The following is a 288,358-nucleotide window of genomic DNA, read 5'->3' as shown; positions in this document are numbered from 1 at the left end:
TTCTGAACATACATGAAATATTTGCCACTGGACGTTAAGCAAGCAACCAAAAATCAATCAACCTTTTCAGTTTGACTCAATAAGATTTTCAAAATCTTACACACGAATATGTTAAATCTGGATTTATTTTATGAAAGTCAACATTAAAATTCATCTGACATATATGATAATGTTTCTTTATTGTAGCGATAAATTAACAAAACTTCACGTTATTTGTTTCTAAAATTAAAATACGGGACTACAATGACGGTTTCTTTTACACCTTTCATCGATTGAACTTTAAAAAATAAATTTCCAAATCGGCAACAAAAAACTATTAGACGAATAAAGTTTTGAAGTAAATCATAGATTGCATGTTTATCAAGGAAAATAATGACCTCACACAGGTCATTATTTTATGCCTTGGAGCATATATCATTGAAACATGGTATCGTCCGGGTTGATTCTGAAAAAGAATGACCTGTCGTTCTGAAAGAAAATAACTCCATATAGGTATATAATATCTCATATATATCTAAACACAGCTGGTTTCAACGTTTGACTCTAATTAAAATACTACGCATGTAGGTTAATATTAGCAGCTTGTAATCGTGTGCAAGGAAATATTATATCATAATAAATTTCAGATCATACGTAAAATATCTCTATAGCAACTTAACATGCTTAAGATGCTAATGCTTATTCAACAGATAAGTAAGCTATTGCGCATGTATTTGAAAGGTGATCATAGAAAGAACAGAAGTGTTCCGAATAACATCCGGTGTTCCGAAAGACTACAGATATCGTCCAATATATACTGCGTAAACCCTTGACAAAACACTCAGATTTCCAAAAGTGGGGGATGGGGGGAATGGACTCGCGAAACGAGTCTTTATTACGGCCGGGGTAACAATTCGAACATATTTTTTCGCGAGTTCATGTAACCACACACACACACACTTTTGGAAAGTCTTGGCCTGTTTTCCTTTAATTACACTTACAAATAGGTTTATGTCACTTGATTTCTACGATATCGATATTCTAAACAAATATAGTGAGACGATTTTACTCTTGAAGATTTTGCTTCAGTTGCTAATAACATTGTTTAATATGAAACTTTACGTAAAATAACATCGTGTTCAGATATAGTTGGAGCACGTGACCATATGAACGTGATGTATGGTATTGTGTCTTAGATTGATGTGATAATAATATTGGCATTTAATTTTATTATAAAATATAAGCTAAAGGTTTTGTGACAGTTTTATTTTGTCAGCTTGTAAACGGTAAACTGATGAAGTGTTTTGAAATAAGGAATCCACCTGCCACCTTACTTGTTGTTTTGTAGTTGGATAGTTCAATTAGGATCTTTTAGCGTATCCATTTTAGATATAACAACACTGCTTATTGGTTATAGACAGGATAAAAAAAATGAAGATGTATATTACATTTCGTATGTCATTTACTTTTTAAAATAAAATGACAAATTCCATACAGAGGTCATAAAATGTGGATGGAGTATATCAGAGCGTCATCTAGAAATATATCCCATATCTTTGACATTTATCCCACATCCCCATTGATATTTATCTCACATCTCCTTTGACGCTTCTCCTAATTCTCCTTTGACGTTTATCATACGTCTCCTTTGACGTTTATCCTACTCCTCCTTTGACGTAAATCCTACTTCTCCTTTGACGTTTATCATACATCTTCTTCTATGTTTATCCTATATCTGCTTTTACGTTTATCCTACATCTCCTTTTACGTTTATCATACTGCTCTTTTGACGTTTATCATATTACTCTTTTGACTTTATCACACATCCCATTTGACGCTTATCTATATTCTCCTTTGACGTTTATCACACATCCTAGTTGACGTTTATCCCACATCCCATTTGACGTTTATCCCACAAACCATTTGACATTTATCCCACAACCCATTTGACGTTTATCCATTTGCTTACCTTTTAGATGAAGTTTATTCAAAGGATCGATAAGTTCACATAGAGATCATATCTGATTCTCTATAAACAATATTCCCGTAAACATAAGGGTGCGAAGACAATTTCAGAGCATTTATGTTAGAATCTAAGTGTTCTGTTTTTGCACAATAAATAATCTGTATTGCTCTAGATGCACCATTCACCTTGCTTACAGTGTTAGGATAAGTTTTCCTGTGAATGAATGTTAAATACAACAAACAAACATCCATCTGTAGACACACTCTAGTTTTGATCGATATGCTGCTGCCAAAAAAATCAAAATTCCAATGTTTTTTATTGTTTTTTTTTTGTTGTTGATTTTGTTGGTGTTTTTTGTAAATTATGTTTTATTTTCTCTTCTAAAATATAGTTCTATGGGGTTGTTTTCTCTTTGACATATTCCCCATTTCCATTCTCAAATGTATTAGACAAAATCTTTGTATCTGTTTAAGTATCGACAACCCGGCTGATTAATGATGTTTAGGTGTAATATCACCATTATTTTCCCCTATAAGTCTTTTTTACAATTTTCACTTTTCAAAAAATTGTACAGAATTTATCTTTGTTTCAAATAAAGAAATATTAGGCAAACCGTAAGTAGAAACATGCTGAACAAAATAATAAAAATAATGTTATTCTTCAACACCATAAGAATTGGCTGTGGATAAGCTTCATGCGGGTACCGTCATGTCTTCCCATGACTGTAAATAACGTCTCTACACTAAATCCATTGGATGTTGAATGTGTGCAGATTGATAATTTAGTCTTAGATACATAATTTCTTTTTTTGGTTTGCCTTAACTTGAACTAGCTGTCAGTAACTGCGATTACTTTCAGATCTGTACTTTTTAGATATTTTTTAGAAAAATGGGATATGAGTCCAAGTTCAACGCATCATTTTTTTCTTAAAAAATGTCCTGTACCAAGTCAGGGAAATGGCCATTGTTAAATTATAGTTCGTTTATGTGTGCGTTAAATTTTAGTGTTGTGATTCGGTTGTGTCATAGTTACCTTATATTTATATGTGTTTCCCTCATTTTAGTTTGTAACTTGGATTTGTTTTTTTCTCAATCGATTTATGAATTTTGAACAGCGGTTTAGTACTGTTGCCTTTATAGTTCAAAGTACGGTCTTTAACCCGAAGCCTTGACTCGCACCGATCAGCCAGCTTTAAAAAGGCACAAAAAGGAATGATGTAAAACCTGTAAATAGGAAAACCAAAGGCCTAATCTATATCAAAAACGAGAAAAAATGTGACACTAATGATCCACATTAACAAACAACAGGTTCTTGACTTAGGTCATGTGCAAACAAATGCAGCGGTTTTAAACGTTTTAACAGGCGCCAACATTCATCATAACCTGAAATAATAGTGAAACATCACAACCTAGAAAGACATACTATAAAATGCCAGTTGAAAATAGCTTTACTCAATCAAAATACACATTAACAAAAACAAGTAAACATACACACAATGAATAATTTGATCTATGACACAAAGTAAATACAAAATTATCAAAGAAAGGGGTGAGATGTAAAAACATTATCAGTAAGACAACTACAACCTTGGACAAACAGCCGTTAAATGAAAAATCGTGAACAGGTAGATACAAATAATGTTGTTGTAAGGGGTACATGGCGAATGTCCTCATTGATTTTGGTGCATGAATACGTTCGGTCACTCTGGGTTTTTCGTTAGATGTTTTCTGCGTTGTGTCGATCTAATGAGTTAAATTGCAGTAACACAACTACAACCTTGGACAAACAGCCGTTAAATGAAAAATCGTGAACAGGTAGATACAAATAATGTTGTTGTAAGGGGTACATGGCGAATGTCCTCATTGATTTTGGTGCATAAATACGTTCGGTCACTCTGGGTTTTTCGTTAGATGTTTTCTGCGTTGTGTCGATCACATGAGTTAAGCACTTTGTATGTGATTTTAAAATGTTGTACTTGTCTTATGTTGTTTTATTAAACACATCACTGTCTTATGTTAGGAGAGGGTTTTTAGCGCCAGTAAACTAATTTAACCCGGCCACATTTATATGTAGATGTACCAAGTTATGAGCCTGTTTTTCAGAGGTTGCCGTTGGTTCAATAATTTTTTTGGTTTAATTATTTATAAATTGTTTCGCATTTTCATGTCGAGACCTTTTATAGCCGACTATACGTTATTTTTCATTTTTGAAGGCTTTGCGGTTGTTTAAAATTGCTTACATCGACTTCATTTGAAGCTTATTTTTATAGTTGTTATATTTGACAATTTGCTGCATATAACTACAGCTTATGAAATTGATATCTTTCATTCATAAACTGCAACGATTTAATATGACACATTAGACATTAAGGGCGTAAGCATCTGATAGCATTATTATCTATCAAACATTAGGTAATATTACATCGTGTTTCGGATATAGTTAGCGCATGTGAACATTTTGTCGTGTGCTTTGTGATAATGAGATTGGTTTTTAAGTTTGTTCAATAATTATCACCTAAAGGTCGAGTACCGATTATTTTATCAGCTTTTAAATGAAAAACTGATGAATTATATTAATATATAATAACACCACCTGCAATCTTTGTTGATTGTTATTTTATTTTGAAGTTCAATTTTAGCACTTTTATGGTACCATTTATGATTAATTATACAAAGGAGCTCTGTATATATGTCGTGTACAAGTTTCAATTTTGTACAGGTTATAACATGTACAAAAAATTTGTACATGTTATAATTTGTACAATGCAAAAATACAAGTTATAACATGTACAAAAGTGCCTCATACATGTTGTAACATGTACAAAATGTTGCTTGAAAATGGTTTTTACTTGTACAAAATTTGAAACAAAAAATTGTTTTTATTATTACAACACATGCCATTAACATCAATGCTATTCAATCATTTTTTGTTTGTTTTATATATTGTCCATTCATGTTAGTCTGATTACCTTTTTGATACAGTTAATGACCAGTTTAATAGGGTATTTTTATAATTACTTCATACCTTAAAGACTTTAAAAATACACATGTAGTCAATAAACATTATTCGGTATTCTTACCTGGCATTTAAACAGAAGGAGACTTAAAAGCAATATTTGAAGCAAGTTCTGTATTCAATAATAATGATCGGGAAGACCATTTTACCAAGACAGAACATAATACCGACACTGAAATTGCAACTGACAAAATAAGGTAAGAGACGGACATTAATACTGACACAATCACTAAAACTGATGGTGAAACAAATGGTCATGATTCAGCAGACAGCAATGAACAACAATTGAGTAAGAAACAGAAACAATGGTAATTGAATGAAATGATGTGACGCTTACATGGTCGGTCAGGACATCTACTGGTAAACTACCCCGAAAGAGGGCACTTCCTGGTGGGGATATGGTTGCTGTCAATACCAGTGAGGGTTTTATTTGAAATTGTAAATATTGACATCAAGTGATCACGAACGAGGGACCTATCTGGCCAGCAGGTACAAGCTGATGCCGTGATAAAAACTGAAAAACTTGATTAACTGTTATCTCCCAAGGTGATAACGTAAGCATTCCTATTCCGTCCATTAATATGGGTCCTGCCGATGAGAAAAACAGAACAGGCGTTGTGATGAATATGAATGAACATGGCAACTATAAAATTGGAACTAAAGACTTAGTTGGACAAATAAAGGGATACTTGAGTAGAAACCAGGTTTAATTTCTTGCAAATACAACTTTAAATGTGTCTGAAATCCCAACGAGTGATATGAGTGTGAGGGTAAGAAAGGCAGTTATATGACTGGTATGTGTAAATGTAAAAGAATGAAAGTTTTGTGCGACTTAAAGGTGTCACATTTCTCTGTCTTGTAGCAACAAATAAAAAAAAACTTGTTTCTAAAATGTATGAAAATTAAGTATTTTATGCATGCTGTAGATAATAAGCTTTTTTTGCATTTGATTATTGTTCTTTAATATTTGATAATTTCAATCGGGAATGTATATTATGCTTTATTATTATTTTAAATTTTGTACAGGTTAAAACCATTTTTAAGCAATATTTTGTACATGTTATAACATGTACGAGGTACTTTTGTACATGTTATAACTTGTATTTTGGCATTGTACAAATTATAACATGTACAATATTTTTGTACATGTTATAACCTGTACAAAATTGCAACTTGTACACGACATATATATACATATATGTCGTGTACATTTTATTATTTTGTACAGGTTATTACTTGTACAAAATGTTCTTGTAATTACTTGTATGATGCCATCATACAGGTTATTACTTGTATAAATATAATTGTACAAGTAATAACCTGTACAAATTTTGTGGAGAAAAAGATGATAACTTGTACAACTCATTATCTTTTGTTTTGTTTTTTTAAATTTATATTGTGTTTGTTTTTCTGTTCTTATTTTCAAGTGTTTATCAGTATTATTTTTGAAATGTTAGAAGTTTACAGATGAACGAAGGACGCAAAGTAATGACATAAGCTCATGTGACATCTTATGCAAATTTAGCTAAACAGCTAGATTCCACGTAAATACGGACTTCTGGTGCAAAGTGACATGGTCGTTAAAAGCAAAAATAAATTGGTACCCTTCAATCATTTATTTCAGCTCTGGCCAAATGAGTTTAATATGTTTAAGTTCTGTAATTACATTAGCCGTAAATTCCCTTCCATTATCACTTTGCAGTATATGTGGAGATCCCATAAGTAGAAAAAAGTGGTCCTGGTAGTGCATGATCCACTTGTATTCTCCATCAGGAAATGACTGATAGTCAACAAGGTCTACTTGACAACGGGAATTAAAGTCTGTAGAAGTGATAGGACGAACAACTAATTTTGTGGTTGCAGTACGACTTTTCCTCAAAATACACTGTTCACACATCTGAATGAAAATTCTGATAATTTCTCTGCTGATATTGGCAAATTGTTTTATTAACTCCTTGTATGTCTTGTGGATGCCTCCATGGCCAATTCCAGAATGTGCAGTTCTAATTAATGGATAAAGTTCATCTACTGTACAATAGTAAAAAACAAATATCGCCTTTGCGAATGAGTTTTTCAATGCCTGCTACACTCAAAAAATCATATTGCCTTAAGAAATATCTTTGAAGAGTAGTCTTTTTGGAACTTTATTTTGCTTTCTTTACATTCCCAATAGTCTCTCTGTATCTTTCACGTGTAAATAATGAATTATTAGAAGATTTATTATCATCACACAATTTAATTATTTCATCATTAAATTTCTTTTCTATGCTGTTTTACATCTCTGCATTTTAGTTTTGACTACTTAAATGAACATTTTTGCTCATATACTTGATATAGAATGAAATTCAAAACAGTGTGGCTGTGGCCATTGATTGACACATTAAGTTCATCCATTGACTGGGACAATTTAGGTGAACGTTTGTATGTAACGACCACTGCTCACTATGTTCTTTTTAAAGACACTTAAACTATGGGGTCACCAAAGGTTCTCAACACCTTAATAAAGTAAATCGAAAAACTAATCAGAAATAACACGATGTTTTGATTTATATCAATTATATAAATCAAAACATAAAGGTTGTTCCTGATTAATTTTTTGAATTATTTTATAATTAAAGGCGTTAAGAAACCTTTGGTGACCCCACAGTTTAAATGTCTATCGTAGGTATGTCGTGAACAGTGGTCGTTACAGACAAACGTTCATGTAAATTGTCCCAGTCAATGGATGAATTTAATGTGTCAATCAATAGCCACAACCAGAGTGTTTTCAATTTCATTCTATTAAATGAACTTACATATTGAGAGTTTATACCTTTAGGCAAAGTAATGATTTATATGTTAAAAGGGAAACAATTTATTGTGAACTTCAAACAGGCCAATGTAAAATAATGATTTGTACAAGTTATTATCTTTTTTCTCCACAAAATTTGTACAGGTTAATATTTGTACAATTATATTTATACAAGTAATAACCTGTATGATGGCATCATACAAGTAATTACTTGTATGAAAATTTTGTACAAGTAATAACCTGTACAAAATAATAACATGTACACGACATATATATTAAACTGAGTTTTACTTTGTGTATTGCTTTGTGTTTTTTTTCTACATTTGTTACAGGTATAGGGGGAGTGTTGAGATATAAAAAAAAACAAGAAGCTCTCAAGAGCCTCACCTTAATTGTTTTGCTTAAATCTTCCATGAATGATTATTTTGGGTTTTCAATTTATATAAATGGTTCTTCGATTCTGTCATATCTTCTTCAAAAGCAAAAACAAGAGTGGACACACTGAAATGTCTCGTTTGTCTCGTGTTCATAATATAATTTATGATGAAAGTATAAAAAAAACATTGTATACCCCAAGCATTACATTATTGCTGTTTACAGTTTATCTACATCTATAATAATATTCAAGATAATAATCAAAAACAGGAAAATGTCCTTAAAATAACCAATTCAGGGGCGGCAACCCAACAACGGGTAGATAGATCTTGACCTGATAAACAATTTTACTTATGTCAGATTTGCTCTAAATGCTTAGGTTTGTGAGTTCTAAGCTAAAAACTGCATTTTACCCGTATGTAGTATTTTTAGCCATGGCGGCCATCTTGGTTAGTTAGCCGGGTCACCGGACACAATTTTTAAACTAGATACCCTAGTAATGATTTTGGCCATGTTTGGTTAAATTTGGCCCAGTAGTTTCAGAGGAGAAGATTTATGTAAAAGATAACTAAGATTTACGGAAAATGGTAAAAAATTGACTATAAAGAGCCATAACTCCTAAATGGGTCAACTGACCATTTCGGTCATGTTGACTTATTTGTAAATCTTACTTTGCTGAACATTTTTGCTGTTTACAGTTTATCTCTATCTATAATAATATTCTTGATAATAACCAAAAACAGCAAAATTTCCTTAAAATTACCAATTCAGGGGCAGCAACCTAACAACGGGTTGTCCGATTCATCTGAAAATTTCAGGGCAGATAGATCTTGACCTGATAAACAATTTTACCCCCAATGTCAGATTTGCTCTAAATGCTTTGGTTTTTGAGTTATAAGCTAAAAACTGCATTTTACCCCTTTGTTCTATTTTTAGCCATGGCGGCCATGTTTTTTGATGAAATGGGAATTAAAACACAAACTTTATGCTAGATACCCTAGGAATCAATCAGATGAAGGTTGGTTTAAATTGGTTCAGTAGTTTCAGAGGAGAAGATCTTTGAAATAGTTTACGACGACGACGACGGACGGACGACGACGACGGACGGACGGACGACGACGGACGGACGGACGGACGACGACGGACGCCAAGTGATGGCAAAAGCTCACATTTCATTTTGGACATATTTATCCCCGAAGCATTTTTTGCGCCTGTCCAACGACAGGAGGCTCTGGCCTAATTGAGTCTTATATGATTTTAATTTTAGTTTCTTTTATCTATTTCGAGGTATAGTATGATGTCCATTATCACTGAACTAGTACACATTTTGTCAAAGAGGCCAGCTGAAGTACGACTCCGGATGCTAGTTTCTCTCACAGTTTTGAAGACCCGTTATTGGCATTCGGCTGTTTTCCGCTCTTTGGTCGGGTTGTTGTCCCTTTGACACTTTCCCCATTTAAATTCTCAATTTTATAAAGATATATTTAAAAAAAAAAAAGAAGGAATTTACATAACATTACTGATGACATTTTCTTTTTGTTCCGAAATGACAATTTCCTTACTAATAAGATCATATTGATGAAGTGTGATGCTTTTCTGTCATCTTTTATTATATTATACGTCTCTTTTGACATTAACTGACTTCTTCCTGAACGTATTTTCATAATCTCATTCGATGTGTACATCTTCTTTGACATATAAACCATATTTCAAATGACGTATACCCCACAGCTTCTAACCAACTTGTTAGACGTATAACAAACTTCTCCTTTGACGTGTTTATCACATATCATTACCGTGTATATCCGTTGACTTGTATAGCACATACAAAATGACGTATACCAGATATATCCGTTGACGCGTATACCACATACAAAATGACGTATACCACATATATCCCTTGACGTATATACCACATACAAAATGACGTATTCCACACATATCTGTTGACGCATATACCACATACCAAAAGACGTATACCACATATATCTATTGACGCGTATACCAGACACCAAATGACGTATTCCACATATATCTGTTGAAGTGTATACCACATACCAAATGATGAATACCACATATATCTGTTGACGCGTATACCACATACCAAACGACGTATACCACATATATCCGTGGACGCGTACACCACATACCAAATGACGTATACCACATACCTAATGAGGTATACCACATACCAAATGACGTATACCACATACCTAATGACGTATACCACATATATCTCTTGACATTTATACCACATACCAAATGACGTATATCACATATATCTGTTGACATGTATACCACATACAAAATGACGTATATCACATATATCATTAGACGTTTATCCCTAACTTATTTGACAAACAAAGGTAAATGACAAAAAGACAACACAGAACATACACGAACAAGAGGAAATGACAAGAACTTAAAATAAAAGCATGAGGAAATGACAACAATACAAGACAGAATAAGAACAAACAAGGATAAATGGCAAACGACAACTACTGAACACTAGATTCCTGACTTATGACTGGTGCAAACAAATGCAGCGGGTTTAAACGTTTAAAGAGGAACCAACCTTCACTCTTATTTAAAACAATAGTGTTACATCACAACATAGAAAGACACAATATAAAATATCATTTGAAATGGCCTTACACAATTAAAAGACATGTTTACAATAGTGAACATACACTGAACGAATAAATGTGATCTATAATAGTGTAAATACAAAATCAATAAAATAAAAGGGTGAATAAATATAGGCACCAGTAGTTAATCGCTATAAGATGTTGAACAATTTCAAAAAACAACAATAACCTTGAACAAAGAGCCGCCATATACACAGGTAAATGAAAATAATTTTGTGGTAAGGTATACAGTTTGAATGAAGAATGGGAATATTTAATGTTTATTTCTTCACATATTTCTTTAAATGTTTAATATCTTTCTTTAAGTCAGTTTATCAGGAATTTTTCTCCAGGTCAAGAAATACAAAGATGAGATTTATTTAACATTAGGGGACGAGGCTACGGGTACGTTGAAACAATGACCTCATCTTCTCACCACTCTCTTTTCACCCTGGTTAAAAAAAATAAACTCTGCATCAAATAAGGGGTCTGCACTCTATCATATACTCTGTAAAATTAGAACTACCATAAAAAACATAAGCAAAAATACATTGAACAATTTCTCTTTCAATCTTTGTAGCTAGCACTTCCCGGACATCAACATATTACATACAACAACAATCAATCAATCATTTTATATAGCTAGCATCACCCTGAAAACAACATATAACATTGAACAAAAATCAAAGATAATTCTATATAGCTAGCATCACCATGAAAACAACATATAACATTGAACAAAAATCACACGATAATTCTATACAGCTATTACTACACTGCAAACAACACATAACATCTACTAACAATCATTCGATCGTTCTATATAGCTAGCATCACCATGAAAACAACATATAACATTGAACAAAAATCACACGATAATTCTATACAGCTATTACTACACTGCAAACAACACATAACATCTACTAACAATCATTCGATCATTCTATATAGCTAGCATCACCCTGAAAACAACATATAACATTGACCAACAATCAATCGGTCATTCTATACAGCAAGCAATACCCTGAAAACAGCATATAACATTGACCAACAATCAATCGATCATTATATACAGCAAGCAATACCCTGAAAACAACATATAACATTTACCAACAATCAATCGATCATTCTATACAGCTAGCATCAACCTGAAATATATTTATGTTCGGTTCGCGTATGATTTTTGAAGTATGTAATTTATTCTATTGTGTTTTCACAATAGTTGTAAACCGGTTTTGACGGTCAGTATATAATTAAAGTTTGCACGAGATTTAACTATCGAGGTTTGGGCAGTGACCATTGTCGTACGTTTCTTTTGTATTGAAGTTTAATTTCGTTATGTCTGATATCAAGCCTGATAAACTTCCTGATACGAAAGAGGTAGAGCTGTCGGGTCAAACTGTTTCTGATGAAATTACAAATGCTGATTTGTTGCCGCAGATGAAAATATATTTTTCCAAAAAGGTGACGGGAATCGAGAGACATTTTGCAGATACCACATATAGAGCACGAGAGATATGAGAAGGCCGTTAGAGTGTTGACAGAATCTGGTCAATCTTGGAAGAAAAGGAATAAGCTGATTCGTATAGCTGATAAATCTGAAGGTGGGTGGAAAACCGTGGAAGAGTATTTGTTGGATGACGTGGCTAATGACGATGATGATGAGCGCATTCGGGCGGCTTATGGCAGAGCAGTGAAGAAATTGAAAACCGTGAAGCAGGATAAGCGTCAAAATATAAAAAAAAAGACCCACGGAATCTGCTGGTGGTCCGTCAAGTATTGCTCACAATGGTAATAATGGTGTTTTTTGTTGGTTTTTTTTTACAGCAACAGCCCTTTCTTGTCGCGGGGGCCGCCGCCACCATCAAATCTCGTCGGAACAGAGCTAATGACATCTGCTACAACTGTGGTCTGTATGGACATTGGGCAAAAGACTGTAAAAAAAGGGGGGAAAAACTCAGCAGCTTCCAGAGGAGCAACAAACTGAAAGATCTCCAGATATTCTTAAGGTACAAAATGTAGACAATTTTGACTCTTTTTATGATTATGAATCTGGTACCTCTTTTATAAACGTTAAAAAAAGACTGAAAAATTCTTAAGATTTTTGGAAAAATATTAATGCTTCAAAGTTTATTTTAGATTTAATTGAGAATGGTTATAAAATACCTTTAATTAAAGACCAGAGAGCGTTTTTCTAAGAAATAATAAATCTGCTTTAGAACATAAAGATTTTGTAGAAAAGGCAGTTCAGGAATTAATTGATGATAGCTTGATAAAAGATGTATCGAACAGACCGCATGTTGTTAACCCGTTAACTGTATCGATTAATTCATCAGGTAAACATGGTAAAGGTCGTCTAATTTTAGACTTGAGACACGTAAACAAGCAAGTTGTTTATCGTAAGATTAAGTTTGAGGACTGGAAAACTGCCAGTCAGTTTTTGACAAACAATTGTTTTGGTTTTGCGTTTGATTTAAAAGCAGGATATCATCACATAAACATTTTCCCCAATCATCAGAAATATTTGGGGTTTTCTTGGAAGCTTGGTGACACGGTAAAATACTTTGTTTTTACAGTTTTACCTTTTGGCCTCTGTTCAGCTGGGTACGTATTCACTGAAGTTGTAAGACCTTTAATTGCTCACTGGTGCAAAGACGGTATCAAAATAATAGTGTATTTAGATGATGGTTGATGTTAAGCGGAGACTGAAAAGCTATGTTGTGAACAATCTGTGAGGGTAAAAAACGATTTGATATTGTCAGGTTTTGTTCCAAACAAGAACATGAAGAACAAGTGTATATGAACACCTGTTCAAACTTTAGTTTGGCTTGGTTTCACTTGGAATTTGAAAAGTTTTTTGATGGAGTTGCCGTTAATTAAAATGGAAAATTTTATCAACTTGATTGATGTTTTGCTGTCTAATTAGTTATCAAAGGTACCAGGATTATAATTTAGTACGCCAGACGCGCGTTTCGACATATCAGTGACGCTCATATCAAAATATTTATTAAGCCAAACAAGTAAAAAGTTGAAGAGCATTGAGGATCCAAAATTCCAAAAAGTTGTGCCAAATACGGCTAAGGTAATCTAGGCCTAAAGCTTTTAAAGTTAAAATTAGGTTATTTGCTAAATTATGTGGAAAAATAATTTGCTTTTCACCAGCTATTGGAAATGCTACCCAAATTATGACAAGGTGTACTTTTTCTGTTATAAATTTAAGACAAGACTGGGATCAGTACGTTGATTTTAGACACAACTCAGATAATATTCAAGAAATTTTGTTTTGGAAGCAAAATATTCACTGTTTGAAGCCAGTACCGTTATTACGGAATAATTCTGAATTTAATGTTTTCACTGATGCTAGTGATATAGGTGCCGGATGTTATTTACAAGATACTGATTATGTTGCACACAGACAATGGTCTGTGACAGAGGCAACAAAAAGCTCCACTTGGAGAGAAATGAAAGCAATTGAATTAACATTAGAAAGTTTTGCAAAAGTATTAAAACACAGTTGAGTTACTTTTATCACAGATAATCAAAATGCTGTTTATAGTACTATTGAGAAAGAAAGCAAATTACCCCACTTGCAAGGTTTAGCTTGATCAATTTTTAATACTTGTGTGTCGTGCAATATTTCATTATATGCACAGTGGATTCCTAGAGAGGAAAACGAAAAGGCTGATGCTTTGAGTAGAATTATTGACATTGATGATTGGGGCATATCTTTTGAATTGTTCAATTTTTTTAATAGCATCTGGGGATCATTTACTGTTGATAGGTTTGCGAACATGCATAATACAAAGCTGACTAGGTTTAATTCGAAATATTGGAATTCTACAACATCAGCGATAGATGCATTCACTTGCAAATGGCATGGCGAGAACAACTGGTTAGTTCCGCCAATTAGTCTAGTTAGTAACTGTAGTAACCATTTAGTTTCTTGTGGAGCAGAGGGTACACTTGGTGTTCCTAAATGGCAGTCTGCTTTTGATTTTTAAACAGAACTCGGAATACGCTTGTTATGTTGTTGATGTTTTAGAATTTCATGAAGTGGAAATAATTTTTGTTGCTGGTAACAATTTAAACTCCTTGTTTTCTAATAGCAAATTTCACGGGAAAATATTAGCTATACGTTTAAAATGCTTCGGTTGTGTAATATGTATATTTATTTTACAGATTTATATTACCACTGGGTATTGCGTTTTGCTATGATGTTACTGTGTACACGCATTGGACTGCCTTTTTTGGTCACTGGACCCTCATCTTATTGGTCGCTGGACTATTGTTATAGATTGTATTATTTTACCAAGTCTCTGGACTAGTATGGATATAGTTTCAAGGTACTATATTTTATATTTATAACTTTATTTTGTATATATATTTTGCAGACAATATTTTCTGTTGGATTTTGGTCACAGAACGAACAGATTAAACATCCTGAACTTAAATCATTGTTTAATAGTTTATCTTCAACAACAACAACAACAACAATACTTTATTTTAAGAGGGTTACACAGTTAGCTATATAACTAATCTTCCCTGAGGCCCTCATCATGAGAAATCAAATAAAATGCAAACATATACATTGCATACATTAGTATAAAAAGTCAAGTATGATAATAATGTTTAATACAACTTGATAAAATGTGATGAAAAAAAAAATAAACATGATGACATGATCAGTTTTTAATATTATTGATATAGCTAGGTTGATTTCAATAAATGATCTGTTATTTTGTATTTGAAATAATTAACATTTGTAATATTCTTGATGCTCGTGCAAAATCTACAGTAGAAAAATATGCTGGATATTTTAAAAGATTCGTTAAATGGACTGAAAAATACTCTGAAATTAAAAGTGTTTTACCCTTTCAAGAATTATATGTAGGTCTATATTTACAAAATTTAATTCAATCAGTTAATCATTTTAGCGTTATAGAATCCGCTGTTTATGGAATTAAATGGGTCACATAATCGTGCTGGGGTAGCTAATCCATGTGATTCTGAAATGGTTAGATTGATCGTAGAAGCACCAAGAAGAAAATTGAACAGACCTATAGAGAAAAAGAGTCCAGTTGCTTCTGATATTATGATCAAATTATTTTCGATTAAGTACAATTTAGTTGGTCGTTCTCTTAAAGATGTACGCCTATTAAAAATGTGTGCACTATCTTATACCGGATTTTTAAGGTATCAAGAACTTTGTAATATAAAAGCAAAGCACATTTCAGTTTGTAGTCAATATATAGACATTTGTATTGAGAAGAGTACAACAGACTGTTACAGGAAAGGCATACATGTATTGATATCAAAGCTTGACACTTCCACAATGTCCATGTACAATACTAGACTGTTTAATATAAAATATTGATTTGTCTTCAGATATGTATACATTTAGACCTTTGTCATTTTTGAAGAAATCACATAATTTTGTTCTAAGGAAGAAACACTATAGATTGTCGTATACAAGAGCGAGATAATTGATTAAATGTGCATTATCAGAGATTGGTTGTAACTCTAAAGATTTTGGTCTGCATAGTTTTAGATCGGGTGGTGCCACAGCTGCCGCTCAAAGCAATATTTCAGATAGGTTATTTAAATAACATGGTCGGTGGAAATCCGATCAAGCTAAAGATGGCTATGTATTAGAAAGTTTACAGAAGCATTTGTCAGTATCTCAAAATATTGGTATATAATATGTACTTAAAAATTGTCATTGCGCCTAACAGTACCTAAATATGTATTTAGTTTTCTATTATGCCTTTATCGTATAAAGGTACATATCTGAATGTGCTCAGATATGTATGCTTTACAAAATCCTAGAGAGATTTAGCACATAAATACTTTATGTTCGTTTGAACACAGTGAATTTTGAACATAAATATATGTATGTGCGGTTCGCGTATGATTTTTGAAGTAGGTAATTTATTCTATTGTGTTTTCACAATAGTTGTAAACCGGTTTTTGCGGTCAGTATGTAGTGAAAGTTTGCACGAGATTTAACTCTCGAGGTTTGGGCAGTGACCATTGTACGTTTCTTTTTTATTAAAGGTTAATTTTCATTAAGAATTCTGTTTTTTTTCTTTTTTAATGTATCGAAGTTGTATGTAAAGAATTTATGTGTTTTGTATATATTTTGTAGATTTTGTCTTTTACCGGTATTAATGATGTTTGACATTAGAAATATTGTGATCTCTGGATCTATAGTTATTAAAATTGAGATTGTCATTGCACCTAACAGTACCTAAATATGTATTTAGTTTTTCTATTATGCCTTTATCGTATAAAGGTACATATCTGAATGTGCTCAGATATATATGCTTTACAAAAATCTAGAGAGATTTAGCACATAAATACTTTATGTTCGTTGGAACACAGTGAATTTAGAACATAAAACAACATATAACATTGAACAAAAACCACACGATCATTCTATATAGTTAGCTCTACACTCAAAACAGTATATAACATTGAAAACAAATCACACGAGCATTCTATATAGCAATCAATACCCTAAAAACAACATATAACATTGAACAAAAATCACACGATCATTCTATATAGCCTGTTCTACACTTTACAAAACATATAACCTTGACCAACAATCATTCGATCATTCTATGTAACTATTGCTACACTGAAAACAACAAATAACATCTACTTACAATCAATCGATAGCTAGCACTACACTTAATTCAACAAATTACATTGAACAACAATCAATCAATCATTATATATAGCTAGCACTACACTTAAATCAACAAATTACATTGAACAACAATCAATCAATCATTATATATAGCTAGCACTACACTTAAATCAACAAATTACATTGAACAACAATCAATCGATCATTATATATAGCTAGCACTACACTTAATTCAACAAAGTACATTGAACAACAATCAATCAATCATTATATATAGCTAGCACTACACTTAAATCAACAAATTACATTGAACAACAATCAATCAATCATTCTATATAGCTAGTACTAAAATAAAAACAGCATATTACACGTCAAAGGAGAATTTTGTTATACGTCTAAACAGATGGTAAGAAGCTGGGGTATACCTCATTTGAAATATGGTTTATAAATGTCAAAGAAGATGTGTGATATATTTCAAAAAGACACTTGAACTAAAAAGCATCACACTTCATCAATATGAGATTAGTTTGGAAATTATCATTTCGGAACAAAAAGAAAATATCATACAACCAGCTCCTTCATGTAATTATTTATTAGTGGTACCATAAAAGTTCTAAGATTGAACTTTAAAATAAGATAACAATTAACAAGGATTGCAGGTGGTGTTATAATATATTAAATTTAATTCATCAGTTTTCAATTTAAAAGCTGATAAAAGAAATTAACACTCGAACTTTAGGTGATATTTATTGAACAAAATCTAATACCAAATGAATCTTATTATCACATTAATATACATCACGACAAAATGTTCACATGCGCTAATTGTATCCGAAACACGATGAAATATTACCTGATGTTTGATATATAATATAGCTATTATATGCTTACGCCTTATGTGTCATATTAAATCGTTGCAGTTTACAAATGACAATATCAATATCATAAGTGGAGTTTTATGCAATTATTTGTCAAATATATAATATAATATAATAAAACTATAAAATTAAGGAGGTAGGATTGCCAATGAAACAACTATCCACCAAAGTTCAAATTATAAGGTAGATGTAAGCAATTATGAGCAACCACAAAACCCGCAACAGTGAAAAAACGTAACTATTTACACAACTGAACGTTTCGTCCCCGAGGATATCACCAGCCCAGTAGTCAACACTTCGGTGTTGACATGAATATCAATAAAATGGTCATTTTTTTCATAAATTTCCTGTTTACAAAACTTAGAATTTTTCGAAAAAACTAAGGATTTTCTTATCCCAGGCATAGATTACCTTAGCCGTATTTGGCACAACTTTTTGGAATTTCGAATCCTCAATGCTCTACAATTTTGTACTTGTTTGGCTTTATAAATATTTTGATATGAGCGTCACTGATGAGTCTTATGTAGACGAAACGCGCGTCTGGCGTATTAAATTATAATCCTGGTACCTTTGATAGCTATTTACACCACTGGGTCGATGCCACTGCTGGTGGACGTTTCGTCCCCGAGGGTATCACCAGCCCAGTAGTCAACACTTCGGTTTTTGACATGAATATCAATAATGTGGTTATTTTTTTATAAATTTCCTGTTTACAAAACTTTGAATTTTTCGAAAAACTAAGAATTTCTTATTCTCATTAACCGTTATGAAATAATTCGTTTCAATCTATGTTTATCGCCTTCAATCAGATTATACTTCTTAAATGTCAAATCAATCATGTTAAGCAGCTGGTATCCCGTTGCTTTGTTTACACAGGTGCCTCGGTTGACCTCAGCTTTGGTTGACCTTAGCTCCGGGCTCCGGGCACCGGCATCCTGTAATATAGCTCCTGTTGAATATTTCTTTGTTCATAGTCATTTAAGCATTTTGTAATCGGGATTTAAAGATTTTAAAGTTGCATCACGGCAAACTAACCAACTAAACCTTTTTCGTCTCATTGGTGGCAGCGGTGGGATTTACTGTGTGTGACTTCAACGAAATTGCTAGAGATTATACAATGGAAATACTAAGAAGAACAACAAGGACATCAACTCAGGCTCCAATGCTCTCTGAGGTTAGGCAGAATTGCTTAACAAATCAAGTAATTTCCCCAGCAGATTCTGGGTTAAGTAGTTTTCCTGCCACTAGTACTCTCCGTGATGTTCACACGGAGACTATGCAAGATAACCGGTATCGCCGGAGAATCGGGCATTGTTCACCGAGGAACAATCAGGATAGAGCTGTCCAGGAGATTAGCAATACGCAAAGTGGAAAAGAAAATGGTTGGGAGAAATTTTGGCAAATATGGATTATTTTGCTTACTCTCAGTAGCAGCCTCGTCGCATTAGCATGGATTTATTTTCCTAACAATCGGGTTGTACAGAAGTCATGACTGGACTAATAGTTATAAGTACAGAAGTCATGACTGGACTAATAGTTATAAGAGGACTATTGATTTGTACAATTGTTCTGCAATTAATATGGAATTTTTTTTCTAATGGTCATGAAACAGACAACCCTCCACAAACATGGTCCGAGAAGAGACGAAGACCTGATGACATTCGTGGAAAGTATATTTACGGGACTCCGGCTTGCACCATAATGGATGAAAGTGATACGCCCTATGATTCAGATGAAATGCCCTTTTACTCCTGTCCTAGTCCAATAGCCCTGTTTTTAACGGACAAAAATCGGAAAACAAAGGCTTATCGACAAAACAAATTCAATCGCTAGATTTTCATAATCGGACAAATGGATTAACTACAGATATGCCGAAAACCAGGCCTTGAAGGCATAAAACTTTTCTCAGTGCTCTGAGCACAAAAATCATGCTCGAAACATGAAATCCAGAAATTTGATTGGTTGATTTTCGAGTCTGAGTACAAAAATCATGCTCGAAAGTTTTATGACCGTGAGGCCAGGTGTTTTCGTGTGAGCAATGTTTGACCAGCGAACGAATATCCTGTCCGTAGAACGTTTTCCGGAGTAAGCGATGACGTCTGTAATGTATTTATCCAATACTTTGAGAATATATCCGAGTTAAATGTATGGAACAATGAAAAGGCACGTAGGGTACTCCGTTATAATATCTGTTATAAAGATAAAATATGTTCCTTATGTCGTTACTTCAATCCTGTTCCCTTTTCAAGAATATGATCTACCGAATTACGACTTTTTACCTTTATTTGTGACATTTTTACCTATTGTGTCTGTTTGTTTTGTTCACGCATCATTATCAGTATTATTAAATTTGATGCGACTGTCGTACAAGTGAGAGGCTTAGCGCTATAAAACCAGGTTCAATCCACCATTTTCTACATTTGAAAATGCCTGTACCAAGTCAGGAATATGACAGTTCTTGTCCATTCGTTTTTGATGTGTTTTGTCATTTGATTTTGCCATGTGATTAGGGACTTTCCGATTGGATTTCCTCTGAGTTCAGTATTTTTGTGATTTTACTTTTTGGTACTTTAAGAGGACAAGCCGAGACCATTGCATACCTTTGCATACGGGATGCCATTAATTATTAAAAGAGATTTTGAACGCCTGAAACAGAATATGGAAGAGAGATTTGGACATACGGCGATGAAAGAAAGGTATGTGACATAGGCAAAACTGAGAAAGAGAAACCCGAGAGAGATTTCGGTCAAGCCAAAGAGGATTTGTACCGTAGAGCGTATCCGGGCAATCCTGAGATTGTAGAGAAGAACTCTATTAAAGATTTTCTTGACAAGTGCGCACAATCAGAAGATTTTCGCCTTGCTTTCAAGCGAACCAGACATAATACCCTGCAAGAGGCGGTAATTAATTCGATGCAGGACGAATGCTTAAGAGTTGGAGAAAAAGACCTTGCTGGCAAACATTTCAAACCGATTCAGCGGTCGATATTTGAAGTTGAAGACGGGGATAGAGACGAAGATGTAACTGTAGAGGCAGAAGGAACACAAAGAGAAAATGTCGACAGAAATAATGTTCCTGATAATTTCTCACAGAATAGCGGTAAAGGATCCCAAGGGTGATTCTATAACCGTTTTAGATGGCGTGGAAGAGGCAGATCCCCGATGTTTAAAAATCGTCCACCAGAATTTCCGGAACCGAGAAAGGGACCGTAGAGATTATCGAGAGACAGATTTACACAGAGCAGATCGACACCAGAGGCCAGGTGTCGGTCACCCGGCATGGACGGTCTAATGAAAAGGAAAAAATAACACAATGAAACGACGGAAGAAGATAGTGAATAAACCAAGTGACTTTATGAACAGTTGTTTATTTATTGTGTAAACTATGTTGTTTTATACAGAAGTTTTCTGTGTTTGTTTATGAGTAGAAATTTAAACTTATTTGGTGCTCGAGACCCTAAACATATTGTTATGGTGTCACGGAGCCCTTTAAAAGTATAAATTGGTGCTGGAGACCCTAAACACATTGTTATGGTGTCTCGAAGCCCTTTAAACAATGATTAACTACATTTTATTTTTAAACAACAGTAAATTCTATTGTTTTAAAAGTTTTAAATCTAAATTATTTTGTAGACATGAAATATATCATTGTCAGCACTAGTCAGCAAATATATTTTGTTATATTTCTTGTTTTGATAGGTGCTTATTTTATTTACATAGACTTCAATTTTGTTCGCAAAAATTATTTTTAAAGTTATGAAAATATGGAACCTGTGACCCTAACTATTTGCTTGGTGTCAATTGGAACACATTTAATTTTGTCTTTTATAAGTTACTCTTGGATTCCAAGTTTTTTTTAGTGTTCCAGGAATAGTTAGGATATACCACTATAAAATGAGTACTTTTTATAATTTAATTAATTTTTTTTATGGTGCATGAACTGAACAGTGGAAGTTCAGGGCTAAAAGGAGACTGTGTAACGTTTTCGTTTATTACATGCATCAGTGAGTTTTATTATCATTTTATATTCGGATTACGTATTCTTATTAACCGTTATAAAGTCATTCCTTACAATCTATGCTTATCGCCTTCAATCAGATTATACTTCTTAAATGTCAAATCAATCATGTTAAGCAGCTGATGCCCCGTTGCTTTGTTTATACAGGTGCCTCGGTTGACCTCAGCTTCGGTTGACCTTAGCTCCGGGCTCCTGTAATATATCTCCTGTTGAATATTTCTTTGTTCAGAGTCATTTTACCATTTTGTAATCGGGATACTAGATTAGTATAAAAGAGAGCAATAGTTGTAGAGGGATAGATATACGAGATACGATATACGAGGAGAAGATACGATTTTGTGTACGGGAGGAGTGTACGTAGAAGATTTAGGATTATGTCAACGTATTGTTGAGCCTGCAGTTTAGATGTTGTAAACTTGTATTACTGTTACATGTACTTTGGATTTTGAATAATACAGTATTGAACTTTTAATCGACTTTGTGTTTATGTTAACTTGCAAGACTTCGTTCAGACTACACCATTCATTTATTTATGTGACCAGGATTCCCTTAATCACGCTACCAGTGGATTTTTAGGGTAACCCTGTTTAAGAGTATACTTGGCATTTGTCGCCCGTGTATGAAACTTATACACCCAACAACACAGCACAACCACAAGAACACACACTTTAGTTTAAAGTTGCATCTCGGCAAACTAACCAACTAAACATTTTTCGTCACACGTATATCCCAGGTAGTTGTGTGGTCTAGAGCGCCGGTTACAGTGCAGGCGATTTGGTGTCACGATATCTCAGTAGCATGGGTTCGAATCCCGGCGAGAGAAGAACAAAACAATTGCAAAAGCAAATTTACAGATCTAACATTGTTGGGTTGATGTTTAGATGAGTTGTATATACGTACATATATATATTATAAAAGAAGATGAGGTATGGTTGCCAATGATAAAAAAATCTCCACAAGAGACCAAAATGATACAGAAATTAACAACTATAGGTCACTATACGGCCTTCAGCAATGAGCAAAGCCCATACCGCATAGTCAGTTACATATGGACCTTATATAGTCGGCTATAAAAGGTCCATACATGAAATTGCGAAACAATTCTATTGAGAAAACTAACAGTCTGATTTACAAATGATTCACAAAAAACAAAATGAACCAAAGACAACCTCTGAAATACAGACTCAAAACTTGGTACATCCACATAATTCTTTATGTGGCACGGTTAAACTAGTTTGCTGACGCTAAAACCCTCTCAAAACCCAAAACAGTAATGTAACATAAGAAGAACATTATGAAATCAAGTGCAAAGTGCTAAACTCATCAGATCGATACAACGCAGAAAACATCTAACGAAAACACAGACCGGATGTGGCAGAGTATTTATGTATCCAAAAACAATTAAGACATACCTCTTACAACAAAATTTATTATATTTAGCTGTTTACGTTATTTTATTTAACGGCATTTTGTTCAAGGTTATAGTTGTCTTATTGATAATTGTGTAGTTACAAATTTTGTCATAGATCAAATTGATTCATTCAGTGTATGTTTACTTGTTTATCTTGATGTGTCTTTTTGGTTGAGTTAAGCTATTTTCAACTGATATTTTATAGTATGTCTATCTATGTTGTGATGTTTCACTGATATTTCAGGTAATAGTGAAGGGTGGAAAAAAATTTAGAAATACAAGAACAAGAAAACACCCACAAAACATAACCAAATGGTGAAAAACTTTATCAAAATTATAAGAAAACATTGGAACAATCTGCAAAAAAACAAAGAATGCAGTGAAATGTTTACTCAAGTGTTTATTATAGCATATAAACGTAACAAAAATATAAACGATTACCTTGCGAAATCAGGGTAACAGTTGGAAGACTTTTGAAAAGGGACCCATGCTTAAACGTTTTTAAGTAAAAAAAAAAATCCCGATATACTGGTAGTAATGATCTGAATTATAGGCAACACACTTATGAATATGAGCGATGTTAATATAAAAAAGAAGATGTGGTATGATTGCCAATGAAACAACTATCCACAAAAGACCAAAATGACACAGACATTTACAACTATAGGTCACCGTACGGCCTTCAACAATGAGCAAAGCCCATACCACATAGTCAGCTATAAAAGGCCCCGATAAGACAATGTAAAACAATTCAAACGAGAAAACTAACGGCCTTATTTAGTGTAAATAAAAATTAACGAAAAACAAATATGTAACACAACGACAACCACTGAATTACAGGCTCCTGACTTGGGACAGGCACATACATAAATAATGTGGCTGGGTTAAACATGTTAGCGGGATTTAGTCTTGAAATTTATTACGAATGTTGGTTGAAGGAATCGCATTTCATTATGACAAGAGTTCTTGAGATCAAGATATTAATCTGTTGAATTATTCATCTCATAAATATTCATTAGTAATTTGCATATTAATCTCAGTGTGTATTTTTGAAATCTCAGTGTGTAATTAACAATTCTCAGTGTGTGTTTTTCAATTTATTTCATCTCAGTGTGTCTTTTTAAAATCTCAGTGTGTAATTTTGAATTCTCAGTGTATTTTTTAAATCTCAGTGTGTAATTTTGAATTCTCAGTGTATTTTTTTAAATCTCAGTGTGTAATTTCGATTTCTCAGTGTGTTATTTTAGGTTTTTAAATCTCAGTGTGTATTTTTTTTCGAAAAAAGGGTTTAAACACAGTTTTGACGTGAACGGCTTGCCATACAGTGGGTTTAAACGCTTTAATAGGTACCACCTATGGCAAGCCGTTCACGTCAAAACTGTGTCCCAAGTCAGGAGCCTGTAATTCAGTGGTTGTCGTTGTGTTACATATTTGTTTTTCGTTAATTTTTGTTTACACTAAATAAGGCCGTTAGTTTTCTCGTTTGAATTGTTTTACATTGTCCTATCGGGGCCTTTTATAGCTGACTATGTGGTATGGGCTTTGCTCATTGTTGAAGGCCGTACGGTGACCTATAGTTGTAAATGTCTTTTCATTTTGGTCTTTAGTGGATAGTTGTTTCATTGGCAATCATACCACATCTTCTTTTTTATATTAACATCGCTCATATTCATAAGTGTGTTGCCTATAATTCAGATCATTACTACCAGTATATCGGGATTTTTTTTTTTACTTAAAACCGTTTAAGCATGGGTCCCTTTTCAAAAGTCTTCCAACTGTTACCCTGATTTCGCAAGGTAATCGTTTATATTTTTGTTACGTTTATATGCTATAATAAACACTTTAGTAAACATTTCACTGCATTCTTTGTTTTTTTGCAGATTGTTCCAATGTTTTCTTATAATTTTGATAAAGTTTTTCACCATTTGGTTATATTTTGTAATAAGAGTAAGTGGGTGTTTTCTTGTTCTTGTATTTCTAAAGTTTTTTTTATAAATAATTTGGAACCAAATCGAAGGACTAACGAGTTCTGTCCCCTAGTTGTTTTAAGCTTGTAATAGATTCAGATTAAGTATGCTAATTAGATATGTGCGCATAAAAAGTGCGCACAAATCTCAGTGTGTAATTTTAAATTCTCAGTGTGTAATGTCAAATTCTCAGTGTGTGTTTTCAGTTTATTTATTCTCAGTGTATCTTTTTGAAATCTCAGTGTGTAATTTTCAATTCTCAGTGTGTAATTTTCAATTCTCAGTGTGTGTTTTTCATTTTTGTAATCTCAGTGCGTCTTTATGAAATCTCAGTGTGTAATTGTAATTCTCAGTGTGTAAATTTTTCGAAAAATGGTTTAAACATAGTTTTGACGAGAACGGCTTGCCATACCACTGCATTTGTTTGCACCAGTCCTTTGTCAGATTCTGATGTTCAGTAGTTTTCGTTTGTTGTTGTGGTTCATACGTGTTTCTCGTTTCTCGTTTTTTATATAAATTGTGTCGTTGTTTTTCCTGTTTGACTGGTTTTACACTATATTTTTGGGCCTTTATAGCTTGCTACTCGTTGTAGTCTTTTAGGAATTTTGGTCCTCAATGCTCTTCAACTTCGTACTTTATTTGGCCTTTTTAACTTTTTTGGATTCGAGCGTCACTAATGAGTCTTTTGTAGACGAAACGCGCGTCTGGCGTATACACAAAATTTAGTCATGGTATCTATGATGAGTTTATTGTAGACGAAACATGCGTCTGGCATAAATACAAAATTTAATCCTGGTAACTATGATGAGTTTATTTACAATCACTGGGTCGATGCCACTGCTGGTGGAGTTTTAATTCTCCGAGGGTATCACTAGCCTGTTTACAAAACGTTTGAATTTTTCAGATACTAAGGCTTTTCTATCTCAGGAATAGATTACATTAGCTGTATTTTGCAAACCTTTAAGAATTTTGGTCCTCAATGCTCTTCAACTTTGTACTTTTTTTTTGGGGCCTTTTTAATCTTTTTGGATTCGAGCGTCACTGATGAGTCTTTTGTAGACGAAACGCGCGTCTGGCGTAAATACAAAATTTAATCCTGGTATCTATGATGAGTTTATTGTGATCCAAATCTCCGTGTTGAAGACCGTACTTTGACCTATAATGGTTTACCTTTATAAATTGTGACTTGGATGGAGAGTTGTCTCATTGGTAACCATACCATATCTTCTTTTATTTAAGTAAATGCATATACGTTAATACATTATTAGTTTTAATTTGTACTGAATTATATACAGGTGAAATCTCCAAAACATACTGCGTCTTATAAATAAATTGTGCCCTATCATCACTTTTCTAACTAATTGAATTGTGCATAACACTTTCATTTGTCCTTTGTTAGTCTCCCGACTATTTTGTATTTACGTGACGGATAAAATATAGTTCATCATTTATTCTCTTTATCAGAGCTCTGTCACATGTCATTCTGTAGATACGGATATGTGTTGTGTTTGTCGTTGTTCTGTCTATTTTCGACATGTCTTCCTGTATACACTGGAAACGTACTGGATAAAATACCGGCATATAGACGTGACCTCATCGGCCATTTCTGAAAAAAAAAGAGTGGTATTTTATTCTTAACCGAAAGAATTGTCTAACAAATGTGTTTTAGGGGCTTTTAATGACAAGTTTACTGATTATTTAAAGCACTTTCAAGTACCAGCGATTTCAAGGGTTTTCGACGTCCTGTTTAGTGATTATTTATGGACATTCAATAATGTCGATTCAATGGGCTTTCAATGATATCTTTTAATTTTCATTCAAAAGGTTTTCAATGATATCTTTACTTTTGATTCAAAGAGCTTTCTATCACATGTTTACTGATGATTCAAGGGGATTTCAATGACATATTTACTGATGATTCAAGGGGCTTTCAATGACATATTTACTGACGATTTAAAAGACTTTACATGAAATATTTCCTGATGACTCAAAAGGTTTTCAATGATATATTTACTGATGATTCAATGGGCTTTCAATGACATATTTACTGATGATTCAAAAGACTTTAAATGACATATTTCCTGATGACTCAAAAGGTTTTCAATGATATATTTACTGATGATTCAATGGGCTTTCAATGACATAATTACTTTTGATTCAAAGAGCTTTCAATGACATATTAACTGATGATTCAAAAGGCTGTCAATGATATATGTACTGATGATTCAAAGAGCTTTCAATGATATATTTACTGATGATTCAAGGGGCTTTCAATGACATGTTTATTGATGATTCAAGGGGTTTTCAATAACATGTTTACTGATGATTCAAGGGGCTTTCAATGACATATTTACTGACGATTCAAAGGGCTTTCAATGATATATTTACTGATGATTCAAAAGGCTTTCAATGACATATTTACTGATGATTCAAGGGGCTTTCAATGACATGTTTACTGATGATTCAAGGGGCTTTCAATGACATATTTACTGATGATTCAAGGGGCTTTCAATGACATGTTTACTGAAGATTCAAGGGGCTTTCAATGACATGTTTACTGATGATTCAAGGGGTTTTCAATGACATATTTACTGATGATTCAAGGGGCTTTCAATGACATGTTTACTGATGATTCAAAGAGCTTTCAATGACATGTTTACTGATGATTCAAAGAGCTTTCAATGACATATTTACTGATGATTTAAAAGACTTTAAATGACATATTAACTGATGATTCAACAGGCTGTTAATGATATATGTACTGATGATTCAAAGAGCTTTCAATGACATGTTTACTGGTGATTCAAGGGGCTTTCAATGACATATTTACTGACGATTTCAAAGACTTTAAATGACATATTTACTGATGATTCAAAAGGCTTTCAATGATATATTTACTGATGATTCAATGGGCTTTCAATGACATATTTAATTTACTTTTGATTCGAAAAGCTTTTAATGACATATTTACTTTGATTCAAAGAGCTTTCAATGACATGTTTTTTAACGATTCAAAAAGCTTTCAATGATATATTTACAGATGATTCAAAGAGCTTTCTATGACATTTTTACTGATGATTCAAGGGGCTTTCAATGACATGTTTACTGACGATTTAAAAAACTTTAAATGACATATAAACTGATGATTCAAAAGGCTTTTAATGACATATTTACTGATGATTCAAAGAGCTTTCAATGACATGTTTACTGATGATTCAAGGGGCTTTCAATGACATATTTACTGATGATTCAAGGGGTTTTCAATGATACATTTACTGATGATTCACAGAGCTTTTTATGAAATGTTTACTGATGATTCAAGGGGCTTTCAATGACATATTTACCGACGATTTAAAAGACTTTAGATGTTTTACTGATGATTCAAGGGGTTTTCAATGATATATTTACTGGTGATTCGAAGAGCTTTCTATGACATGTTTACTGACGATTCAAGGGGCTTTCAATGACATATTTACTGACGATTTAAAAGACTTTAAATGACATACTTACTGATGATTCAAGGGGTTTTCAATGATATATTTACTGACGATTTAAAAGACTTTACATGAAATATTTCCTGATGACTCAATGGGCTTTCAATGACATATTTTCTGACGATTTAAAAGACTTTACATGAAATATTTCCTGATGACTCAAAAGGCTTTTAATGACATATTTACTGATGATTCAAAGAGCTTCAAATGACATGTTTACTGACGATTTAAAAGACTTTAAATGACATATTTACTGATGATTCAAGGGGCTTTTAATGATATATTTACTGATGATTCAAGGGGCTTTCAATGACATGTTTACTGATGATTCAAGGGGCTTTCAATGATATATTTACTGATGATTTAAAAGTCTTTAAATGACATATTTACTGATGATTTAAAAGACTTTAAATGACATATTAACTGACGATTCAAAAGGCTTTTAATGATATATTTATTGATGATTCAAAGAGCTTTCTATGATATGTTTAATGATGATTCAAGGGGCTTTCAATGACATATTTACTGACGATTTAAAAGACTTTACATGAAATATTTCCTGATGACTCAAAAGGCTTTTAATGACATATTTACTGATGATTCAATGAGCTTTCAATGACATGTTTACTGATGATTCAAGGGGCTTTCAATGACATATTTACTGATGATTCAAGGGATTTTCAATGATATATTTACTGATGATTCAACGAGCTTTCTATGACATGTTTACTGATGATTGAAGGGGCTTTGCATGACATATTTACTGACGATTTAAAAGACTTTACATGAAATATTTCCTGATGACTCAAAAGGTTTGTTATGATATATTTACTGATGATTCAATGGGCTTTCAATGACATATTTTTGATTCGAAAAGCTTTAAATGACATAGTTACTTTTGATTCAAAGAGCTTTCAATGACATGATTTTAAACGATTCAAAGGGCTTTCAATGATATATTTACTGATGATTCAAAAGGCTTTCAATGATATATTTACTGATGATTCAAAGAACTTTCAATGACATATTTACTGACGATTTAAGAGACTTTAAATGACATATTAACTGAAGTCTCAAAAGGCTGTCCATGATATATTTACTGATGATTCAAAGAGCTTTCTATGACATGTTTACTGATGATTGAAGGGGCTTTGCATGACATATTTACTGACGATTTAAAAGACTTTACATGAAATATTTCCTGATGACTCAAAAGGTTTTCTATGATATATTTACTGCTGATTCAATGGGCTTTCAATGACATATTTTTGATTCGAAAAGCTTTTAATGACATATTTACTTTTGATTCAAAGAGCATTCAATGACATGTTTTTTAGCGATTCAAGGGGCTTTCAATGATATATTTACTGATGATTCAAAAGGCTTTCAATGATATATTAACTGATGATTCAAAGAGCTTTCTATGACATATTTACTGACGCTTTAAAAGACTTTAAATGACATATTTTCTGAAGTCTCAAAAGGCTTTCAATGATATATTTACTGATGATTCAAAGAGCTTTCTATGACATGTTTACTGATGATTCCAGGGGCTTTCAATGACATATTTACTGACGATTTAAAAGACTTAACATGAAATATTTCCTGATGACTCAAAAGGTATTCAATGATATATTTATTGATGATTCAATGGGCTTTGAATGACATATTTACTTTTGATTCGAAGAGCTTTAAATGACATATTTACTTTTGATTCGAAGAGCTTTAAATGACATATGAACTTTTGATTCAAAGAGCTTTCAATGACATGTTTTTTACCGATTCAAAGAGCTTTCAATGACATCTTTACTTTTGATTCGAATAGCTTTCAATGATATATTAAATGATGATTCAAAGAGCTTTCTATGACTTATTTACTGACGCTTTAAAAGACTTTAAATGAAATATTTTCTGAAGTCTCAAAACGATTTCAATGATATATTAACTGATGATTCAACTGGCTTTCAATGATATATTTACTGATGAATCAATTGGCTTTCAAAGACATATTTCCTCTTGATTCGAAGAGCTTTCAATAACATATTAACTGATGATTCAAAAGGCTTTCAATGATATATTTACTGATGATTCAAAGAGCTTTCTATGACATGTTTACTGATGATTCAAGGGGCTTTCAATGACATATTTACTGACGCTTTAAAAGATTTTAAATGAAATATCTCCTGATGACTCAAAATGCTTTCAATGATATATTTACTGATGATTCAATGACTTTCAATGACATATCTAATTTTTAGTCGAAGAGCTTTAAATGACATATTTACTTTTGATTCGAAGAGCTTTCAATGACATGTTTTTAACGATTCAAAGGGCTTTCAATGATATATTTACTGATGATTCAAAAGGCTTTCAATGATATATTAAATGATGATTCAAAGAGCTTTCTATGACTTATTTACTGACGCGTTAAAGGACTTTAAATGACATATTTTCTTAAGTCTGAAAAGGATTTCAATGATATATTAACTGATGATTCAATTGGCTGTCAATGATATATTTACTGATGAATCAATTGGCTTTCAATGACATGTTTACTGACGATTCAAAGACTTTAAATGACATATTTACTGATGATTCAAAAGGCTTTCAATGACATGTTTAATGACGATTCAAAGGGCTTTAAAAGATAAATTTACTGCTGATTCAGAAGGCTTTCAATGGCATATTTACTGACGATTTAAAAGACTTTAAATGACACATTTACTGAGGATTAAAAAGGCTTTCAATGACATATTCACTGACGATTAAGAAAAATTTCAATGACATATTTACTGATAATTTTAAAGACTTTTAATGACATATTTACTGACGATTCAGAAGACTTTCAATGAAATATATATTGACGATTCAGAAGACTTTAAAGACATATTAACCGTCGATTCAAAAGACTTTTAATGACATATTTACTGATGAATCAAAAGACTTTCAATGACATAATAACTGAATATCAAAAGAAGTTTTCAATAACATATTTAATGAAAAATCAGCGAAAGGACCATCGCACTTCAGCTTCCCAATCGTACCTCCGAGTCCTACATATTAACTCAACTATTAACTAGTGATTCGAAGAGCTTTCATTGACATTTCTAATGATTATTATACTCACTTACGTACTAGCTATTTGGGATTGTTGTCCCTTATATAATTGACACAAACATAAGCTATTTGGGATTGTTGTCCCTTATATTACTGACACAGACACAGGCTATTTGGGATTGTTGTCCCTTATATCATTGACACAGACATAGGCTATTTGGAATTGTTGTCCCTTATATTATTGACACAGACATAGGCTATTCGGGATTGTTGTCCCTTATATCATTGACACAGACATAGGCTATTTTGGGATTGTTGTCCCTTATATCATTGACACAGACATAGGCTATTTAGGATTGTTGTCGCTTATATTATTGACGCAGACATAGGCTATTTGGGATTGTTGTCCCTTATATTATTTACACAGACATCTGCTATTTGAGATTGTTGTCCCTTATATCATTGACACAAAAAATAGGCTATTTGGGATTGTTGTCCCTTATATCATTGACACAGACATAGGCTATTTGGGATTGTTGTCCCTTATATTATTGACGCAGACATAGGCTATTTGGGATTGTTGTCCCTTATATTATTGACACAGACATCTGCTATTTGGGATTGTTGTCCCTTATATCATTGACACAAAAAATAGGCTATTTGGGATTGTTGTCCCTTATATCATTGCCACAGACATGGGCTTTTTGGGACTGTTGTCCCTTATATCATTGACACAGACATATGCTATTTGGGATTGTCGTCCCTTATATTATTGACACAGACATAGGCTATTTGGGATTGTTGATCCTTATTCTATTGACACAGACATAGGCTATTTGGGATTGTTGTCCCTTATATTATTGACGCAGACATAGGCTATTTGGGATTGCTGTCCCTTATATCATTGACACAGACATATGCTATTTGGGATTGTTGTCCCTTACATTATTGACACAGACATAGGCTATTTGGGATTGTTGTCCCTTATAGTATTGACACAGACATAGGCATAGACATAATTAAATCTTTTTACAAGTACTGCTATTTGGGATTGTTGTCCCTTGTAATATTGACACAGACATAGACATAATTAAATATATTTACAAGTTGAAGGACGACTCCGGGTGCGGGAATTTCTCGCTATACATGGAAGACCTGTTGGTGACCTTCTGCTGTTGTTTTTTTCTATGGTCGCGTTGTTGTCTCCTTGGCACATTCCCCATTTCCATTCTCAATTTTATTAAGTACTGATATTTGGGATTGTTGTCCCTTATAATATTGACAAAGACATAAACATAGACATAATTAAATCTATTTACAAGTACTGCTATTTGGGATCGTTGTCCCTTATAATATTGACACAGACATAGGCTTTTATTAATCCCTTTCCACTTTGCGGCATTAGCCTACTCTTTTTCGAAATCTACAAGGGTGTCTTTTACGTGCAAGAGATGTGACTCTCTCTTATCAAGGGCCAGCCATTTATCATCCCCTTCCGACGGCCTTTCATCGTTTCTCAAGACCATACAAAATTAAGTTTCTAGCTGGCATCTCTATCTAGGGAAAGGGAAACAACTCCTATTCCTAAGTAGTCTGATATTTGGTATTAATAAGAAGGAATAATTTTGCAATACATATTTATACTGACGGATGTAAAACATTATCCGCCTGAATTTATCGTGTGAATGCCACAGGTGCTTGAGGACAGGATCCTGTATGAGCCCCAAATAGTCCCTCCCCCTTTTTTTTATATATATTTTTTTTAATCATAAATCTCAGATTTTTCTATATATATCCCTTATTTGTACTTATTTGTACCATATATATACTAATATACCATATTTATACTCTAAATATGCATGTTTACTATCAACGTGAATCTAGACTATAGAGCGAAGCGAAAGGTTGCCAACTTCGTTTCAAGAAATTGGGGCAATGGTCAGGAAAAATTGTTTTAAAATCTAATAAAAAGTCTCTTACCGGTCTAATCAACGAGTACTTGCTGTTCCCACATAATTATCCTTATCGAATATCAATATCCAGACATAATATATTACTGTTTAAACACTTTTAATTATTTTTTTCGCTGGTGGTGTTGCTGTTTTTTGGTCCATTCAACTTCGATCAACGGAAGTTACAAAACAACGACATCTGTGTGGTCTTCAGCTCAAGAAGGATAACTCCACATGAAAACGCGGGAAATTAGATGAGTTCCGGGGTATATGCTGGATAAGAAAACATAAGAGAATTTCGAATGTAAACATTTCGAAAATCTCTGACTTTTTCTACCCCGGAACTCATCTAATTTCCCGCGTTTTCAAGTGGAGTTATCCTTCTTGAGCTGAAGACCACACAGATGTCGTTGTTTTGTAACTTCCGTTGATCGAAGTTGAATGGACCAAAAAACAGCAACACCACCAGCGAAAAAAATAATTAAAAGTGTTTAAACAGTAATATATTATGTCTGGATATTGATATTCGATAAGGATAATTATGTGGGAACAGCAAGTACTCGTTGATTAGACCGGTAAGAGACATTTTATTAGATTTTAAAACAATTTTTCCTGACCATTGCCCCAATTTCTTGAAACGAAGTTGGCAACCTTTCGCTTCGCTCTATAGTCGAGATTCACGTTGATAGTAAACATGCATATTAAGAGTATAAATATGGTATATTAGTATATATGGTACAAATAAGTACAAATAAGTGATATAGATAGAAAAATCTGAGATTTATGATTAAAAAAAAGGGGGGGAGGGACTATATGGGCCTCATACAGGATCCTGTCCTCAAGCACCTGTGGTGAATGCAGTCAAGAGCTTCATAAGACTAACATAATATTTTGGTACATTTTCTTTCAAAGTATCTAGAAATTGTTTACACGAACAAGAGTTCAATCATTTTGGACAATATACATTTTATATCAAGAAATTTAACTTTCTTTGGTTGATAGTTGTCTCATTGAAAATCTCCAATTTTTTATAGACAATAGACAATATTTATTAGCACAAACACATTTACATAAATGGTTATGGCAAACAAAATTAAGACAATAAATTGACAATAGTTAAATTGATTATAATTATATTAAAGTGACAGTGGTATTCACAGCGAAGAAGAAAAAGACTATAAATATCAACAGTTAACACATTATTAATGTTCATGAACAATTAAAAATAAGAACACAAACAAAAATTAGGTTGCATATTAAAAGAAATACAAGTTATACAGATGTTCTCATAAAAAAACAATCATTGATATACTTTATGGTAATTTTTATAATGACTGGTAGACTGCTATTTAAAAGTGCAGTCAAATGCTTCAGTGTTATAGCGGACTGCAATTTAATAAAATTGAAATTAAAATTTTTATTAATATTTTGTATATAGGTATCCCTCAATGATTTATAGCATGGACAGATTGAGAAGAAATGGTATTCATCCTCAATTTCCTGTCTGTTACAGGATAAGCAAATGCGTTTACTTCTTTCAAATGTTGGTATAACGCCCTCTTTCAATTGCTAGGGAATGGGCACTTAGTTTTAATTTACTGAAAACTGATCGGTCAGTTTTGAGTTTACATATATCAATATATGGGGGCCTTTTTCTAATTCTTTTAGTATGACGAAAGAAATTTAATTTTTCACATTTATTGATAGAGCAATTTATAATTTGATAAGCCTGGTCATAGTCTAAACAGATGCTTCCAATGGAAAACTATTCAATTATTTAAAAGTTCAATCAATGTTTTGACTATGATAAAAAAAATTGTTTAAGAACATCCTTATGTAAATTTAAAATATCTGCAAATAATCTCGAGGGAGACGGATTTATATAAGTTTTTCTTGTTTCCGAATCCCTGTATTTATATCGTATTCATATATTTCGTGCACTTTTTGAAAATAAAATATTGTTTAAACTAATCTCGAATTGAATATGGCCGTGTTTCAAAGAAACAATCTGTTTTATCAAACAAAGGCTCCTCTGGATGTATTCATAAAAAAGAATAAATCGGATAGAAATGTTCGTTTTGTTAGCTTAAAAGTATTAAAAAAATTCAGTATGTGACAATCAACAAGTTATATTTCTTTTATTTAAAAACAATAAAGCAAATTAGGGTTTCTATGTGTTTGAAAACAAGAATGTGTTCAATGTTCACGGATGCCCCACTCGCACTATCATTTTCCATGTTCAATGGACCGTGAAATCGGGTAAAAAATCTAATTTGGCATTAAAATTAAAAATATCATACCATAGGGAACATGTGTACTAAGATTCAAGTTGAATGGACTTCAATTTCGTCAAAAACTACCTTGACCAAAGTCTTCAACGTGAAACTCGCTCTTTCATTACTATGTTCAGTGGACCGTGAAATTAGGGTCAAAAGTCTGAATTTTGCTTTAAAATTAGAAAGATCATATCATAAACAACATGTGTACTAAGTTTCAAGTTGATTGAACTTCACCTTCAATAAAAACTACCTTGACCAAAAACTTTAACCTGAAGCGGGACAGACGGACAGCCGAACAGACGGTACGACGAATGAACGGACGGACGAACGAACGGACGGACGGACGAACGAACAGACGGACGGACGAACGAACAGACGGACGGACGGACGCACAGACCAGAAAACATAATGCCCCTTTACTATCGTAGGTGGGTCAAAAAATGCTAAAGATTTAATAACTGCTTTAGTTCAATTGCATATTTTAAACTATACTTGTATACATAAGTGAAAATACAAATCTACCAAAGTAATGTACTTTCTATCTTGTATGTTCAGGGAGGTGAAAGATTCCTAGATTTCATATTCTTAATTATAGGTACAACATATAATACTTAAGATAAAGTGTGACAAAAACACATACGTTGAAGATGGTACTTGTTTCTTTTTTATGTGTAATTTGTTTCTTGTGCCCCTTTTATATGTGTAATTTGTTTCTTGTGCCCCTTTTATATGTGTAATTTGTTTCTTGTGCCCCTTGTGGACCAATGATTTGTGTGCATGTGTATTGATGTAGATTTTGTTATGTTTACATATTATATCTTTTTTTATTACAGATAGAAAGAAATGAAATTCTTTCCAATCCATGCATGTTTAAATGAACATTCGATCTTTGAACAATAAAATTATTTGAATAAATCAATTTTCAAAACTGTTTTAAAATCACAAGAATGCAATTAGTTGCAGTTAAGTTTGGTTCCAAATATCTTACTTCTGTGCAATGTCCTAAGATCATCGTAAGACATGTCCTAGTCATAAGGTACTTTCGGAAGCCAGGCCTATGTTTTTTTTTAATATGAGGCAGGCATTACCTGTAAATGGGGACGAAGTCTGTATGAATTATTATTTTGTAACTCAATTATTTGTCCAAAAAAAAGACACGGAAATACAGTAACGTTTCCGATTTTGGTTCTGTTGTTAGGGATTTTAGTTGTGACGTTATTTAAATTATGACGTCATATGCAATGTAAACAAGAAACGCTATCATTAGGTAACGTTTTTTCATATCAAGGAATTATTAAAAATGAAATAAGTATTGCGCGTTCCTTCCTATTTTATACTAGACTGATAAATATATATTTTACTCAAAGTTTCATACAAACGAGACCGGAAAAAGGAAGTATATTGTACATTTCTGCGCAGGTCCGGGATTTCAAAACATGACATAAAAAAAATTGAACGATTTTGAGTTCATTAGTACAATGAAAAATTCGGGAAATTTTCCCGAATTTTTTTTTTTATTGAATTTTCTACTGTTATTGGGGACTTCGTCCCCATATAATTATTTAATGATGATTGTGACATAAAGATACTATATGAAAGTATATATGTAGCGAAGTTAATATACTGGAGCGAAAATTAAAATAAATGTTTTACGAGTGTGAAGATTCAACTTGTTAAGTCTTATTGTGTAAATGTGTGGTCTAAAAGTATGTCTGCCTCTCTAAATAAAATGTGTGGTCTGAAAGTATGTCTGCCTCTCTAAATAAAATGTGTGTGATGAATAATTATAATACTTTATACCCATTCCAACATAAGTAATTTGTTTGGGCCCTTTACAGTATGTTATTTGGTGTAACAGGACGTAACACTAGGGAAATATAGCTTGAATGCATTTGAGCGGGTGTTTCACCTTGGGAAATATTGGTTGAATGCATTTGAGCGGGTGTTTCACCTTGGGAAATATAGTTTGAATCGTTCGATCGGGTGTAACACCATGGATATATAGCTTGAATGCATTTGAGCGGGTGTTTCACCTAGGGAAATATAGTTTGAATCGTTCGATCGGGTGTAACACTAGGGAAATATTGCTTGAATGCATTTGAGCGGGTGTTTCACCTTGGGAAATATAATTTGAATCGTTCGATCGGGTGTAACACTAGGGAAATATTGCTTGAATGCATTTGAGCGGGTGTTTCACCTTGGGAAATATAGTTTGAATCGTTCGATCGGGTGTAACACCATGGATATATAGCTTGAATGCATTTGAGCGGGTGTTTCACCTTGGGAAATATAGTTTGAATCGTTCGATCGGGTGTAACACCATGATGGATATATAGCTTGAATGCAATGGAGCAGGCGTAATCCAATGGACGGAAATATTACTCATAGCAAATTAGAATTACGATTTTAAGATTATGTGATCCTACCTTTACTGGGTGTAAGATTCCATTTGCAGCAAAGTTTTGATTTTCTTCCTCGTCATTCAAAGTTCTCATTAAATGTGCTATGTATGTTGTGGCTAAAACTAAAACATCTAACTTAGATAACTTAGTGTCCGGGGGTACGGCAGGAAGACTCCTCTGTAATTCCAAAAATGCCCCTCTCAATGTTTTGACTCTAGTCCTTTCACGTTCCGCGTTGTCTCCTATATTTTGCATTAAATCCCGTCTGTAAGTTATCCTATCTGGTCCCTGTAACTGATGCTGGTGATAGCTGAATTCATACATGATAGTCCCAATGTAAACTCCTTTGTGTATAGTGTACCAGGGTTTGGTCTCGCTACACACGCTAGACAGATCAAACCTTATAGTTTTACAGGTTCAGATTGTTTACGTTAAAATGCTGGACACAATTCAAACTGTTAAATTTTAAATTAATGTCCCCGGTTTTTGTTTTGTCGTATACATTAGTAAAATATAAAGGCACAATTCAGTCTTAAATAATGATTTACAGGTTTCGTACGGAAGATAGATATCAACAATTCTTTCTGTAATATATATGTAGTTCCAGGTTGTGACTTTGTTAGTAAACTGTTTTATATACGCTTCTAAGTGATGATATACGTAAATAAGTTAGACACTATTCTGTCTATATATATATACATATAGTTCCAGGTTTTGGTCTTACCGTGCACGCGACACCTATCCATCACAAACACACATACAATAAAACAATAAAAAGATGTAAACATAAACAATATTATCTATCTTTTATTTCATAGGAAACTTGTAATTAACAATCAAAACTTATACTGTTTATACGTCAGTTCAATCTTTGTTTTCATTTAATTTATTTTATTGCGATTAATTTCTAATGTTTTCTTTTGATTAATCTCTATAATTTGTTATATTGATATAGACAGCAGTTTCATTTGATCCAACGTTGATACTTTTCAAGTTTCTCTGTAAAGAGATAGATTTGTCAGATTTATTTATTTAGTGTTGATGATAAGTCACTGATTACAATAATTTTTTTGAATATGAAATAAACCTTAAAAATATATTTATTTTTAATGTGCTTTAATTTACCTACAACTTCCTAGAAAATAAAAATACAAACAGACCTCGCCCTTTCACGAAACTCACTGTGAATATTTCAGAAATTATCATACGAAAATTATTAAAAATATAATTCCATGTCAATTCAATATAACCATTATATCTATACACTCTGTTTATACTATACACTCTCTCTTCTCTATATAAAATAGAACAAATAAAATATATATAAACTCTTTATAATATTATAAATTTTCTTAATATTACACACTCTCTATATAGAAGACATTCTCTAAATTTTAAACATCATCAAACTTTATTCATTGTAACAAAATGTTTTATATCTTATACTTCTTCATGAGGTTTTGACTTATAATTAGTCGGCATAAATAATTTAACTGATTTCAATAGTTTTGACTTTTCATACCGTTGAATACCATGTGTCCGCACAGCCGGTGATCTTGTTATTAATATTCAGGCTAATGTTATTTTGATATTTATTTGAAGTATGTTGAATATATAAGAGTTCATTCTAACTTATTTTTACATTTTGAGATATGTCAGAAAAGTTTTTTTTCTATTGTGCAGCCTCTACGATATTTAGTATACCCAATACATAATATAAAAATATATTGACTTGGGTATCCCACTAGTCCGTATCCATATAACTTCCTCACTGTAAATATATCAATGAATACGATGTGTAAATGAAGTGTAGGCTTATTTTCTCACGGGAATATACTGTCAATCATGTTGTGAGTTGTAATTATTTGTTAATATTCGCGTTAATTGCAGACAAAGTAGTTTTTATGAGATATTTATTACAATATACTTACAAATGATTATTAGAAGTGATTATTAAGACCTATTGACAAGTGATTGTTTTTATTCCGGAAAGTTGTTTTGATTTTATTTTTTAAATTGATTGCAAAGAAGACAAACACATTTCAATTATTCAAATGTATGGAGAGTTCGAAGTCGGGAAAACAATTTGATTGAGCTATATTGTGAACATAAATTGGTGCGATTTCATGCTGGTTTGACACTTAATTTCTACGCACAATGTACACAACTATCAAACAATAACTATTTGTAACTAAACTATATATACATGAACTATGTGTCCCTGAACAATATACAAGACCTATTTTTCATTGAACAATATACATGAACTATTTGTTACTGAACTATTTACATGAACTATTTGTCATTGAAGACTTTAAACGAACTACTTGCCACTGAACAATATACATGAATTATTTGCCACTGAACAATATACATGAACTATTTGTCACTGAACAATATACATGAACCTTTTGTCACTGAACAATATACATGAACTATTTGCCACTGAACAATATACATGAACTATTTGCCACTGAACAATATACATGAACAATTTGTCACTGAACAATATACATGAACTATTTGCCATAGAACAATATACAGGAACTTTTTGTCACTGAACAATATACATGAACTATTTGTCACTGAAAACTATACATGAATTATTTGCCATAGAACAATATACATGAACTATTTGTCACTGAACAATATACATGAACTATTTGCCATAGAACAATATACATGAACTATTTGTCACTGAACAATATACATGAACTATTTGTCACTGAAAAATATACATGAACTATTTGCCATAGAACAATATACATGAACTATTTACCACTGAACAATATACATGAACTATTTGTCACTGAACAATATACATGAACTATTTGCCATTGGACAATACACAGGAACTATTTGTCACTGAACACTTTAAATGAACTATTTGCCACTGAACAATATACAGGAACTTTTTGTCACTGAAGAATATACATGAACTATTTGTCACTGAACAATATACATGAACTATTTGCCATAGAACAATATACATGAACTATTTGTCACTGAACAATATACATGAACTATTTGTCACTGAAAAATATACATGAACAATTTGTCACTGAACAATATACATGAACTATGTGCCATAGAACAATATACATGAACTATTTACCACTGAACAATATACATGCACTATTTGTCACTGAAAAATATAAATGAACTATTTGTCACTGAACAATATACATGAACTATTTGCCATAGAACAATATACATGAATTATTTGTCACTGAACAATATACATGAACTATTTGTCACTGAAAAATATACATGAACTATTTGCCACTGAACAATATACATGAACTATTTGTCACTGAAAAATATACATGAACAATTTGTCACTGAACAATATACATGAACTATGTGCCATAGAACAATATACATGAACTATTTACCACTGAACAATATACATGCACTATTTGTCACTGAAAAATATACATGAACTATTTGTCACTGAACAATATACATGAACTATTTGTCACTGAACAATTTACATGATTTATTTGTCTCTGAACAATATACATGAACTATTTGCCATTGAACAATATACATGAACTTATTGTCACTGAACACTTTAAACGAACTACTTGCCACTGAACAATATACATGAACTATTTGCCACTGAAAAATATACATGAACTAATTGTCATTGAACACTATATTCGAACTATTTGCGACTGACCACTATAAACGAACTATTCGCTACTGAACAATATACATGAACTATTTGCCATAGAACAATATACATGAACTATTTTGCCACTGAACAATATACAAGACCTATTTTTCATTGAACAATATACATGAACTATTTGTTACTGAACTATTTACATGAACTATTTGTCATTGAAGACTTTAAACGAACTATTTGCCACTGAACAATATACATGAATTATTTGTCACTGAACAATATACATGAACTATTTGTCACTGAACATTACACATGAACTATTTGTCACTGAACAATATATATGATTTATTTGTCATTGAACAATATACATGAACTATTTGCCACTGAACAATATACATGAACCTTTTGTCACTGAACAATATACATGAACTATTTGCCACTGAACAATATACATGAACAATTTGTCACTGAACAATATACATGAACTATTTGCCATAGAACAATATACAGGAACTTTTTGTCACTGAACAATATACATGAACTATTTGTCACTGAACAATATACATGAACTATTTGTCACTGAAAAATATACATGAACTATTTGCCATAGAACAATATACATGAACTATTTACCACTGAACAATATACATGAACTATTTGTCACTGAACAATATACATGAACTATTTGCCATTGGACAATACACAGGAACTATTTGTCACTGAACACTTTAAATGAACTATTTGCCACTGAACAATATACATGCACTATTTGTCACTGAAAAATATACATGAACTATTTGTCACTGAACAATATACATGAACTATTTGTCACTGAACAATTTACATGATTTATTTGTCACTGAACAATATACATGAACTATTTGCCATTGAACAATATACATGAACTAATTGTCACTGAACACTTTAAACGAACTACTTGCCACTGAACAATATACATGAACTATTTGCCACTGAAAAATATACATGAACTAATTGTCATTGAACACTATATTCGAACTATTTGCCACTGACCACTATGAACGAACTATTTGCTACTGAACAATATACATGAACTATTTTGCCACTGAACAATATACATGAACTATTTGCCATAGAACAATATACATGAACTATTTTGCCACTGAACAATATACATGAATATACATGAACTATTTTGCCACTGAACAATATACATGAACTATTTGCCATAGAACAATATACATGAACTATTTTGCAACTGAACAATATACATGAACTATTTGCCATAGAACAATATACATGAACTATTTTGCCACTGAACAATATACATGAACTATTTGCCATAGAACAATATACATGAACTATTTTGCCACTGAACAATATACATGAACTATTTGCCATAGAACAATATACATGAACTATTTTGCCACTGAACAATATACATGAACTATTTGCCATAGAACAATATACATGAACTATTTTGCCACTGAACAATATACATGAACTATTTGCCATAGAACAATATACATGAACTATTTTGCCACTGAACAATATACATGAACTATTTGCCATAGAACAATATACATGAACTATTTGCCATAGAACAATATACATGAACTATTTGCCATAGAACAATATACATGAACTATTTGCCATAGAACAATATACATGAACTATTTGCCACTGAACAATATACATGAACTATTTTGCCACTGAACAATATACATGAACTATTTGCCATAGAACAATATACATGAACTATTTTGCCACTGAACAATATACATGAACTATTTTGCCACTGAACAATATACATGAACTATTTGCCATAGAACAATATACATGAACTATTTGCCATAGAACAATATACATGAACTATTTGCCATAGAACAATATACATGAACTATTTGCCATAGAACAATATACATGAACTATTTTGCCACTGAACAATATACATGAACTATTTGCCATAGAACAATATACATGAACTATTTGCCATAGAACAATATACATGAACTATTTGCCATAGAACAATATACATGAACTATTTGCCATAGAACAATATACATGAACTATTTGCCACTGAACAATATACATGAACTATTTTGCCACTGAACAATATACATGACCTATTTGCCATAGAACAATATACATGAACTATTTGCAAGTTAACGATATGCTAACAGTTATTTAGTTAGTTTTCTCTGCCACTTATCACTATGACTCTTATATAATGTTAACCGTTATTTGACAAATTAGTTTTCATATCTATAAAGTTTAATTTCTTCTTTAGTTTCCTTTTATTTATTTAATTTCAGATTTGATTTATACATATAAGTGGCTGAAATTCAGGAAAAAAAATGTCTCGACACTCGTCCAATATAAATCATTCACATATAAAACATAATATACATTTCAACTAACAATAAAACATCATTAGCTTAATCAGCGTAATATATACAAGTGCCATTCTGTAAGGAAATATGAAAGATTGTCAAATAATTGTTATATAATTTACGTCCTATTCTTAAAGTTATTGGAATACATTTAACATTAAATGACATCATTTTTAACAACAGCCATGAATTTGAATGTCGAAAACACCAGCATAATTTTTACTAATGAAACTTAAAGTGGTCCCACATATTATTTTTTTAATGAATATTCACATTATTTTTTTAATGAATATTCACATTATTATTTTTTTAATGAATAACTCAATATTCATATATCATTTTTTTTAATGAATATTCAAATATCATTTTTTAATGAATATTCATATATATATATATATTTAATGAATATTAATTTAGGAAAAATTATCAGCTTTCAGCACCATTGATTGAAGATTTTCCCTGTGTCGACAATTCGTATTCATGAATTTCCAAATTTACACAGAATTGTTTTTAATATAAATTCAATATATTTTCCTGCTTTTTGTATATCTATACTCCTTTCATTGCATTTCTTTCAATTCCTGCTCTTTTATTATTTATTTTTTTCATTTCGCGATGCTTTGTTTGTCGCGAAAGATCAACGCTAATAAATTACGCTAATAAATTATTATGATAAATGACTTTTTATTTGTTTAAACTTTAGCAATAGTATTTTTCTATTTTCTTTTCCAATAAGTGATAATATTATTCTTATAATCTCATTTGATCAACATTTGATTTTTAGCATAAAATTCTCGTAGTTATATAATTATACGTGAGTTAAATTATCACGTTTTTTAAAATTCGCATTTGAAACGTGTTATGTCCTTACGTCAATTCTAATTCGAATTGCAATGTGCGTCAAATTCGCTTTACTGTCCAAACGACGTTCAACTTTTAATTCGTATTAACAAAAGCGTATTTCTAATGCGATTGGATAATTCGGATTAGCCAATTCGGATCAATTCGAATTAAAAAAAGAAGAGTGTGTGAACGCGATTAGCGAATTCGATTCGCATTGATGATTCAATTCGAATTCAATTCGAAATAAATGTACGTGTGAACGAGGAATAAATTAAAGGGGAGGGGGGATCCAACAAAAAAAACCAAAACAGCAGCCGGTTAAACATTTAAATGATGGTTCAACGATACCATTTTTATCCCTGATTCACTTAAATGGATAGACACCCATACGAAAACCCTTTTCTTTTTGCTAGGGAGGGGTTTCTTTTATATATCACGTGGCTCTGTACTTTTACATCCCGTCATTGTGTAATTGTCCAATGGTAAATTTGTGAATTTTTGCTAATATGCTTGATCTATATGCTATTTTGTGCTTCTTTGTTACATATTTGTTTGTTTTCATAGTGATTAAGATTATAACACAACGTTGACTGTTGTTCCCCTTTTTAGACATTTTTACCTATTGTGTCTGTCTGCTTTGTTCACGCATCGTTGTCAACATAATGGATTTGATGCGACTGTCATACAAGATAGAGGATAAGCTAGCTATAAACCTGGTTAAATTCACCATGTTCTACATAAGAAAATTCGTGTACCAAGTCAGGAATATGACAGTTGATATCCATTCGTTTGGTCTTTATATTCTTCCATTTGACTACGGACTTTCTCTTTTATGAATTTTCCTCAAGTTCAGTATTTTTAGGATTTTACTTTTTATAAAATAAAAATAAAAGAATACAATAAAACTTTTACTGTTGTCCCTTTCTTTCCATTTTAAAATTAGAAGAGGATTCTCCTTTACATAAGCGGTCTAAGCGATACTCATTATTAGGCAGCAACCATTTGATTTTCTGGGGGGGGGGGGGGGGGGGGGGGGGCTATGTTTTTTTTTTTGGAAAAAAAAAGTTTGTTTCCAGTTTTTGGAGAAAAAAATAATTTGTTTTTGATTCTGAGAAAAAAAATTGTTTGTTTCACCCTCAGCTGCCACTATATGTAATGCTAAAATTGAAAGAAAAAATTGTTTTCGACTTGTCGCGAAAAAAATAGATTGTTTTTCGCCATAGGCGAAAATAAAATTTGTCCAGAAAAAAAAACCCATAGCCCCCCCCCCCCCCCCCCCCCCAGAAATTCAAATGGTTGCTGCCTTAACGTTTTAGTTTTATATACTAGAAACATTTTATAATAATTTGTAATGAAAGGATTTATAATATAGAGAAAATCAAATCTATGAGTCAACTTCAATAAGATTGATGTTTACAGAGTTATTATAAGATGTATACATCTTAGTTAACAAGACTAGCGGCGTGTTTGTCCGCCTGTGTCACATGACCTTGGTTATTCAGCAGTCTTGTGTTGCCCGGTGGTCTGCAGATAAACCACAGTGGACATTAACCCGCCAATTTCCTTGTTATCGGTCGTCTGTTTGAGTGACAAATGTAATGAATAGCCATGTTACCTTTTTTGTCAATCGTTTCCATTCATCACTATAATTACTTTGATCTGATTCAAAAAGATATATGTCACAAAACTAATTGAAATAAAGACTGATGTATTATTCCTGTTAAACTTGTGGTTTATACTATAATCCCAAAAGATCGTTAGAATTATTGAAACATCCTTGGGGACGATCCTAAAATTTCAATGGAGGAAGGCCTCAAAAACTAGACAAGATCTGGAACATGTAAAATGTCTATGAATAAACCATATATAAATTTTGAAAGCGGAAATGGCCGGATGGACCCTCCTCCTTAGATGTGGATTAAGGAGAGGTCAGGGTATGCAAGGGTCCCCTTACTAAGCTTCAAATATGATTAATGCAAAGACGTCCAAGATGTCCCACTCAAAACGTTAGCTTGTTTGGGGATCTCGCTACTCCTTTTTTTTTTATGGATCTCCATCAGGACTATGCTACTGTTTATATATATTATGCAAAAGATTTCAAATTTGCCCACAGCATGTCTACCCGATTCTTAAATGCAGGTATTATTTTTCATGAAGATCAATTTTTACATGAATATATATCCTAACTTATGGTAAGGTACTAGGTTTTAGGCTTTTTAATGAAAAGATCTTCCTTAATTTGAAATAAGCTTTTATTCCTTTGTTATAAAGATCTATCTTTGCAATTTAGAAGCTTCCAGATGCTGAAAAAAATGTTTCTAAGTATGTGTAGTTCTGTACACATTCTAAAATCTGGTTTCCTTAGGATATTTTGATACTTTTATGTCTTCCTGATTTGTTAAAAAGTAGAACCTTGGCTTTCATGATTTATTGAAATATTTACACTGGTTTAACAAATACCAAATATTTGATTTTGTTCCAATTATTTTTCCTCTTAGTTAAGGGGAGATGAAAGTTATAGAAAGGATTTGGGAAAGCATATGTTCGTTATTTTTACTGGAAGCAATAACACAAGATTGGTCACACCATTTTTATTTTTATTTTCTAAATTCTTATTAAAAAACATATCTTTATGTTATTTATGTATTATTGTCATTTTATTTATTTTCTTTAGTTACATCTTTTGACATCAGACTCGGACTTCTCTTGAACTGAATTTTAATGTGCGTATTGTTATTCTTTTACTTTTCTACATTGGCTAGAGGTATAGGGGAAGGGTTGAGATCTCATAAACATGTTTAACCCCGCCGCAATTTTGCGCCTGTCCCAAGTCAGGAGCCTCTGGCCTTTGTTAGTCTTGTATGATTTTAAATTTTAGTTTCTTGTGTATAATTCGGAGTTTAGTATGACGTCCATTATCACTGTACTATTATGCATATTTTAGGGGCCAGCTGAAGGACACGGGTGCGGGAATTCTCGCTACATTGAAGACCCATTGGTTGCCTTCGGCTGTTGTTTGCTCTATGGTCGGGTGGTTGTCGCTTTGACATATTCACCATTTCCTTTCTCAATTTTACTTCTCATATTTTATTTCGAAATAATATTTTGTAGATTTTTCATGAATAATCTATGCAAAATTGGGCAATTTTTGCACGTAAAAATAACATATATATATGCAGTCTTATGTGTTTCTCGTAGTATCTATATTTGTTTGTATGTCTATTTTCGTAGTGTTGTGGTGGGCTGGCGGAGGGGGAGGTACGTTACTGGTCCGAGACCACAATTGTCGTCCCTTGATTTTCGTTGTTCGATAGTCCCTAGTGTTGACAGTGGGTTACTTGCCATTAATTTTTATACCCCTTCCAAATTTATTTCTCCATGTTTAATGCCTCAAATTGCAAGTAGGGGGGTGAAATTACACTGTAAAAAAATTTGGGTCCAGAATTTTAAAGGAAAGTAGTGATTTGGTCCAGGTGAAAAAGGTTGAAAAATAGCACTTCGAACGCTGTCAAAAGATTTCAAGACGTCCTAAAGATAAAATTGTCCATATTTTGAGTTAGAGGCGATGAAGTTTTCTATAATTTTGATATAATTTGTCCCAAAAGTAGTACAACACACTGTAAAAGTTTCTTTGAGAAAGCGCAGGTGGGATTTTTTTTTATTTTCATTTATGTTCTAAAAGAAATGCACTACGAAATAATTGTGGTCTCGGACTTACTGTCTTGTAGTGTTTTATGACTCTTATTATACTTTCATGCATTAGTGTACGAATCTGCGAACAGTTTCCCATAGTCCATAGATAAAGGAACTTACCTTAAAAACATCAAATGGTTACTCGTTTAGAGAGGTAAAAAAATCAGAGTTTTAGACTTGTTAACTAGTCTACATCTTGGTTATCAAGTATTTATGTTATATTTTCCGTGCATATGTCACACGTGTGTATATTTTTGAATTTGTTGAAATACTAAGGCTTTTCTACCTCAGGCATAGATTACCTTAGCTGTATTTGGAAAAACTTTTAGGAATTTTGGTCCTCAATGCTCTTCAACTTCGTACTTTATTTGGCCTTTTTAACTTTTTTGGATTCGAGCGTCACTGATGAGTCTTTTGTAGACGAAACGCGCGTCTGGCGTATATACTAAATTTAGTCCTGGTATCTATGATGAGTTTTATATACCGCTAGCTGGCACATGTGACACTCTACTTTGCATCACGAACATGATATATAATATGTGTCATCTCTATAATGTAATATAAATAATTTCGGAAAAATGACTAGCTAAAGAAACTCCGCTTCCCCAAAATAAAATAAAAACTGCCCACAACAGCTGTCATACATTTATGAAACTTTAATATAACTTTTAGAAAAGGTGAAACTTGTAATTTATTAATCATCGATCAAGATTTGTAAGGTTTGGTTTAAACATATATATTTTATTTGATAAATTAAAGCAAAACGGATTAGACACAAGTAAATCATACTAATGGTGTCTTATCTATAATACATTATGGATATAGATCTATCCATTAACAATTACGATGAGCATGTATGTACAGCAAACAGTTTATAGAATGTAACACGAGCTATTGGTTAAAGATAAAAAGAAAAGAAAAAGGAAAAGATTGAAAAGTCGTATGATTCTGTTGAAAGGTGCTGATATCGATGATGATGACAGTTACAGTTAGTTTTAAGAAGGAACAAGAAATCTGTTTGACCTAATTTAATGAAGAAAAACTCCTCGTGCGATTGTTTTGAAACTATATATATAGGTTACTATGCACACACTTGTAGCACTCTGGCTACTTATTTCACACTGCTTTACAGAAATTATTTATAAATAAATCGATTGCATGTATGGACAAACGATGGGATTGTAGAATCAATATGGCGGATGGAATACAGTCACATATTTTAATATCGATTAGTTTTAGTTGACATCGTTAACTGATGCCATTCTTGCGCCTTCACCATGTTCACGCAAACGAAAACATAAAATTAATCTGGAAATGCCTAGTATGTGATGGTAAATGAGGTAAGGACATATATATCATATATCTGGTTTTTTATTATAGAATATTTCTATCAATACTACCTTTAATTTACGACCCCGAGTAACAGGTTATAGCAATCAGTTGTTAAATTCTATATTTAGAGTAACCTGCTTTTAGCTGTTTGTTTCAATATTATGTTCATTAAAACATTCAATATAATTTCCACAGAGAAAATAAAACGTTTATTTGAATGTCATTATATTTCTTTTAGAGTAACTTGTTGCTTTCAGGTTGTTTACAAATTATCTTTATCAACTCTAATAATTATTAGTATTCCAGAAGTAAAAATTTATTTGTATCATAAAATAATATCATCATACATATTTAGCATTTCCTGTGAAATCGATTTGTATGGTAAAGTAAATTAGTATTATAGCTTCAACGCTTAATTTTTAAAGGAGCTGTTGAATTGATTGGTCACGTGACATAAAACTAGAGATAATAAGGCTATGGCTTTTTGTACAATAAGAACAACTAAAGGTAGGGGTTTTTAGAATGGTAAAAGAAGTACGAAAGATATCAGAGGGACAGTCAAACTCATAGATTGAAAATAAAATGGCAACGTCATGGCAAAAACTTAAAAAAAACAGCAGACAAATAATATATAGTACAGAAGACACAACATAGAACACTAAAGACAAAGCAACACAAACTATGGAACGCCATGACTGCCTTATGTTAATGATCAGCATTATATGCAGTGCTCACACCATTATATTGAGTGCTCACAACATTATATTAAGTGCTCACAACATTATATGCAGTGCTCACACCATTATATTGAGTGCTCACAACATTATATTAAGAGCTCACAACATTATATTAAGTGCTCACACCAGTATATGCAGTGCTCACATCATTATATTAAGTGCTCACAACATTATATTAAGTGCTCACAACATTATATTAAGTGCTCACAACATTATATGCAGTGCTCACACCATTATATTAAGTGCTCACAACATTATATTAAGGGCTCACAACATTATATTAAGTGCTCACACCATTATATGCAGTGCTCACGTCATTATATTAAGTGCTCACAACATTATATTAAGTGCTCACAACATTATATTATGTGCTCACAACATTATATTAAGTGCTCCCAACATTATATGCAGTGGTCAAAGCATTATATGAAGTGGTCAAAACATTATATGCAGTGGTCACAACATTATATGAAGTGATCACAACATTATATGAAGTGCTCACAATATTATATGAAGTGCTCACAACATTATACGTTTTTTGTTGTATGATGAGATTGTTGTATGATGAGATTGATGTATGATGAGATCATTCGGTAAACATCGTTTTTTAGCGGAAATTACCGAATCCATAATTTGTAAATTACGGTAATGCCCAGCAAACAAAGGAGTAGGTTCAGTAAGACCCCTTTTTGGCCCCAAAATATAGCAGTTTTACAAAATTGTTAAAATGTAAACCTTTAGTTATTTATTGGACAGTAGAATGCTTCTGCTACATAAATATAGGCTGTTTTTGACAAAACAATGCACATATATCCGGTACTAGCACCATTAAGTCATGCTAAATTACTGTAATCCTCATAATTCTAGCATTTTAGTTAAATTTAAGACGGTTTTCGTGTAAAACGAAAGTGGCCGCATTCGTGTTCATCCTTAATATTGAAATGTAAGTTGTATTTTATGATAATACATAACATATATAAAGGTTGAGGATGAACACGGATGCGGCCACTTTCATTTTTACCAAAAACCATCTGAAAAGTGACATTTTTTGGCATATTAGGTAGATTCTTCATATTTGAGCTTGAATCGGATCGTTTTTAATGACTTAATTTGTTAAAATCTTTCACATAAACTAATTAATTCAAATAAAATAGACACTTAAGTGTTTAAAAAGTGGTCAAAATCTTTCGTCAGATGAACCTGAAATTTGAGGCCAAAATCGGTCCTTACCGGACCTACTCCTTTAAACAGTTATTAAAGTCATGTGATCATAAGGCAGTATACAATATTTAAAACTGATTGAAATAAGTAAGGAAAAGATGAAACTAAAAAGTGAATGATTAAAGTAGTTCTGTTCGTCGTAAGAAATACGAATGGCAAAATGTAAGTGAAATAATAAAAAGTTTATTTAATGAAATATCGAAGGGAAATTTGTATGACATATTCCTCGAGTTCATTTCCTACTGAAGAACTTTAGCAAGGTGCCACTTTATAGTCCGTACTCAGTTTGAAAAAAAGCTTAATTACCTTTTAAATAAAACAGTCAGCTTTCTATAACACATAAGCGTCATATTACGCTAGCTTATATATGTCATGATTGAGTGTCATGATTGAGTCATTTTTGGCATCCATTTTCAGAATTTGTCATTTCACATGAATAAGTATCTAAGAGATATGGAAAATGCAGTTTAAAAATTTCATTGTAGGTGTTTAACATAACTTTAGGCAGCAACCATTTAATTTTTTTTTTGGGGGGGGGGGGGGGGGGGGGGCTATTGATTTTTATTTTTTTCGCGACAAGTCGAAAATATTTTTTTTAATTCAATTTTAGCATTACATATATATTGGCAGCTAGGGGTGAATCAACCAAATTTTTTTTCTCAAAATCAAAAACAAATTATTTTTTTCTCCAAAAACTGGAAACACACTTTTTTTCAAAAAAATCCATAAATTTTACCCTTTCAAAACCCAGTTTAATATTATTTTCATTTAAAGTTATCATCTCTTATGAAAACTGAGTTTGTGGGGATGAAAAACGTTTACTACGTTTGTTCGTCATTTTGCACGGTTAATATATATAAAAAAAGTGGTATGCTTGATAATGAAACAACTTTCCACAAGAGACAAAATGACATCACAGAAATTAACAACTAAACGGCCACAGTACGGCCTTCAACAATGAGCAAAGCCCATACTGCATAGTCATGCAGCTATAGAAGGCCCCGAAATGATAAACGTAAAACATTCCTAATTTATGTACAAACAAACGATCGAAAAACTAACATGTATATAACACATTAACAAACGACAACCACTGAAATAAAGGCACCTCCTGACTTGGGACAGCCACATATACAGAATGTGCGGCGGGTTTTAACATGTTAGCGGGATACCAACCCTCCCTCTAACCTGGGACAGTGGCGTAACAGAACAACATAAGAACGAACTATGAAAATCAGTTGTAAAAGGCTTAACTTGTACTTGTTTGGATGTATAAATATTTTGATATGAGCGTCACTGATGAGTCTTATGTAGACGAAACAAGCATTTGGCGTACTAAATTATAATCCTGGTACCTTTGATAACTACTTGACCTAAATTAATTCTGGTTAAGGTACATTAAGATACAAAATATAATCAACTACAAGTCATAGAAGAATAATATCTTTTAGATCGCACTTCTTTGATAACAATGGACCTCGAAAAAAGATTCAAATTTGTGTTTAGGTCCAGATGATAGCAACAACACAAAAAAGAGGAATGCTATTTGTTGCTGAGCACTTCTTATGATTTTATTTAAAGTCCACACAATTTATTTTGTAACGGAAGCACAAAAAAAAGATACTCATTATTATGTCAATATATAATTGTAATATAATTATATTAATGGAGAACTTCTAGTATTGTTTTACTGTGAATTCTTCTCGTTGTTGTGATTGACGTTCTAATTCTTCTCACATACAAGCTTGTCTATAGTCTGAGGATTTCTGTTATTTTTGCTACCAATTTTTTTCCATATCCCATGTCAGGATCAATCTAAAAGGTTGAAAATTTCATATCTGAATATTTTTTTCGTTATCTGGAAAGTTACTTTTGACGGCGGATCTTGATTGTTTCTGTGGGGCTTCTTTCTCATGGATAGGGATCACTCACGGGGGAAAAAATGGAAAATTGTCGAAACTAATTTGACTTTTATGTATACTAGCATAAAATCGAGAATGGAAATGGGGAATGTATTAAAGAGACAACAACCCGACTCCATAGAAAAATCAACGGCAGAAGGTCACTGACAGTTCTTCAATGTAACGAGAAATTCCCGAACCCGGAGGCGTCCTTCAGCTGGCCCATAAACGAATATATATTAGTTCAGTGATAATGAACGCCATACTAATTTCCAAATTGTACACAAGAAACTAAAATTAAAATAATATAAGAAAAACAAAGACCAGAGGCTCCTGACTTGGGACAGGCGCAAAAATGCGGCGTAGTCCGAATTATATTCTTAAAAGAATTTAAATTCACAAACTAGTTTTTTTGCACCAAACATTAATAACTGTTTAAATTTGTTTGCTGGGCATTACCGTAATTTACAAATTATGGATTCGGTAATTTCCGCTAAAAAACGATGTTTACCGAATGATCTCATCATACATCAATCTCATCATACAACAATCTCATCATACAACAAAAAACGTATAATGTTGTGAGCACTTCATATAATATTGTGAGCCCTTCATATAATGTTGTGAGCCCTTAATATAATGTTGTGAGCACTTAATATAATGGTGTGAGCACTGCATATAATGTTGTGAGCACTTAATATAATGGTGTGAGCACTTAATATAATGGTGTGAGCACTGCATATAATGGTGTGAGCACTTAATATAATGGTGTGAGCCCTTAATATAATGTTGTGAGCACTTAATATATTGGTGTGAGCACTGAATATAATGTTGTGAGCACTTAATATAATGTTGTGAGCCCTTAATATAATGTTGTGAGCACTTAATATAATGGTGTGAGCACTGCATATAATGTTGTGAGCACTTAATATAATGTTGTGAGCACTTAATATAATGGTGTGAGCACTGCATATAATGCTGATCATTAACATAAGGCAGTGGCGTAGCTAGGTCATTTTCAAGTGTACGCCCTAACCTCGGTCAGGGCCTTTAGACCCTATTGAATCCAGGCCAATGAACCAGCTGGTATAGTAAATGAGCGGGTGCTAAGCCTCCGGAAGTTTTAAAATTATCGAGAATGACATACCATTCCTGTCATTGAAAACTCATATCATTAACAACATTCTTAAGTTTCAAAATGGTTATTTTTTATGTTTATTATATTCATTGATTATGTAGAATCGTAAATGAACATGACATGATTAATTTTCTGAGTTGTTCAGGTACAATATTAAAATGTGTAAATAGAACCCTGGTTCTTGCCCGAAATTTCTTCCCCGGGAAAAGTTTATTCATTTATCAGTTCATTACAGGATTTAAAGAAATCAAATATTTTCATTTAATTTCTGTACAAGTTTCATGACAAAATATGGAGGTTTATAAATTTATCATGTAAATTAACTTGACATCATAGATACCAGCGGATGGAAATTTATTCGTGCGCTATACGCGTTTTCCTCCATGAAAGTTTCATTAACTTTGACCACGGTTTTACAAATAATTTATATATACCAAATTTTATCCTCAGAATGTAAATACTTCAAGAAATTTCTTTTAAAAATTCAAAAATTACGGGAAATTCATCATATATAATTTCGTCATGATGCGCTGGATACTCTTTTGACCATAAACAGTTTTTGTCCAGCTATCGTAAAATCATACGATTGTTTGACAAAGTTATTGATATATCAAAACTTTAACCACATACTGAACCTGCATCTACACAGTTATAATTAAAAAAAAAATCAAACCACATTTCGAATCTATGTACATAAGGAATTACTTCTTAAAAAGGAAAACGAGTATAGAAATCACGGTAGATATAGACTTTGACAGAAAATAACAAATATATAAATATGACACCAATTTTGTCATTTTTATTCGAAATTACAAGCAATTGAGGAAATAATTAGAAGATTGACGTACTGTTAACCAATTCTTTTAATACTATCTAGATGAAAATATTTTGTTTTACCAAATTCAAGTGTACGCCCGGGCGTTTAGACGTAAACGTAGCTACGCCCATGTAAGGCAGTCATGGCGTTCCATACAAACCCCAACAAAACTAGGGGTGGTCTCATGAGCTCCGGTAGGGTAAGCAGATCCTGCTCCACATGTGGCACCAGTCGTGTTGCTTATGTTATTACAAATCCGGTAAATAGTCTAATTCAGTAGGTCACATTCGTGAAAAGGGAAGGGTATTGTAGTTACGACATAAGTAACATATCCGATATTATCTGTGAAACGGGTCTTCCATAACGGTCAACCAACTCGTGACGGCGTCCGTAAAATTTACGAAGGGATGATTTCAACTTCACCATTTGGAACTCTTGGTTGTAACTCTTTACTAAATGAGACAACTTTCCAGCTAGGCTAAGTAACGTAAAACTTAAGAAGTTATAGGTCACCGTACGACCTTCAACACATAGAAAAACCAATACCGCCCAGCAAGCTATTATTTAATTAAGGCCAAACCATATTAAACAATTCATACGAATAACCCAAGATCTATTTCCATCTATATTCATTGTTACTGCAAGGGTTTGTTTGAATAAATCACGAACTAACATATGATATTCACAGAGCACTTTCAACAATCGTTATATAGCCGAGTCAGTCATCCAAGTCAAGTTATAGTTCAATGATATATGCATTAAATATAGTTGACCTATTGCTTACGGTATCCAAGAAACAAACTTAACTATGAAAATCTTGATCAATAAACCATAAAAATGAGGTCAAGGTCAGATGATACATGCCACTGGCTGCAAGACAGACATATACACCTTAAACTCATTCCATACAACAAATATAAGATCAAGGTCAAATAATGCCTGGCTCACTGACATATATGCATCGTAAAATATTTCCATACAACAAATGTAGTTTACATATTGCATATAGTATAAGGAAATAAGAACAAAACACAAAAACTAAACTTTAACTACTGAATCATGATAATGAGGTCAATGTCAGATGACAGCTGCCATCTGACACCTTGCAATCATTCCATACACCAAATATAGAAGACCTATTGCTCATAGTATCTTATATATAAACTTGACCACGAAGACTGGACCTTGTTCACTGATCAATGGAATGAGGTCGAGGTCAGATGAAACTGTCTGACGGGCATACGGCCCTTGCAAGCCGGTACACACATACCAAATATAGTTATCGTATTATTCATTACAAGAGAGAAATTAAAAACAAACAAAAAAAACTTGATTTTTTCAACAAGTCATTGAACCATGAAAATGAGGCTTTAGACGATGGGTATGTATGACAGACGAAAACTTCATACCATAAGGTATCAATAAACAAAGTATGAATCATCCAGGTCTTCCACCTCATAAAATATAAAGCTTTTAATTAAAGTAGTAAACTTACGTCGCTGCCGCCGTCAGATCACTATATATATATAATAACATTAGATGTATGTTTCATTATAATACTTTATTCTGATTGGCTAACTGTACATCACGTGTTATTCCTTAAGCAATTGCATTACTCAATAAAACTTTTCATACATGATAACACGTGGTCCCACAACAAAGTGCACTGGTGAATTAAATAAAAAAAAAAAAATCGTGTTTTCATGATCATAGCTAAAAAATGTAATTATAAGTATTGAATGCTTCTTTTTGTAACTTCATAGGGTTGTAAAAGCGTTGACCGTGTGCACATTTTTAGAATTAAGCGTTTCCGCGCTTCATACAAAATATACTTCGGTCAACGCTTTTACACCCAAACGAAGTTACAAAAAGAAGCATTCAATTCCTAAACAAAAATGAAATAATAATAAAAGAAAACAATCGAAAATGTCGAACCCGTGCTTTTTTCATTTTTTTTTCAATATATACGACTCTTAACACACGTTGATTTGTATTTCCTTTCATATAAATAGTTGAATAATTTATTTTTTTGGCTTTTCAGCTTCTCAATGCCAAAAAAAGGATGTCATGTAGATGAACCCTGAATAAAGATGTCAATAATACGTCAATGTTAATACAACAGTAAAATGCCTATCGTTAAAATTCTACTTAATACTAGTCGTCCAGAGCTGTTTGGTAATAACACTATTTATGAACTTCATCATAATACTAAATATAAAGACAGTGAACTTAATGAGTTGTTGTACGTTGTCATAGTGATAATGTTTTATGCTACGGCATTGATGGTGATGATTGCTACACAAATAAGGAAACAAAGAAGAGAAGGACAGGATGCCGAATATTATGACGAGTACTTAGAACGTAATAGAAACATAAAAGACAGATTTGGGAAACAGCCATTATTAGCACAGCCGCAGAAAACTGACGGTAGGGGTACCAGTACGAATGGGGCAGGGCTAGAGATCATATCAGATGACAATGAACTGCTTCAAGGTCCATCAAAATGTTAAAATCGTTGGGTTATCGGAAATTGCTATTTTGGGAAATCTTAGTTGTATTATGTTATATTTTTGTATCTCTTTTATTTTTGTGATATATAATTTTAAGATTAAAATAAATGTTTTGTTTTAAATATTTAAAATCAATTATGAAAATATTTTTTTCTTGAAACAAGTTATGATGTTATCATACACATACTATTTCGTTCACATCTAGATCTGCACTGATTCAGCACACTCAGGAACGACATACTATTTCGTTCACATCTAGATCTGCACTGATTCAGCACACTCAGGAACGACATACTATTTCGTTCACATCTAGATCTGCACTGATTCAGCACACTCAGGAACGACATACTATTTCGTTCACATCTAGATCTGCACTGATTCAGCACACTCAGGAACGACATACTATTTCGTTCACATCTAGATCTGCACTGATTCAGCACACTCAGGAACGACATACTATTTCGTTCACATCTAGATCTGCACTGATTCAGCACACTCAGGAACAAAACTTATTCAACACTAAATACAGTTAAAACACACCAGTCACATAACGACCAAAAATTACAAACGTAATCATCTCAGACGAAAGAGAAGAGAACTTTTTCATATTGAAAACTAATGAAAATTGCAGACTTTATATATAGGAGATTCTAAGAAAGAATGAACAGAATCTGGCATGATTCTTTTACTTCACGTTCCGCCATAAAGCTGATTTCATATCACAAATAATCGAATGACTTGGACGAAGGCAACTATGGCTCACCGTATGAGCTTCAACAATGAGCAATACCCATACCGTATAGCAAGTATATGAGGCACCGACATGACAAATGTAAAACAATTCAAACGAGAATATTGACAGACAGCAAAACGACAACCATTGAATTACACAGACTTTGGGAAAGGCACACGCGTAATATGACAGACAAGAAAAACGACAACCATTGAATTACACAGACTTTGGGAAAGGCACACGCGTAATATGACAGACAGGAAAACGACAACCATTGAATTACACAGACTTTGGAAAAGGCACACGCGTAATATGACAGACAGCAAAACGACAACCATTGAATTACACAGACTCTGGGGAAAAGGACGCGCAAGCGTAATATGACAGTTTAATAGCTGACTATGCGGTTTGAACTTTGCCCATCTTGAAGGCCGCATGATAATCTATTGTTGTCAAGTTGTGTGTCTTTTGGTTTCTTGTTAAGAGTTCTCTCATTGGTAATCATACCATATCTTTTTTGTATAAACATGATTTAAGGAGCACAACCCTTTACTCATCTAGGATGTTGGATCTACAGAACAACAAGTATGACAACACACAACCAGATCTGAATATGACAACACACAGCCAAATACAAATATGACAACACACAGCCAAATATAAATATGACCGCAAACAACCAAATCTGAATATGATGAACACACAATTAAATCTGAATATGACAACACAAAACCAAATTTGAATATGACAACACACAGCCAAATATAAATATGACCGCAAACAACAGAATCAGAATATAACAAAACACAGCTTTATATTAATATGACAACACACAACCAAATCTGAATATGACAACAATCAGCTCATTCCAAAGCCTAGCACCCGCGTACCTGAAAGATTGTAGGCCGTGTGCAGATGTTCTTACATGTGGTAGATCTGCTGTATTCAGGTATCTAAAAGATTGTAGGCCGTATGCAGTTGTTCTTACATGTGGTAGATCTGCTGTATTCTGGTATCTGAAAGATTGTAGGCCATATGTAGTTGTTCTTACATGTGGTATATATCTGCTGTATTCTGGTATCTGAAAGATTGTAGGCCATATGTAGTTGTTCTTACTTGTGGTATAGATCTGCTGTATTCTGGTATCTGAAAGATTGTTGAACGTATGTAGTTGTTCTTACATGTGGTATAGATCTGCTGTATTCTGGTATCTGAAAGATTGTAGGCCGTATGCAGTTGTTCTTACATGTGGTATATATCTGCTGTATTCTGGTATCTGAAAGATTGTAGGCCGTATGCAGTTGTTCTTACATGTGGTATAGATCTGCTGTATTCTGGCATCTGAAAGATTGTAGGCCGTATGCAGTTGTTCTTACTTGTGGTATAGATCTGCTGTATTCTGGTATCTGAAAGATTGTAGACCGTATGTAGTTGTTCTTACATGTGGAAGGTCTGCTGTATTCTGGTATCTGAAAGATTGTAGGCCGTAGGCAGTTGTTCTTACATGTTGTAGATCTGCTGTATTCTGGTATCTGAAATAGTGTAGGCCTTATATAGTTGTTCTTACATGTGGTAGACCTGCTGTATTCTGGTTTCTCTAATTTTTGTGCTATTTTCACATTTCCTGACCGGTGTGAGAAAAATATTTCTCCTCACTAGTGAAAAATCTGTTCTCGGCAAATGATTAGTCGAAATTTGATTATGACGTCTAAATGTTTTGTTTTCATCTGAATTTTCCTATTGTGACGTCATGAAAAAAGGCGACCATGTCTGATGACGTCGTATATAAAGAACACAATTTTCTAAAAATCTTTGAAAAATAAAGATAAAAATCATTAGAGAAACAGATTCCTTTACTATAACTCGTGTATTACGATATTTCTCCACTCTCGACAGTTAAATTTTAGTTATTTAAAGAGCTCGGCAAGCCTCGCGCTTTAAATAATTAAAATTTAACTGTCTCGAGTGGAGAAATATCGTAATACACTTGTTGCAGTGTAGGAATCTATATATCTCAAAGATTGTAGGCCGCATGTAGTTGTTCTTACATGTGGTAGATCTGCTGTATTCTGGTATCTGAAAGATTGTAGGCCATATGTAGTTGTTCTTACATGTGGTAGATCTGCTGTATTCTGGTATCTGAAAGATTGTAGACCGTATGTAATTGTTCTTACATGTGGTAGATCTGCTGTATTCTGGTATCTGAAAGATTGTAGGCCATATGTAGTTGTTCTTACATGTGGTAGATCTGCTGTATTCTGGTATCTGAAAGAGTAAGTGTTTTCCTTTAAGTGAATCAAGTCATGGAGATATACAGGACAATCTTTATTAATGATTTTGAAATCTTCAATCGCCAAAGATCGCATTCTTCTTACTTATAAAGATGGTAATTTTGATTTGCAGAGTAGATCTTCATAACTTGCTGAATGGTCTTCATAGGCAGTACGTCTGTTTACCGATGACTGCCTCCTGTATAATACCATCGAGACACCACCCGAATACAGAAAGATCTAGACTCACTAGACAACTGGACAAACGACTAGGATATGCGTTTTAATGCCAGTAAATGCCATGTCATGCCAATTCACCGTAGCAGGTCCTCGCTCACATACAGTTATACACTAATTAACCACATATTAGAGAAAGTCAATGAAAATCCATACTTAGGTGTAATTATTAGCGATAATTTGAAATGGTCATCACACAGGGGCGGATCCAGGATTTTAGAATGGGGGGCGAAATTTTTTAATTTTGGGACCTTTTGGGGGCTAAAAAACATAAAATAAGTGTAAAATGCACATTTTAAACGGTTCCTAATTTGAGCATGTATATTTTATAGTTGCTGTAAAGTGTAAGGTGATAAATTTGTCCTGGTAAAATATGTCTGGGCGGACAAATATTACCAGTATAAAAGTCCATGGTTACAAAATTTACTAGTATATTTAGTCCGGTGTTAGTAATATATGTCCCCAGACTTATTTTCCTAGATAATCATGTCCTATAAAATCCTATAATAAATTCAATTATATTTAAACAATGGATTTTAAATGTTATGTTTTAATAATGTTTAAGAGTTGCATAGTTATATTTTTGATAAAAGTTATGTTCCTAGACTAATATCCCTAGGAAATCATGTCCATGTCATTAATAGTCCTATGTTAAAATGTTCATGCCCTTAGTTTTAAAAGATGAAAATGAATGTGTTTTAATATTCATATTGTTAAAGACAGAACAAAAGAGTTGTGCATCAATATTTTCAATAAAATTTGTCTCCAGACTAATTTTCCTAGGAAATCATGTCCATATGTCATTAATAGTTCTAGGTTAAAATGTCCATGCCCTTAATTTTAAAAGGACTTAAAGTAAGTATAAATGATAGGTTGACCTGTTGGAGACCTTCTGCTGTTGTTTTTTCTATGGTTGGGTTGTTGTCTCTTTGACACATTCCCCGTTTCCATTCTCAATTTTATAATATTGTTGAAGAGTTGTGCATCAATTTTTTAAATAAAATGTATGTCCCCAGACTAATTTCCCTAGGAAATCATGTCCATGTCATTAGTAATAGTATTCCTAGGTAAACATGTCCATGGCCTTAGTTTTTAAAGATGATTATGAATGTAATATATGTTTTAATATTGTTAAAGACAAAACAAAAGAGTTGTGCATCAATATTTTTAATAAAATTTGTCTCCAAACTAATTTTCCTAGGAAATCATGTCCATGTCATTAGTATTTCTAGGTAAAAATGTCCATGTCTTTTATTATAAAACGAAAATAATGTTATAAGCAATGTTAACTCAATATTCATGTTTTAATTAGGTTATAAATAAATAAAGGAAATGTCCAATCTTAACTAAGATTTATTTTCCTACTATTTGGAATATTTTTATGATATAATAAAACTTTTAGAAAAACAAGTCTTTGGACAATTTTTCCTAGGAAAACAAGTACCAGACAAATTTTACTAGCTATGGACTAAGTTTCCTAGGAACATTTGTCCTAGGACTTATATTCCTAGTAAAATCATGAACATGGACTCTATTAACTAGGAAAAAAGTCTTGCGGACAAATTTACTGTTACAGGACTAGTCAGTAAAAAATAGACATGGAAAATTCTCGTTTGTTGTATGTTAAGTTAGAATAACCTCACAGATTTCTTTTTGTAAACCAGATATACGCCGGGCTATTCAATGAAATTTACAATACGACCGACACGATTTGAGAAAGACGAACAAGTACTTTTTATCCAAATGTTTGGTTGATATGTTTCACCCAACAAAATTAAGGGAAGTGAGGGGTTCCAAATTAACCAAAGGCTACGAATGAGCCTAAAATTACAAAGAGTTTATGAATGACGGTCGACAAATAGAGACATAAAGGCCACACCCAGCAGCCGGTTGCAGTTTAGTCTTGAGAAAAGTATAAAATGTAACAGTTCGCAACTTCGGCGAAACAGACATTCCAGCCACACATGTAAACCCCCGCCCCCCAAAAAATACGCCCGTTTTTTTATTCATCATTTTTAATGCTAAATAATTCTGTTGGAAATTTTCGTTTCTAATAGCAAAAAGGTGGACAAGATTATTGTTTTTAATCCAGATACGGCCAGAATTTTTGTTTTTAAAAGGCAAAAACCAGAGTCAGATTTTTCTTTCAAATATATATCTCGAACTGCCTTCTCAAACACATGGTTCGTTCCTTAGACTTTAAATTATCTAGAGCTCATCATTCAGCTATGTTATTTCTAGTTAAAATAGGCTGGGGCGTTTGGGGTTACACATGTTTTCGTAGGTAAACAATATTGCTGTGGAACTTTTTATCATGCAAGTGTACTAGAGTATAACTTTCTGTATTGTGGAATTGTGAAATAGAAGTCAATACGTTCTCGCTCAATCCTGTTTCGCTTTGAAGATGTCATGATTGTCATCCTCAGTCTATACATGTGTTACTGTAATTTGAATTTCAAAATGACTGAGCGACGTTTTTACGGCGAACTGGTCAACTCCACCATAGCGAATCACATGAGTTTGACATAATCAGTAAATAACAGCAAAACATACCATTATAAATAAAGAATTGTCGCATAAAAAATAAATGCACGGGAAATGGCAAAGTTCTCGAAGTATTGTCTGATTAATCAGTTTAAAAAAAAACTCCAAGCAAAAAAAAAGGGGGGGGGTACGCACGACTAGTTACATTAGTGGCGCACACACACACTTCCTGGATAAGTTTTACTCAGTATTTTGAGTTCATTTCCAGCAATATACAGATACAGAGACAGGTACAGACCTTAGTGTTCTCCTATTTATTTATATTATAGTCCTGTAATGTTGTGTTGTCATTTTAATGTTAATAATATTTTACATGACCATAAAAGAGGGAGGTTTGGCATGCCACAAAACCAGGTTCAACCCACTATTTTTTCCTTTAAAAATGTCCTGTACCAAGTCAGGAATATGGTCTTTGTTATATTATAGTTAGTTTCTGTGTGTGTTACATTTTAACGTTGTGTTTCCGTTGTGTCGTTTGTTTTCTCTCATTTTGAGTGTGAATTCACATTACTATAAGACGTGTCACGGTACTTGTCTATCACAAATTCATGTATTTGGTTTTGATGTTATATTTGTTATTCTCATATCTCATTGGATTTTGTCTAATGCTTAGTCCGCTTAGACTGTGTGTGTGTGTGTGTGTGTTACATTTTAATGTTGTGTCGTTGTTCTCCTCTTATATGTAATGCGTTTCCCTCAGTTTTAGTTTGTTACCCCGATTTTGTTTTTTGTCCATGGATTTATGAGTTTTGAACAGCGGTATACTTCTGTTGCCTTTATCTATGTTGAATTTTCTCAATCTTCAAAGTTTTGTATTTACCTCCCCACAAAAGTGCCAAACTAGTGGGCAGTAATTAAAGTTGGACATTATGAAAGAATAATAAATTGTTAATTTTCCGAGTTTAGTCAGGTGTTTACCTATTCTTTTTAATACATTTAATTGTTTGGGTGCTTTTTTACATATTATAGAGACATGTTCATTGAAATTTAGTCAGTTAAAATCTATTGTTACACCTAGAAGTTTAACATTATCTTTACATTCTATTTCATCATACTTCTAATTCAAATTTTAGGTTTTTTTTTCTTTAGTTGTTTTTTTTCTCACGTGAATAGATTAAGGTTTATGTACCCTTCTGTACCCATTTTTGTACGAATTTTTCAAACCTCAATTGTATCAAAACTAAAGATATAATAAATAATAGAGATAGGTCATTTATATTAGTACATGTTCCAAGGGAAAACTTGATGCAAATTTGAAAAAAATAGGCAGGACAGGAGTTTTGAGTTAAAAAAAAGACAGGATGAGACACTTTGCAAAAAAAAAAGACAGGATGACAATTTAGGTAAAAAAAGTCAGGATAAACTAATAAAAAAAAGGCAGGATCGAATAGAGTGAAAAATAAAAAGGCAGGACAGAAATTACAACTAAAAAAAAATGCAGGACAAAATTTTTCATCCTAGCCCCCCCATAAAAATCGAATGGTAGCTCCCTTAAATGCAATGGAACAGTAAAAAATAATGCTTTGCATCAAGTTTCCCCTTGGAATATGTACAAAATGGCCTATCTCTATTATTCATAATATCTGTAGTTTTGATACAATTGAAGTTTGAAAAGTTCGTACAAAAATGGCTACAGAAGGGTACATAAACCTTAAGGAAGGAGTTAATATACAACTGTTTAAATAAAAACCGATTACTAATTCCAGTACTGATTCCCACTTTATGTGGTTGTTAAGTAATGAAGACACTGATGTATGTAAAAGTATAGCTAAGTACATAAACATGATCAAACATGTGTTTTTTACTTAGAATAAAAGTGTGAAATTTTTGTTTGCTGCTTATAATGTAAAATAATTACTTATATTTTTTACTCAAGAGTTACTCCCCTTGGAACACATATACTTTGATACTTGTGTAGTATTAATTTTAGTTAAGATTGATTAAATGTTATTCTTTGTTGTATCTATATGCTATTAATGATTATCTTCATAATTGAGCTTTCTTTAATAAAATATTTCGTATTTCGGTTTAAGGCGTTATTTTAGTTATTACTATGTCCGACATGTTGACGAGGAACAGACGGACGGACGGATGGACAGACGGTCAACTGTATACAATAATACATCCCGTAAACGGGCGTGTACCAATCTTACTCAGTTCAGTTCAGTTCAGTTTCTTGTATATTCCTCCATTAAATGTGGAGCACTACCCAAAGGGTATAGTTTGAGCAACTATTTACACCTTAAAACATAGGGAAACAATTTATTATATTATACAGATGACTGAATTTGGTTATAATGATCACTAAATAATAGATATCATAATTAATTCATAGGATTGTCATCATAAAGTTTTTAAAAAATATATAATGATTTATATGTGCTAGGGTGTAGGAGAATGTTAAAAAACAACTGCATAATATACATGTATTTACAAGAATTAAAATGGTCAAAAGTTTAAAATTACTTATAATCATAGCTGAGGGTGCTTATACATATATCAGGAATAATAATGAAAATTTCCTGTAAGACTTATGTAAAGTTGTTGGGGTTTGGACATAAATTTAAGGTATAATATATACAAAAATTTTCTTTACAGTTTCATTTCTATATGGAGATCTTGTCATTACTCTTTTTAAATTATACTTACTACTTCTCCTGTTTTCTCTAGCTCATGGTAGAATTTTCTGTTTTAAACCAGTCAGATTTGATTGCCGGTTTTTGACATGCTCAGGATAGTTGTCGATCACGTGATCAAAATAAAATAGAACTTATTCTGGAATTCCGAGTGTCGAATTCAAAAGTTGACAGCTAAATGTCTTGTTATATTGGAAGTTAGCAGGTAAAGGAAAGCTATTTTATTACTAAATGCATTTAACTAAAGTATTTCAAGATTTCACAAAACACTGTACGTGTAAGATACAGAGAAAAGCATTGTACAGTACAGTGACAAAGGGTTGATCATCGATCAGCTGATTGTAAACAAGTATTTTACGTTAGTAAATTACTGCTACATTGTAAATTTACAGATACAGAGTTTCTCATAGAATATTCTTATCTGTTAAACGAAGAAAGATAAGGACCCTGTTCCATCAATAGACCCAAAATGTTCATATATATTGATAGTGTCACATATGATCACATATATATATATATATATCATGTATACATATAGCTACATAAAAATTAAAATAGCCTTGCCAGACGTCATAATTATTTGGACTAGTATTAGCAGTGCCTTTTCCACAAGGTATCCTTCTTCTTCTGTATGTATTATACTTCCATTAAGGAACACCAAGAATTTCTTGTAGCACTTTAAACATATATACACTAGACATTTTTTGTCCATAGGTCCTCTCAAGGAAGCCAGCTTCCGGCCCCAAACCAATCTGGCCCTATAAAGTCAATCTGTCCAAAAGTCGATCCGGCCCCAAGCCATGTGACAAATTTTAACCGTATAAATGGAATTTTCAAAAAGTGTCGATGATGGATGACGACATGTAAGTGAAATATTGGAGTACCAGTTAAAGAACTATTTCAAATGGATATGAAACTGAGTGTTATTGTGTTATTGTGTCTGTTTGTAAAGCAGCTTCAACATATTATTTTTATTCCTTATAAATATATTTTTTATTGAGGCCGGATCAACGTGGGCCAGATTGGCGTAGGGCTGGATCGACCCGAAAGCTTTCCACAAGAGAAGTTTCCAGTTTCATTAGTTTTCCATAGAAATTACTGCATACCCCCTTTGGAAATAAATAAACCTCATGCCATAAACCTAAGGATGGTCACTTGCGTCACTCAGTTTACAATAAGCTGATAAGATTACCATGCATGTACATGTACCATTTACATTGTACGTTTTTTGAACTGTCAAACAATCCATGACAAATCGCCCCACTTTTTCACAAACTCGCCCCACTTTCTTAAAAATCGCCCCATTCTTGTTTACCAACTCGACCCACTTATGAAAAAAGCTAAAATCCCATTTCAAATAGGTTGGAGAACATGCCCCACTTATGAAAAGGGTTAAAATCCCTATGACATAAGGTCTGCCAACTCGCTCCACTCTTGACAAATAGATAAACATGATAAACCATGATGATTTTATTATTGCCAACTCGACCCACTTACACAAATGACTTATGAAAAAAGATGCAATCTCGTTGTATATCTATGTTCCTGTCCCACTTCAGTACACATGAAAACCTTAGTGAAGTGCTATAAATCAAATTGCTGTTAATAAAATCCTTCAATTGTATGATTATTATTCAATTAACAGATTTATTTTCAATTGTTATACATGTTATACAAATAACTAAGCTTACAAGTATAAAGTTATTCTCCAATAATGATACAAAAATGTATTTGCAATTATACATGTACATGTATTCTAAAAGAGGGACGAAAGATACCAAAGGGACAGTCAAACTCATAAATCTAAAACAAACTGACAACGCCATGACTCTGGTTTTTTTTTACAAAAAACTAAATATCACAAAACTAAAATTTTGAATCAAAACCAAAAAGTATACAGATCTTTAGATTATATAACAAAGAAGTGTGTAATATTTTAAGCAATAATCATAAATTATTTTTGAGATACGGCGCGACATGTAGAAAAACCCTCCCCTGCTTTACAAAATACTCAACAACTCAAAATTTTTTTTTTGAATCATCACCAAAAAGTATACAGATCTTTTCAGATTAATATAACAAAGACTTGTGTAAAGTTTTAAGCAATAAACATAAACTATTTTTGAGATACAGCACAACATGTAAAAAAAAACCTCCCCCTTTTTAACAAAATATACTCAATAACTCAAAAATGAAATTTTGAATCATCACCAAGAAGTGTTAAAAGTTTTAAGCAATAATCAAGAATCAATTTTAAGATACAGTGCGACATGTGAAAAAAACACACCACTGTTTTGGTAAAGTGCCGTAACTCAAAAAGTTTTTCTTATTTTCACCAAAAAGTACATGTATACAGATCATTTCAATTTTGACCATCATAAGAAACAACTATATTAAGTTTCATGAAATTTGGATAAGTCGTTCTCAAGTTACAGTACAACATGTTTACGCCGGACAGACAGACGGACGGACACCAGACATTTGTATACCATAATACGTCCCGTCAAAATTTTGACGGGCGTATAAAAACACAACCCTGTTTTAGTTACAAAGTGCTGTAACTCAAAAAGTTTTAATCTTATTTTCACCAAAAAGTATACAGATCATTTGACCATCATCATGATCATAAGAAACAACTATAAGTTTCATGAAATTTGGATATGTCGTTCTCAAGTTACGGTGCGACATGTTTACGCCGGACGGACGGATACCGGACATTTGTATAACATAATACGTCCCGTCAAAATTTTGACAAATAAGCTTTAATAACAGAGGGCGCTTCCCTTTTTTTTCCCGTTCATCTGGCCTGAACCAATCTGACTTTCATGACAGTACCAGGGAAATAATCCCTGCTGGCACAGCTCCAGTCCATCATTTGACTTAATTGGCAAATGAGGGACTTAACAGACTAGAACGCAAATGTTGAAACCTCCCTCTTCAATGCTCTTGAAGGATACCAAGAAATATTGTATTTGTAGCCATTAGTCTTGGTTGAATATTGCCCCCTATGTTTAATCGGTAGCTGGTTGGGGACACCTGTCTAATGCCAAAAAATAAAACATTTAGTTTGGAGTACATGTACCTAAAATGAATAAGTATTCCTCAAATTAGGGATACTTATGTCACATATGACTATGTAGTGTGAAAAAAAAGGGTTTTACATTTGTATGAATGCATATTTACATTTGTGCCATTTTATATTTGAAATGGCACATGCTATCTTTGAAATGATACTGCAATTAAACAACAGAAATGGCACATTTTTATGTGAAATGCATCAAAATTCCCCAAAAAATGAATACCCTTTGACACCTGATTTTCTGGCTTGACTTAATTTGCTTATCCAAATGTTATGAGACTTAAGGTCCTAGACCACAATTGTCGTCCCTTGATTTTCGTTGTTCACAAATATAGTCCCTAGTATTGACAGTGGGTTACTTGCCATTAATTTTTATACGACCGCAAAAATTTTAATTTTTTGGTCGTATATTGCTATCACTTTGGCGTCGTCGTCTCAGTTATGAATTGAACAATATAAACTAAAACATAAAAAGGAAATAGAGCATTAACGCGATGGGACAAATGACATTAAAAAAAATACAGTTAATTTTTTTTACGCAAAATGTGATGCTAACCAAAATTTCTGGGGAGAACACTGGTCGTCGTCCGCGGCGTCGTCCGAATACTTTTAGTTTTCGCACTCTAACTTTAGTTAAAAGTGAATAGAAATCAATGAAATTTTAACACAAGGTTTATGACCACAAAAGGATTAAGGTTGGGATTGATTTTGGGAGTTTTGGTCCCAACATTTTAGGAATTAGGGGCCAAAAAGGGCCCAAATAAGCATTTTCTTGGTTTTCGCACTATAACTTAAGTTTAAGTGAATAGAAATCTATGAAATTTTGACACAAGGTTTATGACCACAAAAGGAAGGTTGGGATTGATTTTGGGAGTTTTGGTTCCAACAGTTTAGGAATTAGGGGCCAAAAAGGGCCCAAATAAGCATTATTCTTGGTTTTTGCACCATAACTTTAGTATAACTAAATAGAAATCTATGAAATTTAAACACAAGGTTTATGACCATAAAAGGAAGGTTGGGTTTGATTTTGGGAGTTTTGGTCCTAACAGTTTAGGAATAAGGGGCCCAAAGGGTCCAAAATTGAACTTTGTGTGATTTCATCAAAAATTGAATAATTGGGGTTCTTTGATATGCCGAATCTAACTATGTATGTAGATTCTTAATTTTTGGTCCCGTTTTCAAATTGGTCTACATTAAGGTCCAAAGGGTCAATTTAAACTTAGTTTGATTTTAACAAAAATTGAATCCTTGGGGTTCTTTGATATGCTGAATTTAAAAATGTACTTAGATTTTTAATTAGTGGCCTAGTTTTCAAGTTGGTCCAAATGGGGGTCAAAAATTAAACTTTGTTTGATTTCATCAAAAATTGAATAAATGGGTTCTTTGATATGCTAAATCTAACTGTGTATGTAGATTCTTAATTTTTGGTCCAGTTTTCAAATTGGTCTACATTAAGGTCAAAAGGGTCCAAAATTAAACTAAGTTTGATTTTAAAAAAAATTAAATTCTTGGGCTTATTTGATATGCTTTATCTAAATATGTACTTTGATTTTTGATTATGGGCCCAGTTTTCAAGTTGGTTCAAATCAGGATTCCATATCAAGTGGCGGGTTTAAATTTTTCTCATTTCAGATTTCATAAATATAAAGAAAATTTCTTCAAACAATTTTTTGAGAGGATTAATATTCAACAGCATAGTGAATTGCTCAAAGGCAAAAAAAAACTTTTAAGTTCATTAGACCACATTCATTCTGTGTCAGAAACCTATGCTGTGTCAACTATTTAATTTTAGATTTAAAAAGTTTGAAGAAGAAATCTTTAATTGATTTGTAAAATCTTGACATTTGTTTTGTGTAAAAAAAACAACATTTAATGTCAAGAATTTGATCACAATCCAAATTCAGAGCTGTATCACGCTTGAATGATTTGTCCATACTTGCCCCAACTGTTCAGGGTTTGACCTCTGCGGTCGTATAAAGCTGCGCCCTGCGGAGCACCTGGTTATACCTCTTCCAAATTTATTTCTCCATGTTTAATGCCTCAAATTGCAAGAAGGGGGGTGAAATTACATTTAAAAAAAATTTGGGTTCAGAATTTTAAAGGAAAGTAGTGATTTGGTCCAGCTGAAAAAGGTTGAAAATTAGCACTTCGGAAGGTGTCAAAAAGTAAAATCACAAAAATTGAAAAAATTTCAAGACGCCCTAAACATAAAATTGTCCATATTTTGAGTTCAGAGTCGATGAAGTTTTCTATAATTTTGATATAATTTGTCCCAAAAGTAGTACAACACACTGTAAAAATTTCATTGAGAAAGTGCAGGTGGGATTTTTTTAATAATCCTTTATCGCACTACGAAATAATTGTGGTCTCAGACCTTATAGACAATTGTACAATCGTCATGTTATTAACACAAAACTCTGATCAAGTACAAATTTGAATATCTTCACTTTTACCGTTCTTCAGTTACATGTATTTCACTTTGAAACTTTATAGGATGTGTAAACATCTGTGTCCCATAGACACATTCCCCATTTTTTATACAACTGCAAAAAAATTTTGGGATCGTATAATCATGATAATGGTACAATGTATGATGTTGTCCGAAGACACATTTTGTTTTCAGACAATTACTTTAGTTAGAGTGAATGGATCTCTATTAAATTTAATAAGAAGGTTCAATATCACAAAAGGAAGGTAGAGAGTAATTTTGGGGATGATAGTTCCCACTGTTTTGGAATAAGGCCAGGGGCCAAAAAAGGGGCCCAAAACAAGTAATATTTTTCTTCTTTCAGAATAATAACTTGTGTATAACATGTATAAGTTTTTTAATTGCTCTGAAATTGTACCCCAATGTTAAATACATGTACCACTTGTGAGTAGAAGGTTTCGATACATTTTGGGGGTTATAATACCAACAGTCATACAGTTTAGGAATTTAAGGGCAAAATATGTGAAGAGTTGTCTCGTTGGCAATCATACCACATCTTCTTTTTATATGTACATGTATTAATATCTGTTGTACTTCTTTCTTCTGCTGAATATTCTATTGCATTACATACACATGTGTACACCTGTTCATACATCTATTCCAAGCAGTTTGTTGTATTTCTTTCATCTGCTGATAGAAGTGTTGCCCAAAGACAATGAGGGAAAGCTAAATCAGAAGAAAGAATATATATATAATTAAATTTTAATCCAGCACAATCATAGGTTTGAAAGTTGTTTTCAATTAAAGACTTGTATATATTTATCCTTTGTAAGTGAAGAAGTGTTACTTAAACATATGATAAACATTTTGTTACATATTGTATATATATATATATATGTTTATATATGTACAGGTCTCTAGGCTCTAAAAATAAGAAGATGTGGACTGATTTTAATGATGCAACTGTGCTCATGTTCAATTATATATGTTAATAACCTTTGAATTCTTGTGTCCAGTCAGTACTCTGTGACTGCCAGTGCCTGACAGGAGGTCGACCTATTAATCATAAAGAATTAGAAAGTCAATGACCTTATATTGCTACACTGCACTGGATTAAACCTGCTTTTATCTATAAATATAAATTCCTATTCACACAAATATATTTAAAACAGGATTTTAATATCTATGACATGTATGATTTTAAATTTATATTCATAGGAGTAAGATCATTATTTAATTCAGTTTGTATTTTAATTATAACTTTATGAAGGAACTCTATGTATAAATAATTTGGCCAAAATTTGGGTCACAATTTAAACTGCAGGCCTATATACATCTACATTTAAATATTATCACTATGTTTATATACATGACGTCATTATCAATAAAATTAGTACATGTAGTAGCTAATGAACTGATTATGAACATGATGAATATATAGGTTTGAGTTATTTTGATATGTTTTCAAATGAGTGTACACAATAAACATGATATATTATATATTTATCATATATAATATGATATGAATATAAATTTAAAGTCATACATGTCATAGATATTAAAATCCTGTTTTAAATATATAACATCTTCATGCCTTATATATCATGTACTGTAGTACGCCGCTGGATTAAAACTGTACGAGGAAAGGTAACACACGGCCAGCGAAAGCTCTTTTTTAGAGAGCCCAGGTCGTGTGGTCTAGCGGGACGGCTGCAGTGCAGGCAATTTGGTGTCACGATATCACAGTAGCATGGGTTCGAATCCTGGCGAGGGAAGAACCAAAAATTTGCGAAAGCAAATTTACAGATCTAACATTGTTGGGTTGATGTTTAGACGAGTTGTATATATATATATATATATATCGATTTGTGGCTTCCAATATGTTGGTGAGTCAAACAGCCTTTCCACAAACGCCTCTTCAATGGCCATAGGAGTGATATCTCTAAGAAGCCACTTCTCTGAGTTTATTATTCACCCTGACTGTTGCCAGTATACATACCATTGGTATATATATATATGATCATATTTTAAAATGATTGAATAATAGCCAACGATAAATCTTACAGGGCATTGGATCATATTATTGTTGAGCCTGCAACTTTTGTTGCAGAAAGCTTGACATAGGGATAGTGATCTGGCGGCTACGGCGGCGGCGTTAGCTAACTTCTTAAAAGCTTTATATTTTAGAAGGTAGAAGACCTGGATGCTTCATACTTTGTATATAGATGCCTCATGTTACAAACTTTCCGTCAGTCACATGTAATGTCCTTGACCTCATTTTCATGGTTCAGTGATAATATTAAAAAGTTAATATTTTTTGTAATGTTAAATTCTCTCTTATTATAAGTAATTGGGTAACTATATTTGGTATGTGCGTACCTTGCAAGGTCCTCATGCCCATCAGACAGTTTTCACTTGACCTCGACCTCATTTCATGGATCAGTGAACAAGGTTAAGTTTTGGTGGTCGAGTCCATATCTCAGATACTATAAGCAATAAGGTCTAGTATATTCGGTGTATGGAAGGACTGTAAGGTGTACATGTCCAACTGGCAGTTGTCATCTGACCTTGATCTCATTTTCATGGTTCAGTGGTTATAGTTAAGTTTTTATACGACCGCAAAATTTGAAAAATTTTTCGTCGTATATTGCTATCACGTTGGCGTCGTCGTCTGCGTCTTCGTCCGAATACTTTTAGTTTTCGCACTCTAACTTTAGTAAAAGTGAATGGAAATCTATGAAATTTTAACACAAGGTTTATGACCACAAAAGGAAGGTTAATATTGATTTTGGGAGTTTTGGTCCCAACATTTTAGGAATTAGGGGCCAAAAAGGGCCCAAATAAGCATTTTCTTGGTTTTCGCACTATAACTTTAGTTGAAGTAAATAGAAATCAATGAAATTTAAACACAATGTTAATGACTACAAAAGGAAGGTTGGTATTGATTTTGGGAGTTGAGGTCCCAACAGTTTAGGGATTAGGGGCCAAAAAGGGACCCAAATAAGCATTTTTCTTGGTTTTCGGACCATAACGTTAGTATAAGTAAATAGAAATCTATGAAATTTAAACACAAGGTTTATGACCATAAAAGGAAGGTTGGTATTGATTTTGGGAGTTTTGGTCCCAACAGAATAAGGGGCCCAAAGGGTCCAAAATTAAACTTTGTTTGATTTCATCAAAATTGAATAATTGGGGTTCTTTGATATGCCGAATCTAACTGTCATGACTGTGTATGTAGATTCTTAACTTTTGGTCCCGTTTTCAAATTGGTCTAAATTAAGGTCCAAAGGGTCCAAAATTAAACTTAGTTTGATTTTGACAAAAAATGAATCAGTTAGGTTCTTTGATATGCTGAATCTAAAAATGTACTTAGATTCTTGATTATTGGCCCAGTTTTCAAGTTGGTCCAAATCGGGGTCCAAAATTAAACTTTGTTTGATTTCATCAAAAATTGAATAAATGGGGTTCTTTGATATACCAAATCTAACTGTGTATGTAGATTCTTCATTTTTGGTCCTGTTTTTAAATTGGTCTACACTAAAGTCCAAAGGGTCCAAAATTAAACTTAGTCTGATTTTAACAAAAATTGAAATCTTGGGGTTCTTTGATATGCTGAATCCAAAAATGTACTTAGATTTTTTATTATGGGCCCAGTTTTCAAGTTGGTCCAAATCAGGATCTAAAATTATTATATTAAGTATTGTGCAAAAGCAAGTCTTTTCAATTGCACAGTATTGCGCAATGGCAAGAAATATCTAATTGCACAATATTATGAAATAGCAAATTTTTTTTTAATTAGAGTTATCTTTCTTTGTCCAGAATAGTAAGCAAGAAATATCTAATTGCAAAATATTGTGCAATAGCAAGATTTTTTTTTAATTGGAGTTATCTTTCTTTGTCCAGAATCAACTTAAATCTTTGTTATATACAATATACAATGTATATTCACTTTTTACTACCAACTGATAAATTAAAATAATCTTTACCATTCAGTGATAACAAGCAGTTTTTTTACATCTTAATATTTTATGATGTATTTAAATGAGTAGTTATTGTTGCAAACTCCATTAGAAATTTTAATTGAGATTAGTTTTGGAATAAGGGAAAGGGGGATGTGATTAAAAAAATTGGGTTCAATTTTTCTCATTTGAAATTTCATAAATAAAAAAGAAAATTTCTTCAAACATTTTTTTGAGAGGATTAATATTCAACAGCATAGTGAATTGCTCTAAATGAAAACAAAAATTTTAAGTTCATTAGAACACATTCATTCTGTGTCAGAAACCTATGCTGTGTCAACTATTTAATCACAATCCAAATTTAGAGCTGAATCCAGCTTGAATGTTGTGTCCATACTTGCCCCAACCGTTCAGGGTTCAACCTCTGCAATCGTATAAAGCTACGCCCTGCGGAGCATCTGGTTATGTTTTGGTCTGTTTTTCTTATACTATATGCAATAGGTCTACTATATTTGGTGTATGGAATGATTGTAAGGTGTACATTTCTAGCTGACAGGTGTCATCTGACCTTGACCTCATTTTCCTGGTTCAGTGGTAAAAGTTAAGTTTTTGAGTTTTGGTCTATTTTTCTAATACGCTATACATTAGGTCAATTAAATTTAGTGTATGGAAATATTTTATGATCTATATGTCTGTTACGCAGGTTTTATTTGACCTTGACCTCATTTTCATGGTCCATTGCTACAATATAAGTGTTAAGTGTTTGTGTTTTGGTCTGTTTTTCTTAATTTATAAGCAATAAGTCAACTATATTTGTTGTATTGAAGAATTGTTAGCTGTACATGTCTGCCTGGCATGGTTCATTTGACCTTGACCTCATTTTCATCGTTCTTTGATCCATGTTTCGTTTTCTTGGTTAATGTTGAGTTTATGTGACAGTTGTAATAAAGCTTTATCATGTTTATGTTTAGGTTTATCAACATAATATCAATGATTAGTAAAGAAGGCGAGACATTTCAGCGTGTGCACTCATGTTAGTTATGATACAGTACACTACAATATATAACAAGTCTAAAAGGGTACACATCACCAAAAACTAATAAAATCATGAACAAATGATAGATATTTTGGATAACTAATATCTAATCATATACTGTACACCATTACAATTGATATATATATATCATGTATATTCACACATGCTATATATATATATATATCATGTATATTCTTGTATAAACAATTCCATTATATATGTCGTGTACAAGTTGCAATTTTGTACAGGTTATAACATGTACAAAACAGTACATGTTATAATTTGTACAATGCCAAAATACAAGTTATAACATGTACAAAAGTACCTCGTACATGTTATAACATGTACAAAATATTGCTTAAAAATGGTCTTTAAAATTTAAAATAATAATAAAGCATTATATACATTCCCGATTGAAATTATCAAATATTAAAGAACAATAATCAAATGCAAAAAAAGCTGCATTATTTACAGCATGCATGAAATACCTAATTTTCATACATTTTAGAAACAAGTTTGTTTCTATTTGTTGCTACAAGACAGAGAAATGTGACACCTTTAAGTCGCACAAAACTTTCATTCTTTTACATTTACACATACCAGTCATATAACTGCCTTTCTTACCCTCACACTCATATCACTCGTTGGGATTTCAGACACATTTAAAGTTGTATTTGCAAGAAATTAATCCTGGTTTCTACTCAAGTATCCCTTTATTTGTCCAACTAAGTCTTTAGTTCCAATTTTATAGTTCATTCATATTCATCACAACGCCTGTTCTGTTTTTCTCATCGGCAGGACCAATATTAATGGACGTAATAGGAATGCTTACGTTATCACCTTGGGAGATAACAGTTAATCAAGTTTTTCAGTTTTTATCAAGGCATCAGCTTGTACCTGCTGGCCAGATAGGTCCCTCGTTCGTGCACACTTGATGTCAATATTTACAATTTCAAAACCCTCACTGGTATTGACAGCAACAATATCCCCACCAGGAAGTGCCCTCTTTCGGGGTAGTTTACCAGTAGATGTCATCACCGACCATGTAAGCGTCACATCATTTCATTCAATTACCATTGTTTCTTACTCAATTGTTGTTCATTGCTGTCTGCTGAATCAGGACCATTTGTTTCACCATCAGTTTTAGTGATTGTGTCAGTATTAATGAGGGGGGGCAAGGGGGGTCCAAATAACAGCAAAACAGCAAATTAATTTGGCTCATAACAGATAACAAGGAATTAAAATGGACAAAAACAGATAACAGTAAATGAAATATTAGAATAATTCGGTCTTTGACAAATCAGTATTTCTTATTACGGATATAATCCTGTGTAATGCATTCCATTTTTTATGACTATGTTTTTAGTATTAATTTATGTATCTAGAATGTGTTTAAATTCCTACTCAATATATTATAATATTTTTTATACGCTCGTTTACGGAACGTATTATGGTATACTGTTGTCCGTCTGTTGTCAACATGTCGGACATTAACTCAAAAACTCTTTAACCATTTGAATTAAACTTTGGGAAATTGTTTATATCTATTGACGTGAGCTCCCTTTTTTTTTTTTTTTGTTTTTTTTTTTATAAATTTTAGATTTTAAGTTTCTGGGTAATGGGTTTTTATTCAATGAAATTGGTGTTGTTTTTTTTTCAGTTTTCTGATAATATCTCAAAAATGCTTTCACAAAGCAAGGAATTTTGGTGAATTGTTTATATCTATTAACATGAGGTAACTTTCAATTTTTATAAATTTTAGATTTTACGTTTCCGAGTTAAACGGGTTTAATTAATTAAAAAGGGGTGATTTTCCAGTTTTCAGACATTAACACAAAAATGTTTTCAGCAGTTCTCATGAAACGTTGGTGTATTGTTTATATATATTGACTGAAGCTCCCTTTGTTGCTAATAAAAAAAGTGACCTAAAAGAGTTTGAATATTCTGACTTTTTCTAAATGACCATTTAATGAGGTGTGTGAATTTTTCTTAATAAAACTATGAGGCAAAGTGGTATATAGGGTAGAAAAATCAAAAGCACCAATTATAAGCATGCAATTTATCAAGTACTTCGAACGTACTTTGACAATCTAAAAGCAATTTATTCCACTATTTTCAAAGGCCTTATTTGAACAATTTTTTATCAGCTGAGGTTTTTGATTGTACCAAGTGCACTAGTAAGTAGAATACATAATGACATAGTTTAGTAGGGAAACAATGGCTTGAAACAAAATAAATCTTTGTTTGTAATGAGTTATGTGCAGCTTTGGACCCAAGTACATGGTTGGAACTTTCATTGTACAATGCATTTGGTTCTGCTTTGAAAAGAATTACATAGCTGAGTCTATGTACCATATTATATAAAAGGTTAAGTGGTTGTTAGGACCTAGTCCTTAATTGAGATCCTTGTCAGATATTCCTGGCCATATGTTTTCCTTTTTGTCATATTAAGAATTGTTTTAATTTAATATGTTCGTACGGAAAACAAGGAACATTATTCTCATACAAAAAATTAAGATAATTCTAAATACACATTCATAAAGAAAAATAGAATTTATTACAAAGGATAATCATAAGATATACTGGAATTGTCCTGGACCTCACTTCTGTGATGGGTATATGTTAATGGAATCCTTCTCTGAATACGGGACAAACATATTAGTAGTGGTAGACCCCAATGGCCAATGATCTTCAATTTATACCGAATATTGACTGTCAAAAAAAATGCTAACATTCCAATTTTCAATAACAGTTAACAGCAAATGCATTATCACAATAACAGATAACAAAAAAACTAAAAGCCTAATAACAGCTAACAAAGAATAAGACAATAACAGCTAACAGCAAATATATTTTCAAAATAACAGATAACAAAGAATTAAATTGCCCCATAACAGCATAACAGTTAAACCCCTTGCCCCCCCTCATTAATGTCCGTCTCTGACCTTATTTTGTCAGTTGCAATTTCAGTGTCGGTATTATGTTCTGTCTTGGTAAAATGGTCTTCACGATCATTATTATTGAATACAGAACTTGCTTCAAATATTGCTTTTAAGTCTCCTTCTGTTTAAATGCCAGGTAAGAATACCGAATAATGTTTATTGACTACATGTGTATTTTTAAAGTCTTTAAGGTATGAAGTAATTATAAAAATACCCTATTAAACTGGTCATTAACTGTATCAAAAAGGTATCAGACTAACATGAATGGACAATATATAAAACAAAAAAAATGATTGAATAGCATTGATGTTAATGGCATATGTGTTGTAATAATAAAAACATATTTTTTGTTTCAAATTTTGTACAAGTTAAAACCATTTTCAAGCAATATTTTGTACATGTTACAACATGTATGAGGCACTTTTGTACATGTTATAACTTGTATTTTTGCATTGTACAAATTATAACATGTACAAAATTTTTGTACATGTTATAACCTGTACAAAATTGCAACTTGTACACGACATATACATTGTACATGCATTTTTCATTTAAAATGAATAAAAAAAAAGGAAATAGTACAATAATGACAACAACAATTACTTGTTCATACATTTGGACATGTTGGATAGGTATCAGTTCATACCTGTGGAGGGGTATCAGTTCATACATGTGGAGAGTATATCTATTCATACCTGTGGATAGTATATCCATTCATACATGTGGAGAGTATATCCATTCATACATGTTAAGGGGTATCAAATCAAACATTTGAATAAGTATCAGTTTATACATTGTACATGTGGAGGGGTATCAGTTCATACCTGTGGAGGGGTATCAACTTAATCATTTGAATGTAGGTAACAGTTGATACATTGAATAGGTAGCAGATTATACATGTGGATGGGTAGCAGTTAATACATGTAGATAGGTTTCAGTTAATATGTGATGTGTATCAGTGAACAATGATTTCTACTTGCAGCTGATGCAAAATGGCTGAAGGTGTAGACCCAAACTTAGCCCAGGCTGTCAGTTCCACCCTGACTGTTGCCAGTATACATACCATTGGTAGTGCCAGCCTGACTCCACGGCTACAGAAGAAGTTTACGTCTAGAGAGAGTTCAATGACAGGGACAGATTTACTGCCAATATGTCGTATTTGTCAGATGCCTGGTGATGCTCAGGACCCTTTATTTTCACCGTGTCGTTGTTCAGGGACTCTAGGATTTATACATTTTTCATGTTTAAAAGTAAGTTGTGATTATATAATTAGCAGCTGCAGTTTGACAAAAAAATTAAGAATTTGATAAAATTTGAATTCAGGGAGTGCTTCTGGTTTTTAAAGCAATTGCTTTTATGCCGTCGCGTATGGCCATCTTTGTGACCCAGAGCAGAGACTCCGCCCAGATCAAGCCATAGTATTTTGTTAAACAGGCTCCTGGTCAGTCATTCTTTAACACCTATGTATGTTTTCTAATGCAATACATAGCTTGAAACTTTAAAAAAAAGTGAGTGGATTTAAGAAGTTTCAGAATATGTTCTTGTAGATGTATTTTTGTATTTAAAGGGTCAACCGTTTGACTATCAAATAACATAGAAGTCCGAGTGAAAAAAAGTACATTTTTATAAATGCGATTCCGTTTTCCGCCGTTAGTACGATGTTTCAACAAAATATGGATTCATTTCAGTTGTTGATTTAGTATTGAAAATTTAACTGAATTATCTCCTAATAAATACGGTTTTTTATGTTTAATTTGTGTTTCTTTAAGAGGTCAGGTGCTCTTGTTCATTCATAAAATTATCGTTCATTCATACATTTATCGTAAAATCAAAATCACTACACAGGTTAATGCGTAGTGTCAAATTATTCTAAAAATAGACAAACTTTATTTGCGCAAATAATTTAGCGGAACGAAACCCTTGTTGAAAACACATAACAATAAGTTCGTTTTCCTTTTCTGTCAAAACTCCGTAATATTTATCGATCACCTTACTAATGAAATGGACCCGTCCAAACGTAGTAGATGCCAAGTCGGTCCAGATGAAGAGATATTTACAATTTGGAATTTTCTAGTTTATTAATACATAGATTGAAAAAAAGTACGTCTTTTTAAATATCATGATCAAAACTGGGTTTGCATAACAAATGTCAGATGAAACCATTATCCTCGTCTTTTCAGTGAACAAGTCTACTACGTTTGTTGACACTCGACGGTCCACCGTGTTAGCAATTTTATTTCACATGTTTTCGAAATATTGAAGATCATTTTTCGTAATGTTTCCTGAAAATTGATAAATATCAAAGCAACGTAGAGCTGTTTGTTCTTGTTCGTATAATAAAATTGAGAATAGAAATGGGGAATTTGTCAAAGAGACAACAACCAGACCATAGAAAAACATACAACAGCAGAATTAAGGTCACCAACAGGTCTTCAATGCAGCGAAAAATTCCCGCACCCGGAGGCGTCCTTCAGCTGGCCCCTATACAATATATATACTAGTTCAGTGATAACGATTTAATGTCATGTTTGTCTGTGATGACCCCCCTTTTCGGGATTGCATGAGAATTGTAGTTATCTCGTACCCACATGCACTTGTTTCTATCCATAGGAAGGTCGATTATCCATATAAATAGTTCACTTGTTTCTATCCATAGGAAGGTCGACTATCCATATAAAACTATTTATATGGATAATCGACCTTCCTATGGATAGAAACAAGTGCCTGTGCTCGTACCGCATCAGAAGGACACATATCAACTGAGCAATAATGTTTGGAACTTAGTTTTAAAAATGATGACAAAGTAACATTATGAAAATATTTTTATTAAGCTGAAATATACATTTATTCTTTACATGTTTATGTCTTGTAAGATATTTTATTTCTTTCCCGTTTTTTAACATTTGCGTCTGGAAAGTTGAAATGTTTTAACTTAATCATTTGTGTTAATGGTTAAATATAAATTAATAATGAAAATTGTTAAAATTAAATCAATAAAGGAAATTATTGCCAAGGAAGTTACAAACACTACCAGGGGATAATCCATGATGATTTCTTTTTGAGTTATATGTTTCAGCACATGTATATTTGACCCCAACTTTAGCCTGTCTCCTTGTGAAATATAAAACATATTAAAAATGACTTTCTGCTAAAGTCTTTTATTTATATAAAGTTAAAACCTTCTTACTTTTAACTAGACAACACTCATGTCAGGTTTAATTCTTGTATATATGTGGATGAAAAATAAAAGTCCCCAAACATTAACATGGCAGCAATTGCTTTTACAGCCTTTAAGGCTTTGATTAAAATAGGTCTTTATTTATAATTCTTCTTCACATTGCTCCAGTAGTTAAGACATGGACATGAACATGATCATTGATGATGAAGGGGAAATACATGTCTTGGCCTCGACCTCATTTCATGGATCAGTGGTCAATGTTTAGTTTTCTTGGTTAATGTTAAGTTTAAGTGACAGTTGTAATAAAGCTTTATATTGAGGACTATCAACATAATATCAATGGTTAGTAAAGAAGGCGAAACATTTCAGCGTGTGCACTCTTGTATCATACATGGGTTACAATGGGAGATTATTCATATATCTACATGTAAAATATATCTGAATTCCTAATTTGTTGCACATTGATTCTTAGAATAGGTTAAAAACTGTAATAATGAGTTTTTAGTTAGAAAAGATTTTTTTTTTTGATAGACATTTGTATAGTATTTTTGTTTGACACTGTGTAAGGGCAGAGAATTAATAAAAGCGTTATTGACCATAATGACCAACATGGTCATGATGGTCATTATTTAACAAATTTCACTTTCATCAATTGATTATGAAATTATTTTGATAATAATCTCAAGAAAAACAAGACTTAATATTGTTTGTACCATGATCTTAATATAAATATAAAACAAAATGGACAGAAGATATAACTTGTAGAACAACTATATATGGCAGGATTTATCTATTATAAAAATTACTAACACAAATAACAGACTCCATAAAATTTATTATAATTTAGATTTTGTTTCTGGCAGTGTACATGTACATGCATGTAAACAAGTATTTAAATACCTCATCATTCTATTTTACGATACAAGAATTAGGTTTTTGAGGTTATGTACTTCTGTGTGATTAAATGCATCAACAGATACCATGCACATTTTAATAGGAAAACAAGTGCAGTAATTAATAATTTAACATTACATAGTCTGACTTACATGTACACTATAAAAAGTACACGTACAAATATGTAGGTGTCCAAAGTGAAATGATATCCTTTAGCATGTTTAGACCATCCAAAATGATTGTTTGTAACATTACTATGTTACTACTACAAATGTACTAATTGCTACAAGGTTTTTTAAATTGACATCGATTTTTATGCCCCGTCTACGATAGAAGAAGGGGCATTATGTTTTCTGGTCTGTGCGTCCGTTCGTCCGTCTGTTCGTTCATCTGTTCGTTCGTCCGTTCGTCCGTCTGTCCCATGTCAGGTTAAAGTTTTTGGTCGAGGTAGTTTATGATGAAGTTGAAGTCCAATCAACTTGAAACTTAGTATACATGTGCCCTATGATATGATCTTTCTAATTTAAATGCGAAATTAGAGTTTTGACCCCAATTTTACGGTTCACTGAACATAGAAAATGATAGTGCAAATTTCAGGTTAAAGTTTTTGGCTTCAGGTTAAAGTTTTTGGTCAAGGTAGTTTTTGATGAAGTTGAAGTCCAATCAACTTGAAACTTAGTATACATGTGCCCTATGATATGATCTTTCTAATTTAAATGCCAAATTAGAGTTTTGACCCCAATTTTACGGTTCACTGAACATAGAAAATTATAGTGCAAATTTCAGGTTAAAGTTTTTGGCTTCAGGTTAAAGTTTTTGGTCAAGGTAGTTTTTGATGAAGTTGAAGTCCAATCAACTTGAAACTTAGTATACATGTGCCCTATGATATGATCTTTCTAATTTAAATGCCAAATTAGAGTTTTGACCCCAATTTTACGGTTCACTGAACATAGAAAATTATAGTGCAAATTTCAGGTTAAAGTTTTTGGCTTCAGGTTAAAGTTTTTGGTCAAGGTAGTTTTTGATGAAGTTGAAGTCCAATCAACTTGAAACTTAGTATACATGTGCCCTATGATATGATCTTTCTAATTTAAATGCCAAATTAGAGTTTTGACCCCAATTTTACGGTTCACTGAACATAGAAAATGATAGTGCAAATTTCAGGTTAAAGTTTTTGGTCAAGGTAGTTTTTGATAAAGTAGAAGTCCAATCAACTTGAAACTTAGTATACATGTTCCCTTTGATAAGATCATTCTAATTTTAATGCCAAATTAGAGAATTTATTCCAATTTCACAGTCCTTTAAACATAGAAAATGATAGTGCGAGTGGGGCATCCGTGTACTGTGGACACATTCTTGTTTATGTATATCCTTATTTGTCAAAACAAATTTCCCAAATTAAGTTAAGAGGGGGATAAGGGGGTCAGTGTAAAAACTATATGAATTAAGTCCTACATCATGTACATTGAACTTTTGATGTTTTATCCATAATATTGACCATTGGTATTAGGTGTAAAATGGTAAATGAGGCATATAATTGTACTAATTAGATATAAGAAAATGTTGTAGGAGTGCCAAAGAGACAACTCTCCACATCCAAGTCATTATGCGTTTACTTTTCTACATTGGCTAGAGGTATAGGGGGAGAGTTGAGATCTCATAAACATGTTTAACACCGCCACATATTTGCGCCTGTCCAAAGTCAGGAGCTTCTAGCCATTGTTAGTCTTGTATGATTTTAATTTAGTTTCCTGTGTATAATTTGGAGTTTAGTATATATATATGACGTCCATTATCACTGAACTAGTATAGATATTTGTTTAGGGGCCAGCTGAAGGACGCCTCCAGCTGCGGAAGTTTCTCGCTGTATTGAAGACCTATTGGTGACCTTCTGCTGTTGTCTGTTCTATGGTCCATTGGTCAGGTTGTTGTCTCTTTGACACATTCCCCATTACCATTCTCAATTTCATGTATAAATTGAATATTCAGTACACAGTGTATGTATGGTGTATTATACAGTATATTAATGTATTATATTAGCCAATGAAGCAACTACTATTTACCTGAGTTCAAATAAGTGGATTAAATCAATAACAGGTCACTGTACAGTGTTCAACAGTGAAAAACCCACATACCATAAAGTCTGCTATAAGTGGCTCTGACATGAAAAGTGTTCAGCAATTTAAACCAGAAAACTTACACCCAATGCAAGTTTATAACAAAACAACGTATGAAAAACAAATATGAAAGACATGAACCCACAACAACTACTGAACTGCAGGCACTAGTTAGACTTGACAGGCATGTAAAGACTGTGACAAGGTTGAACATGCTTGTGAGCGCTCAACCCTCCCCTTTACATTGAAAGATTGAAAATGGTCTTTCCAGTCATGTCAGTGCTTTAGAATGAAATTCAAAACAGTGTGGCTGTGGCCATTGATTGACACATTAAATTCATCCATTGACTGGGACAATTTACGTGAACGTTTGTATGTAACGACCACTGCTCACTGTGTACATTTTAAAGACACTTTAACTATGGGGTCACCAAAGGTTTTCAACACCTTAATAAAGTAATTCGAAAAATTAATCAGAAATAACACGATGTTTTGATTTATATCAATTATATAAATCAAAACATAAAAGTGATTCCTGATTAATTTTTCGACTTATTTTATAATTAAAGGCGTTAAGAAACCTTTGGTGACCCCACAGTTTAAATGTCTATCGTAGGTACGTCGTGAACAGTGGTCGTTACAGACAAACGTTCACGTAAATTGTCCCAGTCAATGGATGAATTTAATGTGTCAATCAATGGCCACAGCCACACTGTTTTGAATTTCATTCTAATAACTTATGAACCTTTCAACCAAAGCTTTTCAAATTTTAATATGTTGCTACTGATGACAAAATAGAGGTCAAATGTCAAAATCCAGTGTGCTGTTGCTATGACAGCCTCTTGTTAATTAACTCAATTTGAGAGAATTTGAATTCATGTATAGGAACCCTATAAAATATTGACACCATATGTTTGTGGCATAACATCGTGGCCACGAGTTAAACTTTTATTTCTGTTTAGTATTAAATTTATATTAAGATCCATTTTGTTACATCTTGTGATCAATTTTATTTGGCAATCGCCAATGGCAGTCAGCAGGGTTAAAGAACATCAGTTGTTCGACCTGTTAGTCAAATGCGTTTTGTTTAAATATACTTTTTCACCTTTTTGGTCTTTTGGAAAATGTTGTTTGTGCTGTTTTTAGACCCTTCTACAACGAAATTTGTTTACATGCACACGTATAAAAATTGCGGTTTTTATCCAACATAATCATAAGTTTGAACGTAGTTTTCAATTTAGACTCGTATAATACATTTGTTGAAGATACCAATTTAAATTGCTTAATTTTTTGAGGGATGTATAAGTACCTAGCCACATTCTTCTAGTTATACTTAGTAAAAAAATATTCTTACATTTTTACGGCCGTTTGTTCACGATGTTTAAATATTCAGACTCTGTTGTAACTACTTTACTCTCAATTTCAAATATTTAGATCGTTCAGTGCTGTCTATTTGGTAATTTTACAGACGTTATCATGCGTATACATGTTATATCATCATAATTGTCGTTCCCGATACAGTTTTAGAATTGTGCTAGTTCACATCGCACATTATTATTTGTATTTAAAGCATATATATGAGCTCTCTGTTGTAATAAACCATATAACCTATGTCATGTTAACATTTTTTTAGAATGGTGCAAGCGTCTTTACTGATGTTCGGTTTGACTTTTTTTATTGTATAAAATTCAAGATTTAGTAAAAGTTTAATCTAACGAGACTCAAAGATGATTCATTTCACATCAGAATCTGACTGACGAAGGATATCTGTTATCCGAAATATTTATAAATAATTACATTTATAGTTACCTTTTTTTGTATTTGGAGTTGTTGTGTACACTTTTTTAGGCGTTTATATAATTTATTTATTGTGTACATGTATCGTTACTCGTAACGATCCAGCGCCCTCGTGGGGAAAATCGTTGACTACTATACAGACGTTTTATATATATATACATGATATATATATAGTAATTTTCTTATTAATTTGTAAAACATTTATATGATCCAATAATAAATTACAGAGATGGATAGAAATCTCAACAAGGAAAAAAAAGAAGCAGCCAAGGTGTGAACTATGTCATTATCAGTTCCATAGACATAAAACATTTAAGGTGAGTGTACAGTAGGATTATGTCATTATCAGTTCCATAGACATAAAACATTTAAGGTGAGTGTACAGTAGGATTATGTCATTATCAGTTCCACAGACATAAAACATTTAAGGTGAGTGTACAGTAGGATTATGTCATTATCAGTTCCACAGACATAAAACATTTAAGGTGAGTGTACAGTAGGATTATGTCATTATCAGTTCCACAGACATAAAACATTTAAGGTGAGTGTACAGTAGGATTATGTCATTATCAGTTCCACAGACATAAAACATTTAAGGTGAGTGTACAGTAGGATTATGTCATTATCAGTTCCACAGACATAAAACATTTAAGGTGAGTGTACAGTAGGATTATGTCATTATCAGTTCCACAGACATAAAACATTTAAGGTGAGTGTACAGTAGGATTATGTCATTATCAGTTCCATAGACATAAAACATTTAAGGTGAGTGTGCAGTAGGATTATGTCATTATCAGTTCCATAGACATAAAACATTTAAGGTGAGTGTACAGTAGGATTATGTCATTATCAGTTCCACAGACATAAAACATTTAAGGTGAGTGTACAGTAGGATTATGTCATTATCAGTTCCACAGACATAAAACATTTAAGGTGAGTGTACAGTAGGATTATGTCATTATCAGTTCCATAGACATAAAACATTTAAGGTGAGTGTACGGTAGGATTATGTCATTATCAGTTCCATAGACATAAAACATTTAAGGTGAGTGTACAGTAGGATTATGTCATTATCAGTTCCACAGACATAAAACATTTAAGGTGAGTGTACAGTAGGATTATGTCATTATCAGTTCCACAGACATAAAACATTTAAGGTGAGTGTACAGTAAGATTATGTCATTATCAGTTCCATAGACATAAAACATTTAAGGTGAGTGTACAGTAGGATTATGTCATTATCAGTTCCATAGACATAAAACATTTAAGGTGAGTGTACAGTAGGATTATGTCATTATCAGTTCCATAGACATAAAACATTTAAGGTGAGTGAACAGTAGGATTATGTCATTATCAGTTCCATAGACATAAAACATTTAAGGTGAGTGTACAGTACGATTATGTCATTATCAGTTCCATAGACATAAAACATTTAAGGTGAGTGTGCAGTAGGATTATGTCATTATCAGTTCCATAGACATAAAACATTTAAGGTGAGTGTACAGTAGGATTATGTCATTATCAGTTCCATAGACATAAAACATTTAAGGTGAGTGAACAGTAGGATTATGTCATTATCAGTTCCATAGACATAAAACATTTAAGGTGAGTGTGCAGTAGGATTATGTCATTATCAGTTCCATAGACATAAAACATTTAAGGTGAGTGTGCAGTAGGATTATGTCATTATCAGTTCCATAGACATAAAACATTTAAGGTGAGTGTGCAGTAGGATTATGTCATTATCAGTTCCATAGACATAAAACATTTAAGGTGAGTGTGCAGTAGGATTATGTCATTATCAGTTCCATAGACATAAAACATTTAAGGTGAGTGTGCAGTAGGATTATGTCATTATCAGTTCCACAGACATAAAACATTTAAGGTAAGTGTACAGTAGGATTATGTCATTATCAGTTCCATAGACATAAAACATTTAAGGTGAGTGAACAGTAGGATTATGTCATTATCAGTTCCATAGACATAAAACATTTAAGGTGAGTGTGCAGTAGGACTATGTCATTATCAGTTCCATAGACATAAAACATTTAAGGTGAGTGTACAGTAGGATTATGTCATTATCAGTTCCATAGACATAAAACATTTAAGGTGAGTGAACAGTAGGATTATGTCATTATCAGTTCCATAGACATAAAACATTTAAGGTGAGTGTACAGTAGGATTATGTCATTATCAGTTCCATAGACATAAAACATATAAGGTGAGTGTACAGTAGGATTATGTCATTATCAGTTCCATAGACATAAAACATATAAGGTGAGTGTACAGTAGGATTATGTCATTATCAGTTCCATAGACATAAAACATTTAAGGTGAGTGTACAGTAGGATTATGTCATTATCAGTTCCATAGACATAAAACATTTAAGGTGAGTGTACAGTAGGATTATGTTATTATCAGTTCCATAGACATAAAACATTTAAGGTGAGTGAACAGTAGGATTATGTCATTATCAGTTCCATAGACATAAAACATTTAAGGTGAGTGTACAGTGGATTATGTCATTATCAGTTCCACAGACATAAAACATTTAAGGTGAGTGTACAGTAGGATTATGTCATTATCAGTTCCATAGACATAAAACATTTAAGGTAAGTGTACAGTAGGATTATGTCATTATCAGTTCTATAGACATAAAACATTTAAGGTGAGTGTACAGTAGGATTATGTCATTATCAGTACCATAGACATAAAACATTTAAGGTGAGTGTACAGTAGGATTATGTCATTATCAGTTCCATAGACATAAAACATTTAAGGTGAGTGTACAGTAGGATTATGTTATTATCAGTTCCATAGACATAAAACATTTAAGGTGAGTGAACAGTAGGATTATGTCATTATCAGTTCCACAGACATAAAACATTTAAGGTGAGTGTACAGTAGGATTATGTCATTATCAGTTCCATAGACATAAAACATTTAAGGTGAGTGTACAGTAGGATTATGTCATTATCAGTTCTATAGACATAAAACATTTAAGGTAAGTGTGCAGTAGGATTATGTCATTATCAGTTCCATAGACATAAAACATTTAAGGTGAGTGTACAGTAGGATTATGTCATTATCAGTTCCATAGACATAAAACATTTAAGGTGAGTGTACAGTAGGATTATGTCATTATCAGTTCCATAGACATAAAACATTTAAGGTGAGTGTACAGTAGGATTATGTCATTATCAGTTCCATAGACATAAAACATTTAAGGTGAGTGTACAGTAGGATTATGTCATTATCAGTTCCATAGACATAAAACATTTAAGGTGAGTGTACAGTAGGATTATGTCATTATCAGTTCCACAGACATAAAACATTTAAGGTGAGTGTACAGTAGGATTATGTCATCAGTTCTATAGACATAAAACATTTAAGGTGAGTGTGCAGTAGGATTATGTCATTATCAGTTCCATAGACATAAAACATTTAAGGTGAGTGTACAGTAGGATTATGTCATTATCAGTTCCATAGACATAAAACATTTAAGGTGAGTGTACAGTAGGATTATGTCATTATCAGTCCCATAGACATAAAACATTTAAGGTGAGTGTACAGTAGGATTATGTTATTATCAGTTCCATAGACATAAAACATTTAAGGTGAGTGTACAGTAGGATTATGTCATTATCAGTTCCACAGACATAAAACATTTAAGGTGAGTGTACAGTAGGATTATGTCATTATCAGTTCCACAGACATAAAACATTTAAGATGAGTGTACAGTATGATTATGTCATTATCAGTTCCATAGACATAAAACATTTAAGATGAGTGTACAGTATGATTATGTCATTATCAGTTCCATAGACATAAAACATTTAAGATGAGTGTACAGTATGATTATGTCATTATCAGTTCCATAGACATAAAACATTTAAGGTGAGTGTACAGTAGGATTATGTCATTATCAGTTCCATAGACATAAAACATTTAAGGTGAGTGTACAGTATGATTATGTCATTATCAGTTCCACAGACATAAAACATTTAAGGTGAGTGTACAGTAGGATTATGTCATTATCAGTTCCATAGACATAAAACATTTAAGGTGAGTGTGCAGTAGGATTATGTCATTATCAGTTCTATAGACATAAAACATTTAAGGTGAGTGTACAGTAGGATTATGTCATTATCAGTTCCACAGACATAAAACATTTAAGGTGAGTGTACAGTAGGATTATGTCATTATCAGTTCCATAGACATAAAACATTTAAGGTGAGTGTACAGTAGGATTATGTCATTATCAGTTCCATAGACATAAAACATTTAAGGTAAATGTACAGTATGATTATGTCATTATCAGTTCCACAGACATAAAACATTTAAGGTGAGTGTACAGTATGATTATGTCATTATCAGTTCCACAGACATAAAACATTTAAGGTGAGTGTACAGTAGGATTATGTCATTATCAGTTCCATAGACATAAAACATTTAAGGTGAGTGTGCAGTAGGATTATGTCATTATCAGTTCCATAGACATAAAACATTTAAGATGAGTGTACAGTATGATTATGTCATTATCAGTTCCACAGACATAAAACATTTAAGGTGAGTGTACAGTAGGATTATGTCATTATCAGTTCCATAGACATAAAACATTTAAGGTGAGTGTACAGTAGGATTATGTCATTATCAGTTCCACAGACATAAAACATTTAAGGTGAGTGTACAGTAGGATTATGTCATTATCAGTTCCATAGACATAAAACATTTAAGGTGAGTGTACAGTAGGATTATGTCATTATCAGTTCCATAGACATAAAACATTTAAGGTGAGTGTACAGTAGGATTATGTCATTATCAGTTCCATAGACATAAAACATTTAAGGTGAGTGTACAGTAGGATTATGTCATTATCAGTTCCATAGACATAAAACATTTAAGGTGAGTGTACAGTAGGATTATGTCATTATCAGTTCCATAGACATAAAACATTTAAGGTGAGTGTACAGTAGGATTATGTCATTATCAGTTCCATAGACATAAAACATTTAAGGTGAGTGTACAGTAGGATTATGTCATTATCAGTTCCATAGACATAAAACATTTAAGATGAGTGTACAGTAGGATTATGTCATTATCAGTTCCATAGACATAAAACATTTAAGGTGAGTGTACAGTAGGATTATGTCATTATCAGTTCCACAGACATAAAACATTTAAGGTGAGTGTACAGTAGGATTATGTTATTATCAGTTCCATAGACATAAAACATTTAAGGTGAGTGTACAGTAGGATTATGTCATTATCAGTTCCATAGACATAAAACATTTAAGGTGAGTGTACAGTAGGATTATGTCATTATCAGTTCCATAGACATAAAACATTTAAGGTAAATGTACAGTATGATTATGTCATTATCAGTTCCACAGACATAAAACATTTAAGGTGAGTGTGCAGTAGGATTATGTCATTATCAGTTCCATAGACATAAAACATTTAAGGTGAGTGTACAGTAGGATTATGTCATTATCAGTTCCACAGACATAAAACATTTAAGGTAAGTGTACAGTAGGATTATGTCATTATCAGTTCCATAGACATAAAACATTTAAGGTGAGTGTACAGTAGGATTATGTCATTATCAGTTCCATAGACATAAAACATTTAAGGTGAGTGTACAGTAGGATTATGTCATTATCAGTTCCATAGACATAAAACATTTAAGGTGAGTGTACAGTAGGATTATGTCATTATCAGTTCCACAGACATAAAACATTTAAGGTGAGTGTACAGTAGGATTATGTCATTATCAGTTCCATGGACATAAAACATTTAAGGTGAGTGTACAGTAGGATTATGTCATTATCAGTTCCATACACATAAAACATTTAAGGTGAGTGTACAGTAGGATTATGTCATTATCAGTTCCATAGACATAAAACATTTAAGGTGAGTGTACAGTAGGATTATGTCATTATCAGTTCCACAGACATAAAACATTTAAGGTGAGTGTACAGTAGGATTATGTCATTATCAGTTCCATAGACATAAAACATTTAAGGTGAGTGTACAGTAGGATTATGTCATTATCAGTTCCATAGACATAAAACATTTAAGGTGAGTGTACAGTAGGATTATGTCATTATCAGTTCCATAGATATAAAACATTTAAGGTGAGTGTACAGTAGGATTATGTCATTATCAGTTCCATGGACATAAAACATTTAAGGTGAGTGAACAGTAGGATTATGTCATTATCAGTTCCATAGACATAAAACATTTAAGGTGAGTGTACAGTAGGATTATGTCATTATCAGTTCCATAGACATAAAACATTTAAGGTGAGTGTACAGTAGGATTATGTCATTATCAGTTCCATAGACATAAAACATTTAAGGTGAGTGAACAGTAGGATTATGTCATTATCAGTTCCATAGACATAAAACATTTAAGGTGAGTGTACAGTAGGATTATGTCATTATCAGTTCCATAGACATAAAACATTTAAGGTGAGTGAACAGTAGGATTATGTCATTATCAGTTCTATAGACATAAAACATTTAAGGTGAGTGTACAGTAGGATTATGTCATTATCAGTTCCATAGACATAAAACATTTAAGGTGAGTGTACAGTAGGATTATGTCATTATCAGTTCCACAGACATAAAACATTTAAGGTGAGTGTACAGTAGGATTATGTCATTATCAGTTCTATAGACATAAAACATTTAAGGTGAGTGTACAGTAGGACTATGTCATTATCAGTTCCACAGACATAAAACATTTAAGGTGAGTGTGCAGTAGGATTATGTCATTATCAGTTCCATAGACATAAAACATTTAAGGTGAGTGAACAGTAGGATTATGTCATTATCAGTTCCATAGACATAAAACATTTAAGGTGAGTGTACAGTAGGATTATGTCATTATCAGTTCTATAGACATAAAACATTTAAGGTGAGTGTACAGTAGGATTATGTCATTATCAGTTCTATAGACATAAAACATTTAAGGTGAGTGTACAGTAGGATTATGTCATTATCAGTTCCACAGACATAAAACATTTAAAGTGAGTGTACAGTAGGATTATGTCATTATCAGTTCCATAGACATAAAACATTTAAGGTGAGTGTACAGTAGGATTATGTCATTATCAGTTCCACAGACATAAAACATTTAAGGTGAGTGTACAGTAGGATTATGTCATTATCAGTTCCACAGACATAAAACATTTAAGGTGAGTGTACAGTAGGATTATGTCATTATCAGTTCCATAGACATACAACATTTAAGGTGAGTGTACAGTATGATTATGTCATTATCAGTTCCATAGACATAAAACATTTAAGGTAAGTGTACAGTAGGATTATGTCATTATCAGTTCCACAGACATAAAACATTTAAGGTGAGTGTACAGTAGGATTATGTCATTATCAGTTCCATAGACATAAAACATTTAAGGTGAGTGTACAGTATGATTATGTCATTATCAGTTCTATAGACATAAAACATTTAAGGTGAGTGTACAGTAGGATTATGTCATTATCAGTTCCACAGAAATAAAACATTTAAGGTGAGTGAACAGTAGGATTATGTCATTATCAGTTCCACAGACATAAAACATTTAAGGTGAGTGTACAGTAGGATTATGTCATTATCAGTTCCATAGACATAAAACATTTAAGGTGAGTGTGCAGTAGGATTATGTCATTATCAGTTCCACAGACATAAAACATTTAAGGTGAGTGTACAGTAGGATTATGTCATTATCAGTTCCATAGACATAAAACATTTAAGGTGAGTGTGCAGTAGGATTATGTCATTATCAGTTCCATAGACATAAAACATTTAAAGTGAGTGTACAGTAGGATTATGTCATTATCAGTTCCATAGACATAAAACATTTAAGGTGATTGTACAGTAGGATTATGTCATCAGTTCCATAGACATAAAACATTTAAGGTGAGTGTACAGTAGGATTATGTCATTATCAGTTCCATAGACATAAAACATTTAAGGTGAGTGTACAGTAGGATTATGTCATTATCAGTTCCATAGACATAAAACATTTAAGGTGAGTGTACAGTAAGATTATGTCATTATCAGTTCCATAGACATAAAACATTTAAGGTGAGTGTACAGTAGGATTATGTCATTATCAGTTCCACAGACATAAAACATTTAAGGTGAGTGTACAGTAGGATTATGTCATTATCAGTTCCATAGACATAAAACATTTAAGGTGAGTGTACAGTAGGATTATGTCATTATCAGTTCCATAGACATAAAACATTTAAGGTGAGTGTGCAGTAGGATTATGTCATTATCAGTTCTATAGACATAAAACATTTAAGGTGAGTGTACAGTAGGACTATGTCATTATCAGTTCCACAGACATAAAACATTTAAGGTGAGTGTACAGTAAGATTATGTCATTATCAGTTCCATAGACATAAAACATTTAAGGTGAGTGTACAGTAGGATTATGTCATTATCAGTTCCACAGACATAAAACATTTAAGGTGAGTGTACAGTAGGATTATGTCATTATCAGTTCCATAGACATAAAACATTTAAGGTGAGTGTACAGTAGGATTATGTCATTATCAGTTCCACAGACATAAAACATTTAAGGTGAGTGTACAGTAGGATTATGTCATTATCAGTTCCATAGACATAAAACATTTAAGGTGAGTGTACAGTAGGATTATGTCATTATCAGTTCCACAGACATAAAACATTTAAGGTGAGTGTACAGTAGGATTATGTCATTATCAGTTCCATAGACATAAAACATTTAAGGTGAGTGTGCAGTAGGATTATGTCATTATCAGTTCCATAGACATAAAACATTTAAGGTGAGTGTACAGTAGGATTATGTCATTAGGTCCGAGTACACAGTTATTTCGTAGTGCATTTCTTTTAGACAATGAATGAAAATTAAAAAAATCCCACCTGCGCTTTCTCAATAATATTTTTACAGTGTGTTGTACTACTTTTGGGACAAATTATATCAAAATTATAGAAAACTTCATCAGCTCTAACTCAAAATATGGACAATTTTATGTTAAGGGGGTCTTGAAATCTTTTGACAGCTTCTGAAGTACTAATTTTTGACCTTTTTCAGCTGGACCTAATCACTACTTTACATTAATATTTATGACCCAATTTTTTTTACAATGTCATTTCAACCCCCAACTTGCTATATGAGGCATAAAACATGGAGAAATAAATTTGGAAGGGGTATAACAAAAATTGGCAAGTAACACACTGTCCACACTAAGGACTATATTCGTGGACAACGAAAATCAAAGGACGATAACTGTGTACTCGGACCTAATAGGATAGAAAAAGTTGACCAATCTTAATAAAACTTGGTATGACTAAAGCTTAATATATTATAAGACTGCTTACAAAGTTTCATAGCAATAGGATATATATTATAGACAATATGATTAATTCTATATTCAACTTTGCGTGTTAAATTTAGACGTTAAAATTGAGAAATTTCAACTATCAACATTTGGGGCTTTTAAAATTTAAATATTGCAAAAAAATACTTTTAAAATGCCTTAATATATAATATATCATGTATTTAAAGCAATAGAGTACTCATTTGATATATCAGACTTAGCATAATTATTCAAAAGTCAAATTTATATGAGCCTGTGCCTAAAAATGGAGGTTTTCCAATGAAGGGGGGCCTTACATAAAGATGTAATATTTTCCAGCAATTTTAAATTTGTGAAGCTTTTTGATTATAAATAATCCTTACATATGTATTTAATGTACTTTAAATGGAAAGAAAACTTACAAATAACATATCATATTAGTTTAAAAGGGTCTTAGGCCAAGTAAGACTAAAATTAATTTAGGGTCAATTTAGGCCGTAGCACATATTTACATTTAAAAATGCATATTGAAAGCTATAAGAAATAAAAATTTGTGTCTTTTCTATCATTTCTATACTCAGGTGACATGATACAATAAATCTGAGCACAAAAAGGCTCTTACATTCAACATTTTTACCAGACAGTATGGTCTGATACAATGATTTTTCACTTTTTAGTGAAAAACTTGCATGCAATTTTAGTCTCAACAGGCTTATATTTGAACCACATGCTATCCTACAGAAGTAAAGAAAGATATTATGTGAAATGAAACAGGTACAAAAGACATTGTTAAGTGCTTTTTATACAAATTTAGTGAGGGCTTTATTATGGACTTCAACTTGTATGTGCCATGCTCCTCACATTTAACTTGATCCAAACAGGGCGTTAGACGAGGGTCATTTATACAACACATTTTGCTCATATTGTCTGAGATAATCTTCTTTTCTGTAGATTCAGAGTTCACAAATGAGTAATAAAACTGGATTAAAGCATAGAAACACAAAAATTGACACATGAAAACATGTCAGATAGAAAGTCAAAATGCCACTTATGCATCAACATTGAAAAAGCTATGAAATGCTTAGTTTGACCATATAATGCCAAAATTGGTCATTTTTGCAGAAATTCTATCAAATAAAAGTTTAAATCCTTTAGTTTTATGCTATTTGACAAATTGACACCATCAAATCATCCAGGGAAGTTGCCAAAGTACAGATTCTATATTTCCTGATTTCACCTCTTAGGTCCGAGTACACAGTTATTTCGTAGTGCATTTCTTTTAGACAATGAATGAAAATTAAAAAAATCCCACCTGCGCTTTCTCAATAATATTTTTACAGTGTGTTGTACTACTTTTGGGACAAATTATATCAAAATTATAGAAAACTTCATCAGCTCTAACTCAAAATATGGACAATTTTATGTTAAGGGGGTCTTGAAATCTTTTGACAGCTTCTGAAGTACTAATTTTTGACCTTTTTCAGCTGGACCTAATCACTACTTTACATTAATATTTATGACCCAATTTTTTTTACAATGTCATTTCAACCACCAACTTGCTATATGAGGCATAAAACATGGAGAAATAAATTTGGAAGGGGTATAACAAAAATTGGCAAGTAACACACTGTCCACACTAAGGACTATATTCGTGGACAACGAAAATCAAAGGACGATAACTGTGTACTCGGACCATTATCAGTTCCATAGACATAAAACATTTAAGGTGAGTGTACAGTAGGATTATGTCATTATCAGTTCCATAGACATAAAACATTTAAGGTGAGTGTACAGTAGGATTATGTCATTATCAGTTCCACAGACATAAAACATTTAAGGTGAGTGTACAGTAGGATTATGTCATTATCAGTTCCATAGACATAAAACATTTAAGGTGAGTGTACAGTATGATTATGTCATTATCAGTTCCATAGACATAAAACATTTAAGGTGAGTGTACAGTAGGATTATGTCATTATCAGTTCCATAGACATAAAACATTTAAGGTGAGTGTACAGTAGGATTATGTCATTATCAGTTCCATAGACATAAAACATTTAAGGTGAGTGTACAGTAGGATTGTGTCATTATCAGTTCCACAGACATAAAACATTTAAGGTGAGTGTACAGTAGGATTATGTCATTATCAGTTCCATAGACATAAAACATTTAAGGTGAGTGTACAGTAGGATTATGTCATTATCAGTTCTATAGACATAAAACATTTAAGGTGAGTGTACAGTAGGATTATGTCATTATCAGTTCCATAGACATAAAACATTTAAGGTGAGTGTACAGTAGGATTATGTCATTATCAGTTCCATAGACATAAAACATTTAAGGTGAGTGTACAGTAGGATTATGTCATTATCAGTTCCATAGACATAAAACATTTAAGGTGAGTGTACAGTAGGATTATGTCATTATCAGTTCCATAGACATAAAACATTTAAGGTGAGTGTACAGTAGGATTATGTCATTATCAGTTCCATAGACATAAAACATTTAAGGTGAGTGTACAGTAGGATTATGTCATTATCAGTTCCATAGACATAAAACATTTAAGGTGAGTGTACAGTAGGATTATGTCATTATCAGTTCCATAGACATAAAACATTTAAGGTGAGTGTACAGTAGGATTATGTCATTATCAGTTCCATAGACATAAAACATTTAAGGTGAGTGTACAGTAGGATTATGTCATTATCAGTTCTATAGACATAAAACATTTAAGATGAGTGTACAGTAGGATTATGTCATTATCAGTTCCACAGACATAAAACATTTAAGGTGAGTGTACAGTAAGATTATGTCATTATCAGTTCCATAGACATAAAACATTTAAGGTGAGTGTACAGTAGGATTATGTCATTATCAGTTCCATAGACATAAAACATTTAAGATGAGTGTACAGTATGATTATGTCATTATCAGTTCCATAGACATAAAACATTTAAGGTGAGTGTACAGTATGATTATGTCATTATCAGTTCCACAGACATAAAACATTTTAGGTGAGTGTGCAGTATGATTATGTCATTATCAGTTCCATAGACATAAAACATTTAAGGTGAGTGTACAGTAGGATTATGTCATTATCAGTTCCATAGACATAAAACATTTAAGGTGAGTGTACAGTATGATTATGTCATTATCAGTTCTATAGACATAAAACATTTAAGGTGAGTGTACAGTAGGATTATGTCATTATCAGTTCCACAGAAATAAAACATTTAAGGTGAGTGAACAGTAGGATTATGTCATTATCAGTTCCACAGACATAAAACATTTAAGGTGAGTGTACAGTAGGATTATGTCATTATCAGTTCCATAGACATAAAACATTTAAGGTGAGTGTGCAGTAGGATTATGTCATTATCAGTTCCACAGACATAAAACATTTAAGGTGAGTGTACAGTAGGATTATGTCATTATCAGTTCCATAGACATAAAACATTTAAGGTGAGTGTGCAGTAGGATTATGTCATTATCAGTTCCATAGACATAAAACATTTAAAGTGAGTGTACAGTAGGATTATGTCATTATCAGTTCCATAGACATAAAACATTTAAGGTGATTGTACAGTAGGATTATGTCATCAGTTCCATAGACATAAAACATTTAAGGTGAGTGTACAGTAGGATTATGTCATTATCAGTTCCATAGACATAAAACATTTAAGGTGAGTGTACAGTAGGATTATGTCATTATCAGTTCCATAGACATAAAACATTTAAGGTGAGTGTACAGTAAGATTATGTCATTATCAGTTCCATAGACATAAAACATTTAAGGTGAGTGTACAGTAGGATTATGTCATTATCAGTTCCACAGACATAAAACATTTAAGGTGAGTGTACAGTAGGATTATGTCATTATCAGTTCCATAGACATAAAACATTTAAGGTGAGTGTACAGTAGGATTATGTCATTATCAGTTCCATAGACATAAAACATTTAAGGTGAGTGTGCAGTAGGATTATGTCATTATCAGTTCCATAGACATAAAACATTTAAGATGAGTGAACAGTAGGATTATGTCATTATCAGTTCCATAGACATAAAACATTTAAGGTGAGTGTACAGTAGGATTATGTCATTATCAGTTCCATAGACATAAAACATTTAAGGTGAGTGTACAGTAGGATTATGTCATTATCAGTTCTATAGACATAAAACATTTAAGGTGAGTGTACAGTAGGACTATGTCATTATCAGTTCCACAGACATAAAACATTTAAGGTGAGTGTACAGTAAGATTATGTCATTATCAGTTCCATAGACATAAAACATTTAAGGTGAGTGTACAGTAGGATTATGTCATTATCAGTTCCATAGACATAAAACATTTAAGGTGAGTGTACAGTAGGATTATGTCATTATCAGTTCCACAGACATAAAACATTTAAGGTGAGTGTACAGTAGGATTATGTCATTATCAGTTCCATAGACATAAAACATTTAAGGTGAGTGTACAGTAGGATTATGTCATTATCAGTTCCACAGACATAAAACATTTAAGGTGAGTGTACAGTAGGATTATGTCATTATCAGTTCCATAGACATAAAACATTTAAGGTGAGTGTGCAGTAGGATTATGTCATTATCAGTTCCATAGACATAAAACATTTAAGGTGAGTGTACAGTAGGATTATGTCATTATCAGTTCCATAGACATAAAACATTTAAGGTGAGTGTACAGTAGGATTATGTCATTATCAGTTCCATAGACATAAAACATTTAAGGTGAGTGTACAGTAGGATTATGTCATTATCAGTTCCATAGACATAAAACATTTAAGGTGAGTGTACAGTAGGATTATGTCATTATCAGTTCTATAGACATAAAACATTTAAGATGAGTGTACAGTAGGATTATGTCATTATCAGTTCCACAGACATAAAACATTTAAGGTGAGTGTACAGTAAGATTATGTCATTATCAGTTCCATAGACATAAAACATTTAAGGTGAGTGTACAGTAGGATTATGTCATTATCAGTTCCATAGACATAAAACATTTAAGATGAGTGTACAGTATGATTATGTCATTATCAGTTCCATAGACATAAAACATTTAAGGTGAGTGTACAGTATGATTATGTCATTATCAGTTCCACAGACATAAAACATTTTAGGTGAGTGTGCAGTATGATTATGTCATTATCAGTTCCATAGACATAAAACATTTAAGGTGAGTGTACAGTAGGATTATGTCATTATCAGTTCCATAGACATAAAACATTTAAGGTGAGTGTACAGTAGGATTATGTCATTATCAGTTCCACAGACATAAAACATTTAAGGTGAGTAAAATGTACAGTATGATTATGTCATTATTAAGGTGAGCTTGGAAGCAGAGTGTAAACTATGTCATCATGTCTACCTCAGTCATCTGACCGTTGACTTAATATTTGTTTTGCCTTGACAGAGTCGAGGAAACGAAATATAGGTATGCTGTTTATGGTGTCTCCATTGGTGTCAACAATGTATTAGTTTGTTATATGGTCTCTATATGTGGACCCACTTGTTGAGGATTGCGGGAATGTAAAGCAATACTATTTGTTCTGTCGCCACTAAGGGAGCTACCATTTGATTTTTATGGGGGGGGCTAGGACGAAATTTGAAAAAAATAGGCAGGACAGGAGTTTTGAGTAAAAAAAAACGCAGGATGAGACACTTGCAAAAACAAAAAGTCAGGACGACAATTTAGGTAAAAAAAGTCAGGATAAACTAAAAAAAAAAGGCAGGACCAAACAGAGTGAAAAATAAAAAGGCAGGACAGAGATTACAGCTAAAAAAAATGCTGGACAAAATTTTTCATCCTAGCCCCCCCCCCCCCCCCCCCCCCCCCTAAAAATCAAATGGTAGCTCCCTAACTGCATGTATATGACATCACATATTTGTAGAATATTGTAACAAGGTTTATACTTATACTTGAAAGAATATTGAACTGAACAGTAGTATTTTCTAGAGATCATGCAACCTAGTCTTATCACAATGCCAAGTATAAATGCTTGATTCTGTAGCGTTTTGCACCATACACAACGTATTATGTAATTGTCGAACAAATAAGTGGCTCCATCCTCAAAATTTTCAGTCAACCTCCATTTTCCCCCCTTTTTCTACGTCTCGTAATGATCAATCAAATCATATTTCCCACCTGAATTAAATGTAATAAACACATTGAGATAACAAGAAACCATTTAACTAATCTTCGTTGTCAGTTTCGCCATAGAAATGCTGAAGTATTTACAGCTTCGTTTCCTATTCCGCCATTTGCATTTGTTAAAATATTTGTTTTTATTTTCCTTCTACTGCATGATTTTACGTTAAAAATTGCCCGGAGTTTAAGTTCAAATGAGACCTTGTATATATCCTTGATTCATCCGAAGAAAAATTAGAGAGGACGGGAACGAAAACCGAATGGTTTAAGAGTCCTGATGAAAAATCCATTGTCATCGAAAAGCAGTGGTTGTGGGCGGACGTCATTGTGGCGTTGAAAGGGTTAAAACCAGAAATAAATGTCTACACATCATATTTCTATATATAGAAGTTTATTTTCTATTGCAGTTTAAGAACTGGAGGTTCCCAAGGGTGAACATTAGAGATAAATATCTACACATCATATTTCTATTTATAGAAGTTTATTTTCTATTGCAGTTTAAGAACTGGAGGTTCCCAAGGGTGAACAATAGGATTAAATTTCTACACATCATATTTCTATTTATAGAAGTTTATTTTCTATTGCAGTTTAAGAACTAGAGGTTCCCAAGGGTGAACAATAGGATTAAATGTCTACACATCATATTTCTATTTATAGAAGTTTATTTTCTATTGCAGTTTAAGAACTGGAGGTTCCCAAGGGTGAACAATAGAGATAAATGTCTACACATCATATTTCTATTTATAGAAGTTTATTTTCTATTGCAGTTTAAGAACTGGAGGTTCCCAAGGGTGAACAATAGGATTAAATGTCTACACATCATATTTCTATTTATAGAAGTTTATTTTCTATTGCAGTTTAAGAACTGGAGGTTCCCAAGGGTGAACAATAGAGATAAATGTCTACACATCATATTTCTATTCAATCTGGTTGTTATGATTGGATGTGCTGTGGCTACAATTATGTGCTTTCTATCTGATAAAGGACAGATAACAAAGTTCCCTAAAAACAAGGTAGAGTTAACGACAGAAGAGATCATCACATTAGGGTGTGGAGTGGCATTCTTTGTGGCCTTTTTCATTGCAATGACAGTGGAGATAAAAGCTAAACACACTGTGTATAAACTGTGTATGAGATTTATTATGCATAACACAGAATGGGCTGTGGACTCCTATGATCGTAACAAAGACCTAGATATCAATAAACCTCCCAAAGCACAGTATGTTTAATGTAGCTCTACAGATCATTATATATATTTTGTCAGAGTTATGTCCCCTGACTAGTGTATCCTTGATATTATCAATTTTGTACAAAGCAATCATCAAAATTATTTAGCTAGCTGTGTGAACCTATAAGATATGCATAGCTTACACATTAGTGATTATGTTTTGTGCAATAGGAAGCTTCTATAAGTTTTGTATTTCTGATTGTGGTGAAAGAAATGTATAAACTCAACTATGTATTCATAACTTTTACTCCAACTTCCCTATCTTCAGAAGAATAAAAACAAAGACCTATATTAAAGTATAATTTGAACTTGAAATATGATGTGCATGTGTTTCAAAAGTCCATAATATATTTCACTATGTTGTTCATCTAGATAATTATCAAATTAATTGAATTTTCAATTCTCTGTAGGCCAGTTCATTTGTAATGTTGATCGTTGATACACAACAACATGAATTAGGTCAGTAATTTAATTATACATCAAAAAGTGACCCACATTTACTTTGTCTGTGTGTCCTAATCTGACTGCATAAGTTTCTATGCTTCATAAAAAGTGATTTAGGATACATCTACTTCATCTTTAAATTACAACAAGTTTAATTATCATGATTATAAGAAATAATCTTTTGATTTTGTAATGAATACATAAATGTGAATAGACTAAATATAGTATGTAACCTTCATTCGTTAATAGACAACCCCAAAAAGTTTTTATTTTAATAGTATTTATTTCTATGTTAACCATGATTCAGGAGTATAAATGTATAACTAGTTTTTGCTCTTAAGTAGAAAGAACATTGACATTTTGTTCTGTGACTGGGTGTATGTAAATGTTGACTGTGACTTTCTGTCCTTCAGTCATGCAAAACATGTTAAAAGTTGGTTATGTTTGTGTATATACTGAAAGTGATTGTTAAATAAGAGTAGATTAAATATGTGTGCAAGATAAATGTGTCAATATATATATGTGCATGATGTGTATACTATATGTGTACATTAATGAAGTTATGTTTGTAACATGAATGATTTGTTTGAAGATGGCTATTAGTTTGTGTGTGATATTATGTGTTTCTAATATCACACTGTACATGTACTGATACCCAATAGGCTTTAGTTTGTGTGTGATATTATGTGTTTCTAATATCACACTGTACATGTACTGATACACAATAGGCTATTAGTTTGTGTGTGATATTATGTGTTTCTAATATCACACTGTACATGTACTGATACACAATAGGCTATTAGTTTGTGTGTGATATTATGTGTTTCTAATATGACACTGTACATGTACTGATACCCAATAGGCTTTAGTTTGTGTGTGATATTATGTGTTTCTAATATCACACTGTACATGTACTGATACCCAATAGGCTTTAGTTTGTGTGTGATATTATGTGTTTCTAATATCACACTGTACATGTACTGATACACAATAGGCTATTAGTTTGTGTGTGATATTATGTGTTTCTAATATCACACTGTACATGTACTGATACACAATAGGCTATTAGTTTGTGTGTGATATTATGTGTTTCTAATATCACACTGTACATGTACTGATACACAATAGGCTATTAGTTTGTGTGTGATATTATGTGTTTCTAATATGACACTGTACATGTACTGATACACAATAGGCTATTAGTTTGGTTAGTTTATAACATCCACTTCATGTGAACTCTGCTTGATAGTTTTTGTTGCCAATTATACCACTAGCTTGATTTCAACTCTCATTTATATAACTTGAATGGTTTGAAGAAGTTGCCAAAGACTTGTTTATTATTATATTAAAATTGAATGACTTGAGATGATATCAAGGAATAACCAATTCTCACTCGTTATGGAGCCTATAAATAAACATGATATTCATGTGCAGTAAATGTTGAATATTATAATTGGTGCTGTTTTGATGTATTACGACATGGTTTGTATGGTCTATTGTGTTAACTGTCATGGTTTGTATGGTCTATTGTGTTAACTGTCATGGTTTGTATGGTCTATTGTGTTAACTGTCATGGTTTGTATGGTCTATTGTGTTAACTGTCAAGGTTTGTATGGTCTATTGTGTTAACTGTCAAGGTTTGTATGGTCTATTGTGTTAACTGTCAAGGTTTGTATGGTCTATTGTGTTAACTGTCATGGTTTGTATGGTCTATTGTGTTAACTGTTGATTGAAAATGTAGAATGGATAACAGTTTGAAGTGTGTTTTATGTTAATATGGTTGAAAAATTTGTTCACATGAAGTAAAATATTAAGAAAATTGAATTTTTAAACTTTTAAAACAATAAAGAGCCACATTTATTATTGTTTTAAACAACCATTAGTGTAATAAAATATTTAAAATTGGAGAAAAAGTAAAAAACATTTATCATTAGCACCACTATTTGACCCATGAAATTGCAAAAAGTTATAATTTATTTTCTTTTAAATGTATGTTTATTTAAAATTAATGTGTAAATTAAAATATTTGACTCACATCAACATCTTTGTAAATATGGTAAAAGACCAAGCCCAGTATTCTAGGTAAAGCTATTGTTCGTATCTTACAATATATGATAAGCTGTTGCAGTTTTATTCATGCCAAGGCACCATGTTTTAGGCCATACATTGACCTATAATGGTTTACTTTTATAAATTGTTATTTGGATGGAGAGTTGTCTCATTGGCACTCACACCACATCTTCCTATATCTAAACAAAATATGTGAGATAACATTCAGAAATTGTCCTGGAATCTGACAACTAATTTGAAAGATCTTAGAAACTTTTTGATAAAAAAGGGTGGAACATGTGGCATCAGTATGCCTTCTCTATTTCTTTTAGATAAGTGCTAATTGTATATGATTATAAATTGTTAGACCCCTTTTACTTTAGAAATGTATTATAACTAAGGGTATTTGTATTATTATCTTACTTATCGTAATGGACTATACATGTATTTTGAATAGGCTATTTTGGTGCACTTTATACTAGAGATTAACCTTTACCTATATTGTGATACATCTGATATACAGTGTATATATCATCTCTTTTTAAAGTACAAACACTGTACATGTATAAAATAGGTTTTGTTTCTAAGGAAAAGGTACACGTTATATATGTAAAGAAAATAAAGTTTTTTATTTTCCTTTTGTATTTTTTCTTGTTTATTAAAAAAAAACATTTTGGTAATATCAAGCATGGACGTTGTTTGACATGAATTATATTAGTTGAAAATGAGACGTTAATTTGGTTAATACAAACTATTTGTATCACTTGATTTATTTATGATTTTTGATATTGTTGCTGTTCCAGCATTTATGAATGTCAGCTTTGGTTACTTACATATTTGCTACTGGAATAAGCAATCAATCAGTGATTTATACAAAAGCTATTTTTTTCAATGAATCTTAATTTAAGTTTTTACATAATGTATACATATGAAATAAAGAACAAGTTATTGAAAATTCAAATAAAAAAATTCTGAGAACATTTATAGAATAAAATATTTGAAATTGTCAGTTTAAAAAGTTGTATTTCAAGCACATATGTACTTGCCCAGCTTTATAGTGTATTCCTTATTGTTTATAGTAATATATTTAGATTTGTCATGTGATTGTAGATATGTATGTGTGTTATTTGTTGGGGTAGATTAAACTTTAGGTTCCTTTGAATCATTTTTATTAGAAAAGAGAAACAGTTCAAAAGGATTGATGAATACTGTAAATAAAATTTAAGATTCTTTCCTCTTGAGAAATAAGTAGCTGTAACAGAAATTATGAAACTCTCAAGGGAAATAATTCATGCTGAATATGCATAATGTAACCAGAAACTATTGGATATTATTTGCCATATTGCATTAGTTTGAAGTAGAACTACACAAATCTTTAATTTTTGTACCACTTACAATTTAAATAAACAGCTGTGTTTTACCCTTTGACAACAAGTGTATATTATTTATATATCATACAAGTGCTTGTGGATGCATATAGTTATAAAATATTAATGTTTTATTTTGTTATATAAACTTTTGTTTAGTGCTATTGTGTGGTTAAAACCTCAGCAACAAAGTTGATGAGGAAATGTGTTGTTTTAAACTTGTCTTAAAAGACGAACTTTGTTAAAATGTGTCAGGAGATGAATAGTTTATTCAAATAACTACAGGAGTGTATAATTCACTTGGAACTCTCCAAGATTTACACAGTAAAGGGAGTAATATATATAGTATATATGAAGTATAATAATTCACTTGGAACTCTCCAAAATTTACACAGTATAGGGAGTAATGAAGTATATATGAAGTATAATTCTCTTGGAACTCTCCAAGATTTACACAGTAAAGAGTAATAAAGTATATATGAAGTATAAAAGACGTATAAATGGCAAATTGTAGATAGAATTTCCTCCTGTTTATCTTATTTGTTTGTTTTTCATTAAATATATACATTGACATATGCCTTGTGTTATTTCATTCAGGTTTCCTACACATCTATATTACTGAAATATTGAGGTCTAATTGTTATTCAACATGAGTTAAACAAAAGAATAAAATAATTCAACTTTAAATGTAATTAATACAGGACGATGTTGATTAATATTTACAACATTCCAGGCCTTTTTGTTTTACACATAATGAATTTGACCACTAATTGACAAGTTTTTGGGTCATATCTGATACCAATACCATTAGCATATATGTCACATGTCGTTCTCAGTTGTATTTAGAAAACCAGGATGGGTTCAAACAAAATGAGCAGGCTGTTTCATTTTTCACATAATTATTGTCTAAAACAGAAAAATTTCTAAAGCAGAGAAACCTGCATATTATAATCAGCATGACTTTATCAGATGACAATTCGAAAACTAAAAATTCACAGAATAATGTTCATAATAGTTATCAAAGGGACCAGGCTTATAATTTAATATGCCAGACGCGCGTTTTGTCTACATAAGACTCATCGGTGACGCTCAGATCAAAATAGTTATAAAGCCTAAAAAAAGGTGAACGCTACCAGGCTTAAATTTTGGTTTTGCCATGTGTTTTTTTAGTCTACACTAGACTAAAGTGGCTCAAGTAGGATATACGGTACTCATTGGGCTTAAAACAGTAAGAAGACCAAATAAAAAGTGTAAGAGGAGGGATTTTATTATGTCAGTTATTTTCACGTATCTTTGTAAATATAACGGAATGTGACGAGACTGTTTAGCGCATTAAATTCCGGTTCAATCCACGATTTTCTACAATTGAAAATGCCTGTACCAAGTGAGGAAGATGACGGTGCTTGTCCATTTGTTTGATGTGTTTTGTTATTTGATTTTGCCATTCGATTTAAAGGGACTTTCAAATTAAATTTTCCTCGGAGTTCAGTATTTTTTTTGATTTGACGAAAAAAAGAAACAAGAGGTAATATCTATTAAAGTAACAATTCAGAATGAAAGCTGTGATATTCGTGAATAAAATTTGACGGGAGAAGAATCAATGTTTGAAACACCAACATTTGATATCTTTGATGAACCGACATTCAGTGAAATGACAGATTTTCTGGAGGATATTTCATCGAATGAATTCATTACAGAACCTGAATTTGAGGCCTCTGAACTTGATGAAAATCTGAAATTTGAAAATATAAAGAATGTGTCAGTGCAATCCGATGAAAACAATAACAATAGCACTGATGTCATAATGACATTGACAGTGAAAAGCAAACGACTAAAACCACAAACAGTGAATCTAACCGATGGCAGTACAGTAGTGAATAGAGACACGTTCATCGAATATTCTCATAATTTAAACCCGGCAGTTATTATTAATGAACACTTAAAACAATACAATCAGCAACATGAAAAGAAATATAACTGTATTTTAATGCGTATGTACGCAAACATTGACTGGATATGGACTATATTTAGCGTGTGTAGTGGTCAGTTAAATCTATTATCAAACCGATCGATAACTGTGTATGTAACTACAGTGAGTAGCCTAGTTTTGTTTACTACATTGAGATAGAAGTTAATTGCTGGTTTAGGGGATTGTTGCAATTTAGTTTTGATAGTTTACTCAATTATAATGTAACTATAATTTTTTAAGTTTCATAATTACTGATCTTTCCGACAAAGCATCAGCACTTGTACGACATCTTTTACAAACGATTTTCTCGAATTCTTCATGTTTCGATTCAAGAGAATCTGTATTACATGTATACAATACGAATGTCTTTGTTGTTTTATTTCAATCTTTACTATGTTTACGTTTCACAATTTGTTAATGTTTACGTTTCACAATTTGTTAATGGGTTTTTTTTTGCACTCTATTGTCTCTCCTACAGGTAAATTCCTGTCTCTATCATGTCTATCAATAACTTGTTTTACGGGTATATTAATCGTAACTTGTTTATTAAATGTATATCGTTTCTCATCCACGTGTTCAGTTAGAATACTATGTGTGAATGAAGAGGTTCCCAAAAGGAAAATGTTTGTTTCAATTGTACGTTCCACGGTGCATGCATCAATTTGCTCTGTCGAAGTAAATAGACACAGATATATAAAACATATAAGACGACTGGATGCAAAGCAATGACTTGATAAATGCTAAGTAAGAATTAAAACGAATTAAAATAAAACATTTAATTTTGTCAAATTATTACAATTTCATATGAAAATATAAACTTAATGGCGCTCTATCGTCCTTAAATCATTCAATTACATTGTAAATTCGTCTATCAACAGTAGCAAATCAGCAAGGAACATACGCTGAAAAATAAAACATCCACAGAAAAATGAGGCTGAAACTACTGATCATAAATATTGGGTAGGAACAATAATGGGAGGGTTAGTTTTCGGCTATTAACGACAGAATGACCATGAATGAAAAATTTAAATTTCTGTAAATCACAAGTCTATTAAATATTCTACTCTCAAAAGATGTGCATACACTTCAAAACACCGACCGGAAGTCTTTCTTTTTTTAACTTTTGGGTTAAATTATACATGTATATTTCAATAGAGTACCGCCCGCTATTTCATTTATTTGAACGGTTTATGTAACTACACCGCCTGGTATATCTTTAAAACCGCTAGGTACCCCATCTTTGGAACCGTCGTGGTACCACCTGATGTTATGTATATGTGATGCGAGAGAGATCAGAAAGAAGAATTGTTAAGAGGATAATTAGATAACAAGAGGACAGGAGCGGTGTGTTTGAGAGAATTGTTAAGAGGATAGTTAGAGAACAAGAGGACAGGAGCGGTGTGATTGAGGATAGTTAGAGAACAAGAGGACAGTAGCGGTGTATTTGAGTATAGGTAGAGAACAAGAGGGCAGTAGCGGTGTGTTTGAGAGAATTGTTAAGAGGATAGTTAGAGAACGAGAGGACAGTAGCGGTGTGTTTGAGAGAATTGTTAAGAGGATAGTTAGAGAACGAGAGGGCAGTAGCGGTGTGTTTGAGAGAATTGTTAAGAGGATAGTTAGAGAACGAGAGGACAGTAGCGGTGTGATTGAGGATAGTTAGAGAACAAGAGGACAGTAGCGGTGTATTTGAGTATAGGTAGAGAACAAGAGGGCAGTAGCGGTGTGTTTGAGAGAATTGTTAAGAGGATAGTTAGAGAACGAGAGGACAGTAGCGGTGTGTTTGAGAGAATTGTTAAGAGGATAGTTAGAGAACGAGAGGGCAGTAGCGGTGTGTTTGAGAGAATTGTTAAGAGGATAGTTAGAGAACGAGAGGACAGTAGCGGTGTGTTTGAGAGAATTGTTAAGAGGATAGTTAGAGAACGAGAGGACAGTAGCGGTGTGTTTGAGAGAATTGTTAAGAGGATAGTTAGAGAACAAGAGGACAGTAGCGGTGTGTTTGAGAGAATTGTTAAGAGGATAGTTAGAGAACGAGAGGACAGTAGCGGTGTGATTGAGGATAGTTAGAGAACAAGAGGACAGAATCGGTGTGATTGAGGATAGCTAGAGAACAAGAGGACAGTAGCGGTGTGTTTGAGAGAATTGTTAAGAGGATAGCTAGAGAACAAGAGGGCAGTAGCGGTGTGTTTGAGAGAATTGTTAAGAGGATAGTTAGAGAACGAGAGGACAGAATCGGTGTGTTTGAGAGAATTGTTAAGAGGATAGCTAGATAACAAGAGGACAGGAGCGGTGTGTTTGAGAGAATTGTTAAGAGGATAGTTAGAGAACAAGAGGACAGGAGCGGTGTGATTGAGGATAGTTAGAGAACAAGAGGACAGAATCGGTGTGATTGAGGATAGCTAGAGAACAAGAGGGCAGTAGCGGTGTGTTTGAGAGAATTGTTAAGAGGATAGTTAGAGAACGAGAGGACAGAATCGGTGTGTTTGAGAGAATTGTTAAGAGGATAGCTAGAGAACAAGAGGGCAGTAGCGGTGTGTTTGAGAGAATTGTTAAGAGGATAGTTAGAGAACAAGAGGACAGGAGCGGTGTGTTTGAGAGAATTGTTAAGAGGATAGTTAGAGAACAAGAGGACAGTAGCGGTGTGTTTGAGAGAATTGTTAAGAGGATAGTTAGAGAACGAGAGGACAGTAGCGGTGTGTTTGAGAGAATTGTTAAGAGGATAGTTAGAGAACAAGAGGACAGTAGCGGTGTGTTTGAGAGAATTGTTAAGAGGATAGTTAGAGAACAAGAGGACAGTAGCGGTGTGTTTGAGAGAATTGTTAAGAGGATAGTTAGAGAACGAGAGGACAGTAGCGGTGTGTTTGAGAGAATTGTTAAGAGGATAGTTAGAGAACAAGAGGACAGGAGCGGTGTGATTGAGGATAGTTAGAGAACAAGAGGACAGAATCGGTGTATTTGAGTATAGTTAGAGAACAAGAGGACAGTAGCGGTGTGTTTGAGAGAATTGTTAAGAGGATAGTTAGAGAACAAGAGGACAGTAGCGGTGTGTTTGAGAGAATTGTTAAGAGGATAGTTAGAGAACAAGAGGACAGTAGCGGTGTGTTTGAGAGAATTGTTAAGAGGATAGTTAGAGAACGAGAGGACAGTAGCGGTGTGTTTGAGAGAATTGTTAAGAGGATAGTTAGAGAACAAGAGGACAGTAGCGGTGTGTTTGAGAGAATTGTTAAGAGGATAGTTAGAGAACGAGAGGACAGTAGCGGTGTGATTGAGAGAATTGTTAAGAGGATAGTTAGAGAACGAGAGGACAGTAGCGGTGTGTTTGAGAGAATTGTTAAGAGGATAATTAGATAACAAGAGGACAGGAGCGGTGTGTTTGAGAGAATTGTTAAGAGGATAGTTAGAGAACAAGAGGACAGGAGCGGTGTGATTGAGGATAGTTAGAGAACAAGAGGACAGTAGCGGTGTATTTGAGTATAGTTAGAGAACAAGAGGGCAGTAGCGGTGTGTTTGAGAGAATTGTTAAGAGGATAGTTAGAGAACAAGAGGACAGTAGCGGTGTGTTTGAGAGAATTGTTAAGAGTATAGTTAGAGAACAAGAGGACAGTAGCGGTGTGTTTGAGAGAATTGTTAAGAGTATAGTTAGAGAACAAGAGGACAGTAGCGGTGTGTTTGAGAGAATTGTTAAGAGGATAGTTAGAGAACAAGAGGACAGTAGCGGTGTGTTTGAGAGAATTGTTAAGAGTATAGTTAGAGAACAAGAGGACAGTAGCGGTGTGTTTGAGAGAATTGTTAAGAGGATAGTTAGAGAACAAGAGGACAGTAGCGGTGTGTTTGAGAGAATTGTTAAGAGGATAGTTAGAGAACGAGAGGACAGTAGCGGTGTGTTTGAGAGAATTGTTAAGAGGATAGCTAGAGAACAAGAGGACAGTAGCAGTGTGTTTGAGAGAATTGTTAAGAGGATAGTTAGAGAACAAGAGGGCAGTAGCGGTGTGTTTGAGAGACAAAGGCTTATTATCAGTAACAGAAATTGTTAAGCTGCTTTATTATGTTAAACTGATCTTCTTTATTTAACAGATATAATTGTGGTTGTGTTGTGGTTTGTTTTCGTTGTGCCATTTGAACATGGACTTGAGTAATTTACGCTACCTTAAAAAAAACCACATTGACGAACAAGATGAATACAAAACAACAAAGCTACAGTATGATCTCTGTCCAGTCAGTCTCTTTGTTTCCTACTCCTTACTGCTGGTCCCCTTCTACAGTTTATATTCGTGATGTCAGATACTTGTGGAGGATTACGAAAGAATAATTCCTTTCAAATCAATAAGGCAGCAACCATTTGATTTTCTGGGGGGGGCTATGGTTTTTTTTGGAAGAAAAAGTTTGTTTCCAGTTTTTGGAGAAAAAAATAATTTGTTTTTGATTCTGAGAAAAAAAAATTGTTTGTTTCACCCTCAGCTGCCACTATATGTAATGCTAAAATTGAAAGAAAAAAATTGTTTTCGACTTGTCGCGAAAAAAATAGATTGTTTTTCGCCACAGGCGAAAAAAAAAATTTGTCCAGAAAAAAAACCCATAGCCCCCCCCCAGAAAATCAAATGGTTGCTGCCTAACTGTTGGTCCCCTTCTATAGTGTGTGTTCCTCATGAGAGATATTTATGGAGAATAACGAGTGTATGATCCCTGTCAAATCAGTCTTTTCTATTCCTTCCTCTAAATGATTGTCCCCTTCTACTGTTTGCATTCTTCATGACAGATAATCATGGAGAATTAAGAATGCATGATCCCTATTAAAATTAATCTCTTTGATTTCCCCTTCTAACTGCCAGACCTCTTCTACAGTGTGTTCCTTATGACAGTATCCTAGAAAATTACGAATGATTGATCCCTTTCAAATCAATCTCTTTGATTCTTTTCTCTGACTGCTTGTCCCCTTCTATAGTGTTTGTTCCTCATAACAGATAATCTTGGAGAATCAGTCTATTCGATTCCTCTACCTTACTGCTGGACCTCTCCTACTGGGTTTTCCCCTCGTGATAGATAGTCATTGAGGATTACAAATGTATGCTCCCTGTTCAATCAATCTCTTTGATTCCGCCCCTTTACTGATGGTCCCCCTTCTTCAATGTGTGTTCCTCATATAAGATAATCATTACGGATTACGAATGATTGATCCATGTCCAATCAATATCTTTGATTCTGTTCCTTTACTGGTGGACCTCTTCTTCAGTGTTTGTTCTTCATGTCAGATAGTCATTGTGGATTACGAATGTATGATCATTGTCCAATCAATATCTTTGATTCCATCCCTTTACTGGTTGACCTCTTCTTCAGTGTTTTTTCTTCATGTCAGATAGTCATTGTGGATTACGACTATATGATCATTGTCCAATCAATATCTTTGATTCCAATCCTTTACTGATGGACCTCTTATTCAGTGTTTGATCTTCATGTCAGATAGTCATTGTGGATTACGAATGTATGATCATTGTACAATCAATATCTTTGATTCCACCCCTTTGCTGGTGATCCCTTTCTACAGTGTTTCCCCATGAGAGATAATCCTGGAGGATTACAAATGTATGATCCCTGTCAACTTAATCTCTTTGATTTCTCCTCCATAATGTTGGTCCCCTTCGACAGTGTTTTTCTTTAATGTTATAAAATCATGGAGAATTAGGAATGTATGATTACTGTTAAATTAGTCTTTGATTCCTTATCCTTACTGCTGGTCATCTTCAACCGGGTTTTATGTCAGATAATCATTAATTAAGAGGAAATAAGGTGTAAAATATTATGAAACCATATGACATTTTAGTTCAAGGGAAATGTCTTATGAAGATGGAGTTAATATTATGTAATGTTTGTTCCCAAGAACTTTTATTATCCATAGTTTTGTTCCAGTGGGAACAAGTATTAGACGTATCAAATATATGTTAACAATTTCCGGATAATCTCTGATATGTTTGGAAAATAGTAAATATTGACCGTCTCATAACATATTAGGAAACAGTACTATTTTATTGTCTCCAACATGTTGAGGAAACTATAAAGTTCCATTGTTCCTGACATGTTGTGACACATTAAAGTTCTTTATTCCCTGACATGATGAAAAACAGTTGTATTGTCTCTGAAATTATATGAACAGTACCAAGAGGTGTATTGTCTATAATGTGTTGGGAAGAAACTACTGACATGTTGAAAAACAGTAGTACTGAATCGTCTCAGACATTATGAGAACAGTATAGTTGTATTGTCTCTGACGTGTTCGAAAAACAGTTCAGTTGATATCGTATTTAGCTTGTAGGGGAAACAAATTTCTTTGTAACAAACTAAATCTTCCATTCCAGAGGTTAAAGACATGACAGACCTCAAACAGTGCTGGATGACACTTAGTCATGATCGCCTTGGAGTATCCGAGGAGAAAACATTAAATTGGTGGAAAGATATCCAGTCTCAGTACAGCGAGAGCCACAGATATTACCACACACTGAATCATTTGATAGAAATGTTTGACCATTTCAACGGACATAAAACCAAACTGTCAGACCCAGACTTAGTGTCATTAGCAATATTCTTTCATGAGTGAGAAAAAGTATTTCATGTGTTAAGTAAAATAGAAAAATACTATCATTGTCATTTTGTCTTGTCAGAAATTCAAAGCATTGGATCTACCAACTTGTCTTATGTTTCATGTTTAATTTGCTTTATAATCTTTTAAGTATCGATGCATTTGTTACATTTTAGGCTACGAACATAAGGCATTATTATTCATGCATTTGTCAATATAAAACGAGAAATTAGAACACATGTATCTTTTGATATTTGATAAACATGATTTTGTTTTACATATTATCACTCTTTGGCTAGCTGACAGCTATATGTATTCCGGTATCTATGTTTTGCAGTATAATTTACGATCCTAAGAAGAGTGACAACGAAGAGAAAAGCGCTGAGGTGTTTGTTCAATATACAACAGAGTGCTCAGTTAATCTGGTAAATATCAGTGTTCATAGATTCACGGTTAACTGGTATAATATTTGTTTTTTTTTCAGTATAGCTCAGAATTATTATGACAACTATTCAGTATACCACATAATGCCCTCGTATTCAGTTAAACAAAACCTCGTCATATATACTAGTACTTAAACCTTGTACGCCAGGCGCGCGTTTCGTGTACTTTTAACTCACCAGTGACGCTCGAATAAAAATGATAAAAGTCCTTACTATTGGACTGGTTATACAATCGGATATGAAACCTCTAAAAGCAGTGCCATTTATTTAGCAGTTGTAAATAAACTGAAATGAGTTTCGCCTACATAAAATTGTTCAGAGACGCTCGAATAAAAAAAGTTAAAAAGGCTGAATGTGGTACTATAATTTAGTATTCCCAAGAACACGTGATGTTAGTTATTCGGTATTCCATTGAAAGCTCGAGTACTCCGAGTGTACTTCTGTATAATGTTAAATAGTTATTTTACACCTAACCCGTAGATTTCATCGAATGCATATAATAACTACAGAGTCCTAAGTGGAAGTGTTTTTGGGGGTTTCTTATGTAGCAATTCATTTATTCAGTATTTAAAAAAATGTATCAAATAAATATAAAGCATCATAGACTAAATAAAAATTGAACACTATCTGCTTAACCTAATGTATTCTTAATTAAGTTAAAGATTAAAAAAGCATTCACTTAAGTTTGAAAATAATTACAAATCGACTAAACGTAGAAAGAAGATGAAATAAGCAAGGTCAAGGACTGGATTCTTTTGACGAAAACCCACCAGGTTAAAGATGAAGGATCAGAAGACTATCATTATTTTCTAGATATTGATATGGCCGTACTGGGAAGAAAAGATACAGGTAGCATTTATATCTTTTTATAACTGAAGAATTATCAGTTTGTTAAAAGACTTATTCCCAAAAGTGAAAGGTTCAGCTAGCTATAAAATCAGATTTTCATAGAAAAATGCCTGTAACAAGTCAGGAATATTTTAATTTGTTTAGGCTTTTGAATTTGGCTTTCTTATCGACTTTCTGTTTATAATGTCCTTTCGGAGTACAGTATTTTGTTATGTTTTACCTTTTCGTTGCGTTTTATTATCATAATGTTATTTATCGATAACAACTTACTAGACTTATTTAAATAGTAAAAAAAGATAACTTTAACATTCGATATTGTTGTTTTCCCACGGCACCAAAAATCCGTTAATATTAAACTTTATAAAAAAAAAATTTGTAAGGGTTCCGCGGAACCCAGTGTCTCGCCTACTTTTGCTGTTAATCAAACACTCATCAAAAATGATGAAAAAAATCAATAAAATTATTCCTCTCGATACTATCTTTTGATTGTGAGAAGCTTCTGTCCAAGTTTGGTAAAAATCCAGGCTAGTTTAAGAATCTTAAAAATGTTTTAAATACTTTAACTGCAGACTGTATGTAATGTTAACTGGAAGAAAAACTAAGTCCATTTATAAGTAAAATACGGGAAAAATGGAATTTTATTTTTACAAAATTTACTTCTGGATACTATCTCCTGATCATAAACAAGCTTCTGGCCAAGTTTCTTACAATTCCAGGATAGTTTAAGAAAGTTATTAAAATTTTAAAAACTTTAACCACAGAGTGAATGTAATGTTTCCTGGCAGAAAAAACTAAGTCCATTTATAAGTAAAATACGGAAAAAATGGAATTTTATTTTTACAAAATTTACTTCTGGATACTATCTCCTGATCATAAACAAGCTTCTGGCCAAGTTTTGTACATTTCCAGGATAGTTTAAGAAAGTTATTAAAATTTTAAAAACTTTAACCACAGAGTGAATGTAATGTTTCCTGGCAGAAAAAACTAAGTCCATTTATAAGTAAAATACGGAAAAAATGGAATTTTATTTTTACAAAATTTACTTCTGGATACTATCTTATGAACATAAACAAGCTTCTGTCCAAGTTTCGTACAATTCAAGGATAGTTTAAGAAAGTTATTAAAATTTCAAAAACTTTAACCACAAAGTGAATATTTGTGGACGCCGCCGACGACGACGACGCCGACGCCGACGGAATGTAGGATCGCTATGTCTCGCTTTTTCGACTAAAGTCAAAGGCTCGACAAAAAGAAGTAAAATCACAAAAATACTGAACTTAGAGGAAAATCAATTCGGAAAGTCCATAATCACATGGCAAAATCAAATAACAAAACGCATCAAAAACTAATAGACAAGAACTGTCATATTCCTGACTTGGTATAAAATGATGTTGTGACTACAACAAGCCTTTCTGAAATAACCTCCATCTATTATGATCGACAGAAAAAGTTTTACATTAAATGTTGAAGAGAACAAAAGGATAATGTATATTCTTTGTATTCTCTGTAAATATACTGTTAATTATACAATGTTAAATTATTAAAAAAAAACAAAAAATCTCATCTTTATCAATCGTGAGTAGTTTGCCTTAGTCGTATGTGATATGCCATTTTTGAGAAATTCGGTTTTAAATGTGCCTTAACTTGATATTCATCCTTAAACGTGTTTGCTTAGAGCGCCACTGACGTCGAAACGCGCGGTTGGCGTAACAAATTATACGTTTGTTATACTTAATTATTTTTTTAAAACCCGACAGGTTACAAAGAATACGCAGATCAGATAAGGGAGGAATATAAACACGTACCTGAGAAGGAATATAAAACAAGAAGATCAAAGGTACTAGAAAAGATAAGAGTGTCTTAACTTTTACTTTAGTCGTGCTAAGAGAAATGTAACATCATGTAAGACACAATTTTAACTGAAGAAATCTTTTTGAAAAATATTATCTTTCTTTCCTGTACTCCTTGTTATTATCCTTCTTTCCTGTACTCCTTGTTATTTCTGTACTCCTTGTTATTATCTTTCTTTCCTGTACTCCTTGTTATTATCCTTCTTTCCTGTACTCCTTGTTATTATCTTTCTTTCCTGTACTCCTTGTTATTATCCTTCTTTCCTGTACTCCTTGTTATTATCTTTCTTTCCTGTACTCCTTGTTATTATCTTTCTTTCCTGTACTCCTTGTTATTATCCTTCTTTCCTGTACTCCTTGTTATTATCCTTCTTTTCTGTACTCCTTGTTATTATCTTTCTTTCCTGTACTCCTTGTTATTATCTTTCTTTCCTGTACTCCTTGTTATTATCTTTCTTTCCTGTACTCCTTGTTATTATCTTTCTTTCCTGTACTCCTTGTTATTATCATTCTTTGCTGTACTCCTTGTTATTATCCTTCTTTCCTGTACTCCTTGTTATTATCTTTCTTTCCTGTACTCCTTGTTATTATCCTTCTTTGCTGTACTCCTTGTTATTGTCTTTCTTTCCTGTACTCCTTGTTATTATCTTTCTTTTCTGTACTCCTTGTTATTATCTTTCTTTCCTGTATTCCTTGTTATTATCCTTCTTTCCTGTACTCCTTGTTATTATCTTTCTTTCCTGTACTCCTTGTTATTATCCTTCTTTCCTGTACTCCTTGTTATTATCCTTCTTTTCTGTACTCCTTGTTATTATCTTTCTTTCCTGTATTCCTTGTTATTATCTTTCTTTCCTGTACTCCTTGTTATTATCTTTCTTTCCTGTACTCCTTGTTATTATCTTTCTTTTCTGTACTCCTTGTTATTATCTTTCTTTCCTGTACTCTTGTACTCCTTGTTATTATCTTTCTTTCCTGTATTCCTTGTTATTATCTTTCTTTCCTGTACTCCTTGTTATTATCTTTCTTTCCTGTATTCCTTGTTATTATCTTTCTTTCCTGTACTCCTTGTTATTATCTTTCTTTTCTGTACTCCTTGTTATTATCTTTCTTTCCTGTACTCCTTGTTATTACCTTTCTTTCCTGTACTCCTTGTTATTATCTTTCTTTCCTATTATCTTTCTTTCCTGTACTTGTTATTATCTTTCTTTTCTGTACTCCTTGTTATTATCTTTCTTTCCTGTACTCCTTGTTATTATCTTTCTTTCCTGTACTCCTTGTTATTATCTTTCTTTTCTGTACTCCTTGTTATTATCTTTCTTTCCTGTACTCCTTGTTATTACCTTTCTTTCCTGTACTCCTTGTTATTATCTTTCTTTCCTATTATCTTTCTTTCCTGTACTTGTTATTATCTTTCTTTTCTGTACTCCTTGTTATTATCTTTCTTTCCTGTACTCCTTGTTATTATCCTTCTTTCCTGTACTCCTTGTTATTATCCTTCTTTCCTGTACTCCTTGTTATTATCCTTCTTTCCTGTACTCCTTGTTATTATCTTTCTTTCCTGTACTCCTTGTTATTTCTGTACTCCTTGTTATTATCTTTCTTTTCTGTACTCCTTGTTATTATCTTTCTTTCCTGTACTCCTTGTTATTTCTGTACTCCTTGTTATTATCTTTCTTTCCTGTACTCCTTGTTATTATCCTTCTTTGCTGTACTCCTTGTTATTATCTTTCTTTTCCTTTACTCCTTGTTATTATCTTTCTTTCCTGTACTCCTTGTTATTATCATTCTTTCCTGTACTCCTTGTTATTGTCCTTCTTTCCTGTACTCCTTGTTATTATCCTTCTTTTCTGTACTCCTTGTTATTATCTTTCTTTCCTGTACTCCTTGTTATTATCATTCTTTCCTGTACTCCTTGTTATTATCTTTCTTTCCTGTACTCCTTGTTATTATCTTTCTTTCCTGTACTCCTTGTTATTATCTTTCTTTCCTGTACTCCTTGTTATTATCTTTCTTTCCTGTACTCCTTGTTATTATCATTCTTTGCTGTACTCCTTGTTATTATCCTTCTTTCCTGTACTCCTTGTTATTATCTTTCTTTCCTGTACTCCTTGTTATTATCCTTCTTTGCTGTACTCCTTGTTATTGTCTTTCTTTCCTGTACTCCTTGTTATTATCTTTCTTTTCTGTACTCCTTGTTATTATCTTTCTTTCCTGTATTCCTTGTTATTATCCTTCTTTCCTGTACTCCTTGTTATTATCTTTCTTTCCTGTACTCCTTGTTATTATCCTTCTTTCCTGTACTCCTTGTTATTATCCTTCTTTTCTGTACTCCTTGTTATTATCTTTCTTTCCTGTATTCCTTGTTATTATCTTTCTTTCCTGTACTCCTTGTTATTATCTTTCTTTCCTGTACTCCTTGTTATTATCTTTCTTTCCTGTACTCCTTGTTATTATCTTTCTTTTCTGTACTCCTTGTTATTATCTTTCTTTCCTGTACTCTTGTACTCCTTGTTATTATCTTTCTTTCCTGTATTCCTTGTTATTATCTTTCTTTCCTGTACTCCTTGTTATTATCTTTCTTTCCTGTATTCCTTGTTATTATCTTTCTTTCCTGTACTCCTTGTTATTATCTTTCTTTTCTGTACTCCTTGTTATTATCTTTCTTTCCTGTACTCCTTGTTATTACCTTTCTTTCCTGTACTCCTTGTTATTATCTTTCTTTCCTATTATCTTTCTTTCCTGTACTTGTTATTATCTTTCTTTTCTGTACTCCTTGTTATTATCTTTCTTTCCTGTACTCCTTGTTATTATCTTTCTTTCCTGTACTCCTTGTTATTATCTTTCTTTTCTGTACTCCTTGTTATTATCTTTCTTTCCTGTACTCCTTGTTATTACCTTTCTTTCCTGTACTCCTTGTTATTATCTTTCTTTCCTATTATCTTTCTTTCCTGTACTTGTTATTATCTTTCTTTTCTGTACTCCTTGTTATTATCTTTCTTTCCTGTACTCCTTGTTATTATCCTTCTTTCCTGTACTCCTTGTTATTATCCTTCTTTCCTGTACTCCTTGTTATTATCCTTCTTTCCTGTACTCCTTGTTATTATCTTTCTTTCCTGTACTCCTTGTTATTTCTGTACTCCTTGTTATTATCTTTCTTTTCTGTACTCCTTGTTATTATCTTTCTTTCCTGTACTCCTTGTTATTTCTGTACTCCTTGTTATTATCTTTCTTTCCTGTACTCCTTGTTATTATCCTTCTTTGCTGTACTCCTTGTTATTATCTTTCTTTTCCTTTACTCCTTGTTATTATCTTTCTTTCCTGTACTCCTTGTTATTATCATTCTTTCCTGTACTCCTTGTTATTGTCCTTCTTTCCTGTACTCCTTGTTATTATCCTTCTTTTCTGTACTCCTTGTTATTATCTTTCTTTCCTGTACTCCTTGTTATTATCATTCTTTCCTGTACTCCTTGTTATTATCTTTCTTTCCTGTACTCCTTGTTATTATCATTCTTTCCTGTACTCCTTGTTATTATCATTCTTTCCTGTACTCCTTGTTATTATCTTTCTTTTCTGTACTCCTTGTTATTATCTCTCTTTTCTGTACTCCTTGTTATTATCTTTCTTTCCTGTACTCCTTGTTATTTCTGTACTCCTTGTTATTATCTTTCTTTCCTGTACTCCTTGTTATTATCTTTCTTTCCTGTACTCCTTGTTATTATCTTTCTTTCCTGTACTCCTTGTTATTATCATTCTTTTCTGTACTCCTTGTTATTATCTTTCTTTCCTGTACTCTTGTACTCCTTGTTATTATCTTTCTTTCCTGTACTCCTTGTTATTATCCTTCTTTGCTGTACTCCTTGTTATTATCTTTCTTTCCTGTACTCCTTGTTATTATCTTTCTTTCCTGTACTCCTTGTTATTATCTTTCTTTCCTGTACTCCTTGTTATTATCTTTCTTTCCTGTACTCCTTGTTATTATCCTTCTTTCCTGTACTCCTTGTTATTATCTTTCTTTTCTGTACTCCTTGTTATTATCTTTCCTGTACTCCTTGTTATTATCTTTCTTTTCTGTACTCCTTGTTATTATCCTTCTTTTTTCCGGTACTCCTTGTTATTATCTTTCTTTTCTGTACTCCTTGTTATTATCTTTCTTTTCTGTACTCCTTGTTATTATCTTTCGTTCCTGTACTCCTTGTTATTATCTTTCTTTCCTGTACTCCTTGTTATTATCTTTCTTTGTTATTATCTTTCTTTCCTGTACTCCTTGTTATTATCTTTCTTTTCTGTACTCCTTGTTATTATCCTTCTTTTTTCCGGTACTCCTTGTTATTATCTTTCTTTTCTGTACTCCTTGTTATTATCTTTCTTTCCTGTACTCCTTGTTATTATCTTTCTTTGTTATTATCTTTCTTTCCTGTACTCCTTGTTATTATCTTTCTTTTCTGTACTCCTTGTTATTATCCTTCTTTTCTGTACTCCTTGTTATTATCTTTCTTTCCTGTACTCCTTGTTATTGTCTTTTTTTCCTGTACTCCTTGTTATTATCCTTCTTTGCTGTACTCCTTGTTATTATCTTTCTTTTCCTGTACTCCTTGTTATTATCTTTCTTTCCTGTACTCCTTGTTATTATCTTTCTTTCCTGTACTCCTTGTTATTATCCTTCTTTCCTGTACTCCTTGTTATTATCTTTCTTTTCCTGTACTCCTTGTTATTATCTTTCTTTTCCTGTACTCCTTGTTATTTATTATCTTTCTTTTCCTGTACTCCTTGTTATTATCTTTCTTTTCCTGTACTCCTTGTTATTATCTTTCTTTCCTGTACTCCTTGTTATTATCTTTCTTTCCTTGTTATTATCCTTCTTTTCTGTACTCCTTGTTATTATCTTTCTTTCCTGTACTCCTTGTTATTATCTTTCTTTCCTGTACTCCTTGTTATTATCTTTCTTTCCTGTACTCCTTGTTATTATCTTTCTTTTCTGTACTCCTTGTTATTATCTTTCTTTCCTGTACTTGTTATTATCTTTCTTTTCTGTACTCCTTGTTATTATCTTTCTTTCCTGTACTTGTTATTATCTTTCTTTTCTGTACTCCTTGTTATTATCCTTCTTTCCTGTACTCCTTGTTATTATCTTTCTTTCCTGTATTCCTTGTTATTATCTTTCTTTCCTGTACTCCTTGTTATTATCCTTCTTTTCTGTACTCCTTGTTATTATCTTTCTTTCCTGTACTCCTTGTTATTATCTTTCTTTCCTGTACTCGTTGTTATTATCCTTCTTTTCTGTACTCCTTGTTATTATCTTTCTTTCCTGTACTCCTTGTTATTATCTTTCTTTCCTGTATTCCTTGTTATTATCTTTCTTTTCCTGTACTCCTTGTTATTATCCTTCTTTTCTGTACTCCTTGTTATTATCTTTCTTTCCTGTACTCCTTGTTATTATCTTTCTTTCCTGTACTCCTTGTTATTATCCTTCTTTCCTGTACTCCTTGTTATTATCTTGTACTCCTTGTTATTATCTTTCTTTCCTGTACTCCTTGTTATTATCATTCTTTCCTGTACTCCTTGTTATTATCTTTCTTTCCTGTACTCCTTGTTATTATCTTTCTTTCCTGTACTCCTTGTTATTATCCTTCTTTCCTGTACTCCTTGTTATTATCCTTCTTTCCTGTACTCCTTGTTATTATCCTTCTTTCCTGTACTCCTTGTTATTATCCTTCTTTCCTGTACTCCTTGTTATTATCTTGTACTCCTTGTTATTGTCCTTCTTTCCTGTACTTCTTGTTATTATCTTTCTTTCCTGTATTCCTTGTTATTATCTTTCTTTCCTGTACTCCTTGTTATTATCTTTCTTTCCTGTACTCCTTGTTATTATCTTTCTTTCCTGTACTCCTTGTTATTATCTTTCTTTCCTGTACTCCTTGTTATTATCTTTCTTTTCTGTACTCCTTGTTATTATCTTTCTTTCCTGTACTTGTTATTATCTTTCTTTTCTGTACTCCTTGTTATTATCCTTCTTTCCTGTACTCCTTGTTATTATCTTTCTTTCCTGTATTCCTTGTTATTATCTTTCTTTCCTGTACTCCTTGTTATTATCCTTCTTTTCTGTACTCCTTGTTATTATCTTTCTTTCCTGTACTCCTTGTTATTATCTTTCTTTCCTGTACTCGTTGTTATTATCCTTCTTTTCTGTACTCCTTGTTATTATCTTTCTTTCCTGTACTCCTTGTTATTATCTTTCTTTCCTGTATTCCTTGTTATTATCTTTCTTTTCCTGTACTCCTTGTTATTATCCTTCTTTTCTGTACTCCTTGTTATTATCTTTCTTTCCTGTACTCCTTGTTATTATCTTTCTTTCCTGTACTCCTTGTTATTATCCTTCTTTCCTGTACTCCTTGTTATTATCTTGTACTCCTTGTTATTATCTTTCTTTCCTGTACTCCTTGTTATTATCATTCTTTCCTGTACTCCTTGTTATTATCTTTCTTTCCTGTACTCCTTGTTATTATCTTTCTTTCCTGTACTCCTTGTTATTATCCTTCTTTCCTGTACTCCTTGTTATTATCCTTCTTTCCTGTACTCCTTGTTATTATCCTTCTTTCCTGTACTCCTTGTTATTATCCTTCTTTCCTGTACTCCTTGTTATTATCTTGTACTCCTTGTTATTGTCCTTCTTTCCTGTACTTCTTGTTATTATCTTTCTTTCCTGTACTCCTTGTTATTATCTTTCTTTCCTGTACTCCTTGTTATTATCTTTCTTTCCTGTACTCCTTGTTATTATCCTTCTTTCCTGTACTCCTTGTTATTATCCTTCTTTCCTGTACTCCTTGTTATTATCTTTCTTTCCTGTACTCCTTGTTATTATCCTTCTTTCCTGTACTCCTTGTTATTATCTTTCTTTCCTGTACTCTTTGTTATTATCTTTCTTTCCTGTACTCCTTGTTATTATCCTTCTTTCCTGTACTCCTTGTTATTATCTTTCTTTCCTGTATTCCTTGTTATTATCTTTCTTTCCTGTACTCCTTGTTATTATCCTTCTTTCCTGTACTCTTGTACTCCTTGTTATTATCCTTCTTTCCTGTACTCTTGTACTCCTTGTTATTATCTTTCTTTTCTGTACTCCTTGTTATTATCCTTCTTTCCTGTACTCCTTGTTATTATCTTTCTTTCCTGTACTCCTTGTTATTATCTTTCTTTCCTGTATTCCTTGTTATTATCATTCTTTCCTGTACTCCTTGTTATTATCTTGCTTTCCTGTACTCCTTGTTATTGTTGTGCGGAAATTCTTAGTACAAATCTTTTTATTCTTGTAGGCAGATTCTTAGTATAAATCTATGTTATTGTTATAATGTTTTATTGTTGTGTGCAGATTGTTAATATAAATCTATATCATTGTTATAATGTTTTTTGAAGGTTTTGTCCAATTTCTGCAAAAGAGACAGATTATATTCAACACAGGAATTCTTTGATAGTTATGATAATCAAGCCAAAGAAAACATGGGAAAGGAAATTGCAATCTTAACAGAATAAAACAATTTTTAAATGTGCTTATAAAGGTATCGACCAGAACATATATCATAATACAGTGAAATTGTTATAATGTATCATGAATACAAATAATAAAAGTTGCCAAATAATCAATTCCATGCAAACACAAGTGAAGTACAAGTTAATATTTATCAAAGGTACCAGGATTATAATTTAGTACGCCATCAAATCTGGATAACAAACTAAAACCGAGAGAAACACATCATCTATCAGAGGAAAACAATGGAACAACAGAAACACTGAACTACAACAAAAGCAAACGCCAACATGCATAGATTCAATTCAATTCAAAGCTTTATTTATAGTCGGCATGTTACATAACAAATAAACATATAAGCTCTCTGAGCTTTTATAACCGACAAATGCATACATTTACATAACAAACATACACAATACAAATATTAAAACATAAAAGACATAGAACATACATTTCATGCACATTTAGGCTATACTATTTAAATACTATATTCTATACATGGATACGAATAAGCACTAAAAGCAAATATAAAACATAAAGCACAGCATTCACAAATTGTAAAAAGCTAAGCAAACATTCACAAAAAGCAGCACTATTATATTCCAAGCTGTAACATAAAATAAATAAAACTAAGCACATGCATTGCAATGGCATGAGTTGCCATTCCATGAGTTTATTAGACTCTTGAATTGGGTAAAAGATGTTTCAGTTCTGAAGTGGTTTGGCAACTCATTCCATAGTTTGGCAGCAGAATATCTGAAAGAATTCAAGCCATACCTTGTTGTTCTTACGTCAGGTATTTCAGCTAAATTTTGGTATCTGAAAGAATATTTTGTTTTTTTAATATTTATAAGATCATGGAGGTACACTGGATTTTCATGATTGACTGTTCTAAAGACCTCTATTGCCATGGTTCTTAGGCGTCTTACTTTAAGTGATGGTATTTTTGATTTTAAAAGTAAGTCTTCATATGTGCTATTGTGATCCTGGTAAATGAAGCGAAGTGCTCTTTCTTGTACTTTTTCAATTTTTGTAGTGTTGGCCTCGCTGCAGAAATGCCAGGACAATGAGCAGAAATTAAAGTTTGACATAATAAAGGAGTGATATATTGTTAGTTTTCCAAGTTTGTTTAAGTATTTGCCAAGTCTTTTTAAAACATTTAGTTGTCTGGATGCTTTTTTGCAGATGTTTGATATATGCGTGTTGAAATTTAGTTCAAAGTCAATGGTGATGCCTAATAGTTTGACCTCTTTTTCACATTTTATTTTGTTACCTGCTAGATCAAATGTAATGTTTTTGCCCATTGTTTTTTTGCCAATTGCCAAAGCTTGAAATTTTTTAGGGTTTGCCTTCATTTGATTGGAAGAAAACCATTCTATCAGAGCCAAACTGTCTTTTTCAAGTGTGGAGATAACGGTGTCTATATCTCTATTTGCATAAGATAATGTGTTGTCATCAGCATAATTGTTAAGTGAACTGTTTGTGGTGAAGTGAAATATGTCATTAATGAAGATGTTAAACAGTATAGGACCTAGAATAGAACCTTGTGGTACTCCTTTATATATGTTTTGCCAATTGCTCAGACTAGAGCCAACTCGAACACATTGTTTCCTGTTAGATAAGTAATTTTTAATGAGTATTAATGAGGAAGTTGAAAGACCATATGGCTCAAGCTTAAGCAGTAGAAGATCGTGAGGGAGACAATCGAAAGCCTTAGATAGATCCTTTAGAATTGAGCCAATAAACTTATTTTGATCAAGTGCCGTTTTACAGTCTTCGATGATTCTGAGTAGAGAAGTTTGACATCCATATTTTGGTCGAAAAGCAGATAAGTATGGATGAAAGTGTGTATTGAAGTATTCAACTAGCTGGTTGTAAATTGCTCGTTCAAAAAATTTTGAAATTGCTGGAAGTATACTTACTGGTCTATAGTTGCCCACATCAAGTACATTGTTCTTTTTATGCAGTGGTACAACTTGTGCCTCTTTTAATTTGTCTGGAAATTTTATAGTCTTGTTTATCAATTCAGTTATTGGTTTTGTGATAACTAGTTGTGCTAGTTTTAGAACTTTAACTGAAATGCCATCTATTCCTGTTGCCTTTTTTATGTTCAATTTTTTAAGTTGTTTATCTACAAATTCATTTGAGATGGCACTAAATTCAAGTTGTTGTGTGGCAGTTTTGTTTTCGTGTATTTTTTTAACACTTGGATGGTTATTATTAGCAGGTGTGTTGTTGCCAATATCTTTAGCCACATTTATAAAAAAGTCATTGAAGTGTTCTGCTACTTTCTTTTGGTCACTTATGGTTTCTTCATCACATAGAATGATATTTTTTGTGAAGTTGCTACCTTTGTTTGTAATAAAAGGTTTAATAGTAGGCCAGAAATCAGATGTTTTTGGTCCGCCTATGCAGCGTTCGAAAAAGTATGTTTATATAGTTATCAAAGGTACCAGGATTATAATGTAATACGCCAGATGCGCATTTCGTCTACATAAGACTCATCAGTGACGCGCATATCAAAATAGTTATAAAGCCAAACAAGTACAAAGTTTAAGAGCACCGAGGACCTAAAATTCAAAAATATTGTGCCAAATACGGCTAAGGTTGTCTATTCCTGGGATAAGAAAATCTTTAGTTTTTTCAAAAAATTCAAAGTTTTGTAACAGGAAATTTATAAAATGACAATATAATTGATATTCATGTCAACACCGAAGTGCTGTCTACCGGGCTGGTGATACCCTCGGGGACGAAACGTCCACCAAAAGTAGGATCGACCCAGTGGTGTAAATAGCTATCAAAGGTACCAGGATTATGATTTAACACGCCAGACGCTCGTTTCGTCTACATAAGACTCATCAGTGACGCTCAGATCAAAATAGTTATAAAGCCAAACAAGTACAAATCAAACTTGAAGAGCACCGGTGACCCAAAATTCCAAACTGTTGTGCTGAATACGACTAAGGTTCCTGATATATATAGAACCGGACTATAAATAAAGACTGACAGGTACAGGAAATTTTAATAACCAAAGTGAGTGAAATCAATTATTGAAAGATTAGGAGAGTAGTTTGAAAAATCCCAAACTGTATTTAATGACAAAACAATCATTAGTATAGCACTAGTGCTAACAACTGTAATTAAGTATGGTGTTGACAAAAAAACCATCATAAGTATAGCACTAGTGCTAACAATTGTATTTATGGAATCAGTCAGTCCGGAATCAAATTTAACTGAATATTTAACACATGTGTACATATCATTAATTAAATGGAAAATATTGCCACTAATACCTTGCTCAAAAAGTTTAGAAAAGAGAAAATTCCTCTGTCTTAGGTTTTTCTAAAATCAACAAAACAACAATATATAGATATTTTTTTTACCTAAACATTTAAGTATTATTTAAGTATGGTATGAACAAAACGAACATGAGTATAACACTAGTGCTAACAATTGTATTCAAGTATGGTCTTGACAAAACGATCATAAGTATAGCACTAGTGCTAACAATTGTATTTCAGTATGGTGTTGACAAAATGATCATAAGTATATCACTAGTGCTAACAATTGTATTTAATTATGGTGTTGACAAATAAAGGCAACAGTAGTATACCGATGTTCAAAACTCATAAACACAAATCCGGGTCATTAACCAAAACCGAGGGAAATGCATTAATTACAAGAAAATGATGATACAAGAGGCTGTCACAACGACAGCAAACCGGATTTATTAATATCTATTTGTGTCCTGGCAATATCACAAGAAAGTGAAAATCGTCAATATCAAATTTGACCTCCATTTTGTCATCAGTATCAACATCTTAAAATTTGAAAAGCTTAGATTGAATGGTTCATGAGTAAATGCAACAACGTGAATGGAAACGCCATTTCACAATCTTTCAAGAACCATAACTCCTGAACGGTAAAAGTCAAAATCGTCATTATTGAACTTGACCTCTAATTTGCCATCAGTAACAACATATAAAAATTTCAAAAGCTTTGGTTGAATGGTTGATGAGAAAATGCACGGACACGACTGGAAACACCATTTTTCAATCTTTCAAGAACCATAACTCCTGAACGGTAAAAGTCAAAATCGTCATTATTGAACTTGACCTCTATTTTGTCATCAATAACAACATATTAAAATTTGGGAAGCTTTGGTAAAACAGTTCATGTGTAAATGCACGGACACGACAGGAAACACCATTTTTCAATCTTTCAAGAACCATAACTCCTGAACGGTAAAAGTCAAAATCGCCATTATTGAACTTGACCTTCATTTAGTTGTCAGTAACAACATAATAAAATTTGGGAAGCTTTGGTTGAACAGTTCATGAGTTAATGCATGGACAACATTTGATTGCCGCCCGCCCGCCCACCGTACATCCCCAAATCAATAACCGACATTTTTGTCACAAAAAACCGGTTAAAAATGTAACACACACAGAAACGAACTAAGCATTAGACAAAACCCTATGCGTGTAACAAATATAACATCAAAACTAAATACATGAATTTGGGATAGAAAAGTACCGTGACACAGAAAGCAAACGATATAAAAGAAACACAACGTTAAAATGTAACACAAACAGAAACGAACTATAATATAACAATGACCATATTCCTGACTTGGTACAGGACATTTTTTAAAAAGAAAAAAATGGTGGGTTGAACCTGGTTTTGTGGCATGCCAAACCTCCCTCTTTTATGGCCATGTGAAATATAACATTAAAATGACATCACAACATTACAGGACTATAGCTATCAGAAGTATAGCACTAGTGCTAACAATTGTATTTGAGTATGGTGTTGACAAAACGACTATAAGTATAGCACTGTTAACAATTGTATTTAAGTATGGTGTGAAAAAACGAACGTCAGAGTCATCAGTGCTACTTAAATAATTACATTTTCTGAGTCTTCCTTCTGAGTATAATAACAAGAGTGCACACACTGAAATGTCTCGCCTTCTTTACTAATCATTGATATTATGTTGATAGACCTAAATATCAACTGTCAAATAAACTCAACATTAACAAAGAAAACGAAACATTGATCAATGGACCGTGAAAATGAGGTCAAGGTCAAATAAAACCTGCGTAACAGACATATAGATCATAAAATATTTCCATACACCAAATATAGTAGACCTATTGCATATAGTATTAGAAAAACAGACCAAAACACAAAAACCTAACTTTGACCACTGAACCATGAAAATGAGGTCAAGGTCAGATGACACCTGTCAGCTAGACATGTACACCTTACAATCATTCCATACACCAAATATAGTAGACCTATTGCATATAGTATTAGAAAAACAGACCAAAACACAAAAAACTTAACTATAACCACTGAACCACGAAATGAGGTCAAGGTCAGATGACACCGGTCAGCTAGACATATACACCTTACAATCATTCCATAGACCAAATATAGTAGACCTATTGCATATAGTATTACAAAAACAGACCAAAACACAAAATCTTAACTATAACCACTGAACCATGAAAATGAGGTCAAGGTCAGATGACACCTGCCAGTTGGGCATGTACACCTTACAGTCCTTCCATACACCAAATATACTAGACCTATTGCTTATAGTATCTGAGATATGGACTTGACCACCAAAACTTAACCTTGTTCACTGATCCATGAATTGAGGTCAAGGTCAAGTGAAAACTGTCTGACAGGCATGAGGACCTTGCAAGGTACGCACATACCAAATGTAGTTATCCAATTACTTATAATAAGCGAGAATTTATCATTACAAAAAATGTTAACTTTTTTTTCAAGTAGTCACTGAACCATGAAAATGAGGTCAAGGACATTGGCCATGTGAGTGACGGAAAGTTCGTAACATGAGGCATCTATATACAAAGTATGAAGCATCCAGGTCTTCTACCTTCTAAAATATAAAGCTTTTAAGAAGTTAGCTAACACCGCCGCCGCCGGATCACTATCCCTATGTCGAGCTTTCTGCAACAAAAGTTGCAGGCTCGACAAAAATGTGAATTGCAATGGTTTTATACGATTCTTTATTTTAATGAATTAATAGAACCAATGTTAACCAAATAAGTCCACAAGCTACACTAGTCCTTTACATTATGTAAGAAGATGTATTAAAACAGATATAAAACTTTTTATTAAAAATCATAAGCTTATTCAGCTTGATAAGTTATTATCAGATGAGTAACAAACAGAAATGGAAAAGATTGTGACTATTTGTTAAAATATGAAATCTAGTCAGAAATTCTGTTTTACTTCAATTATCTACAATGATTACTTCTATATAAACAATCTCTGTATATTAGACTGTGTCCAATTATAAAATGTTACGATAAAAAAATCATCTCAAATATGAAATATGACAACTTCCACATATTTCAGGAGGGTAGATTGTAAATATGAGAAGTTCACAAATACAACAGGTGAGCAGATTGTGAATAAAAACATAAAGATCTTCCCAAGTCATTAGTTAATTTGTCAATGAAAATCTTACCCAAAAGTTTGAAACTGTTAAATTAACGGTTGAGTATAATCCGTTTTAGAGGGATAATAGTGTTCCAAATTACATTTTCTTTTAATCAGATTTTGGCTTGTAATCTACCTTAAAATAACGTCAGAATCAGTCAGAAAAATACAAATTTGAAAATTTTTCATTATCACAAGTTTTATCTATAAATAAATAATATTTTCTATTCTATGTCATCATAATTATCTATAAATTGTTTTTTAATCATATGTACATCCTGATAAAAAAAACCCACCTGTATTATACTCATTGTACAATGTATACACAATTATATTATGACATTAAATATCACATCACAAATTGTACAAGTAATGAAACATTGTGTACAGAATATACATCATATCACGATTTGTACAAGTAATAAAACAACTTGTACCCTCACATAGAGTCTCTCCCAATATAAGGGTGGTACAGGGTTAATTGTTTTGACATGTTAAATATTTCAATGGGTTAATATTTCATCAATGTGATGGGTCATACCTGTTTACCTTCTGTTGAGTTGTCGTTAAAAACTGTGTTCTTCGCATACATGATTATATGAATGAAACAACAGCTATAGAGCCAAATGTCTGTATCAAACTAAGTATGTTGATACCCCCTTCTCCCCCCTGTGTACACTATAAACATCACAGTACAAATAAATGAACAGAGTGTACACTCTATACAACATCACTGTACAATTTGTACAATTCATGGAACAATGTTTACACTAAATACATCACATTAAAATTAATTGAACAATTTGTACAGTTCATGAATAAGATCTATACAAAATACATCCCATCAAAAGTTTTACATGTAATTGAACAATGTGTACATTATATACATCACAGTACAATTTGTACAAATTGTTGTATATACATATTAATAAAATACAATGTTTTCAGTTTTAAAAGTCCTATCATTAAAGCAGTTGTCAAGATCCAAACTCTGTGGTATCAGATGTAATTGGTTTGAACTCGTACGCTCCTCTACCATCCATCTGTAGGTAAAACTGAAATGGAAAAAACAATAAAAATTAGGACACAGGAATCTTACAAATATTAAACCAAATGGTTTATTCTGTTTTGAATTTTCCTCTGTATTTGGTATTTTTGTGATTTCACTTTTTTTTATCCAGAAAACTGAATATTTGTACATGAGGTTCACTATATAGTTAAAAGGAATTCCAGTTTATGTGTATTGAACTTCAGGAAGAAATTTTCAAATTAAATTTTATTGACCAATATCACATTGAATCATAGTTAAATCAATAACGAGAAAACTAATATGTCTTTTTGCTGAAAATGTGCATATTAGCAGTCTTTTCATGATGTCATAAATATCACACATTTTTATCTACCACAAATATTCCATGAAAATTGATAAATTTCCATTTACTTTTTGGACTCCCTACACAATGGTCCAGATCATTCTAGTTATCAAACTCATGATTTTGAGTTCATTTTATCAACTGATTTTACATTACATATTATTCTTTAACACTATAAAGTTATATTACTTTGGGTCATGGTTAAATAGGAATTAGAATAATATTAAAGAAGTGATAGTTACAGTAAAACCATTATCAACACTGTCACAGTTAAAGAGTAATATACAAACCTCATGATGTTTCCATAATGACTTTCTGTGTGATACTGTAAACAATGTTATTCCAACCTATAAATATAATACACATATTATGATAACAGGTATCACACAGAGTGTTAAATCTCAATACCAAGTAACATCAGAGTACCATGAATTCCTCATTATTCATTGGATACCTATTTGCAGATTAAGGGGCTAATCAATTTAAATGTTTCGCCAATTACAAATTTTCTATCACCATGATAAACTTGCATGTCACTTTTGTCCAATTTGTCCTCACTCCATGTTAATACTACTGCTTGTCTCCCATTGTACAATGAAGGGTATAATTAATGTAAATAACACAGTCTTCCTCATGGTTGATTAAAATATATCTGTTTATAGAGTCTTATACAAAAAGCTTATTCAACCTAAAGGAATTTTCTACAAAATTTAGTCCTGGTATCTATGATGAGTTTATTTCCAAGAAATAATAAAAAACAAAATGTAGAAATTTAATGAGAAAACTTAAAAAGAAAATATACAGTAATCTGTCATACTTTTTGTAAATGCTATTTTTAATAAAATAAATGATGTTGAAAGTTAAATTATTCTTCTACTTATTGGTTTTAATGTCTCTTTAATATCTATCTTTTAGATCATTGATTGTGTTGTAGACTGTGAACATTTTACTGAGATCTTTGACTACGTTTGTGTATTGAAAATTATTAATTTAACTGACTTAATAATACATATTGCAGGTTTAAACAAATATCAATGTAAATGCATTGCATCAGTTGGAATTGAGGACATATCAATTTAAGATAAATTACAAACCTCTCTACAATACTGATAAATAAAACCCTCTACATCCACACTGACCGCACTCGTACATTCATCTAGGATAGCAAACTGTGGCTTATGATAAAGTAATCTGGCCATCTACAACAAGCAAGGATACCTTCAGAATGATGAACAAATACTATATACTATGATTTTATTCTACAATTAGATAATTTACACAAATTTTCTATAACTCTACCTCATGAAAGCCTTTTAAGAATGTTCAATATTTTATAATAACTAGATGAGTCGGAATGACATAAATGACACTTCTTGCAAAACAAGCTTTAAACAATTATTAGGTGTTGAAATTTATAAAGTTCAAAGCCTGAATTTTTTGCATAAATCAGCAAAGCGGAACCAAACTAACGTAAACTTGATTTGTTACCCATCATAGTTGACGCACATACTACAAAACAGCTAAATATATGAAGGCATTTAGAAGGAAATTCTATATAGCTGTTTGTTGTGGAATAAGGGTAACATTAAATAGCTCCAAACTAAGCCAATGGGATGTAAGAAAATTCTTATAAGCAAAGTTCTATGTCATTCTACAGTTAACATTCTGATACTATTGTCTATGATGAAAAATCAAAAATATGATCAATACTGATTTGTTAAAGATCATCATATAAAAATAAATCACTTTAAAAAATAACTGAGTACGTCTGTACTTACTGCAACTCTTTGTTTCTCTCCACCACTTAACACATCCATCCAATCCTGTAAATACATCAACTTATTAAACACTTTATATGTGGAATGAGTTCTTATTAAAAACTTTATATGTGGAATAAGTTCTTATTAAAACCATATATGTGGAATAAGTTCTTATTAAACAACTTTATATGTGGAATAAGTTCTTATTAAAAACCCTATATGTGGAATAAGTTCTTATTAAACAACTTTATATGTGGTATAAGTCCTTATTAAAAACTTTATATGTGGTATAAGTTCTTATTAAACAACTTTATATGTGGTATAAGTTCTTATTAAACAACTTTATATGTGGAATAAGTTCTTATTAAAACCATATATGTGGAATAAGTTCTTATTAAAACCATATATGTGGAATAAGTTCTTATTAAAAACTTTATATGTGGAATAAGTTCTTATTAAAACCATATATGTGGAATAAGTTCTTATTAAAACCATATATGTGGAATAAGTTCTTATTAAAACCATATATGTGGAATAAGTTCTTATTAAAAACTTTATATGTGGAATAAGTTCTTTTTAAAATCTTTATATGTGGAATAAGTCCTTATTAAAAACTTTATATGTGGAATAAGTTCTTATTAAAAACTTTATATGTGGAATAAGTTCTTATTAAACAACTTTATATGTGGAATAAGTTCTTATTTAAACCATATATGTGGAATAAGTTCTTATTAAACAACTTTATATGTGGAATAAGTTCTTATTAAAACCATATATGTGGAATAAGTTCTTATTAAAAACTTTATATGTGGAATAAGTTCTTATTAAAACCATATATGTGGAATAAGTTCTTATTAAAACCATATATGTGGAATAAGTTCTTATTAAAAACTTTATATGTGGAATAAGTTCTTATTAAAACCATATATGTGGAATAAGTTCTTATTAAAACCATATATGTGGAATAAGTTCTTATTAAAACCATATATGTGGAATAAGTTCTTATTAAAAACTTTATATGTGGAATAAGTTCTTATTAAAACCATATATGTGGAATAAGTTCTTATTAAAACCATATATGTGGAATAAGTTCTTATTAAAACCATATATGTGGAATAAGTTCTTATTAAACAACTTTATATGTGGAATAAGTTCTTATTAAAAACCCTATATGTGGAATAAGTTCTTATTAAACAACTTTATATGTGGTATAAGTCCTTATTAAAAACTTTATATGTGGTATAAGTTCTTATTAAACAACTTTATATGTGGTATAAGTTCTTATTAAAAACTTTATATGTGGTATAAGTTCTTATTAAAACTTTATATGTGGAATAAGTTCTTATTAAACAACTTTATATGTGGAATAAGTTCTTATTAAAACCATATATGTGGAATAAGTTCTTATTAAAAACTTTATATGTGGAATAAGTTCTTATTAAAACCATATATGTGGAATAAGTTCTTATTAAAAACTTTATATGTGGAATAAGTTCTTATTAAAACCATATATGTGGAATAAGTTCTTATTAAAAACTTTTTTTTTATTTGTGGAATAAGTCCTTATTAAAACCATATATGTGGAATAAGTTCTTATTAAACACTTTATATGTGGAATAAGTTCTTATTAAAAACTTTATATGTGGAATAAGTTCTTATTAAAACCATATATGTGGAATAAGTTCTTATTAAACAACTTTATATGTGGAATAAGTTCTTATTAAAAACCCTATATGTGGAATAAGTTCTTATTAAACAACTTTATATGTGGTATAAGTCCTTATTAAAAACTTTATATGTGGTATAAGTTCTTATTAAACAACTTTATATGTGGTATAAGTTCTTATTAAAAACTTTATATGTGGTATAAGTTCTTATTAAAACTTTATATGTGGAATAAGTTCTTATTAAACAACTTTATATGTGGAATAAGTTCTTATTAAAACCATATATGTGGAATAAGTTCTTATTAAAAACTTTATATGTGGAATAAGTTCTTATTAAAACCATATATGTGGAATAAGTTCTTATTAAAAACTTTATATGTGGAATAAGTTCTTATTAAAACCATATATGTGGAATAAGTTCTTATTAAAAACTTTTTTTTTATTTGTGGAATAAGTCCTTATTAAAACCATATATGTGGAATAAGTTCTTATTAAACACTTTATATGTGGAATAAGTTCTTATTAAACAACTTTATATGTGGAATAAGTTCTTATTAAAACCATATATGTGGAATAAGTTCTTATTAAAACCATATATGTGGAATAAGTTCTTATTAAAACCATATATGTGGAATAAGTTCTTATTAAAACCATATATGTGGAATAAGTTCTTATTAAACAACTTTATATGTGGAATAAGTTCTTATTAAAACCATATATGTGGAATAAGTTCTTATTAAAAACTTTATATGTGGAATAAGTTCTTATTAAAACCATATATGTGGAATAAGTTCTTATTAAAACCATATATGTGGAATAAGTTCTTATTAAACAACTTTATATGTGGAATAAGTTCTTATTAAAAACTTTATATGTGGAATAAGTTCTTATTAAAACCATATATGTGGAATAAGTTCTTATTAAACAACTTTATATGTGGAATAAGTTCTTATTAAAAACCCTATATGTGGAATAAGTTCTTATTAAACAACTTTATATGTGGTATAAGTCCTTATTAAAAACTTTATATGTGGTATAAGTTCTTATTAAACAACTTTATATGTGGTATAAGTTCTTATTAAAAACTTTATATGTGGTATAAGTTCTTATTAAAACTTTATATGTGGAATAAGTTCTTATTAAACAACTTTATATGTGGAATAAGTTCTTATTAAAACCATATATGTGGAATAAGTTCTTATTAAAAACTTTATATGTGGAATAAGTTCTTATTAAAACCATATATGTGGAATAAGTTCTTATTAAAAACTTTATATGTGGAATAAGTTCTTATTAAAACCATATATGTGGAATAAGTTCTTATTAAAAACTTTTCTTTTATTTGTGGAATAAGTCCTTATTAAAACCATATATGTGGAATAAGTTCTTATTAAACAACTTTATATGTGGAATAAGTTCTTATTAAAACCATATATGTGGAATAAGTTCTTATTAAAACCATATATGTGGAATAAGTTCTTATTAAAACCATATATGTGGAATAAGTTCTTATTAAAACCATATATGTGGAATAAGTTCTTATTAAAACCATATATGTGGAATAAGTTCTTATTAAACAACTTTATATGTGGAATAAGTTCTTATTAAAACCATATATGTGGAATAAGTTCTTATTAAAAACTTTATATGTGGAATAAGTTCTTATTAAAACCATATATGTGGAATAAGTTCTTATTAAAACCATATATGTGGAATAAGTTCTTATTAAAACCATATATGTGGAATAAGTTCTTATTAAAAACTTTATATGTGGAATAAGTTCTTTTTAAAATCTTTATATGTGGAATAAGTCCTTATTAAAAACTTTATATGTGGAATAAGTTCTTATTAAAAACTTTATATGTGGAATAAGTTCTTATTAAACAACTTTATATGTGGAATAAGTTCTTATTTAAACCATATATGTGGAATAAGTTCTTATTAAACAACTTTATATGTGGAATAAGTTCTTATTAAAACCATATATGTGGAATAAGTTCTTATTAAAAACTTTATATGTGGAATAAGTTCTTATTAAAACCATATATGTGGAATAAGTTCTTATTAAAACCATATATGTGGAATAAGTTCTTATTAAAAACTTTATATGTGGAATAAGTTCTTATTAAAACCATATATGTGGAATAAGTTCTTATTAAAACCATATATGTGGAATAAGTTCTTATTAAAAACTTTATATGTGGAATAAGTTCTTATTAAAACCATATATGTGGAATAAGTTCTTATTAAAACCATATATGTGGAATAAGTTCTTATTAAAACCATATATGTGGAATAAGTTCTTATTAAAAACTTTATATGTGGAATAAGTTCTTTTTAAAATCTTTATATGTGGAATAAGTCCTTATTAAAAACTTTATATGTGGAATAAGTTCTTATTAAAAACTTTATATGTGGAATAAGTTCTTATTAAACAACTTTATATGTGGAATAAGTTCTTATTTAAACCATATATGTGGAATAAGTTCTTATTAAACAACTTTATATGTGGAATAAGTTCTTATTAAAACCATATATGTGGAATAAGTTCTTATTAAAAACTTTATATGTGGAATAAGTTCTTATTAAAACCATATATGTGGAATAAGTTCTTATTAAAACCATATATGTGGAATAAGTTCTTATTAAAAACTTTATATGTGGAATAAGTTCTTATTAAAACCATATATGTGGAATAAGTTCTTATTAAAACCATATATGTGGAATAAGTTCTTATTAAAACCATATATGTGGAATAAGTTCTTATTAAAAACTTTATATGTGGAATAAGTTCTTATTAAAACCATATATGTGGAATAAGTTCTTATTAAAACCATATATGTGGAATAAGTTCTTATTAAAACCATATATGTGGAATAAGTTCTTATTAAACAACTTTATATGTGGAATAAGTTCTTATTAAAAACCCTATATGTGGTATAAGTTCTTAAACTCAATAAAAACTTGATAAGTGGAATAAGATTTTATTAAAAACTTTATATATGGAATAAATTCTTTTTAAAATCTTTATATGTGGAATAAGTTCTTATTAAAGATTAAAAAATTCTTAAACTCATTAAAAAAACCTTTAAACTTGGAATGAGTACTCAACTTATAAAAAAAACACCTCATATATGTGGAACAAACTCATATATAACAAACTTCAAATGCTTAACAAGTTCTCAAACTCATTTAAAACTTTAAATGTGGAATGAGTATTCAAACTAGTTAAAAAAATTCCAAAACATATAGATAAAAAAGCTGTGTTATAGACAAATAGTTGCTCAAGACAGTTTTATTTGAAAAGCAAAACATTTCACAACATTGTGCATTTTTTTATAAGAAATTCATGATAGAAAATCCCTTCATGCACTTGATACAATGAAAAGCAAAAGATCAACACTTTTAATGAATCTGTCATAACTTACTTGTACAGAATCCCAGCCCCCTTCTCTTTCTAGGATGTACTCCAGCTGTACCTATAAAGATTTAATTTAAAATCAATTACAACAAGCGTAAAACTGAAGGCCCTCTCTGCTATTGCGGGGGCATAAAAAGCCTTATTCATATAAATAATAATGAATTTTTCATCCATCTTTTAATCCTGAAAGAAATTTATAAGACTAAGCACCCAAATCCATTTACCTTTTAAAGCGATGACTTCCACTAATCAATTAAGAAGCAATCTTCTATCAAGGAAATCAAGACCTGGAATATTGTATCAAAGTAAGAGATATACAGTCAATACACATTCATTGCTGTTTATTTTTTCTTAAATTGAAATCATCTCTTTTTTTAAGTTCTTAACAAACTTTTGTTAATTTCATGCTATTTATAAAGATGTAATTATAAACTAAAGGCTCTCAAGAGCCTGTGTCGCTCACCTTGGTCTATGTGCATATTAAACAATGGACACATAAATTCATGACAAATTGCGTTTTGGTGATGGTGATATGTTTGTAGATCTTTCTTTACTGAACATTCTTGTTGCTACAAATGTACAATTAGCTCCATCTATAATGAACTTGGCCCAGTAATTACAGTGGAAAATATTTTCTAAAAATTTACAAAAAATTATGAAAATTGTTAAAAATTGACTATTAAGGGCATACGATACAGTTGCAGGGGAGGTAATGACGTTGCTAACGTAAAATGTTATTTTCGCGACGTCAAACTGTGACATATCGGGAAAAGATGCATTTTTCGATTGATTTTTATCATTCAAACTGATTTAATTTGAAAACGAGTGCATGGACCCCTATTTTTTAAAATGACATTTTGTTTCATTTTGCAGGAAGATTATGTGGTCCGAGAACACAATTATTTCGTAGTGCATTTCTTTTAGAACATAAATGAAAATAAAAAAAATCCCACCTGCGCTTTCTCAAAGAAATTTTTACAGTGTGTTGTACTACTTTTGGGACAAATTATATCAAAATTATAGAAAACTTCATCGGCTCTAACTCAAAATATGGACAATACTATGTTAAGGGCGTCTTGAAATCTTTTGACAGCTTCCGAAGTGCTAATTTTTAACCTTTTTCAGCTGGACCAAATCACTACTTTCCTTTAAAATTTTGGACCCAAATTTTTTTACAGTGTAATTTCACCCCCCTACTTACAATTTGAGGCATTAAACATGGAGAAATAAATTTGGAAGGGGTATAAAAATTAATGGCAAGTAACCGACTGTCAACACTAGGGACTATATTCGTGAACAACGAAAATCAAGGGACGACAATTGTGGTCTCGGACCATGTGGGCCAAATTTTATAAAACTGTAAATAATGCATTTTTTATAATTTTGATAAATATACAGCAAAAATGACGTTTTTTTCTCAATTCATGACCATTTGATAAATATGTATATTTCTGAATAAAAAAATGCATAATTTTTTGAGATACTTATAAAATACAGAAATTACAAATTATTTAACAAAAAACAATTTGTGTTTATCTTTAAAAACAAAAAAGTTATGGCTTTCTTTCGAAAGAGAAAATATGGCCACAAATCCGAATTTTGAGCAAATATACAAAATTTCGACCTCATTTAACTAAAAAAGTAGCACATGAAGGTATATTTTTTATTACATATTTGATTTAATCAGGTAAAAAATAGTCTATATGCAAATTTTCATCAACTTGTAAATACAGGACAAAAACTGTATCGTATGCCCTTCAGGGCAATAACTCCTCAAAGGGTCATTTGAAAATTTTGATCATGTTTGACTTAATTGTAGATCTTTCTTTGCTGGACATTACTGCTGTTTACAGATTATCTCTATCTATAATAGTATTCAAGATAATAACCAAAAACTGCAAAATTTTATTTAAAATTACTAATTTGGGGGCAGAAACCCAACAAGAGGTTGTCCGATTTGTCTGAAAATTTCAGGGCAGATATATCTTGACCTGATAAACAATTTTACCCCATGTCAGATTTGCTCTAAATGCTTTGGTTTCAGAGATGTAAGCCAAAATCTACATTTCACCTCTATGTTCTATTTTTAGCCATGGTGGCCATCTTGGTTGGTTGGCTGGGTCACGCCACACATTTTTTTAACTAAATACCCTAATAATGATTGCGGCAAAGTTTGGTTAAATTTGGCCCAGTAGTTTCAGAGGAGAAGATTTTTATAAAAGATAACAAAAATTTACAAAAAATTGGTAAAAATTGTCTATAAAGGGCAATAACTCCTGAAGGGGTCAACTGATAATTTTGGTCATGTTGACTTATTTGTAGAACTTACTTTGCTGAACATTATTGCTGTTTACAGTTTATCTCTATCTATAATAATAATATTCAAGATAATAACCAAAAATGGCAAAATGTCCTTAAAATTACCAATTCAGAGGCAGCAACCCAACAACAGGTTGTCTGATCCATCTGGAAATTTTAGGGCAGATAGGTCTTAACCTGATAAACAATTTTACAGATGTCAGATTTGCTCTAAATGCTTTTGTTTCAGAGATATAAGCCAAAATCTCCATTTCACCCCTATGTTCTATTTTTAGCCATGGCAGCCATCTTGGTTGGTTGGCCGGATCACGCCAAACATTTTTTAAATTAGATACCCCAAAGATGATTGTGGCCAAGTTTGTATTACTTTGGTCAAGTAGTTTCAGAGGAGAAGATTTTTGTAATAGATAAATAAGATTTACAAAAAATGGTTAAAAATTGACTATTAAGGGCAATAACTCCTAAAGGGGTCAACTGACCATTTTGGTCATGTTGACTTATTTGTAAATCTTACTTTGCTGAACCTTATTGCTGTTTACAGTTTATCTCTATCTATAATAATATTCAAGATAATAACCAAAAACAGCAAAATTTCCTTAAAATTACCAATTCAGAGGCAGCAACCCAACAACAGGATGTTTGATTCATCTGAAAATTTTAAGCCACAGCGGCCATCTTGGTTGGTTGGGGGGGGGTCATGCCACACATTTTTCAAACTAGAAACCCCAATGATGATTGTGGCAAAGTTTGGTTTAATTTGGCCCAGTAGTTTTTGTAAAAGTTAACGACGTCGGAAGACAGATGACGACGATGACGGACGACGGACGCAAAGTGATGGGAAAAGCTCACTTGGCCCTTCGGGCCAGGTGAGCTAAAAACTGCAATTTTTCCTTAAAATTACTAATTTGGTAGCAGCAACCCAACAATGGGTTGTCTGATTTGTCTGAAAATTTCAGTGCAGATAGATCTTCACCTAATAGACAATTTTACCCTTTGACAAATTTGCTCTAAATGCTTTGGTTTCAGAGTTATAAGCCAAAATGTACATTTTATCCCTATGTTCTATTTTTGGCCATGGTGGCAATCTTGGTTGGTTGGCCGGGTCACGCAACACATTTTTTAAACTTAATACCACAATGGTGATTGTGGCCGTTGGTTAAATTTGGCCCTGTAGTTTCTGAGGAGAAGTTTTTTTTTTAAAAGAATACTACAATTTTTGAAAAATGGTTAAAAATTGACTATAAAGGTCAATAACTCCTAACGGGGTCAACTGACAATTTTGGTCATGTTGACTTATTTGTAGATCTTATTTTGCTGAACATTATTGCAGTTTAGAGTTTATCTCCATCAATAATAATATTCAAGATAATTACCAAAAACTGAAAAAATTTCCTTCAAATTACTAATTTGGTGGCAGCAACCCAACAAAGGGTTGTCTGATTCATCTGAAAATTTCAGGGAAGATAAATGTTGACCTGATAAACAATTTTAACCCAGTCAGATTTGCTCTAAATGCTTTGGTTTTTGAGTTATAAGCCAAAAACTGCATTGTACCCCTATGTTCTATTTTTAGCCATGGCAGCCATCTTAGTTGGTTGGCCGGGTCACCCGATTCATTTTTTAAACTAGATATCCTAATGATGATTGTGGCCAAGTTTGGTTTAATTTGGCCCAGTAGTTTCAGAGGAAAAGATTTTTGTAAAAGTTAACGACAACGGACAACGACGACAGACGCTGGACGCAAAGTGATGAGAAAAGCTCACTTAGCCCTTCAGGCCAGGTGAGCTAAAAAGAAGATGGGGTATGATTTCTAATGAGACAACTCTCCACAACAGACCAAAAGGACATGGAAATTAATAACTATAGGTCACTGCACAGCCTTCAACATTGAGCAAATCCCAAACATAGTCAAGATATTGAGCTGTAGTGACTATGCCTTTGGAATCCTTTATTTCTTCAATGGAATATCTGTAGGGAATTCAACTATAGAATTCAACTAAGCAAACAACACATTAATTCACAAATGTTTAAGGCCTAACAGAACTACATATTAATTCACAAATGTTCACAGATTTTGAATTGTCAGTGTTGAATAACATCGACAAAATCTTGACAACCCCTTTTTTTAATGACATCGGATCTGTTTTGCTTGTGAATTTATCAATTTATTTGATTGTAACCAATGTAAAAAAATGTCCCCCATCTACATAGCCAGCATCTTTTGGAGAGAGAATTTTCTTTTCTTCAATTAGTGACTACCTTTTTAAGAATATCTTCTAGCTGAACATCCCTTATTCCTTTCTTTAATTGGCTGTCTCTGCTATCAGGGTATATTACTTGATCTCTCAATGTTCCCACAGTCATATACGGCCTCTGTAGAAAGTACAAAATGTTCAGGTAAGGTATAAGAAACATACAATATATATATACGGTCTCTGTAGAAAGTACAAAATGTTCATGTAAGGTATAAGAAACATACAATATATATATACGGTCTCTGTAGAAAGTACAAAATGTTCATGTAAGGTATAAGAAACATACAATATATATATACGGTCTCTGTAGAAAGTACAAAATGTTCAGGTAAGGTATAAGAAACAAACAATATATATATACGGTCTCTGTAGAAAGTACAAAATGTTCAGGTAAGGTATAAGAAACATACAATATATATACGGTCTCTGTAGAAAGTACAAAATGTTCATGTAAGGTATAAGATACATACAACTGCAATTTAAAACTTCAACATGATCCTATTAATAAGTTTGCAATGATATCCTTACATATGAATCATACATTTAACAAGTCTGATATGCAAAACTTTCCAAGTCCATCAAACATGACTGAGTTGTTGATGAGATGTGCCAATACTAAAACAACTTATGGTTTCAGGTTTTCCTGAACTATTTATATCCTTGCTAACATGATATTGTTGCATTTTTCTTTATTTCTAATTAAAGCATCTGAACTTTCAGTAACCATGTCTGAGGTAGCAAGGATATATAGTATCTATGCAAATGAGATGTGCAAATACTATTACGAATAAAATTGAGAAAGGAAATTGTGAATGTGTCAAAGCAACAACAACCCAACCATAGAGCAGACAGCAGCTGAAGGTCACCAATGGGTCTTCAATATAGCGAGAATCTCCAGCACCCGTAGGCGTCCTTCAGCTGGCCCCTTAAAAATATGTATACTAGTACAGTGATAATGGACGTCATACTAATCCCAGAATTATACACAAGAAACTAAAATTAAAAATCATACAAAACTAAGAATGTATACCAAATATCATGGACTTACCTTTCTTGAAGGTCCCCCGTAGCTGACCTCAATCACAAACTTTAACATGAAACAACTTTGCAAAAATATCAAAACAATAAACCATGACTGTCTATGGAGGCCCATATAATATCACTGGAATGTGCTACTAAATTCTAAAATTGTTGTGATGTAGTCATTCCCCTTTAACTGACTTAAATCACAAACTTTCACATGAAACAACTAGCTATGCAAAAATTTAAAGATCAATTAACCATGACTATCTAGGCAGGTCCATATATTGTCACTGAAAATAAGATGTGCTGATGCATTTAGGAGCAATAACTCATAAAATGATTTTCCTGACAAGATTTTATAAAATGGACATTGGCAGACCAGATCATAGGAAATTCTTCAGTAAAGTTAACTGATGACAAAACAGGCTGTGGATAGATGATGGAGGTTAAAGATAAACAAAGTTGCCAAAGTTTAACTAGCACAAGAAAAAGAAAAAAATTGACTTACCTGAGGAACATAAAATAGTTTTCCTTTTTCTGGCTTTGTCATTGTGCCACCAAATAATGGCCATAACTACAATAGAAATGTTGTAAGAGTGATGATAATAAATTAGTTTTTAATGTCTAATGGCATATAAAACATATGTATCAAATACTATACTAGAAAATGTTGTTGATATGAATATTACCCCTGCCTTTTAATGGACCAAAAACACAGAGACAGATTATGAACACGCTAGTTCCTAGTTCCCAAGGTAACAGCATTAAAGGACATGTTGTTCCGACTCTGAGCTGACCAAAGTCCATATAATTATGACAGCATTTTTAATTTCATGATGTGATGTTGTTGGAAGCTAGGGCGTCACAGCAAAAACTTCAATAATAACTTTCAAGATGTCATGATTATTAGGACTTATCTCGATAAATTACCTCTGCCTATTTTAGAAGTGAACCGATCGCCTCCCACATTGTAGGCAAACACCTAATCAAAAGACAAGTAAGTCAGTTTTATGAATATAAATATGAATGTTACCAACTATACTGAGTGACATTTCTGAACTAATGTTTTATATGGATGACAAAACAAAACAGAAATGATCTGAAGTACCTTTTACATGTTTTATAAACTTGATGATCCATTATTCTAAAATAATGGTAGACATTCAACTGTGACAATTGTACAAAATTAATTGTTATATAAATATTATATACAAAATTGACATAAATTTTCTAAGGTAAACAATTTAAATGCCTGCATTATGATATGTCTGATAACACAGTAACATGGTTATTGACCTATGTCATATTAACTGGGTCAGGTATTTAAATATCTATTGGTTACTTTGATCAGGATTCAACATGTTCTAATAAACTTCCTGGTCGGCTGATGTTTTTTTGTCAAAAATTTTAACTGCCATACACAAAATGGGAGTTATATTCAAATAAGATGATTTAATATAAAGAACAGATTTGTTTGTAAACAGGTATGACGATCTTTTCACATACACATGGACAAATATTAAACAATGTCTTAAGAAATTTGTGTCATACAAATTGACCTTTCAACTTCAATAACCTCTAAAGGAAATGAAGGATGTAACATTAAAATTACAAATCCATTTCTGATTTACGGATAGGGATGATCAAGTTTTATTTTATAAAGTTCAAATTAAAACTTGTTCTAAAATTGAGTGTAAATCAAAGTGCTGGATAGCACCTCTGGAAAGTTTGCAACTGTATATGTGTATTATTTCAAATAGGTTATAGATGTGTATTATTTCAAATATGTAATAAATCACAGTTTTGATTTTTCAAACTAAACCATTGTCTCGCCAGCAATTTCCAAAAATCACTTTTTATGCCCCATTTATGGGCATTATGTTTTCTGGTCTGTGCGTCCGTCCGTTCGTTCGTCCGTCCATCCTTCTGTCCGTTGGTCTGTCCCATTCAGGTTAAAGTTTTTGGTCAAGGTAGTTTTTAATGAAGTTGAAGTCCAATCAATTTGAAACTTAGTACACACTAGAACACACACGTGATATCGCGGGTCAGTGACTGAATTAAAGTATATAACTATGCGTACGCCTTATTTTCATGTTGGGATTGTCATCTGATAAAGTCATGCCGATTATAAGATGCACAGTGTTCTCTGCTTTCAAAATCTTTCTGTTTGAACCCGTCGACCTGGAAATTATCAATTATTCAGGTAATATTAATTATTTGGAAAACAAAAGGTCCTGGAATGGAGTATTTTTTAATCAACAGCATTGTCCTATATTTATTAATTAAGTTATAAATAAATTTGAATTCTTTGATTCGCTGTTTTATGTCATGCCCGCTAACAAATTGAAAACTGTACCTATATATATACGCCTTATTTTAAGTCCCGATTTTTAGTATTCGTATTGTCATCTTAGAAAGTCTTACTGCTTCAAATACTACAATGGGGAACAATTTGCCAATGATTGAATTTAGTAGTGTCAACCCTGTGACTATGACCCGTGTATATGGCAAAATCCGAAATACACCCTTTGGTGGTGCGCCTGTCAGATGAGAAATGTTCAGATAAGGTAATAGGTAACAGGTGAATATTAATTATGTGGAAGAGTGGTGTAATTTTTAATCAACACCATTGTCCTATATTGGATATATATAAAATTGAATTCTTTGATTTGTCGTCTTTACCCAAGACGGCTGATAAATTGGACCTGGTTATTTTAGTATTATAAGTGTTCCCTATGATATAATCTTTCTAATTTTAATGCCAAATTAGAGATTTTACTCCATTTTCACGGTCCACTGAACATAGAAAATGATAGTGCAGATGGGGCATGCGTGTACTGGGGACACATTCTTGTTTTATATACCTATACTTCTAAATCTAAAGACCGTTTTTATGTTCACCTGATAAATGTATAACCAAAGAAAGCTACAAGTCAAACTTATATATATAAAGGTATATATACTTGATAGGGTATACTGAAAATTTCACCCCTTTACATCTAGAATGGTAAAAGGGACGCCAACAAAATTCAAACTTGACTTGTGTTTTGTGGTTGCGTATATGTTTCATAAAATTTGGTTCAGGTAAACTAAAGTAAGAGAACAGAAATCAATTTTGGGATGTATGGATGTACGTACAAGTAAGCTAAGGGACGTACATACTTACAGAAAAAACAAGGATAAAACTCAATATGGTGGGGGCATAACAATAGTAGTATGACCTCAGGAATAAAACGTTTATATACACTAGATTCATACAATGTTGATCTGAGGTGCTTATAACCCTGTAACAACTTTTAGTTGCTGCTGTGTAATTACCATTGAGGCAATGACATTTGAGATTTTTGTTTTACACCATTTATTTGATATACTAGTAATCATTGCCTCTGTGGCGACACATTGTTTATTATAAACAATTACAAACGAAAGTGAACCAACGCCTGGTGAGTCTGTAGTACGGTAGAGTCCATAAAGTGGATACCCGAGGGTATGCAGGGTCTTTAAGATAAAAAACATAAAATGTAGAGAGTCTTATAACAACAACACTTTAGGGACTGCTGCAGAAATTTATCGTTCGACATGTTTCTGTGCCTAGGGCACCGTCATCAGGATAAAAACAATATACATAAAATCATGTTGAAGTACAAAATCGGGTTGTTAAATTTTAAACGTCACAATGTTACAATGGTAAGTAACGTTATTAATAGCAGCGTACTGAAAGTGAAAGTTCATTAATTGTAAGTATGTAAATAAACTATAAAAAGAAATTAAAATAAAATGTTTTTGTTGTGAAAATGTTTGTTAAAATTATTCTGCCAACACCAAAATTATCTTGTTTTAAAAGATTTGGGCGAAAAAGTCAAGAAAACATTTCGAGTTGAAATCAAACAATTGTTTGCCTATCTGTGTCCAAATCATGTACAATCTTATCTCGTATTTGTATTTTGAATGAGGTTACAATATATCAATTATTCTACAATTAGGAATCCATTTTTAACCTAAAAAAGCAGGAAAAAGTTGACATCGATCATATGGTAAAGGAAGGATGTGTGAGGTCCCTCTGTTGTGCATTTTCTATAGATAGAACCTGTAAGACCACTTGTCTTATGACACCACTTTTTGGTCCCCCTTCAGTGGTCTCGTAAAAAAGTTTGTGACTTATATCTTGTATTTGTTTAGGGTCATGGCATCCAATAAACCTATACCATGTGGACCTGCCCATAAGGTTAAATAACTTATATTTTGTATAAATTTAGGGTTATGGCATCCAATAAACCTAACATGTGGGTACCCAAATTGCACCTATTTTGACAATTTTTTAACCTACATTAAATTATGATTCAGACAAAAGTTTTCATTATGTGTTTATCTTGTAGATGTATCATTATTTACTATATGGTTTCCCCATATTCTGAATCTATATGGAATTATAGAAAAATTGGTCTGAACTGACTTCCAAACCATCAATGTACCCAAATTGTATCCATGCTTAAATTGGCATCGCCAAAAGTCGAATAACAGAGGTTTTGTTTAATTTCTTCAAATATTTTGGACAAATGGATATTAGTCCATGCTTACTCATCATTTTTTAAGAAATGGATGCTTGTAACATATTGTATTTGCTAATTTCAAAAAGATGACATTTTGATGACATCGCATGGTGACATTTCCGTACATTTTTTGCTTTTTCAGTAAACACTTCATCTATTGATAAATACTGTGAACGTTTTGTGTATATCTAAACTGTGCTTACCTATGTTGAAAGATGTGCATAGTATAAAATTACAAATCCTGTAGTCTCAAGGAAATCTTGTAAGGTTTTCGCTTCTATTTTTGCTAAATAGTTGCAATTTGGGTACTCTGTGCAATTTGGGTACCGTTAAGTTGTACTATGTGGACCTGCCCATGAGGCTAAATAACTTATATCTTGTATATTTTAAGGGTCATGGCATCAAATAAGCCTATACCATGTGGACCTTGTCAAGAAGGAAAAGTACACACAAAAGCTGACATCTGGTGTTACAATTGTGATGAAGGATTATGTTCAACATGTTCTGGTCATCATAAAAGATCAAAAGGAACACGTGATCATAAAACAATTGATATCAAAAGTTATAAACCCTCCATCAGAGCTATCCATACAGAATGTAACAAACATGGTCAACAGCTTAACTTGTACTGTCCCAATCATTTAATGCCTTGCTGTGATGAATGTATTTCCACAAATCATTCAAAATGCCCGGGAATAAGAAGTTTAGCGACTGTTGTGGAGAAAACTAAGATTGATGAAACAAAAGAGTCTGTGGAGACAGATATCAACTCCATCTTACATCTCTTGGATAAAATGGTAAATAACAAATCAACAAACATCAAAACTGAAGAACAACAATGTGAAGACATAAAGAAATCAATTCATAAAATTAGGGAGAAAATGAATAAACATTTAGACCACCTGGAGAAGAGGTTATGCCAAGAAATAGACATCATCTGGAATCAGGAAAAGTCAAACACAACAGATTTAATAACAGAAATCAAAGAAAAAAAGAAAACGCTCAAAAAAGCTCATAACAATTTACCAACAGTCACAACACATAGTTCAAAACTCCAATCATTTCTTGGTTTACATCAGATTGAACAACAAGTACATCAATGTCAGCGTTATGTTGACGATCTGGAAGATGATGAGAGGGCAAAAGAATTTAACATCAAAATGAGGCAAAATAATGAAATAGAAAAGATACTAAGCAAGTTAGAATCACTAGAATCCCTGGGAGATGTAATGGTTGTAAGGACAGAAACAGACTTTAGCAGAGAAACAAGTGTGAGGAGGAAGGCACAAGTAGAATCAAGAGAACAATCCAACATAAACAACATGACCATGAATATAGAGACAAAGATAGAGATCAACATAGAGAAGTATATCAGTGACATGATTTGTCTGATGGATGGTAGAGTTATAGTAGTGGAACGGTGGGGTAAAGTTAACCTACTTACTTCTGATGGCAAACTACAGAAACAACTACCTATACCTGGTGAAGCCTACTGTGTTACACAGATCAATCAGAACACTATAGCCATAACTTATTCTGAAGAGAGAGCCATTAAGATCTTCAATATGGAGAATGAAAAAGTTACCAAAGTTATCACATTAGACAAAGAATGCACGGGATTATCATTCTCCAATAATTCTCTGGCTGTAGGTTTAAGTAATGATGAAATCCGTGTTATAGACTTGGAAGGAAATACACTGAAGTCAATACAGGTTGAGAGTGAATCATACCTGTTTAACCTTGTTTACTGTGATGACAGAGTAATCTATAGTGACTGGGATGGTGAAGCAGTATACTGTGTTGATGAATCAAGTAAACAGATCTGGAGATATACACAGGATTTATCAAGACCACAAGGACTTTGTATAGATACTTATGGTAACATTATTGTAGTAGACAATTACTCTGAAAGAATAATAGTAATATCAAAAGATGGACAGGATAGTAAAGTACTGATTAGTGAAGAGGATGAACTGGAGGATCCTATGTGTATTTGTTTTAAACATAATGAGTCTTCAGGATTTATTTGTGATGAAGATGTCAATGGCACATACTTGGCAAAATTCAATTTATCTTCAGGATAAGGTTTCCATTGGGGAAAACTTTACTGTCTTATTATTCTAAATATTAATAAATCAATGCTATGAGCTCGAGGTAAATGAATTCAAACAGTTATCTTTTTCAAATAAGGTTAACAACAATTTTGACCGATCAATGTTAATTCTGGTTACTAGTACTATAGTGCAGTGTATGACATGCAATTTTTGGAAAATTTGTTCTTATAGTTTATGCACAAAATAGTAAGTAGGGGGTGAAATAACATGTAAAACAAATTTGGGGAATGAATTTTTAAGGAAAGTAGTGATTTGGTACAGTTTCAAAAATGTCAAATATAAGTACATGAAGTATGACTGAAGCTTTCAAATGAACTTCAGACCATTTGACATTAAATGTCTATTTTTTTAGAGTTAGAGCCGAGATTATTTTTATAAAAAGAAATAATAAATTCTGTGCATATAATTGCTTTAAACTAAAAAAAATAAAAAAAATATTCTAAACTGTTGATGTTTTTTAAGCAAGCCAAAATACTACTTTCACATAGAACATTGTAGAAATAGTTCTGAATATATATTCTATTTATACAATTATAAATTCATTTTGGCACATCTGGTTCAAAATTACAAAGTTATAATCCCTTATCATTATTTGTGTTATTAGGTCAGTTTTGGTAATTAGTTATCAAAGGTACCAGGTTTATAATTTAATACACCAGAGGCGCATTTTGTCTGCATAAGACTCATCAGTGACGCTCAGATTTAAAATAGTTATAAAGCCAAACAAGTACGAAGTTGAAGAGCATTGAGGACTTTAAATTGTTCCATGATTCTTACATGTTTTGAGCATAATTTATTTTCACAACCACCCCTGATCTATAAAGATTTTTGCATCTTGGTATTAAAATCATCATTGACAACTTTTGGTAACTAAACATTCTGGATCCTAGGTTGAGGTTAAGGGTTTCCTCAAGGTAGTTAGGTCTGAAAATGTTTTGATAATGCATCTAAAATATGCTGTCTTTGACACATTCCCCATTTCAATTCTCAATTTAAGCTTTAATTTGAAGCATAGATTGTACTACTATAAAGGGATTTGTCTAACCTTTTAGTAAGTGAAACTTGTCCTTTAAACAGCCACTGGAAAAAGAGGGCATGTTGGAAAGAGGAAGAATTTAGCAGACCTATCCATCAAGTGTTTGAAGCGGCACTAGTCGTAAAATTCATGTTCAATTATATTCAAATTCTCATACTAGAAATTTACGATGCATAAATTGGAAATATTGTGACAGCATTTTCAGTGTATTTAAGTCTAGACCCCATCTAATTAACCATTGATGTTACCTTCCAAAGACTGCCAATGGTTATATAACCAGATAAAAACATAAACAAATATATAAATAGATAGAAAACTCATGCAACTGTGTTTTTCTAGGTCTGTTTGATTTCATATAATAGATTAAAACAATATGTTAATAAAAAAATTCCTGTATAAGAACAAGTTTTTATAGATCAAATCAGCCAACTAAATGGTTTACCCTTGTTTCACTTTCATTGTTGACATTCTTTTACTTGCTGAACACACACAGTTCATGCTAAGAGGTTCAATAGAGTTACACATGAATATGGATTAAATAAGATCAAAATTATTAACTTTGCAGGTGAATATTTCATTAGTGACATTTCATTGTTACTTTTGGCATACTGAACAAAACTGGCTTCTTAAAGCAAATTTTTATTTCATCATTTCACTTTCATTAATGATTTTATTATTTTCTATATCTTGTAGCTAGTGCCCCTTTAAAATGCAGAGCATAGAACTTGTCTAATGAGAGGCATATAATTTAATGTACTGATTTCCACCAGACATGGCTATGTTTTTTTACCACCCAACAGCATCAAAGGGATGCTTTACTGAGTTTACTCTCTCAAGGATCTTAATACTGAGTTTACTCTCTCAAGGATCTTAATACTGAGTTTACTCTCTCAAGGATCTTGATACTGAGTTTACTCTCTCAAGGATCTTGATACTGAGTTTACTCTCTCAAGGATCTTAATACTGAGTTTACTCTCTCAAGGATCTTGATACTGAGTTTACTCTCTCAAGGATCTTAATACTGAGTTTACTCTCTTAAGGATCTTGATACTGAGTTTACTCTCTCAAGGATCTTGATACTGAGTTTACTCTCTCAAGGATCTTGATACTGATTTTACTCTCTCAAGGATCTTGATAAGGGATAATTATAATTCTATATCCTAGTTAATCTCTGATTACAATGATCATCCTTCAGTTTAATTTCATATACTGTAGTCCATTATAACAACAGTAACAACTGATTTAATAGACACTTAGACTCTGTTCACACTGTAAATAACAGTAGTACTAACATTTAAAGTTGTAATTCAATTGAAACAATCATTTCATCCATTTTTTTCCAGCATGTGCATCAACAAATAATTTTGATTAAATATTATTAGTTACACAGTGTCCAATCGTCCTAATACGAGAATTTATGGGGTCAATAAAATTCATATTGGGAGAGGCGAAGCCAAACCCGATATGGATTTTATTGACTTGATAAATTCCGTATTAGGACAATTGAATACTGTGTAACGAATTTATCCTGATTTTGTTATTTACAAATCATTATAATCAAATTCAATTTTAGGACAATATCACCAAATATATTATAGTTATTTAATCTGAAACTGTGAAAATTTTTAAATATTAGGACTATAAAGCAACTCATTTTTTTCATTTTTTTTTAACAGGTCAATGGTATAAGGGAGATAATTCCAATTGACAGTCAGAGACGTTACTTGAACAAGTTATTTTTTTTAGTTACTTATATAAGTAATGTTTGTTTTTAAAAATAATAAAATTACTTAATAGAGTTATTTTAATTTTCAATAGAAACATAGACTAAATGTAGTTTTCATGATTTTAAACAACATTTTATATCATAAAATAAAGAATTTATCAGATTTGAGAGGAGTATTTGGACACCTATAAAAATAATATTCAGAAAAATAACTTACATAAGTTATATTTAAATTAGCCTCGTTTTCAACATTACTTGTATAGGTAATTTTAATTGTTACTTGTTTAAGTAATGCCCCTGACTGATTGATATAATAAATAAGGGAGACAATTCTCATTGACGGTCTAAAAAATTGTACTGAAATTTATTAGGACAATTTCAGCCAATCAAATTGCGAGAAATTACTCTATATCGGGATAATTCTATTTATACACTGTGGTAACATATTCCTTGGTTATAATGTCAGATTGATCTAGTATTTTTACCTGTCTGTTGTTCAACTTGTGATTAAACTAATCATATGATTAATTTTAATCAGTCGTTAAAAGTTAATCGGATGATTAGTAAATGCAATGATTAAATTGCGTTGTTCAACTTATTTTAATCATTGTATTTACTAATCATCCGATTAATTTTTAATCATATGATTAAATTTGGGTAGTTAGCAAGTGTTTCCCACAATGCATTGTAAATCAGGGCCTACAAAACTTCCTTTGATGCATTAAATTATAACATTCTTCTTTTAAACAGGTTTTGGGTGCCAATAATTATTGAATAAATATCTTATAACATATTCATGTTTTTTCTTATGGAAACATAAAAATATTTTAGATGTTTCCAGTTCAAAATGAAATATGCTTGAATGAAAAAATAATTTCAGTGAATGCACTACTGATTAAGTAATCTCAAATTCAAAAGTAATATGCATTTATTTACCATGAAAATGGTTTCGGGTGCATTTTGTAATAATCAGCATTTGCATTCCACTTTAAATTATGACTAGGGCCAGAGTATTTCATGCTATTGCTCATAAATCTTGGTATCTGAAATGATGAGGTCATGCAGGTGGTCGAAAAACCAACATTCATGCAATGAATAACTTGAAATCAGTTTGTTTCTTAATTATATTAAAAAATTTCAGTCGTTGTTGAAATAGTCTTATCGTGCAACATGTGACTGTTCTAACTCAGAAGCAATGTCAGAGATTGTCTTCGGTCCTCAATCAAAATGCATCATTCATGACCATGATTTTAATGCCGGAATTTGGTGTCTGACAACAACGACAGTGTCCGTGATTGCAATGATAATTCAGTTGAAGTCTTTGTTTTTACATAATGATTCCTTCAAATATCTGTTAAAATATTTTTTGTTAGTTAAGTCATGATACCTTCTACACATGCGAAAGATACGCTTTTGTTTATAAATGACGAAATAATTTGGAATAACGATCTCCATTGACGCGTATGTGAAGGGTGCTTTCTTTCACGTCCGCATTTTATCAAGTATGGCATGCCAAGTTAACATTTCAGATCATTTTTACGGATGGTGTAGATCGTAATAAATAACAGAACGGGGATCGATTGCAGTTTACACGGCAAAAGAAGATACAGCGTGACAATTTTAAATATTCACTTGTGCAAGTGTAATGGCACAGTCCGAGAACCTTTTCAATGATTTTTTAAAACTGAAATAACAAATTGTTAGTTTTAGAAATTTTCATAAAGGGGGAGGAGCACTGACTGCCTTAGAGGGGGCCCGCTCCAATCATGCTTCAGTGATTCCCTTTATATAATCAACCAATTTTTTTCCACAAAAGGGAGAGGGGGCCTGGGCCCCTGAAAACACCTCTGAAATAGTTCGTTCTGATGTTGTACTGTTATACCACTGTCCCAGGTTAGGGGGAGGGTTGCGATCCCGCTAACATGTTTAACCCCGCCACATTATTTATGTATGTGCCTGTCCCCAGTCAGGAGCCTGTAATTCAGTTGTTGTCGTTTGTTTATGTGTTCCATATTTGTTTTTCCTTCATTTTTTTATATACATATAAATAAGGCCGTTAGTTTTCTCGTTTGAATTGTCTACATTGTCTTATCGGGGCCTTTTATAGCTGACTATGCGGTATGGGCTTTGCTAATACTAAATATAAAGACAAGAAGATGTGGCATGACTGTCAAAGAGACAAATCCCTATCGGGAACCAAAAGATGTAGTACTGTAGTTAACAGATATAATATAGGTCACCGTATGGCCTTCAACAGTGAGCAAAACTCACATCGAAGCATAAGCTATAAAAGACCTATAGATATGACAAATCAAGGCAGTAAAACAATTCAAACTAGAAATCTAAAGGCCTTATATATATTCATGAACAAAACTAAGAACGTAAAACAATAATATATATAGCAACAAACGACATGCAACAACTGAATTACAGGCACATCCAAATGCTGATTTACGGTATACAAGTAGAAGATGTTTATTTGGTCCCTATTGGCCCGAGAACACAGTTATTTCGTAGAGCATTTCTTTTAGACAATAAATTCAAATTTAAAAAAATTGCACCTACTCTTTCTCAAAAAGATTTTTACAGTGTAGTGTACTACTAGTGAGACAAATAATATCAAATTAATAGACACTTCTACCAGCTCTAAATGACAGCTTCCGACGTAATAAAAATTGACCTTTTTTAAACTGACCAAATCACTACTTAACATAAAGATTCAGCACCCAAAATTTTTATAACATGTAATAACAGCCCCCTACTTAATATTTCATGCATTAGATATCAAGAAATAAATTGTGAAAGTGTATCAAATACAAATGCAAGTTATACACTGTTCACTGTAGGGACTAACTAACGAAAACCAAAGGACGATAACTGTGTCCTTGAACCTATTGTGTGGTCTTTTTTACCATTTGATGAGATTGTGCTACAACCGAACAACAAAGGTGGCTGCTCACTGTGAATAAAATAACTATGAATTATGATTATGTATCTATTTTGTGGCAAAAAGTTTAGCTTCTTGTTTGAAATACATTCTCTTAATTGTTATCCGTTATATAAAGGCATGAAGTATTTGCCACTGGATTTTAACATGATAATTCACAAGATAACAAAAGAAAGGAAGAAAGACCAATCACAATTTGTCTAATTTTTTTATTTTTAAATTAAACTGAAAAAAGATAAACCTTTCAAATAAAAAGTTCTTTATATAAAAATATTCCCTGGATGTGGAACTTTTGCTCCCTCTATTTTCAACACTAGAAATGAGGTTTTCCTGTGTACTTAAACTTCAAACCTTGCTTTCTAACTGATCTATTCAAAGACGTCATGACTGACAACAACTGTCTTTATTTAAAAAAAAAAAAAAAAAAAAAAAAAAATCTTCAGTGTCGTTAGACGCATGCATGTTGTCTGCTTGAAGTTGATCCCCACCCGGACAGAAAGAAATAGCCCAACTCCAAGATGTTTATTATTAATATATTCCTGCATCAAGTTATTTTTCACCTTGGGCTTACATAAGAATAAATACAGAATATAGAAAGTGAAACTAAAATTGAAAACATAAAGTCTGAAGTCACATAGAAGAGAAATAGATTTATGTTTTTTTGAGGGAAACAGCCGGTGCCAGGGTTACCCTCTGTGTGTTCAAATATGCATGCCATATTTGCCACTGCCCCATGTCTGTTTTATGAATTCTGACCCTAAATTTTCCATCTGTTACATGCCAAGAATTCCTCTCTCAAAACTCTGGTGGACCTCCTACTGCACCCATTACCTTGATCCATTCGTAGATTTGATCCATTGTAAAGTGAAATTAATTTATGAGAGAGGGACGAAAGATACCAAAGGGACAGTCAAACTCATCAATCGAAAATAAACTGACAACACCATGGCTAAAAAATGAAAAAGACAAACAGACAACAATAGCACACACAACATAGAAAACTGAAGAATAAGCAACACGAACCCCATCAAAAACTAGGGGTTATCTCAGGTGCTCCGGAACATGACCTGCATGTACGTGTCGCCACTGAAGACCACAACCATATAACAAATGGTCAATATAAATTATCCGTGTTATTTGCTCTATGAGATATTTGCATGCTCTTTATTTTTTAATATTGATGCAATTTATGATCATTTATACTTTATATCACTTCTTACTCGGACTAACCAGAGAAGCATCTATAGATGAGTTGGAAGTTAAAAAAATCAAAGATATATTCTGTGATGATCTGGAAAAACAAGCACTAGTGTCACATAAATCATACATTGTTGTACCTCTCTCCCAACGGTGGTATAATACTTCTTTTGAAATATATCTGACACTCGAATATGAGATTTCCTAGATTCTTAATAACAGGTGCTTGTTTTTGTATATTGTGTCAGATAAAAAAATATGAGACATTTTATTGACTCAGTCTCTTAATACCTAATCAGTAATATTAAAAACTGATGGCAGTATATTTTCATTATAAATATTTGCAGTTGCGGATCCTCAGCCTAAGGGGGAGTCCGGGGGTTGGAATCCCCCTTTTATTTGACAATCAAAGTTTTTGAAAGGCGACGTGAGTTTTGAAACAACCCTTTTAATCTGGGGTACGTTGGAACCCCCCAAAATGGCTGGATCCACCCATGATTTGGATCCTCATAGCTCATAAGCTTTACTAAATGGGAAAACAATATACACTGTTTAAAAACTCCGTGTAAAGATAAAAATCGTAAGGTCCAAGATATACGGGGACGAATTCACCCATCATAATTTACCTGCGTAAACAGTTAGGACTAGGTCAAGGGCGCTACTGAAACTGAAAGTGCTAATATTTGAACTTCGAAAATGGGGAAATTAGCAAAGACTTGCTTTGAAAATCAATTATGGCCTGTACATTAATGCTATGGTAACATTATTTATTTATGAAAGCTGTTCGTCATAATTTGCTGAATGGTTCCGCACAATAACATGTGGCCCGTCTCAGCGTACGTTTAGTTTTTTTGCAATCAACACTGTCACTGAGCGGTAAAATACAAACGAAAAACTGCCGAAATGTGCAATTTCTCTCTGTTATCAAATGCCCATTGTATGAGTGCGTCCTATCCGTCGCCCCATCTTGTCAAATCTCTTTCCAATTTATGTTTCAACTCAACTCCTAGCAACTATATTGTGTTTCTTTCAAATATTAAGGTATTTTATGGCTGAAATCTCTTTCCAGGAGCTAAATATCTCTTAAACGCCTCATATTTCGAGGATAAAATAATTTTTGCATTGATACAGCAGCCATCTTGGATGCTTTAATCATATGATTAAAATTTAATACACCTCAAAGAGGTGGATTAAGTTTAACGACAGTTTTAGCCTTTTTAACGCAGCGTTAAAATTAACGACAAGTTGAACAACACACTAATCATATGATTAATTTTAATCGAATGATTAAGAAATTTTAACGACGCGTTAGCCCTAACGACAAGTTGAACAACAGCAGTGTTCTCCCCAGGCCGTTTTAGCGTCGCGGTACCGCGACGCTATATTTTTTCACCGTGATGCTATAATAATTCCCGCGACGCTATAATTATTTTGAAGATGCTATTTTACTTGTCCTCAATTTTGAACTTTCATCTATTATCGATTATGATCATAAAAATTATATCACCTTTAATAGTAATCCCTTTAAGTCGGACACTAAAGGCAATTAAGAGATTAAATAGCTATGTGTTAATTGCCCTCAGGGTGATAACTGTTTTGATGCGAATGTCCCAAGCTGACACTTGTGACATGACTAATACCACGTGTCTGCAATCACCAATTTCGACATAGAAAAATGCAATCACAAAACAATTCGAAATCTACGTTTTGTATTACGAAATTTCAAAGATTGAAACTATTTTTATTTTTTTTTTAAAAAAGGGTCGTTTATTTGTGCATCTCTCCAAAAATTACTTTCTTTCTCTTCCGGTAATACGAGAGCGAGAATTTTGGTTTAGAGCTAAACTAAGTTTAATACTTCTTTAAAAAGTTATCATAATTGGCTTAAGTTTATGTTTAATCCATTTAATGCATTAAAAGCGTCTTATTTGATGCACAATCTTTTGTCAAACAATGTTTATTCTCGGACTCATTTTCGTAAATTTTTCTACGGCCGCCATTGCACATTTTTGTGTAAACTGCGGATCGGAACCGGACCAGATATGACAAAAATCCGCATTTTCACGGTAATGACAACAGATGGACAGTAGACAGAAAAAATATACCAAGAGAGAAAACTACGCATTAACAGACTATTTGTTAGATAACTTTGTTAAAAATACATATCATTTTGATGTAAAGATAAGAAACAACTGGGACTAATTCATTGAGGGCCATGAAACGATGAATTTCATAAACATGATAAAAAAAAGTTTTTAAATTGATTTTTTTTTTGGCTACTTTTGCTACTTTATCTTTACTTGATATAATATAAAAAATAGTTAATTTTGTGTACTAGATATTTAGTTTTGTATATAAACAGGTTGATCTATAATGAACCATTCATTCATTTGACTTATTGTTGGGTAACTGAAACCACATATTTATTTTTATTTGGCACAAGAGGAAAAAAATAATTCTGTAACTATAAATGAATAAAGAAAACATAAACTGGAACAACTGTTTTTGTGGTTATAGTTTAATTGTATTCTCAGTTATGAATTGAACAATCTAAACTAAAACATATAAATGAAATAGAGTTTCAACGCGACGCGACAAACGACATTAAAAAAAATACAGTTATTTTTTTTACGCAAAATGTGATGCTATCCAAAATTTCTGGGGAGAACACTGAACAGACCCCTGTAGTGTGGATGCAGTTGTTCAGATTAGACTTATAGAGACCATTAAGATTAAAGATAATGTGAACGCCAACTAGATTTTTTTAAAATCAATTAACAAATTTCTAGCCTGACCAGGGTCCTACTGTCCACAATATAATATGAAAATAAAAACATAACTGAAAGAATTTCATATAACTCTTTAAGTTGTGCCATCAACTATTTTACTAGAAACTGTCTCTGAAGCTGTCCCATAAAGCACTTAACATTGACAGAACCAAAGATTAATTAGAGGTCATATCAAGGTTAAGGGTTTCCTCAGAATATTTACTCCAATAGTCGTGGTTGTTGCTAACCCATATACCTGGGTGTTGCTACCCATTATCCTGGGCTATTTACACATACCAGGGGGTATCTTCCACCTAATCTGTGTTTAGACGTATACTCAATAAAAGTTACATAAGTTTGACTCACAAATTATTTTGTGGAATTATTAAATAATTCGGTGAAGAAGTAATATTAAAGCTTTAGTGAGAATTATAAATAAATATTTACCTCACCAAGTGTTCTAAATAATGAACTTTTACCACATCCATTTGGTCCACATACCAATACATTCATACCAGATTTGACCTTAAAATATAACTTAAACTGATCATCTAGAACCTCAAAATAAATAAATAAATAGTAAAGGTAATAAAGTTAGGTCCACCAAAAAAACATGGAGAAGCTGGTAGCCACTGTTTACTATGTTAGAAAATATAACACTTTAGAGCACAAAGCCTCCCCTTCGCCATATTTTCATGAAGAGGTCAATGTTTTTAAATTCCACAGACAGCTGTCTAAATATCTTGTATTGTCAAGGATACTAAATTACTAGTGAAAAACTTAGGTAAAATTAAGGAAAATTCATAATTAATCTGTTTTAACAGAGCAATTTTAATTTCTACCATTTAAGGAGGAACTAATTTATAAGTTGCAAAGAAATATTTTTTTTCAGTTATTTGAGATTTTCAATGAAATCAGACTGAGCCTCACCTCAAAATCGAGTTCTTCTATTAAAACATCACCATTAGGAGTAACCAATGGTACTTTCTCAAATCTGAAAAAACCAACATAATAATACGATAAGAACAGTATTCAAATATTGGAATGATAATACTGGTATACCCAAATGAAGGTTTATTTTTTCTTAAAAAGCTAGTAATTCCTATGCGAAATATGTTCTAGTTACTCCCCTTTGGCCGATCATTTGATATTCTCGCTAACTGATTTTGATTTGTGTTCACTCCACCTTTTAATTTTTAAAGTGAATTCCTTTTCCTAGTCATTACATTAGAATTCTTAAGAGTAATCAGATCGAAAAAATTTCCACCCTCCCTCCCTTATTATACTGTTTGAAAAATATTTTTTTATTTTTATTTTATTTATTCTAATTTTTGCATATTTTGCATCAGTAATTTATGCGGGGGATATTTAATTTTTGTGATCCGCCATGTGTGTTATCCAAGAATAAGTATTAGTATTTGGTATTTGTACTTTATATTATTGTAAAGACATGTATGTAAAGATTTATGTTTTCGACCAAATAAATTTATATTATCATTTCAGTTATTTATGAAGCCAAAAGTAATTAAATGAAAAACAGGATTGCAAATTTGTCTAACCTGCAAATACTGCCAATGATATCAGAATACAGAGAGTAATGTTTTCTAAAATCAAATTAACAAAAATACCAGAATTTCAAACCTGGGCATTCAAAAAAATCATTTTTTTTAAATATAGCTTTCAGACATTTTCCTCAAATGTAAAAAAAATAAATATAAATTACAGCTACATATTCTTTAAGTATTCAATAAATGTTCATTAGCAGCACCAGAATTCAATAATATTCCATAACATAAATTAGGGCATTCAAATTAAATACTTTTAGGTTTCAGATATTTTTTTTAGGTCAACAAACAAACAAATATATCCATGATAAACTAATCAGAATGTGTAAAATGACTGCCATTTAATTAAACTATCTTAACACTGGTCAAAGGGCAATAACTCTATAGGCATTTAGGTTGTGTAAATTTTCAGTAAATTTTTCACTTTTTTAGGAGTCAAATTTCCACACTTTCTGTGGCATTTTGTAGTGCTGTACTAGCTTGTTTCCCTGAATCAGTGGTTTTTACTTGTATTTATTACATAGTTGTGTACATTTTTTCACTGTGATCTTTATTCCACATGCGAATCATGCAGATGTCTGTTGTTAGGTTCTGTTCCCTATTTAACAGAGGGAATCGCTAACCTGACTCTAACATTGTTAAATGATTATAAACTGTATCTATTAGTGTTATTGGTGAATTTTGTATTTATTAACAATTACTTGCAAAATTACATGCCAGTGCAAAGTTACATGTTCCTATTCTTACACATGTATACTAATGCCTTTGGATCAGTCTGAAAGTTTGGTTGGTAATTGGGAGGGCAGTTCCTGTTAGTGTTCCTCCTGCAGATCTCAGTGAGCTGTAGATCATTTATTTATCTTGTGTACTCTGGCTTTTATATTTTGATGCATAACTTTTTATTTGTGTTTGTAAATGCTTGAATTACTTTTAGTGCTTTATATATAATAGCTATTACATGAATGTTAGTTACTTTTAGTGCTTTATATATAATAGCTATTGCATGAATGTTAGTTTATCTGCATTTTATGTTTGCTTTATATGCTTTAATTGTGATTATTAATTACTGTGCTTCATAACATTATTTATTTCACATGATGTGCTTACTGTTATATTTGTTTTATGTATTGTACTTATCATATATGTATGTTGGATAAAAGCTCTCCAATAAATAAATATTTTATTGACTTATTTATTTTATTAAATAAATTGTGTTGTACATCACCAGTAAACAACACTTTCTTACAAATAACAGAACACATGCATAGAATGAGAGAGTCTCTGAAAGGGTATACTTGCCTTTAGCAGTATATATTAAGCTTTCAGTTTCAGCACTGAGTGAAAATACTTGGTGATAATAATTTATGCACTTGACAATTAAACCGAGTATCCTTATCCACAAACTGTTATATTGTTTGAAATGATAAGAAATAAACCACGAATGAATATGGAGTGCAATAGAATGCAGTGCACCACAGTGCTAGAAGCAATATTCTATTCAACTTTGTGGAAGTAATACACCTAGCTTTTGTATATACATAAAAAAAAATATATCATTGCATGTCATATGTTTATGAACAATTGTATTTGTTATATGGATAATCAAACAGCAAATAGTACGATTATCAGCAATTTCTACATTTTCCATTTTATTTTATTGCTAATGTTAATTGATATTCTTGCAGAAAACACAGAACAAGTCAGTAATATGACGGTTGTTTTCCATTTGTTTGATATGGTTGAGATTTTGATTTTGTCAATTGTGAAGAGACTTTCCATTTTGAATTTTTCCATTGAATTTCAGTATTTTTGTTGTTTTGTTGTTTGACTTTTTTCAATACTTATGACTAAGGTAGTCATGGTAGTAGTACTTGATTGTAGATTTAGATGATGGATTATTTACTTAAACTTATTGTAACACATCCTATATACTGACATGATGAATTGTATAGAACCAGAAAATTTATTTTACATGGCCTTTTGTAAGTGGAATTCTTTTTTAACATTCTGTAAAATTAAATATTACCATTCATCAAATATAAAACCAGCTTATTTACCTTCACAAGCTAGCATATTTTTTAATGGTTTATAGAGTGACTAAAGCATCCAATAGTTACATTGGCATTCACACAATAATGATAAATATACATAACCATACCTTATTATGTGATCCTGAGGGATGATTTTACCACTGCCTGCTTTAAATACTTTGTTATTTTTCTTTTGTCCTGAAATAAATTAAAAGCTGACTTATATAAACCCTGAAACCAAATTTCAGAAATCCTTCTGATATAGTTCCTGAGAAAGATGTGACAAAAAAAAATCATTGGATTGACAGTCGGATGAATGGACAGACAGAAGGACGGACAGAGGTAAACAGTATACCCCCATGTTTTTAATCAAAGAGCAGATTGCTCTGAGGGATACAATTGCCATTGTTTCATTGACACATGTATACATGTAGCTGGATAATATTATTTTCAAAACTAATTAACTGCACATGTAAAATGTAATTTACGTAATCTGAATAGTTACAAAATAGCCAATCCCGGATAAAAGTGTATGAACAATAATGTACTTAGGCCTATTGTGTTTTATTTTTGTACTATCAATTCCAAGTTTACTTTCCACACTGACAGCAGTCAGAGTAAGAGAAGGTATTTTCACTTCGTATCTTATCACTTATTTTCCTACGTTAATACACCTTATCGCTATTTGTCCGCCATTACTGAAAATCACACAGGTTCCCGTAAAATTTTGACGTCATAAAACAAAATATCTGACGCCACAATGGAAAAATGATTGTTGTATGCGTCAAAAGTTCAAGCGGCCGGGTCAGCCGGGATTAGCGATAAGGTGTATTCTAGGAGAAACCCTGTTCCTAACTGTTAAAATTTTTTATTTCCTTTGGGTCAGTGATCTTGACTCCTTTCTGTACACATTCCACGGTTTAAATTGCGATCGTTTTTAACATTATATGACGTTTATTGACAGAACGAGCTAATATTGTTTTTCATTCAGAACTCATGGGATTTACTTCCGGAAGGGAGACAACTCGAAACGATAATATGGAAGACTCCATTTTGCCTAAAGTTCTAGTAACAACTTGACGATGTGGACTGATTAATTTTAATTTAAATAATGCATATGATTTAAAATTATGCAACAACAATAACCCTCAATAGCAGACATACATAGAAAAGATCCAATGAGTTATAAATTAATTAATTGAGTGGGGAATCCAGAGCAACCATTCAATCTAAAACCCCTTGAAGTCAAGAAATCAATATGCATGCACATAATTTCCAAAACAAACCCTGGAGCAAGAACGTATATTAAGAAATGTTTATTAAACAACCTACAGGAGATCCTGGTTCTCTATTTCTTTATGGAAGTATAATCTCAAATATCATTTTCATAACGGTAACATATAAGAAAATCTCCTCTTCAGTTCTTATATGACAGAAATAGATTCATCGGAATTCAGAGAACTCTCATTTTATCAAAACTGGGAATTCCCTCTGACGTGTTTCTTCATTTATAAAAACACTAAATATAAATACTGCTTAATTCTGATTTTCTGTGTTGTTAAAAACACACATATAAGTCAAGGGAATTATCAAACATGAAGATTATGAAAATAATATTATAGGAAAGTTGTTTAAGTTCAATCCCTTTGTTTGTTTTTACCTTTTAAAGCAAGACAATCATAAGAATGTGAGATTTTCCTGAATGTTTAGAATAAAACGATTGACGTGAAGGCATTGCTCTGAGCATCCGGTATAAGTCTACAGATTGCTTGAAAGCAATCATATCCCAAAAAACAACAGGCAACATGGGAAACTTTTACTTTTACAAAAAATACTGAGGCCAAATAAAACAACATGTCTGTTTCCAGTTACATTCATAAGGTTAGGTAAGCAGTTTTGTTCATGAAATGGGAGGTAACTTTGTATTGTACAGGCTAATATCATATTGTTTTTCCCCTAATAGTCTTTGATTGATTGAAAAAAATTGGGTAGAATTAATCTTCATTTTTATTTTTAATGAAGTAAAATACTTGGCATGTGTAAATGTTTATCATGTCCAGAACTACAGTCAAAATTTCACAAATCATTCAATTTCATATAAGAAAATAACCTCAATGAAAGTAAATCAAGCAACTTTTTGTCCCTTTTTTCCGGTTTACAAATTTAGTCACCATATGTATCATCAAGTTTCCAAAATATTTCATTGTAACACCAAATATTAAAAAGACTGGTGCCTTGAAATATCAATCATATATGTTTATGACTCAAAATGTTCTGCAATAAAATGTAGGTATATTTTATTAGATAGGTAGGAATTAATGTCTTCTCATAAGATAATTCATACAGTATGAGAGATAACTCTGTATTCCATGACAGCTTTGATTACTGTAAACCAACTTTTTTTCGCGGATACTTTATTTCGCGTTTTACCCTTTCTTCACCACTTCGCGGCTATTTAAGTTCGCGATTTTCTTATTTACTTGATGAAGTTCAATAAGGAAAGATACAAATTTTACATATTCACGACAATTTATATTTGCGTTATTTTTCTACTCGCAAAAGTCGCGAAATTAAGTTGGTTTACAGTATAACAATTTGCCTTACCGCTTTGATCAGAAACCATGGTTCTTTCATATTGTCCTTTGTTTAAATCATCTAAAACTGTGTTTAACTGAGTAATTCTGGCTGTAAACCTAAAAATACATAAACCCATGTAAAACAATCATATGTGTCTTAATATTGGAACTACTTATATCACCATTTTACAAGTTTTTTATTCATTGAAGATTGCTGAACATGATTTGATTTTGTGTTTTAAATGCTGCAGCTATTTCGTGGCTGCCACTTTTTAGTGGTGGAGGCAGCCAGAGTGCCAGGAGAAAACAACTCATCCTCAATGGAAAAACTGTGTCAGGGTTCGAACTTACAACCTCAGTGTTGACTGGCTAGTGATTACAGTAGTATTTACTTAGACCTTTCAATCACCATGTCCCCTTGCTGAACATGAAGTAAAGCTGATGACTACTACACTTTGAGTTTAACAATACATATTAAAAAATTTAAATTGACAGTCACATAATTGCCAACCATTTTACTGTCAATACGAGTTAAAGGAGATGTAGGGTATACATCTAGACAGCAACCCAATCACCCCAAAAAATCAAAAGATATCTAAAAGTTCAACATCCAGTCATCATTAACAGACAGCTGTCTATGTGATATGTCAAGCTTTGAATCGTCAGGAGTTTATAAAGTTGGAAGATCTGTGAGTAGGCATAAAAGGAACTATGGGATATAGTCAGATCAAATGACACAACAAAATAATTTATAATATTCAACAATAGACAAATGACTGTAAGAAATGTCAGCCTATAAATCATATAAATGTAGTAATTGTGATATTCATAGATTGGTACATTGTGGTCTTTTGTCCTGTTTTTGTGCTTAGTACCGATGTGATGAATCAAGTCTTTAAATGACTGAAATTCTGTGGTTATAGCTTCCTATATGGTATAGGATTTGCTCATTGTTGAAGGCTGTACAGTGATCTCTAAATAATCACATCCTTTTCCTTTTGTCTTATATATGTCTTAATTACAATCATATTAAATTTCCACATTTATATATTGCATTGGATTAAATGTGACCTTTTTGCACTTATTTGTTTTCATGACTTTTAAAATACTTACCCAGCTAATCGTGTCATATCTCTCCCAGCCAATACAATTCTACCTATAGCCTCCGCCATTCGTACTAACATTCTGCCACTCTTATAATAATCCTGTTACAGAAAAAACATAATAACCATGCTTACTTATGATGTATTATTTGATTCAAAAATATTTGAAAGAAGAAAGTCCCAGCTCCCCGTATCCGTTTGAATAATGAAACAGAAAAAATTATTGTCAGGTCTCTTATCATGGTTTAATTTGAAATAGACAATTCAAGTAAACTCCAAAATATATAAATGAATTAAAACTGAAAAACATAAAAAGTCTGATATTCAGTGGTTGTAGTTTGTTGATTTGCTACATATTTGTTTTTTGTACATTTTTAGGCTGTTTTCTCCTTTGAATTGTTTTACATTTGTCATTTTGGGGCCTTTTATAGCCGACTATATGCGTACAGGCTTTGCTCATTGTTGAAAGATGTACAGTGACCTATAGTTGTTATTTTTTGTGTTATTTGGTCTCTTGTGAAGAGTTGTTTCATTGGCAATCATACCAAATCTTCGTTTTTATAAGACTAACAAAGGCCAGAGGCTCATGACTTGGGACAAGCCAAATAAATCTTTATTTCCACTTTAATGTTTATATGGTTGATATATTTACCTCTAATCTTTCACTAGAAGTGCTGTTTAAATGGCGTGGGTCCGCTAAATCTAAAAATGGTCGACTGACAACTAAATAACCAAATACAGTAGCTACATCTGAAAATAAATATTTAAAAATGGTAACACACAAAAAATATAACATATAAATATAACATAGTATAACTGCCTAACAGTGATGTAGAAATTCATTCAATCCTGATCAGAAAATTGAAAGAAGGTTCTACAGCCTTCCCCATCATGTCATGTGTCAGTCCTTCTATCCTTTAAAAACAAACATGTGTCAAAGGTAAAACAGTCTAAAAAAGGTCATTTGCCCCAAAATGCTTTTTCCAGATTTTTGGCTTCAACTGGACCTGCAACTGGCAGTGGTCATTTAACAAATAGATTTCAATTATAAACATGATCAGTAGTTCCCGCTAATTAATACTATTCTATTAAAGCTTAGGGCCTCTGAACTGATACCCAAGGAAAGTCAACCCATCCAGAAAAAAAAAGTTTTATCGGATTTCAAATTATCAAGTTGTATTTCAGCTCAAAATATATGACCATATATACCCTAAGGTTGAGAGAACTTGTACAAACTTTGAAATTATTGTTGTAAAGTTGACATCTAAATGTATGGAGTGTCATTAAAGCCAAATAACAGTAGTTTTGGTAAGACCGTCATATTACGGTCACTGTAAGATATGGTAAAGATAATCTTTGTTAAGATAAACACATTTGTAACATGTTGTATAATTTATGTTTTCTTCATCTATGTGTGAATATGACTAATCTATTTATAGCATGGTTCATGTAATAAGAATTGGTTTGTTTAGAAATATTTAAGATAACTTACATTTTGCTATAATATTATCTACAAATCCCATCTGCATTCTAAATGATATAAAATTCCGTAAATGTCGTACCTATAAAATAATAATAAATGAATTCATTAAGTAATATATATATAAGATTATAAATGAGATAAATGCATATTTTTATTATTTACGGTAATAGTTCAATGAGCCAAAGTTGTTTAAAAAATGTGACATAGCTCATTCACTCATAACATTAAACTTAAACAGTTAATCATGTAATTAATTATCAATAATGTAATTTTTTTATGTAATTAATTATCAATAATATAATTTTTTTTAACTATTTTTAGTGTTTTAAACATGAAACTTTGAGGAACTAGAATATGGGTGTATACAGGTCAAATACTTAACTTTAAATACCAAGATGGATCATAAACAAGTCTCAGTGAGTAAATATATAGATTACAATTACATAAAATGGAGTTAGTTGAGAGGTTTGCTATGTGACCTGTAGAGATTAACATCTATCAAATTCTTCATTCATTGCTGACTTACCAATTTACTAAATGTAGCTAAAATAATGGTTTGTTCTCTTTTGTTTCCTTGGTAAAATGCTATTTCTTCACTGAAATATAACAAAGATTTCAATGGTTACACCTTCCTTACCAAGGTATTCTTATGTTCTATTTCTAAGGGACTATACAGGGAAACAGAATATCATTTGATGTCAGATGCAATTTATACAGAATTAATTTACAGAAAAGTAGTTTTAGACACCTACTTATGAATGTCATTTTAAACTGTTTTCTTTTGAAGGTACATGTAGTAATGGGATGTATTCAAGCTAGACTGATTATCTCACACAAAAAACACTTCAGTGTTAGTTTTTCTTTTTCTTGAATTGTTGATTTTGTAGCTTTTTCTTTCTACTTCAGTTACAATGATAATCAGTAAGGAAACAAAATTATTTCTACTACAAGAAATCTTTTCTAGGGTTTTGGTTATAATTATGTTTTCAGAATGGTCTTAAAACTGGTTACCTGTTAGTTATCAATCTGGTATTAACATATCTGTATTCTCCCTCTAACTTTTGTTCTTGCATGGTAAACTTTCCAATAGGTCGCCGTAATCTATAGAAAAGAGAGAAGAACTATTATAGTCACAAAGTATACTCATAGGGCTCTTCATAGCTTGCTATTCAGTGTGAGCCAAGGCTCTGTGTAGAAGGTTGTACCTTTACCTATAATGGTTTACTTTTATAAATTATTATTTGGATGGAGAGTTGTCTCATTGGCACTCATACCATGTCTTCTTATATCCATCATACATGAAACATGAAACAAATAATTTTGATAATCATACTTGAATATAGAAATAATGTAATCAACAAAATTTTCAGATTTAAGTCAAATCCATACAAGATCTAGAGCCATAAGAATATAAGTAAATAAATAGGGAACGTGTCATGGAACACAGATGGTGCCCCCACATGCATATAACATCATAAAGGGACATAATTTAAGAAGAGTAAAGGTGACGATACACAAATTTGAACTTGATCTGTGTTTTTTGGTAGTTAGCATTGTGTATAAGTTTCATAACATTTGGATGAAGCAAGCTAGTACAATAATGGAAACCAATTTCGGGCAGTATTGATGGATGTTAATTTATATGTTGAGACTCTCGTCCCCCCAACACACACGTTTCTTTTACTTCACAGAATAAACATTTAAGACCATGATGACTGGTCATTATAAATATAATACAATTTTAGTTCTAAATAGACAGGATAAACTTATAAATGGCAAACAAAAATGTAACAAAATCATTGTTTATTCTCCGGTAAAGGTTTGGCAGTTGTACAATACATTGTTAAGATAAGTCAATAAACTTCTTAATATTCATACACAGCAGCTAAACCTTGAAATAAATTACCTTGTTAAGATTAGTCCTGAAACTGCTAAATATCCTAGCATAGTTGCTGGACCCTGAAATAAAATAATATAAAATCTAGGGTTTAAACTTAGTAATCCATATAAGGATTTAGATCAAATCAAAAGTAAACAACACTTCCTAAATGTACATATTCTTCAAAATAGAATGAAATTTTAAGCATGTAAATAATCCTAAGAATAAAAATACTGATAAGAGCTTGAAAGTAACCAAAACAATATTTTAGACTAAATTTGACAAAATGGACAATTATAATTATATTAATACCCAATTATTAATTTTTTTCTGTTATCTTGTTCACACATTTTTCCTGTTCTGTAAAAAATGCTTTATCCATTTCCTTTCTCAATTTTATTTATCCAAATAACTTAATTTTCTATTTTAAAACATTTTATGTTATTCAAAAAATGCCTTCCAAATTAAAATATGCTCACATAAAACTGATTTTAAGTTTCAAACAGTTCTGATTTATAGTTCCTGAGAAAAGTGCAACCAAAATTTGAAGGAAATAACAGAAGAAGATGGAGAGATGAAAATCATTAAACTTCCTCGTTTCAGAGAAGGGGCTTAATATATATTACCTGTGCTCCAATACTGCCAGTCAACTTAATGGTGTATAACCCTACATCCAGTAAAGGCTGAAAATATAAAATATCTTTTTAGATTTATCATAAGCTGTTAAAGGGGTATTAGCTATCAAACTCATGTTCACCCAACTTAATAAAATTCTTATATTTGATTAAAAACACACTAAAACTTAAATCCAAATTACAACAAGCGTGCACACGCTGAAATGTCTCGCCTTCTATACTAATCATTGATATTATGTTGATAGTCCTAAGTATAAAGCTAAGCTTTATAACAACTGTACCATAAACTTAACATTAACCAAGATAACTAAACAAAGACCAATGAACCTTGAAAATGAGGTCAAGGTCAGATGAACCATGCCAGGCAGACATGTACAGCTAACAATGCTTCTATACAACATATATAGTTGACCTATTACTTATTGTTTAAGAAAAATAGACCAAAACACAAAAACTTAACACTGTGCAATGAACCGTGAAAATGAGGTCACGGTCAAATAAAACCTGCGCGACTGACATGAAGATCATAAAATATTTCCATACACCAAATATAGTTGACCTATGGCATATAGTATTAGATAAAAAGACCAAAACTCAAAAACTTAACTTTAACCACTGAACCATGAAAATGAGGTCAAGGTCACATGACATCTGCCCGCTAGACATGTACACCTTACAATCATTCCATACAACAAATATAGTAGACCTATTGCATATAGTATGAGAATAACAGACCAAAACACAAAAATCTAACTATAACCACTGAACCATGAAAATGAGGTCAAGGTCAGATGACACCTGCCAGTTGGACATGTACACCTTACAGTCCTTCCATACACCGAATATATGAGCCCTATTGCTTATAGTATCTGAGATATGGACTTGACCACCAAAACTTAACCTTGTTCACTGATCCATGAAATGAGGTCGAGGTCAAGTGAAAACTGTCTGACAGACATGAGGACCTTGCAAGGTACGCACATATCAAATATAGTTATCCTATTACTTATAATAAGAGAGAATTCAACATTACAAAAAATTTGAACTTTTTTTTCAAGTGGTCACTGAACCATGAAAATGAGGTCAAGGACATTGGACATGTGACTGACGGAAACTTCGTAACATGAGGCATCTATATACAAAGTATGAAGCATCCAGTTCTTCCACCTTCTAAAATATAAAGCTTTTAAGAAGTTAGCTAACACCGCCGCCATAGCCGCCGCTGGATCACTATCCCTATGTCGAGCTTTCTGCAACAAAAGTTGCAGGCTCGACAAAAATTATAAAAAGAACAATTAACAATGCATGGAGTTGATAAAGTGTATCAGCATTTCATGTGTATTTTCATCTAGACAGTAATTTATGATATCTGACCCTTTACCTTATTCAGATTGGAGTATTACTCACCCTCACTATAATAGAACATGTGTACAGCCAGAGCGAGTTACTGACCTTTAACTTACTCAGATTAGAGTATAACTCTCCAACCCTATCACAGAACTTTTCTACATCCTGAGTGAGAAACTGACTCTTACCTTACTCAGATTAGAGTATAACTCTCCAACAGCATCACAGGACTTTTCTACATCCTGAGTGAGTAACTGACTCTTACCTTTCTCAGATTAGAGTATAACTCTCCAACCCCATCACAGAACTTTTCTACATCCTGAGTGAGTAACTGATTCTTACCTTACTCAGATTAGAGTATAACTCTCCAACAGCATCACAGAACTTTTCTACATCCTGAGTGAGTAACTGACTCTTACCTTACTCAGATTAGAGTATAACTCTCCTACAGGATCACAGAACTTTTCTACATCCTGAGTGAGTAACTGATTCTTACCTTACTCAGATTAGAGTATAACTCTCCAACCCCATCACAGAACTTTTCTACATCCTGAGTGAGTAACTGACTCTTACCTTACTCAGATTAGAGTATAACTCTCCAACAGCATCACAGAACTTTTCTACATCCTGAGTGAGTAACTGATCAGCATTAGATATTCTGTTATCTAAATTACTCATTTTATAGTAGGTAAACCCCCTGAAATTAAATTATTTTCATATTATTATCTGATATTTAGTTCAATGAAAATCTTTACATATATATATCAATATACTTCATCACATATTTACAATATCAAGTCTTTTAATGTAGAGGTAAATTTATTGGTGTTTAAGGCCACTTTGAGCATTATTGGCTAATTCATAGCGGTCAGCTTGTATTGATGGAGGAAGTCAGATTGTCCAGAGAATCACAGACTTCTTGGGTCAGCTTGTATTGATGGAGGAAGCCAAATTGTCCAGAGACTCACAGACTTCTTGGTCAGCTTGTATTGATGGAGGAAGCCAGATTGTCCAGAGAATCACAGACTTTTTGGGTCAGCTTGTATTGATGGAGGAAGCCAGATTGTCCAGAGAATCACAGACTTCTTGGGTCAGCTTGTATTGATGGAGGAAGCCAGATTGTCCAGAAAATCACTATTTCATAGCGGTCAGCTTATATTGATGGAGGTAGCCAAATTGCCAGAAGAATCACTCTATTTCATAGCAGTCAGCTTGTATTGATGGAGGAAGCCAGATTGCCAAGAGAATCAAAGACTTTTTGTAAGAAAACTGACAAGACTAGTAAATTAGATTGGAATCAAATGCCGAGTTTTAAATTAACAACCTGAAGTGTTGACAGCCTACTGAGTCTAGACTCTTTTTGTAGGTTTAGATAACCTTAAATCTAATTAACCTTTGCTGGGGTCTAAACATAGTTGTGAATAATTTTCAAAGACGATCAAAGTTCTAGCATGTAGGTACAGTGGTGTACAGCATAACATAAGGACACATCATTATAAAGTGTTATCAAGGGCATAACAAAGTAAACAAACACATTTCAAGGTGTTGTCATGGCAACTCAAATATTTATGGTAAATGAATATATCTTAACAGTTTTTGATATATCTAACATCTTCTAGTATCATCCCTTAAAACTGTTTGAATTGCTTTCTCAGTGCATCATAAATTGGTGTCTGTGGATTGCTGCTTGGATTCAGCCTTTATCTTTTAAGGTCATAGTTTAATTTACCTTAAGTATTTATCATATAAGTGTTGAGACAGGTTTGTTCTAAATCTCAGCTTCAACTCATTTAAACCATACTGAAATGGAAATATAACAGTGACATGTCTATGGCATATATGTTCATCCTGGGAAAATAACCCTGTCACAGTTGTTCTTGTGACACAATATAAAGAATATCATTTCTTGTAATATAGTCAATATTTTCAATTAACATCTATTTATAATCCAACATACTTACCTCTATCATATTTATACAATTAACATCTATTTATAATCCAACATACTTACCTCTATCATATTTATACAATATCTTAAACATTCAGTGTTTAACCTATATATTTTACAAGAAACATTACATTTTTGGTTAAATTTATCAAGAAAACTGGTGCATGACATATACTAGAACAAATATCTGGATTATATTATACAATTCATATTTAATATAACTCCATACCAGATAATGGTATGAAATGACCTGTAAACATAGGTTTCAAAAGAAAAAAAAGATGGAAGAAAAAAGGAATAAATTTGGTACCAGAGAAGACAACCTTATTGTCAGACTGAAAAATATTTTAATATTAACTAATTAAATATAAACCTACCTTCAGCATGTTGTTTACAACTGATATCTACAACAGAACACAACATAGTCATATCAATATATCTTACATATGATTACAGTGACTTCTTATCTATTATATATCAATATCTTAATAGGTTTATGTTTCTTTATTCCAATTCTCAAACATCTACAATCATGAAAAAAATAGGGCAATGTTAACCCGACCCTGTCTAATTCGTATGCCTGCTTTAAAAGGCAAATGACCTATAATATCAACATTGTATTTTTAAAAACAAAATATATTTTAAGAGATTTCATATGTAATATATCTGATTAACTTTTCAATGGTATGGGAGCGCACATCAAGTAAAAATATTACAATCCAGGAATTATTTTTCCCCTTTCCTTTTATCTTCTATTAGTACAAGTTTCATTTCGATCCAGTTACAACCTGTGTGATCTTTGTTTTGCTTATAACATGCTGTAGTTGCATTGGAGAAATTTCCTCTATAAAGAGAACTTGAGCTGACCATACGCTTTTGTTGAGGTTAATCTTTCTCAATTATAAGTTTTCTGTAAAGTGATTCATAGACTGTTGTTTGCTATTTTATCAGGATTTTTATTGAGCTATGTTTATCTTCACATATAGTTTTTGATATCTTTTTCTTTGTAATCATCAAAAGCATGGCACAGATGAAGGTTCAGTAAGACCCCTTTTTGGCCCCAAAATAAAGCAGTTTTACAAAATTGTTAAAATGTAAACTATTAGTTATTTTTTGGACATAAGAATGGTTCTGCTACATAAATATGGGCTGTTTTTGACAATATAATGCACATATATTGGATACTAGCACCATTAAGTCATGCTAAATTACTGAAATCTTCACAATTCTAGTATTCTAGTTAAATTTTAGACGGTTTCCGTGTAAAATGAAAGTGGCCACATTTGTGTTCATCCTTGATATTGAAATGTCAGTTGTATTTGATGATAATACATAACATGTACAAAGGTTGGGGATGAACATGGATGCGGCCACTTTCATTTTTGACAAAAACCATCTGAAAAGTGACATTTTTCTGCATATTTGGTAGATTTTTCATATTTTAGCTTGAATCAGAGGGTTTTTAATGACTTATTCAGTTAAAATCTTTCACATAAACTAATTGAATCAAATGCAATAGACACTTAAGTGTTTAAAAAGTGGTCAAAATCTTTCGTCAGATGAAACTGAAATTTGAGGCCAAAATCGGTCCTTACCAGACCTACTCCTTTGTATGAATACTTTGGGATGGTTTTGCATAATATTGTAGAATTTTTATTCATGGCAAGGAAAAATTTGTACAATTATTATTTATGGCATTACATAGATAAATTTGTTAACTCACTCACCAATGGCATTGCGTAGATAAATTTGTATAGATGAACTTTGAATAAGGACATATCTCTTCCAATAATAGCACTGTAAAACATAGACATAAAAGAGTAAAATAAATGAACTACATAATAGAGTACATGTAGCACCCCCTGAATATTTATTTATATCATGATTTCAAACTCAACATAGTTAAAGTTGTATGATACAATAAACTTAATACGTTGTACAATGTCTCTTGAACATAGACCATCTTCTATATTATTTTAATGAATAATTCAAATAAATTTCACCTTTGTGTTACTGCAAAGCAGTTTAAACAAGAATGTATACATGTATGTCCCACTTGCCCAATCATTTTCTATGTTCAGTCGACCATGAAATTAGGATCAAAACTCTAATTTGGCTTTTAATTTAAAATTAGAAAGATCATATCAGATGAAATAGGTGTACTAAGTTTCAAGTTGACTGGACATTAAATTCAGCAAAACTATATTGACCAAAACTTTAATGAGAAGTGGGACAGATGGATAGAAGAAAGAACAGAGGCACTGATCGAAAAGCATAATGCACCTAGGTGGGGCATTATAAAACACTCATCTCCCAAATCAATAATGTTATCTGATTTCCAATCCAATGTCATCACATTTAGCTGTAGAGATGTTGTGTAATATACTTATGTTCTGTAAGATGAGATGTAAGTCACACCCACCTTTCTATAGATGTACCGTTCTGTATCATCCAAACGTCTGCATACGTTCTGGCTATTAATGACGCTGCTACTAAAGTCATGTAAAATGCCTGAAAGTATAAACATAAAGTAAAAGTTAAACCTTTTTCAAATGATTTTTATAGTTTGTTCTTATGTTGTTCTGTTACACCACTGTCCCAGGTTGGGGGGAGCGTTTAGCACCAACAAACAAGTTTAACCCTGTATGTGCCTTTCCTAAGTTAAGAGTCTGTAATACTATGGTTGTTTGTTGTTGAAGTATCTAAGATCTGTTTTACATTCATTGTTTTGTCCATAAATGTGGGTGTAAGTTTTCTGCTTTGAATTTTTATATATTTTTTATAACTGACTATGCAATATGGGATTTGTTCATTGTATATTTTAGGCTATCCAGATTTAGGTCTATAAAACTTAGAGTGTTTCAAACATAACTAATTCAATATCTTATCATGCTTATTTGTTTTACTTAAAAGTTATCTTTGAGAGTTTTAAGACAATGGTAAAAACTCACCTCTTTTGTTACCCATCCTGGTATAAGAATTTTTAGTAAGGACCATAGCCTCCTGAAAAAATAAACAAAGTTGTAATTATTAATAACTTAAACTTGACCATCGACAGAGTTTTTTTAAATAGCATTTCAATAAATGAATGTGATACACTAGCTTTATCAAATACTACTGTAGATTTCGTTTTTTAACATGTTATAACATTGTATAAAAGTAATCATTATAATAGACTATTTTCATACTACAGAATTTATTTTTCGATAGGTTACATACTGTGTGGTAGGATATCCTGCAACTATGTCAAGAAACATAAACCGGTAAAATAAAGCTTTCAATCATTACAATCTAAGTAAAAAAATTACCGTAACTGTTTTCTATACATGACAAAATCATCAGAAAACTGCAGTCTTTTTTTGCAGTCCAAATTGCACTGATTGTGTATTGATTTGACTTCTTTTGGTTGTTCTTACCTGACCATGTATATTGTACCAGATGTCTTAACACAAATAAAGTAACCAGACAAAAAATAATAAAATCTAGAGTCAAAAGTGGGTAATAAATTATGTTTTTTTCTGACAATTGTTGCAGCTGTAGGAAAAGGACAGGCAAGGTGTATTTTTAGTTTTGATACTTTTTGCAATTGTTGGAAAAGAGCAGGCAAGGTAAATGTATTTTGTGTTTTGTTTAGGACACTTGTTGTGATTTTAGGAAAAGTGCAGACACTGTGATGTTTTTTTTCTGACATTTGTTGCGATTGTAGGCAAAGAGCTGACAAGGTGCATGTACGCTTTTCAGCCACTTAAATTGCGATTGAAGAGCATGTATTTTATGTTTTCTTCAGACACTTAGTTTGTATATCTCATATGTCGAGCTCTAAAGCATAAAAATATACAATGATATACAATAACTTTAATAGAAGATGTCAACATTAATAGTAGACATCAAGACATGATAGCCCTACGAAATTCATAGGGAGCCACCATGTTACAGTGTTATACCCATCATATTGTCAATTATTTGCCTGGGGTGCAATACATTCATATGATATACAAACATTGTACATATACAGCTACATTTAAGAAAGATTTACAAAACCTTATAACACAAAACTCACTTGAAGAAATCAAGATCTACTGCAGCTCTTTCTTTTTTACCTCCAGTCTGAAAAATGGAAAGTTTCTTGAATTATCTGCCAATAATCACTGAACACAAGCAATCACAGTTTTACATGTCAATGTATGTAGTAATATGGAAAGCTGCTCTTTTAATAACACCAGATAACATACACTGTGTATAATAATTATGGATAAAAGATCCTATTATCATGCAATTACACCAAACAACAAATACCTTTGACATATAACTACATGTTATGGTAAAAAAAACACATGAATGCTTCTTATTCAAAGACAACATACCTCATGTATAACAACTTTAATTTCTGGTTCTTCAGCTCTGTCAAATATAAAAAGTGTACAAAATAAATAAATATTAACTAACATGACTAATTATATATGAATCTATACTAATAAACGAGAAGACCTCACTTTGTGTGTCGCTTCTCTTCCTTCCACGATAAATTATTCATCATGCCTCTGTGTTCATTAGGTAACATGCATAGTCGTATTTGTCATCCATTCTAATGATTATTCAGGTTGAGTTATTTTTTGAGAAAAACTACAAACTAGAGGCTCTAAAGAGCCTGTGTCGCTCACCTTGGTCTTGTGCATATTAAATAATGGACACGGATAAATTCATGACATAATTGTGTTTGTAGATCTTACTTTACTGAACATTCTTGTTGCTACAATTATTTTTGTCTATAATGAACTTGGCCCAGTAATTACAGTGGAAAATATTTTCTACAAATTTACAAAAGTTTATGAAAAATGTTAAAAATTAACTATAAAGGGCAATAACTTCTTAAGGGGTCAATTGACCATTTTGGTCATGCTGACTTATTTGTAAATCTTACTTTGCTGAACATTATTGCTGTTTACAGTTTATCTCTATCTATAATAATATTCAAGATAATAACCAAAAACAGCAAAATTTCCTTAAAATTACCAATTCAGGGGCAGCAACCCAACAACAGGTTGTCCGATTCATCTGAAAATTTCAGGACAGATAGATCTTGACCTTATAAACACTTTAACTGCATGTCAGATTTGCTTTAAATGCTTTGGTTTTTGAGTTATAAGCTAAAAACTGCATTTTACCCCTATGTTCTATTTTTAGCCATGGCGGCCATCTTGGTTGGTTGGCCGGGTCATGCCACACATTTTTTAAACTACATATCCCAAAGATGATTGTGGCCAAGTTTGGATTAATTTGGCCCAGTAGTTTCAGAGGAGAAGATTTTTGTAAAAGATTACTAAGATTTACGAAAAATGGTTAAAAATTGACTATAAAGGTCAATAACTCCTAAAGGGGTCAACTGACCATTTTGGTCATGTTGACTTATTTGTAAATCTTACTTTGCTGAACACTATGCTGTTTACAGTTTATCTCTATCTATAATAATATTCAAGATAATAGCCAAAAACAGCAAAAATTCCCTAAAATTACCAGTTCAGGGGCAGCAACCCAATAACAGGTTGTCGGATTCATCTGAAAATTTGAGGGCAGATAGATCTTGACCTGATAAACAATTTTACCCCATGTCAGATTTGCTCTAAATGCTTTGGTTTTTGAGTTATAAGCCAAAAACTGCATTTTACCCCTATGTTCTATTTTTAGTCATGGCGGCCATCTTGGTTGGTTGGCCGGGTCACGCCACACATTTTTTAAACTAGATACCCCAATGATGATTGTGGCCAAGTTTGGTTTAATTTGGCCCAGTAGTTTCAGAGGAGAAGATTTTTGTAAAAGTTAACGACGACAGACGACGGACGACGACGCTGGACGCCAAGTGATGGGAGAAGCTCACTTGGCCCTTCGGGCCAGGTGAGCTAAAAAAGGAGTCCAGATATGATTCCGTCATCAGACTGACTTTTAGTCATTGATAAGACTTCCGGTTTGAAACATGCACAAGTACAACCAATCCTATGATAGTTAACAAAAATGAAAAATAAATAAGCCAATCAGAGCGTTCTTCATATCATGGTGTTTAGATCGCAAGAACCACAACTATTATACCTCCTTGGAGAGGACAAATATTTTTCGCGTTTATCTACATGTAAATTGCTATTATATACTACTTTAATATATAGAGACTCGCTGTATTCTGTTTTCTTTGAAATGTTTACTATTTAAAGGGTCATACCCGTTGCATATATATTAAAATAAGTAAAACATATGGAAACAAGAATGTGTCCATAGTACACGGATGCCACATCGGCACTATATTTACTAAGTTCCTAGTTGATTGGACTTCAACTTCATCAAAAACTACTTTGACCAAAAACTTTAACCTGAAGCGGGACAGACGGATGGAAGGATGAACGCACGAATGCACAGACTTGAAAACATAATGCCCAATAATAACGCATACCAATTTAATGTTGAAATTGAAAGTAGTGATTTGGCAAAAATGAAAGTAGGGTAGAGATTAGAGGGAGGCAGGACCTTTTTTGGGACGTCAGGATCGGGTGTTTTTAAGCTCGGGATTTGGGGATTGATCCTAATGGGATCCGGGAATATATTTTTTGATTTCGGGATTTCGGGATATGAAATTCTCTAAATTCTGTATCTCGGAATTTCATGTTTTTAAGCCCGAGATTTTGGGACCCTCCGACCACCCCTCAAAAGTCGGTCTTAATTATTTATACAAGATTCACATCCTACCATTGGCATATTAATAAGTCTCTTAAAAGAAAAAAGCACTGATGGATTGTTCTAGAAGCATATTTTATTAGACTAATAATGGTTTATATATATATATAAGGCTAAAGCAGTTACATTTATTTCATGTTTGAAGCGGTGCAAATTTTTGATTTAATTTGACTTTTACAAAAAGATGCATTGTAGCAAAGGAGAAGAATAATTGTGGTCTGAGGCCAGAAACATGAAAATAATTGAATTTAACAGAAAGGAAACAAATATCGGACTTTGGAAAAAGGGAGAAGGCTTTTGATACCTTTTATGAAATTCCTCATACCTAATATCTTTTACAAAAAATAATCCTACAACAGTTCACAAGCTGTATATGCCCGATTTCGTGGGTGTGTTCTGGTATGATTGAATACTCAACAAAATTTATTTACATTCCAACTACAATTAAGATTAACTTAACTACTTTATACAAAAAAAATTATGTACATGTATAAAGCAGTGAGTCTTGACTCAATCAGTCTTAATTGCAGTTCGAAAATTTTTAAAATATAACATGATTTAGTTTATAATGCATTTTGTCTAAATTGCAAATGCCTGGGTCTGTTTATCTTCACAAGCCAAGGGTTAAAATCCAGTCCCCTTCTCCCCATTCATCATGTTCATGGTGGATTAAGATAGAATTTCAGAGACACAATATAAAAAAGAAGATGTGGTATGATTTCGAATGAGACAACTGTCCACAAGAGACCAAAATGACACAGACATTAACAACTATAGGTCACTGTAAGGCCTTCAACAATGAGCAAAGCCCATACCGCATAGTCAGCTATAAAAGGCCCTGATAAGACAATGTAAAACAATTCAAATGATGTATTGATTTCTATCATTGTTGTCTATTGGTCGCAGTTCAGTCAGTTGTAACCAGCTGTATCATGCAAATCAAAAGGCATCCTTAAGATGACCATGTAAAAATGAGAAAATATAAATAAGTAATTGCCACATGTAAAGAATAATGGTATTTGGTGACCATTTTAATGTTCTTGCTGCCATTGGTAAAGAATGATGATGTTGGAATGTGCATGACTTTTATCTTCTGATATATGGCGCAGCATATAATCAACAAGAATGTGTCCATAGTACACCGATGCCCCACTCGCACTATCATTTTACATGTTCAGTGGACCGTGAAATTGGGATCAATACTTTAATTTGGCATTAAAATTAGAAAGATCATATCATAGAGAACATGTGTACTAAGTTTCAAGTTGATTGGACTTCAACTTCATCAAAAACTACCTTGACCAAAAACTTTAACCTGAAGAGGGACGAATGGACAAACGAAGGGATGGACGAAAAGAGGCACAGACCAGAAAGCATAATGCCCCTCTACTTTCGCAGTTGGGGCATAAAAATGTTGGCTTTATCTGCCAAGGGTATAGAGAAGGGGACTAATCATAACCCTTGGCTAGCAAAGATGGGGACTTTACGTTTGAATGTAGAAGGTATTGTAAGTCCCATGAGGGCAAATCATTTGTAATCAGTGTTCTAGCTACAAAGTTTGAACAGGGCACAGCGCCTGCTGTTCTTTATTGATGCCCTTGCCTTTTTTCTGTCGTTTCCCCTACAACATGCTGTTTTTATGGCAAAAATCTCGGCATTTTTGCCTTTTAAATACTGGCAAATTCGTAATTCTTTCATGAACAGGAAGTTCAGCTAGCTGTGTCCAATTAAGTGACCCATTAAGTGCATGGCTTCACTTAACAGCTTTGGTGTCAAATACATTGTTAACAAGAAGTAATTGTAACAGGATGCTGTTATGAAGTCTCCCAAACAAAGCTCCCAAAAAACACCATTCATATGGTCCCATGTTCATTTGATTTGATTTTTTATCCCATACAAGAATATATATGGCTTACGGGTGGAGATCTCCACCATTTACAAGTATTCAAACAGGAGGGGGTGGTGGTGACCCTCAGGGACTTTACCTACATTACATTTGATTTGTTTTATTGTCCCATACCGTTTACAAGTTTTCAAACAAGAGGGGGTGGGGTGAGCCCCTAGGGACTTCCCTTTTATTTCATTTCATTTGTTTTATTGTCCCCTACAAGAATATATATGGTTTAGGGTGGGGATCTGGACCGTATACAAGATTATAGCACATTCTCAAATTGAACAGGGTGGGGATGACCCCTGGGGACTTCCCTTTAATTTCTTTTGATTTCTTTTGATTTGTTTTATTGTACCATTCAAGAATATACATGTATATGGTTTAGGGGTGGGGATATGGACCGTTTACAAGATAAAATAAAATTGAGAATGGAAATGGGGAATGTGTCAAAGAGACAACAACCCGACCAAATAAAAAACAACAGCAAAGGGTCACCAACAGGTCTCATGAGGGCAAAAGCATATTCTCAAATTGAACGGGGTGGGGATGACCCCCAAGGGACTCCCTCTATATTTCATGTGATTGGTTTTATTGTCCTTTAATCATTTCTGAAGACTGCATGTATCTATCACTTACAGTTTTCAAGTTATATTCATTTGAAAATTTTGGAAAATAAAATCCAATAGGGTTCTATAGTAAACCCCTCCCTCCTTTCTACCCCCCAAAATACCCCTTAATAGATCCCAATGAACAAACGAAAGATTGAAGGCTCACCTAGACATATTAGTCTACCATTCTATGAAATCCTAAGTCAATCTGACAAGTGATTTGGGAGAAACGCTGCGGACAAGTTCATTTTTTAAAGTGGCGGAAGAGGAAGAAGAGGAGGAAGAAGAAGAAGAATAAAAATAATAAGAACTGAGCAAAAACAATAAGTCTCCAAACTTTGTTTGGGAGACTTAATTAAACCAAGTACATTTACCTTAGTTTTAGGTCATACATAATTTGTATAGTTCAAAAACGTTTGACAAAAAAATTGTTACTTCCCCTTTTTTATCACCTTTCACAATATTCTTCTCAAATTCATGAAGTTTATATTCTTTTTCGAAATTATTTTTTAATTTATAACCAATTAAGCATGCTAAGTGCTAATGCATATCAGAACATTATTTTTAAATATGTTTTAAACCTTTAAACATTTATGTAATAAATCATTTTAAAAACAATTTTTTAAATCTTTACTTCCATTAAATGATTTATCAAGTGCATTGAAGTAATAATTTGAATACAAATATTATAAAGAGATTTTACTTTTGAAACCTGCAGTGAACACTGATTCAGCCAATTTCAGGGTAAGAAACAGTCAACTTAAATCAGGTGTAAATGAAAGTGTACATATAATGATCATATCATACAGAGAGGATTTTGTCTAAAGTATTGAATATTTTTACTCTAATTTAATTGAAACTTGATTATACCAAAGTGTCTGAGTTATATGAGGCTTAATTATTTGCCCTTTTTCAATGACATTTATGCATAAAATTTCCCCTTTTCTGACTAGCACCCTGCCCTTTTCAAATCCTGGCTTTTCCCCCTTTTTGCCCGTAATTCCTCAACAGCCAAAGCCAATTCTTACCATCTCTTTGTGGTATAATTTCAGAGAGATCGACAATGATCCATACAACATTCCACAAGTTGTTATCTGGAAACTAGAAAAATGCTTATTTGGGCCCCTCTTTGGCTCCTAATACCTAAACTGGTGGGACTATACATTGTATAACCTCCCAAAAAATCAATCCTAACCTTCCTTTTGTAATCATAAACCTTGTGTATAATTTTCATAAATTTCTATTTACTTATAATACTTAAGTAAATCGACCTGATTCCAATATATACAAAAATGATATACGACCACACAATTTTTTTAGGTTGATTATAAATATTGACTTTTACCTCCAAAGCTAACCAAACCTTTAAACAGATTTATTTTAGAAGGGATATACATGTAGTTACAATAGAAGGGATATACCTGTAGTTGGGTCATTAAAGTTGGCATATTTTGGTATTAATATTGATTAACAAGGAAATAAACACAAATGTTCTTCTTGTATCTTTTATGATGGTACGATAATAAAACCCTATAGCTTACAGGAGGGCTCGTGCTTGATTTTCATTTGATGTAGTCCTTTGTTGATTTATGTATCATTATCATTTTTTTTAGTTTCTTTTGTATCCTATTCTGACGCAGGACTCAAGACTTTTTTTTGTAATCTGAGTTTTAATGTGTGTATTGTAGAGTGTTTGTTTATTCTAAATTGGCTAGAGGTACATGTATAGGGGAGGTTTGAGATTTCACAAAACATATCTAACCCAACACATTTTTTTGCCTCTCCCAAGTCAAGAGCCTCAGGCCTTTGCTAGTCTAGCGTGTTTTTAATTTTAGTTCATTTATATGTTTTGGGGTTAAGCATGTTATAATGTGTAATGTCCATTTTCAATGAACTAGAGGGAGTTGTTTTCATACATCTTTGCTATTTGTCCACCATTACTGGATATCACACAGGTTACCGTAAAATTTGGACATTCTTATACGAAATATTTGACGTCACAATGAACAGTGATTGTTGTATTACATCAATAGTTCAAGCGGACACATTATAATTTGTGTCAGCTGGGAAAACGATAAGGTGTATTATCAGGTCAAGACAACTGGCACAGATTTTGAAATACAGAAAAGGTGTAATTAATCATGAAGCATCTCATTTGTTTCTTTATGTAGAGTCTCTAGGCATTCGTGGTGATGGCTGTGGATTCTATGGATATTTTGACTGAAATATAAACGTTCTACTTTCTGACCTTTCAAAACATTGGACTTTGACACTGCTTTTTTCCGTGATTATTAAACATAACAGACTTAGATTTTTGAAAACGTTTGAAGGACATATATTTTATACCTGTTCTTTCGTTTCAAACCAATTTTTTTATACAAAAAGTAAGAAGCTACTGCAGCTACGGTTAAGATCGCCGACCTCTGCGGCGTGAGCTTGCTGAGCGCTGCCATATTTCACAAGATAAACTTCCGGTAATAAAGTTAAAGATAGATGTCAACTCGGACCAAAGCTAACTGGGACCAATACCTTTCGGACCAGCTTTGAGACACCCAAGGACAAGAAGAATAACTTAGCAACAAGAAGCGTCAAGAAGACTATTTATAGCGACAAGAAATTAAAATAAAATCTTATTAAAATTACTTTATTCAAAATGAATAAATTAAAAAAATATGTATTAAATGTTGTTTTTATATATATATATATATATAGGGGCAATAGTAAAGTGATAGGTCTATAGCAAGATTTTTTTTATATTGATACAAGAAATTAAACATTTGTCTTCGTGTTTTGATTGTCTTCAAACGATATTAAACTATGCATAGGCATAATCGTTTGAGGAGGCAATACACAAAATGAAATGATATGCAACTGAATATTCAGTTTGATTACGTTTTCTTCTTGTTTGATTTCATTGTATTTCACAAATTATGTCTGTATTTTCTGGGCAATGATGCACAAATAATGCATTTTGAATGCAGTCAGCCTATTATATATCAAACAAAGAAAGTGTTGAAAGAATCATAAGATGAATACATGTATATAATTGTTCTGGTTCTAAAACTCAAGTAAAAATTAATATCATAATACAACCGGATTTAAAGAACGTAATATTTGATTATCATAGATAAATACAGTTAGGTTTCAAAAATGTGTGATGATTTTTGTTGCTAACTGATATTATTCTTTTCGCTTCTTGTCGCCAAAATTCTTCTTGTCGCTAATTGATGAAACCGAGTACGAGTAGGCAATTTAGACAAATGTTTAATAAAGACTAGGCTGATCGAAAAAAATACTACTCGGACCTATAAAAAAAGTAAGTAAACAAATTCAATTCTTTAATTACACTCACACAATATATGTGTTACATAAGGACAAATTACAAGTCAAATACAATAAATGACAGAATAGATAGGTAACTAATAATAAAAGTGTACTTTCTAAAGATCATAAAACTTGTAAGATACATGCATCTTTCTAAATGAAGGTAGATAGCTTCTTGATAAATATAGCTAGATTATACAATAACTGACAGTGACACTATGACAGCATATTTTGCATTTTCAGTACAGATGGGTATATATGTTGTATCATATTTCGGTATGTATTTCCGAAGTTTAGTCAGTCAGCCAGTCAGAGTCGATTTTTTCTTCCCTCGTCGGGATTCGAACTCATGCTGCTGAGATATCGTGACACCAAATCGCCTGCAGCGCTAGACTACTCGACCCCCTTGGCTTCATAATATTAAAACTTTCGATGGCCGGGTGTTACCTTTCCTCGTCAGTTTTTATCTAGCGTCGTAATACAGTACATGATATATAAGGCATGAAGATGGAAGGGTTACAGATCAGATGAAATATCTATTGTAAAGGATCCTACATATTAATGCAAGATACAGTCACAGAAATAATTATAAGTACGTCTGAACAAGTGACAACTCTACAACAGATTTATCCATCGGATCACCAGCAGTGATGGTGATACATGGCTGTGTACATTGCGTATATACAACTCGTCTAAACATCAGTTCAACAATGTTAGATCTGTAAGTTTGCTATCGCAAATTTTTTGTTCTTCCCTCGCCGGGATTCGAACTCATGCTACTAAGATATCGTGACACCAAATCGCCTGCACTGTACCCGACGCGCTAGACCACTTGACCACATTGGCCTCACAATAATAAAGCTTTCGGTGGCCGGGTGTGACCTTTCCTCGTCAGTTTTTATCTAGCGTCGTAATACAGTACATGATATTTTAGGCATGAAGATGGAATTGTTACAGATCAGCTGAAATATCTATTGTAAAGGATCCTACAAATTAATGCAAGATACAGCCACAAAAATAATTATAATTATAAATTAAGTACGTCTGAACCAGTGACAACTCTACAACAGATTTATCAATCGGATCGCCGGCAGTGATGGTGATACAAGTTAACATGGCTGGGTATATTCTGTATATATATATATAACTCGTCTAAACATCAGCCCAACAATGTTAGATCTGTAAATTTGCTTTCGCAAATTTCTTGTTCTTCTCTCGCCAGAATTCGAACTTATGCTACTGTGATATCGTGACACCAAATCGTCTGCACTGTATCCGACGCGCTAGACCACTGGGCCACCAATCTTCAATATGAAATCAAACAGACATAGAAAAAAAATTCATTGAAAAGGTGTTCAATATATATTTACATCTAAATTTATTTTTATACCGGGTTATAAGACTGTTGACAGTCTTCGGAGGTCACCTCGATGGTTAACTAGATGGTGTCCAGACTAAAATATAAACTGCGAAATGCTGAAACATATTACCGACTACATGCATAGTTAATTATTTAATTTTTCAAGTTTATATACATAATTTGGATTTATATTTTAGTATGTTATAAATCAAATATGAAATCTTTAGTCAAATTGGTGAATTTGAATGCTTATGTCCCTTAAAGAAAAGAACTGGTAACAAAATATTGACTGGACAGCTGACTCAGTCTGGTTAATTCATACCTCAACACAAACAAAATCTTTATACTGGTGATTAAAACACAGACACTTGTCAGAGAGATTTATTTTCTGAGACGAGTTCCTGTTAATTAAAACCAGCAATATGGATTCTGCTTAAAACATAAAAAAAATGCATGCATAATAGAAATATAGCTGCGAAAACGCAGCTCTATTGTCCTTTGATTTTTTGTTTGTTTATGGTTCTCAAATATAAAAAATCATCAAAAGGACCTTAAGATCTACATTTTCGCAGCTAAATATAAATAATAATAAAGGGGAAAAGCTCTTTAGTCAATAATAGTGAATCTCTTTCTTAAGAATTTTTTTTTTAAAGTTAAGGAATTATATAAATGATTTCTGTGTCTTCGTTGTTTATAAGCCAAATTAATTGGTTTTCATCAAAAAGTTTACTAAAATTACTATTATTATTATTTGAATGATCAAAATATGGTTAAGCATGTGCATTGAATTTAGAATTGGATTTCATCTTTAACAGACAATTTACATAAATGACATTTACGATATCTTCACTTCTCAATGTTGAGGTTGTGTGAGCTTACTTCAAATTAAGTTAACAGTCTTCTTCCATTTTCATTACCACAACTTCAATATTTTTCCAATTCGATTTTTTTGTAAAACTTACAATATGTTAATAACTGGTTCCCAACTTTTAAATGTTTAAAACAAATGTTAAATTCCTCATGGTGACGAGATTTAGACTGTATGACCCATTTTTTGGCTGGTTGTAGTAAATATCCCTCTCGACCTCTGAAGTCAATTAAAGGTCATATTAATCAAGAACTGTGTGTCATACGCATGTTGCTTAGTATGGCTATATCTTCTGTCCAAGTTGGAGCAAAACATGAAAATTATCTAATTTTCCCTCCATATATCAGTTAATGTCTAAAAGTGTATGTATATGAAATTGACGCAAGATTACACTAAGTGTTAACCTCGTCTTACGCCTTGCTCTATTCTAAAAGTGTCTGATATTTGAATATTTCATTGTACACAAGAAACAGCATTATTATATAAATTATTAATTATCAAAACAGATTGTTTTAAAATTTTCAGTTGATATTATCTTCTTATTAGCTCTGTATGTTTTGCTGCATCACATGCCGACTTTGCTTCAGCATCAGAATACATATTGATCAATATTATTTATGAAATTCTTCTGTATAATGAAAGAAGTTTAATTGTGCTGTTCTTCTAGTAAACCAAGTTGTCATGGATTTTGATATTTTATAATGTCAGATTTAATTCTGATCTTTAAAACTGCTTCAATGAGTTTAGATAATGTTGGAGTAATTATAATTACAGAGTAATGTCTACGATCTTTACAGCTTCACCTTTTTTTTAAAGATGAGTTACTATCCCTGACTTATGTCAATTTGGTATATAGTAAAGTATAAATGTAATATTCCAAAGTTAGAATCGTAAACATCATTGACAGACATTATGGAACTACCTAATGAACTGAGAGCCTTATTGGTAACAATGAAGTTGGATGGAAAAGAGACGGAATCACCGGGAAATTCACCGCCAATTCTGACCAAGTATCGGTCCAGCTCACTTGCATCAAGCTAGGTCAAAGAACCAGATACTACATCTAGGAAACATGAGCCGGCCCTGTAAAGCAGGAACAAGCCACCATCTACCAGGAGACACCACGCTAACCGTTACGCCCAGTGGATGGCTAACAAAACAGCCGTTGTACCTGCTACTCAAAATCAACAAACCACCAGCGTATACCACATCACGCAAACCGAGGCAAGAGACACCGTACTTGGTCAAGTACTTACACCAACAAAGTACAAAGGGGAACCAGTTGGGGTTGTAGTCAATAAGGATATTGTCACCAGTCCTTACAACCCCAAAAAGACCTGCCATCGCCTGGTATTCTACAGATAAGATAAGATAAGATAAATTTTATTTTCCAAATTAGGTCCCCAGGGGGGCATATACACATAACATATATGATTGATACAACATACACCTCAAAAAATGAAAGAGGCAAGCGCAGTTGGATCGACTTTGATAAAGGGTTTGACATCAACGACCCAGACCTACTGCGCACACCACCACACACATCGCCCGTCAACATTGAATCGATTTCCAGACAGGATAGCCGGACATAAAACATCCACATATCATCATATTCCAAAGTTCTATAAGATAGCAAAGAAGACTTGGTACACTATATTATAAATTTCAGTTGAAAAATCTGGTACAAAAATAACTTCTTTTACTTCATTTTGAGTGATACGTTAGCGCTGAAACATAGCTGTGCAAATATCATGTATATCAATATAAATAAGTTTGGTGTATAAACTGTCTTCTGATTGGTTAAAAGTATTACTTTTATTTGCAATGTTGTCAATGTTTATGGTGACACACCCACTCTGACGTTGTGTATTCATACGCCAACATGTGTGAACGTACGTTGTTATTGGTTTTTTTTATCAAAAGTATTCCCTTCGTTGTTCTTTAATTCAAATATATCATAAACATATATCTAAGGATTTCAATTTAAAAATGAACATGCAACAAAGAAATGAAAATTATTTTCTTCTGTTTTACAAAAATATATTTATTATCCTCAGAAATCTGTTCAAATGTTGTTGGTTTTTTTTTTACAAAAGTAGTGCGAAGGAACCCAGAGCGAACATGCTTAACCATGATATGTTCCAATTCAACATGCAACTAATTTTCAGAAAGGTGGATTTCAACCGCCGGAACATCCCCTACCCCTGGATCTGCCACTGATTCGTATATATTGCTACGAAACCTAAGAACAGCTTGGCGAGCCTCACTTTTTTCTTTGTTTTTAATGCTCGTCAAACTTTCAACACTGTACGAATTGTGCAGATTTAATCTAAAATTAGTCCACGAACTTTTTTTGTTTTCTTCATTTGTCACTTTCTTGTGAAACGTCTCTTGAAAACTTCCAAAATCCAATCTGCCCGAGCAAATACCCTTCAAAATTATTGACTTTCCAATTCCTCTTTAAATCTTTATCTTTATGTGCTTGTTCGTATATTGTGAACAATTTGTGGAGAAATCCGGATGACTTTTTTTTTAGGTAGGGCGTTAACCAACGGTGTAGCATTATCTACCTGTACGCAGGTTCATTCTTTACAGTGACATATACATAAAAGACAAGACAAGAAAGGACAAGACATTATTATTCAAGTCTCACCTCTTCAGATACTCTCAAAAGAGTTTTAAAAGAGACTATCTTATTATTAATTATTATCTAAAATGTATATACATTATGTACACTTGAATTAGCAATATAAAATATATCTTCTTTTCATTGCAGAATATGGCAGTATAAAAGTACGTATAAAAATATGAATTTACCGTCATCAGACATATGCATAAAATTAACATTACATAGAGATTCTTGATAAAACAAATATAACTATTACAATGAAAGTCTTCACACACTGGACAATTCATTTATGCATGTTTTTCGTATTTAGTAAAATATCATTCATAACAAGTGTTTTAAAAACAAATTTTATTTTTAATTTAAAGACCATCAAGCAAGTCTCAATTTTCGTAAGAACAAAATAACAACCTGTATAAAGTACGTAGTTTACTACTCGTTTGACATTAAATTATGTATGCGTCTCATTTCCATTTTTATTTTATTTTAATGAAAGTGGAAAATGTGACCACTGCGTGACCGTAATTCTGTCAATTTCTTATTATATAGGATATAAAGAAAAGAAATATTTGACCACGATCGTACCAAAAAGTAAAACACTAAGATTACCGAACTCCAAGGAAAATTCAAATCTGAAAGTCCGTTTTCAAATGGCAAGATTAAAAGCACAAACACAACAAACTAATAAAAACATCTGTCATATTTCTGATGTGGAACAGGCATTTCCTTATGTAGAAAATGACGGATTAAACCTGGTTTTAAAGCTTGCCAAATTTATCTCTCGCTTGCATGACAATCACATAAAATTCCATTATATTGACAACAATGTGAGAACAAAACAAACAGGCTGTACTGTGCTAGAATTATATTTTGTTAGAAACACGATAATCATTAGGCTGTTCGATAGTCATTGAAAATAAATTATGTTTGATTTGCAGTTTCCGTGACTTTTCTATTTATCATTTGGTTTATCATTTGGTTTACCATGAAAATTATTTTTGTGATTTTATAATTACCAGATCTCATTCATTTGAATTTAACGTGTTAATAAGATGAGCCGAGTGACATCTAGCTGTAAAATAATGCGTAAGAAAACAACTTCCACAAAATATAATTTAATATTGACTTTCAATGGAAATCATACGTTGTCTATTTCTTCTTCGCTGTCAATGTATTTGAGTGACAGTTCTGTTTTCGACACACTGAGATACAGCTGTATATCTTCAGGTGCCTCCTCTATCTCCGGCATTATATCAGCTTTAAAAGTAGTTACCACATTGACAGGACTAATTGATCCTAATCGGCTGCTTTCTTCATTGATTGTGGAGGGAATACTTAATGAGGTATCAAGAATTTCTTTTTTATGAGCTTTAAGTAATTTTTTCCCGCCATTGCCATGCATGATGACAAGAGGAAGAGTATAACTTTTTCTCTCGATCATCAATGTATCTTTATCCGATTCACGTTTCTTGTCACTCCTACTTTCACGTGATCGACTTGACAAGTTCGAAGATTTAAGACTCGTGTTTGATGACCTTGAAAATCTGAAACTTCCTGTACCCGAAGACTTGAAACTTCCTGTACTTGAAATTCGTATGCGAGGTTTGACATTAGCATCTTGGTGTTTATTGTTCTGAGCAGGGGTATATCGAACGGCAAGCGAACGCTTAGTTCTATTTGACCTACATTTCAAAGCTCTGTAAAGATACTTTCTGAAACTTTGGCTTGAATAGAAATATAATATAGGATTGAAAGCACTGTTAGAATGTCCCAATAATATAGTGAACGGCAAAACTAGCAAAAAGTTCTTGACACCTTCTGTTGTGAAATCTAAGTACAAACTAACAACATAATAAGGCAACCAACATACGGCAAATAATACTGCTAATGCTATTAACATCTTAGCGACTCGCTTCCGCCCGGACATAACATGTCTCCCAATACCTTTACTCGTCTCTGACTCGGTTCGCTGTAGGTTTTTATCCTCGGTCCACAATTTATTACCAATAAGACTATATGCAATGAAAATAACAATACCCGGTATAACATAAACAAACAAAAACAAACAGATATCATAAGCTTGCCGGTGTGTGATATGCGGCCATATTTCATGACAAAAATGTATTGGTTCTTCAAATAGATGTAAGGTGTTGACTTTCTTGACAATAAGAAGTGGCGCCATGATGACAATAGAGACGATCCAAATCACTATAATAATTCTGGTAGCAGCTCTAGTGTTACTCACTCGACGGAATATCATTGGATGTCGGATAGCTAAGAATCTATCTACACTTAGTGTTGATATCGTAAAAATACTGGCTGCAACGGTTACTCCTGAAAGAAAGAAGAACTTTTGTATGGTAAACGTATGTAAACGCTGATAAAACAAGGTTTATTAAGTAGTTGAAGCTGGACTTTGGACTAGCCTTCAGTATACTCCCATTACAGTCGAGTTTACATTTTGCTGTAGTGTTATTATGAACCCTGACAAAGGTTAGAAGGAGGCTGAGCATTTACAAACATGTTTAATTACGCGACATATTTCATATACCATTCTTCGTAAGCCACGAGCCTAGCCGAGGTCTAGCCATGAACATGTAATGTTTTACATATTATTTCCAATACACTTTTAAAATATTCAACCAAAATAAAAATATTTTTTTCCTGTGTAGGAATTCAGTCACTTCATACTCCAGACGTCATAAAAATAAACATTTTTGTTGGCATGACGCTCACCAATAAAACTTTTATAACATACAATTAATAAATGTTAAATATATAAAATACAATAATAAACACTACATGTAGCACACATTTAATTCTCTTTTCTAACTTATATCAAAATAGAACGTGAAAACACATGTTTTTTTCAGTCCTAAATATAAATAAATAGGATAGTTTTACATGTTCGGTAATAAATATGGTACGAAGATAGATGATATCGACAATTATCCATCATTATACTCTGATATATTATCTGATGTCGAGGTCATCTCACATTTATTACACGTATAAGCAACCAATACCAGATCCTATTAATTGTAATAGGATGACAAGATAGTCGGACCTAACAACGTTAACTTTGATTTAGGAATCGGAGGCTTCTTTTTGTGATTTATTTGAGTGTAATAGCAAATGACAGAAGCAATCTTTTAGATAATATAAACGTGTGCACGACTTACGTTTTAACAACCCTATAGAACTACAAACAGAAGCATTCAAGTCGAATAATTATCCCGATTGTCAATGATGACATTTCATTTTAAGTGAGTATCTCTTGTGTGGAGTTTTAACTTGACCCGACTGAGTGTCCCTGAGTTTTTGTTTGTAACCGATATTCTGAGTTGCTATTTAATCTTGAGATCGCCCATGACCTTTGATAATTATCTAATAATCGCAGTGGACGGAGTTATTTGACCATGAGTGCCCCTGATGTTTGCTGATACTCTCAGTGGCAATAGACGTAAGTGATAGATGACCTCGAGCAATACTGAAAATTTGAATATCTGTGATGCTTACATTGTAAATAAGCTGTTACCTTACACATAAACTCTCCATAGATCTTACCTTGTAAATAAGCTGTTACCTTACACATAAACTCTCCATAGATCTTACCTTGTAAATAGACTGTTACCTTACACATAAACTCTCCATAGATCTTACCTTGTAAATAGACTGTTACCTTACACATAAACTCTCCATAGATCTTACCTTGTAAATAGACTGTTACCTTACACATAAACTCTCCATAGATCTTACCTTGTAAATAGACTGTTACCTTACACATAAACTCTCCATAGATCTTACCTTGTAAATAAGCTGTTACCTTACACATAAACTCTCCATAGATCTTACCTTGTGAATAAGCTGTTACCTTACACATAAACTCTCCATAGATCTTACCTTGTAAATAGGCTGTTAACTTACACATAAACTCTCCATAGATCTTACCTTGTAAATAATCTGTTACCTTACACATAAACTCTCCATAGATCTTACCTTGTAAATAAGCTGTTACCTTACACATAAACTCTCCATAGATCTTACCTTGTAAATAAGCTGTTACCTTACATATAAACTCTCCATAGATCTTACCTTGTAAATAAGCTGTTACCTTACACATAAACTCTCCATAGATCTTACCTTGTAAATAAGCTGTTACCTTACACATAAACATTCCATATATCTTACCTTGTAAATAGGCTGTTACCTTACACATAAACTCTCCATAGATCTTACCTTGTAAATAAGCTGTTACCTTACACATAAACTCTACATAGATCTTACCTTGTAAATAGACTGTTACCTTACACATAAACTCTCAATAGATCTTACCTTGTAAATAAGCTGTTACCTTACACATAAACTCTCCATAGATCTTACCTTGTAAATAAGCTGTTACCTTACATATAAACTCTCCATAGATCTTACCTTGTAAATAAGCTGTTACCTTACACATAAACTCTCCATAGATCTTACCTTGTAAATAGACTGTTACCTTACACATAAACTCTCCATAGATCTTACCTTGTAAATAGACTGTTACCTTACACATAAACTCTCCATAGATCTTACCTTGTAAATAAGCTGTTACCTTACACATAAACTCTCCATAGATCTTACCTTGTAAATAAGCTGTTACCTTACACATAAACTCTCCATAGATCTTACCTTGTAAATAAGCTGTTACCTTACACATAAACTCTCCATAGATCTTACCTTGTAAATAAGCTGTTACCTTACACATAAACTCTCCATAGATCTTACCTTGTAAATAGACTGTTACCTTACACATAAACTCTCCATAGATCTTACCTTGTAAATAAGCTGTTACCTTACACATAAACTCTCCATAGATCTTACCTTGTAAATAGACTGTAACATTACACATAAACTCTCCATAGATCTTACCTTGTAAATAAGCTGTTACCTTACACATAAACTCTCCATAGATCTTACCTTGTGAATAAGCTGTTACCTTACACATAAACTCTCCATAGATCTTACCTTGTAAATAGGCTGTTACCTTACACATAAACTCTCCATAGATCTTACCTTGTAAATAATCTGTTACCTTACACATAAACTCTCCATAGATCTTACCTTGTAAATAAGCTGTTACCTTACACATAAACTCTCCATAGATATTACCTTGTAAATAAGCTGTTACCTTACACATAAACTCTCCATAGATCTTACCTTGTAAATAAGCTGTTACCTTACACATAAACTCTCCATAGATCTTACCTTGTAAATAAGCTGTTACCTTACACATAAACTCCTATCCATAGATCTTACCTTGTAAATAAGCTGTTACCTTACACATAAACTCTCCATAGATCTTACCTTGTAAATAAGCTGTTACCTTACACATAAACTCTCCATAGATCTTACCTTGTAAATAGACTGTTACCTTACACATAAACTATCCATAGATCTTACCTTGTAAATAGGCTGTTACCTTACACATAAACTCTCCATAGATCTTACCTTGTAAATAAGCTGTTACCTTACACATAAACTCTCCATAGATCTTACCTTGTAAATAAGCTGTTACCTTACACATAAACTCTCCATAGATCTTACCTTGTAAATAAGCTGTTACCTTACACATAAACTCTCCATAGATCTTACCTTGTAAATAAGCTGTTACCTTACACATAAACTCTCCATAGATCTTACCTTGTAAATAGGCTGTTACCTTACACATAAACTCTCCATAGATCTTACCTTGTAAATAGGCTGTTACCTTACACATAAACTCTCAATAGATCTTACCTTGTAAATAGGCTGTTACCTTACACATAAACTCTCCGTAGATCCACACTCTGTATAAAGCATGACCAACAGCCATAGGAACACATATCAAGCTCACTGAAATATATAAAGCATGACCAACAGCCATAGGAACACATATCAAGCTCACTGAAATATAGATGTATAAAGCATGACCAACAGTCATAGGAACACATATCCAGCTCACTGAAATATAGATGTATAAAGCATGACCAACAGCCATAGGAACACATATCAAGTTCACTGAAATATAGATGTATAAAGCATGACCAACAGCCATAGGAACACATATCAAGCTCACTGAAATATAGATGTATAAAGCATGACCAACAGCCATAGGAACACATATCAAGCTCACTGAAATATAGATGTATAAAGCATGACCAACAGCCATAGGAACACATATCAAGCTCACTGAAATATAGATGTATAAAGCATGACCAACAGTCATAGGAACACATATCAAACTCACTGAAATATAGATGTATAAAGCATGACCAACAGTCATAGGAACACATATCAAGCTCACTGAAATATAGATGTATAAAGCATGACCAACAGCCATAGGAACACATATCAAGCTCACTGAAATATAGATGTATAAAGCATGACCAACAGCCAAAGGAACACATATCAAGCTCACTGAAATATAGATGTATAAAGCATGACCAACAGTCATAGGAACACATATCAAGCTCACTGAAATATAGATGTATAAAGCATGACCAACAGTCATAGGAACACATATCAAGCTCACTGAAATATAGATGTATAAAGCATGACCAACAGCCATAGGAACACATATCAAGCTCACTGAAATATAGATGTATAAAGCATGACCAACAGCCATAGGAACACATATCAAGCTCACTGAAATATAGATGTATAAAGCATGACCAACAGCCATAGGAACACATATCAAGCTCACTGAAATATAGATGTATAAAGCATGACCAACAGTCATAGGAACACATATCAAGCTCACTGAAATATAGATGTATAAAGCATGACCAACAGTCATAGGAACACATATCAAGCTCACTGAAATATAGATGTATAAAGCATGACCAACAGCCATAGGAACACATATCAAGCTCACTGAAATATAGATGTATAAAGCATGACCAACAGCCATAGGAACACATATCAAGTTCACTGAAATATAGATGTATAAAGCATGACCAACAGCCATAAGAACACATATCAAACTCACTGAAATATAGATGTATAAAGCATGACCAACAGCCATAGGAACACATATCAAACTCACTGAAATATAGATGTATAAAGCATGACCAACAGCCATAGGAACACATATCAAGCTCACTGAAATATAGATGTATAAAGCATGACCAACAGCCATAGGAACACATATCAAGCTCACTGAAATATAGATGTATAAAGCATGACCAACAGTCATAGGAACACATATCAAGCTCACTGAAATATAGATGTATAAAGCATGACCAACAGCCATAGGAACACATATCAAGCTCACTGAAATATAGATGTATAAAGCATGACCAACAGTCATAGGAACACATATCAAACTCACTGAAATATAGATGCATAAAGCATGACCAACAGCTATAGGAACACATATCAAGCTCACTGAAATATAGATGTATAAAGCATGACCAACAGCCATAGGAACACATATCAAGCTCACTGAAATATAGGTGTATAAAGCATGACCAACAGCCATAGGAACACATATCAAGCTCTCTGAAATATAGATGTATAAAGCATGACCAACAGCCATAGGAACACATATCAAGCCCACTGAAATATAGATGTATAAAGCATGACCAACAGTCATAGGAACACATATCAAGCTCACTGAAATATAGATGTATAAAGCATGACCAACAGCCATAGGAACACATTCAAGCTCACTGAAATATAGGTGTATAAAGCATGACCAACAGCCATAGGAACACACATCAAACTCACTGAAATATAGATGTATAAAGCATGACCAACAGTCATAGGAACACATATCAAGCTCACTGAAATATAGATGTATAAAGCATGACCAACAGCCATAGGAACACATATCAAGCTCACTGAAATATAGATGTATAAAGCATGACCAACAGCCATAGGAACACATATCAAACTCACTGAAATATAGATGTATAAAGCATGACCAACAGCCATAGGAACACATATCAAACTCACTGAAATATAGATGTATAAAGCATGACCAACAGCCATAGGAACACATATCAAGCTCACTGAACTATCGATGTATAAAGCATGACCAACAGCCATAGGAACACATATCAAGCTCACTGAAATATAGATGTATAAAGCATGACCAACAGCCATAGGAACACATATCAAGCTCACTGAAATATAGATGTATAAAGCATGACCAACAGTCATAGGAACACATATCAAGCTCACTGAAATATAGATGTATAAAGCATGACCAACAGCCATAGGAACACATATCAAGCTCACTGAAATATAGATGTATTAAGCATGACCAACAGCCATAGGAACACATATCAAGCTCACTGAAATATAGATGTATAAAGCATGACCAACAGTCATAGGAACACATATCAAACTCACTGAAATATAGATGTATTAAGCATGACCAACAGCCATAGGAACACATATCAAGCTCACTGAAATATAGATGTATAAAGCATGACCAACAGCCATAGGAACACATATCAAACTCACTGAAATATAGATGTATAAAGCATGACCAACAGCCATAGGAACACATATCAAGCTCACTGAAATATAGATGTATAGAGCATGACCAACAGTCATAGGAACACATATCAAACTCACTGAAAATATAGATGTATAAAGCATGACCAACAGTCATAGGAACACATATCAAGTTCACTGAAATATAGATGTATAAAGCATGACCAACAGTCATAGGAACACATATCAAGTTCACTGAAATATAGAGGTATTAAGCATGACCAACAGCCATAGGAACACATATCAAACTCACTGAAATATAGATACAATGATATCAATTTCCCTGGTTTATGTTATTTTTACCGCAGTCATGAAGAAAAAAAATATTCAAATATACCTTGATTATTATTTGTAACTTCAGGCGCGTGTTTCAACTACAAAAACACTCATCATTTGCACGTGACAATAAGGTTTTTGAAGGCCATATCAGATATCAGATAGGAAGTTGAGGTGCACTGATAATTTAAAATGTCCAAAAGTTCAGCCAAAATAAGGTTACAGTCATCTTTGCTGGGGGTAGAAAATCATAAGTGTTTCGAAGAATTTAAAATGTTTTATAAAATAACTCTGGACCGTTTCAATGGTTTTAAAAGTCATCATAAAAGTGCTGATTAAAAAGAATAAATAATATGTTAATTAAATGACAATCAAAAGCAACACAAGTCAAACAAAGTCCTCATTAATTTGCATATCAAGCTTAAGATCGTCAGGACACTATAAAAATGTTCATTGCCGGACAAACATATTTAGATAAACACGGTGTTTCTTACTTGTGTTTACAACCGATATGATTCATTTCACTGTACAAAGTGTACAACCCGATAAAACAAGGAGAAAAAAGAAGGAAACGATAATACTAAACACATTCCTGTTTCTGTGAGTGTTAGGTAATTGTGTTAGTTGTACAAGGTTTTTGACATTAAAGGTTTGACGATATCTGTATTGTGTCTGTGAGTGTTAGGTAATTGTGTTAGTTGTACAAGATTATTGACATTAAAGGTTTGACGATATCTGTATTGTGTGTGTCTGTGAGTGTTAGGTAATTGTGTTAGTTGTACAAGGTTATTGACATTAAAGGTTTGACGATATCTGTATTGTGTCTGTGAGTGTTAGGTAATTGTGTTAGTTGTACAAGGTTATTGACATTAAAGGTTTGACGATATCTGTATTGTGTCTGTGAGTGTTAGGTAATTGTGTTAGTTGTACAAGATTATTGACATTAAAGGTTTGACGATATCTGTATTGTGTGTGTCTGTGAGTGTTAGGTAATTGTGTTAGTTGTACAAGGTTATTGACATTAAAGGTTTGACGATATCTGTATTGTGTCTGTGAGTGTTAGGTAATTGTGTTAGTTGTACAAGGTTATTGACATTAAAGGTTTGACGATATCTGTATTGTGCCTGTGAGTGTTAGGTAATTGTGTTAGTTGTACAAGGTTATTGACATTAAAGGTTTGACGATATCTGTATTGTGTCTGTGAGTGTTAGGTAATTGTGTTAGTTGTACAAGATTATTGACATTAAAGGTTTGACGATATCTGTATTGTGTGTGTCTGTGAGTGTTAGGTAATTGTGTTAGTTGTACAAGGTTATTGACATTAAAGGTTTGACGATATCTGTATTGTGTCTGTGAGTGTTAGGTAATTGTGTTAGTTGTACAAGGTTATTGACATTAAAGGTTTGACGATATCTGTATTGTGCCTGTGAGTGTTAGGTAATTGTGTTAGTTGTACAAGGTTATTGACATTAAAGGTTTGACGATATCTGTATTGTGTCTGTGAGTGTTAGGTAATTGTGTTAGTTGTACAAGGTTATTGACATTAAAGGTTTGACGATATCTGTATTGTGTGTGTCTGTGAGTGTTAGGTAATTGTGTTAGTTGTACAAGGTTATTGACATTAAAGGTTTGACGATATCTGTATTGTGTGTTTCTGTGAGTGTTAGGTAATTGTGTTAGTTGTACAAGGTTATTGACATTAAAGGTTTGACGATATCTGTATTGTGTGTTTCTGTGAGTGTTAGGTAATTGTGTTAGTTGTACAAGGTTATTGACATTAAAGGTTTGACAATATCTGTATTGTGTGTTTCTGTGAGTGTTAGGTAATTGTGTTAGTTGTACAAGGTTATTGACATTAAAGGTTTGACGATATCTGTATTGTGTGTTTCTGTGAGTGTTAGGTAATTGTGTTAGTTGTACAAGGTTATTGACATTAAAGGTTTGACGATATCTGTATTGTTTCTGTGAGTGTTAGGTAATTGTGTTAGTTGTACAAGGTTATTGACATTAAAGGTTTGACGATATCTGTATTGTGTCTGTGAGTGTTAGGTAATTGTGTTAGTTGTACAAGATTATTGACATTAAAGGTTTGACGATATCTGTATTGTGTGTGTCTGTGAGTGTTAGGTAATTGTGTTAGTTGTACAAGGTTATTGACATTAAAGGTTTGACGATATCTGTATTGTGTCTGTGAGTGTTAGGTAATTGTGTTAGTTGTACAAGGTTATTGACATTAAAGGTTTGACGATATCTGTATTGTGCCTGTGAGTGTTAGGTAATTGTGTTAGTTGTACAAGGTTATTGACATTAAAGGTTTGACGATATCTGTATTGTGTCTGTGAGTGTTAGGTAATTGTGTTAGTTGTACAAGGTTATTGACATTAAAGGTTTGACGATATCTGTATTGTGTGTGTCTGTGAGTGTTAGGTAATTGTGTTAGTTGTACAAGGTTATTGACATTAAAGGTTTGACGATATCTGTATTGTGTGTTTCTGTGAGTGTTAGGTAATTGTGTTAGTTGTACAAGGTTATTGACATTAAAGGTTTGACGATATCTGTATTGTGTGTTTCTGTGAGTGTTAGGTAATTGTGTTAGTTGTACAAGGTTATTGACATTAAAGGTTTGACAATATCTGTATTGTGTGTTTCTGTGAGTGTTAGGTAATTGTGTTAGTTGTACAAGGTTATTGACATTAAAGGTTTGACGATATCTGTATTGTGTGTTTCTGTGAGTGTTAGGTAATTGTGTTAGTTGTACAAGGTTATTGACATTAAAGGTTTGACGATATCTGTATTGTTTCTGTGAGTGTTAGGTAATTGTGTTTGTTGTACAAGGTTATTGACATTAAAGGTTTGACGATATCTGTATTGTGTGTTTCTGTGAGTGTTAGGTAATTGTGTTAGTTGTACAAGGTTATTGACATTAAAGGTTTGACGATATCTGTATTGTGTTAGTTGTACAAGGTTATTGACATTAAAGGTTTGACGATATCTGTATTGTTTCTGTGAGTGTTAGGTAATTGTGTTAGTTGTACAAGGTTATTGACATTAAAGGTTTGACGATATCTGTATTGTGATTCCTATTTCTGTGAGTGTTAGGTAATTGTGTTAGTTGTACAATGTTATTGACATTAAAGGTTTGACGATATCTGTATTGTGATTCCTGTTTCTGTGAGTGTTAGGTAATTGTGTTAGTTGTACAATGTTATTGACATTAAAGGTTTGACGATATCTGTATTGTGATTCCTGTTTCTGTGAGTGTTAGGTAATTGTGTTAGTTGTACAATGTTATTGACATTAAAGGTTTGACGATATCTGTATTGTGTCTGTGAGTGTTAGGTAATTGTGTTAGTTGTACAAGGTTATTGACATTAAAGGTTTGACGATATCTGTATTGTGCCTGTGAGTGTTAGGTAATTGTGTTAGTTGTACAAGGTTATTGACATTAAAGGTTTGACGATATCTGTATTGTGTCTGTGAGTGTTAGGTAATTGTGTTAGTTGTACAAGATTATTGACATTAAAGGTTTGACGATATCTGTATTGTGTGTGTCTGTGAGTGTTAGGTAATTGTGTTAGTTGTACAAGGTTATTGACATTAAAGGTTTGACGATATCTGTATTGTGTCTGTGAGTGTTAGGTAATTGTGTTAGTTGTACAAGGTTATTGACATTAAAGGTTTGACGATATCTGTATTGTGCCTGTGAGTGTTAGGTAATTGTGTTAGTTGTACAAGGTTATTGACATTAAAGGTTTGACGATATCTGTATTGTGTCTGTGAGTGTTAGGTAATTGTGTTAGTTGTACAAGGTTATTGACATTAAAGGTTTGACGATATCTGTATTGTGTGTGTCTGTGAGTGTTAGGTAATTGTGTTAGTTGTACAAGGTTATTGACATTAAAGGTTTGACGATATCTGTATTGTGTGTTTCTGTGAGTGTTAGGTAATTGTGTTAGTTGTACAAGGTTATTGACATTAAAGGTTTGACGATATCTGTATTGTGTGATTCTGTGAGTGTTAGGTAATTGTGTTAGTTGTACAAGGTTATTGACATTAAAGGTTTGACAATATCTGTATTGTGTGTTTCTGTGAGTGTTAGGTAATTGTGTTAGTTGTACAAGGTTATTGACATTAAAGGTTTGACGATATCTGTATTGTGTGTTTCTGTGAGTGTTAGGTAATTGTGTTAGTTGTACAAGGTTATTGACATTAAAGGTTTGACGATATCTGTATTGTTTCTGTGAGTGTTAGGTAATTGTGTTTGTTGTACAAGGTTATTGACATTAAAGGTTTGACGATATCTGTATTGTGTGTTTCTGTGAGTGTTAGGTAATTGTGTTAGTTGTACAAGGTTATTGACATTAAAGGTTTGACGATATCTGTATTGTGTTAGTTGTACAAGGTTATTGACATTAAAGGTTTGACGATATCTGTATTGTTTCTGTGAGTGTTAGGTAATTGTGTTAGTTGTACAAGGTTATTGACATTAAAGGTTTGACGATATCTGTATTGTGATTCCTATTTCTGTGAGTGTTAGGTAATTGTGTTAGTTGTACAATGTTATTGACATTAAAGGTTTGACGATATCTGTATTGTGATTCCTGTTTCTGTGAGTGTTAGGTAATTGTGTTAGTTGTACAATGTTATTGACATTAAAGGTTTGACGATATCTGTATTGTGATTCCTGTTTCTGTGAGTGTTAGGTAATTGTGTTAGTTGTACAATGTTATTGACATTAAAGGTTTGACGATATCTGTATTGTGATTCCTGTTTCTGTGAGTGTTAGGTAATTGTGTTAGTTGTACAATGTTATTGACATTAAAGGTTTGACGATATCTGTATTGTGATTCCTGTTTCTGTGAGTGTTAGGTAATTGTGTTAGTTGTACAATGTTATTGACATTAAAGGTTTGGCGGTAAAATAGAAATGTTGATATCGAAATCATTATTTAACAGAAAGTTTGTAGATGAAAAGAAGAAATTTTAATAAAGAAATATGTACAGTAGACATTTTAATATAAAAAAATATGTAAAGAAGATATTTTAATATAGAAATATGTAAAGTAGATATTTTAATATAGAAATATGTAAAGTAGATATTTTAATATAAAAATATGTAAAGTAGATATTTTAATATATAGAAATATGTAAAGTAGATATTTTAATATAGAAATATGTAAAGTAGATATTTTAATATAGAAATATATAAAGTAGATATTTTTATATAAAAAACATGTAAACACAAATTTTAATATAGAAAGATGAAAAGTAGAAGTTTTTATTACAGGAATTTGTAAAATAGAAATATATAAAGTAGAAGTAATGAAAAGGCAATCAAAAAGTTTCGTCACCGAGGGTTTCACCAGCCCAGTATTCAGCACTTTGGTGTTGACATGCATATCAATTATATGGTCATTTCATAAATTTACTGTTTGCTGTTTCTTATCTCAGGCATAGAAAACCTTAGCCGTATTTGGCACAACTTTTTATAATTTTGGGTCCTCAATGCTCTTCAACTTTATATTTGTTTGGCTTGCTTACTATTATTTCTTATTTATTGTCTTATTTAGACGTAACTACAACGATCTCTGATAGAAATGTAACAAAGAAATTATTTGGCTTACCCCTAAAGATCACCGATAGCCATGTTACACAGATAATAATTAGCTTACCACAAAGATCTTTGATAGCCATGTTACACAAATAATAATTGGCTTTCAACAAAGATCGCTGATAGCAATGTTAAACAGATTATAATTGGCTTTCAACAAAGATCGCTGATAGCCATGTTAAACAGATTATAATTGGCTTTCAACAAAGATCGCTGATAGCAATGTTAAACAGATTATAATTGGCTTTCAACAAAGATCGCTGATAGCAATGTTAAACAGATTATAATTGGCTTTCAACAAAGATCCTTGATAGCCATGTTACACAGATTATAATTGGCTTTCAACAAAGATCGCTGATAGCAATGTTAAACAGATTATAATTGGCTTTCAACAAAGATCGCTGATAGCAATGTTAAACAGATTATAATTGGCTTTCAACAAAGATCGCTGATAACCATGTTAAACAGATTATAATTGGCTTTCAACACAGATCGCTGATAGCCATGTTACACAGATTATAATTGGCTTAAACCAAAGACCGCTAATAGCCATGTAAGACAGATTATAATTGGCTTACACCAAAGATTGCTAATAGCCATGACACATAGATAATAATTGGCTTACCACGAAGATCGCTGATAGCCATGTTACACATATTATGATTGGCTTACCACAAAGATAGCTGATAGCCATGTTACACAGATAATAATTGGTCTACCCCAACGATCGCTGATAGCCATGATAGACAGATAATAATTGGCTTCCCACAAAGATCGCTGATAGCCATGTTACACATATTATGATTGGCTTACCACAAAGATCACTGATAGCCATGTTACACAGATAATAATTTGTTTACCCCAACGATCGCTGATAGCCATGATAGACAGATTATAATTGGCTTACACCAAAAATCGCTGATAACCATGTTACATAGATAATAATAGGCTTACCACAAAGATCGCTAATAGCCATGTTACACAAATAATAATTGGCAGAATTCCTCAGTGGTTGATACACAAACACAAGTAAAATAAATATTATATTCCCAACAAATCCAAGAAGAAATACAGGAATATATACAATTGTCAAGATAACATTGGCATAACTCAAATCGACGCCAAATATTTCATCAAACAAAGCCAATATTTCGGCTGAATTAGACATATTGAATGGCAATACAACTGAAAATTCTGTACTATCCATTCTTTCACAACCGTCACACTTATGAATAATATTTTACTTAGACATTATGTTTTCACATATTGCTTCAGAACCCATTTTCATTTTTAGCAATAAAATAAGTACTTCACACGTAAAAGTGTTTAGTATCCAATGGTGGAACTCAAATTATTGCAGATATTTAATCACTAATCATCTGGTACATTGACTGCATTCCCTAACCTTCAATCAACTAATGTTCACAAATTCTGGAGAACGTCACTTAAAATAAATAAATAAAATGTCACAAGGTTGAACAATGACGTGGGGATCTTTTAAAGTAATGGTATTGCATAATCATCTTACTGTCTTGCACTTTATTTGATTAATGAATTATTCAACATATTAATGCGTAGACAAATTTCAAAAGATTTATCCAAAATAATGTTTAGAGAAGCAAAACAATTTGTGTCTTAAAATTCAAACAGTATTAGTGGAAAGATCAGGCTTGTAAAACCTAGGAATTAATGAGTTTATCTACGATTACTAGTAACTCTTCGAATTGAATGTTATATTAAATCACTGTATAGAAGCAATGGCCAAATCTTTCTACTGTATATATGATTACTGCATCAAGAAACTCACAACTGTGCAACTTGTACATCATTCTATCTGACAAAGAAAATTTCACTCCGGTGGCGTTCGACCATCTGACACAGACACATTTCTGTCCTATACAGGAACGCACACACTGGTGACATTAGCACTCTGTCTAAAAATAATTTCTCACTCTAGTGACACCTCCTCACCTCTCTGTTTGAGACAGAAACTTTTTTTAGTGCCTCTAAATGGAACGCACACACTAGCACTCTGACATATAAACTTTACACATGTGACATTATATCACCACTTTAAGTGTCACATACAGAACTCTCATACTAGTTACAATAAAACTCTGTCTGACACAGAACTCTCATACTGTTGTTACTAGATCACCACTGATGACATAGTATCACCAATCTAAATGACACAGGACTCTCGTACGTGTGACACGTAAACTCTGTCTGACACAGAACTCTCCTACTAGTGACACTTAAAATATGTCTGACACAGAACTCTCATACTAGTGACACTTGCACTCTGTCTGACCAAACACTGTCGCTTCTCATCAATAATTTAGAAAATCGATGTGGAATGAGTTTCAATTGTTCTCTGAAAAAAATGTTAGAATTAACAAACGTAAAATTATTAGGATGGCTCTTAACAAGCTTTGACATATTTCTTAAAACTGTAGTTCTGTTAACAATGGTATTGTTTTATAAGAAGTGCCCTATCAAGCTAGCGGTTCTGTTAACATATATATGTTTGTTAGAAGTCCCCTCGTCAGGCTTCAACATATTTCTAGCCATAGTTGTTCTGTAAACAAATGTATAATTATAAAACATCGCACTGCTTCTTATTTCCTAATGTGTCCTATTCCCATTTTTCTATTTTGACTGAGTGTGGTTTTGCCTGGTGGATGATGCATACATGGCAGTCAATACACTTGGTATCGCTCACATTTTAGGTCGTGCGTTTCCCACAGTTATTATTGTTGCCTTGATGGTATCGCTTACATTTTAGTTCCTGCGTTTCCCACAGTTATTATTGTTGCCTTGATGGTATCGCTCACATTTTAGGTCGTGCGTTTCCCACAGTTATTATTGTTGCCTTGATGGTATCGCTCACATTTTAGTTGGTGCGTTTCCCACAGCTATTATTGTTGCCTTGATGGTATCGCTCACATTTTAGGTCGTTCGTTTCCCACAGTTATTATTGTTGCCTTGATGGTATCGCTCACATTTTAGTTCGTGCGTTTCCCACAGTAATTATTGTTGCCTTGATGGTATCGCTCACATTGTAGTTCCTGCGTTTCCCACAGTTATTACTGTTGCCTTGATGGTATCGCTCACATTTTAGTTCGTGCGTTTCCCACAGTAATTATTGTTGCCTTGATGGTATCGCTCACATTTTAGTTGGTGCGTTTCCCACAGTAATTATTGTTGCCTTGATGGTATCGTTCACATTTTAGTTCGTGCGTTTCCCACAGTAGTTATTGTTGCCTTGATGGTATCGCTAACATTTTAGTTCGTGCGTTTCCCACATTAATTATTGTTGCCTTGATGGTATCGCTCACATTTTAGTTCGTGCGTTTCCCACAGTAATTATTGTTGCCTTGATGGTATCGTTCACATTTTAGTTCGTGCGTTTCCCACAGTAGTTATTGTTGCCTTGATGGTATCGCTAACATTTTAGTTCGTGCGTTTCCCACATTAATTATTGTTGCCTTGATGGTATCGCTCACATTTTAGTTCGTGTGTTTCCCATAGTTAGTATTGTTGCCTTGATTCGATTAAAGAGATCTGAACCTCGGTAAACCACTGTCCCCTAAATCTTATCAACAATAGACCATTTAAACTTTACAAGATGACCATGAAATACACTTATTGTTGGGAAGTAGAAATGTTGTAACGAACAATGGTTCCCCATATTGACCCTTCAATAATCTTATTTTATATTGAAAGAAAAATGCAAATTAGGTTACTTTATTAGCTTAGTGAAATCATATTCATCAATCTTTTACACAAAGGGAATATTTCAGAATGTTTATTAGGTTATAGATACAACATGTAAAAGCTTTTCAATCTGATCTTTTCTTCGAGTAAACCTATTGTCTACATACTACAGTATTTAACAAACGCCTCTGTTTCGTTTAAGAACATTAGCACCACATATGATAAAAATCTGTATACAGTTATCGCAGATATATTTTTTGCCTTTACCTCGTGTATATTTGTTTTATAAAATGTAACTGAATATCTGTTATGATATCGTCTGTCCGTCTTAAATAAACACTTTTTACTTTCCCTTTTGAAATTTTTATTACTCCCTATGTATTTTCCTTTCAACACATTGGCATTTCCCCTTAGCATTTTATTGGTTCCTTGGTATTTACATCTAGGTACTTTTTTAATACCCCCTTTCTATTTTCATGGCCCTCTTGGTGGAAAATTTGTTAACATTGGTATTTGTTCTGTCCCTGTGTATTTCCCTGGTCTTCTGGATATTTTAATTGCTATGTGGTAAGTTTATACTTTGTAATTGTACTAATACCTCCCTAATTGTATTGCCCTCTAGGTAATTTTGTTGCCCACTTGGTACATATTTTGCACCTTGGTGTTTTATTGCCCACATGATATTTGTATTGCTATCTTGGTATTTTTATTTCCAGTTTGGTATTTAGATAGCCACGTATTTGCATTGTCCTCTTGATATTTTGCCATCATTTTGCCATCATTTTACTATGTGGATCTCAATTAATATTTTTATTTGAAAATATCACAAATGTCTGGTTGTGCTAAAGCATGTCAATTTTGTCAAGCTATTGATGATGTGCATTACATTTCAAGAGTGTTTATTCATATAGGAAAATGTAGTGGTAAGCATACAATTCCTAACTTCAAAGATCAATATAAGAACTTGTTTTTAATTATATTAGCTGCACATTTAGACATGTTCCCCATAAAGAGATATTGATGACGTTGACTCATATGATTATCTTCATGATTGATATTTATATACTTTCTTTGTTTTATCGGCCAATGTATGACATTCTTACCAATCCCCAAAACTGTTCTTTGAGATTGTCAATTGAAATCAGATAATCCTGACATTGTCAACGGTAGATGCCGTCTTGATTTTGTAAGGTATGAAGTCATAGCTCGTTTTGATATATCACAGTGATAGTCAAGAAGGCAACTGTTTCTTCTCTGATATCAGGCTATTCTTCATTTTATATTGGATATGTTTAACTTGTACATCTACTTGTTTTCAACTTTACCGTGAGACGGCACCTATGTTAAATGATATCTTCCCATTTCCTCTCTCTTTTACCTTACAATTACGTATATTTTCATGTCGCTTGGCATGCATCTTGTTTTGGAAAAAAGTCAACAATTTTAAACATAGTAAAATGTTCTATAGGTTAAATCTTCTGTTGTCTCTGATGTATTTATTAACAACTGAACATACTGTATGAACATTTGTTAAAGAGTAGTGTTGAAGGCTTGATGTCTTTGGATGTATTTATTAACAACTGAACATACTGTATGAACATTTGTTAAAGAGTAGTATTAAAGGCTTGGTGTCTTTGGATGTGAGAATGCATGTTATGCTTTTGAAACATGTAAAACGAAAAAGAATGCTTCATTATATATGCAAATGAACTTATTTCGTCATACACCTTATCTCTTCAATGACGAAAATCTTTGCGTGAAACTGTGCTGACTTCTTAATTTCAACAATACAGTCCATGTTCTAACAAGAAGTTAATTTGCTAAATTGTACATTTTAGGAGAAAGAGTTCTGTGAACATTTATATATCCATTAAAACGTCAAGATTGTTCAAAGACTTAATGAAATTCAAATGTCAAATGGTCAGCAGCTTTAAAAATCATTCAAGTTTTCCTTTATTAGTATTGATGATGAAACGAATTTTAATGAAATGTTAGCAAATGAGAGAAGTTATTGAAAACCTTTTAGCTGCTAGCTGTTTCCTGACAACAAGTTAAGAAAATTGTTTTATTTCAATGTTTTTGTTGCCGCGTTACAGTTGCATCAGTCAATTGATTTAGATTTATACCAATAAGTTTTATTAGATATTGAATTTGATCAATCTTGTAAAACCCAAGTTACCATTAGGGTTAGGGTTAGGGTTAAAGTTACCATTTACTTATGTTTGAGTTGCGGAGCAGAAGAACATATTTAGAGCACGATACGTTTATCTTTAATGGCACATTCACTAGTGAAAGAAATTTAGGTCTTAAACAGATATTTTAACTATACGCATATGAAAAGTCTGAACAATGAATTATATCTAGTTATGTTCAGTCTTTTAATCAATTTTCAGACGTATCGACTTTGGCAAAATGAGTACTGTTAAGACAAGTCCCTTGCAGTAAACTTTTTGCAGGAGCTTTTCAGACAATTCAGTTTATGATTGATGTTTACAAGTAAAAAATAACTACTGAACAGGATGAAATCTAACTTATCATATCTTAAAACGTAAAATGTTTAATATGCAAGTAAAATGTATAATTAATACCAAATTTACCTGAGAAAATAGTAGAATTACATAAATACCGAACTCTACTCCAAGGAAAATTAAAAACGGATGGCAAAATCGAAATCTCAGACCTCGGACAAGCATTTTCATAGGTAGAAAAAACCTGGTTTTATAGCTAGCTTAACCTTTCACTTGTATGATTGTAGCCACAAATTCCAATATATTGACAACAATGTGTGAGAACAGATATAACAGGCCAAAATGTCCATAGTTGGGTTACAGCAGTCAACACTGTGATATAATCTTAATCCCTTTAGAAACAAACAAATTGGTCAACAAAGAAAAACAAAATGGTATGTAGACACTCTATAGACAAAGCACACTAGCACACATAAAAAACTACAATACAAACAAAAACGACCATAACACAATGACATAATTGCGGGAGGTATAAATATTGGGCGACGCCAAAAGATTATTATTAAAAAATGGACTAAACAGTAAAGGTTAAAAATATTCAAAGACAAATCCAATCTAATTAAAATTAAATATCTTACTCGCTCATTTTTTAATGCTTGGACGCAGCGACCAAGCATTAAAAAATGAGCGATTGAGAGATTTAATTTTAATTAGATTGAGACTAATCATAACAACACTATTACACGTAATTGAGATGATAAACAATGTTAGTGCCTAGACTCTGTAATTCAACACCATCATGTATAATTTGTGATACGGAATAGTTATCAACAAGGTGCTGGTTTCTTCTGATGAACTAGTTTCTAAATTATGGTCCATGAACTTTCTTGTGAAACACCGGTACATGCATTTGATATATTTATCGTGAAGAAATAATAGATAATTCACAGTTTCTTTATGTCTGAATACGGCAATATATGCTTTTCAACATAACAAGGGTAGCAAACGCTATAAATTTATTATTGGTATAAAATACGGACATGATACAGAGAGCAACAAGTGTTTCTTATTGACAACATATCTGTTGAATATTTGTAGACTTTTTCACTAAATTGGCGGAACGAACTGTGAACCTCTCCTTACCAACATATTCTCTTTTTCATATAACTCAGACTTCCTTCTAACATTTGCCAAAAACAGTATGATCAAAGAAGCCAGATAATTTAATTTCAGATATATTGATGATGTTCTTTCCATTAACAATCCAAGCATTTTGTATTGGGTTCCATTAAAATATCCTCCAGAATTAGAAATTAAATAATCTTCAGATTTGACATAAGCGGTTATCTGAGTACCAGAACATATGAAAACGAGATAATTTTTATTTTGAACGATCAATTACTTTACCTGAGAAGCAATATACCTATTTCATCTGCAATTATAATTTACTCATTCGGTATTCTAGAGCTTGTAGCTGCTACTCAGGCTTTGCAAAACGTCAACAGTGTCTTACAAAATTTGATGAACATGGGTTATGTCGAAGAACGTTTCGTCTTTTTTTCTAAAAAGAATTCATCGGAAGATACCAAGCCCGTGTTGATAAATATTCACAAATAACAAATTAACGATGATCTTGAAGTATATGTATTCACTTTGTTTATCATATTTACGAGTAATTGTGTTCTTTGATCTGTCTTTCTTAATTATTACTTTACGTTAAGTCCATTCTGGTATATTCATTTGACGTGGCTTGTTACCTTTACATCCCGTCACTGTTTTATTGTCCTATTATATTGTTTTTGTATTCTTGTCTTTTGGTTTTGTTTATTTGCTTTTTCTATATGTTTTCTTGATTTTCTTTGTTGACATATTTGTTGGTTTATAGTGATTAAGAAAACAACTCAATTTAACTGTGGTACCCCTATTTTTTACATTTTTACCAATGATGTCTGTTTGTTTTGTTCATATCTCATTATCAATATAATGGGGTTATATACGACTGTCATAAAAGTGAAAGGTTTAGCTACTTTAAAACCTGGGTTACTTCAGCCTTTTCTACCCAAGAAAATGCCTGTACCAAGTCGGAAATATGATAGATGCTATCAATCCGTTTGATTTGTTTCAACACCAAAAACTCCATACCAACTTCACAAATAATACACGACGGTCTTTTAAGTATAAATTCTTGGTACTGACGTTGTGAATCATTTTAATAGCGTGTTATAGTATTCTTTTATTTGTCTTTATGAATATTACTTTTAATGTGTAGTTTGTTTTTGGTCATATCTATTTCACGTGACTCTGCAGGAATACCTCATTATGTTATTGTTGAATGACAATTGCTGTATTCTTGTCTTTCATTATTGCTAATTTGCTGTATCTATATGCCTTTTTTGTGTTTCTTTGATACATATGACGTTACTCTGTACTTATACATCCCGTCATTGTGTTATTGTGCTATTGTAAACTTTAGTACTCTTGTCAATATTTTTTGCCAATGTTCTTTGTCTTTATGACTTTTATGCCTCCTTGTTACAATTTGTTTGTTACTATAATTAAGATTATAATACAATTTTGACTGCTGTATCCCTAATTTGGTCATTTTTACCTATTACGTCAGCTGGTTTTGTTCACACATTGTTGTCAATAAAATGGAATGTTATTCGACTGTCATACAAGTGAGTGGTTTAGTTAGCTATTAAACCAGTTTTAATATACCACTTACTTCATAAGAAACTGCATGTACCTAGTCAGAATTATGACAGTTGATATCCATTCGTTTGATCTTTTGATTAAGCCATTTAACTAGGGTATTTTCGTTTTGAACTTTCCTTGGAGTTCAGTATTTTTGTGATTTTACTTTTTTTGTAAACAGAAAATAAAAATATTTGATTGATAATGAATAAAGATAGGATCACTGTTTCAACTATTTTAGAGAAAGTCCGCTTATTCATTATTCAATTGATTACTTAAAACTGTATGCCTGAAACCAAGAAAAAAAAGAAATAGAAAATAAATAAGCGATATTGAGAGTTTTTGGAATATAAATATTAATTTGGATATTTCAAATAAATTTCTTTTCGGGAATCAATAATTTACCGTTTAATAGTCAATCTTAGTTTCTACAAAACAAATTGAGGATACTATTAATATGCTTAAAAAAACAATAGAAAATAATGGACAGCATAATGAAATTTTTTTAAGTGGCCAAACAAATGAAGAGTACAAAAATGAATATACTAACAGGTCATTTGTCATCTAAATAAATCAACAACTTGTCAAATCCTATACAATACTTAAACTAACATAGGTTACTTGGGATAAAAGTGAAAAATATTAACAGGACAACAGTTATTCATTCGCATGCAGTTGCTTTGCCGTAACCACTGGTCAATACATAACAATAAATGCAATTACGCAGTTAGCCAATGAGATAAAAGTGCAACTGTGTAATTGCATAAAATAGAATACTGTAGATAAAAGAGACAAATAATATTAATATTAATATGGTTATTGACCATGTATCTAGGAGGAGACAAATAATATAATATTAATATGGTTATTGACCATGTATCTATGAGGAGACAAATACTATAATATTAATATGGTTATTGACCATGTATCTATAATTTTAATATGATTATTGACCATGTATCTATAATATTAATATGGTTATTGACCATGTATCTAGGAGGAGACAAATAATATAATATTAATATGGTTATTGACCATGTATCTAGGAGGAGACAAATAATATAATATTAATATGGTTATTGACCATGTATCTAGGAGGAGACAAATAATATAATATTAATATGGTTATTGACCATTTATCTATGAGGAGACAAATAATATAATATTAATATGGTTATTGACCATCATGTATCTATGAGGAGACAAATAATATAATATTAATATGGTTATTGACCATGTATCTATGAGGAGATTAAACTGAATGCACCAAAGCATTATTAATATGGTTATTGACCATGTATCTATGAGGAGATTAAACTGAATGCACCAAAGCATTATTAATATGGTTATTGACCATGTATCTATGAGGAGACAAATACTATAATATTAATATGGTTATTGACCATGTATCTATAATTTTAATATGATTATTGACCATGTATCTATAATATTAATATGGTTATTGACCATGTATCTAGGAGGAGACAAATAATATAATATTAATATGGTTATTGACCATGTATCTAGGAGGAGACAAATAATATAATATTAATATGGTTATTGACCATGTATCTAGGAGGAGACAAATAATATAATATTAATATGGTTATTGACCATTTATCTATGAGGAGACAAATAATATAATATTAATATGGTTATTGACCATCATGTATCTATGAGGAGACAAATAATATAATATTAATATGGTTATTGACCATGTATCTAGGAGGAGACAAATAATATAATATTAATATGGTTATTGACCATGTATCTATGAGGAGATTAAACTGAATGCACCAAAGCATTATTAATATGGTTATTGACCATGTATCTATGAGGAGATTAAACTGAATGCACCAAAGCATTATTAATATGGTTATTGACCATGTATCTATGAGGAGATTAAACTGAATGCACCAAAGCATTATTAATATGGTTATTGACCATGTATCTATGAGGAGATTAAACTGAATGCACCAAAGCATTATTAATATGATTATTGACCATGTATCTATGAGGAGATTAAACTGAATGCACCAAAGCATTATTAATATGGTTATTGACCATGTATCTATGAGGAGATTAAACTGAATGCACCAAAGCAATATTAATATGGTTATTGACCATGTATCTATGAGGAGATTAAACTGAATGCACCAAAGCATTATTAATATGGTTATTGACCATGTATCTATGAGGAGATTAAACTGAATGCACCAAAGCATTATTAATATGGTTATTGACCATGTATCTATGAGGATACAAATAATATAATATTAATATGGTTATTGACCATGTATATATGAGGAGACAAATAATATAATATTAATATGGTTATTGACCATCATGTATCTATGAGGAGACAAATAATATAATATTAATATGGTTATTGACCATGTATATAGGAGGAGACAAATAATATAATATTAATATGGTTATTGACCATGTATCTAGGAGGAGACAAATAATATAATATTAATATGGTTATTGACCATGTATCTATGAGGAGAATAAACTGAATGCACCAAATATATAATATTAATATGGTTATTGACCATGTATCTATGAGGAGATTAAACTGAATGCACCAAAGCATTATTAATATGGTTATTGACCATGTATCTATGAGGAGATTAAACTGAATGCACCAAAGCATTATTAATATGGTTATTGACCATGTATCTAGGAGGAGATTAAACTGAATGCACCAAAGCATTATTAATATGGTTATTGACCATGTATCTAGGAGGAGATTAAACTGAATGCACCAAAGCATAATGGAAAGTCGTGTAACAGCTGCGAAATAAAGGTTTAGATAAAAGTCTAGACTAAATAACTGGATAAAAGTAAATCTACTAACATATAAGCGGATACTTTATTATCTATCTATATTGAATATGTCGTTGAATTTAAATAGGTTTCTAGGATCATAAAACATGTTTTCATATTGCACCTTATGTTGTATCAGAAATATGAATACAATAAATAGGTCGTTACACATGCTCTCTCATAGTGGAATATAGTTTTTAATAATTGAAGTAAGTGTTTCGGCATTCAATGGTTGAAATTCGAAATTCTCCTCATTTACAAAACTGACCTTCAAGCAAAAAAAAGTCCAGAAAGTGGCGTTTTACACCAACACCAAAGATATTTCATTACCGTCTGGTCGTCATATAGCTGTAGTAATATTATAAATATTTTATTTATATCATCCTTATATTAAACGTTAGACGTTAAGTATCAATCAATTAATCAATCAATACAACACCACGTTTGGATTAGCCGATATATCTATAGACCTGGGAAGGTTAATTACACTAATTTTCTGTTAAAAAGTGTCTTACATAAGTGCTGTAATATACACACTATAGTAATATCATACAAAAGTAATCTGATAATTCAATAAAAATAGACTTAGATCATTGAGAAGGTTTCAGTTTCCTGTTATCTTTTTAGAAAGGAGATAAGAATGGGTTTGCCGTTAAGCTGATTATCTGAATCCCAATAATGATAGGTTAGAAGCCGATACCAAAACTCCAATCATCGTTTACTAAATATTATTTTGATGAAGGTAGTATGGGTGTCTTTCGCCATTTTGGATTGTAAAACAGGGATCATCAAGTCTAGATCTTCAATCAAATTAGCAAAAATTGATGTAGAATGCAACTTTTAAACTACTGTGCATTTCTATTTCAAAAAAGATTTCACTTATGAATATTATTTTTTTTACAAACGTAGACTATTGTGCTTGATGTTTAATGTTTTAAAACTGGCATTTGAGTGGAGGTGGCTCTGAAAAAGTGCATTTTCTAATGGAATCTACTTGAAAATTTGCTATTTTATATTTGAGCCGAAAAACACGTACGGTGACCGTATCTTTCTTCTGATTTTCACAAAGGATTTTCTCAAAGCTATCTTCTCGTATTTTATTTTAAAGTTCTTTCCTTTAGTTTAGCTTCTAATCACATAATGTTTTTACCTGTATAATCCATACAAAATGTGTGATTTTGTCACAACCTACAGCTTGAGAAAATGTTTGGTGACCTATAAATTCTATAATATTTTTGAACATTTCACAGAATGTACTACATTTTGGCAAAATATAAACAAACTCTATCATTTTTTTATTTATTCTCCCAAGGGGCGGATCCAGCCATTTTAAAAAGAGTAGGTTCTCAACCCAGGACAAAACCCTCCCCCTGGATCCGCCACTGCTCACATAACACATTAACAGCTAAAGGGGTGGAAAAAAAATGGAACAAAACAAGACAATTGCAAAGCTGTACAAGAGTAACAACAACATTAAATAACAATCATCAACAACCAGTTCGTCAGCATCTAAGAATTATTAAAACTAACTGTATTCTATTTGTCAAATATAAAAACGGTATACAATGTATATAAGTAGATGCATATCTAAGTTATATTAAAAACAGTAAAATCTTTGCATTTGTTATAGATTTTAGTAGATGTCCATCAATTAAAGGGAAATATCATATAATGGAGCACACATTCTTGATTTTTTTATATACATCATCGCAGATTCCTAGGGAGATGCGGTGTAGATGGGATAGAAATATAAACGTGTACAAACTCAAGGTTAAATGTTTAGACAATCAACTACACTATGTTACAGATCATACTAACAACAACCAGTATGGGAACTTGATATGAGTAGTTATTTAAATGCTGGAATTTCTATGATTTATATCATTATGAAAGGGCGGAGATGCGAATTGATGCAAACGAGACAACTATCCACTAACGACCAAACGGACAAGGGTTTTGAAAAATGACCACAACAAATACTGCATAGTTATCAACTTAAAACAGCAACAGCAGTATACCGCTGTTCGAAATTCATAAATCTAGAGAAAAAAACAAATCCGGGTTACAAACTAAAACTGAGGGGAAAATCATAATAACAAGAATTAGGGCAAACAATAACTAGACTACATCATACCACGTCTTTCTTATGTCTTGCTTAGAATAAGAGTATGGCAAAATCAATATGTTTGTTAGTTTAGTTTTTTTGATTTTTACAAAACAAAAGAGAGATTCGTGACATTTTGAATGTTGTAATCATTGAAGCCTTTTTTGTGCAATTTCATAAGGATTCTTATGTAGCAGATAAAAAAGGCGGAAACAGAAGGTGTTAATGAGCAAACCAGGTAACCGTATATTGTGGAGATCAAAATTGATTTAAAGTGTATTCCGGATAGTTTACATGAATATTGATTATAAAGTAAACGTTAAGAAAGTTAAATTCATATAAAAAAATATTGACAGCCATATATAATGTATCATATATCATATGACATGTGTCATGATTCATTTCTGTAACTTTTTTCAGATATAAAGTTAATCTGTTCTACACTCATAATTAAGGCACAGGTTTTCAGCTGGTTAAATCTTTGATATTTCCTTGTATATATGGGAACTGTATTTTCTAAGGGTAACGTTTTAACAGTTATTCCTATGAATAAAAGTGCCCTTCTTACTCAGTATTGTTTGAAATTGTCTGTTTGTTTTGTTCATACATTATTGTCAATATAATGGAATTTTATGCGACTGTCATACAAGTAATATTTTCAGATAGCGTTAAAACTAGGTTTAATACACAATTCTCTACATAAAGTAATAACTGTACCAAGTAAGAAATATGACAGTGATTTTCAAGTCAATGAATTTGAAAGCCTTTGCTTTTGACGTTTGATAAGCGACTTTTTGATTGAAAACTATAAATAGAATAAAAAATGTCAGTGAATGGAATATAAACGAATATAATGTACACCAAACATTCCTAGCTATTATCAAGTTCAATGTTTTCTATGTTTTGCAATCGATGAACAGCAAATTCTTATCAAATTATCCTTGATAAAAAATCATGTCGGTACAAAGGTTTGCTTTATTGAACTGGTCATGTCCGCAAAGCATTACACTGATTGTTATAAATTCAATGCCAAGGACAATGTAATGTTGATTTGAAACAAGACCATATATAGCAAGCAAACTGAACAAAAAAAAATTTAGGTAGTTTAAACAATTTTGGTACCTTACCGAACAAGTCTGCTGCCGCCATATTACACAAGTATAGATTCGTAGAATTTCGTAGCTGTTGGTTAGTTAGTACAAGAATAATAACTATAAAATTTCCAAGAAATCCGAGTAGAAATACTGGTACATATAAAGCTGTCAAAACTATGCTTTCCTCTTGGAAATAGGTGTCAAATATTTGCAAGGATCTATACAGTTCTAAAATCGTAGTTTCATTCATTCCAGATACATTCTTGTCCAACAACTTGAATAACGTTCCTTGATCCATCACTATAGATCCAAGAAAATTAATACTGCTTCATCTCATCGAGAATCAGTTGGCGATGTTTCATTTTAATGATACATTCAATTAATAATACCTCATTGAAATAATTAGTTACTAATATCATACACAATTACTCTTTCATCATCCCTGTCACATCCACTAGTCATTACTGAATGCTCATATAGATTTGATTTATAAAAGTATCCACTAAAGGAACAAAATAATATAAACCATATCCAATGTAAACACTTATCAAGTATTATTGGAAGGAGTTAATATAAAAAAGTAAATATCTACGTATGTTTCAATCAAGTACTCACACAAGTTAATATACCTACTTTGCAGAAATAATAATTATTAAATCTCATTGAATTGAACCCAATCATTCAATTACATGTTGAAAGCATACGTCAATAAATACTAAAGGGATATTCCCGTCATTGTAATTGGATTTTTTTACATTGGACATGCAATCATTCCTTTTTCATATTTAGTCAATTTTTACAACCGCTACTCAGTCGAGCATGAAATGTGGTGATTTTTGTTTCCCTTAGAGCGGAAATGATAAACACTTTGTGCATAATACAGTTTGTTGTTAAACATTGTGATTTCAAATAGGATGGTAAAAGTCTATTACAAGTTGGAACAAGATTCCAACTATCTTAGAACAAAGACGACGGAGATATATTAAGTATATAAAAAACAGGAGTCACCAAATATATTTTTTTTTATTGTCCGAAAGGAAATTCCGAATGATTTTACGTTAAAAGACGAAAATAAAAGATTTAATAAATATTCCAAAACAATAAATCTTTAGAATGTATACCTCCTTAAGGTTGCATTTCTGTGAATATAGGCATCGCAATTTCACATAGGAACGTCCTTTGCGGCTATTACTGTACCACTTTTACTATGAAGTTTCGAGAAAAATTATATCACAGAACAGAAAGTTGATATCCACTTCTATTTAACTCAAAGGTCAAAATATAGGGCTGTGCGGCATATTTTTAACATTTATATGTCCAATAGTTCTAAGAGTTTAAACTTATACTAAAATTATATACTAACCTAACCTCCACGTTTTGACCCCATAAGAATTAAATTTAAGGCACTTCCATGTTTTTCTATACTTGTCACATTTCCAAGTTATGTCTCTACGATTTGAAATACAGAGAACATATCTGGTAATCAGTACGTTAATCAATTAACATATCTATGAATATCATATATATTTCCCCAAAAGAGGCTTGACTTGTGAAACAGCTGTATATACAAAGTTCAACATTAAGGTAGATTTATGATATACTGTCATCTTGGATTGTACTATCGCAGTACACAATCAGTCTAGCTTTTGCCCAAATCTGCATATTTGTAGAATGATGTGCCATTTTGTTGGATAGACTGTTTATTTATATGAAGAACACGATAGACTGTTTATTTATATGAAGAACACGATAGACTGTTTATTTATATGAAGAACACTTGCTGATTTATTGTTGGATAGACTGTTTATTTATATGAAGAACACTTGCTGATTTATTGTTGGATAGACTGTTTATTTATATGAAGAACACTTGCTGATTTATTGCTGGATAGACTGTTTATTTATATGAAGAACACTTGCTGATTTATTGTTGGATAGACTGTTTATTTATATGAAGAACACTTGCTGATTTATTGTTGGATAGACTGTTTATTTATAAGAAGAACCCTTGCTGATTTATTGCAATATTCAAAATATTCAAACAAATACAAAGCATTTATGTTTTAGATTTTTTTCTTCAACTAAGCCATTTAAGGGGAGATAACTCTTTTAGTAAAAAGATTATAATGGAAATTTCTAATTTAAGAAAACAAGATCGTTGCAACTATTTTTGTATTTTTATTTTCTTAAAACATATTATAAAACCTATCTTCCCACAGTTTATTTTAAAATTCTATCTCAAACTTTTTTTTTTTATGCACAAAAATGTACTTTTTCATTATAATTCTAAGCAAATTTCAGCAATTTTCACCAACTCATAGCTTACAAAATAGCACGGTTACCCATCTTTTTTATTATTTTTTGGAGAAGAGTATATTCAAATCTTCATTTTGGCAAATTATAAGAATATTCTATCGCGGAAACATATACCGATGATCTACCTTAAACACACTCTTAACATTCTATCGAGGAAACATATACCGATGATCTATCTTAAACACACTCTTAACATTCTATCGAGGAAACATATACCGATGATCTTTCTTAAACACACTCTTAACATTCTATCGAGGAAACATATACCGATGATCTATCTTAAACACACTCTTAACATTCTATCGAGGAAACATATACCGATGATCTATCTTAAACACACTCTTAACATTCTATCGAGGAAACATATACCGATGATCTATCTTAAACACACTCTTAACATTCTATCGAGGAAACATATACCGATGATCTATCTTAAACACACTCTTAACATTCTATCGAGGAAACATATACCGATGATCTACCTTAAACACACTCTTAACATTCTATCGAGGAAACATATACCGATGATCTACCTTAAACACACTCTTAACATTCTATCGAGGAAACATATACCGATGATCTACCTTAAACACACTCTTAACATTCTATCGAGGAAACATATACCGATGATCTATCTTAAACACACTCTTAACATTCTATCGAGGAAACATATACCGATGATCTACCTTAAACACACTCTTAACATTCTATCGAGGAAACATATACCGATGATCTACCTTAAACACACTCTTAACATTCTATCGAGCAAACATATACCGATGATCTACCTTAAACACACTCTTAACATTCTATCGAGCAAACATATACCGATGATCTACCTTAAACACACTCTTAACATTCTATCGAGCAAACATATACCGATGATCTATCTTAAACACACTCTTAACATTCTATCGAGCAAACATATACCGATGATCTACCTTAAACACACTCTTAACATTCTATCGAGGAAACATATACCGATGATCTACCTTAAACACATTCTTAACATTCTATCGAGGAAACATATACCGATGATCTACCTTAAACACATTCTTAACATTCTATCGAGCAAACATATACCGATGATCTACCTTAAACACATTCTTAACATTCTATCGAGCAAACATATACCGATGATCTATCTTAAACACATTCTTAACATTCTATCGAGCAAACATATACCGATGATCTACCTTAAACACATTCTTAACATTCTATCGAGCAAACATATACCGATGATCTATCTTAAACACACTCTTAACATTCTATCGAGCAAACATATACCGATGATCTACCTTAAACACATTCTTAACATTCTATCGAGGAAACATATACCGATGATCTATCTTAAACACACTCTTAACATTCTATCGAGCAAACATATATCTTAAACACACTCTTAACATTCTATCGAGCAAACATATACCGATGATCTACCTTAAACACATTCTTAACATTCTATCGAGGAAACATATACCGATGATCTATCTTAAACACACTCTTAACATTCTATCGAGCAAACATATACCGATGATCTATCTTAAACACACTCTTAACATTCTATCGCGGAAACATATACCGATGATCTACCTTAAACACACTCTTAACATTCTATCGCGGAAACATATACCGATGATCTATCTTAAACACACTCTTAACATTCTATCGAGGAAACATATACCGATGATCTATCTTAAACACATTCGTAACATTCTATCGAGCAAACATATACCGATGATCTACCTTAAACACACTCTTAACATTCTATCGCGGAAACATATACCGATGATCTACCTTAAACACACTCTTTACATTCTATCGAGGAAACATATACCGATGATCTATCTTAAACACACTCTTAACATTCTATCGAGGAAACATATACCGATGATCTACCTTAAACACACTCTTAACATTCTATCGCGGAAACATATACCGATGATCTACCTTAAACACACTCTTAACATTCTATCGCGGAAACATATACCGATGATCTATCTTAAACACACTCTTAACATTCTATCGAGGAAACATATACCGATGATCTATCTTAAACACATTCTTAACATTCTATCGAGCAAACATATACCGATGATCTACCTTAAACACACTCTTAACATTCTATCGCGGAAACATATACCGATGATCTACCTTAAACACACTCTTTACATTCTATCGAGGAAACATATACCGATGATCTATCTTAAACACACTCTTAACATTCTATCGAGGAAACATATACCGATGATCTATCTTAAACACACTCTTAACATTCTATCGAGGAAACATATACCGATGATCTACCTTAAACACATTCTTAACATTCTATCGAGGAAACATATACCGATGATCTATCTTAAACACATTCTTAACATTCTATCGAGGAAACATATACCGATGATCTATCTTAAACACACTCTTAACATTCTATCGAGGAAACATATACCGATGATCTACCTTAAACACACTCTTAACATTCTATCGAGGAAACATATACCGATGATCTACCTTAAACACACTCTTAACATTCTATCGAGGAAACATATACCGATGATCTATCTTAAACACACTCTTAACATTCTATCGAGGAAACATATACCGATGATCTACCTTAAACACACTCTTAACATTCCATCGAGGAAACATATACCGATGATCTACCTTAAACACACTCTTAACATTCCATCGAGGAAACATATACCGATGATCTATCTTAAACACACTCTTAACATTCCATCGAGGAAACATATACCGATGATCTACCTTAAACACACTCTTAACATTCCATCGAGGAAACATATACCGATGATCTATCTTAAACACACTCTTAACATTCCATCGAGGAAACATATACCGATGATCTATCTTAAACACACTCTTAACATTCCATCGAGGAAACATATACCGATGATCTACCTTAAACACACTCTTAACATTCTATCGAGGAAACATATACCGATGATCTACCTTAAACACACTCTTAACATTCTATCGAGGAAACATATACCGATGATCTACCTTAAACACACTCTTAACATTCTATCGAGGAAACATATACCGATGATCTACCTTAAACACACTCTTAACATTCTATCGAGGAAACATATACCGATGATCTACCTTAAACACACTCTTAACATTCTATCGAGGAAACATATACCGATGATCTACCTTAAACACATTCTTAACATTCTATCGAGGAAACATATACCGATGATCTACCTTAAACACACTCTTAACATTCTATCGAGGAAACATATACCGATGATCTACCTTAAACACACTCTTAACATTCTATCGAGGAAACATATACCGATGATCTACCTTAAACACACTCTTAACATTCTATCGAGGAAACATATACCGATGATCTACCTTAAACACACTCTTAACATTCTATCGAGGAAACATATACCGATGATCTACCTTAAACACACTCTTAACATTCTATCGAGGAAACATATACCGATGATCTACCTTAAACACACTCTTAACATTCTATCGAGGAAACATATACCGATGATCTACCTTAAACACACTCTTAACATTCTATCGAGGAAACATATACCGATGATCTACCTTAAACACACTCTTAACATTCTATCGAGGAAACATATACCGATGATCTACCTGAAACACACTCTTAACATTCTATCGAGGAAACATATACCGATGATCTACCTTAAACACACTCTTAACATTCTATCGCGGAAACATATACCGATGATCTACCTTAAACACACTCTTAACATTCTATCGCGGAAACATATACCGATGATCTACCTTAAACACACTCTTAACATTCTATCGCGGAAACATATACCGATGATCTACCTTAAACACACTCTTAACATTCTATCGAGGAAACATATACCGATGATCTACCTTAAACACACTCTTAACATTCTATCGAGGAAACATATACCGATGATCTATCTTAAACACACTCTTAACATTCTATCGAGGAAACATATACCGATGATCTACCTTAAACACACTCTTAACATTCTATCGAGGAAACATATACCGATGATCTACCTTAAACACACTCTTAACATTCTATCGAGGAAACATATACCGATGATCTACCTTAAACACACCCTTAACATTCTATCGAGGAAACATATACCGATGATCTACCTTAAACACACCGATGATCTACCTTAAACACACTCTTAACATTCCAATCATTAACGCTATTTTACATCTTTATATCATTTCACTAATTATGGTTTCCTTTACTTTTTGTCATTAATGTCTTATATTGGCCAAATTTAAACGTTTAGCATTGGCCTATTCGAATGTTTGAGTTTGTTATATATAAAACTATTTTGGTGTTTTATATTGGCATATTTTGATGTTCTAACTTGAAATTTTGTGAATGTTTTACACTAGCCTATTTTGGATGTTTATTTAGACAGATTTTGAATGCTTTATACTGATCATTTTGATATTCTATATTGGCCTATTGAGAATATTCTATATTGGTCTATTGAGAAAATTCTATATTGGTCTATTGAGAATATTCTATAGTGTCTTATTAGGTTTCTCGATATAGGTCCATTTTAGATATTTTATATTGGCCTATTGAGAATATTCTATAGTGTCTTATTATGTTGCTCGATATAGGTTCATTTTAGATATTCTATATCGCTATTTTGAAAAATGTTCTATTTTGGCCAACTTTGAATGTTCTTCATGTATATTGGCTTATTTTCAATATTCTATTTTGTTCCTATTTGAAAGTATTATTTTGGCCTAGTGTGAATGGTTTATATTGCACTTGTTTAAGTCGAGCAAAAAAAAAAATGACCTTTCAAGCAGGTACCTGAGTGAGACGCCACTGCTGAAGCTAGATGTCTTTTATTTACTATGGGAATTGTTAAATATATATCAAATTGAGAAAAGAAATGGGGAATGTGTCAAAGCGACAACAACCCGACCATACAGAAGACAACAGCCGAAGGCCACCAATGGGTCTTCAATGTAGCGAGAATTCCCGCACCCGTAGGTGTTCTACAGCTGGCCCCTAAAATATGTATACTAGTACAGTGATAATGGACGTCATACTAAACTCCTGATTATACACAAGAAACTAAAATTAAAAATCATAAAAGACGAACAAAGGCCAGAGGCTCCTGACTTGGGACAGGCGCAGAATTGCGGCGGGGTTTAACATGTTTATGAGATCTCAACCCTCCCCCTATACCTCTAGCCAATGTAGAAAAGTAAACACATAACAATACGCACATTAAAATTCAGTTCAAGAGAAGTCGGAGTCCGATGTCAAAAGATGTAACAAAAGAAAATAAATAAAATGACAATAATACATAAATAACAACAGACTACTAGCAGTTAACTGACATGCCAGCTCCAGACCTCAATTAAACTGATTGAAAGATTATGTCTTGATCATATGAATATCAGGTACAATCCCTTCCGTTAGGGGTTTAGTATCATACTATCATAAGATATATGAGAAGAAAATAACCCGTGTCATGCCAATAACTGTTTCTTTAAAAATAAATGTGTTTAGTTCCGATGCAAAGACCCTATAAGTGAATCAATATTAAAGCCAAAATATGCAATCTCATATGAATATATTTCTTTTTGACTTATCGACAGATTTTACATGTACGTTTCTCCTCATCCTCTTACTGCAGCATGGTATTCAACTCACTAATATTTGCTATGTTATTATATTAGATGTTTAGATACAAGTATATCCGTCTGAGATTTCAGGATTATGATAGTTGTTGTTTATTCGTTTGCTGTGTTTGAGCTGTTGATTGTACAATTTGATTGGGGACTTTCCGTTTTGAATCATCGGAGTTCAGTGTTTTTGTGTTTTTATTTTATATGTTACCGATTGAGTCAAATTCGTTAAGTGTGGACCGTGTGCCAGAATCTACATGCATAAAAGGAGTTGCTTAACCTGTAAACTCACTAGGTCTCGTTTCTCTTTGGAGTTCATGTGATAACCGCAGTCTTATGCTCGTTTATATCTTAAAAGAGGGACGAAAGATACCAGAGGGACAGTGAAACTCAAAACTCGAAAATAAACTGACAACGCCTGGTAACCGCAGTTTAATACTCGTTTATATCTTAACCTGTCATCTCACTAGGTCTTGCTTCTTTTTGAAGTTCATGTGATAACCGCGGCTTTATGCTCGTTTATATCTTAACCTGTCAACTCACCAGGTCTTGTTTCTCTTTGGAGTTTATGTGATAACCGCAGTTTTATGCTCGTTTATATTCTAACCTGTCAACTCACTGGGTCTTGTTTCTCTTTTGAGTTCATGTGATAACCGCAGTCTTATGCTCGTTTATATCTTAAAAGAGGGACGAAAGATACCAGAGGGACAGTCAAACTCATAAATCGAAAATAAACTGACAACGCCTGGCTAAAAATGAAAGAAGACAAACAGACAAACAATAGAACATGTGACACAATATAGAAAACTAAAGAATAAGCAACACTAACCCCACCAAAAACTAGGGGAGATCTCAAGTGTTCCGGAAGGGTAAGCAGATTCTGCTCCACATGTGGCACCCGTCGTGGTGCTTGTGTCAACCTGTCAACTCACAAGGTCTTGCTTCTGGAGTGCATGTGATAACCTCAGTTGTTGCTTGTTTATATCTTGACGTGTCACTTTCTAATCGATGGAAGAGATTGTTACACTGGTAAACTACTGTCGATTTAATTGAATGCTCTGCGTCTTCATAATAGCTTTTCCAGTTTTATTTGTCTATCTTTCTGATCAGAGCTTTAATGGTCGTTTCCGTTATCTTTTTTTGTATAATGATCAATTCTAGTTTGGTAAAGTCTATACCAATAATAGGCGCAACATAGTATAGTTATTCATCTTTTGTAACAAAGTACAGGATAACATTTACATATAAATTATCTCAAGATGCTATTCAATGGAGCTTCTTGGGCCTAACTTATCCTTGAATTAAATAGAAAGAAATACAAATCAAAATACAAATCAAACTAGAAATTCAAATGACTGTTACGATAAATAGAATTATTAGGATCGAGGATAAATGTGATAAAGAAGATGAAATATATCCCCGTCGGTCATTTCCCTAATACAACATATAGAACGAATGAAATAAGGCGGCATTTGGAAAAAGATATTAATGATGTAAACTCGTTTTTTTTGGTTTATACGATAGTTTTCCCCCGGAGGTTAAATCTTGTAATCCTAGATGCAGGCGTTCATTATAAGCATTGACCTATTAACGGTTCTTTTAAATATAACCATCTATTTCATTGATACACTATACATAATATAAGAAACGAAATGATTACATAAACAAGGCATCAATTATTTAGAATGAAAACTAGTTTCAAAGCAACCCAGCGACGTATGAACAAACAATCGCTCATGGGACGTTTACTCAAATACCAAGGAGTAAAACGGTTTCATTCATTCATTCATTCATTATAAAACATTTTGTAGTCGACATTGAATATGATCAACTAAAATTGCTGTCCGGTCATTCCTGTTTTATCTCTATAAACACTAATCATTTTCTACTCATTATTACACAAACTTATGATAGATATAGGAAGATGTGGTGTGAGTGCCAATGAGACAACTCTCCATCCAAATAAAAATTCAAAAAAAGTAAACCATTATAGGTCAATGTACGGCCTTCAACACGGAGCCATGGCTCACACCGAACAACAAGCTATAAAGGGCCCCAAAATTACTAGTGTAAAACCATTCAAACGGGAAAACCAACGGTCTAATCTATATAAAATAAAAAAACGAGAAACGAGAAACACGTATAAATTACATAAACAAACGACAACTACTGTAATCAGATTCCTGACTTAGGACAGGTGCAAATATTTGCAGCGGGATTAAACGTTTTAATGGATCCAAACCTTCTCCCTTTTTCTGAAACAATAGCATAACATCCCAACATAGGAAAACACACGATAAAATATCAATTGGCAAGCTTAACTCAATCAAAAAAACGTACATTAATACGCTATGAACGAATAAATTTGATCTGCGATATCTGAATGCAAATGCATTTAACAAAATATTAGGGACAAACATTCAAAGCCAAAAATCAAACAAATTAGTCCAAACAAAGCCATTTCAAGACTCCACTGCGAAATATTTAACCCTTCGAAAATATTCACTTTAGAAAAAAAGCCGGTTTAAAAAAAATACAGGTCAATCTTGAAGTTTATACAAGTGTAGTAAGAAGAAGTGAAACTTAGAAAATATTCCAAATAATCAAAGCTGGTATATAGACAAAATCCATATAAATATAAAATAACAAAATACCATTATAAACAGTTTCAACAGGTCGAATTAACAAGAAAATACGATTTGAGAGTACTCGCAGTTACTGACAACTAGTTAAAAGCCAAAAACAATTAATAATAAAAAAATCATGCATCAGAGACTAAAAACAACTAGAACACATCCCAGGGATTTAGTATTTTAACGTAATGAACAGTCAGAGAAGACAAGACTTGTTCAATGCCAAAAAAAAATGTATCGACAGGTAGTAGGATAGTGAGGAGCGATTTCTATAGAGATAAAAATTAACGTGTCTGTGTCTCTATACATCCCGCCTCAAAAGAAGATACAATTTAGTTATGTTTCAATTTGCTAATGACAAAATCGATATAAGTGCCAATATAAACTATATTCAGAGATCTAATTACAATATTGGTACGATAACCCTTACTTATAAGTTTGTTTAGAAAACATATATGAATTATCTAAAATTTTGAAAAAAGCATATTTTTTAATAGAAGTGTCAACAGAATTAGCACTAAAATGATAACGTTAAGAAATAATATGAGGCAGGCATTACCTGTAAATGGGGACGAAGTCTGTATGAATTATTTTTTTGTAACTTAAACATTTGTTAAAAAAAAGAAACGGAAATACCGTAACGTTTCCGATTTTGGTTCTGTTGTTAGGGATTTTAGTTGTGACGTTATTTAAATTATGACGTCATATGCAATGTAAACAAAGAAAAGCTATCATCAGGTAACGTTTTTTCATATCAAGGAATTATTAAAAATAAAATTGGTATTGCGCGTTCCTTCCTATTTTATACTAGACTGATAAATATATATTTTACTCAAAGTTTCATACAAACGAGACCGGAAAAAGAAAGTACATTGTACATTTCTGCGCATGTCCGGGATTTCAAAACATGACATAAAAAAAATTGAACGATTTTGAGTTCATTAGTACAATGAAAAATTTCGGGAAATTTTCCCGATTTTTTTTTTATTGAATTTTCTACTGTTATTGGGGACTTCGTCCCCATATAATAGTAATTTACAAACAAAAAAAAGAAGAAAAGGAAGAAGAGAATCGATCAAACGAACTTCAGAACAAGAAAAACGTCGAGTAAAATGAGGATCAGAACGAGTGTTATATACATTGAAGTCAACTGCTTACAATAACGAATATATGATTTGATGTCAAACAAGGAATAGTGTAGCATTAACATCAAACGAGGAATAGTGTAACATTAACGTCAAACGAGGAATAGTGTAGCATTAACATCAAACGAGGAATAGTGTAACATCAACGTTAAACGAGGAATAGTGTAGCATTAACATCAAACGAGAAATAGTGTAACATCAACGTCAAACGAGGAATAGTGTAGCATCAACGTCAAACGAGGAATAGTGTAACATTAACGTCAAACGAAGGATAGTATAACATGAACGTCAAACGCGGAATAGTGTTACATTAACGTCAAAGGAGGAAAAGTGTAACATCAACGTCAAACGAGGAATAGTGAAGCATTAACATCAAACGAGGAATAGTGTAACATCAACGTCAAACGAGGTATAGTGTAACAGCAACGTCAAACGTGGAATAGTATAACATCAACGTCAAACGAGGAATAGTGTAGCATTAACGTCAAACGAGGAATGGTGTAATATTAACGTCAAACGAGGAATAGTGTAGCATTAACATCAAACGAGGAATAGTGTAACATAAACGTCAAACGAGGAATAATGTAACATCAACGTAAAACGAGAACAATTGTAGCATGAACATCAAACGAGGAATAGTGTAACATCAAAGTCAAAAGAGGAATAGTGTAACATCAACGTCAAACGAGGAATAGTGTAGCATCAACGTCAAACGAGGAATAGTGTAACATTAACGTCAAACGAGGAATAGTGTAACATTAACGTCAAATGAGGAATAGTGTAGCATTAACGTCAAACGAGGAATAGAGTAACAACGTCAAACGAGGAATAGTGTAACATCAACGTAAAACAAGGAATAGTGTAACATCAACGTCAAACAAGGAATAGTGTAACATCAACGTCAAACGAGGAATACTGTAGCATTAACGTCAAACGAGGAATAGTGTAACATCAACGTCAAACGAGGAATAGTGTAACATCAACGTCAAACGAGGAATAGTATAACATCAACGTCAAACGAGGAATAGTGTAGCATCAACGTCAAACGAGGAATAGTGTAACATTAACGTCAAACGAGGAATAGTGTAACATTAACATCAAACGAGGAATAGTGTAGCATTAACGTCAAACGAGGAATAGTGTAGCATCAACGTCAAACGAGGAATGGTGTAGCATTAACGTCCAACGAGGAATAGTGTAACATTAACGTCAAACGAGGAATTGTGTAGCATTAACATTAAACGAGGAATAGTGTAACATCAACGTCAAACGAGGAATAGTGTAGCATCAACGTCAAACGAGGAATAGTGTAACATTAACGTCAAACGAGGAATAGTGTAACATTAACGTCAAACGAGGAATAGTGTAGCATTAACGTCAAACGAGGAATAGTGAAGCATCAACGTCAAACGAGGAATTGTGTAGCATTAACGTCCAATGAGGAATAGTGTAACATTAACGTAAAACGAGGAATTGTGTAGCATTAACATTAAACGAGGAATAGTGTAACATCAACATCAAACGAGGAATAGTGTAGCATCAACGTCAAACGAGGAATAGTGTAACATTAACGTCAAACGAGGAATAGTGTAACATGAACGTCAAACAAGGAATAGTGTAACATCAACGTCAAACGAGGAATAGTGTAACATCAACGTCAAACGAGGAATGGTGTAGCATTAACATCAAACGAGGAATAGTGTAACATCAACGTCAAACGAGGAATAGTGTAGCATCAACGTCAAACGAGGAATAGTGTAACATTAACGTCAAACGAGGAATAGTGTAACATGACTGTCAAACGAGGAATAGTGTAACATCAACGTCAAACGAGGAATAGTGTAACATCAACGTCAAATGAGGAAAAGTGAAGCATTAACATCAAACGAGGAATAGTGTAACATCAACGTCAAACGAGGAATAGTGTAGCGTCAACGTCAAACGAGGAATAGTGTAGCAACAACGTCAAACGAGGAATAGTGTAACATCAACGTCAAAAGAGGAATAGTGTAACATCAACGTCAAACGAGGAATAGTGTAGCATTAACGTTAAACGAGGAATGGTGTAGCATTAACGTCAAACGAGGAATTGTGTAGCATTAACGTCAAACGAGGAATAGTGTAAAATTAACGTCAAACGAGGAATAGTGTAGCATCAACGTCAAACGAGCAATTGTGTAGCATTAACGTGCAACGAGGAATAGTGTAACATTAACGTCAAACGAGGAATAGTGTAGCATTAACGTCAAACGAGGAATAGTGTAACATTAACGTCAAACGAGGAATAGTGTAGCATTAACGTCAAACGAGCAATTGTGTAGCATTAACGTGCAACGAGGAATAGTGTAACATTAACGTCAAACGAGGAATAGTGTAACATCAACGTCAAACGAGGAATAGTGTAACATCAACGTCAAATGAGGAAAAGTGAAGCATTAACATCAAACGAGGAATAGTGTAACATCAACGTCAAACGAGGAATAGTGTAGCGTCAACGTCAAACGGGGAATAGTGTAGCATCAACGTCAAACGAGGAATAGTGTAACATGAACATCAAACGAGGAATAGTGTAACATCAAAGTCAAAAGAGGAATAGTGTAACATCAACGTCAAACGAGGAATAGTGTAGCATTAACGTCAAACGAGGAATAGTGTTACATCAACGTCAAACGACGAATAGTGAAGTATTAACATCAAACGAGGAATAGTGTAACATCAACGTCAAACGAGGAATAGTGTAGCATCAACGTCAAACGAGGAATAGTGTAACATTAACGTCAAACGAGGAATAGTGTAACATCAACGTCAAACGAGGAATAGTGTAACATCAACGTCAAACGAGGAATAGTGTAACATCAACGTCAAACGAGGAATAGTGTAGCATCAACGTCAAACGAGGAATAGTGTAACATTAATGTCAAACGAGGAATAGTTTTACATGAACGGCAAACGAGGAATAGTGTAACATCAACGTCAAAGAAGGAATAGTGTAACATGAACGTCAAACGAGGAATAGTGAAGCATTAACATCAAACGAGGAATAGTGTAACATCAACGTCAAACGAGGAATAGTGTAACATCAACGTCAAACGAGGAATAGTGAAGTATTAACATCAAACGAGGAATAGTGTAACATCAACGTCAAACGAGGAATAGTGTAGCATCAACGTCAAACGAGGAATAGTGTAACATTAACGTCAAACGAGGAATAGTGTAACATTAACGTCAAATGAGGAATAGTGTAGCATTAACGTCAAACGAGGAATAGAGTAACAACGTCAAACGAGGAATAGTGTAACATCAACGTAAAACAAGGAATAGTGTAACATCAACGTCAAACAAGGAATAGTGTAACATCAACGTCAAACGAGGAATACTGTAGCATTAACGTCAAACGAGGAATAGTGTAACATCAACGTCAAACGAGGAATAGTGTAACATCAACGTCAAACGAGGAATAGTATAACATCAACGTCAAACGAGGAATAGTGTAGCATCAACGTCAAACGAGGAATAGTGTAACATTAACGTCAAACGAGGAATAGTGTAACATTAACATCAAACGAGGAATAGTGTAGCATTAACGTCAAACGAGGAATAGTGTAGCATCAACGTCAAACGAGGAATGGTGTAGCATTAACGTCCAACGAGGAATAGTGTAACATTAACGTCAAACGAGGAATTGTGTAGCATTAACATTAAACGAGGAATAGTGTAACATCAACGTCAAACGAGGAATAGTGTAGCATCAACGTCAAACGAGGAATAGTGTAACATTAACGTCAAACGAGGAATAGTGTAACATTAACGTCAAACGAGGAATAGTGTAGCATTAACGTCAAACGAGGAATAGTGAAGCATCAACGTCAAACGAGGAATTGTGTAGCATTAACGTCCAATGAGGAATAGTGTAACATTAACGTAAAACGAGGAATTGTGTAGCATTAACATTAAACGAGGAATAGTGTAACATCAACATCAAACGAGGAATAGTGTAGCATCAACGTCAAACGAGGAATAGTGTAACATTAACGTCAAACGAGGAATAGTGTAACATGAACGTCAAACAAGGAATAGTGTAACATCAACGTCAAACGAGGAATAGTGTAACATCAACGTCAAACGAGGAATGGTGTAGCATTAACATCAAACGAGGAATAGTGTAACATCAACGTCAAACGAGGAATAGTGTAGCATCAACGTCAAACGAGGAATAGTGTAACATTAACGTCAAACGAGGAATAGTGTAACATGACTGTCAAACGAGGAATAGTGTAACATCAACGTCAAACGAGGAATAGTGTAACATCAACGTCAAATGAGGAAAAGTGAAGCATTAACATCAAACGAGGAATAGTGTAACATCAACGTCAAACGAGGAATAGTGTAGCGTCAACGTCAAACGAGGAATAGTGTAGCAACAACGTCAAACGAGGAATAGTGTAACATCAACGTCAAAAGAGGAATAGTGTAACATCAACGTCAAACGAGGAATAGTGTAGCATTAACGTTAAACGAGGAATGGTGTAGCATTAACGTCAAACGAGGAATTGTGTAGCATTAACGTCAAACGAGGAATAGTGTAAAATTAACGTCAAACGAGGAATAGTGTAGCATCAACGTCAAACGAGCAATTGTGTAGCATTAACGTGCAACGAGGAATAGTGTAACATTAACGTCAAACGAGGAATAGTGTAGCATTAACGTCAAACGAGGAATAGTGTAACATTAACGTCAAACGAGGAATAGTGTAGCATTAACGTCAAACGAGCAATTGTGTAGCATTAACGTGCAACGAGGAATAGTGTAACATTAACGTCAAACGAGGAATAGTGTAACATCAACGTCAAACGAGGAATAGTGTAACATCAACGTCAAATGAGGAAAAGTGAAGCATTAACATCAAACGAGGAATAGTGTAACATCAACGTCAAACGAGGAATAGTGTAGCGTCAACGTCAAACGGGGAATAGTGTAGCATCAACGTCAAACGAGGAATAGTGTAACATGAACATCAAACGAGGAATAGTGTAACATCAAAGTCAAAAGAGGAATAGTGTAACATCAACGTCAAACGAGGAATAGTGTAGCATTAACGTCAAACGAGGAATAGTGTTACATCAACGTCAAACGACGAATAGTGAAGTATTAACATCAAACGAGGAATAGTGTAACATCAACGTCAAACGAGGAATAGTGTAGCATCAACGTCAAACGAGGAATAGTGTAACATTAACGTCAAACGAGGAATAGTGTAACATCAACGTCAAACGAGGAATAGTGTAACATCAACGTCAAACGAGGAATAGTGTAACATCAACGTCAAACGAGGAATAGTGTAGCATCAACGTCAAACGAGGAATAGTGTAACATTAATGTCAAACGAGGAATAGTTTTACATGAACGGCAAACGAGGAATAGTGTAACATCAACGTCAAAGAAGGAATAGTGTAACATGAACGTCAAACGAGGAATAGTGAAGCATTAACATCAAACGAGGAATAGTGTAACATCAACGTCAAACGAGGAATAGTGTAACATCAACGTCAAACGAGGAATAGTGAAGTATTAACATCAAACGAGGAATAGTGTAACATTAACGTCAAACGAGGAATAGTGTAGCATCAACGTCAAACGAGGAACAGTGTAACATTAACGTCAAACGAGGAATAGTGTAACATGAACGTCAAACGAGGAATAGTGTAACATCAACGTCAAACGAGGAATAGTGTAAGATCAACGTCAAACGAGGAATAGTGAAGTATTAACATCAAACAAGGAATAGTGTAACATCAACGTCAAACGAGGAATAGTGTAACATCAACGTCAAACGAGGAATAGTTTAACATCAACGTCAAACGAGGAATAGTGTAGCATCAACGTCAAACGAGGAATAGTGTTACATTAACGTCAAAGGAGGAATAGTGTAACATCAACGTCAAACGAGGAATAGTGAAGCATTAACATCAAACGAGAAATAGTGTAACATCAACGTCAGACGAGGTATATTGTAACATCAACGTCAAACGAGGAATAGTATAACATCAACGTCAAACGAAGAATAGTGTAGCATTAACGTCAAACGAGGAATGGTGTAATATTAACGTCAAACGAGGAATAGTGTAGCATTAACATCAAACGAGGAATAGTGTAACATAAACGTCGAACGAGGAATAATGTAACATCAACGTAAAACGAGAAAAATTGTAGCATGAACATCAAACGAGGAATAGTGTAACATCAACGTCAAAAGAGGAATAGTGTAACATCAACGTCAAACGAAGAATAGTGTAGCATCAACGTCAAACAAGGAATAGTGTAACATTAACGTCAAACGAGGAATAGTGTAGCATTAACGTCAAACGAGGAATAGAGTAACAACGTCAAACGAGGAATAGTGTAACATCAACGTCAAACGAGGAATAGTGTAACATCAACGTCAAACAAGGAATAGTGTAACATCAACGTCAAACGAGGAATAGTGTAGCATTAACGTCAAACGAGGAATAGTGTAACATCAACGTCAAACGAGGAATAGTGTAACATCAACGTCAAACGAGGAATAGTATAACATCAACGTCAAACGAGGAATAGTGTAGCATCAACGTCAAACGAGGAATAGTGTAAAATTAACGTCAAACGAGGAATAGTGTAACATTAACGTCAAACGAGGAATAAATTAGCATTAACGTCAAACGAGGAATAGTGTAGCATCAACGTCAAACGAGGAATTGTGTAGCATTAACGTCCAACGAGGAATAGTGTAACATTAACGTAAAACGAGGAATTGTGTAGCATTAACATTAAACGAGGAATAGTGTAACATCAACATCAAACGAGGAATAGTGTAGCATCAACGTCAAACGAGGAATAGTGTAACATTAACGTCAAACGAGGAAAAGTGTAACATGAACGTCAAACGAGGAATAGTGTAACATCAACGTCAAACGAGGAATAGTGTAACATCAACTTCAAACGAGGAATAGTGAAACATTAACATCAAACGAGGAATAGTGTAACATCAACGTCCAACGAGGAATAGTGTAACATTAACGTCAAACGTGGAATGGTGTAGCATTAACATCAAACGAGGAATAGTGTAACATCAACGTCAAACGAGGAATAGTGTAGCATCAACGTCAAACGAGGAATAGTGTAACATTAACGTCAAACGAGGAATAGTGTAACATGACTGTCAAACGAGGAATAGTGTAACAACAACGTCAAACGAGGAATAGTGTAACATCAACGTCAAATGAGGAAAAGTGAAGCATTAACATCAAACGAGGAATAGTGTAACATCAACGTCAAACGAGGAATAGTGTAGCGTCAACGTCAAACGAGGAATAGTGTAGCATCAACGTCAAACGAGGAATAGTGTAACATCAACGTCAAAAGAGGAATAGTGTAACATCAACGTCAAAGGAGGAATAGTGTAGCATTAACGTTAAAGGAGGAATGGTGTAGCATTAACGTCAAACGAGGAATTGTGTAGCATTAACGTCAAACGAGGAATAGTGTAACATTAACGTCAAACGAGGAATAGTGTAGCATTTACGTCAAACGAGCAATTGTGTAGCATTAACGTGCAACGAGGAATAGTGTAACATTAACGTCAAACGAGGAATAGTGTAGCATTAACATCAAACGAGGAATAGTGTAACATCAACGTCAAACGAGGAATAGTGTAGCATTAACATCAAACGAGAAATAGTATAACATCAACGTCAAACAAGGAATGGTGTAGCATCAACGTCAAACGAGGAATAGTGTAACATTAACGTCAAACGAGGAATAGTATAACATCAACGTCAAACGAGGAATAGTGTAACATCAACGTCAAACGAGGAATAGTGTAGCATTAACGTCAAACGAGGAATGGTGTAGTATTTACGTCAAACGAGGAATAGTGTAGCATTAACATCAAACGAGGAATAGTGTAACATAAACCTCAAACGAGGAATAGTGTAACATTAACGTCAAACGAGGAATAGTGTAATATTAACGTCAAACGAGGAATAGTGTAGCATTAACGTCAAACGAGGAATAGTGTAACATCAACGTCAAACGAGGAATAGTGTAACATCAACGTCAAACGAGGAAAAGTGTAGCATCAACGTCAAACGAGGAATAGTGTAGCATTAACGTCCAACGAGGAAATGTGTAACATCAACGTCAAACGAGGAATAGTGTAACATCAACGTCAAACGAGGAATAGTGTAACATCAACGTCAAACGAGGAATAGTGAAGCATCAACGTCAAACGAGGAATAGTGTAACATTAACGTCAAACGAGGAATAGTGTTACATTAACGTCAAACGAGGAATAGTGTAGCATTAACGTCAAACGAGGAATAGTGTAGCATCAACGTCAAACGAGGAATTGTGTAGCATTAACGTCCAACGAGGAATAGTATAACATTAACGTCAAACGAGGAATAGTGTAGCATTAACATCAAACGAGGAATAGTGTAACATCAACGTCAAACGAGGAATAGTGTAGCATCAACGTCAAATAAGGAATAGTATAAAAATTAACGTCAACGAGGAAAAGTGTAACATGAACGTCAAACGAGGAATAGTGTAACATCAACGTCAAACGAGGAATAGTGTAACATGAACGTCAAACGAGGAATAGTGAAGCATTAACATCAAACGAGGAATAGTTTAACATCAACGTCAAACGAGGAATAGTGTAGCATCAACGTCAAACGTGGAATGGTGTAGCATCAACGTCAAACGAGGAATAGTGTAACATCAACGTCAAGAGAGGAATAGTGTTACATCAACGTCAAACGAGGAATAGTGTAGCATTAACGTCAAACAAGGAATGGTGTAGCATTAACTTCAAACGAGGAATAGTGTAACATCAACGTCAAACGAGGAATAGTGTAGCATTAACGTAAAATGAGGAATAGTGTTACATCAACGTCAAACGAGGAATTGTGAAGCATTAACATCAAACGAGGAATAGTGTAACATCAACGTCAAACGAGAAAAAGTGTAACATCAACGTCAAACGAGGATACGTACGAGTTTAGAATTAAATTTAAACGCGGATATAAACGGGTATAACATTAAAGTCCGACGATGATCAGAAAGGCGTGAATTTAAAATTGTACGAGGATCAAAACAGTGGTAAACTTTAACAACGAGGATCAGTACCAGTATATCATAAAAAACGAACAATAATTGTGATACCATTGAAAGTGTTGAATCAGTTGGTACTTATTTAACATGTTTGATCATTTTATAATGTTATATCTAAATGTGGGTTTATAATATGTATTATTTTTTATCTTTATGAGTCAGTGTACCTTCAGACACTTGTCAAAAACAAGAAGATTAAAGATGTTAGGTAATTTAATTTCACATCCGATATATTGATAATGTTCTTTCTATTTACAATCTACACTTGCATGATTATATTCCATTTATATATCACCATGCACTAGTAATTAACGAAACAACAGACATAGCTTCCTCCGCCTCACTTTTAGACTTATACTTCGAATCTGACATACACGGGCAACTCAGTACCAGAATCTATGACAAACGAGACGATTTTATTTATAAAATTATCAATTTGTCTTCGCCTTCGCAACAATATACCAACTTCACCTGCATATGGAATATATATTTTCAAACTTATTCGCTATTCAAGAGCTAGCAGCTGCTATTTAGACTTTGTAAAATGTCAACAGTGTCTGAGAAGAAATTGATGATCCTGGGGTATGTTAAAGAACGTCTCGTCATTTTCTTAAAACGTTCATTGGAAGGTACCAAGACTGTGTTGACAAATATTCCGTATAAACTTCATAAATAATACACGATGGTCTTGAAGGATAGATTCTGGGTACTGTCATTGTTTATTATCTTAAAAAACGTGTATAGTATTTGATTCTTACTTTTAATATCAATTTGACGTGGCACTGTACTTACACATCCCGTCATTGTGTTATTGTATGTGCTATTGTACATTTTTGTATTCTTGTCTTTAATTTTAACTAATGTCCTTTGTCTATACGCCTTAGTGTTTCTTATGAAATATTTGTTTATTTTCATAGTGAGTAAGATAAAAACACAATAATGACTGCTGTCCTCCTATTTTTTGAAGTTTTTACCTATGATGTCTTTTTGTTTTGTTCACACATCGTTGTCAATAAAATGAAATTTGATGCGACTATCATACAAGTGACAGGTTTAGCGCTATAAAATTAGGTTTATCTACTATTCAATATAAGAAAATGCCTGTACCAAATTTGGAATTTGACAGTTGTTATCCATTCATTTGATGTGTGTGAGCTTTGATTGTGCATTTAAGTACGGTTTTTCCGTTTTAATTTTCCTCGGCGTTCGGTATTTTAGGGATTTTACTTTTTGTATTACTCGTTCTTTTCCTTGTCAGATTTTAATACTATTGTTCTTCCTCTCGTTTAACAAAAAAATATATTTTTGGAGTTTATATCACTCCCAATGAAGTTTTTATTTGTGATTTTCACCAATTTGACCCGATTTCTGATAGATATTATCGCATTATTTTTGAAAATATATCCAATAATAAAAAAATATCATTTCACTTCTTTCTAAAAACCCTGCCACCACAGGACCAAGTTTAATATCCTCAACAGAGTCCATTACTACGGAACATGTTTTATGTTTCAATGAAATTATAAAAAGATATGAACTTCCAGTTTTGCAAAAGAAGGGCATTATACCAATGCACTGTTTGATACTTCATTTAATTTCTAATACTTAGCATGACGGTTGCGCAAAAACTAAAGTGAAATTGATTCCACTATTTAAACCGATAATTCCTTTCCTAATCACAGTTGGTCTGACGACATCTTGTAATTAGTTTACTTTTATTTCCTTTAAAGACAGATGATATAACACAATCAAATTATAGACCAGAAATAAAGTTTCTTGGAAATTAGGGAAAGTCACCTTATGAGTCCTTAATATTTTGATTGTTTAGCGTTATAAATGATACTCTTATATAGAATCATGTTAAAGACAGAAGAAAAAAAGGATCGGACAAAGTTCTGTAAATTTTTCTCGAGATATATGGATGATCGGTCGCTCATTGACACTTGAAAGAGGAAAACAAATTGGCGGTCCAATAAATTGACCTATGTAAACGATTGTTTCACTAAAGATAACATAAAATGTCTACAAAAGGATATAACGGTGATACCAAACCTTAAATACGAATCATCACATCTCGATACAAACATCCGCTATAATCTAATGTGTATTTGAAAATCAGATGTATGTTTTGATATCCTTAATCATTCAGATGTTATTCAGTACATATGTTTTGATATCCTAAATCATTCAGATGTTATTCAGTACGTATGTTTTGATATCCTTAATCATCCAGATGTTATTAAGTACGTATGTTTTGATATCCTTTATCATTCAGATGTTATTCAGTACGTATGTTTTGATATCCTAAATCATTCAGATGTTATTCAGTACGTATGTTTGATATCCTTAATCATCCAGATGTTATTAAGTACGTATGTTTTGTTATCCTTAATCATTCAGATGTTATTCAGTACATATGTTTTGATATCCTAAATCATTCAGATGTTATTCAGTACGTATGTTTTGATATCCTTAATCATCCAGATGTTATTAAGTACGTATGTTTTGATATCCTTTATCATTCAGATGTTATTCAGTACGTAGGAGTAAGAGACTTTTTTTTTAGATTGATGTAAATTGAAAATGACAACGGAAGCCGATAGAAGATTTCCGTAATGACTGACAAAGGATATCATCGGTGCTTAGAGAAAGCAATTACTGTACGATTCTATGATAAACTCATTTCCTTCATTTTGTCCTCTAAACCCTAACATTAATATGACAACAAAAGAACTTATATTACTCACATGGTAACAGATAAATCTGTTAAACTTATAGACAGCAATATTCAATATACCTCAAAGCTTTAAGGATTTTGTCAGTGACAATAAAAATAAGTTGCAAATTCCTTTGATCTGTATATGTATGTATAATTATATCTTTAAATGCTTTATATCTGTTAACATATTAAGTATTATATTGAACGAACGACATGAATCTGGTCAAATTCCTAATGGTGAAAACAATTTTACACAGATAATTACAGATGGATCTAATATTTGCTACAACATGTCTGTATTAAGATAAAACTGTTAGACGTAATGAGACGATTCACAGTCGGTTTAATTCAAGTGTATGTAAAGACAGAACGAGACATTTTACTGTGGCGATCTATATACTGTACATAATTCTAGAGCTATAAAAAATGTATTTCAAACTAATTACAAGAGAGAGCATACATGTGGATATTGTTCTTGAAGTGTGTGTGTGTGTGTGTCTGTCTGTCTGTCTAGGGTGTACAACAGAAAACAGAAAACAGATAACTGAAGAGTTATGCATTCAGACATTTGTCTTTCCCTTCAAATGTGTCAAAACAATGCCAAATGCGTGATAAGCCGATACGTATCCATTCCATCGATTCCGAATTGATTCATACCTTTTAAAGACGAGTAGAAAAAACAAACGATTTATATTATATTCATGGACACACGAGATTAATAGTTTAAAAAGCATTTTCGGAAACTGACACTCATATTTGAATATACAGCTTTTTCTATTATCTCTGCGATTTTACTAGTTCTCCAATTTGGATTTTATTCATGAATCTCAGTTATTTACATTGAATTGGGCATAAAGAAAAAGCTGCGTTAAAACACTCAGGGAATTTTCTATTTTAAAGTACAACTTTTTCAGAAATAAGATTTGTAGAACTATTTATACACATTTTATCATAGGACTTATGTTCGTACATTTATTTGTACTGTAGTCCTGTCATGTAATGTTGTCATTTAAAAAATATATTCAACATTGCCATTCAAGCGCGAGGTTTGGCTAGTCACAAAACCTGGATCAACCCACCATATTTTTTAAGTGTCCTGTACCAAGTCAGGAAAATGACCATTGCTATATTATAGTTCGTTTCTGTGTGTTTTACATTATACTGTTGTGTTTCTGTTGTGTCGTTGTTCTGCTCTTATATTAGTGATTATAGTTATCAAAGGTACAAGGATTATAATTTAGTACGCCAGACGCGCATTTCGTCTACATAAGACTCATCAGTGACGCTCATATCAAAATATTATAAAGCCAAACAAGTACATAGTTGAAGAGTATTGAGGATCCAAAATTTCAAAAAGTTGTGCCAAATACGGCTAAGGTTATCTATGCCTGGGATAAGAAAATCCTTAGTTTTTCGAAAAATTAAAATTTTTAAATGAATATGTCATGTCTACTGATAAAATTATGTCGAAAAGATAAGGTTTCAAATAGTCGGAATCATCTACATGTTGGTTTGAAACTTCAAATATTTATCATATAATCAAATAATTTACATATTTGTCATTAGTAATAATGGTTTATTTTTATATCATAGTTCGTATCTGCGTGTTTTACACTTTAATGTTGTGTTTCTGTTGTGTCGTCGTTCTCCTCTTTGAAGTGTTTCCCTCAGTTTAAGTTTGTAACCCGGAGTTGTTTTATTCTCAATCAATTTATGAATTTCGAACAGTAGCATACTACTATTGCCTTTATTTATGCTATTATAATTTGACATTCCAATTTTCTCTTACTTGGTCAGTTTCATAAGTAAAACTAAAAAGTTTGCCGTAATTTTGATATTGTCAAATAAGATGGCATAAAATATATATTTTTTTTTATCACCGACCATTATTTCTGTTTGATCAAACTTATTGCCCGATAAACACCGAAAAGAAGTCCTTTTATGCAAATGAAATAGTGATCGGTACTATCTTGTGCATGTATCACACCTATTGGAACTACGGTTTTCCTTATTATTACACGTGCTCAACTTTGATGTATTCAAGTCGGAAAGTTCTCAATGTTATATTGGATGTACTTAATACTGTCAAACGTAAAATAACAAGCTACCAGATGCCGACACCCTACCAGTTTTTGCTTCGGTTTGAGTTGCTCTATCTTTAAAGAATTGTAATATGCAGCTTTGTTTGTCTTTTTACTTATGTTTTATCACATTTTTATAGGACTGATGTATACATCAGTGTTTCTATATTTTGTTTGGTCATGCTTTTGATTTATTCTGATTTTCAATTATACAACACATTCATAGTTATAGTACTAAGACATAATAAGGTGGCCTTTACATTATTTAAATATGAATGGCGTACACATGATTTGAAAGGATCTTTTTCAAGTAACGTTTGCTGAACGTTACATTCTTATTATAAATATGTTCAAAAAGTAACATCACAAAAATACTGAACTCAAAATGAAAAGTCCCTAATCAAGTGGAAAAATTAAAAGCTCAAACACATCAAACGAATGGATAAAAATATATATTTCTAATAAAATTGGGTTGTCATTTCACAAAGATATATCATGTGTATATTATTAATACTTGATATGAAATCAATAACTTAGTTTAAACATCACACGACCTATTGATAAAATACATGTGACAAATAGATAAATTATGTATTGAAATCCTATCATATTATCTTAATACAATAGAATTACGCAGACACATAAAGTGGACAAAGTGTCAATTTGAGCCGAGATGACGGGTTCAGCTATCCATATTAGAATACCATAGTTTTCTTGTCACAGATTCATTGTATTTCCTTCATGACTTACTTTAATGTATCTGCAATTGAGGTCACACACAGTTTTTGATGATGTTTCCGTTGCTCGGTTACAGTTATCAGTGACGCGTTTCATGAACGTTTAGATTTTTGCCGTTTTCAGTATTTAAACATGTCTAGGTTTCTAATGACCTATGATGTTTGATTGACCACTTGGTATTATCCGTAGCTTAAATATGTATTTGTAGAACAATAAGATTATACTTAAAAATCATATTAGATTCATATGAGAAGTGATCATAGGTATGTATCTCTGCAACAAACCATGTTCATCATGGACACAATATGACAGGTATCTGCCTAGTACTGTAGTTTAAGATTTATAAGACAAAAAACTCCTGATGTTTTGTGACAGAAACATCCTATAAGAACTAACAGCAATACAACAACGCCTACAAGTGTGTCGTGTATTTTTTCTAGTTTTTTCGTATTCTTATATTTTTTGCGATTGTATTATCTGCTTATTGATTGATTGAAAAGCTTTTGATTGTTTCATCGTTAAATTTTTACTTTTGTGACAATTTATTTTGTTTTGTTTTAAGATATTCTTTATGTTGGAAGCAATTTGCTTAACAAATTCTTTCATCAGAAACCCTATATTGTAAAACTCATTTATTGCAATTTGCATCAAATGTTTTTGATGAAATTATCAAAAGGTTTTGTAGATAATCTGATTGAGTGGATTTACAGATTGTTATTGATCATTAATTTCTATTTTAAAGAGCAGAAGTTCGCAATTATCATTGCTATTACTTTAAATTCTCTGTCTTATTCTTGGGAGGAACACGATTTTTGTTTTTGCGTGAAACAAACGAAATAAGAATCCTAATGTTTTACACAACAGTAATGTTATGGAGCAGGATCTGCTTACCCTTCCGGAGCACCTGAGATCACCCCTAGTTTTTGGTGGGGTTCGTGTTGTTTATTCTTAAGTTTTCTATGTTGTGTTATTGTACTATAGTTTGTCTGTTTGTCCTTTTCATTTTTAGCCATGGCGTTGTCAGTTTATTGTCGATTTATGAGTTTGACTGTCCCTCTGGTAGCTTTCGTCCCTCTTTTATGTAAAGTTAATGTATTCCAATAAGAATATTTGAACAATTCAGCACTTCATGCGGTAACTAACGACACTTGTTGACCCTGATGTCTTGATACTCATTATAACGTATTATTTATTAGAAAATGATAAAAGGAAATCAAAACTAAAATACAGTAACAACAACCACCCAGTTTCATGACTTGAGATAGGCACATACATAATGTTTTCAGGAGCAAAATCCTCCAATTAACCTCGTGTAACAAAGCAACATAAAATCACCTAAAAAATCGTTGGAACTGGAGAGGATTGCATTTGTTTTAGGTTTCATACGATTTTCTACCATTAAAGTGTAAAATCTTTTTTTCCGACTTTTGAGTTCTGAAAGAGGGACGAAAGATACCAAAGGGACAGTCAGACTCATAAATCTAAAACAAACTGACAACGCCATGGCTAAAAATGAAAAAGACAAACAGAAAAACAATAGTACACATGACACAACATAGAAAACTAAATAATAAACAACACGAACCCCACCAAAAACTAGGGGTGATCTCAGATGCTCCACATGTGGCAACCGTCGTGTTGCTTATGTGATTACAAATCCGGTAAATAGTCTAATTCGGTAGGTCACATTCATGAAAGGGAAGGGGATTGTAGTTACGACGTAAGGAACATATCCGATATCATTTGTGAAACGGTTATTCCATAACGGTCAACCAACTCGTGATGGCGTCCGTAAAATTTACGAAGGGATGATTTCAACTTCACCATTTGGAACTCTTGGCTTCCTTGTGAGCAGTAACCCTCTATCAAGAAATTCATGATAGGAAATGCAAGCACGGGAATATCGTATCAATTGGGAGATATATACCCCGTATGCAGGTGCTGCTGGAATGTTGCTACTTAGAAATGGAAAGTTCACAATTGGAAAGCTGAAATCATCTCTTTTGTCGTAAAGTTTTGTTTTCAACCTACCCTCATTGTCAATTTCTAGATGTAAGTCAAGATATGAAGCCGACTTAACTGTATATGTAGTATCCTTTATCTCCAATTCGATGGGATAGATGCGTTCCACATAGTCACTAAATTTTGAATTAGTTAGTGAAAGAACGTCATCTATATAGCGGAAAGTAGAGTTAAAGGATATTGCTAACTTCTTATCTTTCTTCCTAAGAAGTTCCTGCATGAAGTCAGCCTCATAATAATAAAGAAACAAGTCGGCAAGTAGAGGGGCACAGTTTGTTCCCATTGGGATGCCGACAGTCTGTTGAAAAACACGTCCTCCGAACGTTACAAATATGTTGTCAATCAAGAAATCAAGCATCTTGATAATATCGGTTTCAGAGAATTTTTTGTTTGAATCAGAGTGATTCTTTACAAAGTATGATTTATCCCTCCCTAAGACAAGATACTTGTTTCTACGTTGGCCATTCTTTTTTATGAAGCAAAGTAATACCAACTCTTTCAATTTGTCTTTTAGTTTGGAATGTGGAATACTTGTGGAAAGAGTAGAAAAGTCAAATGTTTTAATACTGTTACAAGATGAAAGAGAGTTAGATTGTATGTACTCTAAAAGATCTTTGGAATTTTTAAGTATCCACATCTGATTCACGCCACCTCTAGAATAGGCAGTTTCACAATAACTTTGAAGCCCGTCTTTGATTGCTGATAAAATAGATGTTAATAATTTAGAAAGAGGTTTCGTGGAGCACTTGGAAGACCCAGCAATATACCGTTGTTTGTAAGGACACTTATGTAGTTTAGGTATCCAATACAGTGATGGAAGATCTAGTTCTTCATCTTTGGTTAAAATACCAAAGGAACAGAAATGTGTCATTGATATCATTCGTGTGTGATTTGTCTATATAGATATAGAAAGATGCGGTATGAGTGCCCATGAAACAACTCTCCATTCAAGTCACAATTTATAAAAATAAACCATTATAGGTGAAGCTATATGCCTTTTTGTGTTTCTTTGTTACATATGACGTGGCTCTATACTTAAACATCCCGTTATTGTGTTATTATGCTATGGTAAATGTTTATTTTCTTGTCTTTCATTTTTGCTAATGTGCTTTTATGTGTCTATAAGCTTTTGTGCTTCTATGTTTAATATTTGTTTGTTTTTATAGTGATAAAGATTAAAACACAATGTTGGCTGCTGTACCCATATTTTTGACAATTTTGCCTATTATATCTGTTTGTTTTGTTCACACATCGTTGTCAATAAAATATAATTGTTGCGACTGTCATACAAGTAAGAGGTTTAGATAGCTTTAAAACCAGGTTTAATTTAGCATTTTGAACATAAGACCATGCCTGTTCCAAGTATAGACAGTAGCTATCCATCCGTTTAATGTGTTTGAGATTTTGATCTTGCCGTTTGTTTGTGGGCTTTCCGTTTAAAATTTCATTGGAGTTTTTTTGTGATTTAACCGTGTCTTTTATTGTTGGTATACATCATTTGTTTCAAAATTTTGTGTTTGGTCGTTCGCATAAGGGGTAAATAGAAATAAACTCCTGAGACGCATGCATTATAAACAAGTTATTTCTATTTTTATTGCAGGATTCATGTCTGATCTTTATAACACATTAGATATTTACGAATCGATAAAAGAATTCTAATAGTGTCTATGAAATAATAAAAAAATATATAACAACAATGAGTTCTCTTTCCATTCGATTCATTCGGAAACCTTGACATTTCTTTAACCTCACTAGAATAATTTACAAAACAAACGAATGAGATTTCTTTCAGAATAACCTAAAATTGGATGTTTTAATAAAGTAGAGTTATAAATACATTTTATCTCTTTATATATATAATACTCTCTGCCTATGTACTCATAAGGTAATTAAAAGTGTTTACACGTCGTGATGTATATTTGATACATCAGGATACAAACAATGTTTGTTAGAAGGTTTATCAATAATTATTATATAAAAGTAGACATATAAAACGGGTAAATGAACAACTTAGTCAAAGGAAAAAAACTTAATTAAGATAAAACGTCGTCGTTGTTGTGTACAAATTACCTGACTTAAGCATAATCCCATGTACACTGCTAGTAAGTGTAGAAATATCGCTAAACTCCTTAACAGGGAACCACATTGACCATGTTGACAAATAGTTATCAAAGGTACCAGAATTATAATTTAATACGCAAGGCGCGTGTTTCGTCTTCATAAGACTCATCATTGACGCGCAGATCAAAATAGCTATAAAGCCAAACAAGTACAAAGTTGAAGAGCATTGAGGACTCAAAATTACAAAATAAATCATTTTCTTTTTTTTAATGAAATTTTGATTGTAATTAAATCATAAAAAACTGCATATGAAAATCAACCTGATACTAGTATGTATTGCTAATTGGAATACCTAAATGTTAATAAAAAAAATGCATGCTATGCACGTCAATAAAAAATAAAAAATAAAAAAAAAAGCAACTCTCACTAAAAAAATACAAATAATTATTCTCCGACTTGTATGCATCGTCTTGGAGCCAGAGGATGAATATCCACAAATATAAAACAAATACAGTAGCCGTTTATATGTGATCAATCAATAATAGAAAGTTAGCAAATGGTAAAAGTACACATCTCAATGATAGCAGATATTCATTTAAGCTGTCTTTACGATATTTGTAGGATTTCAAAATTGATACAGCAGGTGATACTTCACGAACAAGAGAATTCTGACTGAAATCACACTATTTATAACGTTATATTGTTTTATTGTAGAGTTTTGCTCCATTCATAGTGTTGTACCTGTTTCTTACGTTTTGAGTCAATGTTGCCCTGTTTTTTTTATAATAACAAGATAGTCTTCATACTGCAGATGTAAAGAAAAGCAAATTAAGTGGGCATTAACATTTGAATAGATATCCTAAGACTTTTTATTAAATCTGGCCACATAGAGGATAGGTTGCTTTAACTTTGTCAGGTTAGTGAAGTAGAATACCCTCCTCGAAACAGTTTTTATATAGATATAACTGCAATTTTCAGAAATCAAACTTCGCTTCTCGAAAAGGGTCCTGTGGACTAATGAACCAAAAACGTCTGTCTTGGCCGTCCATCGTCTGCATTAGCACTTAGAAAGTTAAAGAAGAATCAATGTTTCGAGTTAAAGTCTAGGTTTTGTATAAGTATATCTATGTAATGCGAGAAAAATATAAATATTACCATGTAATGTGATAGATACATACATATTTCTCTGTTATGTGAGAAAATTATCAATATGTCTATTATTTGTGAGAAAATTATCAATATGTCTATTATTTGTGAGAAAAATATAAACATTTTTTATGTAATATGAGAAAAATATAACTATTTCTATGTAATGTTAGAAAGTATTAATTAAAAAGAAGCAACACTGTGTTTTTGTTTGGATTTTTAGTAACTATATTCGATTTTGTCTGCCAACTGAATGTATGCACTCTGTTTATCATTCGGTGAAACCATAATTTATAAGATGGTCAGCGAGTTCGCCTGCATCAATTGGCAGCTTGCCTGAATCCATAGTTGGAGCAGTTGACAAATACTGTCACCAAACGCATTTGTCCCAAATTGTAGGACATACTTTTATAACGCTACAAACCTTAGCAGTACCGAGTTTACTGAGGGTATACTTATACTGATAAGTTGAGGACAGAAGATGGCTGATAACCAATGATAAAAAAATTAGACTCAAACCAAACTAAATTCGAGAAACGTAAACATATGTATACATGTAAATCGTTCATGATGTGGTAGTTGCGTTGATCGTTATCTTCGTAGATGTTTAAATATCACCAGTCATTTGAAGCATATAAACTCATAAGTTTAGGGAAACCACTAAATTAATGCATATATATGACATATTATATCCATACAAACTTAATCCCAATCTTTCAACTGCCTACAAAATAATTTTCTAAATTACAATTTCAATGAAATATCTGAGCGACAATCAAAATTAGTGCTTCATGTAGGTAAGAAATAAATATTAAATAACATCTTAAACTCCAGTTTACGGGCTTTCTCACGTGTTGACAATGATATTAATTAACGACACAGTATTATACAGATATGCAAATGATTGGTAAAGAGGCTCGCGGGTATAAAAAATCAGCAAAAAATTGCACATTTATTTTTTCATTACAAATTTATTTATGACAATATTAGTTTTTACTTTATAATATGAAACAAAAATCAACAAATGTTTTATTATTTTTTTTTCAAATAAGCTGTACGTAGACTAAACAATTGTAAAATTTAAGCTATTTAGTTCATTTTTTAAATTTTATATTACCTCTATTTCTCCTATTTGTTCAACAGAAAAAAAGGACAATTACAAAAATGTATGCTTATTTTGGAGGCAGATTGTGAGCTTAAATTAACGGTGACTCCCTCTTTCATTACATTTTTCTATTAAGTATATGAGAAAGGTCATTTATAGAAAAATATAGCAACATTCTATGTTACAAAAACAGTTTTGATTTATACCCGCGAGCACTCTACATCGTATCAAAAGGGTGCATGTGAAAGTGAGCCGAAAGATGAAAAGGGTACATGTGAAAGTGAGCCGAAAGATGAAAAGGGTACATGTTAAAGAGAGCCGAAAGATGAAAAGGGTACATGTGAAAGTGAGCCGAAAGATGAAAAGGGTACATGTGAAAGAGAGTCGAAAGATTAAAAGGGTACATGTGAAAGTGAGCCGAAAGATGAAAAGGGTACATGTGAAAGAGAGCCGAAAGATGAAAAGGGTACATGTGAAAGTGGGCAGAAAGATGAAAAGGGTACCTGTGAAAGAGAGCCGAAAGATGAAAAGGGACATTCAAACTCATTAGGCGAAAATTAATTGACAACGCCATGGCAACAATGTAAAGATCGAAGACAAACAACAGTATTCATTATATAGCACATACATGTGAAACTTAAGACTGAACAGCATGAACCCAATAAAAAATATACAAAAAAAACCTGAGTAAAAGCGAGACCGTATGCGCTGACATGGTAAGCTTCTTAACATCCACTGTCCATCAGAGACATCGTGGACAGTAAACCAATACATGGTTTCCAGAATCAATATATTATGATTTGATAAGAACTAAGGACTTGAACGGCATGTATGTACCAGATTTATTTATTGAGGCTTCAGTGGTATTTTGTCTGATATTTGACATTGACTATTTAAAATACGGCTTCGACAGAAATCTGTTTTCTTTTTGGTGATGAACTTGTCATGTCTGTTGATAAAATAATATCGAAAATAAGGTTTCAATTAGTTGTTATCATCTACATGTTGGTTGGAGAACTTCATATATGTATCATATCATCGAATAATTTACATATATGTCATTAGTAATAATGATTTCTTTTATCCTTTAATACAGTATTAAAGGATACAATAAACCATTTTGTAAGTTGAAAATGTGTACATAATAGAAAAAAGTACAATACTGAACTCCGACGAAAATTTAAAAAGGAAATCCCATAATCAAATGGCAAAAATCAAAAGTTCAAACACATCAAACGAGGTGATAACAACTGGCATACTCAAGTTAGTATAAAACTATTTAAGATGAAATAATACCAACATTATTACGTTACTTTCATGTACAAGAGCACAAAAAAAAAATCACCGTATGATTAAATTACAAGTAATAAAATCAGAGGTATAAACAACCACGTGATTTCATTACAGGTGATAAAATCAGAGGTAGAAAATGCTGTGAACTCATTACAGGTGAAAGGGGCCTCAGTGGACAATTGGTATTAGTAGTTCTACTAATGTAATAACTAACCAGTCCACACTGAGGTTGTGAATTCGAACTTTGTTCGTGCAGATGCACTCGACTCCAATTCTACTTGATTAGGACTGTCAATTTTCCTATCGAATTTTGGTGGTTTTCACTGGGCACTCGACCACCCATAATATATAGCCTCGAAATAGCCCTTAAATGGCGCTTTAAGGTAGCACTTTACAAAGATTTTTTAAATTCCAATCACTAACCTTTAAAATGCTGTAACTTTCTTATGAATGCATACAGAATAATAAAAGAGGTATATATAGATAGATAAAAGATTAAACTCTTAAATGAATGCAATATTTTTATTATGCAATCATTATGTTATCAATTATTATGTAATTAGTGGAAAAATCTCGGTCAGTTTACTTGAACGAATTTAACTCTTTCATTTCTTTAAATATACAGAAAATTTTAACGAAATCTTAATCAACACATCATGGGCTTCAAAAGGGTGTCTCAAATTGTCCCTATGGTATTTCATTCTCTCATAAATCTCTAATTAGTGTGAACATTCTTTCAACATAAAAAAAGATAATGTTGTATTAGGTGTAAAATTTGTTCTATACATTCTATCTGAAATCTGAGACACCCTTTTGTAGATAATGGCCATAGGAACAACATGTAATAAAATCTATCCTCTAGGAATAATTTCAATTGAAAGTGGAAATTCGTGGAACATTTTAGGCACAGTTAACATTATAATTTGTTACATAATTGTTGCATCATACTAACATTGCATTTATTTGAAAGATTAATCTGTAAGCTATCCATAACTACCACTTTTATAAATTGTCAAGCATTATTAAGAAAGTTACAGCATTTTAAAACTTGGGAGTTGGAGTTATAAAATCTTTGTATTGTGCTACCTTAAAGAGGCGTTAAAATACCAACAATCAATCAAACAATCATTACAGATGATAAAATCGCAGATAAGTATAATTATGTGATTTCATGATAGATGACAAATCATCATGTTATGAATAGATATTTGTTTTCTATTTGTATGAAGTGTTTGAGTTGTTGATTGAGCCATTTTTTTTGGGGGGGGGGACTTCCCGTTTATATATATATTTATTTCTACTTTTTATTACAGATGACAACATCACAGGTATAAGTTTCTCCGTAAGAAAGATATAAGTAACACCATGTTATCATACCAAGAGACAAAATCAAAATATATAATCCTGTGGTATCACAAAAGAAAACCTTTTATATCTCTTACGTAACGAACAGTGCAAAAATTAGAAAAAAAAGACATAAAGAATAATTATTAGATTTTGGAGTGCAAAACTTGAATTAATGTACAACTTAATTTATTATCAAAACTAATAATATGCTAATGACAAAAAAAAAATGGAATGATTTTTTTTTTATCCTAATAGATTTAATTAATTCGCAACATTAATCTACACATTAGGATAAACGGGTAATAATATAATTAAATCACATAATTTATATGGTTATTGTTTGAAGGACAAACACCTGATAATTTTTCAATAAATAAAATAAAACTAACGTTTCTGGCTTTTAATTTTCTCTGGTGAAAATGTAAGAAAACATCTGGGATAATCTCTATCAGTAAAAAATTATCAGAAACACTAATAAAGGAAGAAGTCTTTTTCAGGAAAGTTTTTAAAGGAACATCTCCGTCAAAACCATGTCATAATATCTATGTATTATAATTTTAATTTGATTTTCTAATATAATCCAATCATATCATTTGATTTGTATAAATCTATAATTTAAAAACACCCAAACAAAACTGTCAAGAATTTACACCATAGACACACAAGAAGTACAATTTAAAATTTATCACATAGACACTCAATTAGTACTGTCTCAAATTTAGCAAATAGGCACACAATTAGCACTTTCTAAAATTTGGCAAATATACACACAATTAGCACTGTCTTAAAATGAGCACAAAGGCACACAATAGATATTTCTAATACAAACATTAGTTTCATGTTTTGGAATATGCATTAACTATCAGCGCTTGGTTAATGGTCAACGTACTGCGTATCAATACTGAAAGCAATAAAACATTACATTTAACACAATAAAATCCCACTTCTTAAAAATCAAGCTGAATAAACCACAAAATACTTGAGGTTTTCTCATGTGCTTCGGAAGGGTAGTTAGATCCTGATCAAATAGTAGTATTCATCGAGTTACTAGGGTAGTTAGATCCTGACCAAATAGTAGTATTCATCGAGTTACTAGGGTAGTTAGATCCTGATCAATTAGTAGTATTCATCGAGTTACTAGGGTAGTTAGATCCTGATCAATTAGTAGTATTCATCGAGTTACTAGGTTAATTAGATCCTGATCAATTAGTAGTATTCATCGAGTTACTAGGGTAGTTAGATCCTGATCAATTAGTAGTATTCATCGAGTTACTAGGGTAGTTAGATCCTGACCAAATAGTAGTATTCATAGAGTTACTAGTTGGAAGTACACATTCTATGAAGAGACTTATTTGCTAATGTAACATTTGAGGAAAATAGGACAGGACTGTGGTTACGATAGTTTGTACACATCCGTAGGTCAACTAATTGATAGTGGCGTCTGTAAAACTTTTAAAGTTTCAAAGATGTGAAATGATCGCTGTTTTAGCAGGTTTTTTTCTGCCTCAAATCAAGCAATATGAAAAGACTTACATATAGTATTTACTAATTTTATGAATATCGCACACATTGGTAAGTCAATATAGATAAACAATACTTAAAACTCATTCACTTACCTGATAAATCTGCTATAACTAAATTAACAAGGTAGACGTTCTTCGCAAGTCTCTCTCTCGATCTAGTTAAACGAGTCAAAACCAACATTGCCAAGGAATTTCCAACTATTGCTATCAAAAAGATAACGATATAGAAACAAATGAGTACAACGGTTGCTATCCCATCAGCAGGATACATAGAATTCATAAAATCCATTAGAGTAATCTGCTCATCTAGGGTTTTGTTAATTGTGGAGGTAGTCATATTGTGCATTATGTATTCCATTAGAAATTTAGTAGTCTACTTAAAAACAAACTAACATGCAGTTCATACTGTCAACTGTATTGTGCTCTCTCCAGTCAGATGATTGTTTGATCATCCATGCTTGGATACTGTTGTATTAAACCAATTGAATTGTGTTAGTTTGACCATCATTATGATGACTGTTTTGCTATCAGTTATACACAAATCAAAGTATTTGTCAATAAATATAATTTGTCGATAACGACCTCCTAAGCCTCTTGTCACGACTCACAACTTCTACTGAATCCAATCTGCATTCCTAATGTGACATTAAAGCTAAAATCCGGAAACAAAACCTCCTACCCGAAATTAAATAAAGTTGTGAGATTTATCAAAAATGACATTAATTACTTCAAGTTGTAGTTTTTTAAGCCTCCAAGCCGAGTGATGACTTATTATATCTATCAAAACAACAATCGATACTATATATAGTAGGTAAGAACACCACCTGTGACAATGTGTTCTGTCATATCAATTAATTAAAATACTCACTCTAATTAAAATCTCTAATGAAAAACCAGGCTTAAAGCAACAGGAGATGCCAATTCTATAATGTTTGGTGAAATAAATGTCCGTAAGTTATAGAATCCTATTCCGACGTGCGGTTTACTGTGTGATGAAATATATAATGGGGAGCTAAATATCATAAGTACGCTGTTATCAAGAAAAAGTACAAATCAAAGGTTATGACAAAAACACATAATTGGAAGATGAAATCGGATATTTCAGAGTACACGGTTACTAAGTAAAAACCTAGGTAACCAAGGTTACCAAATACTGACGTAGATGTCATAAGGGTGTTCAAATATTTAGTTCCAACTTTTCTGTAATTGTTGGTTAAGTACAAACCATTGTGTAAATTGATATTTTAATATCATTTTGTAAATTGTTGTTTGAGTTTAACCAACATTTCTGTAAATTGTTGGTTAAGTGTCAACCGTTCTGAAATTGGAAGTTGAATACAACCTTTCTATAATTTGTAAGCTAAGTACAATTTATCCGTAAATTGTTAGTTTAATAGCAATGTTTAAGATTCGAGCATCAGTGATCATCCGAGACACGGCTACTGGCATTAAAATATTCAATCCTGGTATCAATGATGAGTGTATCTGTATACCACAATTTAATACCAATCTTTCCGTAATTTGTATGCAGAATTTTATGCATGTGTCATACAAGTGATATGTCTTGTTAACTTTTAAAACAGGTTCAGTCCACCATTTTATACACAAGAAAATGCATGTACCAAGTCAGGAATATGACAGTTATTATCCATTCGTTTGATGTGTTTCAGCTTTTGATTTTGACATTTGCATTGGGACTTTCCGTTTAGAATTTTTCTCGGAGTTCAGTATTTTTGTTATTTTACCTTTTGAAAGTTTAAAACAAACCCTTCCGTAAATTGTTACTTTAGTAACAAACCCTTCCGTAAATTGTTAGTTTAGTAACAAACCCTTCCGTAAATTGTTAGTTTAGTAACAAACCCTTCCGTAAATTGTGAGTTTAGGAGCAATCTATCTGTAAATTGTTGGTAATCTGATCGTTAAAATTACTTTAACAAACAGAAAATGTAATTCAATAATTAACGATGATAATACTGAAATAAAAATCTATTAACTAGTTTGAAGATGTAACTTTCGCTTGAAAACAAAACTTTACGACAAAAAGAGATGACTTCAGCTTCCCAATTGTTAACTTTTCATTTCTATGTAGCAACATTCCAGCAGCGCTTGTATACGGAGTATGTATATATCTCCCAATGTTTCTTTTGTCGTAGCTACAATTCCTTCCCTTTACATTACGTGACCTACCGAATTAGACTATCTACCGGATTTGTAATAACATAAGCATCACGGCGAGTGCCACATGTGGAGCAGTATCTGCTTACCCTTCCGGAGCACCTGGGGTTCGTGTTGCTTAGTCTTTAGTTTTTTTATGTTGAGTTTTGTGTACTATTATTTGTCTGTCAGTTTTTTTCTTTTTTAGCCATGGCGTAGTCGAGTGATGAGTTTGACTGTCACTCTAGTATCTTTCGTCCGTCTCTTAAATGACGATCAGTGCAATTAAACAAATGGGTTCATTAAAATAGAAAAGATGGAGTATACAGAAGGTAAATTGAGACCATAGGTAAAAAAAGGAAGAAACATAATGACCCAAAACAAGAACGGCGAAAAAGACAAAAAAGAATAAGCGGTAGAAAGCATCGTAATGGTTGAAGAATCCTAACACAAAGGGATTATTTTGGAAATGTTTGTATTTCATAATATGTTTGCAGTATCCGTTGTGAACATGTTGCTAGCAAACATCCAGTGATAATTATTTTTTTTAACTAGTATGAAAGAGAAACCAGGAGTTTGGCCAAAGCATAATTTCTGTGGTATTCTGAGACACAGATTAAGAACGATCTAACAAATCTTCAATTAACCCTGATGTTACATTTGACCAATAACTAATTATAATGCAGGGACAGTTTAAGAAAGAAAAATATATTTATGATAGGGAATGCCATCTCTGGAATATCGTAACAGCTTGGAGGTGCATACACCACATATAACCATATTTGAATGATACTGATTAGAAATGGAAAATGCATAATGGGTAAATAGGATTTTTCCGAACTTTAACAAACAAAAAATTCTCTGAAACTGATATTATCAAGATGCTTGATTTCTTGATTGACAACATATTTGTTACGTTCGGAGGACGTGTTTTTCAACAGACTGTCGGCATTCCAATGGGAACAAACTGTGCCCCTCTACTCGCCGACTTGTTTCTTTATTATTATGAGGCTGACTTCATGCAGGAACTTCTTAGGAAGAAAGATAAGAAGTTAGCAATATCCTTTAACTCTACTTTCCGCTATATAGATGATGTTCTTTCACTAAACAATTCAAAATTTGGTGACTATGTGGAACGCATCTATCCAATCGAACTAGAGATAAAGGATACTACAGATACAGTTAAGTCGGCTTCATATCTTGACTTACATCTAGAAATTGACAATGAGGGTCGGTTGAAAACAAAACTTTACGACAAAAGAGATGATTTCAGCTTTCCAATTGTGAACTTTCCATTTCTAAGTAGCAACATTCCAGCAGCACCTGCATACGGGGTATATATCTCCCAATTGATACGATATTCCCGTACTTGCATTTCCTATCATGATTTTCTTGATAGAGGTTTGCTGCTCACAAGGAAGCTATTGAACCAAGAGTTCCAAATGGTGAAGTTGAAATCATCCCTTCGTAAATTTTACGGACGCCATCACGAGTTGGTTGACCGTTATGGAATAACCGTTTCACAAATGATATCGGATATGTTCCTTACGTCGTAACTACAATCCCCTTCCCTTTCATGAATATGACCTACCGAATTAGACTATTTACCGGATTTGTAATCACTTAAGCAACACGACGGGTGCCACATGTGGAGCAGGATCTGCTTACCCTTCCGGAGCACCTGAGATCACCCCTAGTTTTTGGTGGGGTTCGTGTTGTTTATTCTTTAGTTTTCTATGTTGTGTCGTGTGTACTATTGTTTTTCTGTTTGTCTTTTTTATTTTTAGCCATGGCGTTGTCAGTTTGTTTTAGATTTATGAGTTTGACTGTCCCTTTGGTATCTTTCGTCCCTCTTTTAATGTCTATATTAATCTATATATGATGCGATAATTGCTATTAGCATAGTCATCAAACTTGGATTTGTAAAGTAAATTTGAAGGCTTGGTTTTATCAATTTTGTTATACATTTCCTGAATAAAGACGAAAATTAATATAAAAACAGTTAACAACGAAGAACAGCTTGTTTTTTATTAAGGCAAAATGCCCAAAAATTTATTTATACAGTTCAATAACAAAACATTCAAAGATATCGATGAAATCCCTTTCAAACATGATTTTTTAATTCTTTAAAAAAAAAGAGTAACTATTCAAATAAAATTTTAGGTGCCAATTTTTCATACACTTTACATAGTAAAATAACAGGATATCTTTCATCAAATGGTAAATTTAAAAGCTCAATAACATCAAAGAAATGGAAAAGATCTGTTTTATTCCTGATTTTGTGCAGTTTTTTCCTTATCTAAAAAATGGAGGGTTAAACATAGTTATATAGTTAGCAAAATCTTTCTTGTTTGTATGACATTTGCAAAAATAATCTATCTACTCGAATCTTCTCAATCATTTGTTTTGTATGCAACAATTTCATTCAGACAAATCTGTCTATAAGCTAAGAGTATGGAATACTTTTACAAAGGATAGAAATGGACCTGCAAAGGAGTAGGTTCTATTTGGGAGACAATCATTTAATTCTCTTAGGGAAGTCGGATAATGCTGAACATGGATAACTTACCCTAATATGAACTGAAAACAAAACACGTTGCACAAAATCAGATGAAATCACTATTCTGCATCACAAAACACATGAAACAAACGTGTACAAAGTTGAAAAAAAGCATGCGTAGTAACAGTCAAAAATGACTTAGCTATCAGGGGTAAAATCCTACCAAAACCCTCCAGAATATATCAAATTAAGACTACAGTAGTGTACCACCACTGTTCGACGGGTGCTTCATGTGGAGCAAGATCTGCTTACCCTTCCGGAGCACCTGAGATCACCACTAGATTTTGGTGTGGTTCGTGTTGCTTATTCCTTAGTTTTCTATGTTGTGTCATGAGTACTTTTGTTTGTCTGTTTGTCCTTTTCATTTTTAGCCAGGGAGTTGTCAGTTTATTTTCGATTTATGAGTTTGACTAACCCTCTGGTATCTTTCGTCCCTCTTTTACATATTGACTTGAATATTAAGTTTGTAGAACCTTGCGCGCTATGTTTCTTATGCCATGTATTCGATTTAAAGGTCTATGAAAAGTCTTACTACAGTATTTAATTGATAACCCTTAAGATTAAGTTATGCAAAGGGTCAATGAAACGTAAGAATCGTATCTAAGTTTACATGTTTGAAAACATCATCACCGTTAGAACGGCATATCTAAGATTCTTGAAGTTTAGTGAAAATATTACCGGACATAGTTTTATAATATAGTTAAATGCTACCTTAGTTTGATATTAATAAGTATTAAAATGTGCTTTGTTATTAAATGCAATATCAGTATTTAGTTCAAATATATAATCTTAATTCAATCCTAATTCTATCTTATTCATTCTTATGTGACGTTATTTTTCATTTTTTGATGATCTGTTTTACAAATTCAAATGACGTCATTTTTTCGTCATTTTTCAGTTTCAAATAGGACGTCACTTGGCGTAGAGGTTTAAACTTATTCGGATGTGTCTACTTTTGTGTTTCAAATGTCTGGTTATGTAAATGTATTTCAGTTGTTTCCTGTAATTAGTTATTCTTCAGTTTTATCATGTACATCTTTTGAATACTCATTTTATAAAATTTACTGTTTGCAAAAGTATAAATTATTCTAAATTATAGGGATTTTCAGGTAACTAACAGAAAACCCTTGCCGTTTTTGGTACAACCTGTTTGATCTTTTGGTCCTCGATGCTGTTCAACTTTGTACTCGTTCCGGCTTTCAAACTTTTGTATCTGGGCGTCACACGTAGGTCTTGTGTGGACAAAATACACTTCTGGCGTATTAAAATTTTGAACTTGTTGCCTTTTGTTGGCTGTTGTTCGTGTGATTCTTTGTCAATTGTGTTCTCCAATTTATTGATATTGTAGTCCTGTGTTGTCATTTTGATGTTATATTTCACATGGCCATAAAAGTGCGAGGTTTGGCATGCCACAAAACCAGGTTCAACCCACCATTTTTTCCTTTAAAAATGCCCTGTACCAAGTCGGGAATATGGCCATTGTTATATTATAGTTCGTTTCTGTGTGTATTACATTATAACGTTGTGTCGTTTGTTTTCTCTTATTTTTGAGTGTAAATTCACATTGCGATAAGACGTATCACGGTACTTGTCTATCCCAAATTCATGTATTTGGTTTTGATGTTATATATATATATATGTTATATTTGTTATTCTCGTGGGATTTTGTCTATGTGTGTTACATTTTAGTGTTATGTCGTTGTTCTCCTCTTATATTTAATGCGTTTCCCTCGGTTTTAGTTTGTTACCCCGATTTAGTTTTTTGTCCATGGATTTATGAGTTGGGTACAGATGCGCATTAGTTTTTCGATAGGCCGTAATGGTAACGTTTTCTTCTGTTGCTCAGTCCATATCGTTAACTTGGATATGTGTGATGGCTCGTTTCGAAGCTGAGACATTTTGACATATGTGGTTAAATTTTCGGGGTACGAAGTGAGATTACTTTTTCCGTAAATTAGCAAACCCCGAGTATCCTTTTGTGATGCGGCTCCTCATGGTAAATAATCCCATTTTAACACAAAAAGTTCTTTGAAAATTTAATACTTTGAACACATTTAATAGCTCTATAGATTTTACACATTTATTCTGTGTTCCCCTACTTTCTAAATTAACTCAAATGGTTAAGCTCAGTCACTTGTTTATCATAGAATAGTGTCAAATATCACTACACAGAGGATTTTTGTTTACACGTGACTTTTGAGTTCCTCATTTCATTCCTCATTTCAAGGCACATTAGGGATCTTGTCCTAGTTTTGAACAGCGGTATACTACTGTTGCCTTTATCTACATTATTTGACATTATTTAAGAGTTCAGTAAAAAATTTAAGGAAATTATGGAAACGAAATTCATCTCTTTATAATTTATCGCAAAATCGAAAACGTCATTACAGACACGAAATTAAGAAAACGAATTTGATAGGGACAAACAAAATCCATTTATGTGATCTACAGTCCGTTTCTATATATGTTTGCGCTTGCACTTTAGTGTTTCAGTTGTTCTGTTGTGTTCTTCTTATTGTTGATGCGTTTTCCTCGATTTGATTTTGTAACCGAGATCTATTTTTGCTTAATCGAATTATGACTATTGAACAGCGGTAAACTAATAGTATTGTTGCCTCCATTTGTGGATAAATACCCATCATCTTATGTGACAGTTGTTAGAAGTCCCGTCCTACTAACAGAACGTTACAAATGTTAATGTGAGAATAATGGGGGTTCAGCAGCCAAAACTATGTCAAGATACATCACAGATATACCATACAACTTTATCAACATACATCCCAGACATACCGTACAACCTTGTCAACATACATCCCAGACATACCGTACAACTTTATCAACATACATCACAGACATACCGTACAACCTTGTCAACATACATCCCAGACATACCGTACAACTTTATCAACATACATCACAGACATACCATACAACCTTGTCAACATACATCCCAGACATACCATACAATATTGTCAACATACATCCCAGACATACCATACAACCTTGTCAACATACATCACAGACATACCATACAACCTTGTCAACATACATCCCAGACATACCGTACAACTTTATCAACATACATCACAGACATACCGTACAACCTTGTCAACATACATCACAGACATACCGTACAACCTTGTCAACATACATCACAGACATACCGTACAACCTTGTCAACATACATCCCAGACATACCATACAACCTTGTCAACATACATCCCAGACATACCGTACAACCTTGTCAACATACATCCCAGACATACCATACAACCTTGTCAAAACCTTGTCAACATACATCCCAGACATACCATACAACCTTGTCAACATACATCCCAGACATACCATACAACCTTGTCAACATACATCACAGACATACCGTACAACCTTGTCAACATACATCCCAGACATACCGTACAACCTTGTCAACATACATCCCAGACATACCGTACAACCTTGTCAACATACATCCCAGACATACCGTACAACCTTGTCAACATACATCCCAGACATACCGTACAACCTTGTCAACATACATCCCAGACATACCGTACAACCTTGTCAACATACATCCCAGACATACCGTACAACCTTGTCAACATACATCCCAGACATACCGTACAACCTTGTCAACATACATCCCAGACATACCGTACAACCTTGTCAACATACATCCCAGACATACCGTACAACCTTGTCAACATACATCCCAGACATACCGTACAACCTTGTCAACATACATCCCAGACATACCGTACAACCTTGTCAACATACATCCCAGACATACCGTACAACCTTGTCAACATACATCCCAGACATACCGTACAACCTTGTCAACATACATCCCAGACATACCGTACAACCTTGTCAACATACATCCCAGACATACCGTACAACCTTGTCAACATACATCCCAGACATACCGTACAACCTTGTCAACATACATCCCAGACATACCGTACAACCTTGTCAACATACATCCCAGACATACCGTACAACCTTGTCAACATACATCCCAGACATACCGTACAACCTTGTCAACATACATCCCAGACATACCGTACAACCTTGTCAACATACATCCCAGACATACCGTACAACCTTGTCAACATACATCCCAGACATACCGTACAACCTTGTCAACATACATCCCAGACATACCGTACAACCTTGTCAACATACATCCCAGACATACCGTACAACCTTGTCAACATACATCCCAGACATACCGTACAACCTTGTCAACATACATCCCAGACATACCGTACAACCTTGTCAACATACATCCCAGACATACCGTACAACCTTGTCAACATACATCCCAGACATACCGTACAACCTTGTCAACATACATCCCAGACATACCGTACAACCTTGTCAACATACATCCCAGACATACCGTACAACCTTGTCAACATACATCCCAGACATACCGTACAACCTTGTCAACATACATCCCAGACATACCGTACAACCTTGTCAACATACATCCCAGACATACCGTACAACCTTGTCAACATACATCCCAGACATACCGTACAACCTTGTCAACATACATCCCAGACATACCGTACAACCTTGTCAACATACATCCCAGACATACCGTACAACCTTGTCAACATACATCCCAGACATACCGTACAACCTTGTCAACATACATCCCAGACATACCGTACAACCTTGTCAACATACATCCCAGACATACCGTACAACCTTGTCAACATACATCCCAGACATACCGTACAACCTTGTCAACATACATCCCAGACATACCGTACAACCTTGTCAACATACATCACAGACATACCATACAACCTTGTCAACATACATCACAGACATACCATACAACCTTGTCAACATACATCCCAGACATACCATACAACCTTGTCAACATACATCCCAGACATACCATACAACCTTGTCAACATACATCCCAGACATACCGTACAACCTTGTCAACATACATCACAGACATACCGTACAACCTTGTCAACATACATCACAGACATACCATACAACCTTGTCAACATACATCCCAGACATACCATACAACCTTGTCAACATACATCCCAGACATACCATACAACCTTGTCAACATACATCCCAGACATACCGTACAACCTTGTCAACATACATCCCAGACATACCGTACAACCTTGTCAACATACATCCCAGACATACCGTACAACCTTGTCAACATACATCCCAGACATACCGTACAACCTTGTCAACATACATCCCAGACATACCATACAACCTTGTCAACATACATCCCAGACATACCATACAACCTTGTCAACATACATCCCAGACATACCATACAACCTTGTCAACATACATCCCAGACATACCATACAACCTTGTCAACATACATCCCAGACATACCATACAACCTTGTCAACATACATCCCAGACATACCATACAACCTTGTCAACATACATCCCAGACATACCATACAACCTTGTCAACATACATCCCAGACATACCATACAACCTTGTCAACATACATCCCAGACATACCGTACAACCTTGTCAACATACATCACAGACATACCATACAACCTTGTCAACATACATCCCAGACATACCGTACAACCTTGTCAACATACATCCCAGACATACCATACAACCTTGTCAACATACATCACAGACATACCATACAACCTTGTCAACATACATCCCAGACATACCGTACAACCTTGTCAACATACATCACAGACATACCGTACAACCTTGTCAACATACATCACAGACATACCATACAACCTTGTCAACATACATCCCAGACATACCATACAACCTTGTCAACATACATCCCAGACATACCGTACAACCTTGTCAACATACATCACAGACATACCGTACAACCTTGTCAACATACATCACAGACATACCATACAACCTTGTCAACATACATCCCAGACATACCATACAACCTTGTCAACATACATCACAGACATACCATACAACCTTGTCAACATACATCCCAGACATACCGTACAACCTTGTCAACATACATCACAGACATACCATACAACCTTGTCAACATACATCCCAGACATACCGTACAACCTTGTCAACATACATCCCAGACATACCATACAACCTTGTCAACATACATCCCAGACATACCGTACAACCTTGTCAACATACATCACAGACATACCATACAACCTTGTCAACATACATCCCAGACATACCGTACAACCTTGTCAACATACATCCCAGACATACCGTACAACTTTATTTTTAAAACATCAAACAAACATACAAATAAAATCTTACAAACAAACACGTTATTGTAGTTGATAGTAAATTGGACAACGACGACAATAACAACATTTTGTTGTTGATAGTCAACAAAACATAAGCCATATTAGTACATCTTGTTTCGATAAAGTATAAATTGAATAAAATATCAATACATAGGTAAAAACAATTAAACAACACTGTGAAAATCTCAGACGTCCGAATATCTAGATCATTCTACGAAACTGCCTGAGCCAAAAGGTAAAACAACAGATAGCTGAATGCAGCCAAAGTCAACATTCATACGGACAAACTAAATAAAATAGCACAAAGAAAAACTGAAAGGTACACAACGTCAGCATCTTGAATCTGTACCTGAAGACAATGTTGTGTCATCTGCGAAGTAGACAATGATATTTGAAATTTAGGTCTTGGTACTTTTCGATGAAGATTTCGAGATGTGGGTGGACACATCTATTTCCCAGAATGACCTACGCTTTAAATTTTCCCGAAGTTTTGTTGAGTTTCTGAGAATATCACATACTGTTAATACCACAACGTGAGTAAACAGAATCGCAGTATTTTTGTAATCCTTTTCTCCCAGACAAATCCTAAGTACAGAACATGCTGAAGATTCGGCAATGTACTCTTGTTTGTATTAACTAAGTATAGAACATGCTGAAGAGCCGGCAATGCACTCTTATTTGTATTAACTAAGTATAGAGCATGCTGAAGAGCCGGCAATGTACACTTGTTTGTATTAACTAAGTATAGAACATGCTGAAGAGCCGGCAATGTACACTTGTTTGTATTAACTAAGTATAGAACATGCTGAAGAGCCGGCAATGTACTCTTGTTTGTATTAACTAAGTAAAGAACATGCTGAAGAGCCGGCAATGTATTCTTGTTTGTATTAACTAAGTATAGAACATGCTGAAGAGCCGGCAATGAACACTTGTTTGTATTAACTAAGTATAGAACATGCTGAAGAGCCGGCAATGTACTCTTGTTTGTATTAACTAAGTATAGAACATGCTGAAGAGCCGGCAATGTATTCTTGTTTGTATTAACTAAGTATAGAACATGCTGAAGAGCCGGCAATGTACACTTGTTTGTATTAACTAAGTATAGAACATGCTGAAAAGCCGGCAATGTACACTTGTTTGTATTAACTAAGTATAGAACATGCTGAAGAGCCGGCAATGTACTCTTGTTTGTATTAACTAAGTAAAGAACATGCTGAAGAGCCGGCAATGTACTCTTGTTTGTATTAACTAAGTAAAGAACATGCTGAAGAGCCGGCAATGTACTCTTGTTTGTATTAACTAAGTATAGAACATGCTGAAGAGCCGGCAATGTACACTTGTTTGTATTAACTAAGTAAATAACATGCTGAAGAGCCGGCAATGTACTCTTGTTTGTATTAACTAAGTAAAGAACATGCTGAAGAGCCGGCAATGTACTCTTGTTTGTATTAACTAAGTATAGAACATGCTGATGAGCCGGCAATGTACACTTGTTTGTATTAACTAAGTATAGAACATGCTGAAGAGCCGGCAATGTACACTTGTTTGTATTAACTAAGTATAGAACATGCTGACGAGCCGGTAATGTACTCTTCTTTGTATTAACTAAGTATAGAACATGCTGAAGAGCCGGCAATGTACTCTTGTTTGTATTAACTAAGTAAAGAACATGCTGAAGAGCCGGCAATGTACACTTGTTTGTATTAACTAAGTAAAGAACATGCTGAAGAGCCGGCAATATACTCTTGTTTGTATTAACTAAGTAAAGAACATGCTGAAGAGCCGGCAATGTACTCTTGTTTGTATTAACTAAGTATAGAACATGCTGAACAGCCGGCAATGCACTCTTGTTTGTATTAACTAAGTATAGAACATGCTGAAGAGCCGGCAATGTACACTTGTTTGTATTAACTAAGTATAGAACATGCTGAAGAGCCGGCAATGTACTCTTGTTTGTATTAACTAAGTATAGAACATGCTGAAGAGCCGGCAATGTACACTTGTTTGTATTAACTAAGTATAGAACATGCTGAAGAGCCGGCAATGTACACTTGTTTGTATTAACTACGTATAGAACATGCTGAAGAGCCGGCAATGTACTCTTGTTTGTATTAACTAAGTATAGAACATGCTGAAGAGCCGTCAATGTACACTTGTTTGTATTAACTAAGTATAGAACATGCTGAAGAGCCGGCAATGTACACTTGTTTGTATTAACTAAGTATAGAACATGCTGAAGAGCCGGCAATGTACTCTTGTTTGTATTAACAAAGTATAGAACATGCTGAAGAGCCGGTAATGTACTCTTATTTGTATTAACTAAGTATAAACTGAAGAGCCGGCAATGTACTCTTGTTTGTTTTAACTAAGTAAAGAACATGCTGAAGAGCCGGCAATGTACACTTGTTTGTATTAACTAAGTATAGAACATGCTGAAAAGCCGGCAATGTACTCTTGTTTGTATTAACTAAGTATAGAACATGCTGAAGAGCCGGCAATGTACTCTTGTTTGTATTAACTAAGTATAGAACATGCTGAAGAGCCGGCAATGTACTCTTGTTTGTATTAACTAAGTATAGAACATGCTGAAGAGCCGGCAATGTACTCTTATTTGTATTAACTAAGTATAGAACATGCTGAAGAGCCAGCAATGTACACTTGTTTGTATTAACTAAGTAAAGAACATGCTGAAGAGCCGGCAATATACTCTTGTTTGTATTAACTAAGTATAGAACATGCTGAACAGCCGGCAATGTACTCTTGTTTGTATTAACTAAGTATAGAACATGCTGAACAGCCGGCAATGCACTCTTGTTTGTATTAACTAAGTATAGAACATGCTGAAGAGCCGGCAATGTACACTTGTTTGTATTAACTAAGTATAGAACATGCTGAAGAGCCGGCAATGTACTCTTGTTTGTATTAACTAAGTATAGAACATGCTGAAGAGCCGGCAATGTACACTTGTTTGTATTAACTAAGTATAGAACATGCTGAAGAGCCGGCAATGTACACTTGTTTGTATTAACTAAGTATAGAACATGCTGAAGAGCCGGCAATGTACTCTTGTTTGTATTAACTAAGTATAGAACATGCTGAAGAGCCGTCAATGTACACTTGTTTGTATTAACTAAGTATAGAACATGCTGAAGAGCCGGCAATGTACACAGGTTTGTATTAACTAAGTATAGAACATGCTGAACAGCCGGCAATGTACTCTTGTTTGTATTAACAAAGTATAGAACATGCTGAAGAGCCGGTAATGTACTCTTATTTGTATTAACTAAGTATAAACTGAAGAGCCGGCAATGTACTCTTGTTTGTTTTAACTAAGTAAAGAACATGCTGAAGAGCCGGCAATGTACTCTTATTTGTATTAACTAAGTATAGAACATGCTGAAGAGCCAGCAATGTACTCGTGTTTGTATTAACTAAGTATAGAACATGCTGAAGAGCCGGCAATGTACTCTTGTTTGTATTAACTAAGTATAGAACATGCTGAAGAGCCGGCAATGTATGCTTGTTTGTATTAACTAAGTATAGAACATGCTGAAGAGCCGGCAATGCACTCTTGTTTGTATTAACTAAGTATAGAACATGCTGAAGAGCCGGCAATGTACTCTTGTTTGTATTAACTAAGTAAAAAACATGCTGAAGAGCCGGCAATGTACTCTTGTTTGTATTAACTAAGTATAGAAAATGCTGAAAAGCCGGCAATGTACACTTGTTTGTATTAACTAAGTATAGAACATGCTGAAGAGCCGGCAATGTACTCTTGTTTGTATTAACTAAGTAAAGAACATGCTGATGTAAATATGGTGCGCCAAGTGTTCGGCTGCTTAATTGTTCTCTCTCGATAAAATTGAAAATTAAGTGATCCATAGTGCTTGGATATATTTGACTTTTGTTGTGAATATTCAAAATTATGCATCAATCATGATCACGAACTTAATTTTTGGAATTTTATTTGCAATAGTTTGCATTAGACTATCAAACTTTAACAAAGGATTGTGTATCAACCTAGTGAATACCTACTCAGTACGTGTAATCATGGATAACCCGCAAGGTACAGTACGACGATCATACAGTACAAGTGAACTGATGAACTATCGCTCAGTCCCTAGACGGTTGATTAAACCAGACCGTGACGTATTAGAAAGATTAAAAGGTTTGGAAATGTTAAATTATAGAAGATCACGCTCAGGCAAAAAGAAAAATAAAACTCATGGAATATCTAGAAAGTAAATTGGTGTTAATCCGTCTAACTTGATATATCCCAAACGATGCAATACACTAAGCAATTTCGCAGAAAATGTCATCTGCTTGACTGTCAATTGCCGATCGCTAGTCAAAAAAGACGTCCTCGTCGGGCAAATGCTACGTGAACAAAATGTTGACTTTGCCATTTTAACAGAAACCTGGTATTCCGATGAAAAGCAATATCAATTCGAAACATCAGATCTTAATCAAAATGGGTACAAAATAAGCGTTTCAAACAGGCAAAATAGAATCGGTGGCGGCGTTGCCCTATCATGTCGAAGCAGTATTAAAATGCGTAAACTGTTTTCCGGCACAAAATCGTGTTTGGAGTATGGAATATGGCAACTAGTATTTAAATCTATAACAATAAATTGCATTGGTATTTACAGACCACCATCCTTAGCGACACCAAATCAATTTGTGAACGAATTCTTTCTGTTTCTAGAAGATATAGTCCCTAAGTATTCAAATCTCATAATCATGGGTGATTTTAACTTGCACATCGAGGAAAACAGTAATGCTATTTCGGAATTCAATAACTCTCTCGATGCACTCGGATTAATACAACATGTAGACTTTCCAACGCATATTCACGGCCGTAGTCTAGACTTGGTCATCACGGAATTCACGAATGGAGTCGATCTCGTTTCGTGTGAAGCAGGTCCGTTTTTGTCTGACCACTGCGCCGTAAAAGTGACAACGAGGGTACAAAAAGAGAACATTGTCAGTAAATCCATTTCATTTCGAAACTTCAAAAATATGAACAAACAAAATTTCTCAGAAGATCTCCAAAAATTGTCATTAGATTCCGATAACGTTGAAACCTTTGTTGGCGAATTTGAGAACACTATCGAATCTTTACTTAATACTCATGCACCAATGCAGGAAAAGACTCAAATATGTAGAGCACCCAAGCCCTGGTTTAACGAAACGATCATGTCTTTGAAACGACTCATGCGGAAATCGGAAAGACTCTGGCGTAAACACCGAAAACCGTGTGATTACGAAATTTATAAATCATCCATGAACAAATACCACCATGAACTTAGAAATGAGAAACATTCCATTCTTAGTCAAAAAGTACTTTCTTTTAAAGGTGATTCTAAAAAGCTATATAAATTCGTAAAAGACTTAACAGGTAGTAAGGCGGAAAATCCGATGCCAGCCGTTGAAAACGAAAACGAACTTCCCGATAAATTTGCGGACTTCTTCATGAACAAAATAAAACAATTCGTGATTCTCTGAGAGACTTTGACGATTACAAACCATTGTTCAAAGACGTTCCGTTATTTACATCATTTAAAAATCTTTCAGAAGACGAAGTTAAGACCATCATAAATAAATTGCAATGTAAATCATGCGAACTTGACATTTTGCCTACGAAAGTACTTAAATCGTTCCTTAGTGAATTGTTGCCTGTTATCAGAAAGTTAGTTAACTTGTCTCTTAGTCAAGGCGTCTTCCCATTAAGATGGAAGCAAGCGGTAGTCAGGCCTCTGCTGAAAAAGGCTGGTACCGCACTTAAATGGATCGATTCCTATTTGAGACCTCGAAGCTGTCGTGTAAATGTCAGCTCTACAACATCATCAGAGCGACAACTTGAATGTAGCGTACCACAGGGAAGTTGCTTAGGTCCCTGACTTTATTTAGTCTACGCCGGAACTCTATTCGACATTATGTGGTAGAGTGGATTTTCTGCCATTCACCCTGGATGCATTGATTATATTATATGTACTAATTCTAAATATCTCTTGCAGATGATTTATTGAAGTAGGTGATTCGTTTGCAATCTACTTGTGATTAGGTCTTATTTTATTGGTCATTGGTGGTCTTGTGATATATTATATAGAGGGAATTCAAATTAAATGGCTGGTCAATTTTGGTCTTTGTTTACAAAAGTTTAAATAGTTTAATTATTTAGTATCCAGACTTTGTAGTTACTTTTCATAGAAGGATTGAATCATTCAGTGATATTGGATACATTTATATTCAGTCAGGAACCACAAATATAGCATAATTTGGTAAGTTACATTTATTTACATTGAGAGCCTTTGTTCTGACAGATGGATGAAGTATGAATCCTGATTATGATATTTCATTAACATGCAAGGTAAAAGTAAGTTTCCCCAATGTCCAAGTGAGTGTGAGATTTTAGTTTGAGAGATGATTATGTGATTTGCTTGTTTTGAGAGCTTTTGTGTATTCGCTGTACGGGTGAGTTGGATTTATTTTAACAGTGACCTTGACCTATTTTATGGTATGGTATTGTCAATAATGACGTAGACATTTAAATGTAAACAAGTCAGATGATATTATGTTTGTTTATAATTGAAAGTACCTTTTTGTAAAGATTTATTTGTTTAATAGAATCTTGTACTTATAATTATATTATTGATTTCAGATAATGATATTATGTATTGACCATAGATCCATGATATATTGATCTGTATAAGGACACTAGGATAGAAGTTAAATAGTGTAGCTGTTGATGTTTAATATTGTACAAACTCAGTTCCACAAATTGGTGAGTTTACTTAACTGTGTAAATCGATAGCATTTGTATTTTATTGTTTACCTGTATAATTTGACTATGACAGATATTTCATTGTCACTTTGGAAATATTACACTGGGATTATCTTCCCTGATTATGAACATTCAAGCTAGATTCACATGAAGTTAAATATGTACATGTGTATTGATGATAAATGATTATTCATTTATATTATATTATAAAGACATTATATACGAAGCTCAAATTATCTGTAATGATAATTTGCATGAAGTTGTTGTTTATTGTTTGTAAATTTACATTTTGATATTTTCAAACCGTATACCGTTTGTATAGAATATATGATGTTTGTATGTATTCAGTCGGATCGTTTTGAGTAACGGTTAAAAGTTCAAAGGTTAAAATATAGGATGTTTTAACTATATAAGAACATGTGCACTGAAATGATAATAAAAGTGTAATCGAATAGTATTTAAAGCTATTGAATTGTATCGGTTATTATATTATTTTACCATTGTTTATTTGTTATTCCAGGGTTAGTGTATGTAATTGTAAGATGAATGCATGTGATGTACAATTGATGAATAAAGAACCCTATGACTCAGATGACTTAGTTATATTTGATGAAGCAGAAAATTAGACTTTTACAGAACACCATCTATTACTGTGTACGGATATGCCGACGACCATACTGCTAATAAACGTTTCGTGCCAACATTAACGAATGAGATGTATGCAATTCGTGACTTACAGGACTGCGCTGTTCATATAAACACCTGGATGAACAGTAACAAACTAAAAATGAACAATGCGAAAACAGAGTTTATTCTCTTTGGCAGTCGACGACAACTCTCTAAATGTCAGACAAAAGACATAATCATTTGTGGAGATGTTATAAAATCAAAAACATGTATACGGTACTTAGGAGCTTTTCTGGATGAGACTCTAAACTTCAAAGACCATATTACTAAAAAATGTAAAACAGCAATGATGAACTACTACAAAATAAAGTGCATAAGATCCTATCTATCGAAAGAAGCAACTGAAACTTTGGTCTTATCTTTGGTTATATCACATTTAGATTATTGCAATGTTATACTTTTTGGAATTTCACAAACTGATTTATATAAATTGCAACGTGTACAGAATATGTGTGCCAAACTTGTGTTAAACCGTTCTAAGTATGATAGTGCCAAGCAGGCATTGTTTGACTTACACTGGCTTCCGATCAAAGCCAGAATTACATTCAAAATCTTAACATATATGTACAACTGTCGTGTAGGTAATGCACCGTCATATTTGATCAATTTGTTAAATCCTCAAGTGTCGAAACGTTCATTAAGGTCGTCAGAGTCATCTATTGGTTGTTATGCAGTCCCATATAACAAAAAGAAAACTTTTTCAGATAGAAGCTTTAGTACTATTGGGCCAAAATTGTGGAATGAACTAGGTACAAATGTAAAAAACTCTGAATCTTTGGATACTTTTAAATGTCGGTTGAAAACATTGTATTTCGAAAATTATTTTGAACTTTTCTGACTTTTTTCTTGTGTATCACAGTGTATATTTTCAATTTTTGGTATAGAACATACATATTGTATTTTTGTATAGTATTTTTGTAGTTTATATGTCATTTATGTACAACGCCATTGAATACATATTGTATATGTAGAAATAGGCGTTTAATCAAGTTTTCATGTTTCATGATGAGCCGGCAATGTACACTTGTTTGTATTAACTAAGTATAGAACATGCTGAAGAGCCGGCAATGTACACTTGTTTGTATTAACTAAGTAAAGAACATGCTGAAGAGCCGGCAATGTACTCTTGTTTGTATTAACTAAGTAAAGAACATGCTGAAGAGCCGGCAATGTACTCTTGTTTGTATTAACTAAGTATAGAACATGCTGAAGAGCCGGCAATGTACACTTGTTTGTATTAACTAAGTAAAGAACATGCTGAAGAGCCGGCAATGTACTCTTGTTTGTATTAACTAAGTATAGAACATGCTGAAGAGCCGGCAATGTACTCTTGTTTGTATTAACTAAGTATAGAACATGCTGAAGAGCCGGCAATGTACTCTTGTTTGTATTAACTAAGTATAGAACATGCTGAAGAGCCAGCAATGTACTCTTGTTTGTATTAACTAAGTATAGAACATGCTGAAGAGCCGGCAATGTACACTTGTTTGTATTAACTAAGTATAGAACATGCTGAAGAGCCGGCAATGCACTCTTGTTTGTATTAACTAAGTATAGAACATGCTGAAGAGCCGGCAATGTACTCTTGTTTGTATTAACTAAGTATAGAACATGCTGAAGAGCCGGCAATGTACTCTTGTTTGTATTAACTAAGTATAGAACATGCTGAAGAGCCGGCAATGCACTATTATTTGTATAAACTAAGTATAGAACATGCTGAAGAGCCGGCAATGTACACTAGTTTGTATTAACTAAGTATAGAACATGCTGAAGAGCCGGCAATGTACTCTTGTTTGTATTAACTAAGTATAAAACATGCTGAAGAGCCAGCAATGTACTCTTGTTTGTATTAACTAAGTATAGAACATGCTGAAGAGCCGGCAATGTACACTAGTTTGTATTAACTAAGTAAAGAACATGCTGAAGAGCCGGCAATGTACTCTTGTTTGTATTAACTAAGTATAGAACATGCTGAAGAGCCGGCAATGTACACTTGTTTGTATTAACTAAGTATAGAACATGCTGAAGAGCCGGCAATGTACTCTTGTTTGTATTAACTAAGTATAGAACATGCTGAAGAGCCGGCAATGTACACTTGTTTGTATTAACTAATATCTCCATATAGGGAAAAAAGACAATAACTCTCATTATTTTTATTAGAAGTAAGTTCCTTTTACTAAATATTCACAGTATGAGTAATAATCTTAATTCTTCGAAACAAAAATGTCCTTTTGTGTTGTAAATGTTTTCTAAAATGAGCTTGGTGATTAATCACGTTTTACAATAATGCAGGAACGCGTCTGCCATTAAGGATGGTGATCAAAACCCTGTAGAAAATGTACATCTTTAACCATCCTACTACCTGTCCAGTTATTGTAGAATGTACCATCATGTAGTGTAGAGTACTCTGAGGTCAGATTCGTTATCCGACTCTAAAGAAATATAATAAGTACGTAGTTTTATAAAAAGCATCAAATATCATGAATATGATTTTTTACACTCCCCTGTATTTAACATACGCATTTTCATTTGTTATATGGCATAAGTCACGTCACAAGTTCTTTGATTTTAGGGAAATAGTTTAAAGCACAGAAAAACATGTAACAGAATAATTATTTGAGTTCTTTTGTGTATTTATCAACTAGACTGTTGATCAAATCCTGACAATATAATTTAGTTACTCAGCCTGTTGTACTCTATTATATTTTGATGTGCCACTGTTTACTTCAAGCAAACACATTCAGGATATGCATATGTTGTGGATAATAGTTGTTTAATCAAACATCAATGGAGTTAAAAAGGAAAGAATTAATGACCATGGATTGCTAAAACAAAATGCAAATATGCATGTATCTTCTAAACTTGATTTGTTTTATAAAGTCTACAAAAAGGATAAAAATACGTCAAATGTTAATTTATTGAGTAATGTATATCATAAAGCAGCGTTATGTAAAATATGAATAATTGTACATTCTTTAATTATTAAAGAGAAAGACATCTATGTGTTCCAAGAGGAAAAAATGTATTGTTCTATCTGTAAAACTGGCCAAATTAGACTGATGACCAACAATATTTATTTCTGTTTTTTTTTTTTAAATACAATGAAGTTATATCAAATGAGGGACGAAAGATACCAGAGCGACAGTCAAACTCATAGATTTAAAATAAACTTACAACGCCATGTCTAAATATGAAAAAAGCAATAAGATATATAATAGTTCAGAAGACACAACATAGACAGCTAAGGCTAAGCATCACGAACAACAACAAAACCTGGGGTGATCTCGGATGCTCCGGAAGGGTAAGCAGATCCTGCTCCACAGGTGGCATCCGTCGTGTTGCTTATTTCAGTACAAATCCAGTAATCAGTCTTATGCGGTAGGTCACATTCGTGAAAAGGGAAAGGTATTGTAGTTACGACATAAGGAACATATCCGATATCATCTGTGAAACGTTCATTCCATAACGTTCAACCAACTCGTGATGGCGTCAGTAATATTTATGAAGGGATGATTTCAACTTCACTATTTGGAACTCATTATTTGATAGCTTCCTTGTGAGCAGCAATCCTCTATCAAGGAAAATTGACGTTACATCTAAATTACAGAGAATTACATTAACATTGTTGAAAACTATCTGTAGCATTAAACAATCTTTCATTATTACATAAAATGCTTTCATCTTTCATATCAGAGTGTTTAAATTTATATCAAACGATTTTTTTTGGTGTAATTTTAACGTTATCGAAATTGTTGAACCAATGCATGCATATATGCTAAAAATAAGTCCTTGGTCCACATTCTTTATATTTATTACGTATCTATAACGTATTGTCGAAAATAATGTTTCCATAGGTGAAAGCGTATCGTAAGCAAATACACTTTCGAGTGTGCATCCGAGGCTTACCAGATTGTGACATTGTTCAGCAATCAACACAGTGACAAATAGCTGAAAAAGTAGAACTATGATATGTTTGTTTCATACTTTCCATGCAATCCCATTTGTATAATTAACCTTTTCCTTAAGACAATAACAATCAAAACCAAGGAGTTAACAAAGACCCACAAAATCAAAGGACATTTACATCAACAGTTATAAATAATAATTAAGAAACAACATGTACTGCAATAAAACCGGGAGTGAAATCAGGTGCTCCGGAAAGGTAAGCATTCCCTGCATCGTATACGGCAACCGTCGTGTTATTTCTTTGTTCAGTTCGGTAATGATGGAAGGTATTATGACCGAGGAAGAATATCAGATATGATTTCTGACACACTTTTGTCATAATGGCCAATCAGCTCATGATGGCGACCGTAAAATTTCATGAGTGATGACCTTAATTTGATTGATTGATAGCCCTGTCTTAGCAACTTTTGAGAAAGCAGTATTCCTCTTTCAACAAAATCAACGTACTTTGAGCTAGCTCTAGAGTAACGTATCAATTGAGACACATATACTCCATATGCTGGTGCCGCTGGGATGTTGCTATACAGAAATGGAAAATTGACTATAGGTAAATTAAAATCATCGCGTTTGTCATAAATTTTGGTATTCAACCTACCATCAGTAGTCATTTCGAGAAAAAGGTCTAAATATGAAGCAGATTTATCTTTGTCGGTAGTATCTATTATTTCAAGTTCACTTGGATATATTAAATGTAAGTGATCACTAAATCTATTATTATAAAGAGACATTACATCATCAATATACCGAAAGGTGAAATTAAAAGACTGGGCTAATTTCTTTTCTCCTTTCTGTACAGGCCCTTGGATAAATTCTGCTTCATAGGAATATAAAAACAAATCTGCAAGTAGAGGAGCGCAATTGGTACCCATTGAGATTCCAATAGTTTGTTGGAAGACCAAGACTCCACATTTAACAAATATGTTGTCAATTAAAAAGTCCATCATGGCAGTGATCCTCGTCGATATATTTTCTCCTTGGCTCTGTATGATTTTTCACAAAGTAAGCTGACTTTCAGTCCAAAACTAGATATTTAAAACGTCTAGTGTCCTTTTTGTTAAAGAAACATAAGCTGACGAGTTCTTCGAGTCGAGCTTTAAGTTTAGTATGTGGAATAGTGGTATAGAGAGTTGAAAAATCAAAAGTTTTTATGTTGGTACAATGTTTTAATGATTGAGATTGTAAATTCACCAATAACTCTTTTGAATTTTTCAGTATCCACATCTGATGAACACCACTTCTTGAATATGCCGTTTTGGAATATTTCTGAAGTCCTTCTTTGACTGCAGTGAGTATGGCAGTAAGAAATTTAGAAAGGGGTTTAGTGGAACACTTGGAAGAACCTGCAATATACCTTTCCTTTTAAGGATTCTTGTGAAGCTTAGAAATCCAATATAAGGATGGAAGATCCTGGTCTTCATCCTTTGGATTAACACCAAAGAAGATTAGAACCGATTTGTGGTTTTCCAGGATATCCTGCTTCGTAAGCGTACTTAGTATATATGTAGGATTTCCAAGTGTGTTATTTATCCCCTGTTCCTTAATCAGGCAGTCAACGTAGTGTTTCTTGCAAACAAAAACAATATTGTTTGAGGCTTTGTCAGCTTGAACGACAACATATTTGTCATGGAGGCAAGACATCTCCTCTATGACCTGAGGGAAGGAACTTTGGTGCTCATTGACCCTTTAAGCTTACTTACTCTTATCTGAATCAATGACCTCACTGATTTTACCCACACCGAAAGAGTGTCAACCTCAACCTTTTCTTTTTTTGCCCAGTCTTTTGAATAACCTTCAAAGAATCCATTATTATTTTGAAGTTCTGCTTCCAATTGATTGACTGTGGCTCTCTGTATTTCGGACCCTTGGACAAAAGTTGTCTAAACTTGTAGTTATTGACTATGTTTGGGTTTCCAGAAACTACATGGCCAACAGGATTATACACGAAATGGGAATGTGAACAGGCACAATCAGGTGGTTTAGCTTTGAGGTCATAATTATTTAGATTCTGCAACACAATTTTTAGATGCAACAGGGTTGGTGTAGGAATGCAAACTTTAGGAGAAGATTGATCCTTAAAGTAAGAAGGAATGTTGCTTTTTACTCTTTTATGGTGAAGAATATTACTTATATTTATAGCTTCAATACCCATGTTTGTGAACTTCAAATTGAAGAATGAACGTGTTTGCAGTTCCTCCGACTGTTCAAAAACGGGTCTGATGGTTAGCAATATCCATCATCATGGCAGCTATTTTATACTTGATGGATCGACTATCTGTAGTGTGGCATTCTTCACACACGCTTTCAATAGGGAGTTCAGTCTAGAAAGCGGAAGTGAGTACAGTTTAGAGCGAATGTGATGAATTACAAG

The 288,358-nt window shown here is 32.7% G+C and overlaps 7 protein-coding genes and 2 long non-coding RNA genes across 12 annotated transcripts; 6 read left to right on the top strand and 3 right to left on the bottom strand.

The window, feature by feature from the left end:
• Window positions 1–26,961: 26,961 nt before the first annotated feature.
• Window positions 26,962–39,524, bottom strand: LOC139506137 (transcription factor 24-like). 2 transcript variants are annotated; one of them, XM_071295369.1, is made up of 2 exons: window positions 38,887–39,524; window positions 26,962–27,284 (listed from the first exon to the last, which is right to left on the bottom strand). In XM_071295369.1, the coding sequence occupies exons 1-2, from the start codon at window positions 39,184–39,186 to the stop codon at window positions 27,150–27,152; spliced, it is 435 nt and encodes a 144-aa protein (XP_071151470.1). In that variant the 5' UTR covers window positions 39,187–39,524; the 3' UTR covers window positions 26,962–27,149. The 2 variants fall into 2 exon arrangements, 1 of the variants encoding a protein (XP_071151470.1); XR_011659949.1 differs by lacking the exon at window positions 38,887–39,524 and adding an exon at window positions 32,300–32,405 and having other exon boundaries at window positions 27,195–27,284.
• A 10,674-nt stretch (window positions 39,525–50,198) lies between these two features.
• Window positions 50,199–59,179, top strand: LOC139520531 (uncharacterized). Its single transcript, XR_011663913.1, has 2 exons — window positions 50,199–50,741; window positions 58,589–59,179. It is a non-coding gene; the product is annotated as an uncharacterized lncRNA (long non-coding RNA).
• Window positions 59,180–67,551: 8,372 nt separating this feature from the next.
• On the top strand, window positions 67,552–110,089 carry LOC139506121 (E3 ubiquitin-protein ligase MARCHF1-like). Its single transcript, XM_071295368.1, has 4 exons — window positions 67,552–67,682; window positions 81,904–82,171; window positions 89,135–89,224; window positions 105,288–110,089. The coding sequence occupies exons 2-4, from the start codon at window positions 81,914–81,916 to the stop codon at window positions 105,657–105,659; spliced, it is 720 nt and encodes a 239-aa protein (XP_071151469.1). The 5' UTR covers window positions 67,552–67,682; window positions 81,904–81,913; the 3' UTR covers window positions 105,660–110,089.
• A 1,029-nt stretch (window positions 110,090–111,118) lies between these two features.
• Window positions 111,119–115,518, top strand: LOC139509870 (trichohyalin-like). The gene is made up of 6 exons (XM_071296258.1): window positions 111,119–111,509; window positions 112,942–113,142; window positions 113,184–113,546; window positions 113,884–114,408; window positions 114,450–114,797; window positions 114,962–115,518. Exons 1-6 carry the CDS (start codon window positions 111,119–111,121, stop codon window positions 115,516–115,518), a joined length of 2,385 nt encoding a protein of 794 aa, XP_071152359.1.
• Window positions 111,227–128,851, top strand: LOC139506090 (uncharacterized). Of its 3 annotated transcripts, none has more exons than XM_071295364.1 (6): window positions 111,227–111,597; window positions 117,835–118,069; window positions 118,393–118,480; window positions 119,215–119,347; window positions 121,105–121,184; window positions 128,605–128,851. In XM_071295364.1, exons 2-6 carry the CDS (start codon window positions 117,846–117,848, stop codon window positions 128,719–128,721), a joined length of 642 nt encoding a protein of 213 aa, XP_071151465.1. In that variant the 5' UTR covers window positions 111,227–111,597; window positions 117,835–117,845; the 3' UTR covers window positions 128,722–128,851. The 3 variants fall into 3 exon arrangements, with proteins under 3 accessions (XP_071151465.1, XP_071151468.1, XP_071151459.1); XM_071295367.1 differs by having other exon boundaries at window positions 111,227–111,610; XM_071295358.1 differs by lacking the exon at window positions 111,227–111,597 and adding an exon at window positions 111,607–111,708.
• A 5,892-nt stretch (window positions 128,852–134,743) lies between these two features.
• Window positions 134,744–191,622, bottom strand: LOC139506062 (ATP-binding cassette sub-family D member 3-like). The gene is made up of 27 exons (XM_071295351.1): window positions 191,481–191,622; window positions 184,280–184,316; window positions 183,976–184,022; window positions 182,867–182,918; window positions 182,338–182,426; window positions 181,643–181,712; window positions 180,293–180,319; window positions 179,697–179,767; window positions 178,541–178,664; window positions 176,612–176,668; window positions 176,013–176,065; window positions 175,118–175,207; window positions 174,633–174,702; window positions 174,116–174,185; window positions 173,276–173,373; window positions 172,634–172,725; window positions 171,549–171,637; window positions 169,073–169,142; window positions 166,280–166,343; window positions 165,797–165,874; window positions 149,520–149,585; window positions 147,993–148,106; window positions 143,422–143,472; window positions 138,345–138,389; window positions 137,661–137,765; window positions 136,857–136,913; window positions 134,744–136,248 (listed from the first exon to the last, which is right to left on the bottom strand). The coding sequence occupies exons 1-27, from the start codon at window positions 191,585–191,587 to the stop codon at window positions 136,171–136,173; spliced, it is 1,971 nt and encodes a 656-aa protein (XP_071151452.1). The 5' UTR covers window positions 191,588–191,622; the 3' UTR covers window positions 134,744–136,170.
• Window positions 150,362–155,709, top strand: LOC139506076 (uncharacterized). Its single transcript, XM_071295352.1, has 2 exons — window positions 150,362–150,495; window positions 153,953–155,709. Exon 2 carries the CDS (start codon window positions 153,957–153,959, stop codon window positions 155,643–155,645), a length of 1,689 nt encoding a protein of 562 aa, XP_071151453.1. The 5' UTR covers window positions 150,362–150,495; window positions 153,953–153,956; the 3' UTR covers window positions 155,646–155,709.
• A 6,770-nt stretch (window positions 191,623–198,392) lies between the features above and the next one.
• On the bottom strand, window positions 198,393–227,044 carry LOC139520525 (QRFP-like peptide receptor). Its single transcript, XM_071313241.1, has 3 exons — window positions 226,661–227,044; window positions 203,091–203,186; window positions 198,393–199,646 (listed from the first exon to the last, which is right to left on the bottom strand). The coding sequence occupies exons 1-3, from the start codon at window positions 226,923–226,925 to the stop codon at window positions 198,451–198,453; spliced, it is 1,557 nt and encodes a 518-aa protein (XP_071169342.1). The 5' UTR covers window positions 226,926–227,044; the 3' UTR covers window positions 198,393–198,450.
• Window positions 227,045–280,494: 53,450 nt separating this feature from the next.
• Window positions 280,495–281,972, top strand: LOC139506059 (uncharacterized). The gene is made up of 3 exons (XR_011659904.1): window positions 280,495–280,834; window positions 281,215–281,337; window positions 281,858–281,972. It is a non-coding gene; the product is annotated as an uncharacterized lncRNA (long non-coding RNA).
• The last annotated feature ends 6,386 nt before the right edge of the window (window positions 281,973–288,358 follow it).

Source organism: Mytilus edulis, chromosome 1 (assembly GCF_963676685.1).
Source record: "Mytilus edulis chromosome 1, xbMytEdul2.2, whole genome shotgun sequence".
Lineage (NCBI taxonomy): Eukaryota > Metazoa > Mollusca > Bivalvia > Mytilida > Mytilidae > Mytilus > Mytilus edulis.
This window is presented reverse-complemented; position numbering and strand designations above follow the sequence as displayed.

Bases quoted from the DNA above. Each gene is read 5' to 3' on its own strand.
- LOC139506062 (XM_071295351.1), bottom strand. From the start codon at position 191,587: ATGGCAGCGCTCAGCAAGCTCACGCCGCAGAGGTCGGCGATCTTAACC. The intron at 184,023-184,279 runs GTATGTTGTCTT...TCCATTTTTCAG, and splicing joins TTAAAGTTGTTATACATGAG to ACTGGAGGTAAAAAAGAAAG. The intron at 173,374-174,115 runs GTAAGTTATCTT...ATTTATTTTCAG, and splicing joins AGATAATATTATAGCAAAAT to ATGTAGCTACTGTATTTGGT.
- LOC139520525 (XM_071313241.1), bottom strand. From the start codon at position 226,925: ATGGATCAAGGAACGTTATTCAAGTTGTTGGACAAGAATGTATCTGGA. The intron at 203,187-226,660 runs GTAAGGTACCAA...TATATATTTCAG, and splicing joins GGCGGCAGCAGACTTGTTCG to TGAGCTTGATATGTGTTCCT. The intron at 199,647-203,090 runs GTAAGATCTATT...TCTTTCTTTCAG, and splicing joins GGTAACAGCCTATTTACAAG to GAGTAACCGTTGCAGCCAGT.
- LOC139506076 (XM_071295352.1), top strand. From the start codon at position 153,957: ATGGCATCAAATAAGCCTATACCATGTGGACCTTGTCAAGAAGGAAAA.
- LOC139506121 (XM_071295368.1), top strand. From the start codon at position 81,914: ATGGCTGAAGGTGTAGACCCAAACTTAGCCCAGGCTGTCAGTTCCACC. The intron at 82,172-89,134 runs GTAAGTTGTGAT...AATAAATTACAG, and splicing joins TACATTTTTCATGTTTAAAA to AGATGGATAGAAATCTCAAC. The intron at 89,225-105,287 runs GTGAGTGTACAG...TTTCTATTGCAG, and splicing joins ATAGACATAAAACATTTAAG to TTTAAGAACTGGAGGTTCCC.
- LOC139509870 (XM_071296258.1), top strand. From the start codon at position 111,119: ATGTTTGAAACACCAACATTTGATATCTTTGATGAACCGACATTCAGT. The intron at 113,547-113,883 runs GTTAGAGAACAA...GATTGAGGATAG, and splicing joins TAGCGGTGTGATTGAGGATA to CTAGAGAACAAGAGGGCAGT. The intron at 114,409-114,449 runs GTTAGAGAACAA...ATTTGAGTATAG, and splicing joins GAGCGGTGTGATTGAGGATA to TTAGAGAACAAGAGGACAGT.
- LOC139506090 (XM_071295364.1), top strand. From the start codon at position 117,846: ATGACAGACCTCAAACAGTGCTGGATGACACTTAGTCATGATCGCCTT. The intron at 118,070-118,392 runs GTGAGAAAAAGT...TATGTTTTGCAG, and splicing joins TTAGCAATATTCTTTCATGA to TATAATTTACGATCCTAAGA. The intron at 118,481-119,214 runs GTAAATATCAGT...GACTAAACGTAG, and splicing joins CAGAGTGCTCAGTTAATCTG to AAAGAAGATGAAATAAGCAA.
- LOC139506137 (XM_071295369.1), bottom strand. From the start codon at position 39,186: ATGTATGAATTCAGCTATCACCAGCATCAGTTACAGGGACCAGATAGG. The intron at 27,285-38,886 runs GTAGGATCACAT...TTTTTTTTTCAG, and splicing joins GAATCTTACACCCAGTAAAG to AAATGGCCGATGAGGTCACG.